The sequence below is a fragment of the Heterocephalus glaber genome, unplaced genomic scaffold (genome assembly GCF_053883595.1).
Source record: "Heterocephalus glaber isolate CG9 unplaced genomic scaffold, H.glaber_assembly_v1.0 deba00001593, whole genome shotgun sequence".
NCBI lineage: Eukaryota > Metazoa > Chordata > Mammalia > Rodentia > Bathyergidae > Heterocephalus > Heterocephalus glaber.
This window is the reverse complement of record NW_028258368.1, coordinates 9,317,467-9,605,824: the sequence shown is the minus strand read 5'-3', so window position 1 is coordinate 9,605,824 and position 288,358 is coordinate 9,317,467. Positions and strand designations below refer to the sequence as shown.

The 288,358-nt window shown below is 40.5% G+C and overlaps 2 protein-coding genes and 1 long non-coding RNA gene across 42 annotated transcripts; 2 read left to right on the top strand and 1 right to left on the bottom strand.

Moving 5' to 3' along the window:
- Positions 1-34,160: 34,160 nt before the first annotated feature.
- LOC110344352 (uncharacterized) lies at positions 34,161-42,210 on the bottom strand. Its single transcript, XR_002386867.2, has 3 exons — positions 41,862-42,210; positions 34,866-35,194; positions 34,161-34,371 (listed from the first exon to the last, which is right to left on the bottom strand). It is a non-coding gene; the product is annotated as an uncharacterized LOC110344352 (long non-coding RNA).
- Positions 42,211-74,490: 32,280 nt separating this feature from the next.
- Positions 74,491-222,046, top strand: Afdn (afadin, adherens junction formation factor). Of its 40 annotated transcripts, none has more exons than XM_087193479.1 (35): positions 74,491-74,733; positions 121,042-121,237; positions 126,795-126,907; positions 128,796-128,959; positions 131,599-131,759; positions 136,592-136,749; positions 146,470-146,581; positions 147,750-147,917; positions 150,738-150,782; positions 154,216-154,310; positions 155,853-156,115; positions 159,532-159,601; positions 164,189-164,295; positions 168,455-168,516; positions 168,624-168,829; positions 170,640-170,660; positions 171,402-171,547; positions 171,857-171,951; positions 172,372-172,637; positions 174,045-174,188; positions 175,971-176,169; positions 179,714-179,817; positions 181,922-182,008; positions 195,998-196,063; positions 196,239-196,312; positions 196,785-196,903; positions 198,514-198,708; positions 199,313-199,404; positions 199,757-199,942; positions 201,956-202,978; positions 205,327-205,362; positions 212,589-212,723; positions 215,637-216,156; positions 219,042-219,126; positions 220,016-222,046. In XM_087193479.1, exons 1-35 carry the CDS (start codon positions 74,629-74,631, stop codon positions 220,167-220,169), a joined length of 5,772 nt encoding a protein of 1,923 aa, XP_087049605.1. In that variant the 5' UTR covers positions 74,491-74,628; the 3' UTR covers positions 220,170-222,046. The 40 variants fall into 40 exon arrangements, with proteins under 40 accessions (XP_087049605.1, XP_087049614.1, XP_087049628.1 ...); XM_021237981.2 differs by having other exon boundaries at positions 74,495-74,733; positions 126,792-126,907; positions 201,956-202,954; positions 212,595-212,723; XM_087193492.1 differs by having other exon boundaries at positions 74,495-74,733; positions 126,792-126,907; positions 201,956-202,954; positions 215,637-215,925.
- Positions 222,047-266,990: 44,944 nt separating this feature from the next.
- Positions 266,991-286,372, top strand: Kif25 (kinesin family member 25). Its single transcript, XM_087193476.1, is given in 8 exon segments — positions 266,991-267,193; positions 269,742-269,873; positions 281,108-281,278; positions 282,807-282,965; positions 284,883-285,046; positions 285,481-285,536; positions 285,538-285,637; positions 286,116-286,372. Coding segments are annotated over 8 exon segments (1,110 nt in total). The 5' UTR covers positions 266,991-267,038; the 3' UTR covers positions 286,289-286,372.
- Positions 286,373-288,358: the final 1,986 nt, after the last annotated feature.

Genomic DNA, 288,358 nt, shown 5'->3' with positions numbered 1-288,358 from the left:
GAAACAGAAACATTCAAAAATGTTTCTCAGAACTGAGGTCATAAAGTTCACTCACTTGTAAATAACTGTCTGCTCTACGGGTAGCTCTGCAGCCCCAGCCCTGGCCCTGGAGAGGCGCACTGAGCTCACACAGAGCCAACAGTCAGGAGCTTTCCAGCTAGGGCAGGATCATGCCACATCCTGCATCCCTCAGCCACCCTGCTCTGAGGTCCTGTCTGATGAGTCAGTCCTCCCTCTAAGCCCCACACTTCACTTGTAATTAAAGAGGAATCTTTGAAGATTGGAAAGCCAGGCCTCTTGGTGAGATTACCTTCATGGGCTTTTTCTTTTTTGTTTCTGCGTCTGAAGCTGAGGATGCCCAAGTGCAAGAGCCCTGTGGTATGAGTAATAAGGGCTCTCCTTGAGATGTTCACTGTGATTTAACAGTTGTAAAAGTGATAGATATTCTCAGCACATTAGGATTAGAAAAACAAAATCACTCAATTTTATAAAGACTATCTGCAGTAACTCTACTCCTACCATCATACTTAATGGTGAGACAATCCCCTTAGATGGGGGGCAAGGCACTCCTACGCTTCAGCATCATCCTGGAAGTCCTAGCTCAGGGAATTAAAAAAAAAAAACCAGGGCCGGGGATTTAGCTCAGTGGTTTCACCACCTGCTGCACAAGTGCAAGGACTGGAGTTCAATCCCCGGTACCAAAAAAAAAAAAACCCAAGAAATTAAAACATATACAGATCAGGAAAGGAAAGACAAAAGTGTCATTGTTCACAAATGACACAATTATCTACATAGAATAACAGAGAGAACTGACAAAAAACCTCTTAGAACTAAAAAGCAATAATAGCAAGATTGCAGAATACAAGATTAATATACAGAATCAATCTCTTTCCTATATACCAATAATTAACAAATGGGGTTTGAAATTAGAAACATATTACCATTTATACTAATTTTCTGAAAACGAAATGCCTTTGAGAGAAATATAACAAATTTGGAAAAACAATCTCTACAAGGAAAACTATGAGACTCATGAACAAAATCAAAGAATTATATATTCAATGTTCAATATTATCAAGATGTCAATTTTGTTCAATTTGATCTACAAGTTCAGTGTATTCCCAGTCAAAAATTCAAGAAAGTGGGCCAGAGATTTAGCTCAGTGGCACCATGCCTGCCTCGCAAGTGCAAGGTCCTGAGTTCAATCCTCAGTTCCTCAAAAAAAAAAAAAAAAAATTCAAGAAAGTTATTCTGTAGATATTGGATTCCAAAATTTATAGAGAGGCAGGAGAACTAAGACAATCTTGAAGGAAAAGAACAAAGTTGGAGGACTGACACTACCCAATTTCCAGATTTTCTATAAAATTACTGCAATCAAGACTGTGGTACTGGGAAAAGAGCAGGCAAATAGATCAATGGAACAGAAAGAAGAATCCAGAAATAAATCCACATAAATACAGTCAACTGAACTTTGACAGAACAACTGGAAAACAGTGTAACCAGGATAGTCTTTTCAATAAATGGTGCTGAACAACAGAACATCTACATTTTAAAAAAATGAATCTGGAAAAAAAAATCAATTTAGAGACAGATTAATCCCTTTCACAAAAATTGACTCAAAATGGATCATAGACCTAAATATAAAATGCAAAACTGTAAAACTCTTAGGAGAAAACCAAGATAGCCTTGGGTTTGGCAATGAACACTTAGATATAACAGCAAATATATTATCCATCAAAGAAAGAATCAATAAGCAGGATTTTGTTAAAATTAAAATTTTTTTCTCCATGACAGACACTGTCAAGAGAAAGAAAAAACAAGCCATATACTAGGAGAATATATTTGTAGAAGATGTATGTGATACAGGACTATTTTCCACACTTTACAAAGAACTCTTAACATTCATCAGAAGAAAATAACCCAAGGTAGAAAGTGGAGAAAACAATGTAACAGATCCATCACCATAAAAGATACCCAGATGACAAATAATCATATGAAAAGATGCTTCACATCATCTGTCATCAGAAAAATGTGACTTAAAACAACACAGATGTAGCACGATAGCCCTGTTCGGCTGATCAAAATCTACAACACTGACAACAGCAGATGCTGGGGTAAAGATGTGGAGCACCAGGAACTCTCATTCATTGCTGTGGAATGCCAAATGGTTTAGCCACACTAGAAGGAGTCTGGTGGCTTCTTACAAAACTAAGCATACTCTTACCAGGATACATTAATTGGTATTTATCAAAAGAGGTTGAAAACGTATCCAAGCAAAAACTTTCATATGATGTTTATATTTCAGTTTTATTCATAATTACCAAAAACTGTATGTAACTAAGATGTCCTTCAACAGGTGAATAAAGCTATGTTATATTCAAACAATAGAATATTATTTATCACTAAAAGGAAAAGAATTATCAGGCCACAAAGGGACATGGAGAAATCTTAAATGCATATTATTAGTAAAAAGCCAATTGAATGGTTATATACTATATGATCCCAACTATATGGCAGTCTGGAGAAGGCAAAGCTATGGAGACACTAAGATATGGTTCCCAGGGGTTATCTGAAATGTACCCCCAGAAGCCCATGCATTAAAGGTTCGCTATTCAGCTTGGCACTATTTAGAGGAGGGTCTAGTGGAAAGCAGTTATGCTATTGGAGGTGTGCCCTTAGAGGGGTGTGATAGTTAACTCTTCTGTCAACTTGGGTAAAAAGTGACCAACTGATTGGTTTAGCATAGTTCTGGGTGTGACTGAATGACTGAAAATGGAAGACCCACCCTGGGTTTTAGTGGTACCAACCAATAGGCTTGTAACCTGAATGAAATAAAAAAAGGAAAGAAGAAGGAAGGTTCACTTCTGTTTCTTCAGAGGCGCTCTAGTCTTTGCCTTCACCTTAGATGTTGGTCTTCTGGCTTCCAGCACAGCCTCTTTAGCTTTCCAGCACAGACCCTTTTTCTTCCTGATACAGATTCACACAGGACTCTACAGTGAGCTCCAGGATTTTGACCTTTGAATGGAACCTTTGAATCTCCAGCATGCAGATAGCCCTTTTACATTCTCCCACACCTGACTCTGCGGGTGCCCATTGTAAGCCTACCTTGTAAATGCATTATTATAGTAAATTATATTATACCTGTTTCTCTACTGAGCACTGACTGATACAAAGCGATAGGAGGACCATGGATGCTTCTTGTCACTCTTTTTTTCTTCTCAGCCACCATGAGGCAAATAGACTTCTTCTGTCACGTGCTCCCACCATTTATTGTATACTGCCAATCTACTATGGACTGAAACCTCCAAAACTGTGAGCCAAAATAAACCTTTCCTCTTTTGTCTCAAGTATTTTATTATAGTAATGGAAAACTAACTGACATAGGAGAGATGAACAAGTAGAAGACGTGGGACTTTTAGAGTAGTGAAAATCCTCTGTATGATTCTGAAATGATGGATACATGTCATATTTGTATCTAAGCCCACAGAAGATGCAACACCAAGAGTGATGGATTTGGGATGATGGTATGTCAACACAGGTTCAGTAACTGTAACAAATGTAGCACTCTGGTCGAGGTGTTTGTAGAAGAGAAGGCTGTGTGTAACGGGATGGGGTACATGGAAACCTCTGTATCTTCTTCTTAATTTTGCTGTGAATCTAAAAACACCCTAAAAGAATAAAGTCTTTTTAAAAGGTAGCTATTATTTTTGAGGGCCTATTTTATGCCATCCACCAGACCAGAACAGTATGTACATTATGTCAGATGATAATATTGGACAGCACATGCCTTTCCCAGATTAGAAAGTGGAGGTTTGAGAACATCAATTCATGTATCTACGTGTATATGCATGACAGTCCACTTGGTCATCATCCTGTTGAGAACTCCCTTTCCTTGCTGAGCTGTCTTTTATGTGGTCTGTGGCTCCACTTCCCCCTGTCAATGTGGCAGGCAAGACCAAAGGAAGCCCCCTGAGTGGAGAGTTTTATCTTCTCTTTGGTGTTGGAGTCCAGTAAGGTGTGCCTGGGGTGACTATCTCTCCTTGACACATTAAGGCTGCCAGGGAGTAAAGCCAAAGTGGAGGCAAGCAGAGGGGTGAGAGACAGACATGTGTCCTGATCCCATAGCACAGCGTCCCTGGAGCTGGAGCTAGCAACCCCTCCTGTGATACTCCCATCACAGGAGTCCCTGAGAGGTCTTTCCTTCTCAAGCTAGTTGGAGTTGATTTCTGTGTTTTATACCTAAAACCAACCTCATACATCCTAAAAACAGCTCCACATAGAGCTGGCAAGAAGCAGAACTAGGATCTAAAACTCTGGCTCAAAAGTGCGCACTACTCTATGAAGGTCCAGCCCTGTCATGCCAGGTTACCACTCCTCCCTGGGAACACTGGGATACTCTACCTTCTCCTCACCCTTAGGCTCCATTAGCCAACAAACCACATTTAATCGATAGTTATTTTGTGTTTTCAGTTTTTCATCAAAATATCTAAAATAATAATTCAGTATGTCCTCTAACAGGCACAGGATAAGCTACATTGGATTCACTGCAACCAAAGTGAACCCCTATTTTGCCTGACTGCAGTTGTTCTGGGTATTAGCGTGGGCCACTGTGTGGGTTGATAGGGTCTCTCTTCTCACTGCTTGGTGGCCCTCCTATTCCACACTCTCCACTGTCTCTCTGGCCACTCCCCCCAGCCCCCTTCAAGGGAATTCCCCTCTGCCCGTGTCTTACTCCCAGTGCTCCTCAGGAGTTGCCCCTGAGCTGACTTCTGTCAGTGCCTCATGCCCTCTCATTGTGTTACCTCATCTGATCTCTTTGTAGAATTATCTTCCAGTGCTGATGAATTCCACACAGATACCACTATCCCAGATTCTTCACTGAGCTTCTAATTCATACACAAATCTTTCTACCCAACCTCTCCCCTTACCCATCCTACATCATTCCAAATGCAACATGGTCAAAATGGATAATTCATCCTTTTCTATGATTTCACCTTCCTTTCTGTTCCCACCTGTATTAGGTTGGCTGCATTAAGTATCCTGTTGTGGGAATCAGAAGACACCACTAACTTCCCTTCCTCCTCACTCTCCACCCCAACCAATGATCAAGTTTTGTCAGTTATGCTTCCTAACATGATTCAAATTCACTGGCCTTTATTCCCTGCCTGCTTACCTAGAAAACCATCTCATCATCCCTCCCCAGTTCCACCTGTCACCCCTTGCCTGTCACAGCATCATTGCTCACCTATCTCACCATCTTCTGTCACCTGCCTTACCTGTGTCAGCTGTTGTAACATCCTTTCTCTAAATGGTCAACTGTGTTGGGGAACTCCAGTTTGGAAACCACCTACAGAGGATTGATGGCTCACAGGACATTTCCCAGGGCAGGAACTGCCATTTACTAGCTGAGCTGGAAAGGTAGGTGTGAGCTTAAGAGACTTCCTACAGCCTTTGACCCAAATCCAGCCCCAGTGTTTGATCCTTTTCCCGTAAAGTAGGACATTTTTTCAAAGAGACTGTGACATTTTTTCAAAGAGACTGTGACTGAGTATTGATTCATGACTATCCTGAGGTTTCTGAACAGCCATTCCTGAGCTCCCTCAGGGGATTCCCAGCCCATCTTTCAGTGTTTGGACAGTGTGAGTTTTCTGGCCAAACACTTCATTTTAAACAATGGCCTAAATTCATCCCTGAGAGACTGACATTCAACCTACTGAATTCTGTCGTTTTGAACTCCACTGTGTGTTGGACTCAGATTTGACATTGTGCAACTTCCTGGCAGCAACGTGCCATTACCCTGCAGGGAGAGGGCTATTTCAGTCCTGACTCCCAGCCATGCCCACTAGCCACAACAAAACCAGACCTCTCCATGCCTAGTGATGGTGCCCTGAACTTGCAATGCCCCTTGGTGATTTGGGTTTAATTACAGCACTTTCAAAGCCACTTCCCAGCGAGACTACAGAATGGAAGGCTGCCCTCCTCTCCACCTCCTTTAAGGCACAGCTGCTGATTTGGATCCCACATGAATGAAAACTGAGTCAGTGCCAAGGGTGTAGCCAATGTGCTGGGACCCTGCTGCAGCTGGCTGGAGCCCCAGCACTCTGCGTGTAGCTGTGAGAAGACAGCCAGCATCTTTCACCCTTCCTGGGTCAGAGCTACAGAGTGCCCTTCAGATGCCTTTCAGGGCCACTCATTGTTCAGTGGGGCATGGCTGATGCCAATATAATTCAGCAGCTGCTTCAGGTACCATCCCAAGGTGCCATGGAGGCAAGTGCCAACCATCACCCACACACTGCCCACCCACACCCACTTCTCCTAGGCTAGCACAGGGCTAAGGAGGGCCTTGTACCCAGAGCAAGGTCCCTTAGAATTCACAAGGCCCCTCTAGGCTACTCGGTCTGACACATATCCTCACCAAGCTGGAAAATATGGTGTCCCCATGTCATAGACAAGAACAGGGAGCCCAGAGGGAATTCATGTGGCACAGTCACAGATCCTGTCCCAGTCCCAACCAGCCATGCTGTCTGGTTCTAAAGGGACCTTCACCACTGACCTCTAACTCCTTTGATCTTTTGTCCCCTCTGTTTGTCTAGACTGTCGCTCATGCACTCTCTATGTCACAGGACCCTGGGCCCCACACCCTCCCACAAAGCAAACTCCATTTTGGAGAAGTGGCCACCTTGCTGCTATCAGTTTCCTGGTGCATCTTCCTCTCTTGCTCCTCTCTGACATCACATATTTACATTCCTCATCTCTGTTTGGTCACTAATACTGTTTGGAAGTGCATGCTCCTTGTCTGAAAGAGTCCATGCATGAGGAAGTTGTACTGGAGCTGTGGATGGGATGAAAGGAAGCCACACTAGGGGCTGGAGACCTAGAAGAAATGGAACCTGGAATTGGGCTTTCTCTTACCACTGAAGACAAGACGAGCACAGCCATGTACTGGTGATGAACTATTGGTATTTCACAGACATGGGGAATCGGTGCAGAAGTAGGCAAACATTTTCTTCTTGTCTTTCCTTCACCCTCTGTGAACAGGTCTGTGGCCTGAGGAGCTGAGTAAAGCTAACCTCTCAAATCAAAGAGCGGCTGTTTCTAGAAGACCTTGTTGATGACAAAAAGGTCCAAAGACTCTCCCCAAGATATTCCTCCTAAAGAGAAAGGCCTTTAAAAATTTATGCAATGCATTCAAAAAAGAAGGAGACGTAGAAGAAGACACAATCTTGTGCATACTGTCTGCATTGAAAACAAAAGTGACAAAAATGGACGCATGGCCCTACCAGGTATGCCTCCTCATATACTGCAAAAGGAGAGAGCTGAACTCGGTATCACTAAGGCCCCGTGATGTCCAGACACAGCCACAGGTGCTGACCCACAGGTCACTGCTCTGCCCTTTGACAGAGTTTAAATTACACAAATACTGATGTACAAAGCTTGTGAGATGAAACTATGAGTGTCAGAGAAGCCAAATAATATGCTGGAGGTGAGCCCGCTGGACCACATGGGCCCTCAGGTGGAACCTGCCCCTCTAGAGCCTGCTTCCTCCTCTTGAGGCATCCATTGATTCCCAGAATCTGACTTGTGAATCTGAGATGAAGAAGCACAAATGGAAGTGGGGCTGATGCTCAGAGGGGACCAGGAGAGACAAAAAGAGCTGGAAATATGAGTTAGACCTCAAAGCACAGGTCACCGTGGGCCTCCCTGATAGGTTCCCAGGGAGGGACAGGCTTCTCCCCTGAAAGGCAGGTCCCAGTGTCTAGAAAAGGGCTCAACAGTGCCTGGGGACCCTCCTTAGCTCCACAGTCACCCAGCGTGTGTGCCCTGCTCTCCAGCAGCCTGGAACACTGAATGGGCCAGGCCGATTCACAGCAGCCTTGCCAGGCCTTCCACTGCAGGAAGACGGAGAACCTGAAGAGGTAAGTAACCAGGCCTGGGTTACACAACCAGAAAAGGGCCAGGAGAGACTCACATCCAGACCTGTGGTTCTTAACTCCAGGTAAGCAGAGAGCCCAGGATCATTTGGAGAAGGAAGCCCAACCCCATTTTCTGTGGAACAGGAGCCCAGGGGTGATCAGCATATTTTCAACCCTCTTTGAAGAGGAAGTCTGCAGCCCCGCCCTTCCCACTTCTGAATTCTCTGGCCTACCCAGTGGAGAAGTTGTTCCTTGTTCCTGGCTTCCTCTTCCAAGACGACCCCAATTTCCGGGGCCTGGGGGCTTTCCCTGCTCTCCTCACTCCCCCACCTGCTGTGCTAGGATCTGATCTCACAGCACACCCTGCTCACTGAACCAGAGGTGGCATGTGGCCTTTGTGTGACGTCGCTGCTTCCTGCCTTCTGTTCAGAGAAGCCGAGGAGTGAAGCAGAGAGCACAGGGCAGCTGTGGGACAGAACCGTCTTCCCAGACTCCGTGGGAATTTACACCCTTGGCCTTGTTCTGGCAGCACCACTGGCAGCTCTGCCTGGCACCCCAGGACAGAGAGAGACTTTGTGCCTCTTCCCCATTCCAATCCTGAGTCTTGGGGCCCAGGCAGCTGCATCATCTCTTTTGGCCCCAGACCCAGCCCAGCAGCTCCCCTCTGATTTATCCTGCCAGGACCAATCCCCAAGGATTCAGACAGTCTCCCATGCTCCTGGGGCTCTGAGCCTTTCTTCACAACTCCTGCACCTCTTCGTTGCTTGGTGGCGTCAATCCCTTCTTCACATGTATTCTCATGGCTGTCTTTACACACTACACACAATGCTCCTATGCTGGGCTCTAGCCCATGGTGGAATGCACCATGTCCTGTGGCCCGGCAGGTTTATGTGTTTTTCATCCCTGTAGTACCCAGCTTTGAACCCCTACGTGTTATGAAAGATCCTCTTCTAAATGTTTCTGTGAAACATGCAAAGCAGGTCTTACCCTAATCAACAGTTGGGGAAACTCTGGTTGAAAAAAAAACTTGTCTAAGGTCAGAGGAAGCAAGTCCAAGAGCTTGTGAAAAGCAGGGTCTGGGCTCTGTCCACACTGGGTGTGGCTCTTGGTTCTCAGGGAAGAAAGGCCCTGACAGAGTTTAGCTCAAGGAAGACAAAGGGAGCAACTCTAGTGCAATTTCTCTTTTCTTCCTTTTTATTTATGCATAATTAATGCAAAATAAAACATGCAGATCTCATGGGTTTAGCTCAAAGCATCTTCACACTAGTAGGTACTCAGGTAACTCCACACAAAATGAGATACACAGTAGACTTTCCATCATCCTAGGATGCTCCCTGTGCTGCTTCCCATCCTGCCTGTTCTTGACTCCACATCCATGAAACACACAGCACAGCCTTTCACACTGGTTCCTTTTGGGATCATGGTGACTTGTAATTTGTCCATGTGGTCCCCACATCTGCCTTCTGCTCTTTATTACTAACCAGTATTCTCTTGTGTGAGTCCAGCACTGTTTGTAACCCATGGCCCTGACACTGGGCATGTGAGTTGTTTTCAGTTTGATTATTCAGTACATTCTGGAACAAATCCTTGAATGGATGTGTATTTTTATTTCCCTTGAGTAAATAAATACCTTGGAGTGGAATCACTACATCGTAGGAAAGATGCACATTGGGTTTCGGGGAAGGATTTTTTTTCATGCTGGGGATGGAACCCAAGGGCTTATGCATGCTACGCATGTGCTCTACCACTAAGCTGAACCCCCAGTCCTGAAAGTCATACATTTAACTCAAGTAGGAAGCTGCGAAGAGCTCTCCAGAGTGGCTAGTGAGTGCTGCACTCCCACCACAGTAGCTATGTGAAATGACATTTCACCTTGGTTTTGGTTTGTATTTGTGTGGTGACTCATGGTGCCAAGCACCTTTTCACACTTGCTGTCTACACACAGTAACAAGTCTTGTATTTGCCTTGCCCTCAGCTATTCATGTTCAGTTGCTGACTTGTGAGAGCACTTTATTTTTATCTATTTATTTATTTTTTTTGCTTAAGTTCTTTTATTGGTGCGTTTTAGGTATACAATATGTTTACATTTATCATTGGGTGCTTGTACCTGTACATGATGTATCTTGGTTCTTATTTTTTCCCCATCACCTGTGCACCCTTCAGCCCTCCACCCTTCCCTATTTACATAGACTTCATTTCCATTTTTTTTCCTTTTCTCACAATTTTTCCTTTCCATTCTTTCCTTTGTAAGAGCACTTTAGATTGGACATGAGTCCTTTTCACATGTCTCAATCTGTGTCTTACTGTTTTTTCTTTTCTTTCTCTTCCTTCCTTTCCTTCTTTTAAAACAAGGTCTTGCTGTATAGCACAGGCTGGCCTTGAACTCACAGCTATTCTCCTACCTCAGCCTCCCAAGTGTTGGGATTACAGGCATGCACTAATCCCAACACTGTTCAATAATCCCAATAATCCCTGTTCATTTTTTTAATCCTATCTTTTGATGAACAGAAAACTTCAATTTTCACAAAATTCAAATTATCTTCCCCCTGCCCCCCTTTTTCAGATGGGATCTCACTGTGTTGCTCAAGCTGATTTTGAACTCCTGGGTTCAAATGATCTTCCTGCCTCAGCCTTCCAAGTAGCTGGACTACAGGCATACACCTCCATGCCCAGCTAAGTCTTTTATAATTAGTGTGTTTCTATCTTGTCTCATAAATTTTTGCTTACCCCCAGGGTCATGCATATTTTTCTTCTATTTCTTTCTAGAATATTATATTTAGGTCCATGATTCATTCAAATGTACTTATGTGTAGGAAAAAAGAGATCAGACTCCTTTATATTTCCATACAGACATCTAGCTGTACCAAAAACATTTACGTAAAAAGATTTAACTTTCTCCATTTGATGGACTTGGCACCTTACTTGAAAATCAATTGACCCTGTAAGTATTGATCTATTTCTGGACAGTTTATTTTGTTCCAGTGATATATATATATGTTCACTTTTTGCCAATACCCAACTGTCTTCACAGTAAATTGTGAATTCAGGTAATATAAATTCTATGTGTTCTCTTAAAAAATGTTTAGACTATTCCAGGTCCTTTGAAAAACATCCTCAAACACAGGGCTGAATGGAGGCAGTGAGAACAGCCTTGTTCCCAAAGAAGATAATCAGGGCCAGGGATTTAGCTCAGTGGTCCTGCCGCCTGCCTCGAAAGTGTAAGGTCCCAAGTTTGATTCCCCAGAACCAAAAGCCCCCAAACAAACAAAAATCTTTCCTACTCAAAGAAGAAAATCATTGTTACCTCACAATTAAGTAGAATGCTAACTGTAGATCTTAGAAAGAATCTTTTTACCACCTTGAGGAAATTCTATTCTATGTTTACCAAATATTTTTATCATGAACTACATGAAATACTTTCCTGTATCTATAAAATATCACATGGCATCTCTGGTTTATTCTGTTAATGTATTCTCTTATTCCCAGTAAAAATAATATGTAGCTCTGGCTCTCAAGGAGTCAAAATGAGTTTTGGGAAGCTTTGTATGTTGCATCTGGGCTTCTTGTCAGAAGTGTACTCTCTAAAGAGGGAGGGTGACATGCTCCAAAAAATAATATCACCATTTTGACTGCTAGCTGCACTTTCATCCAACACAAGTGCAAATACAAGGGGAAAGCAGAGGTGAGAAAAAGGTTGTCTTCCTTTCACCATAAGATCTGAGGAGGTCAGGAATATGGGGTCTTGATCTGGCATGTTTTCAGGATGCCTCCACTATCGGGGCAGAGGTGGGGATGCACTTCATTTGGTGGGATGTCCCCTGCCCCAAGCACAGGGCTGGGCACCACCTTTGTTCACTGAATAAACAAACAAACAAATAAATAAAAGTTTCATTGAATAGTAAATAAATGAGTAAATTAGTGAATGGATCGGTGAATGAGTTAATCAATGAGTAGGTGATGTATGTATGTACCACTGGGTGACAGTAGGAGGACTTCTCTTACTGTGAAGTGCAGGACAATGTAACATCCGAGACTTCCGGTTGCCTTCTTTGGCTTTGCAATGCCCACATTTTTATTATTTTTCATTAATTCTATCCATCTATTTCTATTTGAAATAGCAAAAGTTAAATGTGTTCATCTTCCTCCACAGTTAAAAAAGTGGACAGTTCCCTATTTCACATCAAGACAGTGAAATGGAGGTGGCTCCACTTGCTCCTAACCCCTAGGGACCCACTAACAAAATATTTGCTTCCCAGCTCCATGACCTTGGCCCTACTAGACTGGAAGAAATGTTTCCACCAAGGAGACACAACAATGATCCATTGTGCTGGAAGCTAAGATGCCACCCCGCCACTTAGGGCTCCTCGTGCCTCTCAGTCAACAGGCAAAGAAGGGAGTTACTGTGCTGGCCATGCTGACCAATCCAGACTACCAAAGTGAAAGTGCCCACCACTCCACAGCAGTAAGGAATCGTGTGCTGGGAATACAAGAGATCCCTTAGAGTGTGTCTAAATACTACCATGTCCTGAGCTTCAAGGTCAACAAAACACTACAACTCGATTCTGATGGGACATCTAATGACCTACATCCTTCAGAAATGAGCCAGATAAAGAACCATGGCCCAACCCTTGGTGAAGGTTAAGAGAACACAGAGGGTGGAAAAGGGTACAGGTACTTCTCCACATATGTAATGGTAGGGGGGATCAGATCCTCACAAACTCTGTAAATTGAAAATACTGTAAGTCAAAAGTGCATTGAGGAGCTCAATGCTGAGTAGACCACTGGCCTAGCATGCAAAATCCCTGGGTTCAATGCCCAGCAACACAAAACAAACAAACAAACATTTAATTCACCTAACCTGACAGTCATTGTCTTAGTCACTTTATTTGTCGCTGGAACAAAATACCTGAAGTCCACAATTTAAAGGAAGAGAAACTTATTTTGGCTCACATTTTAGGAGTTTTGGTCCTTGTGTGGTTGGCCAGCTCTAGGCAGAATTGACATGACCTGGGTGGAGGAAAGCTGCTCATCTCATAGCAGACAGACAGAAGACAGAGAAGGGAGGAGCTGGGGAAGGAGACAAACCCTTCCATGTCACACCCACAGTGGCTGGTCTCCTACCAGACCCCGCCTCCTAACAGCAAGCCAGCTATACCTTTCCCATAATCCAATCACCTTCCAAACACAAGAGGCTTTGGGGGTGTCCCAATTGAGCCACTCACACATGGAATATTGGCCCTTTCCCCTCAGGACTGTGTTGCCAACCTAGAGCCCTGGCCCAACAATGTGAAAAGGAAGCCTGCTTCACATCACGAGCCTGGGAAAAGACCCCTTATGTGTCAACTTGCCTATCTGGGTGCTGCTGTGAAGGTTGCTAAGGTGACTAAAGTCCACAATTAGACCTCATATTTACAGTAGGGACTATTGTGCTAGATGGTCTGGGTGGGTCTGGCTCAATCAATTGAAGGCCCTCTGAGCAGAGCTGAGGCTTCCCGCTGAGAATGTACCCCTGTAGGCAGGAGCTTCAGCCTGGGCCTTTTGCCACCTACTGCCTCCCCCTGCCATGGCAGCCTATCCTGTAGACTTGCTCAGCCCTGCAACCACACATGCCACATCTTGCACCAAATCACCTAATATATATTCCATTGGGTCTGTTTCTCTTGCTAAATCATGACTGACACAGACTTTATTCCCAAAAATGAGAGGAAAACAAGGTGACTAAATACTAAGAACCATAACAAAGAAAATAGGAGAGTCACTATGCTCCATTTCAAGGCCTGAGAGAAGCATCAGGGACCCTGAGCAGACATGACACTGAAGCTCTGACAGCAGAATGAATTCACAATAATGTCTCGTGTTCCTGCTATTGATGGTGCGGCTGTCAACAGCAAGGAGCCAGGCGGTCCTGAATTTGAACTGGGGCTCTGAGGACAGAGGGAGTGTTTCGAGCAGCTGACACTTAGTAAGTAATGGCTGCCGTGGTCATTGTCACTACTGTCGTATCAGTATTCTTGTCCCTGTGGACAGGGGCTTGTTGGATCAGGATCTCTGGCCTGCCAAAGGCCCAAGGACGGTAGCAGAAAATCTTATCAGTCGTCTTAGTCACCCACAATGAAACCCTCATCTTTGGGAGAAAGAGAGTTGGCTAAGCACAGCCATCCACAGTGAGACCCTAACCTTCCTGCCAGCCAGCTTCCCACAGCGAATTGTCCTAGAGCTCCTATTTAGAAAGAAATGTTCAAAGCCACAAATATCCTGGGCCTTGAAGTCCATGAAATTTCTGGGTTTGAATGCAGAATTTAGTGAGTATATGCTTGTGTGTCTTTTTCTGGAGCAGATTATATAGTTTTTACTCTAGTCCTCAAATGGAAATATCAGGTGGAAGTATCACAGCCCAGGGGTGGGGCATGTTAAGAGCCGTTGTTTTTATTTATACTAAGAGGGAGCATGAGTCACTCAGTTCCCCACCCACAAACCTTAAACCCTGAAGACTCTGTCATGGTTTCCCTGCAGAATGGCAACATTTCTGGGCAGGCTTAGAACGTCATGGCCACTGGGGAATGTCAAGTGCTACACATCCCAAGTGTCAGGTCAGATGGAGGCAGTCATTGGGCAGTCAGCTTTGTCTAAGACCAGCACAGTGCTAAATGGAGCCACCTCTGGTGGGCAAGGCCAGATTTAGGAATGCCCACTTATCTCAGTGAATCCTAAGAGGCCTGTCTCACAGATAAAAAAGCTTCAACCCAGAAAAGCTAAGCAACTTGCCTGAGGTCCCATCGCAGGCCCTGTGTCTGGGATCTGAAACCAGAGTCTTAGAGTCCAGAGATTATGGGCTTTGGATCTGAGAAATAAAGTCTAAGCTTCTCCTGCTAGAAATAGGAAAGGCTGAGAACCAGAAATGATGACCAAGGAAAGTCACAAGGTCTGAGATTAGGGCCCAAACTGGTTTTCTCTCCCCCAACCTTGGGCCTCCTAAGGCTTTGGAGAGAGAAGTTCCTGCAGGTCACATCAAGACACAGGCATGCTCAAGCGAATTCCAAGCATTTCTAAGAGGTTTCCTCTGACCTTTCTTATCGGAAGCTGCCCTGGGTCAGGCTCTCTCTCAGTATCAGTGATAGAGTTGCCAGGCCTCTCCTTATCCCATGTTGGAAGAATGCCAGGGCATCTGGTGACTCACTTCAGATAAGAGAGGCTAGGTGGACGATACTCATTTCCCTGTGAGGGTGGCCCTGGAGGGAGGTAAGCAAATGTTCCAGCGGTACCTCAAGTTGTACCCCAGCATCCATCCCCAACAGAAGCCCTCTTTCTGGGCACAGCTGTCACATGGCGTTGAAGAAAGAGCTGGGAACTGATCACCAAGAAAATGTAGTTCCAGCCCCAGCTTCACCTCCAAGTGTTGGTGGTCCCATTCACAACTTTAGAGTCTTCATTTGTCAAATGGCGGCTGGGCTCAGGACGCTAACCAGGAAATCTATCCCAAGTACCTGTTGGTTTGCCCATGCTTGATGAAATTTCATTTAAAAATACAAATTTCTATTTTGTTATTTTTTGTTTTAAAGAAGACTTAGAGGCAATATCTTGGCAGCATGCTTCCTTCCTGCTCTGTCTTCAGAGCATGGGCCCCAGCAGCCACCTAGCTCCACACTGGCACCTTGGGTGCTCTGCAGGTGGCCCCAGCCTGCACCTTTCCCCAGTGATCTGTCACCCCTTAGCACACCCCAAATCCAAGCAAGGAATCATGAGTTGGACCCAGCTAATGACAATGTCCCTTCAGATTTGTGGCCCAGGAGCAACTCTGCCTATAGGAGCAAGACTGCTGAATTTCCCACAGAATTCAAGCACAGGAATTTCTAGATGTGGCAACTGTCTGCTGCTAAATCATGGACATGGGAATCCTCAAATGACACAAATCAAGAAGGCCATCTTTTATGAGCTCCCCACTCTGCCACATAAGTTTTGCTGCCTAGAACTCGATGGAGGCAAGAATGTCAGGGCAGTACCAAGAAGCGAAGTCTGCAACCCAAGGCCTGCTTCCTGTGCCCCATCTACCTGGCACCGACCATCTATCTGCTGCTGAGGCTCCTGTTCTGGACAGGACCATTCTCACCGTGGTGCAGAGTGCACCAGGCCCCTTCCTCACAACTGAATGGGTCTTGTGGGGCTGGGAAGATGACAGAGCTGCTCAACCTCACATCTTATCGGGTGGCTGCAGGTAACTTAGGATATTTCGATGCTCAGATTTACAAACCCTGTGTCCTGAGGCTTTTTCAGTGAAGAATTTCAATTTTCAAATGAACTTTAGAAAGTTCCATGTAGGAAGAGAAGAAACAGCTCCACCCACATGGGTTTCTGCCACAGCTGCCTATGCTCTTCCTCCTCAGCGCATTCCAGAGAGCACATGACTGTCTTCACACACCAGGGATTTTAATCCCTTTTGAGGTTGCTTTGCAACTTCAGATCCTCAAGGGCTGCCTTTCAGGCTTAGTGTTTGCCACAAATGGCCTGCCCTTCCTGAGGCATGCAGAGTCCTGGGGAGGCCATGGCTGTCTGTCTCGGTAGGGCTGGAGTGACATGGACCAGTGCCCATTTGGGCTGCCCTGGGGCTGGGCAGCCTTGCCTCTCCACAAGGACCCTGGGACCAGTTAGTGCAGAGTGTGGAGTAGTGAGAAAAGAGCATCTCCGGTTTGGGCATTTGTCCTGAGGCGAATTAACATTCTCTGGTTGGCTGCATTATTGATGGGCATGCTATAAATTTTTAAGCAAAATAAATAATGCATTTAGAACAGTGTTAGTTTGTGCTTACCACTTTGGATGGTTTAAATGCACCAAAACCATGTGCAAATACTTATTTTAAATTAACACCATGTTTCAGTACAGAAACAACAAATGCTTACATTCAAATATTTCTTATTCTATTATATGTTATTGTATTGACTAATGCCCTTGTTGAGGAAGAAAGAAAAGAAGGCAGGAAGGGAGAAATGAGGAAAGGAAGGAGGAAGGAGATGTAATCACATTTACTTAATTCCTGCACTCAGGTGTGCTGGTTTTGTGCATGCATGTGTGTGTCTGTACACAGACAGGCATGAACTGGGAAGGAATGGGGTTGTAAGAGAATGAGCACATGACCACATGACCAACCCCACACCTGTGTCCTGGGGGTGCTAGTCCAGACCCCAGAGACCTAGGCCTTTCCTTGCTCACTCTTCCTCCTCCAATGAACCGAACTGCACTCACTTGATCTTCCAGCATGATTTGCAGGTCTTGCTGATGAAATTTGATTTCATTCAATTCCCTGAATAATGTCATGTAGGAAGCAGCAGGCCCAGACCTGGATACACAGGATACAAACCAGAGGAAAGTCTGTGTTCCTGGTACGGGGATCCCATCAGTGCCTGGCCCCAGAGAGGGCAAAACTTACACCTAGGAATCTCCTCCCAACCATGAAGACCCTGAGGTCCCCTGCCCCGTGATTATCCTCGGCCTGGCACAGAGACTGAGGTCCCCATAGGGAAGGTGTATGTGGGGACTTGCTACTCGATCAAGGTGCCCCTGACTTACAGTTAAGGATTTCCCACTCAAAGATGTCACATGGAGCCCTCTGAGGCAGGGAAATACACCTACAACCCAGGCTGTGGACTGTGAAGTGCTGCTTGCCATGATCTCCAGAGAGCTGCCGCTCATTCCCTCAGCCTGTCCACTGCCTGACAGCCAGCCTCTTGAATGAACAGGTGCAGAGTCAAGGCACCTGCAGATTGAGCGTGGGAGAGCTAAGGTCTTCTGCCAGATCGGTGCCTGAGGTAGTCCTCTGCTCCCAACACCTCTACTCACCTGGAAGAGGCCCCTCCCCTTGGAGGCAAGTCCCTCTCAGGGCAGTGGAAAGGAGCATGCCCTTAGTCTCAGTTATTTGATTACTTAAAAACACTGGCAGTGAGGCATGGCTGCTTACAAAATGCTCACCTGCTCGCTGCCTAGTAAATCCTGTGTAAGTTGGCTTTGCAGGGCAGGATGGGACACACCCTGTGGACAAGAAAACCAAGGCCACGCACTGAGGGAGAGTGACATGGGGCTCCTGACAGGTTTCAAGGCATCTGTATTAAAACTTCTGAAACTTTAACTACAATTGTACATTTTTGTGTTTGTATGTTTCTAGGGAGAGGATCTATAGCTTTTGAGATTTTCAAAGAATTTTTCCACCTTGGAAGGTTAAAAACTGCCATGATGGAAAATTTTCTCATGTTTTATGCAGCAGGGAACATTTTGAAAATGGAAAAGACTTTCTTTCTTTCTTCTTTTGGTATAGGGGTTCTCAACTTGGGACCTTGCACTTGCAAGGCAGGTGGTGGAACCACTGAGCTAAATCCCAGGCCCTTAAAGATGTACATATTTAATTCTGAAAGCATTTCAGGGATGTTTCTTATAAAGAACAAAGGTGAGGGCTCCAGAGACCCTGTGCATGAGAGGGGTTTATCTTAAAAATTGGTCTCATGTTCTAAGAACTTTAAAGAAAACTTTTAATTGTTTTGAAAAAGAAGTGATAACATAAACAGTCATATAATTGAGTTTTATATTCCCCTTGGGATTCCAGTTCTTGAAAGTTTCCTTTTTTATGCTTAGAATCTTCATCTCATCTTAGCATATCTTCTCGGGTTTTCAGAATCCCATATATTCCTCTTAAAAACTTGTATATTCCACTAAATTTCAATGACATTTGATAACAAATTCAGTCTCATTAGAAATGCACAATATTCCACAACTGACAAGCCCCCATGACAGTAGGACAATTCCTTCACCTCCTTGGATGAGTTTTCTTAAGTATGAAGCAGGAATGCTGCGGATCACCTCAAAGGAGAGGGTGCTCTGCAGCCATGACAGGCCCTGATGGTGCACGCAGATAATCAGAATGTTGACTTCTTCTCCTTCGTGGTATCTCATTTCCCATTTTTTCACCAGCAATTGAAGGGCCATAACTGCCTAATTTCATTATGTCTTCATGAGCAGCCTCATGCTAAAAGCCAGTTCTGGGTTCTACTCTGTCTCTGTTCCAAGGTAACAGTGGCAGGAGAGACACCTGGATGGATAGCACAGCCAGCCTGGTGCTCCAAGGACCCATCTCCCATGGAAGGACCAGAGCCATTGTTCAGGGCTCAGGGAACCAGCTTGGGTGCTTGCAACTTGCCTTTCTGGAAGTGCTTTCACAGTAGTTCACGCTCCTCCTGCCTTAGTGATTCTGAGTTCCAGGGAAGGTGTTTAACCTGTTTGTCCGCTTGCTGCCTGTGAGTCCAGAGAAGCTAGAGTTGTGGTTGTTATTTTAGGCGTAAATTACATAAGAGACTCAGATTGATTATTTGGCAGATCAGATGAACCCATCTGGCTTCACTCAGGGATCTTAGCCCTCATAATAATATGTCTTCAAAAGGATTTGTGAATCAGCCCAAAAATCAGGATGCAGAGAGTTGATCCTAAAGTACAACATAGATCAGGGCCATAAAAAAAACAGAACTCTGGCTGTTTAATCCCAGCCCCCAGTAGAGGACCTGGGTCAACAAAGAGTGGTGACAGCTTTATTCTTTGGTCCTTCCTTTTCTCTCGTCCTCCTTCTTCCTCCTCAAGCTTGAGAGAGTCAGCACCCAGCAGCCAGTCCAGTTCCAGGAAATGGGCAGCTACCACCAAGGGATCTCTGAAGCTTGCCTCGAGGGATTTCTCCCTGGACCACTGCCCTGGTCCTAGAGAGTCTGGAGGGCCTTAGAGGGGACACCTATGTAGACTGGCCTAAGAGGAGCCATCCTGAGTCTCTTGAGGCCAGACATCACCCAGATCTGGCCAGAAGGCATTGCCTCCTGGGGACCAACCTGGCACTCGGGGCTGGGCTGTGAGGATACGGGGCTGCACATGTGCAGCAGCAAGTTGTAAGCACAGAGCAGGTGGAGAGAAGCTGAAAGTCACCTTTCACGTGTTCAGACGTAAAGCCCACAGGGACTAGAACTAGGATGAATTTCTAGAGAAGTTTCTGGCATTTTCACTTCCAGCCTGGCCTCTGTCACAGCAGCACCCAGAGCAGGCTGGAAATGCAGACACACTTGGTGACACAGACTCTTCCCCCAAAAATACGTACCATCAATATACTGTCCTAATTTCTGAGCTCTGCACAAAGACTCCAGTATTGTGACTCATGCTCTTTGAAGTCCCAGTGATGCTGAGGCAGGGGCTGGGATGGCATCTGACTGCCCTAACTGGTGGCCATTGGTGTTCTGGGCACCCAGCCCAGAGCAGCATCCATGGCTACTCTGCTTTCTCCTTTGGTTAATTCTTCACATGCATTTGGATCTGGCTTATGAGGGCAGGAGCTAGGTTATACTCCTCTTGGTGCTGGTGCCAAGTTAAGAGGGTAGGGTAGCAAGACAAAAGAAATACATTCAGTTGACAGGTAAACTTTGTATGGAAAATACTGACCAAGAAGGAGCCTCACTCAGGACACAGCGAACCCTCAGCTCCACCGCAGATCCACGGGATGACAATGGATAAATGGGGGAGAGGGGTCCCTGCCCTGAGCTGGAAACAACTGCCTTCTGTTGGGTGATTGAGAGTAAGAGGTACACTGCCAATGCTGCCTTCAATACTACCTGGAAGGGACTCTGATTTTATAGGGCCATTTCCTTTATTTATTTTCATTAGCTGAACATTACATTTTCTTTTTTGAATTTGTGAAATTTTCCATCTGCTCGGCGTTGAGTAGACATACTGAGTAGACTGGAAAAGTGCAACATAGTAGGCCATTACCCCGTGTTGGACACCACAATTGCCATTCCCTGGGAGTAGGATGGGATAACCTGTGGGCCTGGAGGAGGCTGGGGGACTATGGCCTTCTAGGTCAACTAGAGGGACATTTGTTCCCATACATCCTCCAGTGCCCCAATTCCTACTAGAGAAAATTCCAGTCATTAACCACTCCCAATATCATGCAAGGTAGATATGAGTCTTCTTGGGGCTCCCTCAAATTATTCATTCATTCAACAAATATCGGTTGACTCACTCATTAAAAAGGCTGTGAGCACATTTACTTCTTGAGGAGGGCCTGCTCCTCAAGAAGAGTATCATTTAGCCGAGACAGGCAGGTTAATTACTAACTATTATGTGAGGGTGCATGAAACAGACACTGTAGTAAATATCCAGACGCTGCAGTCTGCAGGGGCCAGGCCTGTGTCTGAGTGGGAGCTTCAGGATGGTCTCCCCTGAGCCAGGAGGCCAGGCAGGCTCATCAGGGAAAAGAAGGAAGTGTGACCTCGATCATTGCTCTTTCTCCATCTCCAGCTTTCTGTTCAGCTACAGAACACTTGACATTGTTCACATACTAGAAAAATGCTGAAAGATGTTAACAGGAAGAAGTCACACCTTTGCAGGCCTTATCTGTCCAATTCCCTGCTCATCCTTAAAATTGATCATTTGTCCTCAGTCTATGCTTACTTTTCTATGTTCCATCATATAAATGCAAGCCGATGATATGCATTATTATCTACCCCTTTATCTGTAGCTCTGTATTTTACTTTCCCCAAATTTCACATTCTGAAGACCTTTCCCATTCTTCTCTGATAGCAGCATGTTATTCAAGCAGACCTGGTGGTCATCACGTCTGGTCATTCTCAACATTCTGCTGATGTGCCTGTCTGTTGGATTAACAGGACTGGGGCTATGGGTTGGGATAAATCCATCAGGAATCTTAGTTGGCCATCCAGATGCCCACTTCAGTGTCCTGCCACAGGTGCGCATCTGCTGGCAGCTGGCAAGGCACTTGTTTCCACATCATCTCCACCAGGTTCACTCCCAGCCTTCCCACCTCATGCCTGTCCCAGAGGTAAGGACTGGAGTCTGTGTTCTGGTTCAGTTGCCTTCCCCTTACTAGAATGAGAATAGTCATTCAAATGCACATTCTCATTCTCAGGAGCCACATCATTTAGTCTTTCTTTCAATATCCACCTAAATATCCAACATCAAGTTTAGAAAGTCCAGAGTGAGGCCAGGCTCAAGACACCCATTCTTTAACTGGGGCATTTCCTTTTTGATAAAAGTTGAGCTCTGGGGCCGGGGATTTAGCTCAGTGGTTTGTCTGCCTGCTGTGCAAGCGCAAGGATCTGAGTTCGATCCCCAGTACCAAAAAAAAAAGTTGAGCTCTGAGGATGAGAGGACTCCCTGTGAGCCCCCAGAGCCTATAATAATCTGATATTCAGCATCCATGACACAGAGAAGGCTTTTGCTGAAGCAGAATATCTGGAGTCAGGCTGTCTAGAAAAGGATCTTTCAGAAGCTCCAGGCTCTGTATCCTGAGGGCAATGACAGTATGAGAATAGCCGATCTGGATGTGTCTAGCCATACATTGGGCCATGGAATTCTGCTCCTCTGCTAATGGGGCTTCTGGGGACATCAAAGCCCAGGTCATGAGTGGTCTTCCAAAACCCCTGAGGAAGGGGCCAGAAGGCTCATTTTCTCACCCACAATCCTTAGTTCCAGAGGTTGGAACTAAGGATAAATGGCAACTGCTGAGAGATGGAAATAATAGATACTTCTGATAAAATGGAGAGGATGTCAAGGGTCCCTGCAGTAGGGTTTAGCCCAGATGCAGAGGGCTAAAGGGCTCTACCACTATCGCAGAGATGTCTGTCACTATTCATGAACCATCTTGGATGACCAAGGGAAGAGAATATCAAGAATCAAGGCACAGCCCCCATCTCAAGGCAAGCGACTGGCCCCATGTGTCTACAGCCATAGCCAACACTTGGACACAGAGCCCTGTTTGTGCAAGGCTAAGCTCTTATCCCCTTGTAGTAATCAGGAGCAAAGAGCAGGTGGCAGGGCCATCAGTACTTAATGGGGAGGCGGCCTGTGGGGTCTCTTGCCATCTCTGCAGCCCCTCTCTATAACACTCTGGATGCTTCTCTGGGGCTCCCTTTCAGCATAAAATGTAGGCACAGAGTCCTTCCTGACAAAATAACTTTGAATTGGGGTGCAGGGGTTCCTAAACACCCACCTTATACAAGCAGGCAGCTTTCAAAGAGGCAGCAGGTGAGAGGCTGTGTCCTCTTTCCCTTCGCCTAATGACACTGGCAACCCAGCAGGCTCAGTTTGGGACACTCATCTTGACAAGGCCCTATTTCATCTGCCTCAATGTCCCCACAGGATGAAGGCTGTCACTGGAGGCCCATGGGTACTTCCTCATCTGTAAAACTAGGGCAGTGTGTGAAGAATTTTGTGGAGTAAATACAATGTCAAATGAAGAGCCTGCAAATGACTGTCCTGGGTCTATTTTGAGGTCAGAGGCAACATCATGAGCTGATGAGTTGGATGTGTGGTAAGAGTCAGGTATGACCTGCACTCCTAGGGCATAGAGAGGAGATGAGAAAGAAAGCTGTGGAGCCGGTTTGGCTAGAAATTGTTTTGCTTGGGACACAGAGATTTAGAGGTGTCCATCAGGAGCAAGCTTGGGGAACCCAGGAGGCAGCTTGTGGGTCTGAAGTCCTGGAGAGGATACAAGGGAGAGCTCAGACTGGGGGTCAGCACCCAGAGAGGAGGCTCAGAGCCATGAGTCTGAAGATTAAGTGTAGAGAATGGGGCCTGAGACTGTGCTCTGGGCTGGGTGATATTCAGAGGCCAAGGAAGGAACAAGAAAAGCAGGTGAGGAAAGAGTAACTTACTGAGGCATGAGGACAGAGAGTGGAGGCCCAGAGTCATGCAGGCCTTATAGCCCTGGAGCACTGAGATGATGCCTTGTGAGCCAAAGTCACCCTGGTGGGAGGGCACCAGAGCCTTTCTTAAAGATTCATTTGCCCTTCACCAAGAGTGCAGCATTCACTCCATAAGGCTTCCTGTCAGCCCCGATAGTCCAAGGTCAAAGGTGAGGAAGTATTTTAAAACAGTAAAAACTTTTGGCTCCATCCTTGGCTTTCCAGTTGGCTGCCCTCTGTCCAGAGCCCATGGGATTTGCACTCTGAACTCTCCGGCCTTAATGAGTGCTGAGAGTTTCTGCCTCCTGGTTGAGGACAGTAGTGACACCACCGATGCACAGCAGAAATTGTTCCCGGCACTCTCCGGGCAGCCACCTCTTCAATCCTCATCACAGCCTCGTTCAGTCATAGGGGTGGTTGAGAAGACTGAGGAACATAAGGGCTCCCAGGGCCACATGGTGAGTATGTGGGAGTCCTTGGGTTTAAATCCAAGAGTAGCAGCGTAGCTCCATAGGGCTTGCTCTCATCACCATGTTATCCTGCCTCTCTCAGCCCAGAAACACTAGGTTATTGCTACCTGCTCCACATCTCTCTCACTCCCTTCATCCATCCAACTGTTGTCCATCCATCCATCCCTTCCTCTCTCTCTCCCCCCAGCCCTTTTTCCTTCCCTTCATATATCTTCATATCTATCTTTTACTACAGGCAGCAGACCAAGCAAAGTAGAAGCAAGGAGAGGAATCTGTTGGCTGCTGAGTGTGTTATTGTGTGACTGGAGCTATGTACACACTAGAACAAATGCCATCAGGAGGCCGAAGTCTGGCAACCACCCTCCAGCCACCTCTTGTAGCTGGCTTCACCATGGACTCTGCTGTTGCCTCTTTCTAGCACCCCATCCCAACACCTATTCTTCCTTCAGTCTCCACGCTCAACCAGCCTGACTCTCCTTCAGGAGAGCCTTTCTTCTCATCGTTTTCCCTCTTCCAAACTCTACCTCAGTTCTGGACATTCCATTATATTTTTTCCAAAGCAGAGACTTTGCTTATGGAAGAAAGTAATTGGATTTACTGGATTTTCTGTGATAAATCACCTTAACTAAAGTGACATTCAGGGTTCACTGCACTGATTAGTAAAATTATAAGCAAGCTTATCCTCTTGTCCACAAGCTGGAAGCGTACTTTACAACAGATGAAGCTCACTCCTGGGATAGGCTCTGTTGTAAATAGAATGACCGACTGTGGGCTCTTTCACAATCGTGTTGTCACCAGCATAAAGTCAAGTGTCAGCACACAAGTCTGCTGGAGTCAGTGTGAATCCCAGGGTGTAAAGGGGTCTTTGTGCTCATTTGGTGCAAAAGAAGGAAGTAGCTTTGATCAATAAACCATATGCACAGTGTTGGGGTTTTGCAGTGTAGGCAATCAACACAAGCTTAAAACTGAGTTATATAAAGCTATATTCATCCTTCATTTCCTTTATTGTAATTTGTCTACCCTAGGCTCTGTAAAGCTCTGTATCCACAAGAACACAGTTGAAAGCCAAATAATACAATAACTGAAATAAAAAGCAATCTTGATTTTCCTTCAGATTTTAAAACAAAGACAATATTGATTGCATCTATTGCAGGCCTGATGATCTTCATTCTCCTCATAGGTAAATGCTTGGTGAGTGATATGCTTCTCTGGACATCTAACAGTTAATATTTATTAATCATTGTGACTGTAATTAATGCCACATCTTAACATCCATAATGTGCTATCTCCAGCTCGTGGAAGATTGGCTTTCCTACCGCCTGTCATGGGCATCGCCATGTGGCAAGGTCTGGGGCAGAGAATGTGTGTGGCAGCTGTACTAAGCATTGACTTGCAGAGATGAGACACTTTAGCATCCTCCAGTTCCTTCCTCTGGCCACTGGCTTTGCAGTCCTGGTCCTAGAATGAAGGCTTCCAGTGGACACACAGAATGTGCAGGAATTGAAAGAGGGGTTTTATTTGCAGCACCAGGCGCCAGCCTTACTGAGAATACACACTGTCAGGCCCTGTTTAAACTCTCTAATTGAAGGAATTCCTTTTGTGCCCAGACAACCCACTGGGGTTGAGTCTACTTTTCTCATATGACAAATGCAGAAACTGAGACAGAAACTAGGGAGTGACATGAAATAGAACTAAAGTTCATGGCACTTTCATCATTTAACTTTCTGTCACTGTGACAAAAGACCTGATATTAATAACTTATAAGAAAGGTTTATTTTTGGCTCAAAATTTTGGAGGTTTTAGTCCATGTCTGTTGATTCTATTTCTTTTGGGCCTATGGCAACAGAATACATCATGGTGGGAGTACATGGCAAAGGAAACTTCCCCTCATGGTAGTGGGACACAAAAAGAGAGAGGAAGGGAAGAATAGCCCAATATCCCCTCCAAGGACACACTCCAGTGACCTCATTTCCTCTCACTAAGCCCCACCCTTAAAGGTTCCACTACTGCACAATGCCACAAGCTGGGGACCAAGCCTTCAACATATGGGCCTCTGGAGGATGATCAAGATCCAAGATATAGTAGGATTTTAATTTATTCATTTTTAAAAGTCAGATTCTACTTTTTTATGGCCTTCAGTGCCTTGTTTTATATTCACAATTTTAGAAGGCAGTAGCAAAGTTATTTCTTGTACTCCTCAATAGTGACAGGATGTCAGGATTGAAAAAAGGCAGCAGACCACACCCTGACAGGTACTTAGGGAGCAGGCAAATTACACTCAGACCAGAATCATCAAAATGGCAGAGAACCCTGTGGGGTTACTGTGTCCTGGGCTTCCAGATGCACGGAGTTAACCCAATCAGTTTTGGCCATTTTGCTAAGTGCAGAGAGAGCAGCACCTTCCTCCCATCCCAAAGCCGTCATCTCAGAGCAAGGAAGAGGTCCAAGCTGTGCACTAGAAACCCAGGCTTAATTCAAAGAAACAGTCACACAGCTTTAAAAGTGTTAAAAACCTGTCAATGCTGAAGTCACCCTGGGCTTTGTAATCACTCAGTGGGATTTGTATTCCAGCTTTCTTTACCTGAGCTGGGCTGGTTGGCCAAGGCAAAGATACTCAACTTTCCCTGTTTTTAAAAAGAGACCTGAGGACACCTGTACCGGGTAGATGAGACCTTGCACATGTCCAGGCCCTTGGACAGGAAGGCACAGTCCACACTGTGAATGTCTGCAGGACAGACCTGGGAATGACAAGCTTCCTCAACAAGGTCACATTGAATGACTTCCACTTCCTGTTAACTAGTTGAACATAACATGCCCACCAAAATTCTTGCCTGTTTCCTCTTTGGCTTCCTACAGAGAGTGGAGAGGAGTGAATCAGCGGAAAAACTGATTTTCAACTTGATGTGCTTTGAATTCTGGCAGAAGTCCTGGTGAGTGTTTTGCTCAATCTCAGTGGATTTTGACTCCTATATTAGTTACCTCAAGTACAGTCATCATCAAAGGAATTCACTGGCCCAGGATACTTGAATTAATCATACACTCAGTCTCTCTCGGAGAGGATCACATATTCTGGACACTTCCCCCAACCCCCAGGCTTTAAAGCACTACTCAGCATTCAGGACTCAAAACTAGATTTAAAAATACACCTTGGCCTCAATGAAGAAGAATAATTTGTGCATGAAAACTGAGCCAAATTGAATCCAAATTTTCTATCAGCCTTTTCATTAGCTCTTCAACAAGGAATCTGCGCTCTTCAGGGATAAACATAAATCCAAGAGTTAAAGCTGGCCTTGAGTTGGGTAGGGAAGTTCTTTTTTTCTGCTTTTCCTTCCCTCTGACCTGGGCAGACTGAAGCAGGTTCCTTGGGGAGTGAATGTACAGAGCTGAGCCTCAAGTGAGGAAGAGGTCTTGCCTGTGTCCACTGTGCTTTCTCCTCTTCCCAGGCAGAGAGGTGATCAGCAACAGGGCTTGTGGCTCTGCATTCTGTGGACATCACCACCTGAACTCAGCTGCGCCACCAGCCAGAAAGGGCAAGATGTTTGCTTCCCCATGTGACCCTTGGTGGTAATATGCATTCCACCTTCATTTACTGAAAGATGGGTCCATCCTTTCCTGCCCTGCTGCGTGAAGCCGGCTCACCCAGGGGCCTGCATGGGCCATCTGGGCTGGAGTTTACTAACTTGAGGCCATATTTCAGATTCAGCTTAATTATTTTCGTGGCTTGGATACAATTTTCTGATAGAGGTCTAACTTAACAGTTCCCAGTATGATTTGCAGTTCTCATGCATAGGTAGACCCAGGGAATGCACAACTTGCTTTCCCAGCTCAACTGATAGATTCAGCAGGTACTTGCCACACCCTAATGGGGCAGGGACAACATATTGCAGCCCATCAGGCTGCAGTTCTCTGCCTGTGCAGGTGGCCTCACCTCTCAGGATTCATCTCCTCTTGTTCCTTTCCTTTGTCCAATCTTGTACTGCCTGCTTGGCCTACCTGAATTTCCACCCTGCCCTAGTCTTCCTCCTCTTTGGGGACAGAAGGTCTGTGGTTGCCCTCCAGGGCGCCTCACTAAAACTGGATGGATCCAAAACAGCTGCCAGAGTGACCTCAAGACAACCTCTGCCTTCATTATAATTCCATCTGCATGCTAAATGACACACTTCAGCACCATGACAGTTCAAATCGCCTTGATGCTGACACAGTAACATAAAAGACACAGAACCAGACTTCTCAGAAAATCTTTACCATTCCCAGAGAAGACATAAATATTCCTTCCCTTCACTAGCCTGTCCCTCCCCCAACCCTCATTTCTTTTATCCTCTATCTATAACCTCCCAAGCCTCAACAGGTTGAGAAGTTCATTTGTGAGTTTTATGTCCAACTTCTCTTATTCTTGACTTAAAGTAAAAATCTCCCTTCCTATTTAATCAGTGCTTGGTCTTGTTACTGTCTCCACAATTCTGAGAAGGGGAAAGCACCCATGTTGGAGTCAGTAATTGACAGCACTCCAAAAAGTACCAGATGGAACAGTACTTTTCCTATAGTATGGTGGTGATTCTTCAGTGTAAAGTGGCCTGTGGTGCCCAGAAGACATTTTATTTCTTATTATTATGATTTGCTGACCAGATGGCCAACGTTTTCACATGTGCATTCTTGATAATCTTGTACCCACTAGCTCTTAAGGTTGCACTATGGGGACATACCCTCACTTGTAGGATGGGACATACTTGGGACAGATCCGAGGCTCCATGGAAAGGTGCTCCCTCCAGCAAGCCTTAGAGAGAAGGGTCCACGGGCACTACTGGACTTGATGTCTACATTCCCTAGAAAGAGCTGACATCTTTGGCTTGTCACCCCAGAGAGATGACATCCCCCATCAACTTACCATACTTATGACCCAGACACTAATCCCTGGTCCAGTCCCCAGTCCAATCAGGGTAGAGGGGTTGGCAGAGTTGGAACCACTGGTTCAGAAACGGTGAGGTAGAGCTCTTCCTTGGCCCGTTGCAGCCACTTGAAACTCCAGATTTTCCTCCAGCACAGTCACTGACAGCTGTGTCTGAAACCACACAGGGCTGACAGACAAGTACTTGGGGAGAACTAACCACTGCATTATGTGCAGTACAGGAGCAAAATGGATGTTAGCTTTGCTATGGAATTTCTAACCAGAGACCCACCTTGGGAATCCCTCCTTCAGCAGGATATTCATTCCTCTGTTTTATTAAAATGATCTTAAAATGCACATACTATTTTTTCCAGTTTCCTTTCTTTTCCTCCTCAGGTTAAATTATGACTCTATAATTAGTATATGATTATATTTAAAACAGTCCTAAGGAAAATTTTGCTATCACTTTCTGTGAAATAGTCTTATTTTTCGAAAGAACATATCTCCCAATACTCCATCTTCTGCTAAGATAATCTGTGTAATATGCCAAGGTTTTATTTAGTTCTGTACAGGGACCAAGTTTTAGCTGAGTAAACAGAATGAAAGACTAAATACCAACTAGAAAAAAAACAAAACTAGGCTCATTTTTAACAAGCATACAGGTTGTAATAAATATATCTGGCATGACATTCCAGCACAACATTATTCCTAAATCTACTTGAGATCTATTTTCTCCATTTCAATGGGACATTTTACCCTCAAACAGTCTCAATTTCTTTGTACCTGATAACATACCAGAGATCACCACATACCTAAGGGGCTTTGTATTACACTTTGGCAATACTAACATAGAATGCTCGAGTGACAAAGAAGAAGAAAGGAGGGAAGAGAGAGGGAAGATGAGGTTTAATCATGGACACAGTCACAAAGGTGGCCTGAGATATATGAAGATACAAGTAACGAGAAGCACACTAGCAAGTCTTATAGCTAAAGTGTACCAGGCGGGATTTCACAGCAATTCTGTTACAAGGAAGAAACCAAAAGAGAGGGACAGGGCCCTACAACAGGTGTCATGAGCCCATGGTCCCATCAGCTCAATTCCCCTCCTTCCTAGCTCTCATTCTACCCTCCAGGAGAAAACAAACAAGGAGCCCAGTGAGGCCTTCTGGGAAGACTGCCCAGAGCAGGACTTTCCCATGGGAACTGCGATCCTAGAGGCGAAATTTCCTAAACGAGTGCTGGCCTTACTGTGAATGACCCACCCGAAGTGCTTGACTTTGGAATCTTCCCCAAGACAAAGGAACTGTCACACTCAGGTAGGACTGTGCTGCTAGAGAGCAGGACACCCCAGCCTATCCCCGGATGCTGACACCAGGATAGAACTGAGCTTCTAGGGTCCATGCGCCTACCACCAAGGCTGAGGGATGTTCACTGGTTATGGAATGTCAAGACCTGATGAATGACCTGCCTTTACCTCTATGTACCTCTCAAGGCTTTCCCATACTGGCCTGCAATTTTGTTATGTTCACCTATAGCTCAGAGAATCCACCTCAGAGAATCTGTTTCATTATTCTCCGCTTCAACACTCAGCCTCCGATGGAGGAATCACGCCCATGCCCTAGGCTGTGACATTTCCCAGGCACTATGGGCTGTGCACATTGCCCAGCCAGGGCTCCTCCAGTCCTGTTCCTGTCACCAGCATGAACCCCTGTGGGGTTCTTCTCTCAGCCTTATTTCTGTTCTCAGAGGCATTTTGATGACCATTCTTTCTCCAGCAACACTATACAGAAGCCTTCAAGGAGAACCTGATGCATTTCTTACTGCCTCCTCTCTGCTCTGTGATGCTCGGCACTCTCTTGCTAAGCCTCTTTGCATCCAGCCCAGCCATAAAAGAATATAGTACTGAGAATGGGGAATACAGGGCATTGAACCTATGGCCTTTTCACTGAACTATATCTCTAGCCTTCTCGAAAAAGAATTTTTAAAATTTTGAGACAGGGTTTCACTAAGTTAATAAAGTTACTCATGTTGGGCTCAAACTTTCAGTCCTTCTGCCTCAGTCACCCAGAGTGCAGGGATCACAGACACATGCCACTATCCTCAGCTTGGGTACCTTATTTTTAAAGGAGGTTTATTTAGTTCTCAATCTGGAGACTCAAGGGCATGGCACCAGCATGTGCTTGGTTCTGGTGAGGGCCTCATGGAGAGAGCATCACCATGGCAGGAAGGCATGTGAAGGAAACCACGTGGAAAGACAGGAAGTGAGAGGTCAGGGGCCAGGGGCCAAGCTGTCTCTTTTATAACAACCCATTTTCACTAGAACTTCTCATTCTTTTAAGACCTAACTTATTCGAGGGACCAGTACCAATCCATTCATGGGGGTGGAGCCCCCAAGACCTAATTATCTCCACTAGATAATTAAGGTGGGGACCCTTAAAGATCCCCCCACCTCAACAGAGCCACACTAAGACAAAGCTTCCAACACAGGAACACTTGGCAGACATGCCCAAACCATAGCATTAATCCACACTTTGGCCAGACAGCTTCTCTAGCACTTCTTATACACATCACCCTCACTGGCTGCCCACAGCACCAAACCCAAGCCGGAGCTGGTGTCCAGGCCTTCCTCCCATTCATTCTTCCCTGCCTATCTAGCTTTGTAACACACCCACAACTTAGGAGAAGCAGCTCTCCCACCCTGAGAACATTTTTATGCACTCTCTTCTCTATGCTTTGCTCAGGAAATTCCAGTGTTGCTTTGGTCTCCAGTTCCTAAAATCCTGCCCATCACTGAGCTCACACACACCCCGCCCCCCTCACTTCAAGGCCACAATCATCTCAGGCCAAAGTAGCTTCTTCCTCTTCATCATTCTGGTGACATTTGTGAGCTCTCTTGCAAATGTAGTGCACCTCACAGGCATGAAGTTCACAAAGATGTGGTAGTCCTAACAAAAGATGACAATCTGCCCTCTAAATCCTTGCAAATGGGTAGCCTGTTCCCCCCAACTTAGGCACACAGTTCCCTGGGCAGGAGTCAAGATATTAACAACTACACAATAAAACAAATAATGTATACTTAAAAATTATAAAATATATTCTCTTTTGCTTTCTAAGGTACATAATTGTTATGAAACACATTTACAGATAATTATTTACAAATATATATGGTTTACAGCACAAATCACTTGTCAAATCATTCTAATAATTTTCAAATCATAGACAAACATCTAAAAATTTTTGGCATGACTTTTTTCTTACTTATCTGTTTCTATAAGATGCTCTTTAGTGAGCAATGATTTGACATTGACAATCCCCTCAAATTTCTTCTAACACTTTCCCTGTCAATTACATAGTTATTCAGTGACTTCAGTCTAGATAGAGAATTGCTCATGACATCATTGATACAGAAACCGGTGTGAGCTTTTGATGTACTGGCATCAATTACATGTACGTGTTTCAGCCCTAATCACATGTCTGAGATTTTTATATACTCTATATTTCCATTACAATACTGTATCATGGAAAACAGTTATTGAATTGTCGTATTTAATTAGTTAGCTAGATTTGCTTTATCCACAGACCTCCACAAATGTCATTTGACCTAGTTTCAGAATTTGAAGTATTCAACAATCCTAACATTTCACTTTCCTTGCTTCTTTCATCAATGTGAAATGAATTTTCAGGTAATTTCAGACAAGTTAATCCTTTTTTCCCCCTAGTATGGCTACTTTATGTTCTTGTTTCAAAATTTAAATCCTATTTCTTTATTCAAATACTATTTTATACTATTCCTTTGTAGTTTTATTTGTTTTATATGTGCATTCAGGAAGTATTTTTTGATTAACAACCCACCAGGTATAAGATGCCCTTCTAGTTACATCATTCGTTAGAATCCAGAACAATAAAAATTCTTGTCCTTCATGGTCTTACAATGTAGAGGAAAGAAAATAATAAACATAACCAAAAAGGAAAACATACATGATTTAAGCATGATAAGTTCTATTGAAAAAGAACTAGACCAGGGAATAGGGTGGAGTAGCCAGGCCAGGTCTCACTTACAAGAATGAATACATGTGAAAAATGATCTTTGGCCTCTCTTTAACAACAGAAGCATGTCTCTCTTCTCAGACTCAGGGAAGTTTCCACCACCATGTTAGAGGGCAGTGTTTACTGAAGCCAATCCTCCAGTGTTCAGCCACTCCCATTTCACCAGTTTCATTAGAAGGAATATACAAATCTCCATGCAGTTGACAAAATGTTCCAACAGCTCTGGCTGTGCATGGATCCATTAGGATCCAAAAATTCTTCCAGTTTTCTTTATTTTCATTCTAGCTCTTCAAACATAGTAGTAAATTCTCTCTGCTGGTTACTTGATGTGTAATCCAAACATAAGGCTTGCTGGGGAAAGGTACAAGGTCATTGATTTACAAATATTATTGAGGCATCCCGATAGAACTGAATGTGGTCATTTTGGACCATCTAAATTAAAACATCTGGAAGTTTTTATAAAGATTTAGGAAAAAATGACATGCTGTCCCTTTAGACCTACACTGACCCTCTTTGTAATATGTATCTAATGTGTTTCATGCAGAGAGAGTTCTCATTAAAATCATTTTTCTCAACCACCAAAAGTAGTGATATGAAGTTACACACGTCCAACATCAACAAAACCATTAAACCTATCTAAGCCTATCTTCAAACTTCTGAGTTTTATACTTCTGTTATTCCAACAGTCTTATGTGACAGAGATGAAGTTTGACAATTATGGTTGAACTTAACTGTTTTGGTTTGTAGTTTTTCAAAAATTGTTTTCACATTTCAGCAGGTGCCTGTCTTCAATGAGCAGGGTCTAACATCGGGCCATGATGACTTACCTGTGTCCCTGTGAGGCTGCCTCTGAAGTCCTGGTGAATATTTCTTGCCTGAAATGTCTGATTACATTCAGCTGCAGAGTAGGTGGTGGTAAAGAATATGATGATATTTTCTAAATATCTTTATCAACACCTAAAACATTTCTCATAAATTAAGTGGTGATGATAATGAATTATGATTCTCTCACCTTTTTCTCAATTACCATGAATTTTCTTTATGTAAACCATGAGCCTTTAGCAGAACATGATTTTTTGTGCTAAAATATGTTGATAACTTAGCATTTTAAACTTTTAACATTACTAAATTTAGCCCTATTTGCACCTAACATTTATGGCAATAGCAATAATAAGTTGCTCATATTTTGTTGAAATATTCAAACTGTTTTTCTTTCAACCACACAGCCTCTTTTTTACTCACTCTTTCATAACATCAAATCTGTCCTTGGCCAGTTTGGCCTTTGCACAGTGCCAGGAGATGTTCTGCCTGTAGATCTCATATTATTTCCTCTTGCTCCCCTGAAGATTCAGAAGACACATGCTTATGAAATATAAAGGGAGCACTAATACATTTACCCAGAGTGGGGTTTGTTTATAATAGTCTTTTTAAAATTCTGCAGCTACTCCTTACGTAAGAAATACAAGCTCTATGGCAATAAAACTAGAAGGCTCTCTGAAGACAGAAAAATAGATGCCCTGTTATCTATAGCAGCTGCAATGGTCTATGTAACAATTAGCATGACTTTGTGAGTTTACCTCAGTATCTACATGATTATAAGAATATTTCTCATTATCACTATTTAGCAGGCACTAAGGAAATAGTTCAGTGTTTCACCCATTGCTCTTGCTGTAGGACGTGTGAATACATGGTCATATGTGGGCATGCTGGCCTCACCCATGAATGCTGGATTAAATTTAGTGGAGTTAAATTCTCATCCAAGGATCTCCTTTTTTATGTGCAAATCATTTTTGAGCATCTTTATTGTGCTATCATTAATGTACCATAAACTTACCCTTTTAAATTCAGTGGTAGTCGGCCTATTCACAAGGCTGTGCGACTGTCACCACCACCTCACATTCTCAGTACTCCAAAAGGAATCAAATCCCACACTCAGCTGCAGTCCCTCTCATCCTCCAGTGCCAGCCAGCCACTCATCAAATTCCTGTCTTCACAGCTTTGCCTGTTCTTGACCTTCATGCAAGTAGAATCATATAATACTGACTCTTGTGTCTGGTTTCCTTCACTAAGCATGTTTTCAAGCTTCACTTCCATTGTAGCATTTGTTTGCACTTCATTCTTTTTCTTAAATAGTCTTTATTTTTTAGAGTAGTTTTAGGTTCCCTGCAAAATTGAGCAGAAGGTGTAGTGATTTCCCACAAAGTCTCTGACCCATGTGCAGCCTGTGCATTATCCATATCCCCCACTAGAGTGATGCTTTTGTGTTAGCTGATGAACCCATGCCACCACAACCCAGAGCCCAGCATCCACATAAGGGTCTATGCTTGTTGCTGGGGCTCTGTGGATTTGAACAAACTCATGATGTCATGAGTCCACGACTCTAGGATCACAAAGCAGTGTCACTGGAAGCCCTCAGGGCCTGCCTACTGCAGATGACTTTGTCCCCAGAAAGAAGGGCAAGGAGCTGGCTGTCATCCTTTATTGTGCCATCATTATCATCACCACCAGATTTCAGTCTGGACCTTGTCCATGTTGGTGTCCTTGGCGTTGGAGTGTGACCCACCGTGCTTTGGTGGACCATCTCTGATGTGTGCTCACTGGACCAAGACTCATTGAATGTATTATTCTATACAAGGATACCCTGTAACTTCCTGGGCTGGGTTGTTCTAGTACCCATGGCATATTAGGTTAACATTTTTGGGAATGGAGCAAAACTCTCAAGTCCTTCTCTCTAGGTAATTTTGAAAGATGATGAGGATTGAATGAGAAAGAACCTGCAGAACCCACTCATCTTGTGCACTGAGGATGTCTGCTGTGGTCCAGGCTCCAAGTGCCTGTGGCCAGTGCCCTGGTTTTGCATAGTTTCCTCTCCAGGAACCAGGTCCCAGGGAGCACATGGGCATCCTCTGGCCCCATGTCCAGCCAGAGGGTTCTGCTCCTAGTTCATCCTCTTTTGAGCTCCTACCAGCCTGCTTCAGGCCCAGTTGGAAATTTGGCTGTTTCACTCCTTTGATTTGTTCTTTAAAGACCAGATTTCAGTTCATTCTCTAACTGGGGGGTCTGCTAAAATAGTATTAGTTTCTTTTTCCAATAGATTCTCTATTTCTCTCCTTTCTCCTGCTGTTCCAGATAATTTCGCAGCACCTAAACAGAAGGCAGCTCACAGGAGAATAAAAGGTAGCGTTCTTCCCAGTCCATTTTACCCTCTACTTATTCACCTTAGGTAGGACTGATGCGCACGGCAGTTATTAGAGTTGGGGTTTCTCACCAGCCCTCTCCACTGTCTAAATATCCAGGCACTTGGTATCCAAACCACACATATTTCTCTTTCTGATTACTGACTTCCAAGCATGAGCCACAGACAGAGAGTGACAAGCTCTGCTCATCAGCAGAGGAAAGGCTCTTTAGAGAGTAGGATTTGTGTGCTAGGAGCAATCCCTCACGCAAGTGGGAGAGTTGCTATTGATGGAGAGAATCCCAAAAGGCAGGTGGGAGCAGGGAGCTGTGCCAGGCTCCAGGTTAGACCTGCACTCACCCCCAGGAGCCATCTAGAGCCCTGCCCCATCCCCAGCAGCCAGGAGCTGGACAACTGCATTAGGAAAGACTCTAGGCTCCTGTCCCAGCAAAAGCACAGGCCTGGGCTACGCAGATGAGTTCTGAGGCCCCAAGCCCAGGGAGTGGGGCGCAGGCAGTAAAGGATATATGGGCCAGAGTAGACACAGCTGCCCTAGAAGGGAAGAGCACAAAGGGCCATTTGGCTGTGGTGCTGGGAACACAGGGAAAGGGAGGCCGAGCCTCAGGAAAAGAACTTGGGCAAAATTTATCTTAATGTCCAGAATTTACAAGTCTCTACCCTAAAATAAAAGGAAGTTAACTATGCCACCAGCTACAAAATTAGCTTTCTCCTGCATCCCGACCCCCTTCCTTGTTTTAGTGTCACAGAAATCTGCTTTCAGTCAGAAATGTTAGCAGAATAATCCCTGAAAGATAAATATCTGCCTTAGTCATTTAAACGTGATAGGCAGTCCCCGCCCCAGCTTTATCTGCAGCCTCCGACTCACCTCATTTATGCCAACCTAAATCCCTCTTTCTCACAGTGAAGCTCTTTCCCTGTCATTTTACTTCACACCCTGGTCAACAAACAGGGATTCACAAGCCAAAAAGCACAGGGAGCTTGTCTCAATGAGCTTTCATGGTAAGGATGTAGCACAAGTGAAATAGAGAAGAAGCATGTGAAGGATGACCTTTCTCAACTGGTGTGGATTGTGGGGAGAGGCGTGCCCACATCAGTCTGGCCATGCAGGACTAATGTGACTGCCCCCATTCTATTAAAAACAACATCACATTAATTCCCTGGTCTTGCAGCCAGCTGCTGCTGCAGGGAGGCAGTGCTTATCACATGCTTGGGATTTTAGCCTTCTCCAAATGCTCTGTCTTCCCTGTCCCTTGGGGCACAATTCAGACATTAATTAATGGTTCTCACACTGTCCTGCAATGTCATTATCCTTTGATGATGAGAAAGACAAGTTTCTTAAAACATCAACACCAACCAGGGTGAGACTGATTTACTTTTGCCCCCAGAGCTGCACCCAGCCTCCCTATCTGGTGTCATCCGGGTGGAATCTTTAACCTTCCACCTTTGGAAAATCCACCACACCAGTCTCTTCCCCTTCCACCACCATGACTGCAATGAACCTAAAGCCCCAGAGCCTTGCCATGCCCTGGGATCCCAGCCTGACTCTCTGCCCACTATCCTGTGGGTGTCACATCCAACTCCCTCTCTGGAGCCCTTGTCTACCACATCAGTTTCTCCTGATTGCTCAGGTCTCTCCAAGTCTTTCCCAGCCTCTCTCTCTCTTGGCCTGGGCTCCGACTCCTCCCTCATCCCTAAGGTACCACCTTCCCTCCTGAGTTAGGGCTCTCCCTGACAATGAGCTCAGCAGTGCTCTCATCTCACCCATCTTCACGGTGCTATTGTCCCATTTTATACATCAAGAAAAGACCTCAGAACAGTCAGCTAGTTGGCTCAGGGTCCTACAAATACACAAGGTGCACTTATCTCTGCTTAGGAGCCTACAACTAACTGTACAACTGCATTTAAAGACCTGCTCATCTCCCCTTTCTTCCAATTCCTTGGCCAGTTATTAAATGCCAGTGATGTGCAGGAGTACACAAGATAATGAGGCATGGTTTGGGGTAGGCAGAAAAGCCCCAAGAAACAAAAAGTAATTATAAGTACAAAGTAAAAAATGAAGGGCAAAGATGGTTGCTAAGAAAGAAAATGTGTGTGTGAGGCTCCAATGGCACAAAGGTGGCTCTGCAAGGAAGGCAGTATGGGAACTAGGAGGTGGGCAGCTCCCAGGGACAGTGAAAAGGCTGCCTCTGAGTGGGAGCGCACATCCTGGCCCCTCCACTCCTGTCCCTCACCTCTGAGGATCCACTTCTGCTCTGGCTTTCATTAGCTGCTACTAATTGCTTCCTAAGAGTCTTGTCTCCTCAATATTTAAGGCATTCTTTTACAAGTACAAACAACCGTGAAGGCTAATGTGGGTACCAGCATGGTACTCACACCGCTGTGGAACTCAGAACAGTATAGGGGCCTGTGGCCCAGCTCAGGCCTCCTTCCAAGCTCTGGGCAAGTTATAGAAATAAATGTCTGACAGCATGCATGATTTAACCCGATGCTGTCTTAGTCCCTCTGTGACACTGTAACAAATGCCTGCGACCGACTGACTGACAGAGAACGGAAATGTATTTCTCACATTTCTAGAGGCTGGAAGTCAAGAGCAAGGTGCTAGCACCAGAGTCTGGAGAAGTCTGCTCTCCACTTCCAAGGTGACACCTTAATGCTGGGTCTGCAGAGGGGACCGGTGCTGTGCCCTCACTTGGGGGAGGAGAGGGAAGGAACAGACCCCATCCCCAATGCCCTACCCTCCTCACTGAGTCACTTCCTATATCCCCCCCCCAACACTATCACATTGACGACCAAGTTTCAACATGAATTTTGGGGGACACATTCAGCCCACAGCAGGCGCAATTCAAAATGTAAAACTCATTACAGTTTTGGTCACAAAAAGTCAGCCTGCCTGTACTGACTTCAGCCCTCAGCTGTGTGGCTTCCCAGAGGGCCCAACACTGTCCTCTGCTTCTGCTGATCTCGCTATTCTCACTGATGTGCTGGGGGTAAATCCCAATACCCACCTCTCACTTCTGACCAGATAATGCTTCTGCTTCTTAGAACCCCGTAACCCCAACTTCTTTCCTCCTTTCCTCCACTGCCTATCTTTATGTTCCACATCTCAGCTTATGACATCATCTCTCTCATCCCCAGAGGACCGGTGGGGGGATTTCTTATGCACTTCCATGACAGCCTATCCCACCCTGACATTTTTCCTCTGGAACTGTTAACTCCTAAGGCAAGAAATGTGTATCCGGGCCCTTATGATGCACGAAGTCCTGCTGCCACCCAGAGCAGCTCCTCTCAACTTTTTCATCTCAGGACCCATCTCTACTCGAAATTATCAAGGACCTCAGAGATATTTTGTTCACACAGGTCACTTCTGTCAATATTTATTGTATTCCCAATTAAAACAGAATTTTAGCCAGGCATGGGGGCACATGCATGTAATCCCAACATTTGGGAGACTGAGGCAGGAGCATCACTGTGAGTTTGTGGCCAACCTGGGCTACATGGTGAGTTCAAGGGCAACTTGCACTACAAAGTGAGACCCTGTCTCAAAAAAACAAACCAGCAAAGAACAACACACACACACACACACACACACACACACACACAGAAAAACCTGAGAATTTTCCAAAAGTCACTCAAAAGTAATAATAATAAATCCATTACATGTTGATGATAAGTAACATGATTTTATGAAAACTGAGCACATTTTTAACTACATAAAAAAGGTATAAATGTATATATAAAAGAATACTTCTGTAAGTATCTTTTGTGCCTGGCTTGGAGAAAAATCTGTTCAGGTGAACTTCTGTGTTAATTTATTGTCATATCTTGCTTCATTTGATCCGAAGAAGGAAATATTTCAATAGCCTCTTCAGATAATTATGGATTTTTAAATTTGATAATGCAGTGAAACTAGACAAGTCATAATTTCTTAAAGGCTAATTGCAACTCAGACTCTAAAATTACATCCATGAGTTTTTCACACTCACAGTAAAATTCATAGGCCTGACTTGCACTTTGTAGGAGTCATTTTGAAAGTTTGATTTCACTGAGTTATGCCAATCTCCCACATGTTTATGCATTTCAAACAATATTAAAAATATTTCATATATTTCACACAATATTAAAAAGGCATATTACCATACCATCAGTGGTTAATGTTACCACTCAAAAAGTCTTCTGAGCTCATCAAAAAGTCTTTAAATATTGAGAAATTATCAAGCTCACAGTGATGAATTCACATTTGCAAAATTCTAATTTCCACACAAAACCTCCAGTGTTGTCATTGCCCAGAAATTTACTTTCCTTGAAGAGATAGGTTCACTTCACTCATTTGCTGGAAAATGTCTACCAAGTACCACATCCTGGGTAACATAGTTTATCTATCACTTGCTCTGCCCAGTAAGACCCATGGTGTGTGGACAAAGCAGCAAGCTCCTCTTGCAAATGAACAGCCCACTGCGATTCAGCACTGTGCAGAGGTCTTAATCCACACTTTCTGTGTCATCACGTGGAAGAACAAAAGGACACAGACTTTGCAGTGGAAGTGTGATGAGTTGATTTTCACTGCTTCTCATTCTGAGGTGGAACTGGCCATCTTTTCACTGCCCCTGCTAAGCAGTGAGCATCTGGCAGATGTACTACTTTTGGTTTGCACATCACAGCAAATGTCAACATTTGGAAAATGCAGATAACACGTTTTGTTAATTGTTAACATAGCTTTGATATGAATGCAGTTGTATGGTCAACTTTGTATTTTCATGTAGTCCTACTGTGAAATCACTTGTACCTTGCAGACCCTGGAAAGGACCTTAGGGATCCCTAGGGAACCATGGACCACACTTTGAGAAATACTGGGCTGCAGCATTTCCTGCCGATTCCTGCCACTTCTTAGTGGAGCTTCCCACACCCTTTACCATCTACCCTCTCTGTTTCTGGCTTATCTCTCATGATAATCTAACATTCTACTTATCACATCACATTAAAAAATAGTAAATCAAGGTCAGCTAGACCTCTGTTGTAATACCAGCTCTGTCCCTGGCTGTGTAATCTGGTGTAGTAAAACTTTATCAACCTCAGATTTTTCACCGGTAAAATAGGGGCAAGTATACTTAATCAAATAGTTGTGAAAATTAAATGAGTAAATGTACATAAAGTATCTATAGTTGATAAATTATAAATTAAATATAAATTCCTTTCCTTTGTCCCAATTCTGGGTAAAAGGAACATTGTGATCCTCTATCGCTCTATCACACAATTTCGTTGTCCCTTGGAGTAAATTCCCAGCATGCTAAAATCACTCTTGAACCTCCTGCCCTCTTTTCCTGAAGAAAAAAGAAAGTCAGTCGTTTGAGAAGCTCATTTTTGGACATTGTGTGTAAATCCAAAAGGACATGTCAGAATATCCTGTTTCAAATCAAATTTAAAAATAGCCAGTATGTTGAATGACAATTTCATCTATTTATACTCTTTACACACTGGGTAATTATTTTTTTTGCCCTTTCAAAAGAAATGATTTATTTAAATCTCTACATTTCCTAGGAAAGTATAATGAAGAGAGCAGCTCACATATTAACATCTTTTTTAATGTTAATGCTGAGTCAGAAAGGAGAGCTTTCCATGTGTGAAAATTAAACTTACCTTTTAAAAATAGCTGGTGGGCTGGGCTGGGGATTTAGCTCAGTGGTTTCACCACCTGCTGCGCAAGTGCAAGGACCCAAGTTCGATCCCCAGTACCAAAAAAAAAAAAAGCTGGTGGGGAATGAGAGTTGAATCCAATAAGAAGTCTGGGGGTTTATGCAGCAGCTTCTTTAAATCACCAGACATCGTGAGAAGGGAGACTATGTCCAAATCCATCCCAAGCTGGAGTGCTACCACATGACCATCCTGGCACTATTTGTGCACTACATCATGACCTTATCAACATGAAAGGGCTCTTCTCTCTGCATCCTCCTTTCTTTCTTCCATCCCACAGCGGGGCTTTGTGACATCAGAGTGCTTTGTGCAGTCACTCTGGGCTCGTTCCCTGCCAGCATCCAATTTGTGGCCCAGCATATCAGCCTGGACTTTGATCTCCGAAGCTGTGCCTTCCACCAGCCACTCTCCCCAGAGCTTTTGAAGCTATTCTAATCAACATTTTTAATGTTTCATTGTTGAATGCTTGAGAATATTAATTGTAGGTGGATGTGGTGGTGCGTGCCTGAAATCCTACCTACTCCAGAAGCTGAGGCAGGAAGATCACAATTTCAAGGACAGTCTGGGTGACTTAGTGAAACCCTGTCTTAAAAATGAAATAAAAAGGACTGGATGTATAGCTCAGTTGTAGAGTACTCTTGGTTTCAACCCCCAGTACCACACACACAAAGCATTTTTTTAAAAACTGGAATTGAATTTTTGAACAGGTGATACAGACACTACCAGTTAATGTCTCTCCCAGCTCCCCAGAAGGCGTGGTTAATAGTTTCCAGTGTCTGGTAGAGATGCCACCCAGGGTGCCCAGCAAAGCTCATCTGAAAACTAAAGAACAAACCATTAAAAGAAACTATGAAAAGAAAGAAGGGTGGCAGGGAGGGAGGGAGGTGGGGGAGACCCAGAATGTGTCCTCTCATCCTTAATAACAAGGAGTAATTTTGTCTGAACTTCTCAGATACTCCCTAACCTCCAAGGCCTCCCTTGCTGTGTTCAATGTCTCCTTCAAGGATAATCAGAGCCATCTTGGAACAGGGTCACAACAGTGACAGAGGAAGACTGACACACCTAAGCAAGTGTAGTCCCCTAACCAGGGCCAATACATAACACAGAGATTTGTTACAATTACTTCTTAAAGAGTTTTGGTCAATAGCTAAAATATTACTCTTTGAAATAATTATGTTATTTTCAATACAATCCTCAAAATTTACAGCCATCTCCAATTTTTCCCATTCTTCCAAGTAATCAGTTCTGCCAATGAGTCTTCCAGCTCCCCTGTGGAGGAAGCCAGCCCCAGGCAGGTCTTGGCCAACTTGCTTCAGCCTGCTGCTCAGTCACAGGACTGAGGCTCAGAGCGCCAGGGAGTAAGGCACTTGTAGCCCTACAAGCAGCATCCAATACACTTCGTATCTTTATCTGTCTTTTTATCTTTCCTTTTTGATTAACTTATACATTTGAATATAGCTAATGTTTTGTACTGGGGGAGTGTGCAGCCAGCCCATACGTGCTTAGTGGCTGGAGGTTATTTTACTCTCCTGCAAAGCCTCCACACAGAGTCAGTTGTAGGGCCCAGCCATGGAGGACTCACGCCTTTCGGTCTGACCCCGTGAACCTATGGGCTGAGCTCCTTGAGCTTCAGCAGGGATCACTGCTCCGAGTGCTTCCACAGAAAAGGCCCTGTTCAGTGTGCTTTCAGGCTGACACGGGTACAGCATTTCTTACTCTGTGAAAATTCAGTGGCAACTACAGGAGAGGTTGGCCTAATTTATGAGAATGTTGGGAAAAAATAAGAGAAGGGAGAACATTGCTTTAAAATCTTCAGGCCTGGTTTGGGGCCCAGCTCAAAATGCATACAGCACAGTGCCTGGCACAGAGGGGATACTTAACAGATATTTATACTCGAGTGAATGGATTTTGAGCACATTACTTGGACTTTTTCACACTCAATTTTCCACACTTACAACATAAGAGGATTCAACCAAACAATTGTCATGATGGTAAAAATGTTTCAAGATACCTACTTTTCCCCCAATTATCTAATTTTATATGCAATTAAAGGAAATCATAATCAAACTTCATTAATTTAGAGTAATGATAGTAATATTCATCTAATTTAATAAAAATCTGAATTATACAAGTTTAAAAGAAATGCAATTTTGGGTTTTTTTGTTTCTTTGCTTTTTATTGTTTTGTCTGTTTTTTGAGGCAAAGTCTAGATACATAGACCAGACTAGCTTTGAACACACTATATAAATCAGACTGGCCTCCATCCTCCTCCCTCAGCCTCCCAAGTGCTAAGATTAAACATTACCAGCTATTTTCTTTCTCTTTTAAAAAATTTAGTAAATAATACAAAGCTGTAAGTGAATGAAAGAAAATGTGTTAAATAAAAGAATTTATATTCTCATGCTCCAGATTAATAATCCAAATTTTAAAATATTCTGGAAAAAAAAAAAGTAATTCCGATCCTGAATGCCTAAGACTTTCCATGTAGCTCTTCTACTCTTTGCTTTGCTATTTGTTTTATTTTTGTTTCACTCCTGTCTCTGTAGGTATTACATTTCTAAATATAGGGAGAGATACTATAGGACTTGTAAGAAAGCTCTTGAAATCCTTCAAGAATAGTTCAGAATTTTTTACTCAACAGGTGCTATGTGTTGAATTGTGCCCCTCCACCCACCCCATCACAAAATCATACTCTGAAGCCCTCATCCCAGTATGGCTGAATTTGACAACAGGGCCCACAGGAAGGTGACTGAGGTTACATGATGTCCTAAGAGTGGGGGACCCTGACTCACAAGATCAGGTCCTTCGAAGAAAAGACATGGGGCAGAGCCCCCCACACTTGCACAGTGAGACAACGGCTATGGCCCACCAGGAGGAGGACTTTGGGGTGACACCTGTGCACTGGTGCCTTGCTTTTAGACTTCTGGCCTCCAGAACTGTGACAATAAATGTGTGCTGTCTAAGTTGCCCATGTGTGGTACTTTGTACAGGAGCCTAGTGCATATTCATTCCCAACACTGCATAGAAAGGAGCAAATCATGAGGTCATGTACCCCTGTCTCTGCTCCAATTTGGGAAGGATATAAGTACCACCCACCCCACCTACTCCCCACCTTTACCCATCTACCCTCACCCCCATTACTCCCCCTTTCCTCATCTACCTACCCCATTCTTCCCATCTTATCCACCTACTCCCTCCCTATCTCACTCAAGATGCAGGGTTCTGCTTTGCCTGAGGCCAGTGCATCTGCCCACCTCCCAGAGAGAACAGAGGACCTTCCTCTAAATTCATTTCTCAGCTCTCCTGCCTCCCTCCTAGCCCATCATCATTGCAGTTAGTGACTCATTACACCTGAGGGGATGAAGGTTTTCTTGACCCTCCCCTATGCGTCCCCAAATGTGGACATAGTGCCCTCCTTCATACAGGCAGGGCTCTGGAATGGTGGGCCCCAGATAACATACAGGACACCTAGGCCAGGTCTGATTTCAGATGAACCACAGCAATTTCTTAAATCATCCTAATTAGACTCTCCTTTGCACTAGTCCACTATACACCAGATCATACTGAAAGGTGATTTGTGGCTCATTACCAGAGTGCTTTCTATCTCATTTGCTTTATCTGACACCCTTCTTAAGGTGTCATCTGCAGTGAGCGGGGGAACAAGGAGAGAACAGTCATTGTTTTGTTTTGCTTTGTTTTTGTGGTACTGGGAATGGAACCCAGTCCCTTGCATGTGCTAGGCAAGCCCCTACCACTGAGCTGCACCCCAGACTAAGACTCCTATAGGAAGGACCCAGGGTTGCCCCCAGCCCAGCCATCAGCCATTCAAATGGCTTGCATGGTGTGATGAGAGGAGGAGGGTCAGAGCTCCGTTGCTTCCTTTATTCCCACTTGTGCACATGTTTTATAGGCTGTCCTCGAGTGCCCGTCATGACCTGTCCCCACCTCCTGGACAGAGGATGGACAAAGACACAGCCCTGTCCTTAGGGCCCCAGATAGCCATTGTCCTCTAGACACCGCAGCCCCATCAGAGGTATCCAGGGCAGAAGCATCCCAGTATTAACCAGACAGGAACTGTGGATGAAGTTCTTTAATTCCTTCTTGAAATCTTTGTCTTGATAGAGTCTCGCTTTATTCCACTGAAATTACAATGAAAATGTGACACTCTCTCTCCTTCATCTGCCACAAGCTATTTCTTGGCAAGGAAAAACTTGTTATAGCAGTTATGTAAACTGGGCTGACTGTTCAGTGTGGGATTTAGGGTTGGTCTATACACTGACTCTTCTGTAATCACATGGGCTTTCCTGTCGATATACCACATCTCCTCCTCCTCCTCCTCCTCCTCCTCCTCCTCCTCTTCCTCCTCCTCTTCTTCCTCCTCTTCCTCCTCCTCCTTCTTCTTCTTCCTCTTCTTCTTCTTATCAGCTGGAGTATTATAAAGTACAGTGCTCAAAGAAAAATAATGAATCATGTTTTTTAAAAATGTCCCTTGCTTATCACTGGGGTTCTAATGTGGCCCCCATTCATGTGTTTAAAACATAACTTCCAAATTCACATGGCTTTGCTGGCTTTTGGAAGTGAGGTCTTGGGAGATAACTGGTGTTAATGTGTCCATGAGTGTGGCCCCACATTGGCATTAGTGGCTTCCTAAGGCCGGAACTGACACACCCACATTCTCTGGACTTCACAGATAGTGGCACCTTGACGTGGAACTTCTAGTCTGCAGCCTTGCAAGTACATTTTTTTAAATTACGTGGTCTGTGGTATTGTTTTACAGTGACGCAAAACAGACTGAGACGCAGTTTAAAATGTCAGCAGAATTCTTAGCATTATCTTATTTTAAATGTGGTACACACCTCATGTTGTTGCATGGTTTGGGGTTGATCTCCTTCTCTGAGATGGTTTGTGGTCCAACCTTGCTAGGCACTCCCTTTTATTTCTCTTCCTGAAAATGTGTCAGGCATGTTGCCCTTTTCATGTAATTTTGTTTCATCAGCCTCAGTCCAAGTTTGGAGGAGATCTGGTCATGGGTGATGACAGTCCACACTTTGACACCAACAGACCAGTGACCTTAAGTCCCAGCCTGACCATGATTCTAGTACATGCCAGGAAGCTAGCTAGTCAGGGGCCAGGGATTTAGTTCAGTGGTTCTGCCGCCTGCTTCGCAAGCTCGAGGTCCTGAGTTAGAGCCCCAGTACCAAAAAAAAAAAAAAATTAAACTAATCAGGGAATAGCTGCTGTAGTGTTTATGTTTTATTCCCTCCACGGAAGTTATTTTTGTTAGGCAGGAACACATCCAAAGTCCTCCTCACATTCAGTATCTTAGAAGGTCAGAACAGCAGCATTGCTATTTCCATGTCAAGTTTTGAAAGATTACATCAGACCCTGGGGCTTCATCATTATGATCTCACCAGGTTTCTTCCCATGCACATGCAGAGCTCCATTCTGTAAACTTTTTTCTCACTTTTTTTCTTTTCTTTTCTTTTCTTTTCTTTTTTTCCTGCTACTGGGGATTGAACTCAAGATCTTGTACTTGCAAGGTAGATGTGGCACCACTGAGCTAAATCCTCAACACTTTTCTAGAAACTTTTAACTGTCTCCAGCCTCCCCCTTCCCAGATCAACCATTCTCTTAAGTACTTTAAAAATGTCTTTTTTCTGACAACTCACAAATTTATGCATTCATCCAAATACTTTCTTGATTATTGCTGGGTAGGCCTTCTCTGTCATTCTGTGTTACCATATCCTTTTCATTCTCTCCATTGCACTTACTAATATTGTATAAATCACAAAATGTGATTTTGTATTTATTTTTATTTTAATCCCCCTCTCTTTCACTAATATAGATGTTCTGTGCAGACTTTCTTCCCCTGATGTGTGGCTACCATCAGGTGCATAGTTTCAACTTATAACCACTGCTCAGTCATCAGCTGTTAATGATGGACAATAGTTAGACACCCACCCTAGCCCTCTGTGGTTCAGCACTGGGGCACATTTTATGCTGTGCAACTGGAAAAGTGCCCTACTGAGCCTTCTGTCACCACAAGTGACACTTCCACAGGTGTCAGTGTGTCTCCCTTCCCAGGAAAGCACCCTGTAGGTGCAGAGGCTCACACAGTAATCTAGAGAACATGCAGGTATGTGGGACTGGAGAGGCAGCCCATGGGAAGGGGTGTCTAGTAACAGCCATGCCAAGAAGGCCGAGACAGCCCAGTTTCACATCTTCAGGCAGGCCTCTCATGCACCCCTAGTACTCCAACAACACTTAGCAAGTGGTGTTTATTCATGGGCTCATTCAAGCATTTATTGCCCTGTACAGATTCATAAGAATCATAGAGATAAACAGATAATTGCTCATTATCAGACACCAGCTCAAGAACTTCCAGAGTTAATGTTAGATAAATGATTGAGATAGATAATAGATTGATAGGCAAGAGATAGATGATAGCTAATAGAACTATAGATGATAGATTAGACAGATAATAGATATAGTAGATGAGATTGATAGATGACAGATAAATGATAGGTAATAGATGATAGCTAACAGATAAATAAACATCAACAGTTAACAGCTAATATACATGTATATATACAGATAATAGAGATAGATAATGGATGGATAGATGAGATAGATGATAGACGAGGGTGGGGCATGTGGCTTTGAAAAAAATATGTTATCCTCCACGGAGAAGCTTTTATGGTGGGGGTGGGATTGGATCTGTTTATGCACAAGAATTTTTGCAGGAAAGAGAGGAAAGAAGTGGGAGGAGGGAAGGAGAGAAATTTGTCCAACTTCCTAAGTAGCAGCGATGTGGACAGTTGAGCTGAAAATGTCTGTGCCTCCCCAGGTCACAAGAGAACTAACAGGCTCAGAGAACAGAGAGAAGTGTCACATCAGAGACTCTTCTCCACAGACAGTTAACACCAACAGCCACAGCAAATCAGGTGCCTGTCTTGTGGACTCCTCACTGGCTAAGGAACCATGGCACAAGCCCAGAAACTGCCAGAATGTGGGGAGCTGTCACCATACAACTCTCAACCAGTGGGACTGGGGTCTCTGCTGGCCAACATCCTTGCATAAGCATGAATTCGAGAAGCATCCCTCGTGGTAGCCACAGGCTCTCACTGACAGGCTGGTTGGTTTTCTCTGCTTCTACTCCCCTGGAGTCAGGTCTCAAACCAACTATGGGGCACTGGCCACCCCAGCCAGCAGGCTGGCATGTCAGGCCACCAGATTTGATGATTGTTCAGAGCTGTGTGGATGTCAGCTAATATACATGTAAGTAATACACATCCCATAAGTTCAGATGATTGACACTAAATCCTTTCCTGAGAGTATCAAAAGGAGACATCAAAGACAAGGAAAGGCTTTGGAGCAGTGCTAAGAAATCTCCTGGCTGTGGTGGATGGTCACAGATTCTTCTTGCAGGAGCCAAGCCCCAGGCAAAAGGCCACATCTCTGCACACCCAACACAGACAAATGTTCTTCCAAGTCTAGGAGAGGACACACCTGCAGTCTTCCCAGGGCACAGGCAGCATCCAAAGGAGCCCAGCCCAGTGACTGGCAGTCTGCACTATGCTTCTACAAGTGCTGGCCTGGCCAGCTGGCATGTGCCCAGCTCCTCATACTGAGGGGCCTGATACAGTGGAACACACAGAACCACACACACTTGTCCAGTATTCCTGGTTCACCAGACCTTGCAGAATTCCTGCCATGCAAGACCGAACCATTCTTGGCCTGAGCTACTGCCTGTCTCTTCTCAGAACCCAGCTGAGACCTGTCCTCTGGCCATCTCTGGCCCCTCAGCTGCACACAATGAGAGGATGCTGTGCATTTCCAGGCATTGATGATCAGGGCAGGGAGGTCCATGCCACACATTCTTGCAAGAATTGAGCAATCTCAAGCTGAGCAGGCCTGCACCCAGACAACAGGAGAAGGGGGCCCAGGCACCTCCTGTCACTACTCAAGACTCCATGTGGGTCACGTCTGCACCTCCTGAAGTCAGGTCTCACTGCTTAGTTTTCTGTGTGGGCGTCAATGGAGAACACCAGCAACGGCTTTCAGGGAATTCCTCATAGGTCAACTGAGCAGTTTTTCTTTTTATCAGCATGCATGGTTCTGAAGTGCAGTAATTATAAATGAGGTGGGAGATCACCCACAAGAGTGATGGGGAAGAAAGGTAGGCACTCTGTCCTCCCTAGCCCCCCCCAACACTGAGCATGCTGGGGTGCTGCAGGGGCAGATGAGGCCAACTGAGCTCGCCCAGCAGAAAGCTCAGCCTATTTCCTCTGGCAGGTTTTATTATTAGCTTCAACTCAAGAAAATGCACTTGTAAGGGATTAAAAAAAATTATGTTTCTCTCATTAGTTAAGAAAACCAAATGTTGCTATAGTTGTTATCACCCTAATAAGAGGGGAGGAGGAAGAGAAAACAAAAGGAAATGACTGGGCCAACTTGCACTAAGCACCTGCTTCTTTCAAGTTTCTTTTCTTTTCTTTTTTTTTTTTGGTACCAGGGATCGAACTCGGGTCCTTGGGCTTACGCAGCAGGCGGCGAAACCACTGAGCTAAATCCCCGGCCCCTCTTTCAAGTTTCTTGCACATGTTGTTTCACCAAATCCTCTTCATTGGAAGGGTCATCCCCATTTTACAAAGTAATTGCAAAGGTTGTCCCAGGGAGCACAGCTACTAGTCACTGCGGTAGTTCAGCCCTGTGCTGAATCCAGGCCTTAGGTTTTGTGCTGGTTCTATCTGGGTCTTCCCATTCTTATGTAGTCCAAGGTCACTGGTGGCTTCTCCTAGGTCCATTTCCTAGTGACACTTTGAGGAAGGGCAGTGCTTCTGATATGTAGTTCCTTAAATAAATATCTCTCCGGCTGCCCTTTCCCAAGTCCTAGAATGCTGTCACCAGGGAAATGAGCACATCACAGATGCTTGTGAGCCATGGTGTTATGATCAGCAAGGTATGGGTCTTTAGGCTTCTGACAGGAGCCAGAGTGACAGCTCTGGGTGACCAGACAAGTTACAGCATAGGTCAGCCCATGTGGGTATACATGTATGATGTGGCATCTCTAGCATGAATACAGAAAGACAATGCTACACTAAGCATATATGTATAAATGAAGTTAGCATACACTTCCTTGTTATTAAGGAAAAAAATAAAGTGTAATAGTAGAGCCTGTGCTATGCTACACATACCAAAAAAGAGTGTGACTCTTGCTCTGCAATTAAAAGTAGAGACTTTAAATTAAGCCATTCTGGAAACTTCCAGAAATAATGAAGAACATCAGCCCTGACAGAAATGTCAGAAGTTGCCTTTATTTTCCAAGTGACTATAATACAGTGGTGATATAAGCCATGAGAGGCTTTTATAGGATGAGGGCCTGAGGCAAGAGAGATTTGGTGAGGAAACCAATAAGGCCAGTCTGAACTGATATGTGTTCAAAGAGTAAACTATTCAACTGACCTCAAGGGCTTCTTTGAAGAAGGAAAATGTGAAGTCACTCATTAATTTTTCTTTTTTACTAAATACATGTTAGAATTTTAATATTTTGGACATATTGAATTAAATATGGTATATGATTACAACTTTTTTTTTTTTTTGCTTTTTAAGGTGACTAAAGAAAAACTGAAATCACATACTGTATATGAATTGTATTTCTGATGGACAATGCTGGTTGGTCTTTACTACATCAAAATAGCTAGTGGATTCACTCAAATTGTTTATTTAATATCATGTAAAGAAAAAATCCCTACTTTTCAGAAGGTAGTAAATGTTTTTAATGTAATTATATCAATTGTCATAGCTTATTTGACCATAGAATAGGAGGCCAGGAGTTGGCTTTAATGGCTTCCAATCTCTCCTAAGATATATTGTCCTGTGATATTAAACTTAATGAAAGAATTCTAGAATGGTCCTCAATTACAAGGCAAAGGATTAAGTACTGTAAACAAAAAACCATCTAGCTTCTGTAAGATGCACCAATAAGAAGCAACTACTATTGCTCCTACATACATCCCAGCCATACTTGGGGATCAAGTTTCAGATTCCAAGCTCCAACCATATTAGCTGAGATCTCAGCTGGCTTGTAACAAAGTGAAAACAATGGTCCTTCACCAGTGAGAGCAAAGGGTATAATACCCAATGAAAAAAATGCAGAGACATTCTGTAAGATGCAGAATGGCAAGTGCTGAGCTGATAAAAGTTACAGAAGAATGTGGGATTAACTACTAATAAAATAATCATTGAATTGATAAAGAGAGCAATTTTCTCAGATTAAATGAAAGGTCCAAAGATTACAACTTTAAAAAATTCCATATTTACCTCAAAGTGAAACAGAAACAGAACCCAAAATTAAAATTTATGTTTTGGAAATTCACTTTCTATGATACAGGCCTGTTCACTTATGTCAAGCCCTGAGTGTGTCTACTGGGATACAGCTATTCAATCTTCACCCTTCGCTTGTACAAATCAGCCAGTGTATAAATTTGTTTATGAAGAGAATGATTTGAATTAATAGCAAGGCTATTTTTTCATCTGTGGAATACGCTACATCAAATTCTGCTCCTTTTCCTGGTGACTCAGTCCTGGTTTTAATCTGCAAACCTCCCTGATGTCCCCATCATTCTGGATGCTGCTGTATATGCATAGTGCCAGGATGACAAGCCCTTTGGGTACCAGCCACTGTGGCCAGTGGTCACACTTCCCAATGCCTGGGCTCACTCTCCTCACAGCCCAGGGATGCAGGCGGAGCATATGGTGGAGCTTATGGGGCTCACAGTGTTCCATGGAGCCTCCATGCCCTGACTGCCCATCCCACGGCTGTGCTATTGCCAAGATGTGACCTCCTGATCAACATAAATAGGTCTCTCCCTCTGTTTCCCTGAGAGTGCCTCATTGTGGTACACGTATGATGGAGGAAAGGAGGAGAGCACTAATGGGCATGGAAGCAGGATGTCACAGCTAAGATATACCGGCTTTCCTGTTTTCCAGCCATGTTCCATCAAATCAACCAATACAGGTTTCTGAGTATTAAGTAGGTGCAACAGCATGCTTGGTGTCATGCTATGAACCATGAGGCAGGAGGATGAAGGTATGAGCACTATCCTTGAAAAGCTCGGTTCTAGACCAGGAAAGACCTGCCAGGAAGAACAGTGACTAAAATCAGAGGAAAGGAAGACCACTGCAGATGGGTAGACAGAGGACACTCGGAGGAAAAGGGGCACTCCTGCCTTACCATCCTCATCTTCCTGAAGATGGCTGGCCCCAGGGTCAGGGCAGGCCTCAACACAATGTCCCTGCCAATGCATAGAGGAAAATTAAAAGGCAGAAGATCCATCCTTTCATTTGGTCCATTTGTCCTTAAAACAACTAAATTATTGTGTAACAAGCTGAACCATGTTTAAAATTTTGCATGTCCTATCCTGACCCCTTATCTCTCCTCTGGCCAGGCCCCTTTTCCATGGCCTTTACTAGAATACTTTCAGAGCCTCTGCTCTTTCCACTTCCTCCATCTCACTTGCCATCACTACAGAACTTCTCCAAAGTCAACTCACAATTCTTGTTATTGTTTTTACTTCCCCACTTTCCATTTGCACTTTAAAAGGTTTAAAAGGTTTAAAAGGTTGAGCTCTTACTCACTGCCAGCCAATAAATAAAAAAATAAAACCTATCAAAACTGACTTCAGGAGAGAAATTGGCCTTGCTGAGGTTACTGACAGCTTCCCAGTGGATGACAACCTCCTCAGAACACCATTCTGTGGCCTGTGACCTTTTCTCTACAGGACACAAGGAGCTGCCCTACCTTGCAATCTCCTCTCGATTCTAGGAAGATGTTTCTTCTATGCTTCTTCCTTCCTCTCTTCTGTGGGATTCTCTTCTTTTGCCTGCCTTTTACATGTTGGGATTTCCCCGCAAATTCATCTGCAATCTTCTTTTAATACCATCCTAACAGAAGGTACAATGCACATGCAGCCCTTGTCTTCTAGGACACCATTGCTTCAAATGCCTATTTTGCTATCTTCAGTCATCTTTCAGCAAACTGATCCTCCTGTCACCAGCCCGGAGCTAGGACCTCATGTAGAGTGCAGTGAGGGACAGGACTGGAAAGGCAAAAGGAAAAGGAGACAAAGAAGGCATTGGAAATGTTCCAAATAACCCATCCAGGAGGGCCATGGGGAAGGAGGAAGATAGACAGGGATGCAAGGTCTTTGGAAGCTCCGCAGGGATGTTGATGTACTCGTGATGTCCAAGAGACATTGAGAAAGAACCGGGCCATTTCCAGAGTCTCTCTATCCTGGGTTTGGCCCTGGGAATAAGATGGGGAAAGAGCTCAGTAACACACACCCACATTTCTGGCTGTAGTTTCTACTTCTCCCTGCCTGACAGGTGTTCTCCCAGACACCCTGCAAGCAAGTTAAACCTGCTGCACCCCAAAGATCATCCCTGGTTTCCTCAGCTTCTACAGTGCTCATCCTCCTTTTCTTACCTTTTTTATGGCACTATCCATCACTGAGGGGCACAGCCAGGATACCATTCTGACTCTGTCTCTAATTTGTCTCTTTTCCTTCTCTAAGTGGTAACCACCAAGACTGTCAGGGTCCTAGAGGGCAAGGTGTCCACCATAAATCGTTTAACTTTGAGTGTTTAGGGGGGTGTCACACAGAAGTGGGCAGGTCCAAAGGGTCTCAAAAAGAGGGTGAAGTGTCCTCTGACTCCATTCTTTTGAAAACTCCAGAGCAGACAAACCTATAGGAGCAGACAGTAGGTTGGTAGCTCCCTACAACTGGAGGGATTAGAGGGTGGAGAGTGACTGCTAATGGGCAGGAATTCCCCTTCCAGTGACGACAATGTTCTAAAATTGATCATAGTGATGGTTAATGGCTGCCTAGCTCTGTGATCCTGCCAGAAACCATCAAATGGCACAGTTCAAGTGTGTAAATTCATAAGGTTTGTGAATTGAATCTTAATAAATCTGTTATGTAATATTTTTAAAAGAAAGTGTCCTGGAACCAGCAATAATGGGAAGCTGAGAGTCATTACCACTTGTAGGCCTGGAGATTTGAGGGGAGGGACCATTGGTCCTGGAACCCAGAGAATGGCTCCCACTGCCACCTGACAAGGGGAGTCTGCTACTGTCAGACCTCACAAAGGCAGAGAGCAGCTGAAGAGAGGCCCTGCACTTGCTGGCTCTGCTCTCTGTTCCTGGCCTGCACTCCCTACCACTGAGTCTCCTCAGAAGAGAGGCCAGCCTGCTGGCTACCGAGCTGGCAGAGCAGGCTAGAGAAGGGGACTGGCCTACAGCCTGATGATGGAGTCATTCAGAACCTCCCAACTGTCTTGCCCTTTTCAGCTGTGGCCACTTTTGTGAGGCCCTTTGTCAGCTCTTGCTCTGAGAACAATAAAAGCCCAGATCCAGCCTCTTAGCAGGACAGTGTCTCTTTCCTCAGAGGCCACTGGGGACTGAAGCAGGCAGCACAGGGGTCCAAGTGGCCAGCTACCCATGCCTGACTGGGCTTTTCCAATAGAATATGGGGCTCAGTATAGCCCAATTTTTAAATGCAAGCAACTACTACTACTAATAATAATAAACTAAAAAGCTTGAGCAATCCACACAGCACAGGCCAAAGGAACATTTCTGTAACCTATGGCCAACATCTCGGCCTTTAGCCCAGGTTAAGAGACACAAGGCTAAGAGTTGGGGCTGTGAAAATGGGAACCTGGGTTAGCGGACTCACAAAATATGTCATAGCCATGTCCTCTGGGGTGGACTTGATGGAGTCAAGGAGGTCCAGGAGCAGGGGAAGGAGTACCTGGAAAACAACTCTGATAGTGTTTAATAGCTGGTTATAGCAAGAGTCTTCAGAGCTTTATTACAAACATTTGATTTCCTTTCTCCCTCAAATTTGGAACCTGTCACCTCTTGTTGAACTTTGTTCTCAACTCCTGGTTTGTCTCCATAGAGTCTTCACTACAATCTCAGTGTGGATCCATCCCTGTGCTGTTCTAGGAGCCATTTGTCCACCTGAGGAGAATGAGAAGAAAGAGGGTAGAGGACTGTGAGACCCAAGGGGTGTGGAGGCTTCTTTAGGAATAGCCTGGGTCTGTGTGGGGATCTCAGCCTGGGCCTTGGCAGTGCTGGATCCTATGGGGTCTGTCCTCTTGGTGTTAGCCCTGATTCTTGTGGAGGTCAGAGCTGCAGGGGCCTCTGTGCCCTTCAGATACTTGCTGTTGGTCTCAGAGGGCTTGTCTGACTTCTTGGTTAGTGCCAAAGAGAGAAGTAATGAGGAAAGAGTTTCTTAAAACATACATCTGGCCTGCCCAGGTCACATCTCAGAGCACAGCCTAAGCTCAGGTGTGTGGGGAGGGCAGATCTGTGGGGAAGAAGGAGGCAGGATTGCCACCTTCCACAGGCCACAAGCACCAAAGAGTAGACACCCTCAGTATGAGGAAACAACCAGGTCACACTGTGAATGTGGCTATAGTAAGAGTGTCTGTCCTTTGGAATTTGCTACAGCAGGGAACCAAAATCATCAGAAACCAGTGACCCAAGGGATCTTAGATGAGCTGGATGCTTACTTAGCTGCTCCTGCCTGTGTCAGGCCCAGGCAGTATGGTCTGCCATAGCTTCCCACAAAAGGTACAGAATTATTTACTTCTTGTGTTCCTGTTGTCCATTCCCCAACAGTAACACTCGAACATCATAAATGGAAGAATGTACAAGGACAGGCAATGTTGACTGGGATATTTGTCACAGACCAAAAAGGAAAGGTAGATCTTTTCTCCAACATAGAAGACTATACATGAGAATGTCTCTTCTAGTAGTGGCACTCAAGATAAAAAAAACCCAGAAAGAACTTCATAAAGCCATTTTCAATGAAACTAAATGTCCAGCGGAACTTGGTGCTTTGGATGCTTTCCTTAAACAGAAGTTCTAATAAATGGTTTGACAAAGAAGTGCTGTTTCAACCTCCCAGTGAAACTTTTATAGGAAGCTCTAGTAAGAGTTTTTAAATAGTAAATTCCTGTATGGTGGTCACATTGTTGTGTATGATCAATATTCCATATGGGGAGATGATACTCATGGGCAGATAGCCAGCAGGCCAGGAAGCAACTGTACAGGCTAGGAGGACTCTGCTCTTTCCTCAAATAGGAACTTAAACAGAAGAAAACACAGTAGTATTACAGTAAGCAATACTTTAAGTAAGTAGAACTTAAGATTGATAAATTAAGCATGAACACCAATTTATGGAGCAATGGCCATTCTTCAGTGGTGTCTATTTGCTTTTAAATATTTGCTGTACTATATTAGGCACAAGTTTGACTGATGACATTTTCAATGTTCACTGACACTGGACAGTCAGGTACTTACCCAAAAGTGAAAATTTTAGTCTATCATGGGGAAGTATCTGAAGAGCTGACTTGAACTGAGAGAAAAATGTGGAAAATGTGTTTACTTTTTATCTGGCTGTTTGTTTGCTGTATAGATATAATCACAATGTGGCATTTGATTTTAATTACAAGTGCCAATTGAAACGTGGGGGGAAAAGTTGATGATGTGTTGACAAATACTGACCTTTTTTCACCTCTCCATGTCAGAAGGAAGGAAGCCTGTTTTGGGGATGATTACCATTTGCCAAGGTGGCCTCTGGGATTCAAGACTTGGGGTTTAAGACCCTGGAGCTCCCAAGTAAGCCCCATCTGCAGGCTCATGTGTAGGTAGCTGACCAAAACCTCCTGGGTCAGAGACAAGGACTTCCATGTTCACCAGGCAATATGGGTTTCATGTTTGCCCCAGTGCCCCTCTTACCAAGTCTCATGGGAGTGACACAGAATATCCCAGGGGGCTGCTGCACATATGGTGGGTTTGTGTGACAGGTGGGCCCAAGCTTAGGAATTCTCAGGCTTTTATAATGGGCTGCAAGCCAACTTGACCCTCTCCCCCAAAACTTGGCCCTCTCCGCAGAGAAAAACAACTTGTCTCTCTCTCTCTCAAGGCTGTTTACTTCACCACAAGCCCTGGAAAACAGTCTGTGACAAAAGCTTGCAGGATGTGCAGAAAGTAAGAGACTCACTGATAAGTCTCTCCTAACAGGGGACAATATTATCCTACTTCGTACACATTAGTAAATTAAACAGTTGAGAAGGCAATCTGCCTGTTCCAGATCAGAAACTATTAAAATGAAAAATTCAAACTAGGTAGCTCTGACTCCAGAACTCATTTCTCTGTGCTGTGAAGCAGATTAGCATTGGACTTGATTAATCAGTTGGTAAAAAGGCATCATTTCATAACCCCTGAATTTATTCCACTAGGACTTTCATAAGCAGAATAAGAGACAGAGAAAAACCAGTCTGCAGGGAAGAGGGTGTTCCTCCCAGTGTGTTTGGCCCTGACCTAGGGGTGCAAAGTAGGGCAGGAGCCCCCAACTGTCCAGAGCATGCCACCTGGTATGAAAAGTGTATAGCACTTGAATTTGGGTACATTGTGAGTTTTTTTTTCTTGTACACCCAATATTATATTGATAAATTTTTATAATTTAGTAATTTAGTTAAAACATAAATTAGATTTCTGGACAAATTATAAGTCACTGTCTTTTGTGCATTTCTGTAGGGATTTCTTACCAAAAAACGCTTTTCTTTAAAATAGTAATGTAAACTTGGACTATAGTTTATTTCTAAATATAAAAAGTTTTTATATATTTGAAATGTATGGCTTTATTCTCATTGTTGATTATCTTTTACTTCTAAAATGTTTATATCACATGTGACCTTTTTTTTTTAAGGGGAGAAACAAAATGTCTAAAATTAAATGACAAAAAAGAATCTGAAAGAAAAAAGTAACCACATTTTTGTCTACATCTAACCAGTTCAGGAAGTAGAAACCACAACAGGAAACCACTCTGACCAAGCGTGTGACATTCACTGTATCTAACCGCCTAGGCTGCATGTTGTTCTCTGCCTTTGCTGAGATGTAGTTTATATTGATAAACAGTGCTCAGTTGGGATGTCTATATGCTGTACTTAGCCTGAAAGTGTACTCATAAAGACATCAAGACAATGGAGATAATGCTTCCTAATCTTTTGCAAACCCCACCACCACACCAGATACATGTTTGCAAATATTTTCTCCCAGGCTAAAGCAGAATTGAGATAGCTTACAAAAATTCAGACATAAATATTTCCAAATTAAAGCTTCTTGGATTAGCTGGGAAGTTTTACATTATTAATTCAGATAGAAAAGCAAGATAACTATACTTGTCTGTACCTTCTTAGCACATATTTGCAATACATAATGATTACTTTACATTCATTGTAGGGAGTTGGTACATGTATGCACCTAATACATCTTAGTTCTTTTTCCATTCCCTTCCCCTCTCCTTCCCCCTCTCTCTATCTCTTGTTCCCCTCCCCATCTGCAAAAGACCTATCTCCCTATTTCCTATCATCTATCTTTATTTTGCTCTTAATTTATTTATACTTTGGGTTTCTCATACAAGAAAAGCCATGTGCTATTTAAGGTCGTGTGACTGATTTATTTCAATAACATTATGATTCATAGGAAAATGTATATTCTATTGTTTACTTAAATTTTTCAGTTTAAAAACTACATCCTACAAAAGTAGTTTATCTTATTTTCTAAATTACATTTAGTAATTTAGAAACACTTTTCCATTGGGTTAATATGTACTTTAGAAATATTCACTGTACAATTAATATTTTACAAATTGATTTTTTTCTTAACAAAAATAGTTAAATGAAAATATTTACATTTATAAAATTCATTATGAACATTAGCACCCTGTTAATTATAATGAGTAGGAATGGTTGAATACTGCTCTATACTGGGAAATGGAATAGTTATATTTTAATCGTAGTGCATACTGTTTGTGTTAATTATTTTTTGAGATAGGGTCTTGCTATGTAATTCAGGTTGGCCTTGAATTCATAACAGTTCTCTTGCTTTGGCTTCCCACATTCTGGGATTACAGGTGCACACCACCACCTTCATATTTTCATTTTAAAACAAACTTTTTCTAAAACATAGATGAACCTTAGAGACATTATAGTAAGTGAAAGAAGCCAATAATGAAAGATTATCTATTTTATGATTCCTTTCTAATTAAACTTCCAGAATAGGCATAAAAGTAGAAACAGAAACTTGACTAGTAGTTGCCCAGGCCACAGGATAGAAAATGAACAGTGACTGGTGTCCTTCTGGGGTAAAGAAAATTTCCTAAAATTAGCCTGTGGTGATGGTTGCACCATTACGTGAATATATTTAAAACCATAATTGTACATCTTTAAAGGTGAATTTATAGTACAGGAATTACATCTTCATAAAGCTTTTGTTTTAAAAAAGCAGTCGAGCTTCCTGAAATTTTATCAATATGGCCCATCTTCCACAATAATTTGAGTCTCTCTGTATTCTCAGTCAGGTATTACACTTCCCATTAGTTTATCCACCCATTAGAATACTTTTGCTCATAAATAAAACCAAGTCTTTGCTCTTCAAAAAGATTAATGTAACAAATAAAACTCAAGACATGAATAGCCCATAATAGAAATGAAAAGAGACATCTCTTCAGATTCTCCCCATATGAGAATGATTTCAAGATAATATTATGAATAGCTTCATATGCATATATTCAGATTTTAAATGAGCTGCATATAATATTAGGAAAAATGAAACTTACAAGTATAGACACAAGAAGAGATAGAAGATTTGAATAGTTCTTATCTTAGTTAGTTTTCTTGTTGCTGAGACAAAATATTTGACACCCAAAGTTAAAGGAGAAAAGGCTTATTTCAGCTTTCAGTTTGTAAAGGTTTCAGTCCATAGCTGGCTCCCAGACAGGGCAGCATAGCAGAGGGATATCACAGAGGAGAAATAGTTCATGGTGTGGCAGACAGAAGGCAGTAAGCATCAAGCAACAGCAGCCTGCCTGTCTTTCCCTTTTATCTCATCCAGGGTATCAACCTTTTGGGTGGTACCACACAGAACTAGTACCACACACCCTTAATCCCAGTATCACATGCCCTAGATCCAGCTAGCTCTGAAAAGCCCCACCTATGAATGCATCAGGCTTTGGGGGGACATCTAGATATAAGCCATAACAGTTCTCTAACTAACTATTAAAGGGAGTATATTTGTATTTAAAGCTCTTCCTCTTTAACCTAACTGACCTCCCCATACAAAACTCCAGTCCTAAGTAAATTCTATAAATGTTAAAGGTGGTTATAGTCAAAGTGAGAGATGGGAAAAGGCAAACACTTCCAAACAATTTTTATGGGACAAGCCTAACACTGACATCAAAACCTAAAAAAAGATATTGTAAGAAATAAAAACAATAATTGGTTAATCTTCCTGTCCATTGGGATATAAGCTTTTTATAAACATTGGGAAATCAATAATCATAATGTATAAAAAAGGATAAAATTTTGGGCCCATTACTGGAAGTAGCATATTAACATTATAAAAAAGGGGGAAGTGACATAGTCATTCAATTGATAACATGAAATAATTCAAGAGAATTTAAATCCACTTATGATTTAAAAAAGAAAAAATTCTTAGCAAACTAGGAATAGAGTTGTACTACATTTTTATGGTAAAGATATTTTAAAAAACATTCACTAATGAAATGTTAAAGTTTTTCTATTTGAGATTAGGAAGTAAACAAGATTTTTTTTTATATCTCACTACATTTAATTCAACATTAAACTGGCAATCCTACGCAGTTCAATAAATGTAAATAAAGGTATAAAGTTTCACAGAGATAAGAAAGCTGCCATATTTGTTTGAAGACAATATGATGTATGACCATTATTAGAATTAATGTGTGAATCTACTTTAGCAAAGTTATTAGACAGAAGGTAAATATTTTAAAAATCAATTATATATCTATATACTATCAGTGGTGGGAAAATGAAATATTAAAACAGAAATCATTTATAAGAACAGAAAATATCAAATATTTAAGACTAAATGTATTATACTTGATTTTAGCCAAAAAGTCCAGAAGCAATTAAGACTAAATATAACAAAAAGATGCACAAGGACTACACAGAGAAAACTACACATTGTTGAGACAAATTGAAGATGTGAGATATACCATGTTTGTGGATGAAAAATGTTTTTATAAATATACCAAGTCTCCCCCAAATTGATCTAGAAATGCCATGCTATCTCCCCCAAATTCCCGCAGGATTTCTTGTGGTAATTGACAAGCTGATTCTAAAATCTGTAGGATGCATGAGGGGCTAAGAAGAACCAAGACAGCCATTAATCAAAGAATAAGAAAAGCAAGAAGAAGGTAGAGGACATAGTCCACAGACCTAAAAGCTTAGAGCAAATCTTCAGGGTTAAGGCAATGTTTCTGTGGAATAATAGACAAATAGGGCAAAGACACAGAGTAGATAGCTCCGATGGACACACATATAAAACATTTGATGTATGGGAAAGGAAGTTGCTATGCAGAGAAGTAGGGATTTTTTTTTCATCAAGAGATGTTGCTCAGAAAAATTAGATATCAACATGGAAAATATGAATTTATCCTTAAAACTATACATCACAGTTAATTCTAGACATATTGCCTATCTAAATGTGAAGGATAAAACAATAAAACTTTGAAAAGATCACATAAAAGAAAACCTTTATGGTTTTAGGGTAGAAAAAAACCCTTAACTAGAACATAAACCAGCGCTAATCATAAGGAAGATTGGTGAATCAACTTATATCAAAATTTAAAAAACTATTCTAAAATGTAACAACAAAAGATATTACCAAGAACGATGAAAAAGCAATCCACAGAGAAGTAGTGTCGTGGCCTGAATATGGAATGTCCCCAAAACTCATATGCTCAGAGGTGGGGGCGCCTTTTGGAGGGTGGTTGAGTGAAGAGGTGTTGTACTCATCGGTGGATTCATCCACTTGTGAGTTTAGCAGCTAAGTGCACTACTGAGAGGTGGGGCCTGGTAGGAAGAGGCAGGTCACTGGGGTATGACCTGGAAGTGTCTGTCTCCCTCCCTGGCTTCTCCCTTCACTCTCTGCTTCCTGACCACCATGACAGGACCAGCTTTCCTGCACCAGACTTGTCCACCATGGTCTTCCTACCTTGGAGACAGCCAACCAGTACTGTAGATGTGAGCCAAAATAAAGCTCTTCCTTTAAATTGCAGGTGTTGGATGTTGAGTCTTAGCAATAAGAACATAACTACAGGTAGAGTGCCTATAGAACAAGAAAAAAAATTTAATATACCTTTACAGTAGCTCCTACAAATAATTATAGACAACCCAATAGAAAAATAAGCAAGAGACTTAAAGACTTTGCCAAAGAGAATATCCAAATGATGAATAAATATACAAGAAAGTGATCATTTTAATTAGAAATGAGAGCCACTACACCTCCATGAGAATGTCTATAAAGGCTGAGAATACCAACTGAAGCCTTGCAATGCTGCTGATGGAAATGTGAATTGATTCAAGCACTTTAAAACTTGTATTTGCTAAATGTGTACATAAGCATACCTATGCTGCAACTATTCCACCCCACCCTTCTAGGTATAAACCCTAACACGTGTACTCATGTTGTGCATGAGGACATACAAAACCATCCATACTACGATGCTTCTTAATAGTAAAAAATGGAAACAACCCTGTGTTAGTTACTTTTCTTGTTGCTAAGACAAAATACCCAACACCCACAAATTCAAGGAGGAAAAGTTTATTTAGCTCACAGTTTGTAGAGCTTTCAGACCATAATTGGCTGGCTCCAAGGCAGAGTGGCACATTGCAGAGGGGCATCGCAGAGGAGAAACAATTTGTTGCACGCAGGAAACAGCAAAAGCAATAGGGGACCTTATCAGTATCTTTCTGCCCCTTTTATCTTATCCAGACTACTTAGGGCGGGTAGCACTCACACCCTTAATCCTAGGGTCCTGAGCCTAGCATTGCACCATGAATCAATGCCAGCATCACAGGTTCTAGATCCAGCCACTTTGGAAAAAGCCCCACCTATGACCAAATGAAGCTTTGAGGTGTCATCTAAACACTAGCTGTGATAAAACCCAATGCTCACCAGCAGTGCAGATGCCAGTGGAGTCACCAATGGGACAATGCACAGCAATCATAGGAAAGAAGTGCTGTGCCCGGCCCCACAACTTGAGCAAAAGAAGCCAAATATGCAAAATATATACATTGTATCATTGTTTTCATAAACTTTAAACCAAATTAAAAAATTTGTCTTCTAAAAGCAAGACAAATTAATCCATGGTGTTGGAGGTCAAGATAGTGCTCAACTTTACCAAGGAATAAAGGCGAGGTACTGGGGAGAGGCATAAGCAGTGCTTCTGGGTTGGGAGTAATATTCTGTTGCTTTGAAAATCTAAGTGTGTTCACAGAAGTGTTAATTGAGCTACACAATTAAGACGTGCTTTTTTCTATATGTGCTCAATAACTTAGCTATTATTGGGAGAAAAGTTAGGTCTGTAGAAAGTGAGTATTGCAGGACTTCAGAGGAGAGAATATTGCCAACTGCAATGGCCAGCCTGGGTCTTTAGGAAGGAAGGACTACAGGCAACAGAAGGCAGAAAGCAAGAGTCATGTAAGGGAAACTCTAAAGAGAAGGGAAGGGAGATCGCAGGATAACAGCCAGGTGCAAGGTGCAGAGAACTGTCAGTCTCAACTAGAGTAAAGTGGTTGCTAGACAGGTTCCCAATACCATTGCTCTGCCCTTCTCCCCAGAAGGCAGGATGTGCATGTGGCTTGGCTCAGGAGCTCGCTTGCAAGGCACTAAGTGTGGTGACATTCCTGCTGTCTCTGAGTCTTACTTTCTGCTTGGACCATTCCAGGACATTCATTAACCTTTGTGCTTTCCCCAAAACATATAGAAGTGAATTCATAAGTATTGTCTATTTCCATCTAAGAAAATGCTATTACAAAATAAAAAATAATAATTTGGCTTCTTTCCTAGAGCTATTTCCTTAGGCAACTGAACTAGTGACTAATTCTTCTACCTCAGTGGACTGTATAGGAAATTATCAAATGACTTCAGGGGAATCTCATGTAGCTAATAGCTGTAGGATCTTTCTGAGTGAGTTATAATTATAAATACCTGCAAATATTGGAGACCTCGTTTGTCAGCAGAATCTTGAGAATGCCACTGGACCCAATTATATCCTCCAAAGACATCTGTGAAATTTGATGTTTTTTTTGGTTTCAAGCAAGCAGATATATAATGAAATTGTTTCAAGAGCTGGACACTTTCCTTTTCTTTTACTTTTGTAAGTTAGTTTTGGTTTATTAACTCATATATTGAGGCTTTAAAAATAATATTTTATCATGTATCATCTCTCATTTTCATTTATTCAACCACTAAATAATGTAGGAAATATTCTTAATTAACAAGCCATGCAAAAACGAGAGGCAGATTGGGCTTGTAGATTGTCAGCTCTGGCTTAGAACGTTAACATTTGCTTACATTTTAGTCCATGGTACAACTGAGCTCCGAATTAGGAGCTAATAGGGGAAAAGTAGATTTGTGGTGTAGAAAATTATTTTAAAAGATGGAATTCATCCTGTTTTCTTGTTCTTTACAATTGCCTCACAACAAATAGCAAATTATTACATTAAAATTTAATATTTTGGTATTAGTCTTTGAACAAGCAAGTCTTCATGAGTTTGCTGTATATTTAAACAAAAAGTTTAGAGAGAGAATATTTTCTCTTATAATTGAGTGTATGTTGGATATATTGTTATATATTCCCTTGGCTATAGCTCTTTCTAAAATTCTATTTTTATTCTATTGATAGTGTAATATATTTAGACATTGAAATTCAAACTATAATCTTGAGTTCTTTATTGAATAATTGTATAGGAAATCAAGAGTTATAGCTTATTCTTTGAAAAAATAAATCTTGAGTTGAAAGGGATCATTTCTGGAGTCTCAGTCTAAGGACATGTCACCTAAAATTCTCTCATAACTACCTGCTGGGATCAATCGATGTTTTAAAAGACGCTAATGATATCTTAATTTTCTCATAGGAATTACAACCATAAATTATTGAAACTGCACACTATCTAGTACTTTTAATAATATACTTCTTACCACACTGTAGCTTTTAGGCTAGCTTGGTTTAAAAAAAAAAAGTAATATATACATATATATATATATATTCACTTTAAAGAATTTAGTATCTGAACAAATTGGTTTGTTTTTCTAGTCAAAAAATGTGAGTTAATTTACAATGAATGTGTATTTATTAATTTTTCCCTTGATACTAAAGTAAATCTCTATTAAACAAAAAGCCTAGAAACCAAAAAACAAAACCAAAACAGAAACTCAGGTAAAAAATAATGAAGATGTATTTAAATCTCTTTAAAAGTTTTTCATTCTATGATTTTCAGCTTTTCTTCTAATTGGTTGTCTTTAATTGATTTTTTTGGTGACTATTCAATTAGAAATTTATTTTAAAAAGACATGAGTATTAATCTGTAAAAAATTAATCAAAATACATTGTTGTTTTGCCATATTAGCTACCTTTGAAATAAATATGCATCTGTATCTTTAAGAGATTATACTATAGCAAAACCATTAAGCAGAGCTATTTATAGTTTTATAATTGACCTACAAATCAAAGAGAAGCAATGAAATTTTATTCTCTGATATTGCTTTGTTTCATGGCATTTTATAATCCCAAGAAAAGAAAAACATAACAGTTTTGAAAACTTCAATAATAGTGAGCACCGTGTACATGCTTTTTCAGAATTGAAGCTTATTTTTCTTTTTCAGTGTTACAAAGGATTGCCTCAATTTTTTACAAAGTAAAACTGAGTTTCAGGGCTGGGGATTTATTTAGCTCAGTGGTTCCACCGCCTGCCTCGCAAGCGCAAGGTCCTATGTTCGATCCTGGGTACCAAAAACAGAGCAAAACAAAACAAAACAAAACTGAGTTTCAGAAAGATATTCGGCCATGAAATGGCCAAGAGCAGTTAGAATAGCTCAGGTCTATGTGATTCTACGTGCTGGTTCCATCATGCTGAGGCACATTTCCCATGCCAGGAACAGATGAAATGCTGGGGCAAGCTGAAGAGGGGATCCCTCCCAGCTGCAATACTGGGAGCTCTTTAAGAGCAGCGAGAATTTAAGCTGCGCCTTAAGGTGATGGCATTTGAGTCCAGACAGTTGTTACCAGTGGCCTACTACAATGAATACAAATCCCACACAGGGACCAAGTGACCCTCCAGGGCAGCTGTTCTGCAGGCTCTGAGTGAGCTCTTACTACTGGACAACACAGTATGTCCACACCTACATGTCCTCTGCACGCCACTGCAGCAAGGAAGACAGGACCAGATCACATCAGAAGTGCACACTCTGGTCATGCTTACTTAACAGGGTGAAAGGTGAAATTCCATGGGCTAAGCAGAGGAAAGTCACAGCCAGTTAAACAATGCTGATGTCCAGCAGAGTTGATCAGAATTTATCTGATGGACATGAGAAAAGGACACTCCTAGTAGACAGAAAAGTATGGGTGAAGCTGAGTAGGTAGGGAAGTGAAGGTACCCTTCCAAGATAACCCTGGTGAGTGGAACAATCTTTGAAAAATTAACATGCAGAATAGTAAACTAAAAATTAACTGGGATGAGTTGGCTTTGGTGCTAAGATTCTATTAAAGGAATATAGATTGGATATAATCAGAATAATGTTTGGAGAAGATTGGAATAGCTTACAATGGGCAGAGAATGTAGCACACAAACAAGAGGATCTTGTAATAGAGTTGCTACGATTAAACCCAAACCCATAAGTCAGACACAGAGAAGAGTCAGAAGGCCTGTGATGAGCACAGAAGTGGCAGTCTGGAGAAAGAGTGAAAGAGAGGCTTGACAGCAGGCCCAGGAGCCTTGGAGACGAAGACAACTAGAAAAAGAAAGGTGGGGTGACTGGGGAAAATGGACCGGTAGGCACTAGTTTCCTCCTTATTATATACAGCTAAAAAATTTACAACATATAATGTACCAAATTTATTATAGACCACATACTGCAATGAAAACAATCATAATAATACACAGTCCCTTCCCTTCAAAACAAAAACAAAACAACTGCAGCAAGATATTTATTATGGCATACTATGGTTAAGCCCTCCAAAGATGTTTTTAAGTCTTGCTGCAATATTCTGAAAGTTCTAATGTAGTGCCTTTTAATAATTAAAAATAAAAATATGCATAAAAGTTAAAATTTAATGACTTTTTATCCACACGTACTGTTTACCTCACACTAAAGTCTATAGAGAAACCTCTTCATGATTTCCCTGGGTGCCAATGTTCAGATTCAGAAGGAAACATGACCTGTCAATGGATGCTGGGTGAGCACTTTTATAGGCCTTTGCTTACTTTTCATTTGGTCCTTATAGTAGCAGCTTGGTTAAGGATGGCAGTTAAGGTACAATGCTATAATTGTGTATTTTTCATATGAGGAAGTTGAGTATTAGAGAGCTAATAAGGCCTTGTTCATTGTCCTACAAATAGTGTCAGACATGGAGCTCATCTCAGAAATTCCTGGCTCTGAAGCCTATGCTCCTCTCTCTGATTACAGGTATGGAGCTGGAAATAGCCTTACCTTGTCCTTCAAGGCTTTTCAATTTCAAAAAAATTTCCTTGGTCTTTCCATCCTGCTTTCCAAGTGTATTTCTCTGTATTTTTCTGCTTTCCTTTGGGGTTTTTATGTATCAATCACTAAATTTTGTAATTTCAGGGATTTCCAATTGGTACTTAAAAAAAAATATGTTCTTGCTTTGTTTCTGCTTGTTCCTTTCTCTCATAAATTTTTCTTCCTTTATGTGAATGTTATCATATCATGTATTTCTTTAAGGTTTCTAGATGTATTTAATTTAAAGCTCTTTTTAGAATGTTCTATATTTTCATTTTGTCTAAAGTGAAGTCATCTACATTGCTGATTCTGATGGTCTTTTAGCATTTGACATATTTGTGTGCCTTGGAATTTTTGACTTGTCAGCTCCTGGGGAGATTTCTAAGGATGTCATTGCTCACCTCTCTGGCTCACTAGGTGAGGAGCAGGGAGTCTTCTTGTGGTAGTGACTAGAGGCAGCAGATACGCTTAATGGCTGGCCTTGCACAGTCCTGGCCATAAGCCTATGTTCATTGTCTTTACTCCCAGCTACACAGCTTCATGTAAGTCATACCTGCAGGCTGTAGTCAACACTAGCTTTCTCTTCTCCCTGTGAGCACTTTTAGCCCCACACAACCCAGGCCCAGCTCCTTGGGATTTGCCTCCAGGTCCCATGGCCCACCAGGCTTTTTCTGTCAGTCCCTTCCTATGAAACACTTGCCCTGGTGGACCCTGGTCCTCATCCACTTTTGGATGCACTCTACAGCTTTCTCTATTTTTCATCCACCATTGGGGCATTTATAGCAGATACCTGTGTGGGAGGGTGCTTCAGAGCATACATTCACAAAACCATCTCAACCGAGGCCCTAGGCCAAAGTTTTGGCTTTTCATAGGATTATTGCAAATATCAACAGCATTTTTTTTTTTTTTTTGTACTGGGGATTGAATTCGGGACCTTGCACTTGCTAGGCAGGCAGTGGAACCACTGAGCTAAATCTCTGGCCCATCAACAGCACTTTAAAAAATGTTTACATTGCATTACATTTTCAGAAATAAGAAAAACCCTGTGATTTGGTGTTTTTTATTTACAGACATGTTGGTGGGTAAAGAAGAGATTTTATTTATAAGTTCTTAGATATTCCACTTTCAGGTTTTCATGAACAAGTAATTTCTCAACATTTCTTTTTTGTGTCTCTTATTTATACTGCTAGCTAATCATTTTATAATTACACCTTCTTTTCATTTGTTTTTTTTTTAACCAATGGAAGTTTTTATTTTATATTAGCTTACCAGAAAAAGTATATATGTATATTCTATATACTACCATACATTAAATATATACATATACAGTATATGTATGTTTCTAGCAGGAAAGGGCATGAAACAAAATAATAGTTGATATCTTTGTGTCACTTGTTCCTAGATGAATTAAGTTCCTAATCTTTCCCCCCAGTACTTTCTATTTTATAAAGTCTGTGAAAACTGGGGTAGGAATTGGGTTTTTAAAATCATATTTAGTTCATCTTAGCATCTGAGTTTCACCATGCCTCCTACATTCCCTTTTGCCTTTATTCTATCAATGACAAGTGGGTGGTACAGTCATATTAACTTTGCATAATAGATCAGACCTTTATTTTAGGAATGAGGCAACCATATTTGTTTCTTTTCCTGCCCCATTGTTTGGGACTACACTTCTTATTATTAGGAGCAAAGGTGAAGGGCGGGATGGAAACCCTCCAGTCTTCCAAGGTGGAATACCCAACCTCATCATACTTGCTCAGTGAGTACAGCCTGGGTCTTGGAGACTGAGTGGAGAGCTGTTGTTCTAGGGACCTTACAGCACCACTTCCGAGGAATCAGTGAGCCCTCATTAGTACTGTATCTGTCACATGCAGAGAGACTTGTGTTTGGTGCTGAAATGGGAGACAGAATCAAGAACCAAGACAGGTCCCCAAAACAAAGGGAACTAAACTAGTGAGGAAAAAATGCCATGTACAGAATTTCAAGTCAAAATCAAACTCAAGGTAGGAGCTAAAAATAAAGCTGTCAATTATGAGATTAGGGAAATTTTGGGAAGTACAAATGCCAAGGAAACTCCACAGGAGGGGGAATACTTCTGCACTAGGCAGGGATACCTGGGGGGCTGGGGAGAATAGCATCTGGGAAGAAGGAAGGGTGGTGGGAGGTAGGTGGAAAGAAGACAAAAGACATTGTCAAAGTTTCACTTATATCCTGATATGACTGATTTTCAAAATACATATGACCCGCAGTTTTCCTTAGCCTGTTGAATAATACTGAATAATATACAGCAATTCTCAAATATATTAAGTAATCACTGTTTACATGGTATAATTCACCTTTTAATACCTTCCACAAGAGGTTTATTTTCTTTGCATTCAGTGAAAATAACTTATGTATTTAAGACTGAACTTTATTTCCTCAGCATCATCTCAGGTTATAAAATGCTAGTGAGGACATTTAACCACAGATGTCTTTCTGGGTTAGTAAGATTAGTTTTTGCCTAACAAATAAGATTAAATTCCTGTTTTTCAAGCTCTTTATGTCACTACTTCTCTCTGCAAAAACTCACTTCCTGAAATTCTTTTAGCTAACTCAAAATCTAAATATTAGGAATGTGGGGATATGATACAATTGAAAGATACATTTGTCCATTTATCAAGTAGTATATACTCACGCAAACTTAATCCCTGGGATTGTCTCTTTTTGATGTTGTTTAAAATATTAAATTAACAACACTGATCTTTCTAGCATTGGGTTAGGCAGAGATGTGTTGGGTTATTTAATTTTCCAAATTAACTAACTGTATTAACTTTCACATATTTAGGCTACTGTGGAGGATAATCTAACTTACAAAGTCTGCTGTTTATAATTTTATTATGTCCCTTTATTTTTTTGCTTAAAAACCAGCCTCTGAATTAGTATGTCCACTAAAAGGACATAAGATGATTTATGTAATTGTAAGACTGAAATATTTCAAAATTTGATTTACTGACATGGAATTTATTGGTGGATAGAAAATAAAGTGACCTATTGATCATTAAATATAATTGATATATTTGTGTCATTTGTTATTCTTAGATGTTTCAACATTTTTCCTATCACTTCCTATTTTCTAGAATCTCCGCAAATTGAGGCAAGAAAAGGTTTATTGTATTTGGTCTTAGAAACTTGTTTTCATATTATATTTCAAAAACACTTTTTTTTTAAAGTTCAAAGGCTGAGGCAGGAGGACTGCCTTCAGTTCAAGGCCAGCCTGGGTCACACAGTGAGTACACAGTGAGTTCAAGACCAGCCTGAACTACATATCAAGACCTTGTCTTAAAAAAACCAAAAAATAAAATATTATTATGTATTCTCACAATTTATTCTGATTACATTAGTGCTGACAGTTCTTTCTTAATAGCATAAGTAAAAATAATCTAATATTTTAAAAATGGAAAACCAAGATTTAAGTATAAGTAATGCATTTTTAAACACTGACTTACTGATTATAAAGTTATTTTTCGACTTCATCTAGTGCACCTGTTTAGCTTCAACCAAATCTTTTATCTTGAATCTTAGTTTACTTCTCAGATGGGTTAATAATAAATCCTACATGATTTATTTTTAGGTAGCATTTCTTGGATATCATTTAAATGATATCGATTCTTTTTTTAAAAAAATGGTATTGATTCTTAAATGTATTGGAACTCAACAGTACAGTGTACTGATAATGGAAGATGGATATTATGACTTTATATTCTTATATGTGATATGAAAATTAATGTATGGCTAATAATATTATCTTTGGGTCTTGAACAATGAAAATTAGTGGAAGAATATGTCAGCTTGAAATTTTTCATGGCACAAATTTATACTGGTTTTGTCAGTCTTTAAAGCTTAAGAATCACAGATATTCTGTGGGTTTTAAGTTGCTTTTAAAGCTTTGTTAATAAATGATGCTGGTTGGATATTGATATACCATTCATATATAATACAAATGGGGATTTTTTTAATCAATCAGAAAAACAATAATAATGCTGATTTAAACATTTTGTGTCCTGCATCGTATGGTCGGCATTTCATATATACCAAACATATATATGTATGTATGTGTGTATATATACATATCTATCTTTCATAAAAATAACATTGCAGAGTTCATATCCACACATTTTCTAGCAATACTGAATTTCTCTAGGGATACTACATTTTGGAGATCAACAATCCATGTGCTAGCTTTGCAAGGTAGTTTTTTACTCGAGGCAAGTTATTCTTGGTCATTGGGAATAAAGCTCTCACTGTTTGAATTCAGCCCATACGTGGTTGATGGCCCCGAAGGGCATGTGTGCAATTTAAGAGTCCTGAGCTGTATTGAAACTAGGATGCTCACAATAAAAACTAGCATCTATAACGAAGCATGGGACCTTACCGGCATAAAGGAACAGGGTGCTAAAACATGAAGATACCATTTATACACAGCTGCTTTTCTGCAAGTCACCACACTTTGATTTTGAGAAAGAAGACTAGAGATCTATTGAAGAATTCATTCCTCATGGCACTGGTTCAACCTCTGGCTCCTCTGCTGAAAAGCGTCCTTATGTAGCTATACTGTCCTAGTAGAGCAGAAAGGAAAACTGAAGACAACCTTAGCCCCATGAGAGAACTCTCTTCTTTCCCACAAAATAAATCCACTTGGTGAAGAGGAAAATAATCTCCATATCAGAAAAGAAAAAGTACCGCCATAAATGTACAGGCTTTATCAAATTTATCTTAGTATTCTCATTACTTAGCTTTATTATTTAAAAGATAAATGGTTTTGTTACATCACAGATGATGCCAGAAACCAACTCTGCATGAATGAATGAAAGGAATAACCTACTGGGATGTGTTCTGCACCCAAAATATTCTTTTGGCAGGAGGGGGAAATTAAAGAGGAAAGACACCTCATGAAACAAATATTCTTAAAATTTACAAAATCAATTTTAGGTTTCTAGGTTCACTAGGACACTTCCAGGATTAACAAGCACACTAATGTGACATTTCTAGGTCCTTAAAAGAGGCACCTCGGGCCGGGGATTTAGCTCAGTGTTTTGGCCGCCTGCTGTGCAGTCGCAAGGACCCTGTACCAAAAAAAAAAAAAAAAAAAGTAAAGAAAAAAAAAAGAGGCACCTCAAATCCCTCTCCCCTGGCACCCCCATTATTTATTTAACTTTGTAGTCTATTATCCATGTCTGGGAACATTTGTAGCTACAATGGGTGAAGGAATTGTTTTCTAAGTACACAGATCCAACCTCACAGTGCATGAGAATCGTGAGACAACAGTGTGGGATTCAAATAATACCGGGCAACAGGAGACAGGGTTGCCTCTGAAAACACGGGGAGGACGTTACAAATATCACTGAGACACACACACGTAAGCTTAATAATTTGTTTTTCTCTTAAATAGCTTGAGAAGGTCTGCTTGATTTGACCTCAGCAGAAAGCAAGTCCCTTGGGAACCGATGCCCAGATACACTGGGTCTCCGTTGGCCGGCGCTGCCCAGGGCAGTGACCTTAGCGGGGCATGCGCTCCAGGCGCAGCGTGGACTTTGCCATTCACCTTCTCTCCACTCCGAACAACCCACACCCACCCATCAGAACCTGGTGTCGCCTTCGGGACCCAGCATCTGTCTGGGTCCAGGATTGCTGGTCAGGACCCAGTGCCTCTCGGAACCCAGCGCCCCAACAGAACACCTCTGAACCCGAGACAGTACTTCAGGGTGGGTCAGGACCTTGGGCGGCACATCAGGACCTGTCAGGACTCGTCTGCCCCGCACCGCAGCAGCACCTAGCGGAGCGGCGAGGAGGTGCGGCGGCGGCGGGCGCGCGCACGGCGGAGGTGCGGCGGCGGGGCGCACGCACGGCGGGCGCGCGGCGGCGGGGCGCGCACGGCAGCGGGCGGGGCAGCGGCGCTCCTCGGCGCACCGGCCGTGGCTGAGGCGCGGGCTGAGCGGCGCGGGCCGGACGCGGCTAAGCCCGGGCGGACGACGCGCGGCGGCGGCGGCGAGGCGGCCTGAGGGCTCTGGCCCGCCGCAGAAGAGCTCAGTCGTGACCATGTCGGCGGGCGGCCGCGACGAGGAGCGGCGGAAGCTGGCCGACATCATCCACCATTGGAACGCCAACCGGCTGGACCTGTTCGAGATCAGCCAGCCGACCGAGGTGAGTGCCGCCGCCCCCGAGAGGTGGAGGAGGGGAGGGGGCTCTAGGGAGGGGGAGGGGAACCGATAGAGAAGGGAGGGGCGCGAGGGGGTGGGGAGACCCAGGCTACAGCTGCCGAAACCCCAGGCCTCCCCTCGGGGACGCGCTCGCCTGCCTCCCGGGCTCGGGTCCCTCCCCACCCCGGGCCACCCGTGCCCACCTTGGGTCGGGGCCCAGAGCACGCCCCGCCCTTGTCGCTTGTGTACCGCGCCCCTTTACCTCCGCGTCCCATCCCCCCGCCTCCCTAGCGAGTCCTCCCCTTCTGCGGACCCGCCGGCCGGGGAGGGGTCCCGGGGGACATCAGGCTGCGCCGGGGGCCTGCGTCACCTGTGCCTCCGGTCACCTCCCTGTGTCTCCGGGACTCCACCTAGCCGCCCCCTTGTGACCCCGGGAAGCCATCTAGCCGCTCACCTGTGCCCTCAGGATCCCAACTGGCCGCCCACCTGTGCCCTCGGCCACCCACCTGTGCCCCCGGGACCCTGCCGGCGCGTCCACCTGTGCCACTGGAACCCCAACTGGCTGTCCACTTATGTCGCTAGGACCCCACCTGACTGGCCTACTTGTTCCTCAAGGACCCCACCTACCACCCGGGACTCCACATACCCCCACCCCGTCCTCGCTACCCCATCCGTGGCCCCCAAGCCCTCCTTTCGCCTTCCCGCCACCGAGCCGGGTCAGCGAGCAGGAAGGCGGCTGCGGGCCTTTCGCCGAGGTGTCCCGAGGGCCCGGCGGCCCGTGTGTTCAGTCCCGTCCTCAGCCTCTCTGATGGCGTCTTCGAGGGTCGGAACGTGGTCGCGGTCACTCGCCCGCTTCAGTGGTCCAGCGCGCGAGATTGCCCACGCCCCGCGCTCTGTCTGCTTGGAAAGTTGTCCCGACTCCGCGGGCCGGCTTGGGCCTGGGCCAGCGCGGCCGGGTAGGGCGCTGTGGCCAGCGGGCAGAGCCGCGGGGACAGGAGGGATTGTAACAAAGCGGCTGAAAGACTTCTGCAGTACTTTGCCAAACAGCCCTGAGCCCAGCCCTCTAGATGGGGGAGAGGGTGGGAACGCAGGAGGGGCGCGGCGGGGAGACCCTTCCCCGACCCAACACTGAACCCAGGATTGAAGCCTGTTCAGGAGATTATTTTCGTAGCATTTGTTTTTGATTTGTTGTAATAGGCCATTCAAAGTTAACAATATTTGCTAAAATACCAGCTCTTAGGCAACAAAACATATTTGGCAGATTACAACATTCTTAAGAAATTTAAATCCTTTCCTTATCATTAACTTGCAGTTTATATTGTTGAGTAAATTCAACTTTTACTTTCTTGACATTGATTTTACCTTGTGTGGGAAAGCTTGCATTCCTTGTGTCTTGATCTTTCCTTTGACCATGTTTTACTTGGTTGGAACCATTGGTGTGAATCCTTAGTTGAATGGTAATATAAATTAAGTTCAGGTTGCTAATTTGAATACTGATGTTTACTCCTGTTTCACTACTTAGGTTCTGTAATGATTTTATGAGTTTGGTTCTAGTAAGCAAATTACTGTGTAGTAAGCCTTCATGACTTACTAGCACATCTTTTGAAAGATGACATGCAATAATTTAGTTTCAGGATTACATTGTCTGTTAGAATAGTGTGTTCATTTTTCATTTCATTGCAGGATAAGACAATTTGTATGTAAAATAACTTGGTACATAATCATTTTGAGTTTTTTTATTTGAATGAATCTATTTTTCAAAAAATTTTCAAGTCTGGTTGAGAAAACCAATCTTTTTTAGTTTAGTAATAGAGAGTTCACCTTATTCTTTGGTGTTTTAAATTGGGTTGCCCATTTTTTAAAATTCCATATCAGAAACATTAGTGTTAATTGATTTAATTCTGTTTTAAGCATTCAGTTGAAACATGTTTTCTATTAGAGATCTGAGTAGTCAAGTAAAATTGGACTGCCATTTAGAAAGCTCTTTTTCAGTTATTCTGCAGGTAAAAAGTTTCTATGTACACAAAGAAAAAAACAAGTTCTTAAAAAAAGATTATATATTTCATCCTAGTTTTTCCTCTCCATTTATATTTGAACATTTCTGTTTTGAGAAATGATTCTTCAGAATTGTATTTGGAAGCCTTTCATAATCATTTTAAAAAAAAATATTTGTTATTTTTTCTTAGCTTTATCATTGTGTAGTGGCTAGCTCACACTTTGTATTTTGCTTTTCTAGAGAAGCTGTATATACTATTAAATTTATTCTGGTCTTAGAAGTTAAGATTTACATTTAGCACATTGTGTATTTTATTAAGATGTAAGTAAACTTAGTAATTTTCTAGACCAGTATTTCAAGGTTAGTGATTTCAATCTGCTTTGTCTAAGCTTGTATATGAATTTTTTTTTTTTTTTTTTTTTTGGTACCAGGGATCGAACTCGGGTTCTTGCTCTTGTGCAGCAGGCAGTGAAACCACTGAGCTAAATCCCCGGCCCTGAAATTTTTTTTTATTGTCTAATGACTTTATTCCACTTGGCCTTTATAAATAGTTTTCTATAAAAACATAAGCAATATATTATTTATTAGATACACAATAAGTGCTAAACAAATTCACTGCAGAAATTGTAGAAATCACATTTAAGTCTTATATTTATTTACTTGGGAATCTTTCCATGTGTAAGAATGTAGTGAGGTTTTTCTTTTTTCGGTACAGCGGTTAACTTCATTAATCATCAGTCATTGGTGATTTCAGTTAGCTTTGGTAATCATTGATAATTTTGTGGCTTCTACATTCAGGAAGATAATAAACTTGGTTCTTTGGATAGCATTTACTTTTTAAGAAAATTAGAATGCATTTTAAAATCATCCTGATTAACTTTGCCTTTCCCTTCTTATTCACATTTTTGTTGTTTTGTTGTTTTGAGACAGTCTCTTACTATATAGTTCAGGCTAGTCTTGAACTCACTGTGTAGCCCAGCCTGGCCTTGAATGCATGGCCATCCTCAGCCTTGCAAGTACTGGGATTACGGGCATGCACCATGTCTGGGTTCATATTCATGTGAAGTAAGAATTGATAATCTGAACTTAATATTGACATTTTATCACTGGGAGACTGATGTTAAGTTGGATATCTCTATTAATATGGAAACTATACTCTTAAAAAGTATCTTAGCTTTTAAGCTTTAAGCCTCTCCTTTTATTTTTAGTAAATCAAAAAAAATTTTTTTTTCTGGTACTGGCAGTTGAACTCAGGACCTTGCATTTACAAGGCAGGCGCGGGGCCACTGAGCTAAATCTCCAGCCTCTGCCTTTTCTTATTTTTAATTTGAAGGCTGTATTTTTTTCAGGGATTCCTAATTGCTCATGGTGGAGTACTTTCTGCTAATCTTTCCTACCTAGAACCACCACAGGAGAAGACTTTGTGGTCACCCACAGATCTCCAGGTTGGCTTTTAACTTACTACTACTTCTCAAGATAGCCATTGGTTTGTCTTCCTCATTACTCAAAGGCAAAAATTTAGTTTTTTTCTTGAAAGATTATTGTCACAAATATTTTGTGAAAAGAATATTGCATTGTCAGTTCTTTGGTGTACATCTTTATCTGACAAAACCTAGGATACATGCCTTTTAAAAATTTAGTGAATATTTTTAGGCTAATAAGATTTTATGTTTTCATTTTGAGTAAAGGTTGTATCTATATCCAAAACCATACTAGGTATTACTGTTTGGTTTCATGAGATTTTTTTAAAAGTTATTTGCTTATTATATACTTGAGTTATTTCTTTTTGCCCTGTTGCAAATAATACAATTTGTGTTAATAACCACAAATGTGTTATAATAGGTGATGTTTCATTTTAATACCTCAATTAATCTTTTTTTTTTCCCTTGAAGACACAGTATTTATTTTGTTAAAATCAAGCAGGATGTTCTGTTGATCAGTAAGTGGCAAGTATCAAACATGAAATATATACACATTTGAAACAATATCCTGCAGGATACAGGCTGTACACTTCCCAGGTGAGAGAAGGCCCTCTCTGCAGACTTCCACAGGTTTGCTATGACAGGGGCAAGAATCAGCCACCACCTCCGAATGCCCAGGGCCAACTGGTAGCACCCTATCTGTTTTAATAGCAATAATACATCTGTGTACTGAGTTATGTACATGGAGACCCCTGGAGTCTTCCATTCCCTGTGAAGCAGACGTTACAGAGGCAAAGCAAAAACCAGATGGGAAGGGTGTCGTGATGGGTACTTGGCTAAAAGGACACCAGAGCACTGTGTGCTGCTAAGTATAAGACAGAGTTCAAAAAGACATGTGAAGGCTGGGAGCACACAGACTTGATTACTCACGTTTTACACGTGTATTAGTAAAACGATCCCAATACTGGATTTGAGGGGAAGGAATCACAGGTCAAAAAAAATGTCTAAATTATAACAAAACAATCAAGTTACTCATGCTGTCCGCGGCCAGCTAGTGGCCCATGTTCTCAACAAGGGGCTACCGGGGGACAGGAGGAGGGAGCTGCTGCTGCAGAGTCACGTGTTTCCAGCGAGGAATAGCTCAGCCAAGATGGCATGAGCACCTCTGAAAGCACTTGTCCTTTCGGCACTGGGCAGCTGCCGAGGGCGAGAATGAGAGCGGGCACAGGTGTCAGCACCTGCGGGACTGAGGGTGCCCGATGGGACTCAGCTGTAGGAAAAGCATTCGCGCCCATGAGGTGCCTCTGTCAGGCTCAGTATGTGTGTGCGTATGCGTGTGCATGCATATGAACACATTTTAGGAAGGCCGTGGTTATTGCTAACCAAGGGAGAAACTCACCACACCCGCTATAACACTCCTCAAGGGAGTGAGGGAAATGTACCTCAATTAATCTTGAGAAGAATGTGATTCATCTTATCCATTGATGTATATAAACAATGGCTTCTGATTGGTCAGCAAAAGTAGACTAGGAAGTCTTCAGATGAAAAGGGCAATGATTACCTAACTTACTATAGCTAAATCTATATATTACAGACTTTTGTTGTTGTTTTTGACAGTTTCATATATAGGGCTCAGGCTGACCTTGAATTTAGCTATGTAATCCCCAGTTGACGTGGAACTCACCACAATCCCCTGCTTGTCTCCCTAAGTGGCGCAGTTACCGGATTGTGCCACCATGCCCAGCCAGATAGGTTTTAACTATACTTTATCATGTAACTCACCTATACTTAAGACTGTTTTGAAAAAAAAAAGTATTTTTAGGCATCTGTACTGCTGAGAATCTCTCTCTGGGGACTAATGCATAAAGAGATCAGTGGTTGCCATTGATGTGTTTTTAGCATCATAGGTTTGTTCTTGCTTGCTTGCTTTCTCGCTTTCTTTCGTTCGTTCTTTGCATAGGTTGAACTTTAGTTGTGGTTATGACTTTTTATGAACTTTTATTTTCCTGTAGTAACTGCTAAGTTTTATGTATGTGGGTATGTTTATGGGTCTTGTCTTGCATTTAAATGTTTTTAGTTGAAATTATACCTAGACCAGTTTCAATTTGGCATTCTTCTGCCAATTAAAAAAATGATTTTATGCAATTTGTTGACCTAATGGAATGTAAATATTGTAACTATGTAGATGTTCATAGAATTTTGTGATTATATTTTGATTGTCCTTAACAGTGGTAGAATATCAGTAAAGGTCATCTTTCATATTGAAAAGATGCAAAATCTGAATGTGGTATCAAATTGTTAGGAAGCTTTAAGAAAAGGTTTATGGTGTCATTAAGGATTTAATGGATCAGTTGTAGTCTGTAAAGCATTAGTAGTCATTGGTTATTCTCTTGGTATAAGTTAATTTGTATAGAAACAGTTTTGCCAGATTTGAACTGTTGTAATTTTTAAAAATGCTAGAAAATAGCATTTATTTCGATATAAATTTGTTTTTATTATAAATAAGGTGGCTATATAAGTAACCCTTAAAAACTGTACTGACTTGGGCTGGGGATTTAGCTCAGTGGTTTCGCCGCCTGCTGCGCAAGCACAAGGACCCGAGTTCGATCCCCGGTACCAAAAAAAAACTATACTGACTTATAAAATTAAACTGATTCATTAAATGAAAATTTTTTCCACTGGGCGTGGTGGCACACACCTGTAATCCCAGCACTTGGGAGACTGAGACAGGAGTATCACTGCAAATTTGAGACCTTATTTCAAAAAAAAGAATACCCCCCCCCCAAAAAAAAAGAGAGAAAAGAAAATTATTTCCACATTAGGTAGAGTCTTGATTTTTTTGTTCAGAAGTTTGGTATTTCTGTTAGTTTCTTGGCTATATATAGTCAGCTTGAAGATCCTTACAACAGGGATATTTGTTTGACCTGCATTTACCCTTGTAAGTTAGGTACTCAGCAGTGTGGCACATCCCACAGGTCCTTGCATCAGTTCTGGAGAGATCAGTGTCAGCTAACCCTGACTTGTTGGCTGGGCCTAAGAAACCATGCGTGGGCTTGCAGCCTGTGGCTCCACATATATGAATTGATGGTAGGTGTGTGTTTGTTGTCTTAAGTTGGGCTATTTCTTTTCATGAGCAGAAGATTTTTCTTAATATATCAAGTATGAATTAAGCACCTTGATCTGAAAATGGAAAGTCTAAAATTCAAAACATTTTGAATGGCAGCATTTCACAAGTGGAATTCCACATTTGAATTTCAGATTGCCATCAAAACATAGGCAGAGTAAAAATATTGTATAAAACTATCTGCAGGCTATGTGGCTGAGGTGTGTATGAAACATGAATTTCATGTTTAGGCATTGGTCTTATTCCCAAGCTCTCTCATTATTTGTAAGATGTTACAAAACTTAAAAAAATGTGAAATCCAAAATATTTTTGGTCCCAAGCATTTTGGAGTTTATACCTGGTTAAAAAAAGTCTGAGAGGTGCTAAAGGGGATGGATATGTGTTTGCTATTTCAAGTTGTCTGGCTTAGGTTTTATTCTAGCAGTAACATAAACATAAAAATTATTTTGGCTTGTGTGATTGATCAAAACTACATTATAGTTTCACCACCTGCTGTGCGCAAGCGCAAAGACCTGAGTTCAATCCCTGGTACCAAAAAACCCCCCCAAAACTACATTATAATATAATTTAGAGCATGAATGTGCTTTATAAAATGAAAATGAGTACAGAGATTTGGTTCATGTAAAATAAGGCAGGAAAGCATTTTCCCAAAATAGGTTGATTCCAAAAGTTGAGGAATATGAAGTTTCATACATGCAGGTTTACAAGTATGTGTCAATAATAAAATTATTTAGAAGAGCTGAAATTGAATTTACAGTGGCCTGAAACAGCCACGATTTCTTTTCTATTGCTTGCAAGAAATGTAATAATAGAGAAAATTGTACAGTTTACGGAAGTAGGAATTTTTGTTGCACTTGCTTATATTGTTCTGTTTTTAAGTTGAATACACACAACACACAACTACTTACAGATATTACTACATTATAGTTAGGGGACCACTGGTATGCTATGACTGCAAGTAGGCACTATTAATAATTATACCAGGACAACAGGCATAAACTAGGATTGCCCCATTAACTCTAGGAAGGACTTGCTGGAACTGCTTTTTCAGTTCCTGTACTTTTGAACTTCCTGAAGTTTTACTAGTGCCCAGTTGAACTAGCTTATTTTCGCTGTGTTTTTGAAGAGTGAAATCAAACTAAGGATGTAGACCTGCTGAATCCAGCTCTGCCACCATCTGTAGTAATCACAGTGAGAAGGGTTGTTTCCAAGTTAGGAAGCTATGCTTTGCCTTCTGAGACTTCACTGAAAGTTTCTCTGCTTTGCACAATAGATGAGAGTTTGAGCCTCAAAATTATGACCCATGAAATGCCTACTCATTCTTATTCGTTGGGATGTTTACTGATTGAGTGGTCCAGGTGGCTCAGAATCACAGGTTCTCTGTTGTGTGGTTTTATAAATGCTCTTTTGAAGGAAGTGAGACACGCAGACCTGTTCTTCCCCTGCGAATGTGCTTCCTTGTTACTCTTTTTGCTCATCCTGGCATAAGCATGGCATAAACATATAACCATGGTGACCTGTTTATTGTTACATTTTTTGATTTTTACAGGAGAATCAACAAAAAGTATGCCTTGAACCATGATTCTGTACTACTCTTACAAGCTTTGTACTGAGACTTGAGATTGGCAGTTTCTGCTCCTTTGGATTTAAATCTAGTTTCATATATTTACTAGAGAAAATGAATAGGAGTAACAATATGATCAGTATTGGGCACCATCACATATTTAAAAACCGTTGTTTAGATTTCATAACCACTTAAAAACATGCTTAGTATATAAAAGCATAGATTGTGAGGCCATTTTTCAGCTGTGTTATTTTTAGGTGGCTAATGACAATAGTATCAGAAAAAATTTCCAGTGTTTCAGAGTCCTAGAACAGTGCTTTTACGATACACATGTAAAGAACATGTTTTTTGTACTATATAATGAGTTCGTTCTTTATGCCATATTACACTTTTTAAGTTATTTTGTTAGCAGTAACTTGGAGTTATTTTTAAGAGTCATTGGAAACATAAAGAGAATCAGTCATACTAAGGGTTCTAGTTTGAACGTAAATACTTTTATTTTTAAATTAATTCTGCTACTGATTTTTTTTCTTTTTTCTTTTTTTTTTTTTTTTTTTTACTGGGGATCGAACCCAGGACCTTGTGCTTGCAAGGCAGGCGTAGTGCTGCTGAGCTAAATCCTGGCCCATCTGCTACTAATTCTTTAGAAGATTCTTTTTAAGACCTCTCATTCTGCTACACTAAAATCCATTTGTCTTTGTTCTTTGACATTTTACCTGTGCATGGTCTTGTTCCATCATGCATTGATCATTTGGAAAATACTGATTCACTGAGTTACACCAGATCTACCAAATGTTGATACTTTTTCTTAAACAATACCAGAATACTAACATTTACTACTATCACCACAGATCTCATCAGGAATATCTTGAGGATAGAGAAGCCCTCAAGCTCAGCAGTGGTGGATACAAATTTTCAGGAAACTTATTTTAATTTTGAAGTCCAAATTTTAAAACTGGCAGTACTGTCATAGCACTTAAAAGGACAAACTTACTTTATTCATTTTTAAGAAAATGTCTGGTGGATGTCTAAGCCTGAATAACCATAGTTTGTCAGTCATTGTTTCCAAAAAAAAAAATGGTGTTCTATGAAAAACGTAACTTAGAAAGTTGTGTCCTTAAACATCCACAGCAGAATGTGACTTGCCATTTTGGCATGTAGAGTGGTGAACAAATCCACCAGAGTCAGAGTTCAATAAAATCAGTCACTTTTTCTGTTTCAGTGAAGACATTCTTAAGTGAAGGTAGCTTTTATTTTTCTTAAAAGTTTGAGTAGTGCATACCAGCGCAAGATACATTTTACCATTTTGTACCTAGTACATTTTGATGCCTTGATTTGTACTGAAGTGTTCAGTTTTATTCATCATTACTTTTGACCATCTGTGCAAATGCCAACATGATGAGGAAGGCTAGCATTAAATATTATTTTGAAAATAATTTTCCTGGCAAATAACCTGAAAGAGTCTCAGGGAACCTCAGGGACTTGAGAACTACAATTTGTGAACTACTGCCCTAGAATATTTAGTGATGGGCTTTTAAATTGTGGCTGGATTTAAAAAATATATATAAGTATTATAAGGTAGATGTTAAATCTTTATTCCTGGTGTTTTCAAGTAGTGCTATAGTGTAAACAAACAATTTATGTGAGCTTTGAAATGTGAGTGTAGGGTTTACTATGGAAGAGATGATTTCAATATATGCATTATATAGTTTTCGTATTCTTAAGTACTTCATTTTAATTTTTAGTTGTTAGTGATAAAATGCAAACATTTACATTTTTTGTTGTCCAAAAATACTGGTAGCTAAAATGATGATCAAGTTGTATTACTCTCACTCATTTAGGACATGACCTAAGCCACTTGTACTTGTGAGTTGTCTAGTTCTGCTCATAGCTCTTTTTCAGAGAACAAGGATGGTTAATGTGTTCTAGGTAAGACGGAAAGTTAATTTTGTTTAATGTGCACGGTGTCACCTAGTACTTGCCTGTCCCTTTGGTCTCCCTCTCAAGAACAGATTCAGAGTTATTCCAGACATTGTCTATATAAAAATGTCTTTTTTTCTTGTTGTTTTTAGTTCCATTTTCCTTTACTTATATCTTGAGAGACAGACATACATACATACAGTATTTACATTCTAAACGCATTTGGACTTTTAATACTTCAAAATAATATGTGCATTTATGTTTAAGATTACTTGCATTTAAGATTAACTTCTTTTTAGTGGCAACCTGTAACAAGAATACTGTGTTGTTAATTCGTAGCTGGGTGTAAATTCATTTTTAAAATATTGGTGACCATTTTATTATCATAGATAGCATTATTAAACTATTTTGATGATACACTTTTTAACCCTTTAGTGAAACATGCTTATTAGTAAGCATATTGTTGCAATTTATCAGAGTAATAAAATACAATTGAGTCTTAATTGCTGAGTATGTGAATTTGTAGTAGATTCCTTTGTAGATCATTTAAGCTTCTGCTTATTTAAGAGGAGGAGCCTGCCAGGAGTACCATGGACAGTGATTTCACTGCATTTGATGTTTAGGACCTTGACTGTTTTAAAATGTGGTTTTAATTTAGCTTTGGCAAAAGTGACTGTTAAGTTTATGGTAAAGTCAAATATGGTTTTTATGCCAAACTTGCTGATTTCAGTTTTTTAAAAAAAATATTTTATTATTATCTTCATGAAGTTTTTAGTTTTGGGAATATCAAGGATAGTGAAATTAAGATTAATAAATTAGGAAGAACATTAAAAATTTTATGTTGCTTTGTACCTGATTTTAAACTATATTCTGTAAATGTGGTTGGATATGGAGTTACTGTGATTCCTTCACTGTAGTAAGATTATATGTTTTTAAAAATTGTTTTTATCTATTATTAAAGTGCCTATTTTTAAACAATTATAGAATACTGACAGTAGTAAAGATAATAGATTACCCAGTGTTCTGCCGTCTGAAGAAATTCTTTATCGTCTTCCAGGCTTTTCTTGCATAATTTTCTTATTTGAAAAAGAAGTATATATGTTTATATATGTTGTATTCCATTCATTGTTTGCATTTTTAGCCAGTATTGAATCATATTTCTTAACTAGTCACATGCCTGTCAGAAATTCAGTTTTTAAAACCTACCTAGGTTACTCTGGTAATAATTAACAGTACTTCACATTTAGTGACTGCATGGTGCATAGGTAACATTAGTATAAATGCTTTGCATGTATTATCTTTCCATTCTTCTTGCGATCTTGTGCGCTGGGTGCATTTTACTATTCTCATTTTTGGATGAAGAGTCTTGGGCCCGGGGAGATTAGATAACTTGCTTGTTGAAGGTATGCAACTAGTAAGCCATGCAGCAATGATTTGAACTCACAGTATGACTAGAACCTGCTGTTAACTACCATATGTATGAAATCCAAAAATTTAAGGTTGCTGCAATGAAAGCAGTGTTTGCAAGTTTTATAGAAATATAATTTATAAATAGAATAATTTAGAACTTAAGTTTTCAGGAAGCACTACAGACATTACCCAATAAAACATCTGTTTAGGGCCAGGGATTTAGCTCAGTGGTTCTGCCGATTGCCTCACAAGCGCAAGGTCCTGAGTTTGATCCCAGTACCAAAAACCCCCATCTGTTTGGTTGATAATACTTACATGCATATATATGCATGCATCGCATACTTGTATGCACAAATGTATTGATTTTTAAAAAACCCTATTGTAATCTTATCTTTGAGATAGACAGTTCTGTGTTTTGTAGCCCAAGTGGTGCATGCCAAATTTTATTTTCTAACTAGAGGCATGGTGTGGGGTGTGGTGCCACCTTGTGTTCTGGGGAGCAGCCAGAAATTTAAATATGAATGAAGAGTGCGAGAAAATTTTGGTTGGCAAAGAAAGGAGGAGTCAGACCTTTTCCTGACAGTATATGCTTTGATTTTTTTTTTAGGGGCTTTTTTTTTTTCTCTTTTTTCTTTTTTGATATTGGGAATCAAACTCAGGGCCTCTTGCTTGCTAGGTAGGTATTGCACCACTAAATTATATTCCTGACTCACGTTGGCTGAGTCAGTTGGCTGTATGTGCTTGAAACCTAGGATAGTGTTGAACCCTAATCTATATGTGTATACATATCTATGGTAAAATTTAATTCATAAGTTAGGCGCAGAGGTCTATAAGTTAAAATAAGCAATTGTGCCATATGTTGTACTAAAGGTTGGGTTTTGAGGATATTGTTCATTAAAGTAAGGTGCAGGAGACCAACCTGCTAGGAACCCCTAACTGGAGGGTTCGAACAGGGATTAAAAACAAAAGATACAAAGATAATTTGGAAGGTGGGGGCCCTTGCCTCTAGTGGACAAAAAGCCCCGAATGTGTGGCTCACCTTGCTTTCATTGAATTTAAAAAGGGATCAAGCAATCCTGTGAAGTTGGGTTCAAGGAAGGTTCATCTGTTTCTCATAATTTAGAGTATTCTCAGACATGTATTTTGTCTCAATTAGATCTCAGCTGTTTGTTGACCCTTTCTCCGGGATTTGCAGCTGCCAGTTTAGCTTGCCTGTAGGCTGCCACAGGAGGCATAGCCTGCCTTCCCTTCCCCCATCCTCCCCTTAGGAAGGTCAGTTAGGCCTCAGTTTTCCCACCTCAGCCCTCCAAGTGGTTTTCCACAGTAAGGGTTACTTGAACATAAGCACTGCAATTACCATTACAGTTTATAATTGAGAGGGCTGCTAATCTACATAGCAGGTGGGTAGCATATACAGTGTGGATACCAAGGAGAAAGGGGATGGTTCCCATCCTGGGCTGACCTCAGCATAGCTATAGCATGCATCTTAAAATTTACAAATTCTTAGGAAAAATTATGAGAAAAGGAAAAAATGGAAACAAAGTCTTTGTAAATAGGGAAGGGTGGAGAGGGTGAAGGGAGCACAGGGAATGGGGAAAAAATAAGAACCAAGGTACATCATGTACAGGTACAAGCACCCAATGATAAATGTAAATGTATTGTATACCTAAAATGTATATTTTGGTAAAAAAGGGGATTTATTCAGAGATAGTTCTGAGGAGATGGAGGGTCACATTTTCTTCAGTTCATCTCAGTTACAGGAGGATGAGGGTCTTTCATAGTAATGAACAGAGGGGAGAGGGAGCACAGAGAGATAATATAGATCTCCATGTTTGGTTTATCAGTTCCAGCCATCTTCATTGACCCATTTCTTCTTGAAACTAGGCTTTTGAACCCTGGGGCTAAAATCTGCATTTTCTGTCCCTTCTTCTGGGCAGAGGAGAGGAAGAGGTGTTGATTATGTACTCAGCAGGAGGAAGTTTGGAGAAAATGCTTATCTCTACCAGAAAAAAAAAAAAATCTCACTTTAGAAGTTCTATTTTGCAGTGCTGCTTACAGTATGGGAAATTGTTTCTGTTGCTTATTTGATTTTTTTGTTTGTTTTGTAATGGCTCAGCCCTGATGAAAGTATGAGTGTGTAAATAGTCTGTGGTATTTATTCATTCAGACTAGTGCTAGTGCGAGCCTGTTACAAGTCAGACTGGATCTACTGAGATGAAGACCTGAAATGACCTGGATCTCAAGGAAGGAAGTGAGAAATGGACCCTCCACACACTTAAGAAAAGGAGTGTTAGCTGGCAGGACACTATCCTGGCGTCCCTGCTCAGACTCAGACCCTTCCCTCTTTCTAGTTCCATGTTCACTTACTTATTGGTCACCAGTTAAGTGTGGATCACTGTACTAAGTGCCGAGCATGTGACACTTAATTGGCACATGGTCTTTTTCTTTAATAGCTTGCATTTTAGTGATTAAAAATGGCAATAATATGGGAAGTGCTCTATTTGGTTGGAAGGATGAGGAACTGAAGTCTAGATGAGAAAGGATAGTCTCTCTGTATGTGGGTATTCCTGCACAAATATGTGTTCATTTTGTACCTGCTATGTGCACACTGTGTCAGATGAGCACAGGTGAGCAAGAAAAACACCTGAGCAGATTCCAGTGTGGTAGAAGACAGGTACAGCCAACACCGTGCTGCAGAGAGGGAACACCTGGTAGAAGAGAGGCAGCATACTTTTCCTAGATCTGGCAAGTCAGCTAAATTCAGCTGAGTGGAATTTAGGAAATGATAGTTATTCTGAATCCTAAAGAATTTGTAGAAAATAGCTTGGCAAAGGGGAAGGGTAGAGAACTACATGAATAAAAATATTCCTTTTGGTTGAATTTCATGCACATGCTTGTGAATATGTGGCACCTTTTGTGACCTATAGATTTTATTGCTCATACCTACTCTCCTCCCTGTGAGAGAGAATTATAGCGTTTGCCCTATGGACATTAGAGTTAACCACATGACTTCCTTTGGCCAATGACAGATCCTGTTTCTGTGAAGAAAGTTTGAGTTCCGTTCCATGGTTCCATTGCTTTTTGTCTTCTTACAAAAAGAAGACTCTCTCAAGGAGAGAGAGTTCTCAAGGAAGTCAGTAAAAAATAAAGACATCAGAATTGTGACTGGAGGGTCATATGAAGATCAGGACTCAAGATAAAGATTCAGTGGCTAGGCCTGCATGGCTCTCTAAAGGATAAACAGTAACTTGGAATTATACTGTAATTAGTATCACCTGGTCTAGGACGTCCACCTAGGTATCAGATGCCCAGGTGGGTGACCAGAACATCTGGACTTAACTCTTCCCAAAAATGTCTTTGTCCTTTCCATGTGCCCTTGCTACGTGAACTACTTTCTCATTGGATCAATATTAGCTGAGCAAGTATACTTGTAATCTGATAGGTTGATTATAGATTGACCCATGTTTTACTCACATTGTGACTTTGCTGTATAAATTGCCTCTGACAAAGGGCCTCTGTGGCAACCCACTTTTGGGGCCACTGATGTCTTTTAGGAGCTATCTCTCAATAAAGCTTTCCTCTTTTTTTTTTTTTGTACCGGGGATCGAACTCTGGACCTTGTGCTTTCGAAGCAGGCAGCGGAACCACTGAGCTAAATCCCTAGCCCCTAGCTTTCCTATTCTTAACTCCCTTTGTTCTTTGGAATTAACTCTTTGATTTCCGGGGACACGAACTTGGCCCATCTGACATCTAGCAGGTTGGAAGTTACATTTCTCATATATCTAACCCAAGCTGTGGGCCCCAGCAACCACAGAGTGGTATGTTGTCATGAAAAACAAATACAACTTTGTTGTTGTAAGCTGCTGTGGTCTTGAGTCATTTGTTTTTACAGTATAGCTTAGTAACAGGAAATACTGTATGTGTCTGTGTACATGACAGTTACAGTCTGGGGCCAGGGAGCCAGGTGCCACCTATGACTCTAGAGATGAAAACTAGGGCCAGTTCTTATAGGCTGTGTAAGCTAAGGTCAGATCCTTCCACATGAAAAGAATAGCCCAGCAAGACCTCCTGGGAGCAGTTTGCAGAGTGGAAGCAGGAGACCTGACTTGAGCCATGATGCAGCTATCTCTGAGAGGAGGGCCTCAACTAAGGCAGCATCCACATGGAAGGAGAAAATGAAAGGTAAGGAGTTAAATTCTTATTTGGAGAGTGATGAGATTGCTTGAGAAAGGAAAGCAGTCCAGGGAAATCCCAGTTTTTTGCTTGACTACCTAGATGGATGGTGGTAACACTAACCAGTATTAAAAAATAGTGGTAGATTAGATTTTGACGGGCAAATTACAAGTTCTTTTAGCAGTTTATCAAATTTGAGGTGCTTGTGGGTACACAGGAACTTTGTACACAGGCAGTTACAAGAAATGGGAGCAGGATTTAGTGGGAGGGGTAGGGAGGAGGGAGCCAAGGTATAGGTAAAACTGCTGGGAAAGAGTGGTATGGAGGAAAACAGGAGCCCCAGGACAAAAAAATCTGAGAACACTAAATCTCAGGTGGTCTGGAAAAGAGCTCATCAGATTTCCTGAAAGGGAGTGGCCACAAAAACTATGGGGCCAGGGATTTAGCTCAGTGGCACTGCACCTGCCTTGTAAGCTCAAGGTCCTGAGTTTCATCCTGGGTACCAAAAAAAAAAAAGAAACCTCTGATGCTGTCCAGGCCAGAGGGTCTCCTGCTGAACTTTCTGCTCTGTGCTCTAGCTTTAAATTGTTTTGAGTTTGGTTTAAGTTCTCTTTTCTAATCTTGCTTTAAAGTTTCTTCAATGTCCCCTTTGTAGCATCCTGAAGATCTTTGCTCCTTGACCATCTGTAGTATGTACCACACATCCATTGTAATGTTTCAAACTGAGTTGCCAGTTTTCTTTTTCTGTACTGCAGAAAACATATTTATGATCTTACATATTTTATTACTTAAAGAACATTCTGACTAATGCCTTTCTTTTTTTAGTTCCTTTTTCTCTGGAACTTTTCTGACATCTTTCATTTCTCCTCTACTTACTTTCCCATCCCCTCTTTCCTTTCTATCTCTGTTCCTTTATCTTTGAACTTTTCTGTTTTGTTAAGAGGCATTCAAGTTTGTTTTGTTTTTAGTTTAAAAAAATACCTTTACTAAATCTTATATCTCCCACAATATTTTGTCTCATCATTCATTTAACAAACATTTCTACTCTGGCTGTTTAAAAGAAGTATCGCTTTTTCATATGCTCTGGACTCATTTGACCCCTATCTTTCTTGTTTCTAATCCTACCTCCTAAAGCGGCTTTTTCTGAGATCCTTGATGTCCTAATTGTCAAAGCCAGTTGCCCATTGTGGATGCACAGGGGACTTTATCACTGCCCTCTTTTTCTTTGTGGTTGTGCAAGTCTTTTAATAAAGATTCTTTTCTCCTTCAAGAACTCTTTTTCTCCTCTCTGGTGGTGTGTTATAATCTTGGATTCGTAACTTTTGCTCATTCTATCAATAAAAAAGGCCTGTTAACTGTGGAGCCATTATCCTGAGATTAAGGAGGCAAATTGATATTGACTGTGGCTGGCATAGTGTACTTAACATTTGTTGACTTCTAATATATACCTACTTAGGTATTTAAAACTTTGCTGACTTTCTTGGATCCTAGGATGCTCTGGGGAGGAGTTGATGGTGAACCTGACTCCTGTTCCTGTTTTCTGCTATGCCATCTTTCTGCTTCTCCACCTTCACCAGGATGTCCCGTCTGGGTTTCAGATACTTGTATTCATGACACTATGTTCATGCTTTACTGCTTTCACCACAGAATCTGGACTAAATGTTTTCTGGGATCATGTAATTTAGGTGCTGGTTTGCCAGTGCCAAAATCCAATTTTGATTTTCAGTTTTAGGATGGCAGTCAATAGAGACTGTTCCTCAGGGTGCTGCTTTGATTATGTTCAGCTGCATCCGGTGAAGTTTCCTCACATGAACTAATGTCCTCTGCCACTGAAGTTTCCTCACATGAACTAATGTCCTCTGCCACTATCTACAAATAATGATCAGAAGAACAAAATTAATCAAAATCGAGTTTGATTTTGGTCGTCAGTCTTGGAGAGGAATTTAAGGTGGGTGGTGCATAGGAGAGGAAAAATCATGGGCACCCTGTAGGTGCACATGGACATGGACAGCTGGCTTAGGATTGAAATTTATTTTAAGAGCTCACGCACTCTAGCTCAGATTAGCCTGTATGAAAATACATGGCCTCTTCATCATACACTTGATCAGTCTCTTTGCTTTCAGTACATTCTGTACTCAAAGGTAACATTGATTTTCCTAGCACTACCCCAGCCCCAGGACTCCAAGCTGCTAAATAAAATTGTCCTTTTAACAGTTCCTGACTTTTCCCTATATTTTAGGAAGAGTTGCCATGGGGAAAATTTACATAAACTCAAGGTCGTAACAGTTTTACTTGCTGCATTAGGTACAGAGTAAAAGAGAGCCATTTTATTCCCAAGATTGAAAAATGGGTATTAGCATCCAAATACATAGTCATGCACTTGTGAGGATTGCACTGAACTCTCTTAAGGACAGGGACCAGGCTGTATGTTCCTCAGGTGTACTTTTCTGAGACATCCAGAGAGAGGACAATGTACACAATAGATAACTGAAGAGCCTGTCCATTAAGAAAGTAATGAATGTTGACAATAAACTATGTAAGGCAAATTTGAATCCCCTTATTTTGTGTGTGTGTGAGACAAAGTCTTGCTATGTAGTTCAGCCTGGCCTTGAATTCCCTATGTAGCCCAGGCTGGCCTTGAACTCACGACAATCCTTCTGCCTCAGCCTCCCTAGTGCTGGGATTACAGACAGGCATGTGCCACCATGCCCAGCAGAATCCTTTATTTGAAGCTTTAGAAGTTTGGCTTTTGGGGCTTGTGTAGATTTCTTTAGGAATTGGTAACTCATCTTACAGTAAAAATGTATTAAATGCATAGGTTCATTCCAGATAATGACTTAGTAGTGCATCATAGAAAATAAAAGATTTGTCCTGGGAGTAAGCTATTGCCTTGCACCTGGTTCTAGTAACATTTACTATTTAACCAGCGTTAAGGAGAAAACTTGTGACAGTGACTATTGAAGAATAATGTAAACTTTTCAGGCAGTAGTAATTGACCTATTTTTCTGCAAAGGAAGCTTCAGGCATTTTTTAAATAATAAGTGATGTGGAGAGCCTATATTTACTAAAACTTATGTGGGTTAAAATTGGATCATGATTTTTGAGTGGGATCTATGGAGTAAACTTGAAAGTCTTTCTTTTTTCTCCCTCCCAATTCTAGCTATTCAAAAGTACCCACTGTTAAGAATTTCTAGAATCTGTCTTTCCCGGTTTTATTCTGTACACTCACAAATGAACACTTCTGTACTTTAATTTTATTTTCAAATGAGATCATAGGATATATACTTTTCTGCAGCATGCTTTACCTGACTCAATATGTATGATAAAGGGCCGGGGATTTAGCTCAGTGGTTCCACCACCTGCCTCGCAAGCCCAAGGTCCCGAGTTCAATCCCTGTTATCAAAAAAAAAAAAGTATGATAAAACTATATATTTCTACCTCGTTTTTTAATACCTATGTAATGTTTCATATACCAAACCATTTCCTTAAATATTCACAGATATTTTGAACATCTCCAGGATACAGTTTTCAGTAATGCTGCTGTGAATATCTTTGCATACACACTTTCTTGTAGTTGTGTATTTCTATATAATAGATTCCTAGAAGTGGAATTTGAGTCAAAGGGCTATACTTGTTAAAATTTTGTAGTTATGTAAAGACTTTATGCTTCCATAGCTGAGAGTATGACCCTTTTATCCAACAACAGGAATTATGATTTAAGCTTTTCAGTCTGGGAGATAAAAAGTAATATATTACTGATTCTAAAAATTCACAGTTCCTTGCTTATTGTTAATGTTGAGCATCATTTCATGCATGTTCCTTGCTACCTGTGTTGTCTTTCTATATGAAGTGCTTGTTTTTCTGTGTTTTCTTGTTTTTCTGATATTTGTTTCATTCTTATCAATTTGTGAAACTGCTTTTTTATAAAACACTGATATCTGTGTTTACAGATACTTTTTTCTAGTCATTTTGATCCTCTAATTTTTTGGTATGCTTACCACTCATGATTTTTGTATTTATTGATTCATTTGTTACCTTTTTTAGGGTACTTTGAGATAGAGCTGAAAAGACTTTGGAAATGCTTACTTTTAAAAATCCTAAATAGCTGGTGTTACAGCTGATAGCTTATCCAGTGGTGACGAACCTATGTCTTGTGTGCCACAGCAAGCTGTTTGTAATCATGGAAAGCTCTAAAAGGTTCATCATCACAGGCTCATATCTTTTCATTTCCTTTAGATTTAGTCAGTATCATGTTTATCAGGACTTGGCTAGTCATGTTTTTCTTAAGTCAGGCTCAGATTTATTAAACTCATCACTGGACTGTAGGTCTCGGAAGAGTCTTGGATATAGATAGGTATGTTTCTGGCTGGTTTGAATATTTTGCTCTTAAGTTCCTGATTTTTAATCTGACTACAAAAATGATAAATTAATTTTATTTCAATAAGTTCCTGGTTTTCAGTATGACTACCAAAATACTAAGTTAATTTTACTTTAATTAATTTCTGCATTAATAAGTTTCTTGAACTATAGGAGTATCTATATGTACGTGTATATGTGTTTATGTATTTTTAAACAAATGAACTTAAAATCTTCCCTAAAACCATAGCATGAACTTTTAAAAGCTGACAAATAAGCCATAAGCTTTGTAGAAATTAACCTTATTGATAATTGTAAATACAATCATATGCTACCTACTGGCAGTGTTAGGTTCTAAGAAGTGCCTTGTTATGGTAGCTTCATCATTGTGTGAATGTCATACAGTATATATATTTACAGAGACCCGATGGGACAGCCAACTACATATATACTTAGACCTCTCCACCTATAAAAGAAGAAAATAGTGAAATATGTCTCTGCTTTTCTATCAGTTTAAATTGTTTAATTTTAAAGATGGAAGTTACTTGTTAGAATTTTTTTATTTGCACTTATCACCAGAGGTGGTCACCTTTTGACTTCCCCAGAACCACTCTGGGCAGGGTCACCAGTGCTTCATGCTGCCTGGCACCTGTCAGTTCTCAGCCCTCTGTTACCAGATACTTGATCAGGTCATCATCCTCCATGGTTTTTTTGTCCTGTGGTAAATGTAGAAATACCTTGGGGCTTTATCCCTATACCTCCTTTCCTCTCCCTAGACGAAATCTTTTATTCTTACGGTTCTGAGTGCAAATACATTCCAAATTTATATTTCTGAGCTTGATCTTTACCCCAGACTTCAGCCCCATAAGCCAGTCACTCTCTGGACGTCTCTATCTGGGTGCATTCCAGGCCTTGCACAGTGAACCTGATCTCACCAACTCACTCTTTCTCCAGACCAGTTTGTCTTAGTAAAGGAAGACTTGATACATCACTTGCTCATGCGGACAGCCTGGTGTTTATTCTTGATTGCCTTCTTTTTTTCATATCTTGTATTTAATCTGTTGGTAGATTCTGCCAGCTCTACCCTCACATTATTTTTTAAATAATTTGATCACTTGTAAATGTGTACTTTGTTGATCCTGGGGTATCCAGTGGTTCTAGGCTCTTTTCCTATTCAAAGAGTTGGAGACACCCGGTGAATGCAAAAGTTTCATTTATTAAAAATAAAAGAAAAAAAGGAGAAGTGAAAAAGAAAAGAAGTGAAAAGAAGAGAGGAAATATGCCTTATATTGCAGAACGGGTCACTGGAAGGGTAAGGTGACAGTGGCCCTGAGGCCCAATCCAACAGCCACTGTCTTTTATCTTTCTTTTTTTTGTAACATCAGATTCAGGCCATCAGAATTGGTTTTGGGCAGTGATTTAACAGCTCTCTGTGATTGGGAGTCACACCCTGTTGTCCAGCTTGCTATGCCCTAATCTCCTGCCTCATTACTACTGATCCTAGTCCAAAGTGTTTTCACCTCTCACTTGGGCTTGTCAAGTAAACTGTTAGCTTGTATTGTATATATTATATATCCTGTTGTATTCAGTTGTATAGTATAGTGTCTATTTCCATTGTCTACCCTTGGCTCTCATACCTGTTTCTCATCTCAGAGATAATACTTCTAAACTTAAAGTTAAATCACATAGTGTAAAAAAAAAAAAAGTTAAATCACATAGTATTTTTGTTCAAGTTATCCAGTGGTTTCAGAGCAGCTTGGCCTGAGCAGCCCAGTCAGGTCCCTTGCCCAGTAAATAATGTGATTTTTTTCCTTTTTCATTCTGCTGTAGCTACAGTGGCTTGTTTCCTTGCTGTTATTAGGCATGCTAGCTGGGCTTCTACTTGAGGGTCTCTTGCTTGTCCCTTGGCTTGGAATGCTCTTTTCCTGTAATTAGGCTTTGCTCAAGTGCTCCTTCCTTAGACAAGTCTTTGTTGATTACTTTATGGGAAATTGCACCTTCTTCCTTCCCTCTAAAACTCCAAAGGCTTTTGTGTATCATGTCTGTCCTTACTGTCTCTTCCTGCATGAGAGCAGGGACTATTTTGTTCATTTTTCTTTTCCCAGTGTATAAATATAAGGAGAGAATATGATGATAATAGTGATGGTTTAACTGGAAATAAAGTGTTCTGCCCCCTAGGCTATATATCTATTTTAAATATTCTTTAGCTACTAAATTAGTTTTCTTTTTGAACATTATAGATTGTCATTACCATATTAGTAGATGTTTAAAATATTTAATGTGATTCCAGAGCATTATTGTGAAATGAGCTTTTTATCCTTGAACTGATTTGTGCCCTAGCTTCCGAGTTCTGACCAGTAGTATTGGTTTTTGTTTCTTCTTCCTTTACCAGCAACTGTTTTTTTCCCTTTCCATTTCTTGATAATTTGTACTGGAGCAACATAGAGAACCTTTGTCCTAAAAACTGTGGTAACTCCTAGTATACTTGTGATTCTCCTTGATGACTTCTTATATTGGGGGCTCCACCCTCTGGTCCAGTGTCCCAAATGCCTCCTTCCTTGAGTTTAATAGTGATCATCATTGTCACATTCCTGTGATATATTGCATGCCTACCAATGACTTCAGCATTACAACTGGTCTGTTAACTTCATTTGATTCCCAAATCAACCAGGAATGTATTATTATTATGTATGTTTCTTTCAGTTGAATAAAGTCCAGAAATTTTAAGGACTTAATAGTGACAGAATCAAAGGGCCTCTTTCTTTCCCTTTCCTTCTCCCTTTCTCCCTCTTTCATGAATCTGCAAAGTTAGAATTTCGTGTTAGTGGATACAGAGCATTTAATTATTTTATAGTATTCTGTTGTCCAAGCCATAGTTTATTTATCTCCATGCCTATCTAGGGATGATTAAGCAGTTTTTTACTTTTCAAATATTACATATATGGATTTAATGAGCATCTTTGTCTGTACTCATGAAAATATTTTAGGATGGATTCCTAGGAGAATTTCTAGATTTCAGCTGTCTGAGTATTGCCAAATTGATCTTCAAGATGGTTATACAAGTTTGCATTTCCAACTTCAGGTTTATAGCACACTTAATGTTTTCAGATTTTTAACAGGTGAAGTATTTGAAATAATAATTATGATTTAAATATATAGTGTCTTCATTTCAGTGAATGAACATTTTTAAAATGTTTATAGTTATTCTGGTTTTCTCTTTGAATCATCCATTTTTCCAGTGATCTGTTTGTCTCTGTTTATATGGAGTCTTTATGTATTTTGAATAATCCGCTTTTGTATGTTTGGTATCTTGCAAATATGCTTTTTTTTTTTTGATACCGGGGATTGAATTCAGGACCTCACGCTTGTGAGGTAGGCAGTGGCACCACTGAGCTAAATCCCCGGCCAGCAAAATATGCCTTTATTTATGGTTTTTACTCTTGCTCTTTAAAACTTTAAAAACATAGTTGGGTTTATCTTTTAATGTTCGTTCTTTTGCCCCTCTTGTTTGATGAATATATTCTGTTTAATTCTAAGAGTTTTACAGTTTAACATTTACATAATTAATACAGCTGGAATCCCCTTGATATACAGTAGGGGAACTTCTCCTCTCCCCAGTTTGGCTAATTGCTCAGTGTCATTTATTGAGGAGTCATCCCATACACTTATTTTTCCAGCCTTTACTTCCTTTACATGGATTTCTCTTTGGTTTTTATGAATTTGGCTGTGTGTTTAACAGAATGTTTATTTTGTATTATCTACCATATAGTAGAATGATTATTGAATTTTTTTTTTTTTTTTGGTACCGGGGATCGAACTCGGGACCTTGCGCTTGCGAGGCAGGCGCTGGAACCACTGAGCTAAACCCCTGGCCCAATTATTGAATTTTTTATCAGATTGTCAGAACAGGGGTTGTTATAGCTTTATTTTTACACCGCAAGAGACAGTGTAGCAGGGTATTATAGTGTGGCTTCCTGTTTCAGAATTGCCTGAATATGAGTTCTGATCCACTAGTAATAGTTATGTGATCCTGGTCAAGCTACTTGATATTTCTAAGGGCCAGTTTCTTCTGAAAAATAGGAACAGTAATGGATTGTGAAAATTGAAGTAGGTAACACATAAGCCTTTAACACAACACTTTGCGCAAGGTGGGTACTTATCTGATGTTAGATATTCATTATGTACATTGTATTGTGGTCATTATTATTTGTTTTCTTTTCTTTCCTCATTTTGTTTTACTTTGTTCTAACAGAGCATCTTTCTTACTTAGCTCTGTGCATAACATAGTGTGTGATACTATTTGTGGGAAGGGGAAGTTTCCAGCATGTTGAGGTTTGGTGTTGTATGTTTTGGGTGGACTGCATTTGTTTCTTAAAGTGAGCAAAAAACCCAATTCCTTGTGTTTTCTTACTTTGTATGCAGTTATATCTAGAAATTGTAATATCTGTTTTAAAAATATCCTTAAAGGCGATTTCGTGACTAATACAACTTTACATATAAAAACAGAATTCCTGGTTTTGATGTTTTTGGGTCATGGAACCTTATACTCACCAAATTTCTGTATCCCTGTCTTTGGGTGCAACCTGTTTTATATGTCATTAATTATCTGAAGACCTTATTCCAGAGTTTACTTTTTTTTGGTCTTTATTTATGTGTGTTAGCCTTGGGTATCTGTTTAACTCTGGAAGATTCTTGAGCATGGGAGCTGAAACACTGTTCTAGTGATTTAAGTGTTTCCATAGCATTGAATGAGAATCCACATCAGTGATTGGTTCTTTTCACAATAATTCTCTTTCTGCATGTAATGTCAAGAAAACCGCTCAGTTGAACAGTCAGGTATTTTCCTTTCTCCTTGCCCTTGGGAAGAGGGTCCCTGTTCTTTTGTAAATTACTGCTATTAAAAATCCTCTTCAACAACTTGACCTTTTCACAGTCCGCATGCTGATTTATGCAGGTTACCTTTTTTTGTCACGCCTGATACCAAGTGACATTCCAATCTGCTGTAGTCATTTGGTAGTGTAAACAGTAAAACAGGAAGGGCAGGTAGGAGATACTGGTTGGCACCAGAACTTAGTTCACAGTGCAGGATTGCTAGTGATACCTAAGGACAGAATGGCAATGTGAACCAAATAGACACATTTTGTTTTGGTTTGTAGAATTCCAACTAGAAAGCAGTACTCATGCTATATGCACAACTCAAGAATTACTTTGTTTACCATTGTTATTTCCACCTCTGTCCCAGCTCTTGTTACGTGCTTATCTTGGATCAGATGTGAAACACTTTAAGATAGAGAACTGAAGAAGCTGCCTGAATTTAAGAATGTGTTTATTTGCTCTTGCAGTAATTTAAAATAAGATTTGAAAATATTTTTCATTTATGTAATTGGCTTGAAGATTTTTTTAATTGAAGTGCCTGAGTGCTATGAATTCATTTTGTAGTGTATTAAAAAGGTGTAGATGGAAGCATTTTGATTGTAGGAAACATCTTTGATTAAAGTTGCCGTAGTTTGAGTATTTCTATTTCTTTGATGTGAAAGTTACTGTAAAATAAGTAAATGACAGCCTATCAATATTTGTGTGTATAATTTGTATGTTGTATTAGCCTTGTCATCCAAATTTACAAACTTTATAATATTTCACATGCATAAAGAAGAATCTTATTGCAGGTTATAAAAATAAGTTTCCTCATTTTCCATGCTTAAGATTTTGTTTTGGATGTTATAATGTGAAGGCTGACTTCAGAAACATGGTTGCCACGTTTTCTTTGAACATAATTTTACATATGTTGATTTGGGTAGGATCATTTAAATTATTGGAAGTGATTTGAACTTTGAGAGCTCATACTTCAACAAGATTATGTTTTAGTCACTGTTCTGTTGCTGGGACAAAATACCTGACATATACACGTTAAAGGAGAAAAGGTTTATTTTGGCCCATGGTTTTACAAGTTTCAATCTGTGATTGGCTGGCTCTAAGGCAGAAACATGGTGACAGGTGTGGCAGAGGAAAGCTGCTTACCTTTCGGTAGCTGGGCAGCAGAAGGAAAGCGCCAGAGAGAGGAAGGAGTGGGGACCAGATATGCCCTCCAGTGATCTGCTACCTTCCTCTGTCCCTCCTTTCTAATAGCCCAGTCACCTGTGAACTCACTGATGAGGTCAGCACGCTCATGATGCAGTTCCCTCTTTGTGTGCCAACTCAGAACATTGCTGCTTTGGGGATCAACCCCTCAATATGTGAATTTTAGGGAACACTTCATATTTAAACCATAATTGATTCAAATGTACATAGTATCCTTTTATTTTTTCTACAAAGCTTAATATTTTTTATTTTTTACCTACATGGAAATCTTTAGTAAATACTCCATTATTTTTTGCTCCATTATTTTATATGCATGTGTGTATGTATATGTACATACACATACCTTTCACATACCTTTCAAACTAATTCTTGTGTGTGAGCACTTGAGAATTTGCAGACAGGAGATGACATTATCAAGTGCTTTATTTGTAGTTGATGGCTTTACATACTGTAAATCATTTGGTAACCACAAAACCACATGCAGTAATAGCTCCTCCACTTTATATATGCGGAAACTTGAGAGAACTCCAGTGTCTTGCCATAGACTCATGTGTATTGAGTAAAACTACTGGGATTTTGGCTATTTCCAAGACTCTGCTTCACTTTCTCACTTTTTCCACCACCTGTCTGTTGCTTGTTCATTGTAAGCAAGAGACATTTGCTTTTGATGTTTAGTAATTATCTACTTATGGAATCAAATTCCTGGACCTTGTTCTAGAGCATCGGCATTTTTAGGAAAATAGACTTATCTTAGTTTGTATTTAATGATATTTAGCTTGCAATTCTAATTTACTTTCATATGAAAAATTTTTAATATGAAAATCTTAGATGAAATTCATCCCCTAGACTTTATAATTTTTTACAGTTGTTATTCATCATTTTGGTATTTTTTTAGCTGAACTATTTTAAAGCAAATTCTAAAAGCTATCATATTATTTCTCCCCTACTTAAGTGTGCATCTCAAGAAATTTAACCATAAGGCAGTAATTTCATCAACAAAATGAGATGTAATTCCTTATATTACTGAAAACTTGGTCCATACTCAGATTTCCCTGCATCTCATGAATTTTACTTTCGCATTTAATTTATTTGACTTTGTAGAAATATTGAGTTAGTTTTTCTGTAGTATATCGGTGTTCTGCATCTGCCTTTTTCTTTTTCAGAGTGGTGGTAGTTTAACTGGACTCATGCCCAGCTGCTTGGCATACTTCATAAGCAGTACTTTGCATTTCACATCATATCTCCTTTGGTCAACTTGTAACAGCCTCCCTGTAAAGTTCCGTATTAGCCTTCCCCTAAAGATATTATCAGTGGGGTCTTGGTTCACTTAGTTGGAATTATTTAAACAAATAGAAACAAATTTTCCATATCCAACCTGTACAAAAGAAGAGTGTGCTCCTTTACTGTAGTTGCTTATTTTCATAGTAAGGTATTGGTGCCCTAGTGTCATTACCCACGAAGATTTTGATTTTTTGAATTTTGGCCTTTTTATTTTTCTTTAGTGGCATTATGAATTTGTGGATAATTTTTATATATTCCATATCTAAGTCATGTGTACTCTTTATTTTTGTTGGTCTTCTGTTTGTCCCAGATTTGGCCAGCTGCACTTTTTGGTTGGCTGGAGGGTTCTTTTGATGTGAACCAGTTTAGTCTTGGAGTGTTTCCTTGATTTCTAGTATAACAATGTTTTAGAGTCATCTTATTTTTCCTGGAGATGCATTCAAGTGCACTGTTGTGTTTGTTTCCTTCCCTCGTATAAAAGATGCTTAGGATGCTTGCTGTTGTGCTCCTTGTCTTTTCACTTGACTGTGAATCTTACGTAGCATGCCATGCCACAATCCACAGCACTTCTCATTGCTTTAATAATGGTGTTTCATCACATTATGTGAATGTAGCATCCAAACTTTTCCTTTTGTAATCTATCCCACAGTGAATGACCTTTTTATTAGTATTTCATATTTTTTGCTAGTGTATTTTTGGGGTGGACTCATAAAAATAGGGCCACTGTGTCAAAATATGCATATATAGGAAATTTTGCCAAAAAATTTCCAAATTCTTCTTGGGTATGCTTTTTTCCCTTTTGCCAGCCTCACAAATAAGAATATGCTGTCATATCTGTGGATTTTTGTCTACTGGGTTGTTAATGAATAGCTTCTTATTCTTATTTTCACGTGTTTTTTTTTTTTTTGGTACCGGGGATCCAACTCAGGTCCTTGTGCTTGCCAGGCAGGTGGCGGAACCACTGAGCTAAATCCCCAGCCCCTCAGGTGGTTTTGTTATGAGTCAAGTGGTTCATCCTTTTGTGTATTTAAGGGAACATTCACTGTTTTGGGAACTGTTTGAGGTTGTTTTGTTTTGCCCATCTTTCTGTTGAGTTATTGGTCTTTTTCTTCAAATTTTAGGAGATTTTATGAAAATATGGTATTTGTTTTTGTGATAGAAGTTAGATGTATTTTTCCTAGTGTGCTACTCATCTTTGCACTTATTGTATGGGGGTTTTTGTTCTTGTTAGTTTTTTATGTTTTGTTTTGCGACATGAATTTTATATAGTCAGATTTATTAACATACCTTTGGTTGCTTTAAGATTTTGAATCATAGTTATGAGCTTTCTCCTTATTTCTAAATTTCAGTAGAATTTTTCCATGTTTTACTGCACAGTTTGTTTTTTTGTGTCTTAATCCTTTGGAATTTATCTCGGTACAATATGATATATGGATCCAGTTTTATCTTGATTATGCATCTAGTTTTGTCAGCATTACTTAGGAAGAAGTCTGTCTTTGACACTAATTTGAGACAACTCTTAAAGGTCTGTTTCTGAAATTTTTCTTCCGTTTAAACTTAGTGGTTTTGTGAAATAGAGATTTTGTAATTTTTAAAAAAGCATCTAGTAGGCTGGCCTTCCACATTTGTAGCTATGTTTTTTCCTGGATTGCTCTGAGTTTCTTGTTTATTTTCCCCATAGAAAATAAAAACTTTCTGGGGTTGAGGGGAGGGACACTTTCTTGTCTTGGTACTCATAACTTTAGTATATAAGTTACATTTAAACAAAAGATTTTGTGTACATCACAAGCAGAATCGTTTTCTGAAAACAGGTTGCTTAGTGACATTGTGTACTTTTTCTTCATATGTGTTTTCATGTCCTTGATAACTGATTTTAAGTTGAAATTGAGTAGTTTACATAGTTGTTCAAGGTAGTTACCCAAGCTTACTTAAGTATTTGAAGTGACATGGACATCATAAATTAAGTTTTTGTATTTCAGTGAAAGTAAAGTTATGACTGTCTTCATGTTCTTGGTCTGTAGATCAATGATTTAGTTAATTGGACAAGCTCCTTTTTCAAATGAACCAAGCTATCACCTACTTTCAGGAATAATAATGAAGGTTGGAAAAATTCCTTTCTTAAAATAATTTGTCAAAACATAAGATCTTATAGAACTAGGTAATATGTTTGGTCACATTACTTAATATAAAGCAGTGTGAGTTATAGGACCCAATCTTGCATTCAAGTTAAATCTCTGTAAATTGAACTCATTCTTGAAGATCCACTTTATTTTTTTAAATAAATTTTATCCCATTCCCCCCTCAACCCCCTCCCCTCCCTATGTACAAAAGCTTTGTTTCCATTTTTTTCTTCTACTTTCACTTTTTTCTTGTCCCTTCCTTCCTTTCTCCCTCCTTCCTACCTTGTTCCCCTTCCCATTTGAACACTTTCTTCCCATTTCCCAACATCCATTATATATCTCTCTTTATTTCCACATACAGTTTCTCACACCAGAGAAACAATGCAGTATTTAAACATGTGTGTCTGATTTTTTTTCACTTAAGAGTATGGTTTCAAGGTCCATTCATTTAGCTATCAATGTCTGAAGTTCATCCTTCTTTATGGCAGAGTAGTACTCCATTGTATAAAAAAACCCACATCTTCTTTATATAGCCATTCATGGGTTGAGGGGGATTTGGGCTGTTTCCAAGATTTAGCTATTACAAACTGTGCTGCCATGAACCTGGGTGTGGATATATTGCTGTGGTATAATACCCTCAATTCTTCTGGGAAGATACCAAGAAGAGGTATAGCTAGGTCAAATGGAACCTATAGTTTTAGTTTTTTGAGAAATCTCCACACTGATTTCGACAATTGTTGCACCAGTCTACACTCCCACCAGCAGTGGAGAAGGGTTCCTTTTTCTCCACCGGGCCTCCAGCATTTGTTACTGGTTGATTTCTTTTTTTTTTTTTTTTTCTTCATTAAGTTTATTGATAGATTTTAGATATAAAATACAGTTACATTCATCATTGGGATCTTGTACCTTTACATGATGTATCTTGGTTCTTATTTTTTTCCCATTCCCCTGCCCTCCCTCCCTTCACCCCCTTCACCATTCTCTATTTGCAAAGACTTTGTTTCCATTTTTTTCCTTTTCTCATATTTTTTCTTTTCCCTTCTTTCCTTTCCCCTGCTCCTCCCACTTCCCCTACTCTTTTAGACCTTTTCTTCCTATTACACAATATCAGTTACACATTTTTTAAATTATAATATCAAAATTTGGAGGACATTACCACAGATTTTACAGAATTTAAAAGGATATAGAAAGCATACTACAAAAATCCTTTGTGGAATAAACTTGACAACTTCTAAGAAGTACCTTGGAAGACAAATTAATGAAACTGACTCTGGAGGAAATATAAAATTTGAATGGCACCTATTAAAGAAAGTATATTCCTAGCTTGAAAACCAACCTGTATGACAAAAACAGGCTCATACACATTTTAACTGATGAATTATATCAAACATTTAAAGCAGAAAAAAGAAGGAACATTTCTCCCCTCATTTTAGGAAATCAACGTTGTGCTAATACTAAAACTGGATAAAGATAATAGAATAAAAAAGTATGAACATAGATAGAAATTTGTTTAACAAAACAAACTATTAGAAGTCAGATCTAGCAGTATGTAGAAAGTGGTTTTATTATAGGGATGGCAGTGTTGGTTCAGCATTGGAAGATCCACCCCCAAAAGTCATCATTTTAACAGAGGAAAGGAAAAAGCCATATGATCCTGTCACTAGTTGCAGAAAAAGTATTGGACTAAATTCTACAGCTGTTTATGGTAAAAGCTATCAGGAGACTAGAAGTAGAACAGAACCTTCTCAATGGATAAGACATGTATTCCATACTTAAGCAAAAATGCCTTATATGAATGGAAAAGATACAATGCTTTCTCCCTAAGGTGGAGAACAAGGGCAGATATGCCTACTCTTCACCTATCCATTAAACTTTGAAACATAGGCCCAAACCAAAATAGTCTGGGAATAAAAAGAAACAATTAGTATAGTATTGGCAAGGTATAAGTAAAATCTTTATATATAGATGAAATGATCCTCTACAGAGAAAATACTAAGAAATCTCTAGGAGCCCCTAGAACTTGTATCTGAATTTAGCAGGATTAGAAAACACAAAGTATATATAAAAATTCAGGTCTGTGAATACTTACTATAAATGAAGAATTGGATATTGAAATTTAAAAGTTATGTAGGAGTACAAAGGACCTAGAAAAAAAAAAAGAAACAGTGTTGGAAGACATTTATTACCTAATTTTTTGGGGGGGGGATTGAACTCAGGACCTTGCACTTGCAAGGCAGGTGGCAGAGCCACTGAGCTAAATCCCCAGCCCTTGTTACCTAATTTTAAGACTTCCTCTAAAACTACAGTAATCAAGGCATTGTTGGTGTAAGGAAAGACATGTAGATCATTGAAATAAAACAAAATCTGGAAATAGAACCACACATATATGGTCCACTGAGTTTTGAAAGATTATTTAACATTAACATTTTATAGAACATAAACTCAACTCAAAAGCAGAGGAAAAGATCGTGTTTTCAGCAAATGGTACCAGAACACCTGGTATCTGTATGTCAAAAATTAACCTCAACCTTTTATTTCCATACATAAAGATAACTTGAAAGGATCTATGAACCTAAATATGAAAGACTAAAACTATAAAACTTTAAGAAGTTATAAGGGAAAATGTTCATGAATTTAGGGTAGGCAAGAATTTCCTAGGATATAAAAAACATGATGTATAAAAGAAAAAAATTGATAAATGAGATCCATCAAAATTTAGAACTTTAAATGACATCGTTAAGAAAATCAAAAGTAGTCCTTAAACAGACCATATTTATAATGCATATAACCTATGACCAGAATATATAAAGAACTCTTACAGCTCATTAATAGACAACCCAATTAAAAAGTAGACACAAGAAGATGATAAATAGCCAGTACAACACAAGGAAAGGTGTGCAACACAAGAATCAGAAAAATACTAAGCAGTACAATAACAAGATAGTATTATACACTCATTAGAGAGATGAAGTTAAAAGTTTTAAAAGAACAGATGTCAGGTGTGAACCAGTTAGAACTTTCTAATACTGCTAATGTGAATGTAAAATGATAAAACCATTTTGGAAAACAATATAGAAATTACTTGTATTACTGTTAACCAACAGTTCTGTTCTTAAGTTTTTACTTGAGAGGAATGAAAACAAATGTTCACAGTAGATTTTTACATACAAGTTGACTATCCCTTATCTGAAATTCTTGGGACCAGAAGTGTTTCAGATTTTGGTTTGAAATCCACTTTTCAAAGAAGATAGTTACTCCTGCTTTTTTTGGGGGGGGGGTCCTGTCACATGGAGTATTGTTTTCCACCCTTTAAGTTTCAGTCTGTGAGTTTCTTTCTGAATTAAATGTGTTTCTTGTATGCAGCATATTGTTGGATCTTCCTTCTTGATCCATTCTGCCAGTCTATTTCTTTTGAATGGTGAATTGAGACCATTAACATATGGTTGTAACTGATATGTGTTGACTTATCATTGTCATGACTTTTTCTGTTTGTTGGATTCTCCCCCTTTGCATTTAATTTCTTGTTGCGCCCTATGGATTCATTCTACTGGGCTTCCTGGGGTTGTGATCCTTGTTGTCTTTTCCTAGGATATTGTCTAAAATTTTTTGGAGTGCTGGTTTGGTATTCACGAAGTTCCTAAGGTGCTCTTTGTCATGAAAGTATCTTATTTCACCATCAGTTGTGAAAGATAGTTTTGTAGGGTACATCAGTCTGTGTTGGAGGCTATTTTCCTTTAGGGCTTGAGATACATCACTCCACACTCCTCTTGACTTGAGGGTTTGTGTTGAGGAGTCTGCTGTGATTCTGATGGGCTTTCCTTTGTATGTGATTTGTTTCTTTTCTCTAACTGAATTTTGTTCTTCTGTTGGTTTCTGTAATCCTGTTTTATGCCTATGTGTAGATTTTTTTTCATCAAGGCTAGTTGCAGTCCTGTATACCTCACTTATCTGTATGTCAAGTTCTTTTCCCCTGCTTGGGAAATTTTCTGCCATCACTTCTGTGAAAAGTTGTTTTTTTGTTTTTTTTTTTGTATTAAATTCTTTTATTGGTACATTGTAGGTATACACCACAATTACATTTCTCATTGGGAATTGTACCTTTATACAATGCATCTTGGTTCTTATTTTTTCCCCATTCCTAGCCCTCCCTTCACGTCCTCCACCCTTCCCTATTTACAAAGACTTTATTTCCATTTTTTCCATTTCTCAGCATTTTTTCCTTTCCCTTCTTGCCTTTCCCCTGTGCCTGCCACTACCCCTACCCCTTTGGACCTTTTATTCCTATTTTACATTATCGATTATTCATTCTAATCATTGGTACATTTTAGGTATACAATATAATGACATTCATCATTGGAAATTTGCACCTTTACATAGTCTCTCTTGGTTCTTATTTTTCACCCTTGCCCAGCCCTCCCTTCAATCCCACCAGTCCTCCCTATTTACAAAGATTTTGTTCCTATTTTTCCATTTTCTCATATTAATCCCATTCCCTTCCATCCTTTCCCCTAGCCCTCCCACTTCCTTCCCCTTTGCCCCTTTCCTTCCTATTTCACATTACCTGTTATACATTTCGTCCTTATTTACACTTTCAGTTTCTCACACCAGAGAAACTATTCGGTATTGACACATGTGTGTCCTATTTATTATGTGAAAAGTTTTTTTTACGTCATCTGCACCCTCTCCTGTTTCTTCATTGACTCCGATTAGTCTTATGTTATTCTTGTTTGCATCATCTAGCAGCTGCTGGATTGATTTCTCGTGTTCCTTTACAATTTTAAAGAACTTTTTCTTTTCCTGGTCACTAATTGTAATCTTATCTTCTATATCTGAAATTCTGTCCTCACATTGGCACATTCTTCTGCGTAAGCTTTCATTGGAGTTTTTATTCTCCTGGAAATCTGTTTGCATCTGTTTTATGGATTCCACTTGTTTCCTATGTTGGAAGTCCATCATGTTCTTCAGCTCCTCTATTTTTTTAATCTGTGTCCATTCTAGAGTTATTAATCATGTCTTGCACTCTGGGGACAATCTCTGCTGTTATTTTAGAAATTATTTCTGATTTCATTTTTTCCTGATCCTCTTTTTGTTGCCAGTTCAGGGAGCCCTAGTGGTTGAGTATCAGATTGTTCTATCTTGTTTCCCTTTGGAGTTGCTATAGGTGATCTGGAAGTCTGGTTTTGAGGCTTGTTTATGTGTCTTCTCATTTCGATGGTGGTGGTGGGGCCTGCTGCTGGTGCCCATGCTGCTCACCTCCTCTGCCCTGGGAGTGGTGCTATGGTGGCCTGGGAACCTCCTCCTGGGTGCTCGGATCCGCTCACCTCCTCTGCGCTGGGAGCGGTGCTTTCGTGGCTGGGGAGCCTCCTCCTGGTCATTCAGATGGGCTCACCTCCTCCTCCTGGTTGATTTCTTGATAGCAACCATTCTTTCTGGAGTGAGATGGAATCTTAGCATTTTTTCTATTTGGATCTCTTAAATGACCAGTGATATTGAACATTTTTTCATATATTTATTTGCCATTTCTAATTTTTTATCTGAGAAGTATCTTTATTTCAGATGCCCATTTTTGTAATGGGTCTTTGAATTTGAGAAGGCCTGATTTTTTTTGAGTTCTTTATATATTCTAGATAGTAGTCCTTTATGTGAATAGCTCGTAAAAATTTTTTCCCACTCTGTGGGTTGTCTCTTCACTCTTGGTGGTTTCTCTTGCTGTTCAAAAGCCTTTTAATGAGATGAGGTATCAGTCAGTTGTTGATTCTTTGTAGTATTTCCCATGTGGTCTTGGTTTTGTTCATGCAGTCTTTGCCTTCTCCTGTGTCCTCAATCATTCTACCTATTCTCTCTTCCAGCAGATTTAGTGTTTCTTTTTTAATATTTAGATCTTTGATCCATTTCGATTTTAGGTTAGTGTGTGGTGAAAAAATACGGGTCTAGTTTCAATCTTCGGCATTTAGAAAGCCAATTTTTCCAGCACCATTTATTAAAGAGGCTATCTTTCTTCCAGTGAAAGTGTTTGGCTCCTTTATCAAAGATAAGGTGGTTGAGTGTATTTGAAATTGTTTCTGCATCTTCTAGTCTGTTCCATCGATCCTCAGGTCTCTTCTTTTGCCAGTACCATGCTGTTTTTCTCACAGTACCTTTGTAGTATAATTTCACGTCAGAGCTTGAGATTCCCCCTGCCTTGCCTTTGTTGCCCAGAACTGCCTTTGCTATTCTAGGTCTCTTCTGGTTCCAAATGAATTTTAGGATTGTTTTTTCTAATTCTATGAGATATTCTGTTGGAATTTTGATTGGGATTGCATTGAATCTGTATAACAATTTTGGAAGTATGGCCATTTTCATTACATTGGTTCTTCCTATCCAAGAACAAGGGATATCTTTCTATTTTCTGATATCCTCTTCAATCTCCTTTTTCAGAGTCCTATAGTTTTCAATGTAGAGGTCTGTTACTTCCTTCGTTAGATTGATTCCTAGCTATTACATTTTTTTTGGATTTCATTGTGAAAAGGATTGTTTCTCTAATTTCTCTCTCCATGAGTCTGTTATTTGTGTTGACTTTTGAGTGTTGACTTTGGATTCAGCTATGCCACTGGATTTGGTTATCAAATTTAAAAGTCTTTTGGTGGAGTTTTGGGGGTCTTCTATGTAGAGTATCATGTCATCGGCAAATAATGATAGTTTAACTTCTTCCTTTCCTATCCTTATTCCTTTTATTCCTTTCTCTTGTCTAATTGCTCTGGCTAATGTTTCCAGAGGAAGAAGTTAGCAGCAAGGCTGGAGAAGAAACTTTAGGAAACAGTTGAAGACAGGTGGGAAAGAGGGAAAAAAATAAAAATAGAATAGAACAACAACAAAAAACTAGAAACTGTGTTCAAACAATCAAAAAAAAAAAAAAAAAAAAACCCGAACAAGAACTAGAAAGGAAAAACTAAGGAAAAAGAGAAAAAACCCAAAAACATCCAATTCAAGGTGTGTCTGTGCTGTCACTGTTGGGCAATGTGGGCAAACAGAGTCCAGAGCCAAATTGATTAATCCCAGCAAGCTAGCTGCAGCTTCATGATGAGGTAGTGGACAATCCCAGTGAGCCTGCCTCTGTGGTTCCTCTGAACTTCAGGCCAGTTTCTGGCTATCAACCTGGAACTGGATTCTTTGAGCCTACAACAGTCTGTGTGTCTCCTCCTGGCTTGAACTCTACTCCCTGACCCCCTGCTGACTTGAACTCAGCACCTGCACAGAGGCACCAGAAACCACTAAATGGAGTCTGCCCGCAGCTGTTCTGAGTTCTGAGCTTGGTAGGCCCCTCTCCAAGATGGCTACCAGCCAGTCACCCTCTTCTGGGTGATGTTTCAATCTGGATAACTCACCCACTGCTGCACTCTGGTTTGTCCACTGGTGCATTTATTTGTGGAGGCCTCTGGGGTCCTTAGTAGTGATTGTGCATCTGCAGTTTTGGCCCATGTTCCCTTGTGGAGACGGGCTCTGGGATAGGGTGCTGCTTGGTACCTCCCTCCTCTTCGTTAAAGTCTCTCTCTCTCTTCACTCTCCCTATAGACTTCAGTTCTCACCCCAGATCCTTCGTGGGTCCTGGGGACCCACTTCCCTCTTCCTTCTCTCGCTGCTATATTTCAGTGTAAGGACACCAAATCTCGGAGAAGCTCTTTCTCTGCTGCTCACCACTCTGCCATCTTCCTGGAAGTAATAGATCCACTTCATTTTCTTAGGTAATTTGAAATGAAGGATTTTAACGTAACTAGCATTGATTGACTTTGTGAGAGCAAGAACAGCCCAGTTCATACTTTGTTGTAGACATTAGGAGGACAGATTATAAGTTTTATAGTTTTGATTAGTTCTTCGCAAAGCTCTAACAGCATCTGGATTTCAGATTCAGTCTCCAACTACACCAAATAGTCACCTTAAAATTTAGACAAGGGCCAGTAACATTTTACTTAAATCCCCATCTGAGTTCTTCTAGGATTTGTAGTGAGTAGTGTAAAACTTTCAGGGTCAACTTCTGCTTTAACATTTTTTCAGTCTTAGAAGCTTGTTCCATTGCATTTATTTGGCGTGCTTTGTTTTTCTGAGAAATAGTCATAGTGTACTTGTGGTCAGAAGCTTTTTTTGAACTAGAAAAGTTAAGTGTAATTCTTTTATTGTCCATTTACACCTACTCACGTAATACTTCATTGATAATGACCTATGTCTTGATCTACCTCTAGTTTAGTGTAGGATTTGTCTATAGATTACCTAGTTTATCTATTACCTTTGTAGACAGGACTCTAGATTATTGCACGTCCATCTTTGAACAAAGAAAGGAATACTTATTAAATATGTCCTGTCTGTTGTACTGTGTAAAATACTTTTATGCATCCTGTCTCATTCATTTCCCACAGTGTTCAGTCTGAATACTAAAATAGTGCCAAAACAGAAAAACATTAGCTCATTTGTGAAAAAAGATTCTTACGTCTAATATGTTAGATACTAGATCAGTTGGTCAAATATATTTATTAAGTTTATGTTAGAGGGAAATATTAGCAGAGAACTATATTTGAACTTCTATTTTTATTTTATATAATTTATATGCTTTTATTTTCATATATGATGACACTTTTTATATATATTTGGGAGAGGTTGAGACAGGGTCTTACGATGTAGTTCAAGCTGGCCTTGAACTCAATATGTAGCTCAGGCTGGCCTTGAACTCTTGGTGATCCTCTTGGTTTGGCCTCCCAAGTGCTGGGATTACAAGCATGTGCCACCAGCCTTGGTGACACTTTTATGTATTGAGAGACAGAGACCTTCCCACCGGGTTTGTAGGTAAAGGAGAGCATTATCCACAATGTAACAGCTTTATCAAGGAATTCAACAGTGTCTTTAATGATATTCTGTAAAATAGTTAAATGAATTAGAAACCAATTTGATCAGTTGTATTTAAAAGCCGTCACTTTAATAGATGAGCAACTGGAGGTATGTTATTTGGTAGATTAACATGAAAAAGACCCAAGAATTTTAATTTACTGGAACTTGGATGGTGCATCAATGTCATTAAGTGGTCACAAAAAGCTAATGTAATCTTAAATTGCATTAACTATAGTTCCAGTATGTAGAATTAGTATACAGCTGCTGATCAGGCTGCCTCTGGAGTTCTGGGAACTGTTTCAGGCTATAAGGATAGAACACAGTGTGTGACAAGTCAATAAAATAGTGTATTAGGAATCATGTCACAGGGAGGATAACAGTTACAGGGCTCGAGTGACATTCTGAAGAGGTACTGGGCTTGTTGGAAATCCGTCGATTTTCACGCAGACATTTTTGTGTACTTGGGCCATATGTAAACATCTGGAGATAGTTTTAGCTGTTGTCACTGGGTGTGGGGTACTGCTGGCATCTAATGCAGAGAAGCCAAGCATACTCTAAACATCGCATAGAGCACAGCACAGTCCCACTACAAGAATTGCCCACTCCCAAATATCAACAGTGCTGAGGTTGTAAAATTCTTTGACAACTTAACACTGGTTTAACTGTGACCCATAGTAAGGAAAGAATTACATTTTCTCTTTTAGCTCTGGGGATGCATAGGAATCACTGCAATGAAAGTTTCATGGGGACAGTAGTATTTGCCTTGTTTTTGTACCCAGAGTGCATTGTTCCTAGTGGATACTGTCTAGCATGGTCCATTTCATTAACTAGTAACTGGGAAAAAAATGATCACTTATAAGACTTGGTTTAAATGTAGTTCTAAATGATACTGGTGAGTGAAATTAAGCTCAGTTTGTAAAACTGTGACTTGAATTTTGTGTTTATTTAGCCTCTTATTTTAAGCATTCAGAGGTATTACTTATAAAGTGTGATGAAATGCATATAATTTTAAAGTATATTTAATGTACTAGCATTTAAAAATGCCATATCATACAATTATGAGTACTTCCTCTACATAAAACTGTTAACATTATATGCAAATGTTATTACTGTTTTTTTTCACACTGAGCTTTATCTCCAGGGCCTCCCCTCCCCTTTTGTTTCAGAGGCACAGTCTTGCTAAGTTGCCCAGTCTGGGCATGAACTCATGATCCTCTTGCCTCAGCCTCACAGAGGCCTAGAATTATAGGCATAGGCTAACATGCCCAGCCATTATTCTAACGTATTTTAACAGAAGCAGTGGAGTGGCTAGTGTACATCCAGTACATTATTTTGTATCCTAGCAATGTGTATGTGTAAGGGTGTGGTAAAGGCATAGCTGATTTTTTTTTTTTTTTTAACATTTGTACATTCAAGTAGTCCCATTGTCTGTAATTTCACTTTTTGAGATGTCAGTTATCTGTGGTCCACCATAATCCAAAAATATTAAGTGAAAATTCCAGAAATAAAGTTTGTGATTTTCAAATTTTCGTACATTATATAGTTTTAATTGTTCTGTTGTGTTAGTTATATTGTTAATCTCTTATTGTGCCTAATTCTTGAATTAAATACTATCATAGGTATATGTGTATGGCAAAAAGCAGAATATAAAGGATTTAGTACTACCTGCAATTTCAGGCATCCACTGGGGGTCTTGAAAAATATATCCTCCACAGATAAGGAGTACTGTATTTTTTTTTCTTTTTTGGTACCAGGGATCGAACTCGGGTTCTTGCACTTGCACAGCAGGTGAGCTAAATGTCCGGGCTGGAGTACTGTATTTTTGCAGACACCAACAGTAGAAATAAATTTGAGTGGGTACAACAGAATGGTCAGTTTTGTCCACTAACTGCTGTGTCCTCAGTAAGGAATTGGAATTATGGTAATCTGTTTAAAGTTAGCATTCTTATGTTATAGGCTAGGGCAATGGTGACAAACCTATGGCAAAAATATTATTTGTTTTAGGACAAAAGATGATAATGTTTGATTTATTTTTCCTAAACTAAAACCTCGGTGTTTTAGGTTTAATTGCAGTGTTGGCACTTCGGAATAAATAAGTGGGTTTTAGATTGGAGTTTGGGCACTCATTTCTAAAAGGTTCGCCATCACTGAGCTAGTGCATGGATTTCAAATACATGCTGAGCATGGGTAAAAAAATTGAATTGGGCACTGTTGATCCAAGTTTTAGAATTAATGGTTCTGCTTATCTTCATCAAAAGGAGGTTTCTACTGATTTGGAAAAGAAGGCCAATTGATTACCAGTTTCATTAATTAAAGAGGTATTGATAAATATATTTCAAAGATGATCTCCATCTTTGTTTCTTGCATTTGCTCTTTAGTGATTTCGTAGTGTAGACTTTGTTTTAAGCATTGTATTCTTTCTGGTAAATTGTGTTTTATAGTTGTGATTAAATTTACTTTAAACAATTTTTCCATTTCTAGTGATAATACCTCTCAGGGAAGTTTATACTTTTAAAGGTAAATCTATACCAGAAAAACTGGCTTGCCTGTCAGGAGGAATAACCAGTAAGAGAGGAAATAAGTAATTGTATTCTTTTCCTTCCCTTTGAATTAAATGATTGAGACTAGTACCCTGACTGTACTGATGGAATGATAGACTCCACTTGATCTTAGCCAAAAGGCCAAGAAACGATGGAATGATAGACTATGGGCAATTATTTTACCTGTTTCCAACAGAAATTTCTTTTGAAAATATGCAACTAACAAGTAAGTACCTTGTTTAGATATTGGAGAACTTGCAGCCATGTTTTTTACTTTAATATTATTTGACCTTGTGTAATTTGTATAACCGACATTAATGTAGGAGCGAACCCTACCCCCCTTGAAGGAGACCTTTGTCTTTTAAAAATTATAACTGAGTTTGTTGCAGCATTATTAGGATATTAGCTTAGTTACTTTATTGTTGCTGGGACAAAATATCTGACATCCACAAGTTAAAGGAGAAAAGGTTTATGTTCGTTCACAGTTTGTAGATTTCAGTCCAGTTGGCTGGCTCTGAGGCAGGACAGCATGGAAGAGGGGCATGACAAGTGCAAGTATAAGTCTATTGGTTGGTGCCACCTACACTCAGAGTGTAGCCTTCGGTAAATCTACCACCCAAACCCAGGATAACTGCTAAACCCAATCAGTAGACTAATCCAGTACACTCATGATCCAGTATCACACATCCATGATCCAGACACACCCATGATCCAGTCACTCTCAAAAGCCTTACCAGCACGCATGAAGCTTTGGGGGGACATCCAGCTAAAAGCCTTAACATTCCACCAAGGACCCAAAAAGTCACCTGCACATCCCTTTATGCATTTAGTCTACTTGTGTGACTTGCCAGAGTCCTAACAGTTTGATCATTGTGGAAAAGTCCAAGTTTAAAGTCTCCCGTGAGATTTAAGGTAAACTCTTGACTGTGAGCCACTATAAAAGTGAAAAGAAAGATAAACATGTCCAACGTACAGTGGCACAATATAAACGTTCCCATTCCAAAAAGTACAAATAGGAGAAAAGAAAGAAATGGTACCAAAACAAGACTAGCAGGACAAACATTAAGTCTTGTAGTTCCATGTCCAGCATCTGCTGCAATCTGTGGCAAGATGCAAACTAAAGGGCTGGAGTGGCTCTGCTCCTACAGCCCTGCCAGTAGTTATAGCCCTCATGGTTTCTCTCTTGAGCCGACTTTGCTTACTCCTTACAGCTTTGCTCAGTTGATCCATATTCCTGTCTTCTCCAACCTTCTGGAGTCTCTATTGCACCTTCAGCTTTACACTCGCAGACTCACACACTGCCCTCGCAAGAGCACACTGCTTGACCTCCCAAGCCTTCTGAAATCAGGGTAGAATCCTTCTTGACCCCACAACTCTTGCATTCTGCATGCACCTAGAACCAGCACTACCTGGATGACACCAAAGTTTGCTGCCAGCTGGAGCAGTAGCAGGATTTCCTTCTCTCTTAGCTGTAGTGCCTGGATTGCTGAGTGCTGTGAACCCAATTTCGAGGAACCTTCCTTAGGCCACTGCCATTCTGGAACATGGTGTCCTGCGGCTGTCTTCTCAAAGCAAAGTCTTTACTTTGGCAATTTTGAAGCTACCAAGGATCTAGTCCTGCTGGTTCTTATGATACCCTCTAGCCATCTTTTCTATTGTCCATTTCCGAAGTACTTGGCTTTTTAATGTTAATCTTTTCTTTAGCAATCAAGTTTTCTTCTGCTTCATCTTTGCAGGCAGCAACTTTACCTGACCTTCCTTTAAGGCCAAATTCAAAACTTTTTAAAGTCATTCTGCTGGGCCACTTACTTTTTATTTTCAACGTAGATCTGGCTAAAAGCCCCCAAAAGTAGCCATGCTACTGCCTTGACATTAGACTGCTTTAAAATTTCTTCCACCAAGTAATTAGTCTATTGCACTTAATCTCAGTCTCCTGCATAGCTGGACAAGCAAAATGCAGGCAAGTTTTCTGCGAAAGCATAGCACACATGACCTGGAGTCTGCCTGCCAATGCAGTCCCTGTTGTTAACTCTAACCTTCTAAGTCTGTTACTGCCTCCATTTCTGTCAGCACTCTGGTCTTCTGAGCTCTGACCAGAATCTCCCACCAATTTCTGCTTACAGCATTTTTTTTTCTCAAGGCACAGGTGGCTTTATACCAACTCACTCTTCAAGAACTAACCCATGCCTTGGAGATGGTCTCTCTCTGTCTGCTCACAGCGTTTTATGGCTGCTTCTCTAGTTGGCATCTCTAGACCTTTCCAAACTCTTCTCACAAGCCAGTTTCAAAGGCTTCTGAATCGCATTGTCAGGGTAGTGTCACAGCAATGACCTCCAGCCCCCAGTACCAAAATATTATCCCTGCTCTTGGCTATTTATTACAAATTTAAAATTTTGTTTTCCAGGATTTCTATCAATTGAGTATGAATAACCACAGCTGGAAGAATTGGTTCTTCCGTATTTCCCTGAAAATAAGACATAACTGGAGCCCTAGGATGATTTTTTCAAGATTCTCATAATATAAGACTTACCCCCAAAGTAAGCCCCAGATAAGCCCCATCAGCCAGATGGACTTATTTGGTACCTCCCTTGCAACACATGATGGACATATTGAGTTATAAAATAATAATATATAATTAAATATAAATAATATTATTGGCGTTAATACTTAAAATAAATGATAATATTATTTGTAAATAACCAAGTAGGTGCTTTAGGATGAGAAGTAAACACCCGTGTAAACAGATGAACTTGAGACTTATTGCTGAGTGACCAGTTGGAGTTCAGACAAAACACGTGAATGATGTTAAACACTTGATAATAAATGAATATGGTTGTGTCTACTGTGAATCTTCATAATTCAGCATGTCATGTGTTGTAATAGACATACTTAATGCATTCATGTGAAGTAAACGTTTTGTGAATTTTGGTGCCTGCAATTTTTTGTCACTTTTGTGTGGGCCATCATTCTTAACTGTCATTTTTGTTGCCATTCCTTTCTTGTAAGTCTTTGATTAACACTTAATTTAATGAAAACTTTGTGAAGCCAGCCTGCAAGAGGTCAAGACTTGGGTGAAGAATTCATGGGATAAGATCACTGACAGCTATATTGCCAGTATACTGTGAGCCAGCTATCTGGACAAGAAGTGCTCGTTTAAGGAGAGCTTTTTAGCTGGACATGAGAGATTGGGGTCAGTGGTTCTATAGGAAATGGAGTTGCAAGAAATTCAGGCTGGAATTTGGGGTTTGAAGAGTTATGACACTGTTGCAGAAGAAGATGAAATGATTGTATTTGAATAAATGTACATTTTTGTGGACAAATAAATGTAGATTGTTGTATATGAAAACATAAAACATCCCCTGAAAATAAGCCCTTCTTTGACTTTTGGAGGGAAAAACTAATATAAGACCTGGTCTTATTTTCAGGGAAATATAGTTGTTGGGGTTTTGACTCAAATTGGTTGTCATGGTTTTCTGCAAAGCATTATCTTGAGTATAGGGAAGGACATGTAACTTTACCTCAGTAAAGCTGTATTCTGTTGGGAGAAACTGTAAAGGAAGGAAACTTATGATTGCTGAGCACTTAACTAACTGTGTGCCAGGTAGCATGCTAGTTGCTATAATCTTTAATCCTCAATACAAGCTTGTTTTTATTTTATAATTGAGTATATCTGAGTCCACCTAGTCATTAAATAACTCAGTCAAGGTCACAGCTGTGGTGTTAACCTGGATCCTGTTTCTTTTGCTCTGAAAACCTCCAGGTGGACAGGCATGTGGGCCAGCAGTGGTTGAGGGTGGAGGCTGAGAGTGGCCTCTGGTTCTGCTGGAGCTGGAGTCCCTGTATTTGAATGCCAGTACTCTGTCTCAGTAGGTGATTGGCTCAGGGTGCTAACCTGTGGGCCTCAGATTTCTTTCTCTTGTTTCTCCATTCTTTCTTTTTGAACTCCTATTTATTGTATCTGTTGTGAGGTCAAAGAAAAATCATTAGCGTCACACACTTTTTTGGATGGCACAGTGCTTGTGGAAGCAGAGGCAGCAGAGCCCAGGCAAGTTGTGTGGCTGCAACCTGTGTAATTAACCTTTATGGACCCTCTCTTTTTTCCTCATTTAGGTGATCATAATGATAGTACCCAACTCTTAGTTAGGGGAATTAAATGCAAAATTCTTAGTACCTGACATGTACAGTAATAAGCCTTAATGGGTGCTAATTATAATAATTATTTGTTAGTTTGCTTACTAAGGTACATATCCAATTTTCAGGGTTTAGAAACTTGATTTTATCAGTCTTCCTAGTTTGCTAAGATTCTGCTAAGATTTGCCAAGACATAGCCAAATTTATGATTGGATGAATAAACAGAATGTTAATTTGTTAAGGGAATGTTCTGGTTGTAGGTATATTTAGTTATTTCTTGTGATGTCAAACTAAATGCTTATTTATTTACACTTATGTAGCACAAATGAAATCAAAGTAGTTTTATAAGATACTTTATTTATGCTTGATAGGACCCGGAGAATGTTTCACAGAAACACTAGCACTTTCTGTACGCATGAATACTGCTGTGGGTAAAGACACCTGTATCCTTACTCCCCTTGAGTTTGCCTGGCTTGCCCCCCTTCTCTCTCCCGCTTCTCAGCATATCATGCAAGGTGAATAGTTAAACCACATTAGTAAGAGATTTATATTTGCAATTTCTCATTTTACTTTAAAGGGTAGTAATCTATATGCAAGGAATCCTTGTGAGGACAATTGAGTAGATTATCTCTACCTGATGCTGTGTGCTGTGATCCATGCATTTTTTTCTTTGGATGGTAGAGGGCATTCCCTTCCACCTTTATTAGCCACAGGTGATGTGTCTGCTTTTCTTTTGGCTCCTTGATATCTGACAGTTTGGGATGATTTGCTGACAATTCTCAGAAAAACTTGTGCTTTCATGTTTCCTAGGATTGGGGGCTGACATTTCCCCCTTGCTTTTCAGAGTCTTTTTTTCATGTAGGCTTCAGAAACTCAGAGCTGGGTTGACCTTATGGCAGTGTAGATGCATGCTCTAGAGCCCAGTGGTTGTGAATTTTAATTCTAGGTCTGCCACATACCTCCTTGGACAGGTACTCAGACTTCATGATTTAAATGACAGGGTCTTAATGTAGGGCTTAGTAATAGTAACTGCTTAACTCTGTGGTCATAAAGATAGATCTCATAACCCACATCATGGTATCTACAGCCCTTTTTGCAGTCAGTAAATGTTAGCTGTTAGCATCGGCTACTCTACACCCATTCTTTTATACATGAGACACATCAGGGAAAGAGAAATTGTAAACAACTTGTACAGAGTCAGATAACTAAACTGCAAGATTGAAAACCTGTCTTAGTTTCTATCTGAGATGTTTATGTAAAGAAATGTTTTTTAAAATGATGGATAATGTTTTCCATTTATTATGGCTCTCAGAAACGATTCTCTTGTTTTGTTTTCTTTTAGGATCTGGAGTTCCATGGAGTGATGAGATTTTATTTTCAAGATAAAGCTGCTGGAAACTTTGCGACAAAATGTATTCGGGTCTCTAGTACAGCAACCACTCAGGATGTGATTGAAACTCTGGCAGAGAAATTCCGCCCTGATATGCGCATGCTGTCTTCTCCCAAGTATTCACTCTATGAAGTGCATGTCAGTGGAGGTTAGTGTATACAGACATGGTTTGCTGGAGTGTGTCCTGAATTGGGAGCAGATAGCCTGTCTAGGGGCATTTTAGGCACATTACTGGTTTACTTCTCATCTCAGTCTGGCCTTTTGCACAAGCTGGGGAGTGGTTGGCAGGTTGTCAAAACTTTGAGAATAGTGTGTAAATTCCTTGCACATGTATTTATTGGAGGCTAGAATGATTATGTAAGTTTAATATTCTCTTCAAGATAAACATAACATTTCATAATTAAAATTATTTGTGGGGCACACCTGTATTCTCAGCATTTGGGGATGCAGGGGCAGGAGGATTGCGACAAGTTCAAGGCCAGCCTGGGCTACATAATGAGTTCAACTCCAACCTGGACTACATAATAAGACTCCCCCCCCCCCATTATCTAACTTACCGGAGTGTCACATATATCAATAATCCTGCTTTTGGAGAAATATTTTACGTATATATTATTGTAATAGTAACCCATTTAAATGTTGTATACGGTATATGACATCTTGCTGTCGTGTTTTTGCTTTCTGAAACAGCATATTTTTATTCTTTGGTAATAATTTAGGGCCTCTTATGGAAAATCCTCCTTATATACTTAGTAATTTCTCCTTATTTTAACATTGGGAATTTCTGAAAGCATCCTGTATAGCTAAATAAAATGATAACTCAAGTTGGACTGAACAGAAATGTAGAATTTATATAACATTTTTATAGGTGCTTTGGAAATGTTGAATAATCTGTGTGAAAAATAAAAATTACAATAGTGAAGCAAATAAATGATTCTGTAAGGTACAGCAGACCCAGTCTGAGTACTTCTTAAATTTCATCCACGATGTCTTTGGACTACAAATATACAGCTGTCTTTGTACATTTGAAATTTAGCCTGAAATGTTTATAACGTGGGATTTTCAGATGTAATGAACATGTTTTTCCCAGTGGGACAGAAGGAAGGTTTGTTTATTACATTTTTAAGGATACAAGAGCATTCCCAGCATAAATAATACCCAAACTAAATTTGACAACAGAGAGCATTCTCAATTTGGAATAATTGTCTGCCCTCAGGTTTTTCCTATGGCTTCTGGTCCTTTTTCTCTCTGTCACTGTTTGATTAGTTGAATACTACCAAGTGAAGTCATTGGAATATTATTATTTAAGATTGGTATTTGAGATCTAAAAAATGAATGATTGTGATTTTTTTAAAGGAATTTTTCCTTTAAACTTTCTGTACTAGATTTGTTTTTAATGAAAAAGTAAAATAGGGTGGGGATTTAGCTCAGTGGTTTCACCGCCTGCTATGCAAGCGCAAGGACCCTTCGATCCCCGGTACCAAAAAAAAAAAAAAAAAAAAAAAAGTAAAATAGATTATGTATAAGGGTTTAAAACAAAACAGAGCTGTTTAGAAAAAAAGGCAATGGTGTCCCTCCTTTTCAGGTACCCTTGCTCACCTTTGTGTATAGAGCAATGATGTCCTCACCCATGCTCAAACATAGGAATCTGAGCACGTAGGTTCTCAGCCTCCTCCAGAACTGCTTCCCTGACCTCTTAGTCTCTCAGTGATTTTTAAATGGTACCACCAAGCCAAAGGAAATCTATAGCAGTCCAATTTAATATGTAGTTAAATTTAGATAATTAGTGAATACTGTATTTAATGACCAACAGTTTAGTGTAGATGTTTGACAAAAAATGCTATGCATAAAGTGAAAGCAAACTAAAACTTCATTTCATTTTTGATCAGGACTGCTACTGATGCAGGTGTGTCTCCTGGCCCTACTGTGCTCCTCAGACTCCAGGTGCTCACTTCTCATCCGTGTTGGTTTTCAGACAGTGCTTTTTCATGTCCATTAATGTGGACAGAAGGGATCCTGTACTATCTACTAAGGACCAGGAACCTCTTAGAGTCAGAGATTCCTACTGTGTCTGGAAGAAGCACCACCTTTGAATGTTTATTTCAGTGTGCTTCAGTGGCCTGTAGTCAAAGGATGACCCACCGTCACTAGGTGACCCATCATGACTGCCTGTCAACCTTCATGAGTGAAAGTAGGGGCCAGACTTGTATTTTAGCCACCAGGGAAACAAAATTATACTACTTTTAAAAAATATATAAAACTAGCTGGGCATGGTGGCACATCCCTATAATCCCAGCACTCAGGAGGATGAGGCAGGCAGATTGCCATAGTTTGAGGCCAGCCTGGAATATATAGTGAGTTTAAAGCCAGCCTGGACCTAAACAGTGAGAACCTGTCTCTAAAAACTTTTCAAAAAATTCTATTTATTTATACACACACACACATATTCATACACACACACACACACACACACACACACACACACGCACGCATACATGTTTATAACAGTCTCTTCACATTCAGTGATCCATCACTGTGCTTTAAGAATAGTCACCTTGGGGACCAGGGATTTAGCTCAGTGGTTCTACCACCTGCCTGGAAAGCACAAGGTCCCAAGTTCGATCCTTATTACCAAAAAAAAAAAAAAAAAAAAAAAAGAGTCACTTTGTTTTGTTTTACTTTTACGATTAGTCTTAATGGTCTCTAAAAACTATTACATCATTAAGGATTTTGATCTAGTATAAATTTTGTAACAAGAATGATTAGTAGTTTTAGTTTATAGCAGGAATTCAGATTTGTTGATTCCATCCCTGGTTTGTTATGCTGACTTCCATTTTTTATGTTTTCATTTGACAACATAATAATTTATAGATTTTGTTATTCTTGTATTCTGATACTAGCGTTACTGTTTATATATAATATTTAATAAGTGCTACTAGAAGTCTAACTTTGATCCTTTTACCACAATGAATACCACTGCATCCTGTTTTTACTGTCAGTTTTTCAAAAAATCTGATACAATGGTACTTCAGTTCACGAACTTATTTCCACAATTCTGGTTGCAAATTGGACGAAAACCAAATCAATTTTAATGGTTAAGTTCAATGTTGACCTTATGGGGAAATTTGATTCGGTTCCCAACCAATTCAGTTTGCAACCATTATGGTTTAAAGAAATTAAGTTCATGAACCGAGGTGTCAGCATGTAATGACCTCATCAGCTTTGCCAACACTATCACCATTAGTCATTATGTTGTCATACTTTGTTGAGGGAAAACTACTGCTCATTTAAAATTTAAATTTTGTATATAGAATTAGAAGTGCTCGATCAAATGCATTACTTCTGGTCCCTTGTTTGAGATTGTATTTAAAACACTTCTGTACCCAAGGGACATGCTTTTCCTCCTCCTTATCTTTCTGACCCTTTCTGGAATGATGCCTAGTCATCCTTCCCTTCAAGTCCTGGCCTAGCCCTGTACTGTAGGTGGTCTGTTCATTCAATAACCTAACTACAAAGTGACCTTTCTTTGTACTGCCTCAGTCTTTTATATTGTAGTATATTATTATATACAGCAGATTCATTGATCTGAGCTACTTACTAACTATAAAAGGCCTCTTAAAAGTAACCCTACTGAGAACTAGAAACACATTTTATAGTAAATACTGACATTAAAAAATTTGAAAGAGACTTTAGTTTGGAAAATGAAATCTGTCACATATTTAACTGTTTTAGTTTCAAGTACAGATATTCCTTGTTTAACAACCTACCTGTTTAACTACTCTTTGAACTTATGACCTGGCACTCAGACTTACGACCCATCTTTTTGGGTTTTTTTTTTTTTACAGTTCTGTACATCTTGTTTATAGAGTCCCAGTGTATTTTTTTGTACAGTACACCTTGTTTATTCAGTACTGTAATTTTTGCTGATTTTATAGTTTTCTGTTCTGTTATACATTACAGTACTGCATGTAAGAGTTATGCAAATAAAAGCAGTCATTGTTAGAGTTTCCTTTACCCATTTCTTTGTTTTGAATATTATAATGTACATAACTATATACAATTCCTCATTCAGCGACCAGTTCACTTAACAAGCTAGTTGCAGGAATGGAACACGTTCATTAAACAAGGGAGTGTCTGTACAGTACAGGCTATTTTACAAAACAGAGACTCAATTCTAGCTCTCTTGAATTCTGTGCTGCTGCGTATCATGGTCAGGAAGAGCTGCTTTGGCTCAGGACCAGAACTGGTACTCCTTCCAATCCTTGGAATATAAGATCAGCCCCTACAAAGAGCCAGTGCTGTCAGTTGTGTCTTTAGTTGTAACTAACTGCCTCATCCTCATGCGTCGCTGGCCAAATTTATACTTGGTGTAATTTTTAATATCACTTTCATCAGAGACTTCACTCTTTCTGCAGGATTTAAAGTTTTACTTAGCAGTCACTTTGCATTGCATGTGCACAACCCCTGCCTCCTGGGACATGTGGTGACCATGCTGTGCAGTAAATGGGGTTGGTTGGGTGCTAGAAAATGATTGTGGGAGAGGGAATAAATTTCAGCACTGGCTAGTTCCTTACATCACCAAATAGTTTTACTATGTGTTGAATTTTACTTTTTCAGTCAAGCCCAAAAATGCTGGGTCTTGTGCTATTGATGTTCAAGTTATGAAGCACCAAGTTAGGAGGAACCTTTGTGCAGGGAAATAAGCATTCCTGAAAAGTCTCTTCTGCCAAATGTATCCTAAATGGCTTTAAGAGAGTGAAAGATTTGGGCAAATCTCTCAAAACCTGTTTAAATTTGTAACATGACTAGAACAAAAGTAAGAACACAATAAATGGATTTCTCCAAAGGACCTGGGGAATGTAGTCTCAGAGATAAGTGGGCTTCAGCTCCCTGAGTTTTCTGTGCCCTGAAACAGGTGTCTCAGCTAGTAGGAGCATTTCCATCCTTCAGTGCCTTCTCCACAGAGCTTCCAGTCAATTGGAGGCCTCTGGTATGTGGGTAGGGCTTCTCAGGTCTCTCTTAGTTGAGTGCCTTGTCCTGATCAATGTGCCTAGGAGACTTGTTAGGGTCTGAAAACAAAAGCCACGGTGTCTCAAACATAGCACTTAAATGAAGAAAAAACAATGGCAGGTTTATGGAAAAGGGAATTTGAGGGTTGCAGTTGGCAAGTTTTCGAGACAAAAATCAGATGCACAGATAGAAAAAAATAATGAATAGTAATCACTTCTAAGATTGAAGACAGTCTGTTGTCTTTTCTTGGTAGGGTATAACTAATGTGATTAAAAAAAAGCAGACAGGTACCGGTGGAATTTCTGTGTTATATTAACATTATTTCCTAGTTTTCTAGTTGTATATGAGATAGTTGATTTACAGAGATAGGATTAGATAGCAAAACTGTTATGTACTCTTTCCTAGTTCACGTATATTCCTGTTATTTTCCAGCAAGATCTAAATAAGCAAAATGCCCCTGGTCGGTGTCTGGCATGGACACATGTTCCAGCATGAAGAAGACTGAGGGAACACGAAGTGGCCAGTTAACCAAGACGGGTTATTCTAAACAGTGCATTCCATTTTGTCAGTACATACCTGAGGGAGTAAAGTACTTTACATCTATAAAATTAAGTGCATATTACAAGGCTGACTACTGTACTAATGTCATGAAATAACCACACTATTCTCTTTTTCCATTTCATGTTTTAAAGAAGAAAGAAGATTGGACATTGATGAGAAACCTCTAGTTGTACAGTTGAATTGGAACAAAGATGATCGGGAGGGCAGATTTGTCCTTAAGAATGAGAATGATGCCGTTCCTGCCAAGGTAGGAGCCCTGTCTTATACTGTAGTCTAGGCCAAGTCCAGTAGAAATAAGTAGGAGGTTGATGTTTTGTTGCAGGCGTTACTTCACCTAGTAATCCCAAATGTTGCGTTTTCTCATATATGTACATACATATATGCATTTGTTCATTCATTCATTCATTATTTATTGGTGTTGTAAGATGGAGCCTCACTATGTAATTTAGGCTGGCCTTGAACTTTTGGCCATCCTCCTGCCTCAGCCTCCCAAGTGCTGGGATTATAGGCATGCACCACCATGCCTGGCTTCTTTCTTTTAAAAAGAAGAGTTACATAAGCTTTTGTGACCAAAAAAGTTAGTGATCAAGTCATTGTCTTTGGTTCTTTCCCATAGCTCTAAAATCAAACTGTTCTAATAAGAATCAAAAAGGAAAAGAAAACTTTCGTGGCCTATTTATGTGTAACTTTCAGATATGATTTCATAAGACATATTTAAGACTTTTTTTTTTGGTACTGGGGATCGAACTCGGGACCTTGCACTTTCAAGGCAAGTGCTGGAACTACTGAGCTAAATCCCCGGCCCAAGACCTTTTTATATGATGTACACAATGTTAGGAGTCAGTAAACATTCTTGAATTTCTCTGGATGATGTAATAGAAGGATTCTAAAATTTTCTCAGGTGGTAGAATAATTGGAATTCTATACTATTGTTCTTTTTTGTGTGTGATATATTAATATAATTTGAAAATAACTATAATTCTGTGTTAAATCATGTGCCATTTTACACGAGAATTTAGTATTAAATGGTAGCAAATCCAAAGGTTAAGAATATTTTGAAAAAATGTTCTATTTAATTTTCCTTCCAACTGCTTGAGAAAAGACTGTCATTCACTTACAGCAGCAGAAAAATTTTCTTTTCTGTGATGTTAGTGTTGTCTGCTGAATACTAGATGTCTCTACAAATGTATTCTTGAACATTCTTGTTACTGTGGTCTAGTGACTTGTATTTGCAGCAAATGCTTATAAAGTACAAATGGGTTTCTGTCCTTTGGCTGCCCATATTTTATTTTATTTTCCTCCATGATTTTAGCAGTGGCATTCTGTTCTGTGTGCTTTGCTGTGTACCCCAGATTGTCACTGCATGTCCACGGTCTTAGGACCAATATAGTGCTCTTAAGTAACTGTGAATGGAAATGAGAATATTAGCATTCTCTTCTCCCTTATCTTATAAAGTAGAAAACAGTTTTCTTTTCCAATAAAACAAATACTCTTTTTCTTATTTTTCTTAATTCTTTACCCATTAAGTTTCTATATAAAAATAATGTGGCTTAATGTCATCTGCTAGCAGGCCATGTTTTTAGGTTGAAGTATAAATTAAGGATAAGCAAGCAAATGGAACAAGATCTGGGGAAGAAGACATTTTTGGAGAAACAGTATGTAGTACTTTGGCTCACAAAAGCCAAATTTAGGCTACTCTTAACAGTTCTTTTGAAGTTAAACAAAATTATCTAGTAAGTAGATGATAATGTAGACTTCTTGTTCTCATATTTTCATTAGGTTTCTTTTAAGTTACTTTATGGTAACTTATTTGGAATTTTATTTATTAAAATTCAGATCTCATGATTCCTACTGGAGTTTTCTTACTGGTTTTGAGTTGTTTGCTAGCTTGTTAGTGAGGTGATATTTATATATGGTGAAATGGATCTTCAGTGTACAGTTCAGTTGGTTTTGACAAAAACACCCATGTCATTATCACCCCAATCATGGTAAAGAACATTCCCACCAACCTAGACTGCTCCTTTTCTATTGCTAAGATTTTCTCTGTGGCTTAGGAGGCAGAGGTAGCCAAGCTGTAGGGAACTTCATGAAATTCTTGTTAGTGGCCAGTGTAGTAATTATGTTACTTTTATCAGAAGACTCAAAGTAATGGACCTGAAAAGCAGGAAAAAGAAGGTGTTATCCAGAACTTCAAGAGAACTCTATCAAAGAAAGAAAAGAAGGAGAAAAAGAAGAGAGAAAAAGAGGCCTTGAGACAGGCATCTGAGAAAGAGGACAGACCTTCCCAAGGGGATGAGAGGTAAGTTAGTTTTGGAAATATTCCTATTACTTTGTGCTCCAAGCCAGATGTTTTTAATGCAGACAAACTTGTTAATTTACCCAGGTAAGTTACGGAAGGGTGAGTATCAATAATCAAGTCTATTGAATAAGCATTACTTAGTAGCTTAGTGGCTGTCTCCTGAGGGTAGAAAGACTGCTCCATGGTCCTGCTCATCCTAGGCAAACCCAGGTCACCACTGCGGTTTTTCCTGAGCAGGCCTTTGTGCCAGTAGCCTCGTCATCTGGTCTTTTCCTCTCATTTCTGTGGTTTTGATCCCGGAGACAGCAGTGGTTTCTTACATGCTTCAAATGCTTGGTCAGAAGTTGGCATCTTTTCAAGGTTCAAATGTACCATCTCTAGATCCCCCCATTTCTTATCCTGTCCCACTATTATCATAGATGTAATGTACTTCAGTGGTCCCAAAGTATTTGAGCTTTTGACATCAGAGCTCAGGGCAGAAGGAAAATCATACATTAGATAACCTGGACGTTTCCCTTTAGGTGGACTTTTCAGTTCCCAGTTCACCCTTCGAAGTTTTCATTAATTTAGTTCATTTGGCTATCATATTGTTTGGCTATCATATCATATCTTACTTTTAGGTAGCTTGCTGTTGCCCTGGTTTTGACTGTATCACATTCTAAATATTACTTTTTTGTTGCTAAAATAATATATATTTGATTTAGAAAGTCAAAATATGTACATTAGCAAGAAAGAGTAAAGAATTCACCCATTGTCACATGAACTCAAAGAGAACCTTAGTTTGTTTTTTCTAATGTATACACTTCCCATACTTACAAGTTTTAAGGAAATATATCAGTCTTTTCCACTTAACCTTCCACTGAGACATGTGTACACACTGTATACATAGATACATATATTTTTTTCTCACAAAAACAGTTTTAAATGATCATGTGATATTCTGTCACACGGTTCTATAATTTATGTACCTGGTCCCTTTTTGGTGCATTTGTTGGTTTACATTGTTTTGGTATTATAAATTAGGATCCAGTAACTAGAACTTTGGGAATTTATCTGATTACTTCCTTGAGAGACACTGTAGAACAGCTAGGTGATGGGTCTGGATACTCTCAACCCATTGCCAGACCAGCCCTTCCTCACATTTGGCCTGTGAGACCTCTCCTTTCCATATACTCTGAAAGCTCTTGAATATTACAGGACACTATATTATCTCTATATAGTGGTATTTAATATTCTCAACAAATTGAATTAATTTTTTTAAGAAAGTAATATTCTGTGTTTTCATTAACTGTTTTTATTCTTCTGGTGCGGTGCCCTCTTCAAGGCTTTCCCTCATTGCTGAAGTTTTCTTAGTATCAAGCATTTCAGCCCTTTGTCTGTGAATGATGTTAATTTAGAGAAGAACTTGAGCCCATTTGAGATTGTGTCAGCATGAGTTTAGATGTTAATCTACTAGGCAGTGGTGTCTGTATGATCACTGGCGCATAGTACTACACAAGCTTTATTTAACAGTGATGCAAAAAAACTTGCATAGATACATTGCTATACATGTAAAATGTCAAAGAAAAGGAAAGTAAACACTAATGCTTTATGGTTTGTTCTGTTTATTTAGTTTATGAGGCAATATATTCTTTGATTTAGAAAGTGAGCTACTTAAAATGAATTAAATTGTTAAACTTGATTAAAATTTTAATGATTTTTAGATTATTTTGATTAAATTATATTTATTAAAATCTTATTTACCTTAATGTTTATTAAACTTTTTCTGTCTTAACCTTAATATTTCATTTTCTGCTCATCATTCTATACTGTCGATTCCTTCCACAGAAACTATTGTAACAATTTCTTTTTGAAAATTTAACTTTAAGAAAATGAATGTTAGTAAATCTTTTATGCATTAAAAAATCATGTTTAATTTGCATTCAAGATTTACTATAATTTTAAGCGAAGTTCTTACTAAAGTGCATTCAACTCTTTTTTTTTTTTACTTCAGAATTCTCTTCTTTTTTTTTATTCATTAAGTTTCTTGGTATATTTTAGGTATACAGTATGATGACATTCATCACTAGGAACTTGCACCTTTACATGACATATCTTGGTTCTTTTTTTTCCCCCCATTCTTCTGCCCTCCCCTCAACCCCTCCACCCCTCCCTATTTACAAAGTCTTTGTTTCCATTTTTTCTTTTTCTCATATGTTTTCCTTTCCCTTCTTTTCTTTCCCCATCTCTCCCACTTCCCTTGCCCTTTGGACCTTTTCTTCCTATTTCACTCTATTCTTATTTCTTGTGGTTGAAATGTTATGATGTAATATTACTCATTTGGTCTGTTTTAGGAAAATACTGGTGAACATGACTGAAATATGTAATTTATACATTTTTGTTTTACCTTTTTTACACAATTCAGTTGTGTAAACTCACAATAAAGTTTTAATTGTAGATTTTTGGCTAGTTTAGTGTGTTAGAGTATACTGAGAGAAATTAGTCTCATAGTAATTAGTGCACTGTAAATAATATACAGCAGACCTGTTAGGATATCATTTTAGTCAAATAACACCTGCCATTTTGATATTTGTATGATTTTGTATTTCTAGTAGGAAAATAGATAGTACACAATTGGTGGGGTTTTTTCCTCTTAAAAGTGAGAATTCCCGACTGGCTGCTGAGGTTTATAAAGACATGCCTGAAACCAGCTTTACTCGAACAATTTCTAATCCTGAGGTGGTTATGAAACGACGGAGGCAACAAAAATTGGAAAAGAGAATGCAAGAGTTCCGGAGCTCAGATGGGCGGCCTGATTCAGGTAAATGGAATATGTTTCTCTGCATGCCTGTATAAAGAGTATTTATTATACTTTTTATATATGCATGAGGCTTCCCTAACTAAAGTGGTGGATGAGGTAGCATTGTATCCTATAGATGTCTTTTATGTAGAAGAGTTCTGTTCACAGATAGGCTTAGTTGCATATTTTTTCCCAGCATAGATGTTTGGTATTGTTTTGTGTTTGAGACAGGGTCTTACTCTGTATTTAGGCTGACCTCGAACTCATGGCAGTCCTCCTGTATTACCCTCCCAAGTTCTGGGATTATAGGCACCAACATGTCCCACAGCATAGCTTTTAAAAAAAATCTAGAAATTTTCAAATATATACAAAATAAAAAGGAAAGATGTAATAAACTTTCCTATGCCTATCACAAAGTTTTGATAATTAATAACCCATGTTTCTTTTCTACTCCAATATAGATTGCTGTCATTGCCAAAACATTATTTTTAAGTAAATTACAAGTTTGTCATTGTTTCATCTGTAAATATTTGGATTATTTTCCTGAAATATGAAGATTCTTAAAACAAAAAATGTAACCCCGGTGCCATCATCACATATAAAATAATTGACAGTAATTCTTTACTGCAATCAAATAAATACATTGCTTAGGTTTTTCTAATTGCACCTGGTGATTCCTTTATTTGAATTAAAATTCAACTGGGATTTCCACATTAAAATTGATTAATATGTCTTTTATATTTTTCTACAATTCCCTTTCCTCTTTTATTTTACTTCTTTTTTTTTTGGCCTTGAAAACTTAGGTAATTTGTCTCAGATTTTGCTGAATTAACTCCTTTGGTGCTATTTAACATTTTTTCATTCTATTTTCTCATTTTCCTTGATTAGATGAAAATACAGGTATAGATACAGAAGTGGGATAAGAATACTTCAATTACTATCCTCCAAAGTTGATCAATGAGTTTTAAGACTTTTTAATGCACTTTGGATTTCAAACTCTAATGTTTTTGATCCGGTCCATTTTCTGTTCTGATTCCTGAATTAGTCCTCAGTGGCATTTTTGTGTGGCAGGCAGTCTGCTCACATGTACACATATTGCTCAGGCTTTGAGACAGCTGTTGCTCTAAGGAGTCTACGTTTCTTTAAACTATTTTGATTTTAGAAAATATGGGTGTTTTTTATAGTAACATTCTTAACAAAATTATTTATTTTTCTCTATAATACATAATAAAAGTGTCAAAATAAATAATATATAAACAGTATGATACTGAAACATTGTAAGATTTTTGTGAAATGTTGAGGTATATCTTGTGTAGACATGCTGTTGAAGTGGTGTGTTTTAACATAATTGATTTCTGTTTCTATGGCTTGTTCCCATATTGATTTACACTTAGGGGATTTTTTTTGTTTTTGTTTTTTACTTTAGAGGTTTGCTTCTTTAAAATTTAAATTTGGTTAATAGTTTCACAGTCAAATCTACAAAATAAGATACAGTTAGAGAGGTCCAGCCTTTTCCACCCATAAATGGCCGTGTATTGCATACTTTTATCCTAACTTGTTTTTTTTGTCTTTGCCAGTATAATCTGGAGCTTGCTCCTTATTTTTAGGGAAATGGAGATTATAAAGAGAACAGTTTACTGTTGGAGTTATGAACTTGTTTTGGTTTTGTACTGTATATTTTAACTATTTGACATATTTTTACTTTGACTTGTAATTGTATTCAGCAAAGAAAATACTTACTAAAAAATTGTTGAGTTAGAAAGTAATTTTACTTGTTAAAAAATAGTAGCCATTTGAGTTCAGTAACCATTTGAGTTTTTGAAAAAATCATTGTATTGATCTAAAAAATTTAGGTTTTTTTGCCGTCAACTCTGTATTTTTCATATAATGTTGCATTTGGGTGCTTCACAGTTGGACATTTTAATGTTATGTTTTGTATACCTGATAGCTTATTTGGTAGTTGTAGGAATTTGGATGTGAAAATTGACAAAATTTCTCTAAAGTCTTATTTATACTAGTTTTAGTGGGAAAGATTGCTTAATTCTAAATCTTTTCTCTGGAATCCAAGACTGAGCCAGAGTGTTTTACTATCTGTCCAGATTGTGTTTATAGCTGTCATCTGATGCTGTATGTGGTGGCAGTTTATATCTGAAGGGGAGGCTGTGTACATGCTAGCATTTATCTGAGTGACAGTATTGTCATGTGTTTGCTTAGTAGTCTTCATTTGTTCTCCATTCAGCAGGTAGGCTCCATAGACTCTTCTAAAATGCCCAGTCACTGGATCCTGCCCCTTCACAGATGGAGGATTCAGGGCTCTGTAGTTCATTTCAGCACAGAGTTCCACACAGCCCTTGAGCTAGGGTGGAGGTTGGCCCTGTGATTCTCTTTTTTTTGGTACCGGGGATCGAACTCGGTACCTTGAACTTGCGAGGCAGGTGGCAGAGTCACTGAGCTAAATCTCTGGCCCTCCTGTGATTCTCTTGCTGCCTCAGCATTGTGCACTGGTTTCGGCTCTTCATGCCCTGAAATCAGGTATTTCACAGGGATTATGTTGGTGATTTAAGAAAAACTAGGAGAGTGAGGGACTTTTTGATTCCATAAATACTTTAATAGGGTACTTTTAAGACCTTAAGGATTATTTTTTCGATGTGTTTTTTTTTTGTGAAGGATTTGAAATGATTTATAAATATATGTACTGAAAAAAATTGAGAGGTAGAAAAAAATACAAAGAGGAAGAAAAGTAGCAACAGTTTTAAAAAGGGCAAGAGGAACGCTCAGAAATGTCTGTGGTGCTGACCACATATCAGACCTGAAGACAGTTGGGTGCTGCAATTTGACATTGTTCCTGAAATGTGTTTCTGAAGATAAATCCATGGCCCCTTGAAGAACGAAGTATGAGCTCAGGGGTGTGTGAGTCACGATAAAGTTAGCTAGCTTACAGTATCCTGTTTTTATATCGCTATTTTTATTATTATATATAATTAATAGTGTATAACAGACCTGTTAGGGTATAGATATAGCCAAATAACATCTGCCTCTTTGATATTCATATGATTTTATATTTCTTATAGGAAAAAGATTTAAAATATTGGGTTTTTTTTCCTTACAATAAGAATCCTAGATCGTTGCTGAGGTTGAACCCAGGGCCTCACATATGTTAGGCAAGTGCTCATACAATCCAGCCCTTTAAAACATTTTTCATTTTGAGACAGTCTTGCTAAGCTGCGCAGGGTGGCCCCAAACTTGGGATTCTTCTACATCAGTGTCCCAAATAGTTAAGATTATAAAATGTATTTTAGTGCAGATAAGAATGCAACATTTATGTGCATTTAAAAAAAAAGCATTTTGCGTGTGACTTAGCATCTCCAGATACCCATATTTATTTTCCATTGTCATTGGGAGTACTTTGATGGAAAATTTGATATGCTTTATTAATAAGCTGCTGAAGAGTTTTAAGCTGCAAATCCAGAAGGCTTTCAATTTATCCTCAGCTTCGGATCTAGATAGATTATCATGGAAGCAGAGTACTGTGGTCAGAAGTGGTATGCCCATGAAAGCATTGCACTACCCATATGGCCCAGAGGGGCCAGGCAGGAGTAAAGAATGTTGAAGGGATAGAGTGTCATGACTGTAAGAGATTGGGTTTTACTCAGGATGAAACTGGTAGGTGTTTATGGACTGTGGAATGAAAGGGGTGGAAGATGGGTTTTATTTCATTGTGTGAGGGGAGGTGCTGGCAGGGTTCAAGGTGTATATAGGCTGGTGACTCAGTGCCCCATCTGGATCCCTGCTCAGCAGTGGTCGTGTAGGATTGGATATTGGGAGTGATCTGTTTAGTTGGGAGGCAGCATCACTGAGTGAGGATGACATTTTGTTGGGTAAAAAGTATACAAGTAATGTGAAACTTAGGGACAAACAATAATTAAGAGGAGCCAACAAAACAAAAAAGGACCCCAAAGAATTAGGAAGAGAAATAGCAGAATATCAAAGCACAGAGTTTGTCTATTAAAGGGGTAGTTGAGGAAAGAAAGAACATTTGTCTATATATAGAGTCCCAGGAAATGCCTGAGCACCTAATGTTATTAGGAAGGTAGGTGTTTATGGTTAATATTAAAGAAAACAAAAATATTATGTTCAAGTTTTTGTCTGTTTAAGATTTCAGGACTGATTAATGGAGGGCTAATGTAGAAAGCAGATTGTGACACTAAAAGTGAAAATATGTGTTGGTTTCCATTAAGAAGAAACATAGAGAGAACCGAGGATCCCCAGTCAGGGTCCCCAACTTCTCAGTTGGCTTATTTTTTTCCCCCTCAAATGTGTTCACAGCTAGAAATGACTTTCTTAGTGAAAGCAGCCCCACTCTGGTGACACATCCTCAAGAAAATTCTTTGGACCTGATCACCTGAATGTCATGAATCCTTAGATCACTTTCTTAGAGTGGATTTGTTCAGTGGGACTAATATTTAACTTCATTTGGCTTTCTGTTTGTATGAGATGGAGGTTCAAGGAAATGAGAGAAGTGGAGGAAATAGGTGTGTGTAGAGACGGGATGCAGTGGAGGACAGCTACACTGCAAAGACCATCTCAGCCCTTCCTTTTTCTTTCTTATAGTGAGAATCAGCTCATTACTTTGGAAACACATCTGTGTGAAGAAAAGACAGGCATAGTGTCCATCACAGAAGACTGCTCAGTGGAGCAGAGTGTCACTAGGTCATCAGGTTCTTGCTGATGCAGTCTTTCTGGGCACTCATTGCAGCTGGCACTCCATTGCCCTTTCTTAAGCTTTGTAAGTGGTAGCTATCTCTGTTACTGATGTGAACTTGTGCTCAAATATGTTAAACATTTTTTTTTAGGTGGAACATTGAGAATTTATGCAGATAGTTTAAAACCAAATATTCCATACAAGACAATCCTGCTGTCTACTACGGACTCAGCAGACTTTGCTGTGGCCGAAGCTTTAGAGAAGTATGGTCTGGAAAAAGAAAATCCTAAGGACTACTGCATTGCTCGGGTACGTAACTGTTGAATTGGTGGTTCTTACCCTTATCATTCATGCTAGGACATTGCATTTGAAGGGAAAGGTATCTCTTGATTTTCTCCCCACTGTACATTTAGATTCTGATGAACTGAAACCATATGTTAGCAGTCTCTCATCTATTATAAAAGTAACATAAGATCCAGTTGTAAAATTAAAAAATATAAAAGAGCAAGTTGAAGAAAAATAGCACAGAATTTACTACCAAAGGATAACCATACCATTAACATTTTGATATACATCCTTTGAATTTTTGCTTTGCACACAGTTAATTTTATTTGCATTGCTTTAATAATCAACTTTGACTCAGATATTCAAGAAATACAGTGAAGTGTTAGGCCTCAGAATTTATTTGGTACCATTAAGTAAAGTCCAGCAAGTTTTTTATTCTAAGTAACAAATTATCTGGAAAATTCTTAACCTGTAAGTCACAGTGACATACTAATTAATTTCTTTACTACAGTATCTCTCCAAAACTGCAACTGCCAGTACATTTTATTTTATTTTATTTTTATTTATTTATTTATTTATTTTTGGTACTGGGGATTGAACTCGGGTTCTTGCACTTGCGCAGCAGGCGGCAAAACCACTGATCTAAATCCCCGGCCCTGCCAGTAGATTTTAAAACAAAGGTATCCCCCTTGCTTTCATCTTAGCATGTAATTATGGAGTGATATAATAGTGTGGCTACTTGTTTTAAATTTTTCCCCACAAAACTATTGAAGAACAAATAAAATACAGTAAGTCACACATATTAAAGGTCTCCAGTTCATAAGTTTTGACCTGTCAACACCATGAGCATTCCTCAGACATTTCCTCTTGCCTCTTTGTAACCCATCCCTCTGTCCTCCATTCCCTTGTGTTATGTCTGTCATTATGGATTAACTGCATTTTATACAATTTTTGTACGACTAGCATCATACTTTAAGTATTCTTTTTGGCTTGGTTTCTCTAACTTTGCATGATGACTTTGAGACATTCCCAAGTTATATGTGCCATCCAGAGTTGTGTCTTTTTGCTACTGAATGGTGTGGATATATCATAGTTTGTGAAATGTGTACCTTTGGTAGACATTTGGGTTGTTCCACTTTTCAATTTTTGACTTTAAATAAGTGTGCTATAAATAAGTTGCTACAAATAAGTGTGAGTCTTCCTATGGGCACATTTTCTCCTGAGTGATTATCCCGGACTGTAATGGCTTACTCATGGTAGGGATGGATATGTGTATCACTTTAAGAAAATATAAAACTGGTTTCTAAAGTGGATACATAACATACTCTACTAAAAGTCCTTTCCTGTGTGAAAGTTTCAGTTGTTTTTTTCCTCACCCTTACTTAGAATAATTAGTTATTTTAAATGTTAGCTATTTCAACAGGTGTGATATCTGGTAGGTATCCCATTGTGATTTATGGTTTATACTCTGAAATCAAGTCCAATGTGTGACATATATGTTGTGAATTTTCCCCCAGTCTTTGACTTACCTTAAATAATGTTTTTCAAAGAGTGTAAGTTTTTAATTTTGTTGAAATCTAGCACTGGAATTTTTTCACTTATGTTCCATTGTTTTTATATTCTGTAGAAGAATTTGGCCCTTCTGAGATTGCAGACATTGTTCTCTGTTTATCTTCTGCGTTTACAATTTCATAGTTTTAGTTTTTACTTTTGAGTTGTGTGTTCAAGTTAATGTTTGTTTAGTGTGAGATAAAAGTCAAAGTTCATTTTTTCTATACAGACACACAGTTGATTCAGCATCATTTGTTGAAGGGACTTTCTTCCATAGATTTCTTTGGCACTTCTGTCAAAAATCAAATGACCACATATGTGAACTCTGATTTCTTCCATTCACCTATAAGACTATCATTTTGCCTGTAATAACTTGTCTTCATTAGTATAGGTTTGTGTTGTTTTGAGACAGGGTCTTGCTTTGTAGTACAGACTGGCCTTGAACTCACTGTGTAGCCCAGGCTGGCCTTGAAGTTGCACTGATCCTCCTGCCTCAGCCTCCTGAGTGCTAGGATTACAGGTGTGCACCACCACACCCTACTAGTATAGATTTATAGGAAGTTTTAAAATCATTAAAGGAAGTGTCAATTTCCCTCTTTGTTTTATTTTTTTAAATTGCTTTATTTTAGGTTGTGATTTGTATAAATTATTTTTTTTATTAGTGGCATGTTTTTGGTATAAAATGATCAGTTCTTCTTGGAAGTTGATACATGTACCACCGTATCCTAATTCTTTCATCCCTTTCACCTCCCTTTTCTCCTACCTCCTTCCATTTCTTGATCCCCTTCCCTTTTGAGATTTATCTTCCTATTACCTATCTTTTATTTTGCTCTTTATTGATATTTTGGGTTTCTTGTATAAGAGAAACTATGTGATATTTCAGCTTGTGCACCTGATTTATTTCAGTTAACCTTATGATCTCAAGATGCATCCATTTTCCTACAAATGAGCCAGGTTTGTCCTCCTTATGGCAGAGTAGTACTCCACTGTGTCCAAATACCACCTTTTTTTTCTTTTTTTTTTTTGCAGTACTGGGGATTTAACTCAGGACCTTGTGCTTGTGAGGCAGGCCTGGTGCCACTGAGCTAAATCCCCGGCCCTTGTACCACATTTTCTTTATCCATTCATCTGTTGATGGTCATATACGCTGCTTCTAATATTTAGCTATTATGAATTGTGGTGCTATAAACATAGCTATGCATGTATCACTGTAATATGTCCTTAACTCTTTGGGGAAGATATCCAGAAGGAGAATAGCAGGGTTGAATAGAATTTCTAGTTTTAGTTTTTTGAGGAATCTCTATGTTACTTTCCATAGTGATTGTACTAGTTTACATTCCCACCACCAATGCAGAAGAGTTCCTTTTTCCGCCCTTTTTCTGTGCAGTCATGCCAGCATTTGGTATGATTTGATTTCTTAATGATAGCTATTCTTTCTGGGATAAGATGAAATCTCAGTGTTGTTTTAATTTTCATTTCTTTAAAGGACAGAGGTGTTGAACATTTTTTCATGTATGTATTGGCCATTTGTACTTCTTTTTTAAAAGTGTCTATTCATTTCACTTGCCCTTTTTTTTTTTTTTTTTGGTACCAGGGATTGAACTTGGGTCCTTGCACTTTCAAGACAGGTGGCATAACCACTGAGCTAAATCCCTGGTACTCACTTGCCCATTTTTTGATTGGATGTTTTATTGGGGGCATCTAATTTTTTTTTGAGTTCTCTATATATTTTAGATATTAGTTTTTCTCTGAGGAATAGCTGGCAGTTTGGGGGTTTTTTTCCCCATTCTGTAGGTTATCTTTTTACTCTGTTGGTTGTTTCTTTTGCTGTGCAGAAGTTTTTAAATTTGTTTTGATATTGTTTCTTGTGCTACAGGGTTCTTTTCAGAAAGTCCTTGCCTATACCTACAACTTCCAAGACTTGTACCTATTTTATCTTCGAGTAGATTGTTTCTGTTACTACATTTAGATATTTGATCAGTTTTGATTTTAGTTTAGTACATGATTGGATATATGAGTCTAGCAGTGAATCCATCCAGACCTGGGCTTTTCTTAGTTGGTGGATTTTTTTATTACCGCTTCAATTTCATTGCCTGTTACTGTATTTTCAAGGTTTTTAAATCTTCTTGGTTCAGTTTTGGTAATTCATATGTATATAGGAATCAAATCATTTCTTCTGAATTCTCAAGGTTATTGATGTACAGGTTGTGAAGTAATTGTTAATAATCTTTTATTTCAGCATTGTCTGCTGTGATGTTACCTTTTTATTTCTAATTGCATTGATTCAGATCTTGTCTCCTTTTTTTTGGATAAGATTGGCTAAGAGTTTGTCTATTTTGTGTATTCTTTTGAAAAACAAGCTCTTAAATTTGTTGGGTTTTTTGGTTTTTTTTTTTCAGTCTCAACTTCATTGATTTCTGCCTTGATATTTATAATTTTTTTACTTGTACTGCATTTGGGTTTGGATTGTCCTTGTTTTTCTAGGTGTATCGTTAGGTTATTTGGATTCACTTTTGTTTTATAATGTGGGCATTCATAGCTAGGACTGCTTTCATTGTATTCCATAAATTCTGGTATGTTTTACAGGCATATTGTTTAGTTCTAGGAACTGCTTTTTATCTTCCTTTATTTCTGTTACCCATTGATTATTCAAGACTGAATTTAATTTTCATATGTTTGCATATTTTGTTTTCTTTTGTCATTGATTTTTAGTTTCATTATGCTATGATCTGATAATATTCATTGTATAATTTTGATTTTTTTTGTACTTAAGCATGCTTTATTGGCTAGTATATGGTCTATTTAGGAGAATGTTCCATGTGCTGCTGAGAAGAATGTGTATTCCATTGTTGTTGGGTGGAACACTCTGTAATTACCGGTGTATTGTGTCCTCCATTTGTTTTAGAGATTTTTTTCCAGTTCTGGTATATCTTTAATTTTTTTTGTTTTTGTTTAGTTGATCTGTCTGTGACAGTGGGGTATTGAAGTCCCTCTTTAAAATTGTGTTTATATCTGATCCTGTAGGTCCAATAGTACTTAACTTTATGAAGTTTGGTATGCTATTGTTCAAAGCATATATGTTAATAATTGTTTTCCTGTTGAATTGTTCCCTTAACCAATATTCAGTGACCTTCTTTGCCTCTTGTGATTAGTTTTGGCTTGAAATCCACTTTGAAAATGTGGTAGCTACATGTACTCTTTTCAGGTTACTGTTTCATGAAATATTGTTTTCCATCCTTTGATTTTTAGTCTCTATGAATTTCCTTTTGGGTTAAATGTGTTTCTTGTGTAGGCATACTGTTGGAGTTTATTTCTTGATCCATTCTGCCTGTGTCTTTTGATTGGGGAATTGAGACCATTCACATTGAGAGTTATATCTGAGGGGTGTTAACTTATTCCTGTCATTCCATTATTTTCATGTTGCTGATTCCCTTTCTTCTTATTTAACTGGTAAGTCTACCAGGTGCATTAACTCTATAAGACCTTTTGGCATTGTTAGCTTTCTTGTCTCCTTCTAGGATATCCTTGAGAATTTTTTGAAATGCCTGGTTTGGTGGGCATGAATTTTTTAAGTGCTCTTTATCATGGAAATACCTTATTTCATCATGAATTTTGAAAGATAGTTTTGGGGGGATATATTAGTCTGGGTTGGAATTTGTTTTCTTTTAAGGCTTGAAACACTTCACTCCATGCTCTTCTGGCCTTTAAGGTTTGTGTTGATAAGTCCGCTGTAATTCTAATGAGTTTACCTTCATAAATGATTCATTGCTTTTCTCTAACAGTTTTTAAGATTTTATTCTTATGTTGTACTTTGGGGATTTTATCTATCATATGTCATGGAGAGCTTCTTTTCTGATTCTGGTTGTTTGGGGTTCTACATGCCTCATTTATCTATATCTTAAATTATTTATTCATATAGTATTTAGAAAGTTATCTGCTATTATTTCTGTAAACAGGTATTTTTATACCCTTTGTGCTATCTTCTGATTTTTCACCAATTCCAGTTAATCTTAGATTAGGCTTCTTTGAGTCATCTAGGAACTGTTGGATCAGTTTTTTATGTTTTCTTATTTTCAAGTTATCTCTGATTAATTGATCAGCAACAGTAGCCCTGTCTTCTAGTTCTGACACTCTGTCCTCACATTGGTCACTTCTACTGCTCACACTTTTCATAGAACTTTTAATTTCCTAAATTTCTGTTTGGTACCTTTTTATGGGTTCTAATTCTCTTCTGTGCTGATCATTCATGTTTTGTTTCATTTTGGTTAGCTCAGCTAGCTTTTTATTAGTGTCTTCTGTAGACTTACTGATCATTTTATTAGGCCCATTATCTCTTTGGTTATACTGTATCTTGTTTGAGCTCACCAAACAATTTACTGATCTGTTTTGTTATCTCATGTGTTACCCTTTTGAATAATTCAGCTGTGTGGCTTTTGATTTTCCTCTTCTCCAGTGCCTCATGGATCAGCTTCAGCTCATGTTTCTGCATTTTTTGTTTGATTTTCTTGTGCTTGTGGCTTGATTATAGTGGAAAGGTTTATTGCTATAGTAAGAGACCTCTTTAGCTAATGTCTTTTTCAGCCATGCTTTCTGGGCATAGCTAACTATTGGCTTTTACTTCTGTCCCAAAATCTAGCCACCTTCATTTATTTGGAGACTGCAGTGTATTTGGCCCAGCACCAGTTCTCCAGGAATGAGCCACTGTACAGTTTAATGGCACAAAGGCAATCTAGATTCTGTGGCATGCAGAGAAAACCAGTTAAGTAACAACAACTATGTCACATTGGCTACAGTGATAAAATCACCAACAATAGTAGTGTCAGATATAAACTGGATATTGACATACCCTTCAAAATCAGTAATATACCACCCTTATTCATTGAAAAGAGATCTATATGGCCGGGGATTTAGCTCAGTGGTTCCACTGCCTGCCTTATAAGCGCAAGGTCCTGAGTTTGATCCCCAGTACCAAAAAAAAAAAAAAAAGAAAGAAAGAAAAGAGATCTGTAATTGCAGTATGAACATGAAGACAAACTAAATATTGACCTACAGTCAATATCTTCTAAATGAAACAACTTTACCTTCACTGAAAGAAGTGTTCAGCAGTAATAGCATAAAGTTAAGTAGCAATCCAAAAATTCATAAAGCTTAGTAGTTATTCTAGTAACAATTGAGGAGGTGGGGAACTGGAGAATGAAAAAAGTAAAATTTGAAAAATTAATGGAAGAAAAGGAGGAGAGAAAAGTATGATAGGGCATCCTATAGATTTATGTAAATTTTAGTGTCAGCTTCTCAGTTACTACCCAAAATTTGCTGGGACTTGATTGATTTTGCCTTGTGTCTGTGGCTGAACATAGACGCTTGCCATCTCTACTGTCCACTCTGCCACCCTGCGAGTAGGGGGAGCTCTTTATGATGTCGTTGTTTGAGCTGTCTCCACAGTGTTTCAGAGGGTTCCGTGTAGAGGTCTTTGTATCTCTTTTGTTAATTACAGATGGTATAGAATAAAAGAGCTTGCTTTCATTTTATGGCTTTTTACCTGAAAAACTAAGAAGTTATATTCATTTAGAAAAACTAGTAGATCCATAATTTTATGAAGATAGCCCAATTTTCAGCTGAAAAAGACAGAGAAACAGATGTTTTCCTCACATTAAAATTATAATAAAGAATACAAAATTGTTTAAATGTACATGAACAGAGTTCAGGGGAAGTGAGACAGTGGAGCAGAGTACTCAGTGAGAGTACGACCAGAGATGACTGCAGCGCAGGCTCAGGGTGATACCTGATCCCAGCACCGGAAGACCAGGGAGTGGGAGGTTATAGTAATCACAGATGAATGTTTAAAGTTGGATTGGAAAGAAAAAACTGGATTGCAAGTTTTCCTTTTGGATCATAGTGTTATCAGCCAGCTAGAGGAATACTGACCAGGATGTGGGTGAATATTAACTGGCAGGTATGAGACATAGCAGAATGCATTTTTTTTTTCTGTGAAGAAAAAGTACTTGAGGTAGAGGATATTCTGGTACATGTTCCTCTTGGTAGATAAGTGGGAAGCAGAGAAGAGTTCTGTTTTAATGCTGGGCTTTATGAAATACTTGTTCAGAAGTATGCACCTATGGGAGACATAATTTACCTATAGAAAAATTAAGTTCATAGATGTGGTGGATTTTATAATTGTTCTTTATACTTAAAATTGGTTAGTAACTGTTATAAAATGTTTTCTAAGTGAAAATCTCAATAAAATGGTAGTGTAGACAGTGTCTGGGTTACTGAGCAGAGGCCTCATGCTCTTCTAGCTGTGTTCCATGTTGAGTTGTGAACATGGAGAGGGATCTTTAAGAATGCCTGTTGCTCATGTGTTTGTCAGAGGAATGTTTTTCTTTCGGTGTATAATCTGTCTGCTAACAATCAGTTCCCTAAAATTGCGTATCTTTTGGTATGTGATAATGAATTTGTGATAAGTAATTTGAGGCTGTTTTTTATTAATGAAAATCAGAAAGTAAAAGAAGACCCTTGATCAGGAATTTGAAGTTATAAAAGCCTAACTCTTGGGCTTTTACTGACAGCCTCTTTTGAGGCCTCTGTTGATTTCTTCTGAGAAACTTCTCTAGTTTAGATTTTATACACTGTTATTTTTTGACCAATTCTCTTTTTCAAGCTTAGGCAGTACAGATCAAGATTTGTTTGATATTTTTACCCTGAATTAGAAATTCTGTATTTTCTTACCCTGCCACCTCATAAACTGAGGCTGCTTCATATTCTTCACTCATTTTTTTATATATTCAATTAATTATTCAGTAAATACTTTGTCATCCCATTTATTAGATACTGTGCTAGAATACAAAAATAAGAGTTGCCTTTAAAAGAGCGTATAAAAAGGAAGACAAAAGGTTAAGAAATAGAATACAAACAAGGACTTCTAAACTAAAAGAGAGGTCAAGAAGGCTGACAGAGAAGTAGTACTTGAGCTGCAGAATGCATGGACACTGTTCTGGCATGAGAGGTAACCAGAGGGATCTTGGAAGCACAAAGTATGTGGCGTCCATGGACTCCGGTCTGTGGACTCTTGAGTACTTCCCCTGTGCCATGTCTCTGAAGATATATGACAAAGATTGAGGTGAAAGAGATGAACTGAGGTCAGAGCCTGGGGTAGTATGTGTTCTAAGCCAGAAGGCTGAATTTAATACAAAGCACTAATGAAGAAAGATTTGTTAGCACAAAGTGTGCTTAATAACTTTATCTTTTTAGAGTAGTTAAAAGCATTGTCATGAGGAATTGCAGGGTTCTACAGAAGCATCCAATCCATTTGACCTGTGTGCATGATGATAGGTTTTGCTTGCAAGGTCTAAACACTTTTATGTTGACTACAGGCTGGGAACAATGACTTGATTTTTTCCTCATGTTTTCTTTTTTTGTTTGTTTGTTTTTTGGTACCAGGGAATCAAACCTGGGTCCTTGCGCTTGTGCAGCAGGCGGTGAAACCACTGAGCTAAATCCCCGGCCCCTCCTCATGCTTTCTGTAGTCATGCTGTGGTTTGTTGCCACTGGATTAGAATGAAGAGGAGAGGATAGTGCAGGCTGTGCAGAATGGACATGTGTTGTTGACCACTGCCTCTCTAATGCAATCTTTTCTTTCTTAAGTGATTAAGCAAAAAGTTTGGTTACAGTAAAAACAATGAAAAGTAGCATAGTATAATTAATTAAAAGTACAGTGAACACAAATTGTTAAAACAGTTGCTTAAAAACAGTTTTTGAATGAATGGTCATAAAATGCATATAAAATGTCTGCTTAAAATTTAATCATAAAGATAGATCATCTACAAGGAAATCTGTGCTATTTGTTGTGTGGTAAGTATTCTAAGAACTGGTATTTATGAAAGTACTTTAAAGAAGTTGCAATTAGTAATAAAGATGTATCCTAAAGAAATTACTTAGAGGTTAACCGTTATAGTCTTTACATGTAAAATTTGTCATAAGTAAATAAAAATAATCAGACTAGTTCTTGTTAAGGATCCGATGAACAAAACCTGCCAAACAGCTAGCTTTTATTAATTTTTTTTGATTACTAATGGGAATTTGCTTTATCAGTTTAATTCTACAGTGGGTTATTTATTCATTCAAAAACCAAAAATTTTCTTAATATTTGCTAAGTTACTTTTTAGGTATACTCACTATTGACTATTTTTCTTTTAGGTTATGCTTCCTCCTGGAGCCCAGCATTCTGATGAAAGAGGTGCTAAAGAAATTATTCTAGATGATGATGAGTGTCCTTTACAAATCTTTAGGGATTGGCCAAGTGATAAAGGTAAAGAGTAAATTTACTTGTTAAAGGATTACATATGTAATGTGTCTTAATTTCTATATGATATACCAGTTGTTTTATCAGATGATGTAGGAGATGTGAACATTAATGTTTTCTGATAGCTCTTTGATGTACTGTTTCCCATTCCTACACAGACTTACTAGGGTGGCTCCTCAGTGGTCTCTGTAGGGCCACACTCAGCTCCCTGAGTCTTGGGCACAGATTTTGCCCAGATGGTTAACACTGGGGGTAGAAACCACATCTTAGAAAGAAGCCACACTAACAGTGGAAGGTTGTTACCTATCAACAGTGATGCTGGCCAGAACTGTTGTGAAATTTGGACAGATTTGTTATGGTAGGGAAAGGAACACCCTAAAGATTGTAATGATTGGGACCAGAAGTGTTTCCGATTTTGGATTTAGATTTTGGAATATTTGCGTATACGTAATGAGATATCTTGGAGGTGAGATCTAAGTCTAAAAATGAAATTCATTTATGTTTCATGCACACCTTATGCACGTAGTCTGTAGTTAACTTTTACTATGCCAATATTATGTCTACTACATATCATATGAGGTCAGTTTTCCATTTGTAACATGTTGCCAGTCAAAAGTTTTGTAATTTGTAGCATATCACGTTGCATATTTGTGGATTAGGGATGCTGAACTTGTAATGAAGTCATACTTGGCACTATTCAGTTTTCTCTATTTCAGAGCAGTAGAGTTTAAAACTGTTCAATGAAATAGTGTTTTAATTTTCACTTTAGTATTGCTTTGAATTCTGAGTTAATTCAGTTGAATTAAATAAAAATAAAGTCAAATAAGATGTATTTGTATATATATTTTTGTGGTAATGTGTTGTGAATATGTTCATTGATCATAAAATTATGAATATAAGATTCATTTGTTCTTAAACTTACGTTGTTTACAAGCATATGATATAGCTCACTGTTAATTAAAAAAACTCTTTGCAGATAGTTTGCTGGAGTTTTTAGAGCACTCCAAGGGACTACTTCCTTCATTGAGTCAAAGTACAAATTGGGTGACCTTTTCTCACTTTTCAGCAGATGTTAAGAAGTTTCATCCTGGCAATGTGTGAGCAATTGACTGCCGCTCAACTGGCCATACATACCAGCCCATCTGGTTAATGATTCCCAATGTTACTATTCTAGGGATTTTAGTCTTTCAGTTGAAGAGGAGGCCACCAGACTACATCCCAAAGAAAACAAAGAAACACATTGAAGGAAAGACACTGAAGGGGAAGGAGAGAGCTGATGGATCTGGCTATGGCTCTGCTCTCCCCCCTGAGAAGCTGCCCTATTTAGTAGAATTAAGCCCAGGTAAGAAAGCTGGTTATATTAAAGTACATTTTTAGCTTTTAATGTTTCTACTTTTTAATTCATCTTAGAAGTATCCTGTTGGCTGAATTAACATTTTTAGACTTTTTTTTTTTTTAAGTAACTTTCATTTACTTAAAAAAAAAAAAACCTATGGTCATATAATACATGTATTCATGTATAAGAATAAAATTCTCATGGACAAAGTTGCAGAGAAACATTTAAGATAATGTATAGAGTGTTTTAAGAGAGGTTTAGGTGATGATTCATTTCTTTTTAAGAAAACATTTCCAAAATAACTAGCACCAGGCACAGTGGGCGCATGCCTGTAATCCCAGCACTCAAGAGGCTGAAGCAGGGGGATCACCGAGAGTTTGAGGCTAGCCTGGGCTACATAGTGAGTTCAAGGCCAGCCTGAACTGCATAGTGAGACTCTGTCGCAAAAAAAGCAAAACAAAATCTTGAGCAATATAGTTAACCTGCTAAAAACAATGAACTGAAATTCACTTCTTCTAAGACAGATTTAATAGAAGTATATGTGTGTAGGGGAGGGTCGTATTATTGTTTCTAATATATGAACAGTCTCCAAAAGGAATGTCTTTAAGTTTGACAGTACATCTAAAAAAATCCATCTTAATAAGTGAAAGCCTATTTGATTTTTTTATATAATAAGACTAAATTTATTTTCATATTAGGCGTCTGCATATATCATTTGTAGAACTCTTCTAAGCTGCTGTTGTCTTAAGCTGACCGTCAGGTAGAGAAATACATTGACATTCTTAAAGAAGTGCTTTTATACGCGAATAAATATACATATATATACATACATATACTGTATTGTGTACATTTGCATTGTGTTATCTATTACATATTTCTTTATCATTTACCAAAATCTCATTTCTTAAATTATATGTGTGACCTGTTATGATGATAATGTGCCATCTTCCCCACCTCAAACTACATTTAAAATAAATCCCAGTTTGTAATTACAGAAAAACTAGCATAAAAATAAATCAGTTATGTAGATAATATGTTGTTCCTTGAGCAGGAGCTATGTTTTTCTCTTCTTAGATTCCTCAGTGTTTATTTTATTTCCAAGACTGATTTAGTTTCTTATAGCTGATTATTATAGTTAAGGATTAGAAACAGTGTTTCCAACAGTCTTATGAAGTAGCTGGGTTACACTGATGTAGAATGGCATAGCTATGTTTTGATGCTATTCTGATTAACGGTGGCAGTGTAGCCCTGGGTAGTAGCTGTTTGTGAATGATAGTAGCCATGCTTTGCCCCTCAGTTCTGTGACTGGGAGTTTATGTGAAGTTTTACTTTCTCACTGTAGTTTGGAAGCATGTGTCAGTATTGTGCTGTGTGTATATAGTGTGAAAAAGGGTTTTTGCTTGTTTGTCTGAGGAAAGGAACTGCAACAATGATACAGCCATTGTTTTTGAGCTTAAAAAAATTCAGGAACTTTTTTGGACATTAGACCTGTCCTTTAAATTTTTGCATTAAATGCTGGAAACTAATGATTGGTTTCTTCAAATCCAGATTTTTAAGATTGAAGGGTATAACTCAAACAAATTGATAAATAGTAACATTTGATCTTCAAATGAATAATGGAAAGTTTGATTTTGTTGGCTAGCAGAGAGAGACTGAACATTCATTTGACAAATGCTTAGTACTTTGTGTCAAACATTGTTCTGAGCCTTAGAGATGGAACACTGACAAAGCAGATTGTCTCTGATCTCACACTACTGAGAATTTCCATTTTGGCTGTTTAGTCCGTAATTGTATTCTCTGAGATAATCAATATGTAGAATTTTTGGTAGGTGTGGGAAGATGCTAGATCCGATCCTAGATAATTAAATTTTAACTGCTTTTCACCATATATGGGCAACACCACAAACCATATGCTTACTAGAACATTTCATGGCATTTTGCTCTCTTCAGTCAACACTTACTGAGCTCCTACTGCAGGTCAAAGCAGTAGATGGCAAAGGCAAGTAATTGTCCCTGACATCAGGTAATCTACACACCAAGAAGTAATCCCAGCACTGTCTGTAGTCCACACTCAGGAGTTCTCTGGGTAGCATGTGGGACTTTTCCTGCTGTCCACAGATGCCTATGGGCGATACAGAGCTCTTCTGCTCTCCTAAGGGCAGAGGCTGGTGACAGGCCTGAGCGCTAGCTGAGGACTCTCTTGCACCAAAGCCATGTCCTTTCATTAAGATATGATGTCTGTGTTTTTATTATTAACTACTCAAAATCAGCATGCTGAATAAATTGATCTATTTTCCATTTATGAGAAAATATTTCTGCATTTGATAAATTGTGAATGGATTTGTGAGATATTTTCATTGGACACATTGTCAACGAAGTAATAAGTGATGAGGTCCTGCCCAAGTGGGATAGGAGATTTCTGAGGAGTGGGTATGTGCTTACACTGTCTTTTGGAGGAATGGGAGCAGAATGCTACTTTGTTCTTTGCGTTTGATCTGAATGTGTTCTTTAAGCAGAAGTCAGCCAGGTGGGGTGATAACCTTCTATATGGTTAACTCCCTCTTGCTGTCCTATTGCTTGGCAACTCACCTATTGTCCTACTGTTTTCCCTAACAGTCTGCACTGGTTTCTAAAACACTGACTGTAGTCTTGTCCGCACAGCTCTGAAAGCTGACGGGTAAAATGTACCTTTTCTTCCTTTGAGACCTGTCTCACTGAAGCTTACCCTCTGCGTCTCTTCTCCTCCTTCCCTCTCCCACGTGTTCTTCATGGTCTCTGTCCTGCTGATGCTGCCTTCACCTGGGTCCTGGCATGTCTTAACCCCAGGGAGAAGGAGTCACTTTGCCTACTACAGTTATCACACTTACGAAGGTAATGCTATGCTTAATACTACTTTTGTAATTGGGGCACTAGCAGACCTCCTGGGCAAAATGATGTTGATTGACCAGATGATGTATTTATGAAACCTCAATTTACTGTTTTTTATACATACCTGTGAAGTGTCCCATGTCCAGTATTCATTTCAATTGCTGTAAGCTTATTTTGCTGCTCTTATTTTCTCAGGTTCATCCCGAGAAGCAGCTGTAGACAGAAAAGAGTTGGTGACAAAATTGTTGTAGACTGAGAACAAAGTGCCTTAAGAGTGCTTACCCTTTGTTCAAGCCCTCCGTTTCCCTTTTGCATTGAGAATACAGGCAGAACATCTCTCATCTGAAACCTTTGAGCACTGACATGACACCACAAGTAGAAAATTCCACGCCTCGCCCTATATAATAGAGTGTCAGAACACAGATGTAGTTAATGCATCATATGAAATTTCCTGCAGGCTGTGTATATAAGGTGTATGAGGTGTGATAAAAATATACAGGTGAATGTGTACATTTTAAAAATTTGTTACAGTAAAAGACACATTGCCATTAATCCTCCTCAAAGTACTGTCCCTCAGTTCAAACATGCTTATCCTATTGTTCTTGCCACTTTCTGAAGCAGTTCTGGAAGTCCTCTTTTGTAAGTGTCTTTATGAGGTGTGATTAAAAATACAGTGAATGCTGCTGCCAAGTGCCATCCAGTGGGAAAGCAAGCACATAATAGTGTGTCTTTAACTATCTGTTTACCTGATCTGGCACTATGCAACCTCTGGCTCATCCCTGAAGTCAAAATGACCATGAAAGGTAAACATTTTGAATTGATTCAGGACATCAAGGTGGCCACAACAGTGCAGCTAAAGCCACCCACTAAAGAGAATTTCCAGAACTGCTTCAGAAAGTGGCAAGAATGATAGGATATGTTTAAAGAGGATTATTATTTTGAGGGGGAATAATGACAATGTATATTACTGTAAGAAGTTAAATTTTTCCATCACTCCTTGTATATGAGGCATAAATGAAGTTTGTATTTAGATTTGGGTTCCGTCTCCAAGATACCTCATGTATATGCAAATATCCACACATCTGAAAAAAATTGGAAGTCTTAACTCGTTCTGGTCCCAAACATTTCAGGCAGGGGATGCTGTTAAAGGTACCTTTTTGGCAGAAGTGCTGTGTCAGGGGTGGGGTTACTGCAAGCTGTCTCTTGTGAAGTTGCTCCAGATGTGTTGTAGTTCTCTGCTGGAAGAAGAATGCTTAGATATTTGGGCAGAAACCCTGTTGAGGAAGGGGGAACACTGGGAATGTGTATTGAGGGAGTTTTACTGCTTGTGTCTGTGAATGATCAAGTGCTGTTAGTTGGGGTCAAGGGCTGAATGTCACAAGAAGGGGCAGGAGGCACCAAGCACTACTGCCTCCCACTCTTCCTGCCCTTGCTTAGACCAAATGCTTTTTTCCCACTGATGCTAGGACTACCACCCAGGTCTCTGCATTCTACACAGACTTTATCTCTGCTTTTTTATGGAAGTGCAGTGGTGAGGAAGAGGAGACTAGGAAAGCAGCTTGTGATCCTTCCTTCTCTCATATTTCTCAGTCTAACAGCCCTTTGTAATTCCCAGGAGACCTTTCAGTAACATTCAGATTTCAGGGGACTATTAATGTGAAATTTTCTTTCACCACCCCCCCCCCCCGACATAGCTTTCTTTTGTGTTCTTATATTTTTAACTTTGCATTGAAATAATTGATCTTGTTTCAGACATGGTTACTTATTTGCTCCTTTTCTTTCTTCATAATTTGTGTAGTTTCCGTGTAACTCAGGTGTTACTTGGTTTTCTTCATTTTTAGTGTAGTCACTGTAAACATATTAAGTCTTTTATTGTCTATGAACTGTAGACCACACGTTGAAAGCTGTGATCAGGGGAAGCCTAGCCACACAAAGCTCAGAGGTGAGGGGCAAAAATCTATAGAATCCTCGAAAAATGTAGTTCATGGTGCTGAGACACAGTGGATATGTGGCACTCTGAAGGATAGAAGAGGGGAGGTTGAAGAGAACTGCCATGGTGCTTAAAACAAAATAGTGGGCATTCCAGGAGGAGAAGGGAACTGCCCATGTTCATGAAAAGCCCCAGATGATTTTGATATCTCATTTGGATCAGGACTTTGTAACAGCACTGAAAATAAATATTCCAATGGAAGCAACATAGACGGTGAATCAGTTTTGGGGTGGATGTTAGGCATTGGTGTCTCTGAAATACTTCAGTGTCATCTTGCCTTTCCCTAGATGTCACAGATTCCTGAAATAATTCAGAAATAGAAATTTTTGTCCTTAGAATGTTACTTTGTATTACTCTGAAAACTAACATCAGTTGTAAGAAATGGTGAATTTATCATGTGTTTTGTCTTTTAGAGTTCAGACACACTAGGACTGAGAGAACTTGGCAGTCAGACTGTAGATGCCCATGCCTTCCAAAATGTTTATCCTCTGAGACTCTCGTAGCTTACATGCCTGATGCCAGTGACTCCTGATTTTAATGAGTGACTCTGAAAGTTACGCGGGCAGTCATGAAGTAGGTCAGGGAGACTTTCATTTGCCTTTTAAGGAAGCTGTATACTTGCCGTGGTACAGTTGAAGTCTGAAATTGTATCGGAATTCTTGGATTCTGCCAAGCATGTTTTCTTATAGATTAACTGTAAAATCAGAGCGGCTGAGTAGAGAGGGAGCATGTTCAGTGTTAGTAGAGACAGAGGCCCAGCGGTGATGCTGTTTCTTCATTTCCTCCCACCCCTTCTCCATAGAAAGTCATTCTACAAACTAAAACTCCCAGCAGTTCAGAAAGGTTTAAAGTGACAGAAACCCAAACAAAGACAGTATTCCTTCCTTTCATCCCAGTTCTACTCAAGTGAGCTAAGCACTTTGCCAGCAATTTTTCCTCAGCCATGGACTTTAGAGTCATTGGAAGAATTGTTCAGAGAAGATCTGCCTAGTCCTCATCCTGCGGATGGTATTCCAGGAGGGCTGGGTGCTGTGAGAACTCCACAATAGGAACTTCCACCTTTGATTTCACTGTGCCCCACCAGCTATTTTGTGCTGAGGGTGCACATGCCTTTCATGGTATTATATTACTAATATGATTGCACCTCAGAATCATCAGAGAAGATCCAGGGCAGCATGTAGAGAAAATTTCCTTTTATGTAATAAGAAAATGTTGGAATTAGTAATAGTCTTAGCACTTTATATTAAACAGAAGCTGGTGTGCATATTTCTTTGAAGATTGTGTATCCAGTTTGTTGAACTATATGATGTAAGTTGGAGTGTTCTCTAAAAGAAATCCTGAAAACTGTAGCATCATTTTTATTAAAGTTTTATTTCAAGTAACATGACAAGAACATCGAGCTGCAAGTGGACTGCAAATGGAGCTCTCTTCCTTCTCTTCTCACAGATGGCTCTGACTCGAGAGACAAGCCAAAGCTTTACCGCCTTCAGTTGAGTGTGACTGAAGTTGGGACAGAAAAGTTTGATGACAACTCTATCCAGGTATGTTATCAGGCTTTAGTGTGAACCTCTTGCTGTAGTTGTACATGTTCAGTAGGGAGCACAAAGTAGAGAACCTGTCACAAGGAACAAACGAATAAATCAAAATAACAGACCTTACATTTAACTATAGATAGTTCATCTATTCTGAGTCACTCTGCTTTAGTGTGGAAAGAACAGTGTATGTGTTTATGTCTGAACTCACCCTCCAGAAAGTTGGCTTGGTTATGACACTCCTATAGGCTCTTTACTTTTTCAATCCAAGAAGATGATAGCAATTTACAGATCTGCCTTAAGATGGGGAAGTTCTATTGCTGAGTCACCCATAGCAATAAGCCTTCAATAAGACCTAGGTAAATATAATTCTCAAGTGCTTCAAATAGCTTGACACTTGTCTTTGAAGATGTGAAATCAGGATTTGTCACTTTGAACTCAGGTAAATCATCTTTGCTCTTTACTTCTTATTTCTCAGTTGTAAAATGATAGGGTTTTTAGTTCTGTGATTCTTTCATTGTTAACATGGCAGTAAAACAGATTAAGTAGAGATGTTTTAATCATAAAAATTTGTATAGATTGGTCTACTAATTATGTTTAAGATGACCATCAACGTACGCTTTTTGCATTTTTTCTGTGACGCTGGGAGTGAACTCAGGGCCTCATTCATGGTAGACAACTGCTTTACCACTACACTACACACGTACCTTGATCATATGCCATTTTTTTTGTTTTGTTTTTGAGACCGAATCTCACTGCGTAATTCAAGCAGGCCTTGAATTCACTATGTAGCCCAGGCTGGCCTTGAACTCACGGCAGTTCTCCTGCCTCAGCCTCCTGAGTGCCGGGATTACAAGTGTGTGCAGGCATGATCATATGATTTTTAATGCAAAGTTGGAATATGCCTTAAATCAAGTTACTACTAGATGCTAGAAATGTCTTACATATTTTGACAGTATTTTGATAGTGCTTACTTACTTTGCAAAGTGTGATAAAAATACACTGAATGTTTAAATTTTTAAGAAAATATTTTATAGCAAAGACATACTGCTACTATCACATTTCTGCCTCCTTGAACCAATGGTGATATGTGCATGACTGTCCCATCAGGCAACTTGTACCATTTGTGGTACAGTCTAATAACTTTTATTGGTCTTTTTACTAACAAAATTAATTTTAAAAAGCAGCCAGATGGGACAGTCATTTATGTACTATCAGTGGTTCAAGCCACCTGGCAGCAAGACACATGAATTACAATCCCATTGTGAGCATGTTAATCCCCTCCAAACACTTCCCCTTGCTTCAAACACACTTACCTCATCATTCTTAGCAGTGTATCTTTTCCTGTAATAAGTTTTCTTTAGTTTAAATATTCATTGTATTTTTGATCACCCTTTATATCATATTGAGTGGGATGTCCACTTAAAGCATCAAGAGTCCAGGGCTTATTAAATTGTATTATTATAAAAGAGGAACTCAAAATTTTTAATTTCTGTTTTTAAATATCATGACTTCAAAATGGGAATGTCTTTAATTTCCTTCTATTTTTAGTTGTTTGGCCCAGGAATTCAGCCCCATCACTGTGATCTCACTAACATGGATGGAGTGGTCACTGTGACCCCAAGAAGTATGGATGCAGAGACCTATGTCGATGGCCAGCGCATCTCGGAAACCACCATGCTGCAGAGTGGCATGAAAGTGCAGTTCGGGGCATCACATGTGTTCAAGTTTGTGGACCCCAGCCAGGACCACAGTCTTGCAAAGAGATCTGTGGAAGGAGGCCTGATGGTCAAGGGCCCAAGACACAAACCTGGGTGAATATGATGTAGATCAGCCTTTTTAGAGTGTGTTGACCAAGAGTAATTTGAATTAGGTGTAGATGTCTGGATTTTTAAATTTTGTTTCATTTCTTTAAAAATCAAAGTGGTTTTATGATTTTGGCATTTATCCTTGTTAATTTGGATAAGTTTTAGAGGGAAAAAGAAGGATCTTAATTTCACCTTGAAATTGGAAGTTTAGTTACCAAGTTTTTTAAATGTTTTATTGAAGGGGTTTTTCTCCCCCTGTAACTCATGGCAGTACACCCTAAGATCTCTTGAGGAATTTAGAATATTTTAGCTCCACCTAGTGCTTTTGTGAGGTAATGTGTGAACAGTGTGGCCACTTAACTGGGAAACTTGTGGGAAGGAATGACTTGCCTTTTAGTAATGATAATTTTAAAAACAAACAATGGTTATTAGCTACTTTATTATCTGTCTTGCAGGTTGATAGGGTAATGATCTTGGAAAGAGCTGCAGAACTCTTTCTTTATGGTATTTCAAATTACCGAAAAATTCCACTGAAGTACAAGCTTTCTATTCAAAGAGCACAGACATAAACCAGCATGTTGGTTGGCTTTTCCACATTGCTTTTCCTGTTATTTTTTTCCAAGACTTACCTTTGTTTCCCACCAGAGCTTACACTTTGGGCCTGGTGTTAGTTACTATTTAGAACTAATGTCTTTTTCTGAGATAAACACTTGGTGGATCATAGCGTATATTCCTTTAGACAAAGGGATGTTTGCAAAGTTTATGGGCTAAGCCTGTCACCTTGAGCTACAGGAGATGATCCTGTCTCATAACTTCCCAAAGAAAACCAGCAAGCGTCTTTACTGTCTATTTAGGAAAACCCTTTCCTTTCTCTTTGTTTCATCTTTAAACTGAATGTTTCTACATTCATTATTCCATTTGTGTGTGGGACAACCAGTTTTAAAGTATTCCTTTCTTAAGGTTGTGTTTTTCATTTCATGTAATTGCTGTCCCTGTCTTTAGCTTTACGTAGGCCCTTTTTTTCAGCATAGAATCAGGTTCAGATGTTTTCCTTTTGAATTGTCAGCCTTTCTGACACCTGGGTAGGGTGAACCATGCTCACATCACAGCTTCCCCTCCTGCTTACTCCTCAACTGCTCAGGTCTGACCAAAGAGCCTCCTTTGTGGAGTGTTTTCCTCTGGTGTATTGTTTGTTGTTTTTCAGCAGTGCCTGCAGTTATGGCCTCCTGTTTACACTTGCACTTTATTGCTGCACTTAAATCTATTTTGATGTTTGTTACCTAGACGTGTTACTGCCTACATCTGCTACTGGGATTAAATGGAATTGTTGGCACAATCTCTGTCCCTCCCTGGATCAGCCCCTTCAGCTTTGCTTCGTGAAGTTTTTCTGTATGTGAGTCAGGCAGTTTCCCACTGTATTTTTGCCACATGGTTCCTGTTTGGAGGTCTACTGTTTTTCTCCTTACCATATTGTGAGCCAAAATATAAGACTATGGCTTAGATTTCAGTCAGGAGAATGTTGTGAAATTTATTATATATTTTTCTGGCAAAGCCGAAGGACACTGTGTATTGGTTGAATATATCATCCATAAATTGGAAAAAAAGCTTTTTTTAAAACCATTTTGTCTGATGTCAGATTATCAAAAAATTTCTGCATAAATACCACGTACTCTAAAATGCAGATTTTAGAATCTGCCTTCAGATCCTTGCTGATGGTTACCAGCGGATAGCAATGTTTAATGCTAATTTTCTGTTTGGGAATTTTAGGGACCTCAGATGATACCCTGACTCACATTTGTTCATCTCATCTATGTCCATTACCATGCCCTGAACACTGAAAAGAGGGAGCTGCTTCTTATAGTCAAAGGTCCTAATTCAGTAACACTAAAGTAATGTATAGAGTGACTTTAGACTTGTTCACACATCCAGAGTACAAAACAATTGAGCTCATATTAAAGCATATAAAAGGCAGCATTGGGTAAACAAAACTTAGAGCTTTACATGGTGTTATAAATTTGTTATTCTAGGATGTTAATTATAAAAAGAATAGAGAAGGCTTTGGTTATACTCATGAATTATCTCAAATGTGGCAAAGAAGATGAGCTGTCACATTTTTTTATGTCCACTATCAGAGCAAACAGCTGAACTGAATCTCGTTTAAATTAATAGGAGCTGGCAGAGCAGCTCCTATTTTTCTGAACATCTTGATAACAGATGATGAGTATTTAATATTTAAAAATGATATATTTCATAAAATTGTGTGCAGAAAATTGATTATTTAGTCTTTAATAAAAGCTTTTCAGTATTAAAGCATAGTATTATTTTCCATTGTAATATAGTTTTATTTTCTTAGTGATGAGGTAGGATGTATCTGCTTTTCTAATTTGACAGACTGAATTCAATACCATTCCTTGTTTCATTATATAGATTGAGCTTCAGTAAGTTTCAAGTACCAGGGTACTTTGAAAATTAGACCATGTATTTTTGAAATATTAGAACAAAAGATATGTCATTCTTTTTTATTATTGTGCATAGTGGCCCAAGAAATTTAACCGTTGATTCATCCTGTTTGGTTTCCAGGTGGCTTTAGGGTTCTTTTTTTTCCTTTGTTTGAGATGAGTGCATTGCATTTATGCCAAAAATGTAGCTTATCTAAGCTTTTTTACTCTTCAAAATGAGATTTTTGTTTGTATTCTAAGCTTTTTTTCCCCTAATGATACAGTTTTATTTCATTAGGAAGTTTTTGAGATATTTTAAAAAATTGTTCAAACTAAGATATCTCTGGATTGACTACTAACATTATGAAAAGCTTCCGTTTCCTTGTTGTAGCCTAAGTAGTGATATCTATGTGTTTTTAAAAAAACACCATCGGATGGCTCTGAAGCAGAAGGGTGATTCCTCACCTCTGTGGTCCCCTTTACCTTTACCATGTCCACAAATGGTTTTGAAGAAATATGTTCCTTAAAGTGTTCGGTATATACCAGTAAGAAAAGTTCTTAAATTTACCATTGTTTTTGGTTTTTTTATGCTGTAAATTTCTGTGGTGAAAATAAAGCAATTGTTTTAGAGTTTTACTTTTTTTTTTTTAATATGATACTGGGAGTTGAACTCAAAGCTGCCTAGGCAAGCAAGCACTGTACCACTCAGCTACATGACTAGCTCTTTTTATTTTGAGAGAGGGTCTTGCTAAATTTTCCAGGCTGCCCTCAAACTTGGCATCCTCCTGCCTCAGTCTCCCTAGTAGCTAGGGTTACAGGCATGTGCCACTATGCCCAGCTGTAGAGCAGTTTCTGGATGATCTTTGAACACTGGTGTATTTAACTAAACTGTTTCCTGTGTTTTATGTAAAAGAGACTTTGTCCTGTTGGTTGGAAGTTAATTCTGTTTTTTTGTTTGTTTGTGTGTTTGTTTAATCTTGACAGAACTGTTCAAGAGACAACCTTTGACTTGGGAGGAGATGTTCACAGTGGAGCAGCGTTGCCAACAAGCAGGGTAGGCAATTATGTATTTTTGACCCGATTTTCCTCTGTGTTTAACATTGTAGAACATTGTGGACAGATACACTGGTAAAATACGACTCTCCTGTATAATACAGTGGCCCACCATGGGTCATACCGCTCCATTGTGTATCTCTTGGAGGCATGTGAAGGAGAGGTATGAGGCTGTTTGTTCCTTTTTCCCACAGCCAGGACATTGTGCTTTCTCCTCCACATGGAGCACATGTTACCTAGGCTTCACTGTTGTGGGGTTAGCCCTTGTCTTAGTTACTCTTCTCAGTGTTGAGATAAAATACCTGACAACCAAAGTTAAAGGAGAAAAGGATTATTTCAGCTCACAGTTTGTAGAAGTTCCAGTCCATAGTCAGCTGGCTCTAAGGCAGGTTGGCATGGCAGAAGAGTATCACAGAAGAGAAACCATTCATGGCATGGCAGGCAGAAGGCAGCAAGCAGCATCAGGGAAACATCAGAAGCATCCTTCCCTTTCTCCTTTTATATTCTATCCAGGCTGTAAATTTATTAATTGGTGCCACCCAGACCCAGGGTGGGGCATCCTTAATCCCAGCATTGCACACCTTTGACCCAGCTATCTCTGAAAAGCCCCACCTATGACCACATGAGGCTTTGGGAATACATCTAGATAAGCCACAACAGCCCTCCTGGGCCAGATCGCACCTGAAAGCAAGTGTTCTCTTGTCTAGCCTCAGCGTCAGGGCTAGCTTGTTCGCTGGGTGGCCTCAGGCACTGTCCCTCTACAGTTATCCTTAGTTCTAGGGTAATCAGTTCATTTCTTTCCTCACTTGGTTTTGTATGCTGCTGGCTAACAAACCACTCCAGAACTTAGTGGGCCAAAACAACAGCCCACTTATTTGTGTACAAGATTGTGATCTGTTTTGTGTTTCCTAGGACAGTTGGTTTGCTCGTCTTCCTGCTGGTCACTTGTGTGGCTGCATTCAGCTAGCAGATCACTCGGTGTCCAGACCATACTGGGACTACCCCGCTGCCTCTGTTATCTCAGGTTCCCTCAATGGCCCTTCCACCCCAGAGTCAGCCAGAAGTCTTAGTTGTATGATACTTCACAAAAAACTTGAGCCTCTAAGCTTCCTAAGGCTTGGGCTGGTGTAGCATCGGTTCCTCTGCCTTGCCTTTGTTGAAGCAATCTCGGGCTCATCGAGATTCAAGGGGAAGAGGATTGCTTGAGATGTAGTTCATTGGAGTCCACGAGGCAGCAGAATCTTGAGTATTCTCATCAGCATCAAAACATGCAACAGGATCTCCTAAAAATCTATAGTACTGAAACCTGTCAGCTATTGACAGGTTGTCACTTGTCTACTCTCATTTACAAGACAGTAATTGAAAAAGTTATCTGTAGTGACTCTCTCCACTTTCTAACTTCACATCCTTTAGTCTACACCCATTGACTTTTGCCCCTACATAGGTAATGTGGCTGTCCTCCTGATTGCCAGATGTTTCTGTTTTCTGCGTCCTACTTGTCACAATAGTGTTTATGCCATCACAATGTGGCACACTTTGTTCTGGCTTCCAGGGAACTGCTGTCCTGATTCTTCCCCTACCATGTGATTGTTTGTCCTTGGTCTCATTGTTGATACCTCTTCCTCGTACACTTGGCTTCTGCGAGTTGGAAGGCCCCTTTTCTTCTGTGTGTGGTGACTTTGCCCTGTTGCCTAATTTCATACCACCTGATGTCCATTATCCTCTAGTTGCAGCTTTGGCTCTGACCTTTCCAAACTTAAACTGCTAGAGGCTTGCTTAGCATATCCACTTTGATGTCTGATACATATTTCATATTCAGCAGGACTAGGACAAGACTAAATTTTCTTTCTGAAACTAACTTCTTCCCTGATCTTTCTCTACTTTAGAAGGATACATCCTCCATACCCTTGTTCCACAGGAACCTGTCTTGATTCCTTTTCTTTATTCAGCCTCAGTTTCTATTTCTCTGCCTCTGAAGGGTACATGCATGCTGGCTTCAGTGCAGCTCTTGTGTCATGAGTGCCACACAGCGTCCTGGACAGCAGCCCCTCTTCTGCTCTTTGTCTTCTCACATTCACCCTTCCTTCCATGTGGTACTGGGTTTTTTCCCAGGCCCATGTGTGTGCTAGGCATGTAGTCGTCCACTGAGCTACATCCTCAGCCTCCCAGGTAGCTGGGATTATAGGTGTGCGCCTTGATGCTTTGCTCTGTTTTCTCACATTTTAAAATCGTGCATTTGAATCTTTTGGTGCCCTACTCATGAAGCCCCTGGTAGGCTTTCCGCCACAGACCAGTTTTTCCACCAGTTTTCCTCCTAGCTTCACAGGTCCTCCCACCTGATGTCTCACACCAGCTCTTTTGGGACTCAGGCCTCAGGGCCTTCTGTCCCTGACTGTGCCCGCCTCTCCCATCTGAAGCCCCTTTTGTACTGTGTGCTTGCCCTTGCCTTTTGTTTCCACACAGCAGAGCCTTGTCCAAGCCAGCCCTTCTCAAGAGGTCATCCTCAAGTGTCCAGTAACACTACTGTATTTAAGTTCTTGGAGTACCCTTCATTATTGTTTGATGTCTGTCCTAATTATTGACTGACTCGAATGTGAGCCCTGGACTCAGGGATCTTGCTTCACAGATCATTGCTTTGCCCCCGGTACTTAGAAAAGTCCCCTGGCTCTTAGTCTCAGCAGACTAATGCATTGAATACTCTTGAGACCAAGTAGAGCTGGTTCTGAAAATATATATATAACCAACATACACTTGCTAAATAGAAGTAAAAATATAAACTGAAAAATCATCCACAATAAGCAATAGTTAACCTCTTCCTTGAGCTGTGTCTTGTGTTTGTTCACTGACACATGCTCACACAGCTGGGTGGATCTCTCTCCATGCATAATTTTCTGTCCTGCTCCTGTTCTTAACCGTTGGATGGGTGTCTGTCTCTGTCTCTGTCTGTCTGTCTCTCTCTCTCTCTCTCTCTCCCCCCCCTCCCCCTCCCCTTTCCCCCCTCCCTTCTCCACAGAGCTGCCTAGATCTCTCATTCTCTGCACACACAATTCTGTCCTGCTTCTGTTACTGATTCATGTCCACATAGTTGGATAGGTGTTTCTCTGTCTCTGCAGACTTATTTCTGTCAGGCTCTAGTTCACTTATACTCATCCACACACCTGGATTGATCTCTCTGTTCATACACAACTTTCTGTCATGCTACTATTCACTGACATATTCCACACAGCTGTTGATATCTCCCCGCACACATTTGGACTCATGTTCATTGTCCCACAGTGTGTCCGTATAGCTGGATAGATCGATCTCTTCTTTAGGCATTATTTTATGAGCATTTTTTCATGTTTTAAAAGTCACTTAAAAGCAAGGTATCTTATAATATGCAAGCATATAAACATGCCTAATTTATTTCTTCATTGCACTATTACTGGCTAGTTGCAAAATTTTTTAGTAATATAAATAGTAATCCCACCTATTAACCAAGCAGTTTTATATGTATGAATGTATTTTATCTAATTATTATATATGAGTGTGTGTGAATATATATGTATATATGTAGGAATTGATGTCACAGTATTCTTTATACTGATAACATTTTAAACAGTGCAATAAAGCATTGGCTTGATGAACTTTCATTAATAATCAGTAAAATATTACATATCCATTATAATTCTATAAGTAATGTAAAATGCTTATAACATACACAAAAGAGCATTCTTTGAAAATTAGTTGTATAACCTCATTTATGGAAAGTATGAGAAACTGAAAAATACGTAAAGCTCAATGTTAATTTTTGGGTAGGCAGTATAGATAGTCTTTATTTAGTTTCTTATGGGCAGTTTCATATAAGAAATTTTGCTACAGAGTTTAATTACATAGAACATTTATTAAAATGTTTTGATGGTGTTCTTAATATAGGTAATATCATTTTTATCTAATTACTTGGAATGTGTACAGTTTAGAAGTACTAAATATACTCTGTTGGGTCACTATGTATGTGTTTCTTGTTTTTGTTGATAATGACCAGGAAATAAACCAAGTTCTGTACTGAATTCATTAGATACTAAGCTATCAAGAGTAGATTGGCCAAGACTGATAAGCAAAGCAAAAGACCCCAGTTCTTCATTGTGCATACTCTCTCAGCTCTGACTTTATTTCTTTCTTTTTTTGGTACTGGCGATCAGGACCTTGTGCTTGCAAGGCAAGCGGCAGAACCACTGAGCTAAATCCCCGGCCCCTCTCAGCTCTGACTTTAAAAGATTTTACTTTAAAAGAACTTTGGGGAGTAAAATCACAGTTTTGTTATTCTACTTTTTGAAAAATCATTGTACTTGTACTACTTTTACTTTTGTTTGCCTGTGTTTTATAGCCAATTCCTAGTTCTTTGAAAATGAAAGTAACTGTAATTCATGTTACTTTTAATGTCACGTGGTTTTTGCCATGCATGGACACAGCATCCTCAGCAGGGCTGCGGTACTGTCTGGTCTTGCCCTCAGTGTTCCTGTGTGGCAGACCCCCATCAGATGTCTGTCTGCAGCACCCAGTATAAAGCTTGTTTGGCACTGTAATTCATTATGTTTCTCCCACACAGAGTACCACTAGACTGGACAGTGACAGGGTGTCATCTGCCTCCAGCACGGCTGAGCGAGGAATGGTGAAGCCAATGATCCGTGTGGATCAGCAGCAGGACTATCGAAGGTAGGGAATGTTTCAGCTTTAAATGTGAAGGTGGTCCAGATATTCCTAAAGAGGGTTTGTGGCAAAGATTACTGAATTTGTAGAGGTTCAGCTGACATTTTCAGAATGTTCATAATAATATTTTAAGAGTATTTCCTTTCCGTGTTCCTGAGTTTAAAAAAAAAAATCCTTCATCAGTAATTGTGCCCCTCACTCATATGTCCCAGGTTGGTAGGAGACATACTGAGTTACACTAGTGCTCTTCCAAACTGACTGCTCTGCAACAACACCTGGAGAAAGGGGTTTTAATGGAAACTTAATATTTGATAATTTTTGTATTAAGATACTAGTTATTTCACCAGTTTTTAGAACAAATTCTTGTATATTTAAAAATATAGCCAAAATGATTTTGCACTACTTTTTCAGCAGTTTGGAGGGCTGTGTTCTCACATCATGCATGCTGTGATGTGGTGTGTCTCCCTGTTGAGACTAGTGAAGGGTGAACCTCTTTTTTCTTTTGGTGATGTTCTTCCCTAGTTTTTTAGGGCAGAATACTTCCCTTTTATTTCCTTACCATTTTTAATATGTCACCTTAATCAGAATTATGTGTGTTCTTGTGACCTCTGAAATTGTTTTAAATGTTGAGAAGTAGTGTAGTGCTTTAAGCATGGTAGTTCAGCAACAGGTGATGAGTTCTAGGTGCTGACAGGAGCACCTCTGTTCTGGAGCCCTACATGGAAATGCTGTGTGACAGCCAGGCCTATGGTTGCAGGTCTGTAATCTCAACACTCTTGGAGGCTGAGGCAAGAGGATCACAAGTTCGAGCCCAGCCTAGGCAACTTAACAGCTTAATGAGACCCTGTCTCAAAAACTGGGCTGGGGGATGTAGCTCTGGATTCAATCCTTAGTATTTCAAAAGAAAGAAGGGGGGCTGGGTAAGGGAGACTTTTTAAAAAAGTGTGATTAGTGTGGAACTTTGTCAGCGTGGAACTGAGAACAGTGCCCTGTAAATCCTCTTTCAGATTTTTGAGAAGCCTTTCAGAAGCTCAGTAGCTGAGCAGGTTGGTGGATGCGGGTGACGTGCTTAACGTTACCTGCTAGTTCAGCCACTGGCCGTGAAGAGCCAGTTGTAATTTCTCCTCATCCAGCAGAGGGCAGTGGATGCTGCAAAATTTTATCTGTCATTTATTAAATACATAGATTCATCAGAGAATGCCAGGTTTTAATTTTTATTGTGGATTTTTGGCTGTTATGTGAGATTTTGTTGGCTATGTGAATTTTATTAGATGTCATAAAAAGTAGCTTACTTTCTGTGTTTGTACTTGTTTTTGGTGGTATAGCATACAATTTCCAGAATGGAAAATTACTGTTATAATGAGTACCTCTGTTTATAAAGTGATTGAGAAATATTATCATAGTTCTCAGCTTAGATGTTTGAAGGAGTGCATGAATCCAGATGGGAAAGAGAAAAGGTTACTTAAGGCATGTAAAATTAATAAATATATGTAGTTTATAGTATGTTAGTAGTGTCATAATAGCGACAGTTTATAGTGTGTTAATGCAGTGTCATAATATCCATAAGCCAGAAGATTATGTTTTCTACACAAAACATTTTAATTATATGTTTTGCAAGGAAAGGTTAGTTTGTTTTACAGAGACTTAGTGAAGGTTTTACTTGAACTATAAATATGTTACTTTGTTATTTTCAAAACAGGATGAAGTATATGAACCTTTCTTCCCATTCTCACTGTTTTTCATATGTAGAATGTTGGAATACACCATACTTAATTTAATTGGTGTAGTCATAAAATTTGAGCTGCTTTAATATAAAATACTAATTTTAGTCATGAAAAATTCCTTTTGAATGATTGAAGTGACTTTTAATTGTCATTTTTTTCTTTTACCAATCACAATTTAAATTCCTTAGTTTTTCCAGACTTTTTAAAACTATTAAACAAATAATTGGTTAAAGTTATCCAGGTTCATTTTATAGAACAAATTGAAACTAACTTCCTAACTGTGATTTAGGTATCTATAAATGTAATAATAAGAGACATATTAAAATAATTAAGTACTTAAATGATATTGTTTCTAAGAGCATCTTTATTTTTGTAAATGAGTTAAATACAAATATTAAATCATAAATTGAAAAATAAATTTTGAAGACCATAATTTGACAAAAAGAATATTTTTGCTTTTGTTTTTGATGATTATAGTAGTTTGTGTGAACTCAATTATATTCTTTCTCTTTACTCATCTTTTGGTGCTTGGAGAATATGAGGGTGGAGAGAAGAAAACTGTTTGGTGTTGGAAAAGAATTATTTTAGTTAGCCAGTCTGTAAACTATTAAAAATCTATCCTGAATCATTCTTTTATCACTTACGGAGAAAAAAATCTCATTATTTCTAATAACTTATTCAGTGAGTGAACCAATGATTGAGGTATTTATTTATGAAAGATCATTTCCAGCTGTTTTAGGTTTCTCGACTGAATCATCACTGTGAAGAGTGACGATTGACTATTTAAGTCACTAGCGAGTAATTGTGCTTCGGGTATCCTGACAGCTGTCTTTCAACTGACTTTCTGTCTCACCAGATACAAAAGATATTTGAACACCTACTAACCTGAGTTTGATTTAAGTCAGTATTTAACTTAGTGGATATTTTCATTTCAGTGTAAGTTGTCATAATCTCTACCATTCAGTTTTCACTGAAGTTTGCAGAAGGGCAAAACATGTTTCTTGTCTTTTGTTGTTGATTTTCTTATTCTTCAGAGACAGAGTTTTTGAGAATTCTTTCTGATCATTTCTGTTATAAAGTTTAACTAAAATGATAATGATGTTAAATGTTAAGGAAGCTAATTGTTTGCTTAGCTTTGCATAAATATTATGCATAAATTATATGTAGTAGGAAACTCACATAGAATGATACTTTAATGGCTCTCATCTTGTCTAAATGAAAAGGTATTTAAACTGAGCAGTATACATTGAGAAAAATATAAATCCATTAAGATAAGATGATGTAAACTGGATTTTTAATTATTTATCTTACATGGTTTTAAAAGTTGGTGTTTAGCAGTGGCTTTTCAGTGATTTGGTTTTTTGAGACAGGGTCTCCCTTTGTTGTTCACGCTGGCCTTGAAGTCACTATGTAGCCCAGGCTGGTGCCTCAGCCTCCCTAGTGCTGGGATTACAGATATGAGCCACCTCACCCGACATTTTCAGTGATTTTTTTGATCATGGTTCCAACACAGAATTGTTTTCACCTGGCTGGACACACACACGTGTGTGTGTGTGTGTGTGTGTGTATATATATATATATATATATATATATCCCTTTATAACTGAAAGAGAAACTTCACAAAAGAGTGCTCATCCTTACACCTTGCCATTGTATGAGGGTCCACTTTTTGAAGAACTTTCTTGCTGAAACAGAAGTGTCTAACTTTTGAATTCATTTGATACTGAATACCTGGATGTATATAAACATTAGCACAATGCTAGTTCTTAGAAATGACTCAAATTATTGTTCCTCTTGATTTGTATTTTTTGCTGCTTCCTTATTTCTGTAGCATTAGGCTAAATGATGAAAAATACCTGAAATTTATATTACCTGATGAAAAAATGAGTAGAATCACTTTTTAAGGCATGCATCCCTGAGGTTGGAAAAGAATGATACTAAATGACTGAAGGAAACCTTAGGGGTCGTCTTGTCTACCTTTGTGTTAGTAGACAAAGACAGATGCTATCCAGCTCCTTGGAAAATACTTTCTTTCCAGCGTAAGGAGTCAGTTTCCAACGCACCATGGCTAATTTTTCTTGATGTCTCAGTGGTATGTCTTCATTGTTACCTGAGCCATGGCTCTAGCAGCTGTGGGACAGCTTGATCCCTGTTCTAGACATGAGATGCTCATTAGTATCCAGAATCATGTGTCAGTTCTGCTCTCATGTTAGAAGCCTATACTTAAAGGATCTAACCTTCAGCGGGGAGTTATGAAAAGAGCACTCCCAGTTTATTCATCTAGATGTTTCACTAGGTAACGTATGAGGCAAGGGATTTGGTACTTACTATTTATATTTGGAAACTCTGTATGGAGACATTAAAAAGTTGTTGCAGAACTCTACACAGGTTGTCAGTGATATTGTTAGCTGCTTTCAGCAATGTCAACTTTCTTTCTTTAGAACTCAGGATGCTGCTGGGCCTGAGCTGATACTGCCTGCAAGCATTGAATTCAGGGAAAGTTGTGAGTAATTTCAGGATCTGTTGTTACTGAATTATTTCTTGTTCTATTTTTCTCCATATGACTTTTATGTGTTTTTTGTTTTCTTCTTTCCTAAAATTTTTATACAGCTGAAGATTCATTTTTATCTGCCATTATCAATTACACAAATAGCTCTACAGTTCATTTTAAGTTATCCCCTACGTATGTGTTATACATGGCATGTCGGTATGTATTGTCCAGCCAGCACAGACCTGACCTCAGTCCTACGGAGCGCACACACAAGGTCATTGCTGTCGTCAACAAGATGGTGAGCATGATGGAAGGAGTCATTCAGGTAAGCTCCAGTCTAGAAAGCCAGCAGTCCTATATTTATGGTAGTTTAGAGTGGTGAAGGAGGTTCTGCAGCACATCTGATCTGGTTACATGTTTGACTCTGTTTTGAGATTATTTTTCCTAAAATAAAAGTTCTGTATATATAAAAATTTTAAAAATGTATAGCTGTTGAAAGTTAACTTTTTCTTTGTTATAAACTTTAGAATAAGTGAAGATAAACTGTGTATTTGGTAACAATGATCATGAGAAAAACTTAAAATTGCGGTAGTAGTTTTGAGAAAGCATTGAGTCTATTGTGTATTTCCTTAGCATTTCTTTAATAATTTATTGAAATTAAATTCATAAAATTAACTGCATTTTTTGATGTGAACAGCATTTAGTGCATTCACACTGTTGTGCAACCACTACCTCCAAAACATTTTCATTGCTCTGAAGTAAAACTCATCTTCCCTTCCCTTGGTTTCTGATAACCACCTTCTTAGAATTTTTTCATGGTTATAGAAAGCACTTGCTTCTTTCTAGTGAGCCCACTATGATGTCAATAGTAATTGTTTTTCTTCTGAGAGTATTGATCTGACTATAGGAATGATGGACATCATGATGAATTTCTCACTTAGGATGAAATCTTTGCTAAGCCTATTTTGAAATTTCAGGAAATTGTGTAGGTAGAGTGATTTCATTCCTTTAAGTACTCTGTAGATCTATAGTTGCTAAAATTGGGATGGCAGTTTTTCATATAAAGGTTAGCCTTTAAAGTCCTTAAAACTAAATTTACAAATGTTTTAAAAGTTTTCCTAATACATTTGTCAGTGATCTTACTCAGCTATAAAAGCCTAGTAATGTTATAATATGATCAAATGGCTTGGTTGTGTTTCTCCTTCTATGATCATTTGAGGGAAACTAGAATGATCTTTTAATTCCCTCAGAGTTGTTTAAAAAGCCAAGACTTTCAAAACATATTTTTTTTAAACATTCAAACAAGTCACATTATAAGAGTTTGGTGGGGTTACGATTGCTTTAGTCAAACTAGGAAAAGGAAAGTCATTTTATTTGAATACCTTTTTGTTACCCCGGTATCATTATTTTATGAACAAGCATGAATTTCCTTTCAGTTTTCACTCCAGAGCCATTGTGTGTCTCCCATCACATTTGCACTTGTCAGCCCATCTTCACACTGCCTTGAGACTTTCCTTGATGGTGTCTGCTAGACAGGGCAGTCACCACCACTAGGACAAGTCTTTTAAATTTGAAATTTAGGATTTATATGCAACTGGACAAATCTCAAAAAACTGTGGCAGCAAGTAATTTAAATTTTACTTTCAAAAAACTAATTTATTCTTTTTAGTATAGGTGTGCGTTCCTTATACATTTATAAATTTTCAGCTTTTATTTTGAGGTTTTTACTGGTCTTTCCTGTCTCATTCTAATTAATTCAGGGGAATGGACTCTTATGTACCTTTAAGTAGTAAGCACTCAGTATCATTAAAAAGACATTTAGAAGTCCTTCCTTTGCATATATTTTAAAGAGATCAGTATGTTCATGTGTGTTTTATTATAACATCTTTATAGATAAATTTATAAAATTCACTTGTGCTAATGTTAAGAGTGTAAAACTAAACCTTTATGTCATGTACTTCCAAAGCTGCTTCAGAACCGACAAATGAAAATGTAATTTGGGAATAGCATAACTAAATGTTGTACGTTCATGTCGTACCTTCATATTAGTGTTTTGATTTTTTTAGACTATCATGATTGTTTACAAGTTTCTTTCTCTTGTTCTGCTTGATTTCCCCTCGTCTGTTTTTCTCCAGGAAGTAGACCAGGTTGATCAGGTAGGACATACTGCTGGGAGCTGATCCTAGCTGTGTTGGCTTAGCTGAGTTTCTCATGCTGCTTCCATGTCAAATACAATACTACAACAACTGGACTGAACAGTTCATAACACTCATTCAGCAACTGAAACATGCAGTACTAAAATCCTTCTTGACTGTGCCACTTTTATCAGCATTTCATAATTTCTGCTTAATGCACTTCAGCGTGGATATGAAATGACAAAAGATCTGTTTCTTCTCTTTATTATTTATCCTTGGTTCCTATTCTTTGGATCTCATCTGAGGTTGCCTGGCCTGCACATGTGGTCGGGAGAGGACACAATAGATCAGTATTTGATACTGAGTTGCATGGTGTCCTAGCCAGTGACTACAAGTATCAGGGTGGCTGTGGGTAACCATGGATACATGTGTGTATACTGCACAGATTACCAGATAATGCATAGTCTACAATTCGGTATTGTATTATTTGAAATCTCCATTTTCCCCACTCATTCCATTAATTGAAGCTAATTACACCCAGTTGTCTGTGTATAAAACCTTCAAAGCAGCTGCAGTAGTTGTTGCTTTCTACTGCACTGTGTACACCCAAATTCCTTTGCAAGTATCTGGTATCTGTGGTAAATACCTGGGTGAAAATGGGAACGTATTGGTTTATCTTCGGCAGCTTTTCAGGAGCATTCCTGTTTGTTTTATTATTTTAGTTTATCCTGTGTTGCTTATGGAAATGTGTTCTGTTCACAGAAACAAAAGAATATTGCAGGGGCGCTGGCCTTCTGGATGGCAAATGCATCTGAACTTCTCAACTTCATCAAGCAGGACCGAGACCTCAGTCGGATCACATTAGATGCCCAAGATGTCTTAGCTCACTTGGTTCAGATGGCATTTAAGTAAGAATCACATGTTTAAATGATGACACTGTTCTGTAGAGTTAATCATACATTTTCTTATATAGTTTTCAAAATTAATAAAGTTTTTACTTATCTTAACTGAAGATATATCAAGAAACAAGTAAAACGTGTTGACTTAAGAATATTGAATTCAATGAGCTGTGTTTTAAGGATCCTGAGATTATAACCCTTATATCTTTAAAAATGGAAAATACTACTAAAGAATACAGATTGTTTGACATAGGATAACATGTCTACAGTAGCAGTGTATTGTGCCGAGATTATTAAAATTGTTCACATGTTTTTCAGATACTTGGTTCATTGCCTTCAATCAGAGCTTAATAATTACATGCCAGCCTTTCTGGATGACCCTGAAGAGAACAGTCTACAGAGACCAAAAATAGGTTAGGATATTCTTTGTCCCCTCCCTCCCTCCCCTTCATATTTAACTTCATCTTAATGTTTATTATATGTAAAGGTGTGTGATTTTTAAATAAATGAGAGGTCTTATTTGATTTGGCAGTCTTAAAAATAGTAACTTTTAATTGCAGTGTGTTTTGTTTATAAATAGTTCTCATTTTTGGTATGTCATGCATATCATAACTTTTAAAAAAGTCTTTTGGGTGAACTTACACTTGAAGTGTGGCTTGTTAATGACTGTTTATAGTTTAAGACCATGTCACCGATTCCTATCTGAAAGACACTGGTATTTTGAAGTGATTGCATAGCAGTTATTACCATAACTTCCATTTTCTAAATTTGGTGTAACACAGAAGGTTCTTGGATGATATGTGGCCCCTGTCTTTTCGTCTGTGTCCTGACAGATGATGTGCTGCACACACTCACGGGAGCCATGTCTTTGCTGCGGCGCTGCAGAGTCAATGCTGCTCTGACCATCCAGCTTTTCTCACAGCTGTTCCACTTTATCAATATGTGGCTGTTCAACAGATTGGTGACTGACCCAGATTCGGGGCTGTGTTCCCACTATTGGGGAGCAATTATCCGCCAGCAGTTGGGACATATTGAAGCTTGGGCAGAGAAGCAGGGGCTAGAGCTGGCAGCTGATTGTCACTTGAGCAGAATTGTACAGGTTTGTGTACGTGATTCTCACCCTACCAGTAATGTACTTTATGGTGAATGTATCAGATTTTATGGCGGGCAAGAATTTAGATGCAGCAAAGCCTCAGGACCCTCTTTTAGGAGTTTTTCGTATGTACAAATAGGGAAATAGTGATGTGTGTTAGTATCTGGGCCACCATAACAGCACTGCAAACTCAGTGGCTTCATAGAAATTTATTTCTCCCAGTTCAGGAGGCCAGGAGTTGAAATCATGGTGTTAGAAGAGCTGGTTTCTTCTGTGGGCCATGAGGGAGAATCTGTTCTAAGTCTCTCCCCGCAGCTTCTGGGGACTTACAGACAATCTTTGGTGGATGCCTCATCCTGGTCTCTGCCTCCTTCTCCCCATGGCAATCTCCTTGTGTGCATGTCTGTCCCAGTGTCCACTTCATATAAGCAGACTCAAAATTCTTGACCTAGTAAGCTCACCTCAACTTGAGTACCTTTATAAAGACCATGTCTAAATGAGGTGCTTTCTGAAGTCCTGGGAGTTAACCCTCTGACGTAGGAATTTTGAAGGACACAGTTCAGCCTTAATAGGCAGGTAACCAGTAGCATATAAATATCCTTAAAGGATCCTTTTTTATTGAGATCAGTAAGGCATATTTCAGAAAGCTCCATACTGTAAGATAAATACCAGTTTAAAAATGAACAATTAACTGTTAAGAATATAAGCCAGATCATATCCTAATGTCTTAGCCACTTCTGAGAGAATTTTTAAGATACCTAATACTAGGAACTGGTCTTTTGAATTTCAGGAAATGAGTTATCTATAACTTAAACCCTAGGACAATTTTTTTGTTATTTTAATTTATTATTTAACTTTGTTCTTGATTTCTTTATTTCCTTTGAAGAGATTTGGTACATAGAAAGGCTAGATTGGTAGTTATGAAAAGTCATTATATGGGCCAGGGATGTAGCTCAGTGGCACCCGTGCCTGCCTGGCAAGGGCAAGGTCCTAAGTTCAATCCCAGGTACCTGAAAAAAAAATCATTATAAAGAAATTATCATCTCCTTGTAATTGGTTATCTGAATTGTTATGTAAATGTGTAAACTTTCAAGGGGAATTTTAAAAATGTGTTATGAATAGTAATAGTTGAATCTAATTATGTAGTGAAATCTAAAGGGCATCTAAAAGCCTTTTAAAATCAGTATTTAGTTTAATTTAAAACTGTGTCTTTATAAATATCCCATGTGTCGAAATTACCAAGTTTTTAACTTTAAACATATTACATAAAGGACTTTTTTTGGTGTTGGGGATTTGAACCCAGGGTCTTGGGCATGCTAAGCATGTACTCCCACTGAGCTGCAACCTTAGACCCAAAGGATATTTGTGCTATATTGTACTTTTAAATATTTTATATCACTTATTCTTTAAAAGGCAACCACTTTGCTTACCATGGATAAGTATGCACCTGAAGACATTCCAAATATAAACAGCACCTGCTTTAAATTAAACTCACTGCAACTTCAAGCCTTATTGCAAAATTATCACTGTGCACCCGATGAGCCTTTTATCCCAACAGTAAGTGGATGTTACTCTATTACCAAACAGTGTGGGCATGTTTGGACAGGGACATTTTGATTTATTGTATTTTTTTTAATTTTTAAAAAATTTATATATTAATTTGGTACATTTTAGGTATGCAATACATTTACATTTATCATTGGGTGTTTGTACCTGAACATGATGTATCTTAGTTCTTATTTTTTTCCCCATTACCTATGCGCCCTTCACCCCCACCACCCTTCCCTATTTACATAGACTTTGTTTCCATTTTTGTTTTTTCTTTCTCATAATTTTTCCTTTCCCATAATTTTTCCTTTCCTTTCCATTTTGATTTATTAAAAAAAGGAAAACTTATTTAATAATTTACTTTAGTAAGTTATTTAAAATTCTGAGATCATTCTGCTGTTGATATCTGAGGAGTACAGTGTGTAGAACAGAAACCACACAAGTGATTTAATTAGAAAATGATTTAACCTAAGTAACTGCTTTTTGGGAAATGATTGGAAGAACTAGAGGAAAGGAAGTTGGGAGGTTGTCCCCGAACAATGGAGTTCAGGTGTCTGCCACTGTAAGTACCATAGGGCCAAAGCTGCTGCCATAGCCACAAAGATTCTCTTACAGCACTGTCAAGTCTGCACTTTAGCATCAACAGCAGCAGCACATGAGCCTCCACTGTATGGCCACAAACTTTGTACAGAGGTGTCTGTTAGTAAAATCCATCTTAATCCAGAAGAGAGCCTAGAGTTTGGGCGTGTCTCCTGCACACAGGAAGGAATGGAGGGTGAGAAACCCATTCGATAATATCTACCACCATTGGCCATTTATACTGAGGGCCATGCTGCAGATATCTGCCATAAGAGCCTAAGGTCTCAGTAAGCTGACAGGCACAAGATTTCCCATGCTGGAAATCACTGTCAACAAATAGTACAACAAACAGTTCAGTGGGTCCATAAATCATATCAGTCATACAAAGGAATAGTAAACTGCAGTGAGAAAGAATGAACTACAGTTACACAGCTTGATGAATATTATGACATAATTAACACAAGAGAACCCATATTCAGAGTATCTATGATATGTGTATATCTGTATGCACTTCAAGAAGAAATAGAACAGTCTGTAGTGTTAGAAACTTAGGTAGCTGTTCTCTTTTTGAAAGTAAGGATGGTAGTGGGGAATGGGGCATGCTTCTGGTGGCCAGTGTTCCATTCATGGAGTGGAGCTGGACATAATTGTTGAGCTGGTATCCTCATTTCATTGAGCTGTACCATTAGGATTTTGAACTTTTCTGTATGTTTACCATGTATCAGTAACATTTTTTCAAACAGAAATCACCCATAAACCCATAATCAGAAATACCTTCTGTCTATTGATGTTTCCAAAGTAGAAATACTGTATAGATATTTTGTCCAATTTTTATATTTAACAATGTGTAAGCTTTTCCTTTGTCATTAAACAATCAACAGAAATACAGTTTTAATAACTGAATCATATATTCAAGAATTGTACAAAGAAATGACTGTTTAGGAAAAGAGAAAAACATTTCCTTGTGATTAAACAGTTTTTATGTAAAGCTATAAGTAATTGAGCATTAATAATTACTATCTTGATTCATATTTAAAACATGCTTACCTTGCATGTGTGCTCCGAGTATATTGATCAGTTTGCCTCCATAGCCCTACATCTGTGCAAGTCTTAAGTGTGCTGTAGTGATTTAGAATATTTAATATTTATAATATTAATATTTAATCTTCCAGTCAAGCATGTCTTTGTGACTTAATGCTTGTGTTCCAACAGGATCTTATAGAAAATGTGGTGGCTGTTGCTGAAAACACAGCTGATGAGCTAGCCCGCAGTGATGGGAGGGATGTACAGCTGGAGGAAGATCCTGACCTGCAGCTGCCTTTTCTTTTGCCAGAAGATGGCTATTCCTGTGATGTTGTCAGAAACATTCCAAATGGTTTACAAGAGTTTTTAGACCCTCTGTGCCAGAGAGGTAAATGCTTTTGATGACACCTGAATCTAAGTTGTAGCCCAGGTTGAAGTCAGCCTTTCATTTGCTGTCTTAACAGCCCACTCGGTGGGAGAGCACCTGTGTCATTTGAATAGTCTCTTCACATGACTTGAGAAGCATTTCCCATGACGTAGGTTCAGACAAGTCAAGACACAGACTTTGGGTGTGTTAGGGCAAAGCCTGTGGGTATCCTGGTGGCATCTGCTGCCTGAACTTTTGACTGCTTCTCTCTCCTGGCATTCCATGAGCCTAGTAAGTGGATTTACCCCCTTGGACCAAGCTGGGACCTTTGTGTGGGGTATGTGTGTATATGCCAGCCCAGCAGAGCAGTGGAAAATGGCACAAACAGTTCCCCACCAGCCCTACCAGATATGCTGCATGAGGGATTACTCTTGCCTCAGTTTCTTATCTGTAAAGTGGGCCAAGAGATTGCTGAGGACTGGAAATGTTCCCCTTGGGATAAGAGTTCTGAGTACCAGTGTATTGCTGCTGCTGCCACTGCTACTACCGCCACCACCACCACCACTGCTGGGCCACCCTGCCTGGCTGGCATGCCCTGTGAACCCTACACTTCACTTTTCCATATTGAAGAGCTAACTCAGCACAACCAAGGTAGCATGCATCTCAGACATTTCCCTAACCATGACTTTTGCTTCATAGTCTTTCTGGTTCATATGGATTGAAAACACCACCATTATTCCTGAAGTATAAGCTCTTGAATTAGACCACATTTTAATTCTGCTCTGGTACTTTTTTATAATGTGGGGAATATCTCAGGTGAGTAGAATAGACTCAAAATGTGGGAGTCTATTTAAACAAAGAATAACAAGAGTTATTCAAGTTAAGGTGTTCTGTCCATAGGCAGTTTAATGAGTATGATTATTACCTTAAGTAAATATTTTACCACAATAAATACATTTTTGTATCTTTAACTGTCTCAAAGTTTTTGATAGTTTTAAAAAACTCATCTTAGAGTGGTGACTTCTCTTGAAACATGTTGTTTGCTCAGCTCTCTGGGCCATCCTCAGAGGAACAAGGATGGGGGCAGCAGAGGTGAAGCCTGTTAGGATATGAACGATGAAGAGAGGGGAGCAGGTAACAGGCAAGGGAGAGCCCATGTGTCCCCAGGTGGAAAGGAAGACCAACTGGGCTGCAGTGTGGTCCTGGTGGAGTGCGCTGGCCCAACCTCTGAACATTGGTTCTGTAGTGGCAGGTACTCAGCTGCCACAGGCTGCCTAGAGGTACCTTTCTGTGTCCCCCACATACCAGCACTGCAGAGACCACATCCAGCTCTTCTACTTCCCAGATGCACCCCACTTGAGTCAGCCATGCCACTGTCTCTGACAGTCCCCTCTCCCCACTCCCCTGCTCTTCTGCTTTGTGCCTCTGCTGCCATCAGCTCATTTAAAACTAGGGTTATTTATGGCTCTGTGCCCTGCCAAGAACTCTTCCCCTTGTAGGGTCAGAATAAACTATTGAGCATGCTGTCACCCCTCCCCCAACTCAGGATATGGATGCTGTTTGTCAGTGCAGAACTGCTGTTCTGTCTGCTGTACCCACATCAGCTCTTGCCGCTGTTGAGCCCCCCCTCATTAGTGGTTTTCTTAAATTCTAACCAGACCCCCACTCATCTAGAAAACCTTAGCCTCATCCTGATACTTGGTATGCTTTTCCTGAGAGTAGCTGTCAGTGTTGCTTACCTCTGTCACTATTCTGTTGCTCTGCACTTAAAAGGGGCCACGCTTCCTGATACTTTCCCTGCATGAGTGAGCATGGAGCTAGTGCTCAGGTTGCTGGTGCACAGGTGGGGTGAGTGCTCCCAGAGTACACACTTGGTTGGCCTTCCTCACTCTCCCCACATCCATGCGGGCCTTTAATGCCTTGTCTGTAAGCAAGCAGGGAGACTGATTTTTGCAAATGTTATAATTTATAATGTGCAGCAAGTACCAATTTGTCATGTGTACCGCGAAGCAGATACTTGCAAATGTGGAAATAATAAGGCTTTAATTAAGTTTTCTTTGGAACTTCCCCTCAGGTTGTCTTGAGTGAATAACTTTAGTACGTAGGTGATATTTTGTCATGATATTGGCATCACTACATGACTTCATATGTGTTAGATAATTAATTATAATACATACAGCCTAGTGCCCAGATGCCTTTAAAAGTCTACAAAGAGTTGGGTGTTATATGACTTCAGTGTTCTTAATTCTTCATGCCCTGTTCTTTGTAAGCTGATTAAAGAACTACTGTGTACTCTGAGTTCCTTTTGTTTTTTCATACAATGCAATTCTGTGAGAGAAGACTGTGTAACTAGCCTGGACCTGTACCTGGGCTGAGTTGCATTCCTTAAGCTCTCATAGTGCAAAGACTCCATTGGCACCATGGTCCAGAACTTAGAAGGAAACCAGACATTTGAAAAATAAAGATCATAATTTTTAATTGATATTTCAAAATCTTGATAAATTCATGGTACCCTAAAACATAGGCAGGGAAAACAAATTAGAGTTATATGTTAATGAAACTGGATTGAAACTGATTTTTGTTTCAAAAAAAAAAAAAAAGTAAAATTACTTTATATCCATTTTTTTAACTAAATGTACTTTTGATATCTCCTTTTCCCTCTACCACAGATAAACTTGCCAAAAGTGTCCAAAAATAGCAGTTCACATTACCCCTAGTGATGGAACACTTGATTTGACAAGGTCTCGATAGTGTAGGTGAGGCGGAGCTGCCTGCTATCATACACAGCACAAGCATTTTCTCTATCAGTGCAGGCTCCTTCTGGAAGAGGACCACAGCAGCTTTGGAGGAAGCTTTAGAATCACTAAAGGCCTGTGTGGTGTAACTTTGTTAGAGAATTACTGAGAAATACAAAATAAGATTTGATTAAATGAAGGGTGATGAGTTTTGAATTAAAATGTCATTTGTCCCTAATGAAAATAACAAAAATATTCTTTAAAACATTAAATGATTATAAAATTTGTGAGAAACTTAAGAGTATGAACTCAAAAGAAATTTGGAGTAGTGAGAAGGGGCATGCCTGACCATAGACTTTTTACAAGTTAAATATTGTCTTGAATATAAGTCATTTAACACAGTGTCAGATGAGGTAGGCAGACACCCATGTCTGTGTCGTTCTCTGGTTTCCTTTGTCATTCCTTTTCTTTGCTAAATAGATACTCAGAATGTCATTGACGATCTTCCTAGTTCAGTGGGGCAAAGAGTTTGGCAAAGAAGTAATTACAAGATAATTCAATAATTTCTTATGGAAGTAAAAAAAAAGTTCTTTTGGGACACAGGAGGAAGAGACTAGATTTTTCTTTTTACTTTTGTACTGAAATCCTAGGATCAAAATGAATATATTATTTTAAATGGTAATTCAGTTTTTAGAGTGAATAAAGTATAAAGAAAAATATTATCATTAGCTAGTAAGCACTTAATAATTGGTCTTGCTTTCCTTGGTGAAGATCATGGGTCTTGAGTGGTGTGCTTTTTCCACTTCATAATTTGCTTGTTTTCTTCTCAGGATTTTGCAGATTAATTGCTCACACACGTTCACCAGGTACTTGGACAATATATTTTGAAGGTGCAGATTACGAAAGTCACCTTATGCGTGAGAACACAGAACTGGCAAGTATTTTGAGGATGTTAGACGAGCTGTTTCATAAAATCTATTCCTAATGACTTGAGGGTCTGATACAAACTTGTTCCTTACTTACAATGAACATTTTTGTGATAGGAAAATATTTTTTAAGATCATTTTTAGTACCAATTTGATTCAAACATCTTAAACTGTGATTTGTATAGGTACATATTTATTTCCCTTCTGGACAGTGCCTATAGTTTTGTCTACAAACATATGATACTTTAAAAAAAGCAGAATATTTACACTTATAATCATGCTGACATTAATGTTAATGCAAATTTAAAAACATGATAATGTGGTAGCCTTAACAGATGTTATAAGAAAATATTTTTCAGACCAGGGATTTAGCTCAGTGGTTTCACTGCCTGCCGCGGAAGCGCAAGGACCCGAGTTCGATCTCTGGTACCAAAAAAAAAGAAAAGAAAATATTTTTCTTTGGCAAAAATATTTTATTCTTGCGTAGTCCTGCCTTGAATTAAATGTATATCAAGTCATCCTCTGATATTTTGTATCTTTTGAAATAGTATTAAAGAGCTTCATACATCTTATGGAAAATTCTGCTTTGCTTGCACTTTTTTATATAGTAATTCAAAGTAATTCACTTTGGCTTCCTAACATAGTTTAGGCTTGAATATATACAAGAGCCATCTCCAAAAAATTGAATTGTTATTCTGTTACAACAAAAATGTGATTACACTTAACTACTAATGAAGGATCATACCACTAATACTTTTTACTGAGCTTACTAAGTATTGTTTGTCAAATCCGAAGTAACAGCAGCAACTTCTAATTACCAGATTTTGAAAGACAGCAAGTACCTTCTTAGAGGAATCAATCACTCATTCTTCCTTTCTCTAATTTATTCGCTGATTTCAGACTGATATTTTAAAAAAATTTTGAGGACCCGAGTTCGATCCCTGGTACCAAAAAAAACCAATTTTGATACTACCTAATTTTATTTTCTTCAAAATATGCTCTCACAGGCTTTGGTTATCTTCTTTGTAAATGAAAAGGTCATGTGTATAATTTCCACTTCTTACACCTTCATGTTTATGTATTTTGTTAAGTTCCCTCTAGGGTGTGTGCATTGTTGGCTTTGTTCTATAATTTTCTGTAACTGTTGGAGTGAGGTTTGACATGAATAGATCATGTAACTTCCATATACTATTTCTTTCTCTTTCTTGTACATTTGCAGATCTGACCTGCCTCTGAGGGCTATAACTTAGTCCACAGATTGGTTGCCCAGCCATGGAGGTTTTCCTTGGCAGAATATTTTCAGCACAGCTGTGTGAATCTTGTATCTGCTATGTTTTTGTCATTCAAAATAAAATGACTTCATTTTTCCCAGAGATACAGATGTTAGGTCATTTGTGTTACAGCTTGCTTTACTTTTTATTTTTCCCCTTTTTGCTAGCTTACCTAGAAACCATGTGAAATAAATTCAATACTTTCCCGCTAGTTTAAACCACCAGTGCTACACACATGACTGTCCAATTGGGCACCTTATACCACTGGTGCTACAAATGGATCTATTCCCTGTAATCAGTCTTTTTAGAGATAAAATTAATAAAAAACTTCCCAGTGGGTCGAGATAGGCATGTACCACCAGTGGTTCAATCCACCCAGCAGTGAGACAGACAAGTTATGCCTCTGCATGAATGTGTTAAAGTAATTACTTTGAAAGATAATAAGGCAAAAATTGACTTTTGTTTTAATGATCAGGTTTTCTAGCCTGTTAAAAGTTTGACATAGGGGCCAGGGATTTAGCTCAGTGTTTCTGCCACTTGCTTTGCAAGCGCAAGGTCCAGAGTTCGATCCCCGGTACCCCCCAAAAAAGTTTAACATTGTTTTATAACTTAAGTTTTTAATGTTTAAAAAAGCAGCTTTTATGACTGGATTTATCTTCCAGACTGTAATCAAGAGTATCAGTACTGAGCTTTCCAGCTAATTATGTGAAGAGTACCTGAGTTAGGGGGTCTTTTTTTTGCTCTTCCCTTTCGCTTCCTATAGTACACTTGACTAACTTTCTAACCATGTGGAAGCACTTCCGTTTCAGCTGAAAAGTAAGCCTCTGTTTTCATCCTTTAGGACCAGCCTCTGAGGAAAGAACCTGAAATCATCACTGTGACCCTAAAAAAGCAGAATGGAATGGGCCTCAGCATCGTTGCAGCAAAGGTAGGGTAGTGTGTGCCATGTGACCACTAGGCCTTCTGTTCCCTAGGCACTGAGTTGGCTACCATCAGGGCTGCTGCAGTGAGGGAGCGGGAAGCACTGCTTCTGGGGCAGAGAATGTGCCACATGATGAAGCCCACTATGCTTTCAGATTAATAGAAGGATGAACTCTGAGAAGGTGGCAGGGGGAGCAGTACCTGGGAACCAAACAGTTTAAAGGCACAGTCATCACTTGATTAGCACTGCAGGGAAAAAAAGTATTGCAATAAGAGAATGGACACTGATCGGTTGCCTCCTTACAACGGGTCTCAGGCTTTCTTAGCCTTCAGTGATCTGAGAGTCCTGGAAACCTCATGACACAGCAAGGGTTCTGGTTCCTAACCTCAAGTGTCCCTTTCCGGAAGGTCATTTGGAACTTAGGAGGTGGCTATGGATTATTTTTAGGGGTGTTGAGTGCTCCCAGAACTTGGGATTGTAGTCCCTTCACCTACTAGTCTGTTGCAGGATATTTCAAGTCACCAGTTCTTTTCTCTGAGTTATAGGGAGTTAACATTGTAACTCCAGGAGTTATACACTCATAAGCCTCTTACTGTGTGTGTACACTTGCTTTTACTGAACTTCATTTTGGAATTACAACCAGGTATTTTCAGTAGAATAAACAAGATTCCTTAGCTAATAATTTATTAATTAATACTAGCTAATAATTTTGCTTGAAATAACATGTTAGCACTAAAATTGTTGCCTTATGACCCTATCTCTAGGGAATGTGTGAAGCTTTCAGATACTGTGTAGCAGTATGGTAACAGTGCTATCTGAATTGCATGCTGTTAGTATATTCTGAAAAATCTTTTAAAATTAATATTTATTAATATTACTGACTAGTGAAAATTTTTAGGTTGAAATTTATTTTCTCTATACCGGAATTTTAACATCTGAATATTAATTAGAAATGAAGAGATTGTCGTTTAATTTATAACCCTTCAAATCCAGTTACCCAGGAACCTGAGACGTTTCAAAGATTTTGCTGAAACATCTCAATGGACACGCCCCAATCCCCCATATTTACACCTGTGAGGTATGGGATAGGCCATGAGGTACCAGTACTGTACCAAACACATGCAAAGGAATGAGACACTTCCTGAATGTCCTGGCTCTCAACTGGAAGCAGTAAGCCAATGGGAGTAGTAGACACACCCTGTACTGTTCCTTCTTCTAGGAATCTTTACTCCTTGAGCTGCTTTTCAGAACAAGGCTCATATATCCTACTTTCTGAGAAATTCCCTGGCAGCTTGACTATTAATGCCCCCTGCATCAAGACCAGGTCCCTCTGTGATTTCTTTCAAACACTTTGCACAGCTGGAATTAAATCCTTCAGGGTTTTGCTCTTTCTTGCCATTAGCTGGCTCTGGAGCATTTTCTCTCTAGTGTCCTCACTCCAGAACATAGTCTCTGGCATTCGGTAGGCAAAAAGTATTTCCCCAAAAAGGTGAATAAGTAGAAACAAGTTTTCTTTTTATTTTAAAGAATAAATATTTGATTTACTGTCATACATCTTTAATCCTGGAAGTTAATTTATTTACTATAATAAATTTCCAGCTGTATTAGAATAATAGTCACTGAGTTAGATATTAGGAAAATTTTATCCATACTCTTAGTCATACGAGGATCCACTATGAATACCATGAATCTTCATATTTGAGAACTCAGAGAAGTAGGATAAGTGACTAGTGACCACTAACACAGTGTGGGGATCATGAGAGAAGTGGGGTCTCAGCCAGTCCTTGGCATGTCTGTAACTGGGAGAATGTGTCATGTGGGTGCAAGTAGTGATGGAAGCAGCAAATCCTAGACAGGTGTGGTATATGTGCACTTTGATAGCCTTGGGTTGGTGGCCAAGGGAATGGGGGGAGAGGGCCATATACAGACACTGAAAGAAACTTGGTGTGAATAGGTGAGGTGCCTGTACCCTGTTGTCAGCACCACAGAGAAAAGGTTTGGACAGAGGAGGAGGTGGCACCCTGATATCTCAGGAATTTTTCTGGGTTTGATGTGCAGGGTGCTGTGTGGGCTGGGCTGCAGGCAGTGTTCCTTTAGGAGCATCGAAGTCACATAGGATCACCTTTGACAGGAGGAAGGTGGATCTTGAGCCTCTGAGCTTACCTCAGCATCCAGAGTTCTGTGCTCACTGTAGATGCAGTCGTGCTCATGAGCCACATTTCCAGACTTGTCTACAACCCAGAACATTTGGAGATAATGAAAGAGGAAGTAACAACCATAGAATTACTTTTCCTCTTTGCTTACCGGCTGAATTGGGGTCCATTTTCAGGGAAATAAAAAAATAGAATCAAAAATTACTCTCACACACTCAGAGACTATACTGAGAAGATTTCTGGGCTGGACATGAGCTTAGTGGTAGAATGTTCATCTACCCTTTGTGAGGCCTGGGTTTTATTCCTAACTCTGTGAAGGAGAACACAACAAAAAAGACTTAATCTCTGAGCTGTCTGTTATGTACATACACTTATTTCAGGTACTGTCATCTTCTTGGAGATGAGAGGGTTGTGAGGTGAGCTACCTGTATCAGTCTCTGTCTCTTCCAGTTTAAAAGGTCTCAATCCAAAACTACTGCTTTTTCTGTTGTCCCAGGCCTGATTTATGTGCTGTTCAATGTTTCAGAGTTTCTGCTCTCTGGGCTGGTGTCCCAGCACAGAGGAGCCAGCATTTCCTTTGCAGGGAAGGAGGAGTAGGGCTTGGGCTCCACCTGGCACTCCTCTGGTTTGTTTGTCTGGAGGTTTGCCTCTGTTCTTGTTGGACTGCCAGGTGTTAGGTGGGCAGTTAGAACAGTGAGCCAAGCTGAAAGTCACAGTTGAGTCTTTGTTCAGTTGTGCAGGCAAGAGGCCAAAGAAAAGGGAACCGTCCCTGAGTTGTTTCTCCAAGATGGTCAGCTGGGAGTCAGATGGTGGGGAGTCAGGAGGCCTGTCACAGTGAGGAGACCTGAAGAAGGCTGTGCCTATCTGTGGGCCAGCACTGGGCTAAGGGGTGGATCTGTGTCCCGAGGGCTGGTGGGGTCACACAAGACCCAGGTGTGCTGTGCTGCTTGAATTGTTGCACATAGCCTCTGCCCTGCCTCACCCATGCTGCCAGCACAGCTGCCCTGGCATCCAGTTCATCATTCTGCACCTTGTCTTCCAATCCCAGCCTCTACTGATCACTCCTCTCCTGTGGGGGGAAGCCCCTAAGCTACTATATCCTTTGGTGTTTGCCCACATGCAAGGAAGCCTTCAAGGAAAACCCAACCTTCCTTCTACGTCTGCAGCAGACCACAGTTTTAATGAATCTTTGCCATTGCAAAAATCTTTCTCTTCTGTGATAAGAGGAAACCGTAGCAGTCGGTGTAGCTCAGTTGCTGATTCTAGGAAACTAACATGACTGAGGCATCTGCAAGGTTTGACTAAGGAACTGAGCACTTTTCAGATTAAGTACTTTGTACAGTAACTAATTGTTCAGGTAATCTTTATTCCAGAGTATTGAATGCCTGTTTGTGAAAAATGGAGTATAATTCTTCACATTGTAACTTTTAAATTTCTAGGTTTTTTTCTGGTTTCCTTTACTAAGAAAGATATTTTAAAAGATTTTGTTTAAAAGACTTGGAAATAACAGTGCTTTTACTTGTGATACAGATTTATAGAATTGGGGCTTTGTGGAACTTAGTGACCACACAAATTAGAAGGATACACATCCCTGAAGAGTGTTTCTGCCAACCAAATGTGGCACATCTTCCCTAAACCTGCTGAGCCCTGGCCCTGAGTTCACACCTGCTCCCTGCTACTTGCCCCTTTGAGGAGGTGAGGATGGCTGCCACTCTGAACAGGGCACTCCGTAAGCAGAGAACCCTAGGGTTCAGCACTGCCTTTTTCTCACCAGCCTCCCTCCCTCTGTTCAGGGAACAGCTGGGGCCTCCCCAACATGGGGGTGATAATTCACTTTGTTCTTCTTTCTGATCTTTTCAGATATTTTCCACTGTGAATAGTGTACATCAATTTAAAACTAGAAGAAAAGTAATAGTAAAAAGTTCCTAAAAAGGAGAGTCCAGAGTTAGTGTCTCAAGATGGCTACACTTTGTAAATAAATTTAATGAAAATATATATGGGTTTTACTCTCATGAATGTTATTTTTTTTAACCTTGTACAAGTATTCTTCTCCTGCCATACCCATCTGAAATTATAGGCAGCGGCTTTTACATACCTTTTGACCACTTGAGGGACAAGGAGAAGATGAAAGCTGAGGACAGCATCATAGATTGCTATTTACACGAGAATACCTGCTTGAGGGGGTGTCTGGAGTCTGATGTAGAGAGGTTTGGGAGGTAAGCTGAAAAAAATGGCTTTTAAGCAGAAATGTGAAAGGTCAGCAAGGATTGCCAGGGTGAAGGGCAGGTGGAAAGTTTTGGAAGTAGAGCCATATAACTCAGGATGTGGGGGAGAATATGAGTCCAGGCTGAGCGAGATCTTGCAGTTGTAGGCCAGTTTTTCTCAGCAGAGGGCCATGTTGCAGGCCCTGGGGTTCTGCTAAATGGTTATGCTGTCATGTTGTGCAGGGAGCCTGGGACCGTTCCTGAAGAAGACCTGAGTACAGCTGTATGCCAGTGAAACTTTACAGGAACAGGTGTGGGCTGCTGACCACCGCTCAGGTAGTCTTGTGAAATTGAGTCTCAACAGAGCTGTGGGTTTTATTGCAGATGAAACAGGAGTCTCTAAAGATGTTGAAATGAAGGCATAATTTTCCCGGAGTGCCTTGTAAATTAATGATTTGGGTGAAAGAAATAGCAAGGTGAATTCAAGTTCTGTCTTAAATAGCTGGGTTTGTGGAGGTGTCATTTGCTGAAGCAGGGAATGTGCAGAGGGCCACCGACTGGACGGGGGAAAGTGAAAGCTTGATTTTGACACTTGATATTTGGGGAGGCAAAATTTTAGAGCCAGCATATGGGTACCCTAAAGGAAATAACTAAAAGAAAATGGTCTGTTAACTGGAAATTTGCCATTTTCAGAAATGAAAACTTGTCTTGAAATGAGACTGATGAATAGCAGTTCACTGTGTACTCAGTTACTTAATGTAACCCATTTTTCTCCAGCTTAGTTGTGATATCTGTGGCACTTGAAAGGAAGGCCCAGCAAGAGTCATCTTGGGTGTGTACATTGCTACGGTGATATGATGTAGTTGACAGATGTGTGGGTTTGTGTAGATTAGAGCCTTCAGTTGATTATCCATACTTCAGGGTATATATTTCATGTGCAGGGCAGGGCAGGATGCATAAGAGCTGGAGGCCCATCTCCTTGCTTTATAACAGTGGTCCTAGTGGTAGTTAGCCTCCCAGCTGGAGTACCAAGCCCTGCAAGACACTTCTGCCTGTTCTTGCGTAGTGCTCAACAGCAGCGTCTACCTTCTGTGCTCCTGTGGGTCTTCTCACTGTTCAGCCCTGTATTTTTTATTGCAGAAGAGTTTTTTGGCCTTACATGCCTTTCTGTGTCAATGCTTCTACTGTTTGCTCTAACTAGATTTGTGTTCAACCCAGGCCTTTTTCCTTTTTACTTGGTGAATGGCTCAGTTGCCATAACCCCAAACCATGTTTAATGTTGTTTTCTCTGCCTTGTCTTCCACATGGTGGTTAAATTTTATGAAATCCAAATGATTTGGAAGCAGTTGAGCATACATTTTGAGCTGCTTTTGGGTAGTTTGGCGTGCTACCTCTTACTCATCTGTGGGATAGACAACATGATGCTTCCTGTTTAATTTGGATTTTATAAAAACAAAAAATTCCCATTGTATTTTTCTAGTTCTTTTTAAAGTTTAATAAAGTACAGAGTGAGTGGGAATCAGAGCAGGCTGGTTGCATAAGAGCCTGAGTATTGCATAGGTCCTAGCCTGTATTGGTAAATGGCAGTACAGTGTCACCGCATCCAGCTGTTGTGGTGATCCTGGTTTGAAATGCCAGCTGTGTTGTTTGCTGTTGAAGACTCAGAAGTAGACAGTTATTTTTCTCAGCTCAAGACTCTGGTGCTGTGATACTAAAGATGAAAATGTGGTTCTCTGTTGTTGGAAGGGCAGAATCAGTGGTGAGTTTCTTTAAGGTGATATCGTTGATGTGCTTATGAAAATCATGATCTTTAAAGAATGCTTCTCCTTCCACCATAGCATGCTTAAACCTGTTAATCATTAACTTGTTCGTGAAGAACCATGTAAAGTAACTTGTCACACACCCAGATGGTTGTTGCTCTCTTTATGCTGCAGATTCTTAAGGTTCGTAAAAATATAAAGCCCTTCTGAGCTTTATATTCAAGAAAAAAGCTATAATGTTTACTTCTGCTGGTTACAATATGATGAAAAATGTTTTAAATAACTTGCTGCATAACTTTGAATATCCATGTTGTAGCTTCTCTGGCTACATTAGGTTTTCTGTAGGCTTTCTCTAAAGCATAATGTTTTTTTAAAGTGAACATAAAATGACAATTTTAAAGGTACTTAGAATATTTTACTATTTTATCTAAGAATGGATGGTTAGTCAGTGACTTAAAGATCTTATAGTTTGTACTTTTAGGCTAAATAGTGATCTTTAAATTTTTAAATCTTAAAACACAGGGTTCGTGTGTCTTAAAAATGAGAGTAAAGACAGTGTTTATTAATATACCTTCTTCTCACTGAAGAGCAAGTTGCTTACAAAAACTGTAATTTAGTCCTTTGAAGGATTTGAGATCTTCCCATTTGTGTTTTTTAATGGCATTAGACTGCATGGGAAAGATCTGGTCAAAGAATTGAAGTCAGGATGTTCTGGGTTCCTTTTTAAATCAGTTGTAAAGTACCCAGTGTGATTGCAAAGTATCTTCCCCGAAAATGCCAGAAAGCTCTCTGTTAAGCTTTATGAAATGACAATAGTGACCCTTGTGGCTTTTGCTTATGAATTTGGAAACTATTTTAAAATACTTCTGTGCCAAAGGCAAAATCATAAATTATGTAAAAAAATAAGTCACTGATTTTATAATTATGACATAAGTGCTAGTTGTTTGAACTGAAATATTGACTTCTGTTACAATATTAAAACAACGTAAGATCATAAATTGTTAAGTCTTCTGAAGAATCATCTTTCTACATTGTGGCATACATGAAAAATGATGATACTGAGTGAAGTGGAGACTGGCTTGTCCAGTCTCTTTTCTTCAGACATGTCTCTGGGGCAGGCACAACCTTGGTGAGCTTTTTCTGAAAGTAGAACTCTCCTGTGGGTCTCACAACTGAGAGTCTAGGAAGAGCTATGCATGCTTCCTTTTGGTATAATCCACGCCCTCCTCCCAAATGTGGCCTACAGTTTACTGGGGCCATGAACCTCCTGTGGTGCATCTGTGAGGCTTAGTTTCAGAATCTCCTATTTAGCTCATTTCTGTCCTTTTATGGAGAGGGAAAAGATGATGTGGTGGATTTTTCATTTCGTTTTGTATGTCATTCAAAGGGTAAACAATGGACTAGGATAGAGTTTACTTCCTGGAAATCAAGCTTACTTTGTTTACAAGGTCATGTCTGTTAGAATAGTGTATTTACTGTCAGAGTTATTGAGGGGTAGAATTTATGTAAACAATAAATTTTAGAACTGATTATTTAAAAAGTTAAGGTGTAATTCCTACCAAAAGAGACATCTTTAGAATATTTTGAAAACATACTTTGGATTTGGTAGTTTGTCTGGAGATAAAGTGATAGCCTGAGAAAAAGCCCTAGGAGCAGAGCAATGCATGCCTGCCCCCTGAGTTTTAGCTGCACCTGGCCCTCAGGGCCTCCAGCCCACACATTGTTTACAGATCCAGTTGGGCCTCTCTACTTGAGAACAATAAGACTGGGTCCCGGGTGCTTGGCAGGCTGTCTTCTTCCTCTTGCTGCCAGTTTTGTTTTGTTTTGTTTTTTCCCTTTTGGATTGTGTTGAATGTTTTTACTGTTACTCATACACACTCCCACACACTGAGAGTTTGCTACGAGAGACTGTCTGGAGCACAGGCTCCTGCAAGCCCGTATGGGAGAGAGACACCTGTGCCTTGACTGGCTTGTGGAGAGGTGTGTGGGGAGAGTGAGGCAAGACCTGGGGAGCAGCCTTTCCCTCATCCGAGCCCTGGGCAACTCAGAGGTGCATGTGTCTCTCAGGTCCAGGGGAGCATAAGGTATAGTGGCGGAGTTATTTCTGTTTTTATCTTTTGTTGTTGTTTTTTCATGCTCTTGTATAATTTTCTACAGGTGAAGGTGAACTGTAGTTTTGTTCTACCTCATCTCACTTTGTCCTGCCTTTTCACGTTCCTCATAAATGCCCTCTCTGCCAAGCCTCTTTTCTTTCCTAAAGAAAAGAAAAGTAGGTACAAGGTACATTTTTGAGATTGCTGACGTCTCCAGCCTTTGCTGGGCACTGCCTGCTCGCACATGTTCAAGTCATGCTGGTGTGTGTGGTGTGCTGCAGCGCACTGAGCTGTGCTAGGGCTTTGCTGTCAGTGTCTCCAAGGGAAATGTACTTTAGGGTAGTAAAAAATTTATTTATGATATTTAAGATTGTTCCAAAATTATATTTAGTGGAGTGTGTAGCTGCTTTCTGAAAGAGCTGATTTGTTAAATGAAGAATAAGTAATTGTGAATGATTATAAAGTAGACCAAAAATGCATAGTATGTTTTCCGTTACCATTTTAGTTCCATTTGGACAAATAATTCTTAAAATTATTTGGGTTTTATGTATTTGTCATTCATGTGTTCTTAGTTTTAATAGCTCTTGTTGCTGATGATTAGAAATCGTGATGTGTAGTGCTAGCGTATATATGCTATTATGGTAAGATCTTTTGGCCTAGTTATCTGCATACATTTATTGGTAGTACCTATGGTTACTAATAAAGTGTGTACTATCAAAATCCTTCTGTTTAGAGCAGCGCTGTTCGGTAGAAATGTGATGTGAGCCACACAGGTAATTTAAAATTTTCTACTTGCTACATTTTCAAAAAGTGAAATAAATTGGTATGTTTTACCTGATATACCCAAAATGCTGCTTTAATATGTAGTAAATATAAAAATTACTTATAAGATGTTTTACATTCTCTTTTTCTGTAATATTAATGTGTCTTTGAAATCTGAGTGATTTACACCTAGACATTTCATCTTGACTAGCCACATTTCACGTGCTTTATAGCCACCTGTGGCCTAGTGGTTGCTATCTGACACCTTTCACCAACAGCCTTGACCTGCTGCTCTGTTCCTGTGGGTGGGTTTGATCAGTACTTACCCTGTTTACACTTAGAACTTTCAGTGATCAGTGTGTACATGCAGCAGCAAAGACCATATACCTTCTAGGCTTTACCTTCCTTTCTTAACTGAGAAAGGAACAGAACTGCCATAAAATGAGTTTCAGTTTTGTGTGTACATGTGTAAAATAGGAGCTAATAGATTGTTAATAAATTTTGAGTTCAGTCTTACCAGGCAAGATTGTATTGTGCATTATTGTTTATAAATGAGACATATTAATGGATGTAATGCTTCTAAAATTAATAAATTTTATATTCTATAAATTTATATTCTATAATTTGTTTTATATTCTAGGCTAACATGTTTTTTCTGTCAAAGAAGTGGGCAGTAGTGAAAGAGCTCCATAATACTAAGGATTTTTATGGGTTTTCCTAGGTACCTGTCCCCCTTCTGGTACCTACCTGCATGGCTGAAGCTAGAGATGAGGCGGAGCACCTTTACTCTGCTGTCTGCCTGGTTAGGCCAGCATTGCCATAGCCAGCTTGATAAAGTGGATACCTTACAGTTGAGCAAAGCTTGTGGTGATTAGAGTTTAAACCTGTGTAGATTTGATGTTTCATCTCCAGGTACTCACCTGTAATTTTTTCTAAAATAATTACAATAACAGTAGAACTGTAATTTCTTCATATAGCCATTGTATTTACAATTTGTACTGCTGTTGTATGTCCATGAGCTGCAGATGAAGTGTGGCTAGGATTCACATCAGCAGAGAAGGAAGGAGAGAAGGGCTGAGGTGGAGCCTTCTACAGGAAGGGCTTGTGTGCAGGGAGTTGCAGTGCTGATGGATGGCAGCCTGCTCACAGAAGTTCAGGCAGGACTTTGAACCATATAGAGAATATTCTAGGTAAGTAAGATAGATTTGGGACACACTTGGAAGACCTAAAACCTAGCCAACTTTCAGATAGCTCTTGAAATATTCTAGATCTGGGCCGGGGATTTAGCTCAGTGGTTCTGCTGCCTGCCTTGCAAGTGCAAGGTCCCAAATTTGATCACCAGTACCAAAAAAAAAAATTCTAGATCTTTACTTGTACCTCACATCTGTCTTCTTGTCTTTCTCTAAGAGTATTTTATTAAACTAACATATTTTACTGACTTAATCAAAGTTGATTTTTATAACCAACCTAGACAATAATGGGTCTTTCGAATTCAAGCCTCCAGTAGTCGTGAATGCTTATTTCCTCAAATGAAAATCTCTTTTTGTAGCAAGCAGATATAAATTCAGTTTACTAGGAGTTAAGAGAAGTGATTAAACCTAGAAATAAGATAAATTCCCAATATGCAAGAAAAAAAATCTCTATTACTTGGTAGGTACTATCTTTCATCATACATTCCTGACAGTAGTGCATTTGAGTGTTCCTTCCTACAGTAGCCCACACAGGAGTATGCGGGGGGACAGGACAGTACTGTACTCCAAATCTTACACCAACCCATTTTGTGATTTTGAAAAGTCTTCTTGTTATAGTTTGTTGAAATACATAATTGAAATTATTTTGGTCTTCATTCATGGTAATCTCCTAAAACATACCACACGTGGGAGAAGGAGGCTTGATTTACTGTTTTAAAATATATATTTGGTATTTTCTTGTGTACATCATTGTTACTGAAAATATTATATTACTAGTATTACTGCTGCTAAACGTTTTACTTGTCAGTGATGATAGTAATAGGCTATCTTATTAAGAGGATACTTTTTATTATTTAAATTACAAGGTCAGCATCGCCTTAACCAAAAGACAGCACCTTTTGAAAACGTGGCCAAGTGCCCATTCACACCAGCAGTGCCACTGTGACCTTCATTCATTAAGTCCTGCTTTCCTGTCAGTAGATCATGTGAGAAGTGGGACAACAAATGGCTCTTGCTTTTAAAACTTAAAAAAAAAATCAGGCTCAGGGTATCAACTAAAAGGGAACAGATTTGCAGGGCTGCAGGAAAATAAATGGAGGAAGGGATTTGCAGCACCCCACTGGCTGGGAGCACAGCTCTGCTCTGGGGTTTCCACTCCATGAGGACAGTGCAGTGCTGTGTCACCACAGCACAGCACAGCACAGCTTAGGAAGAGCATGGGGCGTGGTAGCTCTGTGTGATATTGATAGAGGGCACCAGGTGATCCTAATAAGGAAAATACTGTAACTCCCAACCTGCTAGATACCTGAAACTCTGAGTTCATGTTATCTAAAATTGAAGAATGAATTCTAGGAACAGTGGAGGTTAAGAGTAGGGAAAATTTATTGAGAGAAAGATAACTTCTGTCTAAGAGAGACAGAAGGGGGACTGAAAGTGGGTTGCCTGCCCACTCTGTTTTTCAAATGTGTTTTATTGAGTAACGCCTTGAGGTGAGGGCGGTACAAGGTAAGACAAAACTATAGTCGACTAATAAGATCCAATGGAGGGCCGGGGATTTAGCTCAGTGATTCTGGTGCCTGCCGCACAAGTGCAAGGTCCCGAGTTCAATCCCTGGTACCAAAAAATAAAATAAAATAAAAATAAGATCCAATGGAAAATCATAAGGTGGGACAAAACCATGATCAACGAATAAAATTACAAGTACAGTCATCCAGGTAATATTGATTATATGGGAATCAAATGGGAAAGCAAGTCATGTACCACGCTTACATAGAATGACAAGGACTTTCTGGAAAGGAAATGGGCTAGGGAGTTTCTGGTCCTTTCTTAAGGTGATTGATGTCTATTTAAAATATCAGTCACTGCTATTCAATTCTAGGGGAAGTATGTGAGTATAATACTTTTTCTTATTTTTTATAATGCTGACCTTCAGTGAATGTGTCTCTTGATTGTCTTTCTGTTGACTCCTCCAAGGCCAGCCCTGTCTAACTGCCTACAAAATATCTAATTAACTTAGCTATCTACAGTAGTATGAATGAGATGCTCTTCAGAGCAACTGAGTTGTGGAATTAGAGTTATTCATAGATTGTGGAAAGTTATGAAATGTGTAACAATTCTATTTATCCCCATTTTGACACATTAAGGTTATAGGGGACTATGTCTTAGAAGTAGTTTTCTATTGTGTGTTTTAGGTCTTCATCCAAGAGAACTAGTATTAGCATGGGTGAACTCAGGCAAAAGACATACTTAGTACTCTTTCAAAAGTTACCATTTATTGAATGCCTAGTGCATATTTTATTTATCTGAAAAGTACAGACTTTGCCAATTATCCCAGTTATAGTTTTATGGCAGTCATGTAGTGTTGGTAGTGCTGAGTGATCTTGGTTGTACAGCTCAATGGTAGCAGTAGTGGGCACAGAAGGGACTGTAGGTGTATTTAGGAGAAGTGTACAGTGAACAGACTGGTAGGTCAGAGGATCCAGGCTGTGAGAAAGAGAAAATACTTGATTTTACCTTGTATAGAACTCTATAAGCTTAGTTTCTAGATAATGTAACATAAAACATACTAACACTGAGTTGTTTCATGCGGTCTTCAAAATGAGGCATGTAGGAGATGGTTTTATGTTCACAAAACTGGCGTGCTGCATGGCTGAGATCCCCACCTCATCTCTACCAAACAGAAATAGGGAATTAAGATTTCAGCAATGAAACTGCTGTGAACTGAAATTGCTAACTACTGGGGGGAAATATGAATAATTTCCAAGTGAATTTACATAGTTCCAAGGTAGTATAAAAATTATTTTAATGAAGTCATTTATTGAAATCATTGTCTTTATCCCTTTCTACAGTACCTATTTTTTTCTTGTGTGACCCAGTAAGTACTTCATAACTGTTAAAATGACTATGGACTTACTTTTCTTTGTTGTGACCTAAAAAATATATATACTTCGTTGAGGGATATTGAGAGTAACATCTAAGATTTCATGAGTATGACTGCTTTTTTTGATAGTTACAATAAATTATTCAGTGTTGACTTTTTTTTGTTGTAGTTATGGTGGCTAAGTAGAATATTGATGGTTCTGTAATTATATATGGCACTTAAATCTCACATTCTTTCATGATAGAGCAATTCTGGCTAGATTGGTTTTGTTGCTTTAATATTTACTTAAGAGTTAAATATATGAGTCGCAATAGAATATTTTCTTTCTAATTTTCCCCTACTACCTAAGTCCATCTTATTGTTTACCCCAAGTTCTTTCCTTGTTTTAAATTTTAAACTATAGTAAAAGAACAAGGGTATAAGGGTAAATACTAAAATGTAAAAATACTATAGAAAATTTCAGTTTTTATATATATATCATCCAAGTAGTTTTTAATTCACTTCACTTGTGGCTATTTCAACTATTCTGAAAATAACTACAGGATTTTAAATCTATTTCAGTCTTCTCATGAGTTGAGTTATGAATAAATGGCTGATTATCAGGAGTAGTTTTTTTTGTTTGTTTGTTTGATACCTGGGATCGAACTCAGGACCTTGCACTTGCAAAGCAGGCAGTGGTGCCACTGAGCTAAATCCCTGGCAGGAGTATTTTTTCCCCTAATTTTAGGACCATAAAATAGGGACCTTTCCCCTCTTTTTTAGTTTTACCAAATAGAGTGCTAACTCTATTAATATAGTATTTATCATTTCAGTTTTCATATAAAAATTCAGGACTTTGTCACAGTTATCTCTGTGCATGTGGGTTGGTATTATTTTAGCTTCCGTTTCCTGCATAGTGTCTTTTTTTCATTGTGACCTCTTAGTGTGGTGTTTTTACCTTGTTTTTGTGCAGGGTGCTGGTCAGGATAAACTGGGAATCTATGTCAAGTCTGTCGTGAAGGGAGGTGCTGCAGATGTGGTCAGTATCGCTTTTAAAGAAGTAAACTTTCAGTGTGTGGTGTTTTTAACAAGTAATGTGAGCCCCGCTGATACCCTAGCTATGCAGTACTGCACAGTGCTTATTAGAACAAGTCTGTACTTACCATCTTTTCTTCTTTCCCCAACACATGTGCACACCTCATGGGTGGGCTCAGGATGGACGATTAGCTGCTGGTGATCAGCTTCTCAGTGTGGATGGACGAAGTCTGGTTGGACTCTCTCAGGAAAGGTATGATTGATTGATTGACTTGTTTAAAGCTTAGTATTAACATGTCTAGATGATATTTTGCATTGAGGTTTGAAATTGGGAGATGAAAAATAATGCTACAAAAGCTCCTTGCCCTTATTATTCTTTACCTTTTTAGGTGTAAAACTTTCAGTGTACATAGTATTTCATTTGTTACAATATTATATTTTAATCTAGAATAGTTTCTTTTGAGCTAAAAGAATACATATACTTTTAGCACTTCTTGCAATTTTGGAATATCATCTAACTTAAATAAAACAGGGTGTGTTTGCATGTTCTGGTGGTTAATTTTCAGAGGAAGGAAATGGGCAGAAGATAATCTGTCTGAAAGTCATTTGTTGCCCAGCATAGCAGATGAGGCTGGAGACCATGATTGTAAGTTGTTCTGATCATAGGCTGCTGTAGGAGAGTGAACACTTTCATTTTTCTCACACTTCTGACATTTTCTTACTAGGGCAGCAGAACTCATGACAAGAACGAGTTCTGTGGTCACCCTTGAAGTAGCAAAGCAAGGTGCCATCTATCACGGCCTGGCCACCCTCCTCAACCAGCCATCTCCTATGATGCAGAGAGGTAAGGACCCAAGATGTGCTCACTCCCACCAGGGTGGCCAAGTCTAACTGGTCCCATACAGTGTGCTGCAAGTTGAACAGTCATGACCCCTTGCATAGTCACTAAAAACCCCGAGGAGCAGGTGCTGGTGTTAATGTTGTCTTGGTTTTAAAAGTAAAGAAATTGAGGATGAGAACACTTAAAACAAGATGCCTTAGGATACCAGGCATCTTGGAGCCAAAATTTGGATGGTGCCATCTGACTTTGGACCCGACACTGTGATTCAGCAGGTTTCCCCTCCCTGTCCCCAAGAGCCCTGTGACACCCCACCACCACCACCAGTGTGGCTGGTTGGCTGCTGGTGAGGTTACATAGGTTGGTACAGAATACGTGCTCAGGTTATAAAATCTTTAAGACATTCTCTCTACTGAAGGAATATACATGCATTTGTATGTGAGTAGTTACGGTATGTTAGTCCTGCATGTGCTGAAATAAGGCAGGACTATCTGGCTATATTTAATTCGCTTTAACTCAGTTACTGAAGTAATTTAATTCAGTTATTTAACCCAGTTATTTGTGGGAATTGTTTTTTATTCTATATAAAAAAATCAGGACAAAGTCAATGTAAATTTAGGGTTTTTTTAAGATTTCAGAAACCACAGGAGAAAAATATTATGACTCATATTCTGTTTTTTTGATGACTCACATTCTTCAGTCATCATATACCTTCTAGGTTAGTCTTAGTGATGCACTTTGTTTGTTGTGTACATAGCCGGTGAAGTATCTTGATAAATAGTTGATAGAGGCCTCTTCTCCATACAACAGAATTCTGAGGACTTCACAACTGAGAACCTAAAGTCTATAGTTGATAGTGACAAGCAGCAGCAGCGTTAAAGGCCTCTGTCAGTGTGGACCTTCTGCTTACTAACGCAGAAAAGGGATCTCAACAAAACCATGTATTGTATTAGAGGCTTTGATCCAGCATTTTTTTTTTTACTTTTTAGAAACATAAAAGTTAACACAAGCAAACTAGAATGTGAGTTAGAAAACAAAGAGGAAAGCTGTTAAAAGAGGCTGGTGCTGTATGCAGCTCGGTGGTGGAGCACTCCCCTAGCATATATGAGGATCTGGGTTCCAACTCTAGCACCTCCTCCCCAACGTGCATAATAAATCAGTCAACAAGAAGACTGAAAGTCAGAAGCTGATAATCACATCAAATAACGGCTGTGATGATGACAATCCTGAATGATGAAAATGTTAATGTAAATTAAGAAATGAGAAGTATATTAACCTTTTACTTTTTTTAGAAGTGATCTTAAAAATCATTACTGTATTACTTAAAATAGGTAAACTTCAGTTGATGAGAAAATAAACTTTGAAAGTGTATTTTTCCTGTCAATAACCAGATAAACGTTTGTTTTCTATATTCTCAAGATATTTGATAGCTTTTTAAAGATTCTGTAGCAAAAAAACTTTCCTTATATGAAAACCTATTTCATATAGTAAGAAATGTTTTTATGAAATTAAAATTTTTAGATTCATTTTCTTTTTAAACCTAATCAGGGTGCTTAAATAAATAAAATCTTCAGACCATTGAAAAGAAGAGCTATTGAATAATGCTTTGTTTTCAGTTTCAGATCGTCGTGGCTCAGGTAAACCCCGACCAAAGAGTGAAGGTTTTGAACTATATAATAATTCAGCTCAAAATGGCTCACCAGAGAGTCCTCAGCTGCCTTGGGCAGAGTATAGTGAACCAAAGAAATTGCCTGGTGATGACAGACTGATGAAGAACCGGGCCGACCACCGCTCCAGCCCCAATGTGGCAAGTAAGAGGAAGCCATTTCTCTTTTTCAGTGCATGTGTGGCCACTATGAGAAGTGAAGGGTCACATTATGCTTTGTTAGTTACTAAAAGAAAGTTTCTACCTGTGTATATTGGCTAACTAGAATAGAGTTTTCATGAGGAATATCGTAATTAACATTCTTCTAACAGAAAAAAAAGAAGTTAAAAAACCTTTGATTCAGTTGCTGCTGTAGACAAAAATATATTGTTAATGTCCTTGGCAGAGGTTGGCAAATTACCAACAGAAGTTAAAATGGTTTTACACTTATTTAAAGGGGTCAACAAAAAGAGAAATAATGGAAGGATGTGAAACCAAGACACAAGACTTGCAAAGCTTGAACAGTTTACTTTCTAGATCTTTATCAAAAGCATTGGCCAGTCCCTGGTCTTGGAAAAAGCTATAGCACTGGGTTCTGATGGCATGAGAGACAGTGATGATGTGATGGGAACCAACTTCTTGCACGCCTTGTTTTGTTTCAGTGCTAGACACCTCACTAACGATGCATAACATGTAATTACTGTCTTTAAAGACATTTTATGTTCACTAGTTTATTTAATCCGAAACTTTTTTCCCCTTGTTTACAACAGATCAGCCTCCTAGTCCTGGAGGGAAAAGCACATATACCTCTGGAACAACAGCGAAGATAACATCTGTCTCCACTGGAAATCTCTGCACTGAGGTCTGAGAGATAAGCTGAGGGGCTTTTACTACACTATTAGGTTTAGATTTCCCTTAAAATATCTGAGTTGTCTAACATAATTCTTACTCAGCAAGTTATCATTGATTATTCCTGTATTTGCAGCATTTACCATTTTGATTTTTTAATATACGAGTCAGATAAATTAGTTTTACATTAGTAAATATGGGCAAAATAAAATGTTCTTTATTATTCATAGTATAGAATCAAACACTTAATTTTAACACACTATTTAACATATATGCTGGTTTTTTTAGATTTTAAAACATACCAGAAATTAATCTACTGTATAATTGTAAATAATTTACTTTTCTTTGTTCTTCACATTTTACAGGAGCAGACCCCTCCACCCAGACCTGAAGCCTACCCCATCCCCACTCAGACATACACCAGAGAGTATTTTACCTTCCCAGCTTCCAAATCCCAGGATCGGATGGCTCCTCCCCAGAACCAGTGGCCAAATTATGAGGAGAAGCCACATATGCACACAGATAGTAATCATTCCAGTATTGCAATTCAGGTTAGACATAAGGGATTCCACAAATTTCTCTCAGCCTTCAAAACAATAGAGTAGAAAAACTTGAAATTTGAAAGATTTTAGTTACAATTGATATTTTCTGTGGAAGAGCAAGGTTGTCCTCTGTATTTTTCTTTCCTGGCTTTGTGGTTAAGTCTGAGAGAGGGAAGTAGGACAGAATGCAGGATGCAGCAGACAGAGGTGCTGTGTTTAATGTTTAATTAATGGAATGTTAGTGGTGTAAGGCCTCAGTTACAACTTTAAACGCAAGACTCACTGCTTTCAGGATTGAGAAGTAAGAACCCAGTGATACAGTGTGCAGTTTGCTTCTGTCCCTGCTAGTGAGCCTGGGGAAGTGGGACAGATACATAGGATGCAGTCAGAGCTACTGAAGAGGTAGGTCCTGTCAGGCATCAACTCACAAGGCCTTGGTTTGAGTGGATCCCAACTAGCCTTGATTCCATCACCACCGCCTGTGTGGATGAGCATTTAGGGCAGAGAGAAAAGGCATGGAGACTTGTAGTTGAGCAAGAACCCAGAGTTGGGTGAGGGAGGTAGCAGGACTGACTGAGGCCATGAAGGCAAGTGGAACCAGTGGAATGGCTCTGGAGAAGGAGATATAAGTCTAAATACTTAAGTTGGGAGCATTATCATACATGACTGAAATTAAAAATTAAATGTATGCTTAAAAACAGGTACAGCCTACAGTGATGGCAAATGTTTTGGAGCTTTCAATGATACAAACAGCATGTGTGCCATAAGTTTGCCACTTCTGGTCTACAATAAGTAATGTGTATCCCGGATAGTAAATGGTGTGGGAATTTGGAAGATAGTCGTCCTTCCATTAGAGTGCCAAAAAAGACTTTGGAGTTGAGATAGAATTTGAGCTAAGCCTCAGAGGATGAGAAAAGCAGATAGGCAGAAAGAAGAGAGAGGGTTGCACTCCTGGGGGCACAGGGTGCACTGAGGTGAGAAGAAGAGTATGTTCTGAAGATAGACAGTGGGCCTCTAGTTGGTCCATCTTGCCTTTTTGCTAGGTGAGCCTGATGATCTGCAGCATCCTGACCCTGTGAGCACTGGGTACCTTCTTCACCCCATCATGGCACCATACCTACTTTGGCAGAAAGCCAGGGAAGGTGCCAGGCAGCAGGTACAGAGTTACAGATCTTGTACCTGGACCAGGATTTCATGGTCCTTTGGATTTCATGTCCTTTAATACTTTTTTATGGTTTGTAGATCGTGTATCCAGTAATAAGGAACCTGTGTTTCTGTTTGCAAGTAAAGTTGTCGCTAAATTTTGGGAGTAAATGTTCCATTTTTCTGTTAGGCTATTGTTTTCTAAAGTGATACTTCATCTTTGTGTTGTCTGAAAAAAGTTACTTCACTCTATTTCATGCATACATTAAATCCATCAGATTTCTACCACTGTCTTTTTTACATCTTTTAAGTTAGGAACAGATAACTCTCAGATGAATAGGACTGTCCTTGGATGCATGACTCTGTCAAAGAGCCTATAAAGCCAGGCCTAAGCTTTAGGACTCATTCAGAAATGGATCCATGGATGGAGAAAATGGTTAAGATTAAATAGTTACTCTTAGTAATAAATAGAATTTCATTACAGGGAAGTACCTGTGGTTGCCCTCCATGTACTTAGACTACACACATTCATTCTTGGCAGTCAGCTCCGTGGCTGGTCTCACCTGGAGGTGGTGCAGGTGCTCTCATGCCCACCCTTGGAAACGGGAGGGGGCGGCAGTGAGGTGCCTGAGCGTCCTTGTGGTCTGTTTTTTCCAGTGCTGCAGAGAGAAAGCGTGGCTTTTCCTTCTTTTTTTTACAGATGGATTCACTATAGTCACATTTGCCAGTGAGCCATAGGGTAGTCTGAGCTTCTAGTCTGTACACATCCAACAGTTGTCTTCATCTGTTCACTCTGTGAAGACGAAATATCTGATTTTTTTGTGGGGTTTTTTTTTTTGTGAATGACTGAAGTTTTAACAGGTCTCTTTTTCTACCCAGCGTGTAACCCGTTCCCAAGAAGAGCTCCGGGAAGACAAAGCTTACCAACTTGACCGGCATCAAGTGGAGGCAGTCATGGATCGGAAGTCTGATAGTGATATGTGGATAAATCAGAGTTCCTCAGTAGAATCTAGCACCTCTAGCCAAGAGCACCTGAACCATTCCTCCAAGTCGGTCACCCCTGCTTCTACACTTACCAAAAGTGGACCTGGCCGCTGGAAAACCCCCGCTGTGGTGCCACCCACACCAGTGGCCATCTCCCAGCCTATTCGAACAGACCTGCCTCCACCACCACCTCCACCTCCTGTCCACTATGCCAATGATTTTGATGGGATTCCCATGGATTTGCCTCTCCCACCCCCACCTACCAACCAGGTGGGACCCCAGTCTGCTCAGGTGGCTGCTGCAGAACGGAAGAAGAGAGAGGAACATCAGCGGTGGTATGAGAAGGAGAAGGCCCGTCTAGAGGAGGAGCGGGAGAGGAAGCGCAGGGAGCAGGAGAGGAAGCTGGGGCAGATGCGCACTCAGTCCCTGAACCCAGCTCCCTTCTCTCCCCTGGCCTCACAGCAAGTGAAGCCCGAAAAGCCGTCTACACTCCAGAGGCCCCAGGAAACGGTTATTCGGGAGCTACAGCCCCAGCAGCAGCCTCGCACTATTGAGCGCAGAGATTTGCAGTACATCACAATTAGCAAAGAGGAGCTCTCCTCTGGTGACAGCCTATCTCCAGACCCCTGGAAGCGAGATGCCAGGGAAAAGCTGGAGAAGCAGCAGCAGATGCACATTGTAGACATGCTGAGCAAGGAGATCCATGAGCTGCAAAGCAAGGCCGACCGCACCGCAGAGGAGAACGATCGCCTGCGGAAGCTCATGCTGGAGTGGCAGTTCCAGAAGAGACTCCAGGAGTCCAAGCAAAAGGATGATGATGAGGAGGAAGAGGAGGATGATGATGTGGATACCATGCTAATCATGCAGCGTCTCGAGGCTGAGCGAAGAGCCAGGGTAAAGGGGAAAAATGACTTGGTTGTGCGTATCTGTCCTCCCTATTTTAACTTGTGTGTTTGTTATGGAGACAGCTAAACCTGTGATCTTGAGGAACGATTAAAAGGCCCCTAGGCATATTTACTATAGATACTACTGTTGGCTGATGTCCTATAGAAATGAGCCAGGGTTATGGGGCTAGAATTTTTCGAGATGCTTCCTTTGACTAGAATTAAATACAATTCAAGTGGAGCTTTATTGTTTTAATTAGCAACCTCACAAGTATCCCTCTTATTAACACTTTAGTTGAGAAAACAGGTATTTGTTAATGACCATTAATCTCCATCAGGAATTGGCAAATCTTTTCTTAAAAGGGCCAAGTGGTAAATACCTGAGGTTTAGTTATGTGTAGGCTGTGTAGACTGATGGCCACTCAGATCTGCCATAAGGACACAAAGAACTTGCAGATGCCATACAAAGAGCAACTGTGGCTGGTGCCCACAAGGCTGCACCAAAACACATGACAGGTGGCTCGTGGCCATGATCTTGATTGTGAGCAAATGAAGGCACTCAGGACATCAGATTTAAAGTGCTAATGTCATTACCAGAAATAGTAATTACATTGTTGATGAATCAGGTATTTACATAGTAAAAAATTTCAAATGAATGCTTTATCTCATTCATATTTCTCCATGTTATAAAAATAATGTTTCAAATAAGATATTGAAAGTAAAATTTAATTTAATGCAGTAAATTATTAAAATGCCAAAATTTTTTTTTGGTACCGGGAATCGAATTCAGGACCTTGCACTTGCGAGCGAGGAAGCAACACCACTGAGCTAGATCTCCGGCCCTAAAATGCCAGATTTTAGGTGAACATCAGATTCTTTGTTACCTTATCAAGAGAGTTGTTACCAGAAAGGCGTTTTTATTATTAATTTGGGCATTTGTAGAGAGCCTGTTGACCATGTTGTGTTAATGCACTGTAGTTATCACTTCTTTTCTTAATCTGTACAATGCAGTATTCCAAGAAAAGATAGCCAAGTGTATGTTCTTTTTGTCATTTGAATTTTGCTTCTAATACCATGTTTTAAAGGACTAAAACAATAGCTGTTAGGTCAGATATTTTAATCCTCCTTCCTCATGATGAAATTCAGTGTTAGGTAATTATTAGTGAGGACACAGAGCCCAATAGTGTGATCCCTTTTCATTTTGCTCTGTGAATTTTTCCTGAGAAGTTCTCTCCACACCTACTTCTTTTAAGTATTTGTGCCTGGTTTATGTTCGTGATTTTGCCCAAAATTCAGCTTGATATCCTCCTGATAAAATGATTAATTTCCTTAAGTGAGACCAAAATCTAATGTGTAATTTTAACTATTGCATTATTTTATTAGTAAGCCATTGGTAATAGATTTATTTAATAATGACCATTTACCATAAGAAGTGTTTTGTTTTGGGTTTTTTTTGGTTTTGAGGGGAGAGGTTGGGTTGTTTTTGGCTCTTTTTTTTTAAAGAGGAGCTATTTGATAAAACAGGGAGTGTTATTATAAGGATCCTTTGGACAGGTTTCATTTACTGAACGTCCAGAACTCTGTGGCACTCAGTTATATATATGGCTGTCTGGCTTTGCTGGTGCTGATGCCTTGTGCTCTGCTCTGGCCAGAGTCGCTAATGGATACAGTGATTTGGATTCATCCTACAGCAAAGTATATTCATGACCTTGTATTGTCCACACCCCAAGATAGAAGAGAAGTATGACTTTATGTTTACTATAGATCATACTATATTAACTCTGAATATTACATACTATATTACTCTGAATATCCAACTAGTGTTTATAGCAAATGAGTAAACAATATTAGCAGTTCTTACTGTTACAGCTCTATTCCAGTAATAGGAAGAAATTAGCAACTGTGTTGTACACATTTCTGTAATTATACCTTCAAGATGAAATTTTCATTGAAGGGCTATCAATTTTTCCAAACAATTAAAACACTGAAGATTTCAAAGCCTTTTAGTATGGCCTATGTTATTTGGGAAATTTAAAAAATAATTTAATTAAAAGTATTTTTTATATTTATATTTTTTTTAATATTTATATTAACCTTAACATCTTGGACTAAAGATATTAATTAACCTTATCTAAACTTAGTTTTTTAGTTTCAGTGAATCTTAAGGATGAAATCCAAATATTTAATACCATGTGAACATTTTTCTATTTCTGAATACTAGAAGTTAGTCTGTAGTTCTTTAGGTTTTTCAGAGAGTTGTCCAAAAACAAAGGAAGCATTGTAGCAACAAAGATGGCAGAATACAGGTCTAAACCTAACTTTTTTTTTCACGCTTCATCTTTCTTTCTTTCTTTTTTTTTTTTCTTTCTCTATTACCTGCAGCAGACTGCTATGCCAGCAATCTCTGTTCTAGATTTGGTATGTTCTTGTTTCTTTCCCTTTGGTACTTTTTTCCTGTCTTGATTTTCTTTTCTCTTTTGGTGGTGGCTGTTTTATGTTCTCAGTAGATCAGTTCTCCTAGGATCTCCTAGATCAGGAGACTAGCCCTGTCACTATCTAGAAGCATGCCTTGAATGTTACTAGATTTAGTTACTCTTTGCTTTTCTATGTTAATTTTAAGTGTTACTGTTTGTTTATGGTTTTGACCTTTTCTCAGTTTTAGTCATAATCTAATTCTGTGTATTCTTATGTAGTCATAAGTACATGAGCAAATGAAATAACTTGGCATAAGTAATCTGTTTCATTCTATTTCACTAGAAATAGATCTTAACTATTCAATGGTTATAAACCCGGGTGAAATGGTATTGACATTGTTGCCAGTTTTAAAGCTATAATTAGATGTCATTGTCTATTGGTAAAGTAAGCTTTCCAGTGAACATGTGTTCTGTGTTTCTAATAATATTATCATGTTAGATTTTTGTGTAGTTTATTAGCCATTCCAATTTGTAGTCTACCAGAAAATACTTGAGGTCACATTCTGTTATGAGTTTAATGTGTTTATTGACAATTTGGGGGAAATTTTTGGTTGCTCACTTAGTACTCTTATGTTTAAGTTCCATGTCTGTGTCGCCCACTGGACAATTGTATTCTAATATATTTAAATATTAACATTAAGTCAGTATCTATTCTGGGTCAGCTTCTTAAGAAGCCAGTATCAGACAATCTCAGAATCAAGGTTTACTTTAATGGTCTTTTGCTGGGTAATACTTCTTATTTAAATAGCATGGGGACAGTGTTATCCAAAAAGAACCCTTTCTTATAGACATCTTCACTCCTTGGTGATCAGAAGGCATATTTCCTTAACTCCACATTTCTTTGTTGTGTTTTTCATGAAGGAAAGATAAAGATGTAAGTCAAAAGATGTAAGTGGAAATCACTGATCAGTTATAATCACTTCTAGTGTAAAATACTCATTTAACAAATGCTTGCCAGCATCCGTACTGGCAGGCACTCTGACCCAAGGCACTAAAATATGAACTGACTTTTGTCCCAGAGTATTTTATTCCATGAAGGTATGTATAACAGGGGAACAATAATATTTAAGAATAGCAGTCACCTTGAGATTTTTATTTTAAAGAAAGAGCTCTGAGTTTTTCTTTCTTTCAGAGGATGAGTATTTTGCCCCGGGAGCCTCTTCTTGAAGGGTTAGTGGTAAAGTCTGTGACCCTGTGGGGAACAGTGCTGCCCTGCAACCTGAAGATGCATTCTTTGCACATCACAGGATTTAGGGCAGTGGTGGTGAAGCTACGGCACACGTGCTGCAGTGGACTGTTTGTATCATTGAAAACTAAAAGGTTCACCATCACTGACTTAGGGTGACTCATAGGGTCAGTGAAGCAAGTCACGTTCCCATTGGGAGTAGCCAAGATCCATAAGATTGGGGGGCTGCCTAGGGTGATTTCTGCTCTTCCCTCTGCATGGCCTGCTGCCCCAGTCAGTCCAGGGCCTCCTCTCTCTTTTCCTGCTTATCCCAAACTTGTGACTTCAGAATTAGAGTGGTGCTAAAGAGACCCATTCACATCTGTAGTCTAACCCTTTGCACCCTAAATATTCAGAAGACCCACTGGCCTTTGTACCATCTTCTTGTGGGGTCAGATGCAACTTTTCAAATTCACCCTATGCAGAACCGAGTCCCTTCTCTTCCCCATGCCCTCAGACTGCAGTGCTCTGCCCCCACCTTCCCATGCCAGTGTACACTTCTGTTACTTCATCAAAAAACCTGACAGTCTTCCACAACACCTTTTCTCTCTGTTCAGAAACCACTGCCTTCTCTTTCTTAGAACCTGATACCTCTGTACTCCCCTTAGCCTACTGCTGTCCTTTCCTGCCTGGTCACTGCAGGAGAGTGTGGCTAGATCCCTCAGTTCTGACCCTGGTTTGTTACAGGCATTCTTGACATAGCAGCTATGGTAATCTCAGGAGGAAGCTCCTTATAGTCCTCCTGAGTGAGACTTCTGCTAGGCAGACAATCCAAGTTTTCCCAGGGCCTACAGGTACCATTGGCATACATGGGCCTTGTCTGTGCTATTCTCTAGCCTGCCCATTCCTCTGTGGTATCCCTCAGCATGCCAGGCCAGTTCCTACCCAAGGATCCTTGCCCTTCCCTGGAATTGCCATCATTTCCTCCCTCATGCCACTCAGTCTTGCTCGGATGCCACCATCTGAGTGAGGGGCATCCTTTATGGTATAACTTATGTCCCTCCCCGCTCAGCTCCTGATTGTCCATCTCACACTTTGCTTGTTTGCTGAGCATTTACTTACATCTGCTGTACATGACTTACAATGATGTGTGTTTGTCTCTTCTGGGTAGCATATACCTCCATGGGAGCAGTGACCTTCATCTGTGTTTCTGGAGCAGTTCTGGTATCTTGGCAGTCAGTAATACTGAGGGAGTGAAATGTGGTTCTGGGACTAGATCCCAAAGCTCTTGAAAATGTGTAGACCTCTTGTTTGTTCGAGAATAAAACTGTCATTAGATTCTTCTGCTTTTAATTGCTAAGATGGTACATGAACCCATTCAAATCCAAGTATGCCTTGCTGGGGGAAGCACCCACAGGGCTATGTTACAGCACAACAGTCTGGCCTTTAATTATACTTTCTCTTATATCTCATGAGCAGATCCAGGAGATAGCTGTCGTATGTGTGGACCCATGTGTCCTATGGTCATGATCCTCTGTCTTGTCCTTATAGCCTGTCTCTTAACTTTTTCCCCCCATGCAGGGAATCAAACCCAGGGCCAGACACATGCTGGGCAAGTGTTCTACTAATGAGCTACACATGGAGCCCTTGTCTCTAGCTTTTTTTTTTTTCTTTGGTACCAGGGATCAAACTCAGGACCTTTCACTTGCAAGGCAGGCATGGTGCCACTGAGCTAAATCACCCAGCCTCCGTCTCTAGCTTTTATAGCCCTTTCAGTTAAGCCCTGGGGCACATGGATGTTGACCCAAACTAAATTTTTTCTTGGCTTGAGGTTTCAAGGGCAGCTCTCCTGTCTTTCCACCTAATGACAAGATGTCATTCTAGGTTGACACTCTGGGTCACTTTATTACTCTAGGTTGCCAAATAATTGTTTATATTACTCTCATTTCTCCATAACAAAACTTGTCATATACAGGCCAAACCCAATGCATGAATCACTCTTTACCACAAAGATTGGACCGAGTATAAGTCAGTTTTCCAACCAGCTACCTTCATCATGTACTTTTGCTGCTACACAAAAGAACCTCCTTTTCATAAAGTAGTATTGCTGGAAGCCATCTGTCAAATAGATATTCACGGGGCCTGGCCATCTCAGTGGCTCTCTCAGCTTTGCTTTGTTCCACATTTCAGTGGGTCATCTGCTGACCAGGATAACACAAAAATTCAAAAAGATGTTCTTCCATCTTAGGGTGATGCCAGTAATAAGATGTTTTCAGATTGCAGTCTTCATTCTCCTTATTTGAAAACTCAAACTGGGGCTCCCCTCACACGCCATGCTTTTGCCTAGATTTTGGGTGGGGTGTTAGGCATCAGGCACAACCCTCTGAGTGTTCCAGATAGAGAAAGGAGGGTTTGGATCAAAAGCTGTTTCAAGCAAGGATTGAAAGGAAGCCTAATTGGAGAACTAACCTCCAGAGAACACTGGTAGGAAGTGCACTCTGTGGCCTTTTGGTGCCAAAGCACCTCTGATACGAGATGAATCTGCCCCAGATGGACACATCTCTCCTCAGAGGGCAGTATCACTGAAGGAGTGTAATTGTGGAGTAGAGTACGAAATTATCCCACTGGTGCAGGATGAGAGTTGCCCTAAAGGAGCTTTGGGTGTATCCTGGACTTCCTCAAGCCTTCTACCCTATCTGAGGCTTACTCTGTTTCATCTGCCACTGGGCTATTTCAGCAGCTAAGATCAGCATCTTACAAGTTCTGAGAAAACTCATTTTCCTTAAGTTAAAAAAAAAAAAAAAGAAGAAGAAGGTGGGCTATGCTATGCTAAGGGAAAGAAATACTAGGTGCTGCTTGTTTGTGCTCCCCATGTCACTCAGTACACCTTTGTCTGTGAGAGAAGATGCTTTCTAATGAGGAAATCTAACCCTAAATGTGGGTACCTTTCTGTTGGATAAATAGCTGGTCCCTTGCAGGCTGGGCTCTTAAGCCCAGGTCTTAGGGTACCAAAGGCCTATAGTGATAAATGATGTAGTGCATCTTTCATGGGAAGGAGCATGAGCAAAAACATCTATAGAGGAAAAGGATTTTAAAGAGATTTAATAGACTGAGTTATGTGTTCAATGAAAATGTCAAAAAGTAAAAGATAATCCTGACCCTGACCCCATTTTGTATTTAGCTATCTGAACAGTTACCTACCTTACTGAGATTTCTATCTTTCTGAGATATAAGTTAATGTGTTTTGTGGTATGAAATTATACACAGTTCTCAAGCTGTACCTTTTAAAATCTAGAAATAGCTTTTTTTAGAAAGGAGGACTGCCAGTTAGCAGAACCTTGGTCTAAGCTTACCTGCTGTTTTTGAAATCTAGCTTTAGTCCAGACCATCTTAATTTGTATATCTTTGATCCTTTTAGCGTAAAGCAAAGATCTCTCCTTCTGGCTAAGGTTCAGAGTGTCACTGTTACAGGCAGTTTGTCACTATTGCAGCGTGATTAGATTTGTAATTTCTATTAAGATTCCCTTTACCTGTTCCTGAACATAAGTCAGTCGTACAGCTTAGTACCCTTAGCCTTATAGTACCATTTTGGTTTTTGTTGTTTTGTTTTTTATTTTTTTGGTACCTGGGATCAAACTCGCGTCTTTGCGCTTGTGCAGCAGGCAGCAAAACCACTAAACTAAATCCCTGGCCCTATAGTACCATTTTGATTTAGGAGATTTTCTTTTTTTCTCATTAACACTTGGAATGAAACAGTTATTTTTAAAGAACAAAACTGTTTAAAATAAAAATCTGTAAAATAGCCAGATAGTGGAAGGAAATGTTAATTTGGCTTACTTAAAATAGTAATTAATGGGGCCAGGGATTTAGCTCAGTGGCACCATCCCTGCCTTGAGAGCACAAGTCCTGAGTTCGATCCCTGGTACCAAAAAAAACTAGCAATTAATGAACTGAACACAAGAAATCTCTTTTGTTTACTATACATCATGCAAATTCAGAAGAACAAAGCTTTTTTCTTTAAGAGAAAACACCTATTTATAGGTTTGTAAGAGAGCATTTATACTCAGGAGAATTGTAATTATTCTGATTTCCTAGAGCTATACACCTATTTAAGAAATGAATCAGCTGTATCAGTGTGCACTATTTTCTTGCTCAGAACTTGCTTTTCCTTAGATCTAGAAATTACACATAAATCAGTTTGTACTTCATTTGAAGAGGGAGAGTTCCTGTTGCCTTAGTGTGGTTTTAACATTATTCCTTACTTTGCTTTTCTATAGAATCTTTTACTTTCTTTGTGCTGCTTTATGCTGTGATTGTTGCATAAGCGCTGTTTCTCATCCTTTGTACTAGTGACCTTACAACTTGCTGAGGGGGTGAGCCCCCTCCACACAGGCACTTGGCCCTCTCTGTAGGTACTGTAGGCTCTTTTTCTTTGCATCTTGACCGGTGGTTTTTAGCAGCTATTCCTGCTCCAAAACCCACCCACTAAAAACCAGTTATCCTAATAACACCCCTCCTGGACTTATACCTAGATTACATTAAAGAAAAAGTTAATTTGTCTTTTTGAAAAAGCAGCTTTAATTTTTTATTACATGTTTCATTATTGTTTACTGATGTGAAAAATCCTAATCAGTTTAGAATAGCACAAGTTAATTTATTCTTTCCCACTAGAGAGTGTTTTGTTCCACAACAATCAAGGAAGAGAGTTGTTTCAAAAAAAAAAGCCCACACGATTCAAATCCAGAAGTTGGTTTTACCAAAATTGAAATGCATCTCATAGCAGTTTTATGCAAGGGATTTCTAAAGTGCTGTTAGAGAGTAAACTAACCAGAGAGTGGCTTTGATTTCCATTTTAATTTTAGAGATTCCAAGTCATTTCCTCTGGATGGTGTCATAGTGTAGCTGTGGACATTCTGTAGTCCAGGTAGATACCTGATAAGAAATATTTAAGGATGCAGAGATATCAGAGTTACTGCTGCTTCAGGCTACAACACAGAAATAAAAAGGGAGAGAGTCTTAACTTTCGTCCTGTTTGATAATCCAGGACTCTTTTTTAGAGAAGGTATTTTTAACCTGTAATGCCTAAAGAAATGTGACCAGGAAGATAAAGGAGTTAAAAAACAAGAAGAAGGTTCATCTGTTACATCTGAATATTTGAAGATATCCTAAAGTATTTGGATAGTATGAAGGAAAGGTATATTTTGTGTTGTTTCAAAAAGGCAGAATTTGACCAGACATAGAAAAACAATCAAATGAATTTTGAACCAGCATAACTTTTTAAGTAGTCATCACCTAAAGCAGAGTGTACTCTAAGGATGGAGAGGGTATTGAAGTAGTTGCCATGTGCTTGAAGTAGCAGACAGAATGAGCCAGAATGACTTGCTTCCAAACCTCAGGTTCAGATTCTATGACTTGAGTTTAGGGCTGTCCCAGAGGTGGAAAGGAATTCTTGAAGTCCATGATGAGATCTGGAGGAAATTAATGGCAAAAGATCAAAGGAAGATGAGCCCTAAACCCTCATTCTCCAGGAAAAAATGGGGCGCTCAGAGTGACTCTCAGCAGAAATTGGGTCCTACCCATATCCCACAAGAGGGAGGACCTTCCTGATCTCCATGGTGGCTGAAGCCTTCCATAGTGATAAAGTGAGGGCTATCTGCTGTGCAAGTCTGGATTTATAGGAGCTGGCTAACATTTATTCTAATGAAAGAATCGTGATAATGCGTGAGATTATGTGACACCTTGCTTCTTTGATTAATGGAAGATAAACCTGGGACTGTGGAGATGAGCTTTTAGGTGATTTTGAAGTTATAGAACTATAAAATATGTAATTTTAGCATTTTCTAACAGTGACTTAACCTGGCATTTTCTATTTAACTTTTCTCTGTGTGTATTGTGTGTGTGTGTGTGTGTGTGTGTGTGTCTTTGTCTAGTTGTCTCTGTAGATGCTTTTGATGTCTCATGCTGGTGGGCTTGCTGAGTGAAAGTTAAAGTCCACTTATTGTTAGTTGCAGGATGAGGAACGCAGGCGCCAGCAGCAGTTGGAAGAAATGCGAAAGCGGGAAGCGGAAGATCGAGCAAGACAAGAGGATGAGCGTCGGCGTCAGGAGGACGAGAGAGTGAAGCGAGATGCTGAAGAAAAGGTTATGGTCCTCTAAGGGCAACTAGAATTTTACCAAATTAGCCTGAACATAATTGATTGGCTGGGGCAAAGGGGGCTAGAAATTGTGTGTATCTAAGATGGCACAAGACAGAACAGGGCCGGAACCCCAGCTTTTGTTATTGGACCAAAAACTCTAGCCCCGTCTGGCCCGCCTACCTCTCTTCTGGACTGTCTCCAGACTCCCTTGCCTTCTGAGCTGGCCTCCCTCAAACTCCTGAACTCCTAGGTCTGCATAGCATGAGCCTCCATACAAAAGGTCCATTTGCGTGGGACTCTGATCCTTACTGGACAGGGTCCAGATCATTTTTTGTGAAGGTAACACTTGTTCAGTCATTACTTGGATTGAGTATGAACTGTGGGAGGTAATAGGAACATAGTAAGACAGTCTGTTAACTTTATAATGTTTCAAGTAGGTGATTCACTAAAAATTACTCAATTCTGATCAGTGGTAAAGAGTACAGGTGGCTTATAAAAACAATATACAAGGACTGATAAATATTCTCAGTTATTTATTTCCATGTATATTTCATTTAATTCAAGGATTCTTCAGTTGAATTTTAAAATGCCAGCTGATTTTGACATTCTGAGAGTTAGAAACCCTCTGAGTCCGTGTGTTCTAGCTGAGGCTTCTCCCTGGATAGGAAGCTGTGCTGTGAGCCTGGGCAGGCTCCACCTGTCCCCAGAGGGTGCTTGTGATTCGGCGTGAGAGAAGCTGTTCTTGGTTACTTCCCTTCTATGAAGGTAGAAGCTTTGACTGTCAAAATGTCTGACAGGGAAAAGTTTAGTTGTTATTACTAATTCTTTCATTTATAGTCCAGTGAACTATGTTAATAGAACCCGGTCTCCAAAAAACAAAAACCCAAACCTTAGGAAACTTTGTAGTGATAAATTGATTAGGCTTCAGAACAATCTCAGAGTAAGGTTGGTAGATGTGATATGGCTCCTTACGGGAAAGCAGAATGGATACTTTGCAGACCCACACCAGCACCAGAAGCTGATTTGGGTGTGCTGTGCACCTTAGTCCTCCTGCAAGTGTGTCCTGCTGCTCCTGCTATAGCTGAGCAGTTTTAAGAAGGGCACCCGATGAATTTATGTTTTCAGGGTAGCTTACCGTGAGTCTTTTACTTGTGTAATGAAAGAAAGAAGTGATGATCTTTCCAGGAAATCAGTTTCCAGGATTTCAGCCACTTGGTTTTAAAGTTTATGGTGGTATTGGTGCTGGTGTTTTGCTGTTCCCTGAAAGCCCTCTGGCTGTGGAAGGGATGCCTTCTCCAGGTCAGTGCGTGCCTGGCTGCCCCCATCCTGCCTGGTGCTCATGGCTATAGTTAGGGCCACTCTTGGTCTTGCTCGAGCCTTGGTGGGACAGTTGGGGCATCATCTCAGAGCCATGCATGTGCAAAGAAAGAGTAGGCTGCCTTTTCTGTGTGAGAAACTTGGGTTAATTTTCCAACATGAATTCTTAGAACTCATGATTATGTCGAATACACTTGTGTTTTAATAACTGCTTCTATAATTAAATGATCACTGTAAAAAGAAGCTGAAAATCTATTTTTAATACAAAATGTCCAAAATTCATGGATTTGCATTGCTACAGAAAAATTTGTGTTCATTTTCTGGGTAGAGTAAAGTCTCCTTGGTCATGTAATTGTATCTGCTTTTGGCTTAGTGGAGAGGGCTTTGGTCTCCCTACAGTGTTATCAAGCAACTGTTCCTCATGTAATTGCAAAACTCTTGACTATGCCATTTAAAGCCACAGAAATCATTCTAGTTTGATTGCTTAAATCAAGAGAATATTTTGTGCAAAGAAGATAAAAAAAAAAATGTCTTTCCTTCAGGATTTCCCAACATAGAGCAAGAAGATAAAGCAAGAAATTGGGTCTGGGGTAAAGATCGGGCTGGCGCTTACTCTTCTCATTTTCTCTCTCAGAAGGTGAAGAGGGACCATTGTGCATTCACTGTGTGCATGTGTATGGTTGTAGAGGGCATAGGAAAAGAATGAAGCATATAAGTTTAAAATAGGGCCTGAAAACTGATCTTAGTGCCAGCAAGGTCCTAACATTCGTTCCCTTTGGTTGGATGAATTGAAAATTCACCGTGCCTCATTTCACAGCGTTAAACAGTTTACTCAAGGCAGTTTATTCTGTGTGATCTTTCATCCCCTTTCATATTTGCTTTTTCTTGTGCTCTGAAACTCTTGTCAATCTTTAACAAAACTGTGCTGTTACCTTTTTTAATGTTAAAAGAATTTTAACACTGTCAACTGTAGTTCGTGCAGATGTATGTCAGAAAAAAATGTACAGTATGTGTCAAAATATATTTGAATATAGTATCTTGTTGCTGTTGCTATTAATGCTTGGCTCTCTAATTTTCTGTTCATCAGGGAGTTTATTAAGATTTGAAATATAAATTAATGATTATGGAAAGCACATTGTTAGATTGTCCCTTTGGAAAAATGAGTGATGTTACATACAATATATGGTTTCCTATTAAAACACGGCAGTAACAGGTAAGTTAATATAGTACCAAAACAGAAGAGGAGAGAAAGAAGAGGAAGACAGAAAAGAGTTCAGAGGATTCTTAATGCAAATCTAGTTTCATAATTCAAAGGGGATTTAAGAACTGATTTCTTCCATACTTCTGAGCAGTTTCATATCAAACAACCCCGAATAGTATGAAGTACTTAAAACTCTCAGGAAAAGAATATTTCTGAGTTCACTTACCTCTTCTGTTGCAGTTAATTTGGACAGTTAAATGTGGCATACTGTGGACCTGTTGTTGTGTGATGATGGGAACTGATGATCAGTGCACTTGTCATTCCCTGTAAAGGCCCAGTGGGCCCACCTATCCCCTTCTAACCCCTGACCTTTGCACTTTTGTCTATTCCTGTCTGCAGAGGCGACAGGAAGAAGAGTATTACAGCCGCCTGGAAGCTGAGAGGCGCAGACAACATGACGAGGCTGCACGCAGGTTGCTGGAACCTGAGGAGCCTGGGCTATGCCGACCTCCACTTCCTCGGGACTACGAGCCCCCAAACCCATGCCCTGTGTCCAGCGCCCCTCCTCCCCCACCTCAGCGAAACGCCTCCTACCTCAAAACTCAGGTCCTCTCCCCAGACTCGCTGTTCACGGCCAAGTTTGTTGCATACAGTGAGGAGGAGGAGGAGGAGGACTGCAGCCTAGCAGGTCAGGATAAGTACGCTAGCACAAGAAAGTCTCAAGGGGACCTTCTTCCTGCCACCCTTAAGCCACAGCAGCCCCCCTACCAGCCACGCCCGGCCTCCGATGGCATCTTTCTCTCCAACTCATTCCAGCCACCCACCACCAAAGCCAACAGTACAGCTCACAAAACGGGCCAGCCCCTGCCCCCTCCCAAAAAACCAAGCTTCTACCGTCCTGGCCACTATAAAGGTAGAGGTAAAAGATAGAATTCAAATCAAATCCTATCTTGTCTTGATGATTGGAACTTTGGAATCTGTGCCCTTGCCACTGTTATGGTCCAAAGAGATCCTACCTGCTTTGAAGTTTAGATCTCACTTGATCACTTTCAGCATGGTGATCTTCCTCTACCTCCAATTGTGATGTCTGTGCTAATGCTCTATTGATAAAATGTGCTTTGATTTCTTTGATACTTTAAGAAGTTCCATTTTGTTGATTAGCTGACAATAATCAGCTCTTCTCCATTATTCCTCGAATCACTGGAAGTACTGTTGGTCTTGGCTTTCATTTTCTACCTTTTCAAATAATTCTTACTTTTGGTTAAGTGCCTTTTCATACATTTTAATGTCTCTAAATACACAGTGTTAAAGCTGCATTTTATGTTTCCATTAATGTGAGTAGAACTTTGGGTTCTGCATCAGGTGGGCTTTGCGGTGATTGGTGACCTTTTATGGTGCCATGGTAGGGCAGTTAAGTGTCTGCTGAATTGGCTAACAGCACATCTTGGCTTCAGAGACAGAGACCGTTGTGATTCTGAAGCACCTCCACTCCCTCTCCCTTCTCCCCTCTAACTGGTTTCATTGCTTCCTGTTATCTCACACTGAGTGCCACATATCTCTGCAGCCACATCTTAGAGGGCTGCTGCACTGTCAAGCAAATCCCTCTCCACAGACTCCCCAGTGCTAAGAGCCCTCCTACCTGTTCCCAGAATAGAGATGCTGCCACATAAATTCATCATGCAGGCTTTGGACAGCACTGAATGTAGTGCTCTGAGGATACAGCTAATTTATGTCCAGATCCATATTTCTCCTTAACCTTGCTATAATGAAGTTGGAAATCTGGCACCAAGCATCCCCATATACAGTAGTATTTAAATGAGTATAAGCATCTTCTAAATTCTGTGTGATATTGATTCCATCCAGAAAACATGTAGGCGCTCTGAGGTTCAGAACAGCCTCTTATAGGAAAATGAGATTTCCAAGATTCTGTCCTTTTCTCATCTGAATCACATCTTTAATATACCTTGAAAACTATATACAATGTTTAGGTTGAATCATTCTTGAAGCCAAACTATTACAACTATCTAGAATTTGGTTCATTTTAAAGATATTATGAAATAACAGTTTTGAAATAAGATGCTATCCATCTTGTATCAGATTTCACAAGCTGAATTATATATATGTGTCACAGTCATACCACTAATCAATCCTTCCTTACTTTCACACCTAAAGTACCACTTAGGAGCAGGTTATATCCTATGTCTTCTGCCCAGCCTCTTTGAAGATCTCCTAAAAGTCTATGGCACATGCACAGTGCATTTCACCTTGTTCTCTCATCTCACCCCTCTGCCGCACCTCTGTTCCAGCCCTTTCTGGCAGCTGCTACAGATGGTACTTGGTCTCTTCCACTGGCTGTGAGGAACAGAACTCAGATATCCCTCTGAATGAATACAGTTTTCAGCATAGCAACATAATATCACTAAAGTTATTTGGAAATTATTTGTAATTGGAAGTATTCATATATGGTCAACTGAGAGTATTTGATGTTCTAACAGTAAAAGTTCTGAAAATTTTGAAAAATTGATATTTACAGTGGAAGAAACAAGTATCATTCTCAACAAAGCTCAAAAGATACAACACAGTGTTTTTAAAAAACAGACAAAATGAAGAAAAGGTTTGGAATTCAAATGGGAAAGAACCTACCATGCGAAGAACTCCATAGAGGCTCCACGTGGATTGCCTTAACAGTGTTTCTGCTGTATCTTTTGAGTCTTTGCTGAAGGTGGCGCCCCCTGTGGCAACCTGGATTCCTGTGCTCTGCAAAGGCGGTGTGCTGTGTCTGCACAAGTCCCAGGAGTTCTGCGGGACAGGCTTTTTCATTTGGAAGAAAATCCATTTTCTTGGAAATTCATTTTCATACAACTTGTCTAAAAAAGATAGTTTTTAGTGTGAAAAGATAATGATTTTGTGGCCTATTTAATCCAATATTAAATGCTGTTAGTATTTGCTGATTTGGGGGCATCTAGTACTCCAGCCTATATTACAAGCACAAGGTTTTTCAAGTATGAATTTACTTTTTTTAAAATGTTACAATAATAGCAATACATGAATTCTGACAATGTCTTAAACTTGTAATAATTAATGACAGTACAGTATTATTGAGTACTTGGATACATTGAAACTTTTTATCTGCATCATCTCTTTTGATCTTCGACAACCACCATTTCTGGGGCAAATGTTGCCAGGCTCTTCCTCGCTCCTTGCTGCTAAGAAAGCCTTGTTCTCATTTGTCAACTATTGTATGTCTGCAGCACTAGTGTGGAATCTGGGGGCGGGGTGGGGGGGTGGTTTGGTTTGGTTTTTGCTAACTCACTTGTTTAAAAGGATTTATTTTTATTGTTAATAATTATAGCCATTTATCTTGAAAAAGAAATTTAGTTATCCTGAAAAGAGTAACTTTATTCATGTGCTTATTCCATAATCTTTGAGGCTTCATTTGCTCTTGAGTGATTTTCTAAGAAAATTCTTAGTGTCAGAAAAATTTGCTCACCCCATTTCAGTAAGTCTTCTATGGGTTTGCCTAATTTATCTGACTTTGACTGTCTCATATATGTCCATTACCATTGCCACTTTAATAAAGGGCAAATGCTCAGTGACTCAGCACCTGTGGAATTTAGTAAGTTACTCTGGCCACTAAGAGATGTGAATTTTCAAATTGGTGGATCTTTCATCTCATCTGAAGTGCCTTTCGCTTTCTTGTTCACTCAGTAATTGAAGGTGTCTTGTTTCCTTTGACCCTACATCTTTATCAGTGAGCACAGGTAATCAAGTACTTTAACTTGTACTTTTTCTCTTTTGGAAAAGGACCACACTCTTACTCCGGGTCTGCTGGGACAGTTACTGGCACCCATGATGCTGCTCGGGATCTGAGAGAGAAGCATGCTAGAAGGTACTTAGGGTTGTGCTGGGCCCTGTGATTGATGCCTATTCTCACTCCTGAGGCATTTTTTTTTAATTTTTGTTTTTTTTGTTACCGGGGATCGAACTCAGGTCCTTATGCTTGTGCAACAGGCAGCGAAACCACTGAGCTAAATCCCCGGCCCCCCTGAGGCATTTTTAAATCATGTGAAGCTGGTTGAAATTTCAAAGACTTCATTCTCAGCTCAGATGTTTCCCATTATACAAAGTCATGTGAGCATATAGGCTTTTAAAAGTCTGTTTTGCTAATATAGTTCTGTCTTAGACAGTGATAAAGGTACTAGACTTACTGGCCAGGACATCAGTAGTAGTAGCCACCATATTGCTGTTTATTTCCAACAGAGAAGATTGAAAATTCAAGGGCAGGGCCAAGGGTCCTTGGTCAACCAGTGGCAATATAAGGCCAACCTTGATGGTACACAAAAAATAAAGAGAAATGGTATTGTACCAACTGTTAAAACAGAAGTTGAACTAAGCAGTACCATTCTATAACTAATAGGTATATTTATAGATGCTTCTCACATACTTAAAAGATGCATAAAAATGTCATATTTTTAAAATGTACCTCTTCCTTTAAACTTGTTTAACTGGTAAGAAATACTTAGTTACTGAAATTTGACTTGTTAGTTTTTTGAAAATTGGATATGATTGAGAAAAGTTAACATTTTAGTACGGAGAACATTTTGCCTATTTTTACAGTTCCAGTAAATTTAATTATAGGAAAGATGCTAGCAACATTTAACAAAGAATAATCTTTCTCACTGAAAATTTTAATTACTTGCCCATCATGCAAACCTGCCTACTTTGGGGAAGTTTATTCTATTTTGATGAGTGATTTTTTGCATTTCCCTCTTGCCCAGCCAAGATGGAGACATGCCTGGAAATTCTGGAGCCCCTGAAAACCTGACATTCAAAGAGCGCCAGCGCCTCTTTTCACAAGGTCAAGATGTTTCCGATAAAGTGAAAGCTTCTCGTAAATTAACAGAACTGGAGAATGAACTAAACACAAAGTGAGGACAGTCCAAGGCCACTTCGTGTTTGCCCAGGTTCCCTCAGCAGTGGGTGTGCAGGTGTTAGCCTGAAGAGGAGAAGGGAGGTTATATTTCTAAGTGATTTCTAATTCCTGTTTCTAAAATTATTGCCATTTAGAGATGTTATGGTTCCAAGAATTTTTATTTTACTTTACCAAGAAATTGGCATTTGTATAATAAGAAATCTGATTGTTAATGACCTGACTCTTTTGAGGATATCGTTTTTTTAGTTTCTTTTTGGAATCTTAGGCACAGAGGGGCAGAATGGAGGGCAGTAGAGCTAATAGTGTCCCTCCCCTGTTTCCTCCTGTAATCCTGACAAAGGACTACAGACTGAGTAGTTCTGTTTCTATTCTTTCTCAAAAGCTTCACTTTGGCTACCAGACAAAGTAGTTGAACCACCTGGACCACTGTGCTCACTTGTAGCCACAGCCCTATTTTCAGGAGAGAGAGCGTGGAAGCTGCTCTTGGACCATGAGGGTTTCTGCTCCAGGGTGCTGGCCATGGTGGTCCACAGCCCATCTCTCCCCTGACAGTGAGCCCCCTGATCAGCTCTAAATGTGTGATTACATTAAATACTCAATTTTATAAGTTCTCAAAGAAGAAAATCTAGAGAATTTAATCTTAGGGGATTTTATTTTTTATATATACTGGGTTATTGTTAGTCTAATAAATCATTGGTAAAATTGAAGATGACATTCATGTTAGAAAGTTTACTAATATTTCAGATACTCCAAGGGATCAATAAGGAGATCTCTTTAGCTGAACAGTGTTCATGTGACCAGCATCAGAAATATCAGAGAAGAATGGGAGATTCATAGGTGACATTCAAGCACAACTGTCACTCAGAAATTTTAAATTTACAAAAGCAATTTGCATCAATATTCCCTCAGGAGAGAAAGGAATTCGATTATTATGCCATCTGTAACTTAAATATTGCAAGAATAACTCATGACAGTGTAAGCTATTTTTTTACAATATACTAGTTATTTAATTTTAATTTTAATTTGTGAATTATGAGTTACCACTGTCATTTCTGTGGGTATGTGGCTGATGTTGGGGAGAAAAACCTCAGTTTGCTTATATTGTATGATGTTAAAATGGTAAATTACTTTGTGATTTCAAGCCCATCTCCTGTTTGACAAAGCCTTGATAGCATCCAGATGATCTTTCTGTACCTTTTGTTCTCTTACAAATGTGTATATCAGGAAAATCCGCACACTTTCAAATGAAGAATAGAGACATTCGCTGCCCTAGAAACCACTTTTAATATGAGTTGTATGATAAATCATTGCACATGCAAGTGTAAATATTTTTTATGTCTGTCATGGTTCTTATTTGAAAGTGTGCTTTTACTCTTTCCTCTGTAAGAGTCAAATGGTCCTGAGAGTTGATGAAGGATTTGCACACTTGCCCCAGGAAAAGCAAGTTCCTCCTGGTTTTTCAAGAGCACTGGTGGCCTTAGGGTGGCGAGTTTACACTTTCCCTAGAGAAGAAGACACAGATGATCATTGTGTTCAGATGTGGAAAGGCAGACCACATACATACATGGAGATTCTCTGATTATAAAACCTATGAGGAAGTGAATTTGGCTATCCCTGGACAATGAGGTCAAATGTGAATATGTGTAAAAGTGCTTTTTATAATGTGCATTAATTACTATGGGAAAAACTTCCAAACTGCTGTAGTTTTCCATTTCTACTGTATTTTGGTTGCAACCTATTTTTAATAAACTTTGTATGTATTTAAGTGTATTTGCTATTGTTTTAAAAGTGCTGACAAAGTTTATATTTGTAATATCAGCCTTCCTCTCCCTTGTTTCCATCTGTCCACCCATTCATTAAACAATGCTGAGTATCACTCCATGTTGGGCAGTGTTTTCCATTTGTGGGGACATATTGTTTGCTTGACGACAGCTAACTGAAGGTCAGGAGTGATTTTTACGCTGGTGCCATACAAGAGCTCAGCTATCTAGACCTTTGGGATTTCTTCTTTGCACCTTAGTATCCAGGTGGCCACTGGGAATATTTTTCAGTTACACTGCCTGTCATGGCTACTTTGAAATTCCTAAATGTACATAGTAATAAATAAATGGTATTAATTAGGTATCCTGGTGAAGTGTATTTTCAGCAGTACCCAATCAGGATACCTGGTGTGATGGGATGTGTTTGATTGTAAAAGTACAAATGCAGTGTTGAGGAAACAGGAGCTCCTGTTGACCACGAGCAAGCACCAGGGCCAGGCCTGTAGAGATGGACCAGAAGGGACAGCCCCACCCTCCGGTCAGTGCAACATCTGAGGGGTGCTTCACCTGAGCTCTGCCTGTCTCTAGTTAACTTTTCTTCATAGCATGTGAGCATCCTAGGAGTACCAGGATGGGACAATGTTGTGGGACTTAGAGGACTTTTCTAGGGCAGAGAGGAATGAGGAGTTGGTCAAAGGATACAGTTTCAGATAGGAATAAATTTTGAGGTCTGTTGTACAACAAGGTGACGATAGTCAATAAGTACTGTAAAGTAAATGAAGGAATTTTCATGAAGGAAATAGTATCTGAGAGCTGGAGGAACTTATGGAGTTTTTTCTGGTAAAAGTAGATGTTTATTGGAATTAAGGTATTTACATTTACTATATTTTAGTGTGTAAAAATGTACTTAAGAGTTTGAGGAGGGAAAAATTTAAAGAGAGAATTCATACTGATGCAGCTCCATCTCGCAGCCTATGTTTCTGTGGCTGTTACAGAAATAATGATTCTGACCTAGTGGTTCCCTGCTGTCTGGACCACATAAAATAGCAGCAGAACCCTTGGTGATTTTCTGGTGTCCCATTGGACAGAAATTTCCCCTGTGCTTTGCTGGATGAAAAACTGATGCCAAAGATTTAGTTGTACGTTTAGGGTATCAGTAAACAAAATTGAAGTTGAATGACTTACAGAAGGAAAATAGACCCCAAAAGTGACAGAGTTTTTTTTTATTCCAGTACTTCACATATGACCCCAAAGGATACAGACTACACTTAAGATTGAAATATGGAAGTGAATTTATTACTCATTTAACAAGTTTAAGGTGCCTACTCTGCAGTGGGCACGTGGTTACTCAGTATCCCAAAGCAGTCCTGGAGTTAATTCTGCAGTAGGAACACACAAAAAGGTGCTTCTTGTATAAGTATGTAGTAACTTCATTGTGGAAGGAAGAGATTCAGGGCATTATAGGAGTTAATAGAAGGACATATACTGTGGAGATGGTAAACTAGCTGGAAAAAATGACAGTGGGCCTGAGGGCCAGAGCCTCAGGAATTAGGGCAGTTGCCAGGTGGGAAAACAGCCTGGTGTGCACATGCATTGTGTGTGTGTGAGATTATTTTAAAAGGTGTTCCTAGGTTGCTAAACTGCCTTGAATAGGCTAGAACTCCATGCAGCCTCCTAGAGTGCTGTTGCAGGCCCAGTGGAAGGGCCTTTATAGGCATATAAGAGGACAGTTTGTATACATCGTGCCAGCCTCCCTGCCCCCCTAGTTTTGAAAGGCTTATGGGCTGCCCAGATTTTTCTGAAGGCACTTCTGAGGAAGGATGGGAGCCAGCAGGAGCCTTCTGCAGAAGTCTTAAATAGCATTCCTCACCCCTTCTCTACTCCAGGCCTCTGTTGCTCCATTGCTCCACTGCTCCATCACCCCAACCCCATGTTTCTACCTCATTTCACCCACCACCTTGCCCCACCCCCATATTTAACACCTGGCTCCGCCCCCAGTTGCCTTGACCTGTTATAAGATGAGGCCCCCTAGCAGAGGTGACTTCAACAGTGGTGATGCCAGTGGCCCTGTAGGGCAGGGCTTCTCCAAGCGTCCTCGAGCTCTCCAGCTATAGCATCAAACCCGGGTGAGTCCAGAGCTATGGGGTCGGGACCTACCTAACCCTGGGAACTTGGGCATGTGGGAGAATTTAGGTGGGTTTGGAAGTTACACGGGATTGTCAACAGCACCCCATGCCGCTTGGGGGCAGGACCCAAGGGAGAGGTGGTCAGCTATTTGACTTCCCACCCACTTCCCTTCCCACTTCCCTTGTTCTCCCACCTGGGGCATCCTGCTCAGCTTTGTTGAGTACCTACTATGCTCAACACAGTAGCTAGGAACACATGTTTGAGAAACGACAGTTAAAATCCTAGTCATTGCCCTCTTGGAATATTCAGTTGGATACAAACACTAAAATAAAATAAATGTAAATACGATAATGTGAGGCTGTGGAAAGGTCCTCAGTCTTACAAGTGTCTATAATCCAGCCTGTGAGAAGCCCAGGAGTATTTCCTGGGTCATAACGGCTGAACTTTCTGGTGGTAAAGAGGTTACTGTCAGGCAGTGGGATTAAGGCTTGGGGAGAGGCTTCTTCTGGAGAGATGTTGACAGGTATGGCCTGGGCATCATAGAGGTTGAGAACTCAACAGGGCCAACCAGGACGCTTCAGGACTTTGTTCATGAGGCCGAGGAGATACTTTTGAAAAGGTCTGAGGAGAAGCAAAAGATGTAATCAGATCCGAATTTCAGATGTGCCGTTTTGTTGGAGGTGGTGTTGGGGCGGGGGGCGGGGCAGGACAGACCCATGGAGGGCTGTGTGAGAAGGCCTTTGCCAGAGAGAACATCCAGGGTGGAATGTGAGGAGCTGTGTGGACCTGCTCCCCAGCAAAGCAAGCAAAACTGGTGAAAATCATAGCAAGCAACTACGTAAGGCCTCTGGCAGTTGGCCTAAGGGCATTCATTGAAGGAAGAAACATTCTAGAAAACTCCTAAGCAAAAAGCAGGAAGTCTCTGTCTCCACTCCACCTCAGCTTCACAGAGGTGTGGTCAAGAGCATAGGGCGTCCTCTTCCTGGTTCCCAACTTAGAGCAACTCTGTCATCTGGGAACAGACTCAGCCTTTCACATCCTTCCATCAGAGTCAAAGAGGTGAGTCTGGGGCTCTCTTCCACCCAGTCCCTATTAGTAGGGGGGTAGGGTTCTACCCCAAGAATACTGGAGTCCAGTTGCTCACCCCAGCTCAGTTGTAGGGCACAAGCTTCACAATAACAATGGCAAGCAAAAAGGCCAGAGTCTGGGCCCTGTTTCCTCAAAGCCTTCCCAGGAAGACCGGAGGTCCTTGGGATAAGCTGGTGCTCTCTTGCAGAGCTGGCTGGATTCAGAACAGTCGAGAATATCAGTCTAAAGACACTAAGAGTCATGAACTAGTCTGCTAGGGCTGCTGTAGCAGAGCAGCACAGATGGGGATGCTGCATCAGTGGAGTTTATTTTTCACAACTCTGTAGGCTGGAAGCCTGAGGTAGAGGCAATGGCCAGGTTAGCTTCCAAGTCACCTGTCCTTGGCTTTTTTTTCTAGACGCTTGAGGTGCAATATCAGGTTGTTTAATTGGGCTCGTTCTGTTTTCCTGATATGCATATTCACTGCTATGAATTTCCCTCATAAGACTCCTTTCATTGTGCCCCATAGATTCCGATATGTTGTATTGTCATTTAATTGAAGGAACTGTCTGATTTCTTTAATTTCCTCTGTGGCCCATTGGTTATTCAGAAGTGTGTTGTTCAATTTCCACATGTTTATGAAATTTTTTGAGTTTCTTTTGCTGTGGATATCCAATTTCATCACACTACGGTCTGATAATATACAGGGGATAACTTCAATTCCTTTGCACTTACTTAAACATGTTTTATGTGTGAGTATGTGGTCTATTTTGGAGAATGACCCATGTGCAGCTGAGAAGAATGTGTATTCTGATTTTGTGGGGTGGAAGACCCTGTCAATATCTGTTAAGTTCATTTGTTCAAGAGTTCGATTGAGTTCTAGTATTTCATTACTTATTTTTAGTCTGGTTGATCTATCTATTTGTGACAGTGGGGTGTTGAGGTCCCCCACTACAGTTGTATTAGTGCATATATGACTTTTCATGTCCATTAGTCTTTGTTTTATATAGTTGGGTGCAGTAGTGTTTGGTGCATAGATATTTATGATTGTCATCTCTTCCTCTTAGATTCTTCCCTTTACAAGGATGTAATGTCCTTAATCTCTCTTAATCAGTGTTGGTTTGAAATGTACTTGATCTGCAAAGAGGATAGCTACTCCTGCTTTTTTTCGGGTTCCTGTCGCATAGAGTATTGTTTTCCACCCTTTAACTTTCAGTCTATGAGTTTCCTTTTGAATTAAGTGTGTTTCTTGTATGCAGCGTATTGTTGGATTTTGCTTCTTGACCCATTCTGCCAGTCTGTTTCTTTTGATTGGGGAATTGAGACCATTAACATTGATGGTTATAACTGAAACGTATTGACTTGTCATTGCCATGACTTTTTCTTTTTGTTGGGTTGTCCTTGGCTTATAGATAGCCACCTTTGCACTGTATGCTTACAGGCTCTTCTGACATGTACATGCTCCTCTTCATCGTCTATGTCTAAATATCTTCTTCTTAAAAGGAAACGAGGCAAATTCAGTAGGATCCACTGTCATGGTCTTCTCTGAAATTTATCATCTTATTAAGGGCCTGTCTTCAGATATACTCAACTCCTGAGATACTGGAGTCAGGACTTGAGCATTGTAATTATAGGACAGCACAGGCTGGACCACAAGCCATGCAGGAGAAGAGCTCTTTCAGGGTTACAACACAGCTCAGAGACTGACCTCAAGAACTGCCCCTGCCCAGTTTAAATTAGACCATACATTGGAGAAATTTAGGCCGCACATCACTGTCAAAACAATAGAGCAGTCAATAATGAGGAGAGTGTAATAGGTGAATATGATAGCATATGAACAGAAAGCTAACAGAAGGATCAGAAAACAAAGCAGGCAAAAGCCTGACTAAAGCCACCACAGCCCAAGTCAGCTGTGTGCACATTCAAATCTGCATCCACCAAGGGGCCACAGTGAAGGTTTCACACCACAGGACAGATGTGTTTCACTGAGATAGTCCAGCTAGACCCGATGAGCACATTAGCTGGAAGACAATGCAGAGGACCAACTGCAAAGAGTGGATAGAACAGTCAGAACCTGAAATTCCCTAAATTTTCCAGTACCAAACATCTACGGGATATGCAAACAGGGAAATGAGACATGAGAAGAACACAGACAGCAGAAATTGGCCGTGAGAAGCCAGATACTGGCCAAGCCTTCAAAACACTTATTAATATGCATGCAGTACTAAAGAATGCTGTCCTGATGGAATCAACAGAGATTTCAACATGTCTCATCAAATAGAAAACATCACTAACAACTGCTGTGGTTGGAGTGTGATTGAGTGTGTCCCCAAAGTACATACCTACCTATTGGGAAGCTTGTTCCCCAGAACCTTGCAAAGTGGAGCCTCATGGGATGTCACTGGGGCACTGCCTTTGGAAGAAATTGATGTACAATAGGTCTTTAGAGAGGGTTGCATTAAAAGCAAGACTGACCTCCCCTCTCTTGGGCTTCCTGTCCCTTATGAAATCACTCCCTCAAGGAACTCCTTAAGTGGAATAAATATGGAGACTCATACCCACACACATTACAGTAAAAATATTTGCAGACAAAGACAAAGGGAAAATCTTGACAGCAAGCAGAAAAAAATAGGTTGTCACCAACATGCAGAACCTCCAAAAGGTGTGGTGGCTAACTTTTCATCAGAAACGATGATTGGGGACCGTAGAGACATACTCAGTACTGAATGAAAAAACCTCAACTGAGAATCTTACATCTAGCAAAACTCAAAATTTAACCAAAATGAAAGCATTCTCAGAAATACAAAATTTGTTGCTACCGGTTAGCCCTTCCAAGAAAATAAATAGTAAGAGCACCAGTGAATGTAATTATCCATGTGTAAAAGACAGTATAAACCCCAGTACCGCCAAAAGAAAAAAAGTATATATATATATATATATATATATATGCATTTATAATATATATAATAATATATAATAATATAATATATGTAATATATAGTATATATAAATAATACATATAATATATATTATATATATATATATTTCTTCATCTTTCCTCTCTTAACTGATTTTAAAAGCAATTGTATACCACAATGTGCATATAATTATATTGTTGGACCTATAAGAAACAGAAATGTAATATCTTTGACTAAAAGAAGAGCACAGAGGAAATGATGGGACCAGAGTTTCATGAGGTCGGGAGATGAAACCATGTGGTAACTTGAATCCACAGGACTAATGAAGGAAAATGAAAATAATAAATGTAAAGATAAATAAATTCTATAAATATATACTTCCTGTACTTTCTTTTCTCATTTTCCTTGGTAAATTGTGTAAAGTGATAATTATAACAGTATATTGTTGCCATTGTAATATAGGTTATTATATACAACAATAGTAACACAAAAGGAGGAAGAAAGAATACAGCTATTTAGAAATAATGTTCCTTCAGCTCACTGGAGTTACTCCTATGAATATGAAGTAGTTTCTCTATACAGTCAACCCTAGAACAAACACTAAAAGAATGACTTAAAACGTAGTGAAAGGATCATCAAAAAGGTGAAAATATAATACTAGAAAATACCCATTCAATACATAGTGATGAAAGAGAAATAGAAAAGACACAAGACATACAGAAAACAAAAAAGTAAAGTAGCATACTTTTTGTTAGTCCAGGGCTTAGTTACCTTTCTCACTGAGACAAAATACCTAACACCTAAAGTTAAAGGAAGAAAGGTTTATTGTAGCACACAGTGTGTAGAGATTTCAATTCACAACTGGCTGGCTCCAAGGCAGGGTGGCATGGCAGAGGGCCATTTCAGAGCAGAGACAGTTCATGGCTAGCAGAAAGCAGCAGAGCAGGAAAGTAGCAAAACAGCAACAGCCTGCCTTCTTCCTGTCCTTTTATATACACCCAGGCTACCTATAGGATGTTGCCCTTGGCTTCTTCAAGAAATAACTTAATCTCGTCCAAGGGCAATGGCTTCAGTAACCTAAGAGCCTCCCATTAGGCCCACTATTAAAGGTCCCACAGCTTTTTAACATCCCACACTGAGGACCAAGTCTCAAACACAGTAATCTCTTGGGGGAGGCACTGAAATCATATCCAAACCATGGCACCCACATAATTCTAATTACATCTGGAATATCAAACATAAACCAAACCAGTCAAAAGGCAGAGGTTGTCAGACTATAAAAAGCAAGATCCAGTTATATGCTATCTGCAGGAATCACCTTTTCAATTTAAAGATATAAAATGACTGAAAGCAGAAGGATGGAGAAAGACAAGTTATGCCACCAACAGTCTCAAAAAAACTGACTATTCTGATATTGGACAAAAATAGACTTTACAACCAGAAGTGTTGCTAGAGATAGAGTAATATTTTCTTAGAATAAGAGGTTCAGTCCACCAGAATGACATAAGACTTATAAATACAGTAAGTCCCCAAATTGTGGAATTCGAGTTGTGACTTTCATAGATAACGAATGGACCTCGCATTACAAACATTCTTAGATATGAACAAACCACAGAAGTAGCTCATGTGTCTCCTAGACTCGTCACAGTGGTGCTGCTGTGTGCTTACTGTGCAGTGTGATAGTGTACAGTAGAGCAGTGCTTAGTCAGAGGCCAGGTTGTCTGGAAACCAGCAGAAATGCAGTGGTGATGTGGAGGAGACTGCTAGGAAGCACAAAGCAATATGCATTGTAGATTTGTGTCAAAGGTGTGTAAGACGCACTTTGTTGGACTTACAAATGAATCTGACTTATACCATTCTCCTGGAACAGAACTTGTTTTTAAGTTGGGGACTTTATGGATGTACCGTGCAACAGTGCCCTAAAATTAATGAAGCCAAATTGGCAGAATTGAATAGAGGAATAGACACTCGAAAAATAATGGTGGCAGACTTCTGTATTCCACTTTCAATAACAAATAGACCAAGTAGATAAAAAGTGAACAGTAGAAAATGACTAGAAACCAACTAAATCTGGCAGACATCTATAAACATTCTACCCAACAAAGCAGAACATACATCTGCTCAGGTGCTCACTGAAGACTGTCAGACCAGACCCTAAACAAGCTGGGATGCATTTGAAAGGACAGAAATCATAAGTTATGCGTTCTGACCACAAAAATGAAGTTAGAAGTTAACAACAAAAAGAAATTTGAGAAACAAAAATAGGAATTGAACAAGACACTCTTAAATAACCAGTGAGTCAAAGAAATCACAAAGGAAATGAGATAATTTGAGGTGAGTGAGGAGGATATAGTATAAAAACTTTATGGTATGCAGCTAAAACAGTGCCTGGAGGGAAATTTACAACTTTAAACACATACCTAAAAATATAGGGCTCATATCAACAACCTGACCTTCTACCTTATGACAGAATAAAACAGTAATTTAGACCAAAAAAGGGAGATGATTAGGGCAGAAAAAAATGGAATAAAGGACAGAAAAGCTATAGAGAAAAATCAACCCAAAAATTGGCTCTTTGAAAAGATAACAAAAATGACAAAGTTTTAGAATAGCTGACTAAAAAGAGAAGACTCACATTGCTACAATCAAGACAAAAAAAAAGGGGTTGTTACTACCAGCCTGACAGAAAAAGGATTAAAAGAAAATACTATAAGCATTGCCAATAAATTAAATGAAATGTCAATTGTCTATAAAGACATGCAGTACCAAAACTGATTCAAGAAGAAATACAAAAATGTGAAAAGAACTGTAATAAGAGGTTCAGTTAGTAGTCAAAAGACTCACATGGAAAAGCCCAGGCCCAGAACCCTTCACTGGATTCAATACATTAAAGAATAATTACCACTGGTCTCCTTCAACCTCTTCTGAAGAAAAGGAGAGAACATTCTCCGTTTCATGAAGCTAGTACTGTATTGTCTTGATGCCAAAACCACACAAAGACACCATAAATGGGGAGGGGCCTTCAGAGCAGTGTCTCTAATATAGATGCAAAAATCTTCAACAAAATACCAGTAAACTAATTTTAACAATGTATAAAAAAGGTTTTATACTGTGACCAAATGAGATTTACCCCAGGAATGCAAGATTGGCTTAATACTGAATCAGTTAATGTAACATACCTTATCAATAGAATAAAGGACAAACCACTCCCTGATTATCTTTTTTCTTTTTTTTTTTTCAGTACCAGACATTGCACTTGCGAGGCAGGCGGCAGCACCACTGAGCTAAATCCCCGGCCCCTTCCTAATTATCTCAATAGGTGCAGAAAAAAAATTTGATGAAACTCAATACCATTTCATAATAAAAACACTCAACCTAGTAGGGATAGAAGAGAAATTCCCCAATTAAGGAAGGACATTTGTGAGAAATGCACAGCTAGCATCACACTTATCAGTGAAACTTCTCCCTGAGATCAGGAATAACAAACACCCATTCTCAGTGCTACTATCCAGTATTTTCCTAGAGAAGCTAGGAAAATCAGGGATTTTAGGAAAGCAAATTAATAGGGTAGGGCATCTATGTCAGAAAGTAAGAAGCTAATCTCTATTTGCAGATGACATAAGATTGTAAACAGAAAATCCTAAGAAATCTACCAAAAAAAGAAGTTTTGCACTAAAAAAATGAGTTCAGCAAGATTGAAGGATGCAAGAGCCATATTCAGAAATGAGTTGTATTTCTGTACTGTACCAATGCAAGAAACAAAGATGTATAATACCATCAAAAAATAATCAAAATATATTAGAATACATCTCAACAGAGACATGCCAGACTTACAACTTTAGCTTCCATGGCACTGTAAGAAGTGTAGGGATCTTGGAATTAAATATTGAGAGTATAAATACTCCAGATATTTTTATAGTGGGCAAAACTGAATGAACATAGCAAGATACAGTGTAGATGGCTGCCGGGTATCGGGTTTGTATAATGAATCAGAAAGAATTTGGAATTGAAAGAAAGTTTGTCCTAAAATGATCATGGATTCTTTATGATGACCTGCCTGCCAGTAGCCTTGGAAGAGAAGGGATTCCCAGCAGGAGAGACTGACCCCAAATCTGTCTTCCTACGAAGCTGGTAGTTCCCTGTTTCCTGTGTTCTCCAGTGGTTTAGTTGTTCAGCATTTACAACCTGTTTACAGGTTTACGACCCTGTGTGCTCTCCTGTTCATGTGGCCTGAACACACACTTCCTCTTCTGCTTGGCTTGCAGTCCCCACCACACCAGCTCTGGGTCATTCCTGAGCTCCCCCTCCCAATCCTCTCTATGTTTCTGAGCCTGGTTGCATCAACAACCATCCCTCCCAGCAAGCCTCTCTCAGCAATTTCCCACCAGAGAGTAGGAGGGGCCTGGGTTCTGCATTTCTCACCGGCCCAGAGTGAGTGTTGCTCCTGCTGGTCTGGAGTGCCCTTGGGTAGGGAGGGCCATAGACAGTGGGTGCAGGTGTGGGGAAACCAGGCAGATCTGCCAGCTGGGACAGTCCTTCCTCTCCCATGAAGCCACACAGTGAGTGCTAGAACCCAATTGTGGCATTCCCTGTGTTCTTTGCTGGTGTGTGTTTCCATCCTCACATGTACTCTGTTAATCCCCATTGTTTCAGTACACCAAAGTAAGTGCTGTGGTGATTGTTTGCCTTTTTGGATTCTTGGTTGTAGGTCAAAGAAGAAAGAACAGTTGAACTGGAAACAGAAAATGCTCTTCTTTATCTGAAATTGACAGAGGTAATTTTTTTTTTCTGTACCTATTCACTTCAGCTTTTTAAAAAATCATTAACAGATTGTGGAATTTGTCAAAGGCTTTTTCTGTGTCTATTGAGATGATCATGTGGTTTTCTTTTTGTATTAAATTCTTTTATTGGTACATTGTAGGTATACAACACAATTACATTTCTCATTGGGAATTGTACCTTTACATAATGCATCTTGGTTCTTATTTTTTCCCCATTCCTAGCCCTCCCTTCACGCCCTCCACCCTTCCCTATTTACAAAGACTTTATTTCCATTTTTTCCATTTCTCAGCATTTTTCCTTTCCCTTCTTTCCTTTCCCCTGCCCCTCCCACTACCTCTACCCCTTTGGACCTTTTCTTCCTATTTTACATTATCGATTATTCATTCTAATCATTGGTACATTTTAGGTATACAATATAATGACATTCATCATTGGAAATTTGCACCTTTACATAGTCTCTCTTGGTTCTTATTTTTCAACCTTGCCCAGCCCTCCCTTCAACCCCACCAGTCCTCCCTATTTACAAAGATTTTGTTCCTATTTTTCCATTTTCTCATATTAATCCCATTCCCTTCTATCCTTTCCCCTAGCCCTCCCACTTCCTTCCCCTTTGCCCCTTATCTTCCTATTTCACATTACCTATTATACATTTAGTCCTTATTTACACTTTCAGTTTCTCACACTAGAGAAACTATTTGGTATTTATTCATGTGTGTCCTATTTATTTCACTTAAGAGTATTGCCTCAATGTGCATCCCCTTAGCTATAAATGTCTCTAATTTCTCATTTTTTATGGCTGAGTAGTACTTCATTTTATAAAAAAACCACGTTTTCTTTATCCAGTCTCCAGTTGATGGGCATTTGGGCTGTTTCCAAGTTTTAGCTATTACAAACTGTGCTGCTATGAACATGGGTACACATATATCACTGTGATATGATTCTTTTAATTCTTTGGGGAAGATACCCAGCAGTGGAATAGCAGGGTCAAATGGGACTTCCGGTCCTAGTTCTTTGAGGTATCTCCATACTGATTTCCACAGTGGTTGCACCAGTCTACACTCCCACCAGCAGTGGAGCAGGGTTCCTCTTTCCTCACAGCCCCGCCGGCATTAGTTATTAGTTGATTTCATGATAGTAGCCATTCTTTCTGGAGTGAAGTAGAATCTCAGCATTGTTTTCATTTGCATCTCTCGAATGACCAGTGATGTTGAACATTTTTTCATGTATTTATTTGCTATTTCTACTTCTTTGTGTGAGAAATGTCTGTTCATTTCAGATGCCCATTTTTGGATTGGGTCTTTAAATTTGGGAGGTCTGATCTTTTTAAGTTCTTTACAGATTCGAGATAGTAGACCTTTGTCTGAGGAAGAGCAGGTGAAGATTTTTTCCCACGTTGTGGGTTGTCTCTTCACACTGCTGGTGGTTTCTCTTGCTGTGCAGAAGCCTTTTAATAAGAAGAGATCCCATATGTTGATTGTTTGTGCTAGTTCATGGGCAACTGAGGTTTTGTTCATAAAATCTTTTCCTACACCAATGTCTTCAAGGGTTCTACCTAACCTCTGTTCCAACTGGTTCAGAGTTTCTATTTTAATATTTAGATCTTTATTCCATTTCGATTTTAGTTTAGTGCATGGTGAGAGATACAGGTCTAGTTTTAATCTTTGGCAAGTTGAAGCCCAATTTTTCCAGCAGCATTTATTAAAGAGGCTATCTTTCCTCTAGTGAGGGTGTTTGGCTCCTTTGTTGAAGATGAGGTGGCTGAGTGTGTCTGGCGTTGTTTCTGCATCTTCTAATCTGTTCCGCTGGTCCTGAAGTCTGTTTCTTTGCCAGTAGCATGCTGTTTTTATCACAGTAGCTTTGTAGTAGAGTTGCAGGTTGGGAATTGTGATACCCCCTGCCATGTCTCTATTACCTAGAATTGCTTTTGCTATTCTGAGTCTCTTCTTGTTCCAAATGAATTTTTGGATTGTTTTCTCGAGGTCTATGAAGTATGCTGCTGGGATCTCAATTGGAATTGCATTAAATCTATATAGTAGTTTTGGAAGTATAGCCATTTTCACTATATTAATCCTTCCTACCCAGGAGCAGGGGATGTCTGTCCATTTTCTGATATCATCTTCAATCTCTCTTTTCAGAGTGTCATAGTTTTCAGAGAAGAGGTCTTTGATTTCTTTCATTAGGATGATTCCTAGGTATTTCAGTGTTTTGGATTTGTGAAAGGAATTTTTTGCCCTATTTCTCTCTCAGTGAGTCTGTCATTGGTGTAGAGGAAAGCTATTGATTTTTGTGTGTTGACCTTGTAACCAGCTACTTGACTGAATTTGGTTATTAAGTCTAGAAGACTTTTGGTGGAGTTCTTGGGGTCTTCTATGTAAAGTATCATGTCATCTGCAAATAATGACAATTTGACTTCTTCATTTCCTATCTTTATTCCTTTTATTTCTTTCTCTTGTCTAATTGCTGTGGCTAATGTTTCCAGAACTATATTGAACAAGAGTGGTGATAGTGGACATCCTTGTCTTGTTCCTGATTTGAGTGTGAAGGATTTCAGTTTTTGACCATTTAGTATGATTTTGGCTGTTGGTTTTTCATAGATGGCTTCTATCAGTTTGAGGTAGAGGCCATCTATTCCAATTTTTTGTAGGGTTTTTATCATAAATGCATGTTGGATTTTGTCAAATGCTTTTTCTGCATCTATGGAGATAATCATATGGTTTTTGTCCTTGGCTCTATTGATGTAGTGTATTACATTGATTGACTTTCATATATTGAACCATCCCTGCATCCCTGGGATGAATCCCACTTGATCAGGGTGTATGATCTTCTTGATGATCTTCTGCATTCTGTTTGCCAGTATCTTATTAAGGATTTTTGCATCTATGTTCATTAGTGAGATTGGCCTATAGTTCTCTTTTTCAGTTGGGTCTTTCTCTGCTTTGGGGAATCAAGGTGATGGTTTCTTCCAGGAATGAATTTGGGAGTATTGCTTCCCTTTCAATTTCATTGAAGAGTTTAAACAGTAGTGGTAGCAGTTCCTCTCTAAATGTCTTGTAGAATTCAGCAGTGAAGCCATCAGGGCCCGGGATTTTCTTAGTTGAGAAGTTTTTAATTACATTTTCAATTTCATTGGTTGATATTGGGTTGTTCAGAATTTTTAGGTCATCTTCATTCAACTTTGGTAATTCATATGTATCTAGGAATCTGTCCATTTCTTCTGTGTTGTCCGTCTTATTGGCGTATAGGTTCTGGAAGTAGGTATTGATGATCCTCTGGATTTCTGCTGGGTCTGTTGTCATTTCACCCTTTTCATTCCTAATTGCATGGATTTGGGCCTTTTCTTTCCTTTTTCTGACAAGGTTGGCTAAAGGTTTGTCAATTTTGTTGATTCTTTCAAAGAACCAACTCTTGGCTTCATTGATTTTTTGTATCATTCTCTTAGTCTCCATTGCATTGATTTCTCCTCTGATCTTTATAATTTCCTCCCTTGTATGAGCTTTGGGGTTGTCCTGCTCTTCTTTTGCTAGAAGCTTGAGGTTCAGCATCAGGTTGTTTAATTGGGCTCGTTCTGTTTTCCTAATATGTGTATTCACTGCTATGAATTTCCCTCGTAAGACTGCTTTCATTGTGTCCCATAGATTCTGATATATTGTATGGTCATTGTCATTTAATTGAAGGAACTGTCTGATTTCTTCTTTAATTTCCTCTGTGACCCATTGGTTATTCAGAAGTGTGTTGTTCAATTTCCACATGTTTATGAAATTTTTTGAGTTTCTTTTGTTATGGATCTCCAATTTCATCACACTATGGTCTGATAATATACAGGGGATAACTTCAATTCCTTTGCACTTACTTAAACATGTTCTATGTGTGAGTATGTGGTCTATTTTGGAGAATGACCCATGTGCAGTTGAGAAGAATGTGTATTCTGATTTTGTGTGGTGGAAGACTCTGTAAACATCTGTTCAGTTCATTTGTTCAAGAGTTGGATTGAGTTCTAGTATTTCATTACTTATTTTTAGTCTAGTTGATCTATCTATTTGTGACAGTGGGGTGTTGAGGTCCCCCACTACAATTGTATTAGTGCATATATGACTTTTCATGTCCGTTAGTATTTGTTTTATATAGTTGGTTGCAGTAGTGTTTGGTGCATAGATATTTATGATTGTCATCTCTTCCTCTTAGATTCTTCCCTTTACAAGGATGTAGTGTCCTTCTTCATCTCTCTTAATCAGTGTTGGTTTGAAATGTACTTGATCTGCAAAGAGGATAGCTACTCCTGCTTTTTTTCAGGTTTCTGTCACATGGAGTATTGTTTTCCACCCTTCAACTTTCAGTCTATGAGTTTCCTTTTGAATTCAGTGTGTTTCTTGTATGCAGCATATTGTTGGATTTTGCTTCTTGACCCATTCTGCCAGTCTATTTCTTTTGATTGGGGAATTGAGACCATTAACATTGATGGTTATAACTGAAACGTATTGCCTTGTCATTGCCATGACTTTTTTTTCTGTTGGGTTCTCTCCTTTTACATTTAATTTCTTGCCATGCCAGATGGGTTCATTCTGCTTTGTTTCCAGGGGTTGTGATCCTCCATGTCTGTTCCTAGGATATTGTGTAAAATTCTTTGGAGTGCTGGTTTGGTATTCACGAAGTTCCTAAGGTGCTCTTTGTCATGAAAGTATCTTATTTCTCCATCCATTTTGAAAGATAGTTTTGCAGGGTACATCAATCTGGGTTGGAGGCTGTTTTCTTTTAGGGCTTGGAATATGTCCCTCCAAGCTCTTCTTGCCTTGATGGTTTGTGTTGAGAAGTCTGCTGTGATTCTGATGGGCTTTCCTTTGTATGTGATTTGTTTCTTTTCTCTGACTGCTTCTAGAACTTTGTTCTTCTGTTGTGTTTCTGGAATCTTAACAATTATATGCCTATGTGTAGATTCTTTTTGATCAAGGCTATTTGGAGTTCTATATGCCTCACTTATCTGTATGTCAAACTATTTTCCCCTACTTGGCAAGTTTTCTGCCATTATTTCTGTGAAGAGATTTTTTATATCATCTGCACTCTCTCCTGTTTCTTCATTGAGCCCAATCAGTCTTATGTTATTCTTCTTTGCATCATCTAGCAGCTGCTGGATTGATTTCTCATGTTCCCTTCTAATTTTGAAGCAATTTTTCTTTTCCTGGTCACTAATTGCAATCTTATCTTTTATATCTGAAATTCTGTCCTCACATTGGCTCATTCTGCTGTGTAGACTTTCAATGGAGTTTTTCTTGTCCTGGAAATCTATTTGCATCTGTTTTATAGATTCCATTTGTTTCTTATGTTGGGATTCCATCATATTCCTGAGCTCCTGTCTAGATTTATTAATCATGTCTTGCACTAGGGGCACAATTTCTCCTGTTATCTAAGAAATTATTTCTGATTTCATTTTTTCCAGATCCCCTTTTGTTCCCAGTTGAGAGGGTCCAGGTGGTTGAGTATCAGAGGGTTCCATCTCATTTCCCTTTGGGGTTGCTGTAGGTGATCTGGAAGTCTGGTTTTGAGACTTATTTATGTGTTTTCTCATTTCGACTGGGGCGGGGGCCTGTTAGAGCCTGCACGGATTACCTCCTCTGAGCTGGGAGAGGTGGGACAGGGGCCGTGAACAGCGGTAGGGATGATGACCCAAAAGCCCTTTCCTGTGGGTTGGGAGCAGTGGGAGGGATGGTGACTGGGAAGCCCCTTCCTCTGGACCAGGAGCAGTAGGATGGTGGCTCAGAAGCCCCTACCTCTGGGCCGGGAGCAGTGGGAGGGTTGGTGGCCCGGAAGCCCCTTCCTCTGGGCCAGGAGCAGTGGGACAGAAGGTGGCCCAAAAGACCTTTCCTCTGGGCTGGGAGCAGGGGAAGGGATGGTGACTGGGAAGCCCCTTCCTCTGGACCAGGAGCAGTGGGATGGCAGCTCAGAAGCCCCTACCTCTGGGCTGGGAGCAGTGGGACTCAGTACCTTGGTCTGGTGGTCTGGTGTCCTCTGCGTCTTTGTAGTGTGGAACCAGGTGGCTGCCTGTCTTCAGTGGGGTGATTCGGCATCTTCCACAGGACTCAGGACCTGGGTAGGGTGTGGGCAGACCTGCCTGTCTGCAGCGGGGTGATTCAGCATCTTCTGTGCGACTCGGGACCTCCAATTTGTGAAGCTTTTTAAGCTAGGAATTCTCTGCATTAAAGTCCCATCTGTAGCTCTCCATGGTCTCACTGAACGTTGTCTTGTCAGTCAAAGATCCATTCAGTCTTTAGAGGTCTTTCATCAGCCTTTAAAGTGCAATCCTTGATTCGCTGATATCCCTCACATCCTTTCTCCTCTGTCACCCTGAGCTTAGCCCCTTTTTTTTTTTTTTGGTACTGGGGATCAAACTCGGGTCCTTGTGCTTGCTTGGGCCAGGTGGCAAAACCACTGAGCTAAATCCCTGGCCCCCAGAGGTAATATTTTTAAATTTTTTTACAGATTTGGTTGAATTTTACCCAATGATTTAGTATTGAAGTCAGTTTTTACCCTTTGTAAAAGAAGTAAATCAAGGGTGACTCTCCTTTGATCTTTTCTTTTTTCCAGCTATGAGGTGATAAAAACTCTTCAGCTGACTCTTAGAGTGTCTTCTCTTACTGAAATAAGACCTGTTTCATGTTTCATCTCTGTTCTCCCAAGCCTTTAATGAGAAACAAATTAAGTAGGGACCCCAAAGCTGTTTCTTTTTGTAGCAGTTTTATTGAAGTGTAACCTATGTACCACAAATTCATCCATTTAAAATTGTACAGTTCTATGTTACTAAATTTGTAGTTGCACAGATATCTTGGTCTTTTTGTGTTGCTGTGTACAAATTGTACAGTTCTATGTTACTAAATTTGTAGTCTTACAGATATCTTGGTCTTTTGTGTTGCTGTTACCTGAGACTGATTACTGTGTAAAGAACATGTATCTCTTGTTCTGAAGGCTAGGAGTCCATCATCCAGACGCTGCAGGTCTGGTGTCTGGTGGGGCTCATTCCTCCGCATGGCACCATCCTGATGTCCTTGCATGGTGAGAGAGCAGAAGAGCACAAAAGGTCAAAGCTGGCTCCCTTCAGCCATGTTCGTGATAGGAATGAGTTCGAGGTGACTTCATCATCTACCCACAAGCTCCACTTTTTAATTCACAGCAGGCATGAATTCTGGAGGGGCCATTCAAATCATGGTGGGCACCCTCACCCTGTCCAGCTGCATTTCCCCAAGAATACTTCATGTCCGTTTGCAGTCATCCCCTTCATCGCCCCGTGTCCCCTAGGCCAGTTTTTTGGGAAGCTGACTGATGCCCTTCTGGGATCAACCCTTGGGCTCCTGAGTGACTCCATTCATTTCATATCTGTTCACCATACACATAAACAGTCCCTCTCTGACAGCTGGGACTTGGTTTCCTGGCATTTGTATTGTAAGTTCCTGGTAGTCTTTTTGATCATTACAAAACTGAAAGTCACACACAAAAAATCCCAGAAAGTCAAATCCTGCATCCTCATGACCTGAAGCACCAGGGTCTCAACATTACTCAACAGCCTGGCCCACCTAGCCCCTCAGAACTCAGTGCAAGTGGACTATTTACTTATTCAGTGTACTGGACAGTCACAGCCTCTACAGTGCAGACATCCACAGACTTCAGAGCGTAGAGGTGAGGCCATCAGCTCCCCACCAGCCCCACCTCTTCATGCTGCTTCATTGGGTATTACACAGATGAAGATGAAGCTGTTGGTAGCTGCAGCTGGTTTGTTCTCCCTCTTTTTCTACTCTCAGCAAGAGAGACCTTCCACCAGGAAGAACTCTCCTGTTTTCCATGTCTTACCACCTAACTAACACATTAGATATTTGGAAACTTGGCAAGATTAACTACTCTTCTTCCTCATTTATGAAAACATCTGAAGCAAAACAAAGTTCCTGAACTAACAAGGCTGAGGCTTTCTCTGAGGGGGAAGAAGGAGTAATATGTCACTTACAATCAATGTTGGAGACTTTAGAATAAAACTCTGGGGTGTGTGTGTGTGTGTGTGTGTGTGTGTGTGTGTGTGTGTGTGTATGTCTAGTACTGGGGATTGAACTCAAGACCTTCGCACTGAACTAGAAACCCAGCTCTTTTTAAATGTTTTATTTGAGACAGAGTCTTGCTAAATCATTAAATTACTCAGGCCGGGTTAAAACTCCTGATCCTGCTGCCTCAGCCTCTCAAAGAGCTGAGATTACAGGCAAATACCCATGCCCATTTTAGAATATAATTCTTAAGGCTTACACATCTATTACTCCTTTTCACCCTTAGAAGAGTCTGAGCCCTGATAGTTTAGGGACTTGGTTTTGCTTCAGTTTCTTTAGTCAAATTAGGAGGTATGGTTAATCTCCAATAGCTCCTAAATCTCCAAGTTGCACGGAGCTCATGATGCTGCATTGGCGGTGTCTGAGGATACAGTAGACTGTGCAGGCCAGCTGTGCCTGGCTTCCTTCAGAGCCTCCCTTCCTGTTTTCTGTTGACTGCTGTACCCTTCTGACATTTCACCCCCATTTCACTGGTGTCCTGCCTCTCCAGTGGCTCTTCTGACCTGCCATCTTTGCACCACATTTATTTTGAGATAGATTGCAGACAGCCTTTCCCCTACTGGGCTCCTCCACCTTGCTCTCTTTGAAGGAACTTGTATGCTCACACAGATGAAGTGCTGTCTTTGCACCAGTGGCTCAGAAGTCTCTGTTGGGCATAGACATCCCAGAGTTCTGTGTTTACTGAATGGCTTCACCATAGGCGTCTCAGGCTCTGCAGCACTGACCCTGAGCTCCATGCCTAGGTCATACTCGCTGAGTTTCATGGATCTGCTTGTAAAGACAATGGGAGAGTACAAATGCCCAAACAAGTGCTGCAGGGAGAAAATCCCGTAAGACTCTTACTGTAGTGCTCCTGCTTCTCATTTGCTGCTTGAGTGATGACATTTTTAGCAGTGGTGGCCACTCAGGCTAGATCCCAGGATTGTGCTGGGCTCTGTCACCCCCTGCTTGCACCTGCTGCCCCATCCCAGCCATCTCCTCAGTGCTTTTGGGACCTGTACCCTTTCTCTGCTGCTCTGAGTCTTGGACAGTCACCCCCTCCTGAACAGTTTCTTTCTATTCACCTTCTCATTCTCCATGGAAGTCCAGAGGAAGCTTTCAGACATATGTCTGTCTTCAAAGTCCTGCTGCTGAAGATCCTATAGGGCTTGACCTTGTCCCATGAGGACCCCAGTTCTTCACCCTGTTCCCAGGCCTGAGACCTCTGTGCCATGCCCCTGTGCCCTCCCATCCTCTGTCCTTTCCCTTCTGTGGCTGGGCTTTGGCTTTGCCCCAGGCAGCCCCTCTCCTTGGGTCCTTGCTCCTCTTCCCACCTTGCTAGTGCCTGCAGACCCAGCCCTGTGCACCCCAGGCCCAGCCTCCCCTGCACGGTGCTCATTCTGCCTAGGATTACTTACCTGACTTTCCCCCACTGTAGTTTAAGTTCCACAGTGCCTTCTCTTCTATAGAGTGTCATGGACCTTTAGCAACCACATTCTCCTTAGCAAAAAGGCCCCTGCTGCATTTTCACAGGTTTAAAACTTTAAAAATTTCTTTTCTTTCTATATAGCAGTACCAGGAAAGGGTTGGAAGGAGTCACTGTGAGGCCACGTAGTTTTCTTCTCTGCTCTGCAAACAGCAGCATTGGCCTAGCAGCACTCACCCAGCCCTGGCCCAGCTCTGCCACCTGATTCAGGTAGACACAACCATGCTGCACACCAGATTGTTTTTCACTAATGAGTGCTTGGTTCAACAATGTGCAGCTAGCCAGGCATGTTGGCACACACCTGCGATCCCTGTACTCTGCGAGGCAGGGGCAAGAGGATCACAAGTTTGAGCACAGCCTGGGTAACTTAGCAAGACTCTGTCTAAAAAAGGATTGGGATATAGCCCTGTGTAAAGTCCCTGGGTTCAATCTTTAGTACAAGGGCAAAAATAAAGAATGCAAAGTGTTTATTTTCTGTCTGTCAGAGGAGACCCACTCCTGAAGTGAAGAGAAGCCCAGGCTTATGGAAACGGGCTCCTTAAGGCATCAGACAGGCGGTCAGCTCGCAGTCTGCAGACTGGTGCCCTTCAAGAGAGCATAGCATTCTCCTGTTCTCACATCAGTAGCAGATAGTGTTCCTTGGCAGTTCTGCTTGCCAATATTTACTAAACAGAAGAAAACCTCCAACACACCTATTGGGACCTTGAGCAAAAATAGGAGCAAAAATATATGTTGGCCACGAGATTGATAGTTTGAAATAGCTGCATTAGAACGTTTGATTTTGTAAGTCAGAGTTGCTCTTATTGTAATGTTATATAGTACCAGATGTCAGATTAAATAGATTTAGTGCATCATGTCATCAAAGGTGAGCCCTCCCTTTTGAACCATTAATGGTTTCTAGAAAGAAACATTAGAAAAATTGTTATTCCATATGATGTTTGGCAATTCTCTAAGGTGAAATCATGATAGGATATTTTTATACCTATGATTAACAACATTGTTTTACCTTTTGTTATAAACAATGTGACTAAGGCAAAAAATTGGGAAGAAAAAAAAACACTACAACAATACAAACACCATCTGCAAACAGGATTAATCTCCTCTTTGTTAGATTTAGAGGCTTTAAGCTGTTTTTGTCCATTTAAAGTGGCTTTATATAGAATTCATTTTCCCCTCCTACCTGAGTAAAATTAATCTGAGTTTATCTGTATTCTAGATAATAAAAATACTTTCACTCAATGTAGTTTTGATATTTTATTAAAATATTTTTCAAATATATGGAAAAATCTCCATGTTTTTATACAAAAAAATTATCTAAAAATCAAAGAACATTTAAGCTCAGTTAAGAAGTTGTTATTTCAGAGTTTTTGATAAGTATGAAACCATGCCACCTAAATTCTTCTACCCTATGGTCCATCATGTCTTCATACTGAAAAATCATCCGCAGTAATTTTATGGGAGAAAGACATATTATGCACAAGATACCAGCTACATTGTTCCCACAGTTCCCTAAAACCTCCCATGCTTATTGTCCCTGGGGCTCTGGTATGTACATGGATATGGTAAATGGTTTTCACTGCCACGAGTTCATGACAGTAGAGCTCCCAGAAGGTGGATCTGGAGAGTCGATCAGAGCTTTGTTCCCATTGGATGTGGCAACACAGAGATGACGACTCTGCCAATATTACAAGGACATAAACAACAGGGACAAAAGAATGTCCCACATCCACACAATGAGCTGTGTACTCCTACGGAAATTGCAGGCATACTTGATTTTCTGTTTCCTAAGTACTTTAAAGATAGGAAATCTATAAAATTGCCTGAGCAGCTCCTAAAGCTCCAGTCCCAGAACTACTGAATCGGTGTTTCTGGACATGACCCTGGGCTTGTGTTTGTGACCCCTGGTGGCATTTCCATGTGGCTCTGATGAAGAGCTTCTGTTCAGATGGATTTTGTTCATAAGTAACTCATGGTTGCTGATGGTTGGGCTATGTTCTGTTTCATAGCAGTTTGTATGATTGATCATTGTACAGTTTATACTGTGATAGCTGATAGTAATATAGTCAATTGCATTAAGTATAGATGTTCTCACTCCTTAGAAACTTAAACAAGATGTCAAGGACTTTCGTTCTGCATTTCTGGGCCTGTGGAGCAGATGGTAGGCCCAGTACCAGGAGCATCTTTCTGATATGGCAGCTGCCATGCAAAGAGCGCAGCTTGGCTCTGAAAGTCTGCAAGGTGAGACAGCTTTACCTGGATGCGAGCTAGTGGGGATGCTTGGGAGAAATCTTGCAAATGGCTGCTTAGAGCTTAAGTCATTTCTTTGGACCCCTTGCTGATGCCTGGTACAGTATCAAGAATATATCCTATGCCACTCACAGCAGGGATTCAGTGCCAACTGTTTCCTGGTGGCCTCTGCCCTCCTCCTTTGCACCCCATCTTGCCTCAGGGTCTCCCTTTTCTCCTGAGCACCTGACAAACACGTTCTTGACCTTGCCATTCAGGGCCAAACTGCCACCTTCTGTGCCCAGTTGTCCCCAAACAGGGCCAAGATGTTCTGTCCCCCTGCCTCCTTTCTTTCTTCCTGTCCTAGAATCCCACAAAGATAGACTGCTCTTTGGCTACAATGGCTTTGTCATCTCAAACCACTGTACTTGCACCACAGTAGTCCTTTAATGCTATGACATAGATTCTTCCCCCAGTAGTGCTGGATGTGTGTAGACTACACTCACTGTAGCTATGTCATGTGAATCCACACCTGAGACAGGTCACAAGCCAGGTATGTGGGAAGTCATCATCTTATGTTTTCTCAGATTAGTGTATCAAGTCTTGTAAGACTTCTATTGCTGTCTGTCAGGCCAAAAGATGTTTACATTAGATTACCTTAGATTACACTAGATAACCTTAGTGACCTGGGCTCCCTCGGTGGCCTCCACAGTGCATGCAGTTCAGTGACTTCCCACAGTATCTCGGGGTATAACTGCTGTGTTTGTAGGTGTGTGCATGTGTAAGTGTATACACACATATGTATGTGTGCTGTGTGTAGTGTGTGGAAGGCATGTGGGGGGAGTGTTAATGTGTATGGTGTAGTGTATACATGAAGGTGGTATGCATGTGTTCAGTGTGCATGCATGTGTGATGTGTATTGTATGTGTGGTATCCATGGTGTGTGTGGTATGGGTGGTGCGTGCATTGTGCATGGTGTGCATATGTGTGTGTGATCTCCCACTTTGCATAATCCCACCATTGTACGGCAGTGTCACAGGGAGGAGGGAAGAGAACAGCCACAGCTTTCCCTAAGGATATGCTGGCCTGTGTGACACTTCTGCTGCCCTGGCTACCATTTGAGGGTCACTGGCCACACTGACTCTAGGAAATATGGCCAGGAAAAAGATATCTCCCGGTGTTCATTCATGATGACTGTCCCATTCGGGTGCCATGGAATGTCCTGGCTGATCAGCCTCCCCAGGGGGCCTTCTCTTCAGTTGATCCTTATCAGAGATGAGTCTCAGACATGGCTGATGCTTAAGCACTGTAACTGGCAGGACAGGTGGTAGAACAGCCAGTGCCAGGGACCAAGGAATGCTAGTAATCAGCTGAGTGGCAGACTTGGAGGGCTCCACACAAAGGCTACACTCAAAGTCAGGAAATCTCCTTCTTATACCTGTCCTCTCTCTGGGCCCATTTCTTTTCTGCAGGGAGACAAGCTCTTTAAGGGTGCTCAGTTTGAGGACCATGAGCATCGAATTGTGCTGGCCAATCTCAGCTCCTGGAAACCCTGGCAAGGCTATGTCCCATAGCTGATGGCACACAGTACAGCCCCAGGAGATGCTTGAGTGGCCCTCCTGGCTGTCACTTCTCCCATAGCCACAACACATCTCTTGGAGTAGCCTGCATGGGACTTCAAGCTTTTGGCCAGGCCACCTGCACAGAAACCTGTCTGGGCACCAGGGCATCCAGGCTCAGCTGTGGCTACATGTTGGCTCAGTGCTTAGAGGACAATCTCCAGTCATCCTCACATTCTGGCTAGGTCTTTGCTGGATGGGGAAGGAAGTGGAGGCTGCAGGTCACGATTAACCGTGGACAGAACCAGAAGTCAGACCCAGTTTCTCTGGTTCCTCAGATACCCACAGAGCAGGGAGCAGGGCTGGGTACCTTTCTGCCATAAGGTGATTGTGGAGCCCGAGCTCCTCACTGTGCTCCACCACTATTCATCCCTGTGTACACAGGACACCTGTAGCCTCAAGTGGCCCACAGCCTACCCTGCTGACCACTTGGGGAGTTCAGCATCTCCTGTAACATCTCCCATGCTCGGAGAAGCAGTTCGATCTGCCAGGTTACCTGGATCTCCTTTCTTGTGGCATTGCTGTGTGTAACTTTGGGTGAAATTATCCTTTCAGCATGTCAATCAGAGGTCCTCCATCTCCAAACAAATGGACGTGTGCTACCACCTGGAGAAGCAGGCGAGCAGAGAGCTCCACAACACTGGTGGTGAGCACCCCATCCAGCCAGTGCATCACCGTTCTCTCTGCAGTTCAGCAGATAGCATCAGGACAGACCTGCGGTGGCATGAAGTCACACCTCAGTGACAACTGAACCAAAATTGCAGAGACCCTCATGGGAGTACAAGGGGGTGGGAGGACAGGAGGGAAGCCTGAGGTGGGGTGGCCTCAGCTCAGAGGGCAGCAGAAGCCAGAGCTGAGTGGAGAGACTGTCACCTGGGACTGCATGTCCTCCTTCCCTAGAATCCATCAGCTACCCTGGCTAATAGGTTGGGAAATTGCCATGGAAAAGGAGAGGGTCACCATGGTGTTGGTGTTGAAAGGCGCCTGTGGCTCAGGGCCACACTGAAGCCATGCAAGACATAGATTGGGACCACATTAGCATCTGTGAGATGACCAGTGGGTCAGGCTGACAGGAGTCAGGAGTGAGGAACAGTAGTGGGAGAGTATTGAGGTGTCAAGAGCCAGGAACCCAGAGCTCTTTTTGGCAGGGATGTGCGGAGCCTTCCAAGGTGTGGAGACCTAACCTCCCCTGCAGCTTGTCAGCTCCTTTGCTCCCCGTGGAGTCCAAGCAAGAGTCCAAGGGTCTCTCTCTCTCACTTTCTTGGAAGGTATGGGATCCACAGTCCCAGGAAAGGTAAAGCTAAATCCCAGTTTACCAGCACAAGGGGGCCACAGTTGATGGTTGCTTTGAAGGGCCTTGTTCTGGGAAGTGTGGCTCCTGTGGTTGTACTTTAGCCAGTCTCTCTAGCTCCAGTGGCCAAATGCACAGGAAGCCTGCATTCCCGAGGGGCTCTTTAATCCCTTGAGGAAGTGGCCCTTCTTTTGGTGATAGACATGCCTGAAAATAATTCTCACTTTAAGCACATTTTCTCATATGGTTCAGTACTGAAAATATTAACAGAAGACAATTATTGGGTACTTACTGTGTCCTGGGCACTTTTTAAAAACTTTTGGTCATTTATTTAATCTTCAAAGTAGCAGTACCTTTCTGGATTGAGAATCTAGTGATGAAAGACAGAAGTTAGGTAAAAGTTGCCTATAAGCTGTAGTATTCATTGTACTGGGTGGGGGTGGGCAAAATGAAGCTACCTAGAATGGGGCAAGTCCACTGCAGAACAACTGATTGTGGAAGATCCCAAGAGTGCTGAAATGAGCGCAGGTCTCCTGGTCTCACCTGTCCCTGCATGGCGAGCATGGAGACAGGCTTGCTGGCTCGGCCTCTGTGGGAGCCCAGAGCACACCTTGAGAGGCTTCCAGGTGATTGGTTAAAGTCACTCACGAGTTTTCAAAGAGTAACAGGAGCTGGTTTCCAGCTTGGGGAGGTGCACACCCTGCTTGTTCACTCGGCACACTTGTCAGGGTGAGGGGTTCCTACAGCAGCATCCAGGGATGTCTTCTAGGCTCTGCCCTGGCTCTTTTCAGATCATCATGTTTCTGAGTGACTTGGAGATGCAAACAACACGTTTTGTTATATCTGAGGATGATCATTTTTGAAAGGAATTGATCAGAGTATACTGCAAACTATATCAAGAGACTACAGCACTAACTGAAGCTGACTTGGGTTCAGAAAGCAAGACATGCAGGATAGGTGGTGGTGGTGGGGGTAGCGCTGGAGAATATCAGGGCTCCCAGCAGCGGCAACACTCTGCTGAGCCATGACCAGCTTCAAGTAGAGGTATACATGGTAGCACTGACATCATCACCGTGTTACTATCCAGCCCTCTGGGCAACTTCCAGAGAAGTGTGAGGGATGGGCTATGTCTCTAGTGGCAGTGTCCTTGCCACCAGGCTTCTCTCTCCATGTGCTGGTTCCCAGGTGCAGGGGGAAGGCCCTGTCTGCAGGGGTGGCACCTGCCCTCTGTGAGTGGGATAGCTGCTGGGTCTCACCTACTTTCTCCCATCTAGTCCTGCCCTCCCCCTTATTGAAAGCTGTCTCCTGTCAGGTGCTCAGTGTAGCTTCCCTCCCCTTCCGAGCCTTTTCCATGACTCTGGGTCTGGCTTGATGTACTTTCAGGTATATGCAGACTTACATATGTGCGAAGGGTCCCCCTATTTCCCCAAGTATCTCACCATGACGCGAGAAGCTGGGAGGAGCCCGTGCTTCCCTCAGGGTTGGGTCCAGACCTCTTTGGGAACAAGATGCCTATTTGCCCATGACTTACATTTTGGATAATGGCCCCCAGCTTTGTGTCAGCCTCAGCTGCCAGGCATGCAAGGGCTCTTCTGGACTGTACTTCTGGAAGAGCAGTAGAGCTACAGCAGCCTCAGTCCTGTTCAGATCTGCACGGGACCCATGCAAGAGAGGAGCTTCTCACCCCAGACACAGCACTCAGAGAGGGGTGAAACCAGGCTGGTGGATCTTAGCCATCTAAGGACACTGGTGGGACTTTGCTGTGACAACAAGGGCTGGCAGGAACTAATGAGAATACATCAGCACCTGGAGAGTACTGTTACAGAGCTCGAGGTTCTGACAGAGCCATGTGGAATAGTGGTTGGCATCTTTACTGTGGTCCCACATCATAAGGTGCATGGGTAGGAGATACCAGCATGGTGGTACCCAGGGGCAACTTCCCTGTCATCAGAGCCAGAAGAGCACAGCCTGGCAGGGATTTACCTCTCAGCCCTATGGCTAGATTAAACACTATTTTAAAACATATTCATACAATAATATAAAATTTAGATTTATTAGTTCCCTCCTTCTACCTCGGTGGAGTGGTTCTGCCCTCATACCTGACCGGTTCTTTGCCTTCGACTGGGCAGGATCACATCCTAAAGGAGCCCTTTGTGGTGGTGGTAGTGGTGGGATCAGAATGATGAGGAGCAAGGTGGAATTTCTGAAATTCTACTTAAAATGCTTTAAAAAATTAGTCCAGGATGCCATTAATAGATATTCTTATTGATAATTATTGCCTGATGATAATAATTTGCCAAGGAAACAGATTTGTTACCTTTGAATTTTAAAATACTGACAGTAAACACTGAGTGACAAACCCACACTGCAGGGATTTTTCCTCAAGTCCAAACGGCTACAGTGCACTAGTGATCCCATCTGGGGGAAAGTTGCTGCCTACACATCCTCTGCTGGGGTAGCTTGGGGCTAGGTCTTGCTCCTGTGTTGATGGTTGAAATCTATTTATCCTCACAGGAGCTGAAAGGAAATATCAGAGTTCACTGTCGAATTTGTCCTGTGTTGTCTTTGGATTGTGAGCTGGGTGATTCAGTTTCACAGAATGGGTAACTTGCTGTGGCAGTCTTGTGTTACTATGTGTGACTGGGGAATTTTAAGGAAAAAGGTATAGTTTTGGCTTGAATTTTCATGCCCCCAGTTTTCCCAGCCCTAGGCCCTAGTTAGAGCTCTGGGGATCTGGGTGAAGGCTCCCCTTCAGGACTGTGCTGCCCCTATGGAACACGGCCCCAAAGTGACCAAAGTATCTGCGGGCACACAGCACATCCAAGCGTTCTGCTGCCCAGCTCTTCAAGATTTGTTCCTGTCCTGTCCAAGGAGGTGTTACATCGAAAGAAGCATCCCTCTTCCTTCTTACCTGCCGAGAGACTCCTCAGAGGCACAAGAAGGTGATCAGAATTGACTGAAAGTTTAGTGTTGGTCATAAGTAACACAGAACTCTGAAGTTCGTTCATGCAAATGTTTACTTGAAAAGCAGGCTCCACATAACCCTTGCTTCTTTCCCAGTGAATCCCCTCACCTACCTGCTCCGACTCCAGGGTGCCCCCACCTTCCTCACCTGCCCAGGCTGGTCTCTGCAATGGTCTGCTTTCTGTTCAGAGTTTGGTTTCTGTTGCCCTTTTGGTCTTAGGATCTCCCCTCTTGCTCTGTGCAGGTTTTGCTCTGTTTTAAGGGCCTGGGTGGAGCCCCCGTATTTATACTAGACAACTTAGCATTGACTTCAGACAGTCCTCAGGAAGCCCTTGGTCAGTCCCAGAATGTGAAATAATCTCTTCTTGATGGTGATTGAAATTTGTTTTATTTTCAAAGCATTAGGATTTTCATTTTTGCTAGTGATGGTAGGAAATATACTTTTTTGATTGGTAGCCAGTTTTCATTTATCAAAGAACTGAAAATAGGGAACAACAGTGTAATATAGTAGTTGACTGAAAATAGGGAACAACAGTGTAATATAGTAGTTGATAGTTCTAAAATGGGTTAACTTTTGTCGAACTTGCTTTTCAAATAGTACGTACTGTTTGCTTTTGTTACATTGTTAATCTGTGGCTAATAGATATAAACAGATGCAAGTTCCTTTGCTCAGTTGCCCCAGCCCCAGTCCCCTTGAGACACAGTGTTCCCAGTGCCCTTGGGGCTGTCCTGTCCAGCTCAGAAGAGACTTGGGAGAGGCTACATAACGTGTTTTTTGTTTTGCTTTTGGTACTGGGGCTCGAACTCGGGTCCTTGTGCTTGCACAGCAGGTGGCAAAACCACTGAGCTAAATCCCTGGCCCCATACATAATGTTTTGTTTTTGCTCTTCTGTTGTTCACACTCATTTATTTTGTTTTGAAACATGTTGCCTTTTTTCACATTCCTCACTGCTTCCAGAAACTTATGTTCCTAAAGGCACAGACCTTGTAACTTTTTTGTGTCTCCAGTGTTCTAAAGCTAAACTGTACATGTGGAAGTGTAAATACTATGTAAGTGACTACAATGTAGCTGGTCCGTCCAACTGAACACATATAGGAGGGTGGGAATTTGGGACAAAAAGCAAGGCAATGGAGAAAAAAGTTCAAGAGAACATAAAGGGGAGAGAGTGTGGTGAAAATAAGACTAAAGAGTAAAGAAAGGATGAAGCCAGAGGGGCGAAGAATGGGTCTATAGAAAGACAGACACGTGGATACAGGAAGAGGCCAGGAAACGCATGAGAAGGAGTAAGGAATGAATCCATAGTCTAGAGAGACAGAGAAATGGGACAAAGAATCAGAAAACAAGAAAGCAATGATGGCGTGGGGAAGAAAAAGAGTGTTAGAGTTTGGATATTAGGAATTGAGAAATTACATTGACTGGGAAGAGTGTCTTATACATCATTTATCCCTGCGGCTACATCTCCCAAGAAGTGGCCCACCCTGTGGACGAAGTGAGTAGTCCTATGCATCCCCTTTACAGAAGTTCCCTGCTCAGACGCCTGGTGTTCTCAGAGATTTCCGCCACTGAAAGCAACTCGGAGGCAGAATGAATCTAAAATGATTTCCTCCCTTACTCTGTGCTCTCTTGGCTAACAAGGACAGATTTTGCTTCTTGATTTCTTCGGGAACACCAATGAATAAAGCATTTTGTTTGCTTTCCTCATGAGAAACCAGCACCAGGTCTGAGGGAAGTAACTTCACCTGCATTAATTTTCAAGCCCATAATTGATCAGCCTCTTGTAAATTAAATTCTAAAATTTAGAGCATTAAGAAATATCTTTACAGGGGCTGGGGATTTAGCTCAGTGGTTCTGCTGCCTGCCTTGCAAGCTCAAGGACCTGAGTTCGATCCCAGTACCAAAAAAATAAAAAGAAATATCTTTACAAATATAAAAGGAATCAAGGTAAGTATGAAGTTTATAATTTTGACTTTGAGACAGATATGATTTTGTTTGTCCTTAAAGACGTCACACTTAGCTTTGTCCACCCTAAGGGTTAGAAGTACATAGCTGTGTTGGTCCAGCACCTTGCTGTGGTCTCCAAGGAAAGGGTGCCAAGCAAATGACCCTAGTCTAGGTTAGAAAGTGGATAAGGGGAGCCAGGAACCTTTGTGTGGACAGAGAGAGAAGCACCAAACATGATGGCTGTGACCTCAAGATGCAGTATCCACCATGAGGAACTCTGGCTGATGATGGGGAAAGCAGGAGTTCAGCAAGTAACTCAAGCAGACTGAGATTTGTAATTATATTTAAAACTGTTGAGTTTGTAATTTTTTTTTTAAACTCTGACGCACATTCTATAGGAATCATATTTCAGGGCAAATGAGTAGTTTTTGAGAAAAAAGTTCTTCTTTACAGATGATCCCAGTTGATAAATTCAGAATGAGTGATGAAATTGGAAAGTGCCCTTTGATGCCCATGAAGAGTTGTGGTCCTGGGTCCCTGTCAGCAATGGCCGCTGTGGCCCTTGGGATGAGGCTCTATGGCCCTCTGGGTACATGACACTGCATTCTTGGGGGTGGGGGATGAGGCGGCAGGGCTGCTTATGAAGGATTTCTGTTCTAGTCAGGTCTCCCATTAGTTTTGTTAAAGGAAACAGCCACATCTAGAATGTGTATGCTTTCTAGGACAAAGGATCTGGTTTCTCTAGCAAATCAATAACATTTTTAAAAGAGGGCAAGGGGAAGGCAGGTGCTAAAGAGGGAGACACATAAGCCACGAGGTCAGCCATTGCAGGGCCTCATTTGGAGCTCAACATGAACAAGCCAACTGTAAAAGATGTTTGGGGATGTGGGGAGTGTGTGGTGAGTGCAGTGTGAATGGGAAAAGGACTTTGGTCTCCCCTCACAGTTGCTAGCAGGCCTGAGCATTAAATCGGCATAGGACAGTTTAGCAGGAGAACAGTACACAGATTTACTTAATATTAGATTATAGGATACAGGTACAAAGCTTTTTAAGGAAGTGAAGACCTAGGGTAGTGGTAGAACCTGAAGCTTTCACACAGGATGATCCAAGAGGAGAGTAAGAAAGACAGGACATGAGAGAGCAGTGCCCAGCTCAGCAAGAGCTCCAGCTGTGAACCTGTCCCTGGTGGGATATTTCTTCCTGGAGGTTTCACCACCTGCTATCAGAAAGGGGGTGTCTTCTTGTGCCTGGTGCTTTTCAAGTGCCTTTAAAGACAATCTTCCTGCCCAAGCAGCATATTGGAGTAGCCTGTTCTGCCACTGCTGGGGTTTGAATATGGCTTGAGTGTGTCCCCAGAGGTTCACATGCTGGAGGCTCGGACCCAGGGTAGTATATTGGGAGGTGGTGGGAATTTAAGAGGAGCAGCATCTGCAAAGTAATTAAGTGCCTTTTAGAGGGACCCTGGTCAGTTCCCCTGACAGCGAGAGTGTAAGCTGCTATACAAAGAGCCAGCCTGGCTAGACAATTAGTATTGCTAATTCTGAATTTAACCTGAGGATCTCAGGCCATATAGATTAGATCATTTTGCAGATATTTTATCTTGATTACTATAAGTCTTATTCACTTTTTCACAAGGTCTCTTTCATCTGAATTAATCTATTGTATACCGTAAACTTTAGCAATTCTTTCAGTTTATTGGTTTGCTGGTATTATTATTATTATTATTATTATTTTACAAACAGTCGAAGAAAATCATTAAGCTATATTTTAAAATTCCATTAACAGTGTCTCTGCAAATAAACACTTCAAAAATTTCCTTTTAGAACATTTTTTCTTATTGGATGTATGTTTCCTCAAGCACCAGCATTGTTGAATGAAGCAAAGAGAGACAAATGAAATCCTCCTTAGTAATTTTTGGCCATCACCTCACCACTGCTCAACCTCCATAGCCAAGCCTGATTGCCTACAGCTGCGTAATCACCCACCCTAACCTTCCTGGGAGCCAGTGAGCTTGGCTGGGCCCCCAGAGCTTTCCAGAGCTGGAGGCCTGGCCAAGCGCTCAAGGAAGGATCACTCCTGTTACTAGCTGTGTTTATTTATTACTCTATCCACCCTCTGAGCAACCTCTCCAGGCCTTGCAAAATTCCACAGAGTCTTCAGATTCAGAAATCTGAGTCTTCTCATATCTTACCCAACAAAATAAGCTAGCATTTTTTTTGAGTGGGGCATTTTGGATTATGTGTAAGAAAAATCACCAAGATTCAAGTTGTCAAACAGACCTGCTTGTTAAAGGACTTTGTACCGTGAAATCTGCTGAAAGAGCAAGTAATAGGTTTTGTGACCTTGTGACTCTTGGCTCCCACATGCTGTTTTTATTTCCAAAAGTCTGAAGACTTTCGGTTTGCATTGAATGTAACATGGCATTTAATTTCAATTAGCAATTTCTTCAGTGCTTAATAGTTTTGGACTCATTCTGTATAATAAGATCAGCCTTGGAGAGTGACTGTTGCCTTCATTGGTATGGCTGTCTTTGGGTTATTTACTTGCATTTTTTCATTTAATTTACATCTGTTTGCTTGATAATCAGGTACAGGAGAACAGACTTCTGGCTTTCTATCAAGTTTTTGCTGAACTGTCACTAGCCATTCTCCGTATTACCTACCTTGACAGTTATTGACTTGAATTCCTGAGTGTAGATGGCAGAGCCTGTTCATCAAATTACTTATCTCAATGTCCAAACCTGTTTCAGAGAGGTGCCTAAGGACACTGGTGGATTTTGCACGCTAGAGAAGACTCTCAAATGGCTGGACCTGCAAGTCCTTCTCGGATTACTTGATCTTCTATATCTCTGGTCTTCAGGGCTTGAACTCCCATAGCCAGGACTGCAGGTACCCGACAGCAAGGTGGTTCACTCAGAAGTGCAGAGCACAGCCAGGCCTTCCTTTCTGTGGTGCTTAGCCTGCTGTTGTATGGAGCAAAGGCTGAGCTAGCTGTGACCCTTCCTCGTCCTGAACCCTCCAAATCCCAGACCCACACAGCCTACACCAACAGGGCCTCTGGGCATGGTCCACATGCTTCTCAAACCAAGAACACTGAAAGAGCCAAAGCTAAATTCTTGACTTCCTTTTTGGATCTACTCTTGCTTTTCCAATTCAACAAGTGGCAGCACCATTTGCCCAGGTCACCATGGATGGTCACCAGACTTAATCCTTCACCAAATTCTGTTCATCCTGCTGTGAACATCTTTTCTGACTGTCTGATTTACTGTGTTTCCATCGTGGTCCAGGCCATGCCTTCCCCTACCTCCCCATCCATGGCTGACCTAGCAGCATGGTCAGGTCACTTCTTTAGTGCATCTACATGAAGTTATGGGAGGCATTGTTCACCCTGAATTGGACCTCTTCTGCTTACGTGTGCCTGCCTGTGGCCTCCTGCCTGTCTTGGGGATTCTTCCCAGCCCCTCACCTGGCCTGGCTCACCTGCTCTCAGTTTTCTGTTTTCAACATAATCATCTCTTCCTTGAAAGGCCTTTCTTGGGATCCCAGTCTGTATCAGGCCACTCTTGCTGGCAATCTCATTGCCTCTGTATATTTTTTCAGAGTACTCAGTGGTACTTGATAGATTTATTTGTCAGCTTATTTGCTAATGTGTCCACATCACTGGCCCATAAGCTTTACCAGGACAGTGTTCTATCTCTGTTTACCATGTAGACTTGGGGGAGGCCTGGCAGGATCTGCTGTCAATGCAGCTTATTCCATGGCAGGCACTTTCTGTCCATATGGGCACAGAGGGACACACAGAAACAGAGTGGGCTGCTTTTCATTAAGATGTTTCAGGAAGTGATCCACTTTGCATAATGCCCCTGGAGTTTCTTTTATAATGAAATTCCTTTTTCTTGTTTGATTCCTACTTAATCTAAATCATAGAACATAGACTTAATGAATTGTATAATGGTAAGGCACCAGGGCCACATGGTAACATTGAGTAGTAACACGTGAAAATAATAAGTGCGACTGCTTTTTAAAGAGTTCCACTGACAAGGGAATGTTGTCCTATGAACCCGCACTAGTCCAGTAATGAAGCAAAGTAATTTAGAACTACTGTGTCTGTTGATATAACTCAGGAAAATGTACCATGTACCTTATGTGTATAAAACAGTATGTGACTTGGAATTCACCTTCCGAGTTACCACCCATGCAGCCCCAGACATCTGTGTTCCTCAGTCATCATAAAAAATGCAAGAAAGATCAGTTGGCATTTGGTGTCTGGTGTGATGTATGTCAGGTTTATCCTACAATCTAAGCTGGAAGACATGGAGCAGAAGGTAGATTTGGAAAGAGATGTTGCATTCCTGGCCCTGGGGAGGAGGTCAGGGATGAGAGGTGCAGCCCCCTGTTCAGAGAGAGGGGAAGAGCTCAGAAAAATTTGAGAAATCAGGCATGTTAAAGCAGGAGCAACAGAACCTGCATTCCCAATTAACCAGCGAGACCAGCTTTGAATGTGTGGGAGGAAGAGGGTGTTGCCACCCTCTGCTGAGGGTCATAATGTTTTGGCACTAATAGAAACAGAGCAGTTTTGTCCCCTACCCCTGGGAATAGAGAGCTCAGACAGAAGCCAGGGCTTCCAGGGGCTTTTGCACTCATCAGAATGTAGGAAAATTCCCATAAACCAGAAGCCTTCCAGGGAAGCTGGCCCTTCTTACAGGCTGGGCACTTCTGTTTCCATACCTTGCAGCCTCTTAACTCTACCAAAACATGGTTCTTGCCTCTGTTCCTGGTCCTGATGTCACTTGTATGCTCACAGCATATGGAAGAGACCCTGCCTGCTACTGTCCTCAGGCCCACAGGCACTTTGGGCACTGGCCCAGCATGTGACCATGTCATCAAGTGCACTGCATGGGAATCTAGCAACGAGTAAGGTGTGAGTCTGACCACCTGGGCTGCCCATTCTTACCACAAAGCAAGCCATGTTGGCAGATAGCTGTGTGACCTTGCCCCTGTTACTTGGACTCCTCGTCCAAGGGAAGGAGACCACTGCACCCACCTTTTGCTGTCCACTCAAGGAGTTAGAGAATGCTTGGACTGCACTTAAGCACACATCAGCTCCCCTTTCTCTTGTTCCTTTTGCTCCTCGAGTACACAGACAAGGATTGATCATAATCCTGGTTCAGGATGCACCTTCATCATTTTTTATTGTGTTAAGACATGCACAGCATAAGATTTACCACCTTAATTGTGTTTATCCATATAGTTCTGCAGTTTTACATACACACACAACATTGTGTCTGTCCCCACCATCCATCTCCAGAATGTTTTGCCTTCCTAAGCTGAAACTTCATGATGAAACACTGACTCCCTTTTTTCCTTCTTGGGTCTGGTGCCAACCTTCCATTCTGTCTCTGTGAATCTGACCACACTGGGGACCTCAGAAATGTGGAGTCACTCAGCATGCACCCGTTGTGACTGGCTTATTTCACTAGCATGGTATCCTCAAGAGTCATTGTCAGAAACACCTTGATCTGTGAGTGGACACTGGACTGTCTTCATTTTCCTCATCCTCCATTTAGTTCTTACCCAGTTTCCTTTAAACTTTCCATCATAAAATAAAAACACAATACAAAAAATTACACAAAAAATGAATAATTTAATGCATTAGTATAAGCTCCGTCAAGCTAGGACATTACCAGCTCCTAGGTATCTGCTGCACACAGCCCTACCAGGCACATTCCAGCTTTCTCTGCAAGGTACCCATGCCCAGCCTCCTGAAGGGACCACTTTGTTTTATTTCTTCAGTTTCATTGCCCATTCTGCCTTCTTCCTCACTGGGTTCAGGTTTTGCCCACTTTGTAATTTTGGCCGCTGGCACCTGCGCATCTTACCTCCTCAGTGCTGGGGGTGGTGGTATGGCGGCCCAGAAGGCTCCTCCTCAGCACTTGGGGCAGCTCTGCTCCTCGGCACTCCACTTTGTAATTTTGGGTCTTTTATGTATTTTTAATCCTCAGGTTCCCTCCATCCCTTTCTCTTCCTTAGTTTGTTGTTGAACAACCTGGGTCTGAGGGCTTGGGGTATTTTCCGCAGTCTAGTTTGGCTAGCAGCAAACTTGCCTTCCAGAACAGCTCACCTTGTTCCTGCAAGCTGACAGGTGTGCCCAGGCTGGGGCCATCCCCAGGGAGAAGGTGTTGAGTACTTCTCAGAGAGGTGCATCCAGTCTGCTGTGATGTCCACAGTGGTGATGATCTTCCATGTCACTGGGGTTACAAAACAGTGATATCTGCTCTAGCATGTATTTTCCTTTATTCCTGGAAACCCTTGAAGGAACAGCCCCCTCTCCCATTGTGGATACCCAGGGTGCAGTCACTTCTGGTGGGATGAATACACTATTCTCTCCCAGGTTCTCCAGCATGGGGAGCATGGGGCATTTGGTTAGGTGTGATCATGGACCTGCAGACTGAGTGTCCAGGGCCTTCCTTCCCTGCATCAGTGTCTGCATCAAAGCTCACGATACTCCATCTCTGCCAGGGAGGACCATGCAAGGCTGCACCCTTGTCTGGGCTGCTGAATTCAGCATAGTCCCTGCCAGCTGTTCTAATGATCTGGGCCTCCAGTACCCACTCAGTTCACAGTGAATTGTGAATACACTTGAGTTTTTGATTTTGCCATCTGGTTGCTCTGTGTATTTCTATGTGTAGAAGTAAGGTGATTCAAAACCTATGCCTGCATGTTTATTTTGATACCATAAACCTCTCTAAACCCATTACCTACAGAAAGTAGAACACAGGCATCAACTCACTCTGACCCTCCCACCCCAGCTGCCCTCCAGCTAAAGTTATCGTTCTTTTAAAATTATGTATTGATGGTGTCTTGCACTGAATGTAGAGATATTCTTAATACTTATAATTGACACTTGCATATATATAGGAAATTTATATAAGATTTTCTATCCATAGGTGTTCCATTGGTTAGTTTTTCTGAGACTTATTTCTTGTCCTCCTTGTGATGTGCTAAGATTCATGTGTGTAAGCTGATCCTCAGAAGTGTCATGAAGTGCAGGCTGGTCACACTCTGGGCTGCCTTCCTCCTCTTTCAGGCTGTGTAGGCTCTTGGGCCATGGTCCTCAGGTGGCACCTCATAGGCAGGCACTGCTCCTATGTGCAGAGCATGTGACCTGCTACAGGTGTGTCAGAGTGAGCATTCTGCCCCCCAGGTGGGATCAGGATAGTACTCCTGCTGCCACGTGCCAAGATACTGGCCCTACCTGTGAGCTCAGCTAGGTTCAGATACACAGTGAAGTTACAAGATGGCTCCCACCTACCATCTACTGCTCACCAGGCAGTGACAACTCCTGTCTCATTCTGTGAGCAGATGACCAGGGAAATGCCAGCCCGTGGAAGCCACTTCTGAACCTGAGCCAGGCCAAGGCTGGTAGGGGCAACTGGATGGTGTCTGAACAAAATTCCCCTGCTTCCTTTTGGACTCAAAGGGGCATTGAGCAAAATGTGAGGATGTGGGGATTAAAATTTACTTCTAGCTCCAAAATTAATGATAGTTTTATGCCCTACATTCTAGTAAAGCTATTCTGGGAAATTGAATATCCATGTTTCCCCCAAAATAAGACCTAATTAGAAAATAAACTTCAGCTGTAATTAATAACTGGTCATTACCACGGTGACGGCCAGTGTCACACAGAAGATTATACCTCACTATTCTCTTGCTCGGTGGCTATTGTGCAATGGCAGGCTGACTGGGGCTGGCATTTTTGGTCTCTAGTTATGTCTGATTTTCAGAGAAACATGGGTAGATAAGAAAATGGATGGTAATGGCTGGGAGTGCAACTCAGTGGTAGAGTGTTTACTTAGCATGCTCATGGCCCTGAATTTCACTTCCCAGCACAGCAAAAACAAAAACAAAAAAAAGGCTTGAGGAAAGAGATGATAAAGCACCTAAATGCAAGGAAAACAACTATACTGGATTCAACTCTGACCCAGGCAGTCGTGAGTGTTGTTGCATTGAATCCTGGAGTCCCGCGGGTATTGTGATAAGGTCTATGCTCAGTGGAGGCCTGGCTTCCTCCGGAAATAGCTCCACATCGGGCAGCTCCCTCCCTAAGAGGCTCAGAGCTGTAGGGACAAGAGTTTGAACATTTGGGTAAAGAAAATTGTTTTAAAAGCTGAAGGAAGTGATTCCCATGTTTGAGAATAAGGGATATTCAGTATTGTGAAAGAGGAGATTTTTTGGGGACAATCAAGAAAGAACATTTAAGCTGTTCTTGGAAAAATTAAACATTGCTTGTGGAATTCTTTCAGATGTTTAAAATGTGCTGATTACACTGTGGAATGAAAATCTAAAGGGCTGTGGGGGATATTTTGGATTCTAGCTTGCTTTTATGGCTTTTTATGCTCCTTATATGGTGTCCCTTGAGCTTTGAGGCCAGGCCTCATGAGCCTTGGCTTTTCCACTTGTTTTCCATTATAATTAAAGTGCAGGCATTAGAGGCAGCAGGGTATGTGTCCTGGGCAGTTCACACTGGGGCACTGGGGTACTGCTGGCCTCACACTGCTGTCACAGGCTGCAAGAGGAAATTCGGTCCAAGGCTTGCTTGGGTCTGGTCTGGATGCTGGGAACCTACAAGCCTGTTCTTCTGGTTCTTCAGTGCACTGGTCCTGCTTCAAGGCAGAGCTCTGGGTCTTGCCTCTTATTTGGGAGCTGTGGGTGTGTGAGAGAGCTGTAACCTTGTCATGTGGGGCTGCCACTCCTGAGGCAGGGGCTGGACATACTCAGGAAGGACTCTGTGGAGACATGTGCATGCAGAGTGTCCCCCACTACCTACTACCCACTGTGAATGAGTCTTCATTCTCATAGAGACATGAACACATAGTCATGGAATCTACCCATGAGGTCACCTTGGAAGTTGTAGCTATGTGACAGGACAAAGTGCATTCACTTTGCCTTCCTCCCCTCCAACACTGGTCCCTGTGGATAGGTCGATCCACCATGTTCCTGAGACTCTTCCTTGTGCTGGATAGTCTCCTGGCAGCAAGAGTTCAGTCAGAGCTTGAACTAAGTGCTCTGACCCCTTGCTCAGAAAGCCCTGATATTTTCTGTCACTGCCCCTTGTTTAATGGCATTTGGGAAAGTTTCCACAGCAATGATATGAAGGTCAAGAGAGGGGATAGTCTGGATGTGGCCTCGTGGGACCAGGCAAGAGCAGCAGACAAACAAGCAGCCAAGTCACAGCTTCAGGTATAGTTGGATGTGTTACTGAAGCTAACAGTGAATAATTTTTTCATAACCTGCTTGTGTCAGCTTTTCAACACTTTGACAAAAATAACTGGCAAAAATAATTTAAAGGAGGAAAGATTTATTTCGGCACATAATTTCAGAGGTTTCAGTCCATGGTCAGCTGGCTACATTGTTTTAGGCCTGTAGTGAGGCAGAAACATCATGGTAGAAGGGTAAGGTGAGGAAAACTGCTCACCTTGTAGCAGTCAGGAAGTAGAAAGAAGGAGAGAGCCATAGAGCAAGGGGTGAGGTATCAGTTATAGTTCCCAAGGCCACACCCCCATGACCACTCCCTTCAACTAGGCCCTACCTGCTAAATATCATTTACCTCTAAATAATGCCATGCAACTGTGATCTTTTCAATGGGTTAATCAACTGTGAAGTTAGAGCTTACATGCTCCAATCACCTACCAAATGTCCTACCTCTGAATACATGAGCCATTTAGGGAACATTTTGGATCTGAACCATTATATCACCATGCCCACATGTGTGACTGATGCTCCTGTGGTGTTTCCCTCTGCTGACAGCAAAGCTACGCCATGTGCCAGGGTCAGCCTTTGGAAGCAGAGAGTCTTTTTTTTTTTTTAACTGATGAATTATATCAAACATTTAAAGCAGAAAAAAGAAGGAGCACTTCTCCCCTCATTTTAGGAAAAGAACTTTGTGCTAATCCTAAAACTGGATAAAGATAATAGAAGAAAAAAGTATGAACATAGATAGAAATTTGTTTAACAAAACAAACTATTAGAAGTCAGATCTGGCAGTATGTAGAAAGTGGTTTTATTATAGGGATGGCAGTGTTGGTTCAGCATTGGAAGATCCACCCTTAAAAGTCATCATTTTAACAGAGGAGAGGAAAAAGCCATATGATCCTGTCTCTAGTTGGAGAAAAAGTATTGGACTAAATTCTACAGCTGCTCATGGTAAAAGCTATCAGGGGACTAAAAGTAGAACAGAACCTTCTCAACAGATTAAAGACATGTACTCCATATTTCTAGTGAAAACACCTTACAAGAATGGAGAAGATACAATGCTTTCTCCTTAAGGTGGAGAACAAGGGCAGATATGCTTACTCTTCATCTGTCCATTAAACTTTGAAACCTAGGCCCAAACCAAAATAGTCTGGCAATAAAATGACACAATCAGGATAGGATTGGCAAAGTAGAAGCAAAATCTTTTTATGTAGATGAAATGATCCTCTACAGAGAAAATACTAAAAAATCTCTAGGAGCCCCTAGAACTTGTACTTGAATTTAGCAGGATTAGAAAACACAAGGTATATATAAATATTCAGGTCTATGTATACTTGCTATAAATGAAGAATTGTATATTAAAATTTAAAAGTTATGTAGGAGTACAAAGGATCTAGAAAAGTAAAAAGAAAAGTAAAAAGAAAAGAAAAGTAAAAAAAAAAACAATGTTGGAAGACATTTAGTACGTAATTTTAAGACTTCCTCTAAACGTATAGTAATCAAGGCAGTGTTGGTGTAAGGAAAGACATATAGATCATTGGAATAAAACAGAGAATCTAGAAATAGAACTACACATATATGGTCCACTGAGTTTTGAAAGATTATTTAACAGTAACATTTTATAGAATACAAACTCAATTCAAGAGGAAAAGATAGTGTTTTCAGGAAATGGCACTAGAACACATAGTATCTTTATATAAAAAACTAAACTCAACCCTTTATTTCCATACATAAAAATAAGTTGAAAGGATCTATGAACCTAAATATGAAAGATGAAAACTATAAAACTTTAAGAAGAAATTATAAGGGAAAATGTTTATGAATTTAGAGTAGGCAAGAACTACCTAGGATACAAAAAACATGATGTATAAAAGAAAAAAAATGATAAATGAGATTCCATCAAAATTTAGAACTTTAAATGACATCGTTAAGAAAATGAAAAGTAGTCCTTAAACAGGCCATATTTACAATGCATATAACCTATGACCAGAATATATAAAGAACTCTTACAGCTCATTAACAGACAACCCAATTAAAAAGTAGACACAAGAAGATAAATAGCCAGTACAGCACAAGGAAAGGTGTGCAACTCTAGAATCAGAAAGATACTAATCAGCACAATAACAACATTGAATTATACACTCATTAGGGAGATGAAGTTAAAAGTTTTAAAAGCCTTGTCATGGCTTTTTCTTTTTGTTGGATTCTCCTCTTTTGCGTTTAATTTGTCATGCCCAATGGATTCATTCTGCTGGGCTTCCTGGGGTTGTGATCCTCATTGTCTTTTCCTAGGATATTGTCTAAAATTTTTTGGAGTGCTGGTTTGGTATTCATGAAGTTCCTAAGGTGCTCTTTATTATGAAAGTATCTTATTTGTCCATCAATTTTGAAAGATAGTTTTGCAGGGTACATCAATCTGGGTTGGAGGCTGTTTTCCTTTAGGGCTTGAAATACATCACTCCAAGCTCTTCTTGCCTTGAGGGTTTGCATTGAGAAATCTGCTGTGATTCTGATGGGCTTTCCTTTGTATGTGATTTATTTCTTTTCTTTCACTGCTTGTAGAATTTTATTCTTCTGTTGGGTTTCTGGAATCCTATTATATGCCTATGTGTAGATTTTTTTTGATCAAGGCTAGCTGTAGTCCTATATGCCTCACTTATCTGTATGTCAAGTTCTTTCCCCCTGCTTGGGAAGTTTTCTGCCATCACTTCTGTGAACAGTTTTTTTTTTATGTCATCTGCACTCTCTCCTCTTTCTTCATTGAGTCCAATCAGTCTTATGTTATTCTTCTTTGCATCATCTAGCAGCTGCTGGATTGATTTCTCGTGGTCCCTTACAATTTTAAAGCAATTTTTCTTTTCCTCCTCACTAATTGCAATGTTATCTTCTATATCTGAAATTCTGCCCTCACATTGGTTCATTCTGCTGTGTAGACTTTTGATGGAGTTTTTAATCTCCTGGAAATCTGTTTGCATCTGTTTTATGGATTCCATTTTTTTCCTATGTTGGGATTCCATCATGTTCCTCAGATCCTCTATTTTTTTTTGTCTCTGTCCTCTCTAGATTTATTAACCATGTCTTGCACTATGGGCACAATATTTGCTGTTATCTGAGAAATTATTTCTGATTTCATTTTTTCCAGATCCTCTTTTGTTGCCAGTTCAGGGAGTCCAGGTGGTTGAGTATCAGATTGTTCCATCTTGTTTCCCTTTGGGGTTGATATAGGTGATCTGGAAGTCTGGTTTTGAGGCTTGTTTATGTGTCTTCTCATTTCCACAGCAGGAGGTGGGGGTGCTTCTGGCCCCTGCATGGCTCACCTTCTCTGCCCTAGGAGTGTGGAATGGTGGCAAGGGAGCCTTCTCCCAGGTTCTGAGTCTGGCTTACCTTCTCTGCCCTAGGAGCATGGAATGGCAGTGGGGGAGCCTCCTCCCAGACACTGGGAATGGCAGTGGGGGAGACTCCTCCCAGACGCTGGGACTGGCTCACCTTCTGGAAGCAGAGAGTCTTAACCATGTCCAAATGGGACAGTACTGTGCTCCAGCTACCACCCTAACTGGCTTTTACCAGCAGATAAATACAGATAACCACCTCTGGGACAAACAGCTGTCAGGTCCTACTTGTGGCCACCCAAAACAGGCCAGGTTTCCAGCTCGTATTTATTATTGCAGAAGTCTCTCTCTCTCTCTCTCTCTCTCTCTCTCTCTCTCTCTCTCTCTCTCTCTCTCTCTCTCTCTCATATACTTTCTGTGTGTGTATAAAGTTCCAGTCTGGAGACAGAGGGCATCATACTGGCATATTCCAGTATCACTATGGAAAAATCAGACACTTGTGAGTATTTCACCACTGGAATTACTAGGGGTTTTTTGTTTGTCTTTGGATTTCTCTGTGCTACTGTTCTTTCATGAATTCATGTTTTGTTTTAAAACTGGAACCAACCTAGGTTCATTTTTCCTTTGCTGAAATGAAGCAAAGCTAATCCACATTTCTTGCAAACATGTCCTTGCTTCTTGCACACAGGATGTTACTAAAGAAAATAGCTCTGCAAGACCAAGAGTTGCTGAGGCTTGAACACAGATGTTTTAGCTTCTCCCACTGTAATTAAATAATACTGGTGCCTGAGACAGGACTGTTCTAGCTGTTGGGCTCCTATACCTCATCTGAATGCCAAGTGCCTTCTGCATTGGCCTGCAGACCAGTGGCCCCCTGACCTGTCAGATCTTACTCAGTAAGTGTGACCTTCTCCCCTGTGTCAGGGGTCCGCAGGTAGGGGCAGTAAATGTGCAGTCTCTCAGGCCATCTGGCCATGGTCTCAATTACCCAGTGCTTCCCTTCAGTCCAGCACCCATGTGCCATCTGTCAACAAAGGGCTCTGTGTGCTCCAGTGAGTCTCTGTTGACAAAAGCAGATGGCATCTGGTTCTAACCTGGGGCTGTCCGCTGTCAGCCTCACTCAGTGCTTAATTAATGAACCTTGGCAGAGAATGACTGCTCTGTTTCATCTTTTCTATTAGGAAACCATCCAGGTACAGTGTCATCGTCCTGGCCATCCTTTGATTAATGAGACATATAATTTTGAAAGGTAAGTGCTCTTCAAGATGCAGAATAGATCCAAGATATACATTAAACATGCAGACTTTGCATGGGAATTTATTAACAAAAGGCACCACTTATCCTACTGATTGTGATTATAAATAACCCATATGTTAATCTCTCAGATAAATCCTCATTCTCACATATCCAGGTGGTTAATAGGGCTTTGTCATGACAACAGCAATTAAACATGGGGCTCAGACCTCCCTCACACCTGGTCTTGGTATTGTCCCAAGCAGCAGCTGGGAGGCCTGTGAGGCTGGAGAGCTAGAAGTGGGGTTTGGGAAGCAACACATCTTCCTTCCACCACCAAAGGATGGTGAGGTGACCCAGTGTGAGGTTCTGCCTGCTGTGCCCTACTGCAGTGCCTGAGGACTCTTCCTGTCTGCCTGTGGCCTCTGTGAGTTCATGGGCTATGCTGGAGATGTGCAGCTCCTCCTCGGAGTTTCTAGCTCAGTGCCATTTGGGACCTGAATGAGGAGAAGGTAGGTGCCAGCAGAGAGCAAGTGAAAACCCAAGGAGCTCACATTACCCAGAGCCCATGAGGTTGGGGCCTTGTCTTAGGCAGGGCTGCCTGGCAGGGCTGAAGTATAAGCCTCCTGAGGATCCAGTGGCTCCCCGGTGCCACCCTGCATCCCAATATCTCTTAAACTTGATAGCAAGGTGCCACCACTTCATTTGCCCTTTACTTCTGTTCATGAGAAAGCACGAGCATTGGTTGTGTTGGACACTTCTGTGTGTGTGTGTGTGTGTGTGTGTGTGTGTGTGTGTGTGTGTGTGTGGTGGTGGTGATGCTTCCCCAGGCATCTGTGTGCAGATGCAAATGGCTTCTTCCTCGTCCATTAATGTACCACTTCACTTTGTCTCTCAGAGTCTATGGCCCAGCAGAACCTCAGACAGCAGTGTTCGCAGATGTGTGCCCACTGCTTACATCCCTCTTGGGTGGGTGAGTTAAAATATTTTTAAGGCCAGTTATTACAATTACATTTAAGTAGTGTACACACAAACCTCATTCATGCCACAGAATGAGACTGGACCATCAGAGCCCAGGCCTCATGTGACAGTTGAACAAAGCCATGACCCAGCGTTAGCTCTGTGTCTGTCAGGGGAGAATATCTGTTCCCCCGGAGAAGGAGCAAAGTGCTTTGAGGAGTAGTTGTCATATGGGTGCATGCGCCCTGGCTCCATGCTGCATTTTGCTGCGTGTGGACTACTGACTGCCACAGCTGCTCCTTTTCTTCTCCCTGGGGTTAGTTTTACACTTCAAAGTTTTAAAAAATCTGTTGAAAATGCCAGCATCAGATTGGGAAACTTCCTTTTGGGAATTAACCTTCTATTTTTGGAAAACACAACTACTGATTTTAAAGGCAAGGGGCATAATTTAGAAGTAAATATCTTTAGCAGTAAATACAACTAGGTTTGTATACTTAACACCACAGCCAAGACTTTCTACTTCAGGGTATTTGGAAGAATCTCAGTTTTGTAAAGAAGTCTACATCAAACTTCCTGAACAAGACTTGTGTTTGCCTACCAAAGGCTTTTGCACAGATAATCTCAACAAAATAGAATCTATAATTACCACATTGTTATTTTACAACAGTGTGCTGTGCACCCGGGAGGCCTGTAATCTACAGGCTGAGGTCATGTCCTCCTCACGGCCCACACGTACACAGCCAGTCCTCCTGCCACTGCACTTCCTGCTTCAACTTGGTTTCTGCACGCACCCAAAATGACAAGGGTGTTGCAGAAGGCATTTTTAAAATGAGCAGGTTGCAGAAATGAGAAAGGCATTGTGGCTAGTGTGAACTCTGCCAGGCTTGCCATCCTATAATAACCTGAAGCAGACGACATTATTAAAGTGCTCAGCTCTCTGCGACTCACACTCCCCGTAGGTTTGAAGATCCATAAGAACCACATATAAGCCATCTGTCTCAGCTTGCCGCTCAGTGGTAAGGTGCTTGCCTATCACATACAAGGCCCTTAGATTCGTCCCTGGCACTGCAAAAGAATAATAATAATAATAATAATAATGATAATAATGATAATTATTGGCAGACAAGGATTCCCAGGAGGAAATACTCACTTGGTGGAACCTGGAAGAGATGTGAAATGTGTGGAGATTTTGTTAAGAATGCCTTGAGCCTTTTTGATTTTGGAAGAAAATTATGCAGAATGACAGTGACCCTGATCTTTTCTGCCCGATGTGGTTAAAAGATCTCAGGTAGAATGTAACAGTGAACCTCAGAGATGGGCTTCCGGGTTTCCTGCCTTTATATCACTGTTCTGGGTGAGAATCAGACATCAATCAATCGAATACTTTTGTAAAACCATTCTATCAAAAGAATCACATTTGTTTGACCTGAGGTAAAACAGGAAAGTTTGAGTGAAGATTAATTATATCAGAACCTCTGTGCTGGGCATAGTGATGCACACCTGTAATCCCAGCACTCAGGAGACTGAGGCACGAGGATCATCCTGTGGTCCAAGCCAGCCTGGGCTGCATAGTGAATTCAATACTAGCCTGAACTGCATAGGAAGATCCTATCTCTATTAGTGAATCAGAACCTCTGAGGTGAGGGGTGTGTAGATCGTGGACATTCCCCAAGTGATTCTCACCTGGGCTGGGGCAGAGCATCCTGCATGATGCACCTGACAATTCTGGGCTGGGTTGACCTGTGCCTTTAAGGTCAAGAAAATCTTATGGCTGAGAATATAATTTTATATCACTAACTAATTTTAAATGTTCTTTCAACTGTCTCCAGTCTTCTCATTGATATTTTGGGCTAAACAAAATGACTAGAAGAAAATTTATGAATACATTGGTAAATCTTGTATTCTGTAAAATAAACTGTTGTCAAATAATTGCAGATATAGGACCAGTCAACCTTGTCACATGCAGCTTACAGAGAATATGGAAATCCCACTGTTCCTTGGATAGCAAGTATAAAATATATACGGCTATCATCTAACTATAAGTATAGCCAGCAATGCTACCAATTGGTTGTGTATGTAATGAGGAAAATTTTTTGTTACATCAAAGGAAAATAGGAAAATGTGTATATAAAACATTATATATAATAGGCCCAATTTTATGAAGGTCAGCTTACATCAGGTGACTCTAAGATTGCATTGAACATTAATGAGAAGTGGGAATTTAGGAGGGACTCACTAGGTTAGAACCCTGGTAAACTGTGAGCTGGCAAAGGGTGTGAGCAGCTGTCTCCATTGGAGGATGTCAAATGACGTAAGGTAGGATGAGATGCATGTTGTATGTGTGAAGTGAGTATAATTTTATCTAGTATTATATGTAGCAAAATAGTTATGCATTGATGGAGAGTATAAACAATAGATACAGTGGAATGAAAATCTAATTTACATGGATTGGTCACAGGGGAACCTAGAATGAAGTGCATCAAATAACAGTTTTTCCCATTGTCAACTTAGGACTTTAGCCCCTGTCTGTGTTTTGTGACACTGAGTCATTTGAATTTCAGATGCAACATGTGCATCATGGCCTACGGGCAGATGGGGAGTGGGAAGAGCTACACCATGTTGAGGTCAGGTCTACCATCAGATGCCCACAGTGACTTGGGAATCATCCCCAGAGCGGTTGAGGAGCTCTTTAGGTAACTCAGATGGTGATGACAACCAGGTGCTGAACAGGAATAGGAGGGACAACGTGAGTCATGTAGAAAGCCACAACTGGATGAAGGCAGACAGGTCCTCTTATCAATGGCATTTAACAATACTCCTCAGCATTATTGCCATGAAAGCCACAAGTTCCCACCATGAGTGTATGCTGGAAGTCTATTATTAGGATGAAACTTCTTGGAGGAGACCCTGAGTTAATTTCCAGTGCAGAGGTTTTGTTCCAGAGCAGGAGGGAAGAGTAGAAAGGCCTGTTGTCTTTTCCTGTCATCCCACAGAGCAGTCTTATCTGCCCTTCTTGGCCCATCCAGCAAATTAGTCCCACAGAAGGTCTTCTGTTCCATTAACACATCTCCCCAGAGAGACCCACTGTCATTGTCCCAATTTCACTAACAAATTATTCCTAGAAGAAATAAAAAAAGCAGTTGAGGTTGACAAGAGAGCCTGGAATGATACTGCATCTCCTGGCCCATTGCTTTGGCTCAGTCACTAGCCTCAGGCTTTTGGTGGTCATCTTCCTGTTTGCATACTGCACTAAACAAGCCTGGGCTCTCTCTGAGGTTAGACATTGCATATTCTCCACCAAACCATTGCTATCAGCAGGAGACTCAGCTGCAGCCAGTGGCGTCATGCTTCCATCCCTGAGATTCAGTTTCTCTCTGTGCATTTCCTTGCATAGATAGCCCTTTTGTGTCCTAAAACCAGGACCAGAGGATGACCTAAGAACTCCCACCACAGCCTAATATTTTGGCATCTCTTCAAGCCAGTAGTATTTAAATATTTGTGCATGTAAATAGATGTGTTTATCAATTTACATGTTATAGACCTCATCTTAGGGTCTCAGCATCCCAAGACACTGCAATACATGGGTGTGTCACAGAAGGGCTCATCAGAGTCACACTAGAGCTCACAGGTCACTGTTGCCTAGGGAGTGTGTCCTCACTAGGCTTAGTCTGCTTGGCCAGGAGCTCACTGGCTGAAGATGAGAATATGGCAGAACTATGATGGCAGTGGCATTATCTGGGAAGAGGGACATGGGGATGGGAGTTGGGAGAACTCTGTGGAGGTGGCTCCTGGGACTCAGGCTCCCTTTGGCCCTCATGGTAGTTGGATACTGTTCACCTTTTGTTCCCCCACTTGCCCACCCACACATTTGTCCACTATTGTAAAGAACCTGCTTGGGGCAGCCTCTTAGCATCTGTGCTGATCACTCAACAGTGTCTGAACTCAAAGAAGAAAGCACAGATGGTATAGATCATTACATGGGAATAATCCTAAATAGACCTTTCTCAAGAGAACACATACAAATAACCAACAGCATATAAAAAATACTCAACATCACCAAGGAAATGCAAATCAGTACTACAATGAGATCTTACCTAACTCCATCCAGTAATAAAGGCTGTTTGCTAAAAGATTAAAGATAAATGCTGGCAAGGATGTGGAGAAATGAGAACCCTTGCACACTCTTGGTGAGAGTATACATTAGTACAACCATTATGGAAACAGTGTGGAGATTCTTTAGAAAAATTAAAAATAGAACTATCATATGATACAGCAATCCTACTCGAGGGTATAGAGCCAAAGGAAATGAAATCAATATGGGGAAGACACACATCTGCACTCTCATGTTTATGCAACACTATCCTGAAGAGCCAAGAAATGGAATCAACTTGTGTTGATCAACTGATGAACAGATAAAGCAGTATGGTACATATACACCATCCAATACTATTCAGCTGTAAAAAAGAATGAAATCTGTCATCTGTGACAACGTGGATGGAACCTGAGAACATTATGCTAATGAAGTGAGCCAGGTACAGAAAGACAAGTACCTTATGACCTCACTCATATGTGAAATCTAAAAAGTAGCTATCATTGATGGTAGATTAGTGTTTGTCTGAGGCTGGGAGAGCACACAGGGAAGAAAGGATGGGGAGAGGCTTTTCAGGGGGTACTAAGTTACAGTAAAATGACAGGAATATGTTCTGCTGGGCAACTACTGCACAGAAGGGTGAGTAGAGAGAACCATAACATTCCATACATTTCAAAGGTTACAAGAAAGTAGTGTGAATGCTCTTGCCATAAAAAATAGTCAATGTCTGGGAAGTAAATTCAATTACCTTGATGTCAGCCTTACACAATGTATACATGTATTGAAATATCACATGGCTGCCCATAAATACGTACCATTTTTATGTTTTTTATGTATCAGTTACAAATAAACTCAATAGTTTAAAGTAATTGGCTAAAAATTTTCCTTCCTGCTAAGCAAATGTTTAAGGCTCCAAAATAGGGAGTTTGGGTGACAGAAAGGTAGGACTGGAATGTGGGAACTTGGAGGGGTAAAGGGAGTACAGTGACCCACTCTGTTTGCTTCTCAGCCTCTGGCATCAGGGTTCTGAGGCACAATGCTCTACCTGGACCCAAGGGAGGTGTGACTGCAGCATTTCTCAGAGTTTTTCTTCAGCGTATAGGGACACCTCAGTGTTCAGCGGGATTTACACATGTACAGGACACGGTTACACAGAGCAGATGTTTACACACAGTAGGTCACTCTCTGATTCTGGGGCTCATGACTAGGATCAAAGGCGCCCGGGAGCCATGGAACACAGGGAGCGCTGGGAAAAGCTGCTGGTGGTGTAGAGTTCTGTGGAAGATGAGTTAGGAAAACATCTGGGCTGTTAGAACTATGTAGAAATGGGATTCTCAGATTTACCAAGCAGAGGATCCCATTACTGATAGGTATTTACATTACCCCACTTCCACAGAGGGTACAAGTCATTCTTTAAAGGACTTCAGTCACAGGGCATGCAACGATAACCTGCCATGTCTTAGGTCTTCTGTAAGAGCAGAGATTTGGCGCGTCAAGATTCACCAGGAAGAATTCTGAGTCTTCTTCCAGCTGAGAAGGAGGCCAGGCCCAGCATCCCCCAGCCTCTCTTTCTTCATCTGCAAGAATGAGAAAGAAAGTCCAAACATGCAGGCATTCCTCATCGCTAGAGACAGGCTCTGGGAAGGAACATGTTCAGCCAGATGCGTGGGTGGGTGAGTTGGGTGTGCCCAAGTCAAAAAGTGAGCAGTCTGTCTGGCATGGATATCATGGATATCACATCAAGCATGGATAGCAGAGACCCCTTTATCCTAAAACACATTCCTTTTAGATAGCTGACATTACCAAATGTAGGCATTGGTAATGAAGGCATCCCTGCCATTTTAAATAAAATAAAACCCCACCCTCGGGATTCTTTCCTCTTCCCAACCTCCCCTGGCTGCTTACACTGTATCCTCCTAGACGGATCTCCCTATCATCCTTATCAACTAAACTGTGCAATGTGTTTGCATATAAGAACACTGTCAAAGGCAGAAGAAACACAAATGCATGTGATAAACCTTTCATCCTTAAAACGTCTAGAAAGCAGATGTACCAGTCATTATGATCCATTAGGATGTGTGCAGGAATCAATGAACAAGGCAAAAGTGGCTAAGGAGAGACTGGACAGAGGAGACTCTACTACAGCCTGATGCCCTCTGCTGGAGCCTGGCCTTTATGTCCTTGTGGGAGCCCAAAATGGATTTTATCATCGGATTCATCACACCATGCTGCCTTTGCCCCTCTGCATGCTCATTTCATCTACTAAATGCTTTGCTTCTAAAAGGCTGAGACTGAAGACTAGTTCCCAACATTATGCCTAGAATCCAGCCATCAACTCAGTGAGCATTGTGGAAACTTTTAAATTAAGTCCGGTATTCTGTAGATAAGAAAAGTCTCGGGTCGCGCAGAAGACGCCGAATCACCCCGCTGCAGACAGGCAGGTCTGCCCACGCCCTACCGAGGTCCTGAGTGGCAGGAAACACGCCGAATCAGCCCGCTGCAGACAGGAAGGTCTGTGCATGCCCTACCGAGGTCTCGAGTCACGCTGAAGATGCCGAATCACCCTGTTACAGACAGGCAGCCACCTGATTCCACACAACAAAGAGGCAGAGGACACCAGACCACCAGACCAAGGTACTGAGTCCTGCTGCTCCCAGCCCAGAGGTAGGGGCTTCTGAGCTGCTGTCCCACTGCTCCTGGTCCAGAGGAAGGGGCTTCCCGGTCACCATCCCTCCCGCTGCTCCCAGCCCAGAGGAAAGGGCTTTTGGGCCACCTTCTGTCCCACTGCTCCTGGCACAGAGGAAGGGGCTTCTGGGGCAACATTCCTCCCACCACTCCCGGCCCAGAGGTAGGGGCTTCTGAGCCACCATCCCACTGCTCCTGGTCCAGAGGAGGGGCTTCCCGGCCACCATCCCTCCCGCTGCTCCTAGCCCACAGGAAAGGGCTTTTGGGCCACCATCCCCACCACTGCTCCCAGCCCCTGTCCCACCTCTCCTAGCTCAGAGGAGGTAATCCATTCATGCGCTAACAGCCCCCCGCCCCAGTCGAAATGAGAAAACACGTAAATAAGTCTCAAAACCAGACTTCCAGATCACCTACAGCAACCCCAAAGGGAAATGAGATGGACCACTCTGATACTCAACCACCTGGACCCTCTCAAGTGGCAACAAAAGGGGATCTGGAAAAAATGAAATCAGAAATAATTTCTCAGATAACAGGAGAAATTGTGCCCCTAGTGCAAGACATGATTAACAAAACCTAGAGAGGAGCTCAGGAACATGATGGAATCCCAACATAAGAAACAAATGGAATCCATAAAACAGATGCAAATAGATTTCCAGAACATGAAAAACTCCACTGAAAGTCTACACAGCAGAATGAGCCAATGTGAGGACAGAATTTCAGATATAAAAGATAAGATTGCAATTAGTGACCAGGAAAAGAAAAATTACTTCAAAATTATAAGGGAACATGAGAAATCAATCCAGCAGCTGCTAGACGATGCAAAGAAGAATAACGTAAGACTGATTGGGCTCAATGAAGAAACAGGAAGAGTGGAGATGATATAAAAAATCTCTTCACAGAAATAATGGCAGAAAACTTACCAAGCAGGGGAAAAGAGCTTGACATACAGATAAGTGAGGCATATAGGACTCCAAATGGCCTTGATCAAAAAAAAAATCTACACATAGGTATATAATTGTTAAGATTCCAGAAACACAACAGAAGAACAAAGTTCTCCAAGCAGTCAGAGAAAAGAAACAAAACACATACAAAGGAAAGCCCATCAGAATCACAGCAGACTTCTCAACACAAACCATCAAGGCAAGAAGAGCTTGGAGGGACATATTCCAAGCCCTAAAAGAAAACAGCCTCCAACCCAGATTGATGTACCCTGCAAAACTATCTTTCAAAATGGATGGAGAAATAAGATACTTTCATGACAAAGAGCACCTTAGGAACTTCGTGAATACCAAACCAGCACTCCAAAGAATTTTACACAATATCCTAGGAACAGACATTGAGGATCACAACCCCAAGAAGCAAAGCAGAATGAACCCAACTGGCATGACAAGAAATTATATGTAAAGGGGGAGAACCCAACAAAAAAAAAGTCATGGCAATGACAAGTCAATATGTTTCAGTTATAACCATCAATGTTAATGGTCTCAATTCCCCAATCAAAAGAAATAGACTGGCAGAATAGGTCAAGAAGCAAAATCCAACATTATGCTGCATACAAGAAACACACTTAATTCAAAAAGAAATTCATAGACTGAAAGTTACAGGGTGGAAAACAATACTCCATGTGACAGGAACCTGAAAAGAAGCAGGAGTAGCTGTCCTCTTTGCAGATCAAGTAGATTTCAAATCAACACTGATTAAGAGAGATGAAGAAGGACACTACATCCTTGTAAAGGGAAGAATCCAAGAGGAAGAGATGACAATCATAAATTTCTATGCACCAAACACTACTGCACCCAACTATATAAAACAAATACTAACAGACATGAAAAGTCACATATGCACTAATAGAAATGTAGTGGGGGACCTCAACACCCCACTGTCACAAATAGATAGATCAACTAGACTAAAAATAAGTAATGAAATACTAGAATTCAATCGCACTCTTGAACAAATGAACATAACAGATGTATACAGAGTCTTCCACCCCACAAAATCAGAATACACATTCTTCTCAGCTGCACATGGGTCATTCTCCAAAATAGACCACATACTCACACATAGAACATGTTTAAGTAAGTACAAAGGAATTGACGTTATCCCCTGTATATTATCAGGCCGTAGTGCAATAAAATTGGAGATCCATAGTAAAAGAAACTCAAAAAATTTCATAAGCACGTGGAAATTGAACAACACACTTCTGAATAACCAATGGGTCACAGAGGAAATTAAAGAAGAAATCAGACAGTTCCTTCAATTAAATGACAATGACAAAACAACGTATCGGAATCCATGGGACACAATGAAAGCAGCCTTATGAGGGAAATTCATAGCAGTGAATACACATATTAGGAAAACAGAACGAGCCCAATCAAACAACCTGATGCTGAACCTCAAGCTTCTAGCAAAAGACGAGCAGGACAACCCCAAAGCTCATACAAGGGAGGAAATTATAAAGATCAGAGGAGAAATCAATGCAATGGAGACTAAGAGAATGATACAAAAAATCAATGAAGCCAAGAGTTGGTTCTTTGAAAGAATCAACAAAATTGACAAACCTTTAGCCAACCTTGTCAGAAAAAGGAAAGAAAAGGCCCAAATCCATGCAATTAGGAATGAAAAGGGTGAAACTACAACAGAACCAGCAGAAATCCAGAGGATCATCAATACCTACTTCCAGAACCCATATGCCAATAAGATGGACAACACAGAAGAAATGGACAGATTCCTAGATACATATGAATTACCAAAGTTGAACGAAGAAGACCTAAAAATTCTGAACAACCCAATATCAACCAATGAAATTGAAAATGTAATTAAAAACTTCTCAACTAAGAAAAGCCCAGGCCCTGATGGCTTCACTGCTGAATTCTACAAGACATTTAGAGAGGAACTGCTGCCACTACTGTTTAAACTCTTCAATGTAATTGAAAGGGAAGCAATACTCCCAAATTCATTCCTGGAAGCAACCATCACCTTGATCCCCAAAGCAGGGAAAGACCCAACTGAAAGGGAGAACTATAGGCCAATCTCACTAATGAACATAGATGCAAAAATCCTTAATAAGATAATGACAAACAGAATGCAGAAGATCATCAAGAAGATCATACACCCTGATCAAGTGGGATTCATCCCAGGGATGCAGGGATGGTTCAATATATGAAAGTCAATCAATGTAATACACTACATCAATAGAGCCAAGGACAAAAACCATATGATTCTCTCCATAGATGCAGAAAAAGCATTTGACAAAATCCAACATGCATTTATGATAAAACCCTACAAAAAATTGGAATAGATGGTCTCTACCTCAAACTGATAGAAGCCATCTATGAAAAACCAACAGCCAAAATCATACTAAATGGTCAAAAACTGAAATCCTTCACACTCAAATCAGGAACAAGACAAGGATGTCCACTATCACCACTCTTGTTCAATATAGTTCTGGAAACATTAGCCACAGCAATTAGACAAGAGAAAGAAATAAAAGGAATAAAGATAGGTAATGAAGAAGTCAAATTGTCATTATTTGCAGATGACATGATACTCTATATAGAAGACCCCAAGAACTCCACCAAAAGTCTTCTAGACTTAATAACCAAATTCAGTCAAGTAGCTGGTTACAAGGTCAACACACAAAAATCAATAGCTTTCCTCTACACCAATGACAGACTCACTGAGAGAGAAATAGGGCAAATAATTCCTTTCACAATAGCATCCAAAAAACTGAAATACGTAGGAATCAACCTAACAAAAGAAATCAAAGACCTCTTTTCTGAAAACTATGGCACTGTGAAAAGAGAGATTGAAGATGATATCAGAAAATGGACAGACATCCCCTGCTCCTGGGTAGGAAGGATTAATACAGTGAAAATGGCTATACTTCCAAAACTGCTATATAGATTTAATGCAATTCCAATCGAGATCCCAGCAGCATACTTCATGGACCTTGAGAAAACAATCCAAAAATTCATTTGGAACAAGAAGAGACCCAGAATAGCAAAAGCAATTCTAGGTAACAGAGACATGGCAGGGGGTATCACAATCCCCAACCTGCACCTCTACTACAAAGCTACTGTGATAAAAACAGCATGGTACTGGCAAAGAAACAGACCTGAGGACCAGTGGAACAGACTAGAAGATGCAGAAACAACGCCAGACACACTCAGCCATCTCATCTTCGATAAAGGAGCCAAACACCCTCACTGGAGGAAAGATAGCCTCTTTAATAAATGCTGCTGGAAAAATTGGGCTTCAACTTGCCAAAGATTAAAACTAGACCTGTATCTCTCACCATGCACTAAACTAAAATCAAAATGGATTAAAGATCTAAATATTAAAATAGAAACTCTGAACCAGTTGGAGCAGAGGTTAGGTAGAACCCTTGAAGACATCAGTGTAGGAAAAGATTTTATGAACAAAACCTCAGTTGCCCATGAACTAGCACAAACAATCAACATATGGGATCTCTTATTAAAAGGCTTCTGCACAGCAAGAGAAGCCACCAGCAGTGTGAAGAGACAACCCACAATGTGGGAAATAATCTTCACCTGCTCTTCCTCAGACAAAGGTCTACTATCTCGAATCTGTAAAGAACTTAAAAAGATCAGACCTCCCAAATTTAAAGACCCAATCCAAAAATGGGCATCTGAAATGAACAGACATTTCTCACACAAAGAAGTAGAAATAGCAAATAAATACATGAAAAAATGTTCAACATTCAAGAGATGCAAATGAAAACAAGGCTGAGATTCCACTTCACTCCAGAAAGAATGGCTGCTATCATGAAATCAACCAGTAACAAATGCTGGCTGTGCTGTGGGGAAAGAGGAACCCTGCTCCACTGCTGGTGGGAGTATAGACTGGTGCAAGCACTGTGGAAATCAGTATGGAGATACCTCAAAGCACTAGGACTGGAAGTCCCATTTGACCCCACTATTCCACTGCTGGGTATCTTCCCCAAAGAATTAAAAGAATCATACCACAATGATATATGTGTGCCCATGTTCATAGCAGCACAGTTTGCAATAGCTTGGAAACAGCCCAAATGCCCATCAACTGGAGACTGGATAAAGAAAATGTGGTGTTTTAATAAAATGGAGCACTACTCAGGCATAAAAAATGAGAAATTAGAGACATTTATAGCTAAGTGGATGCACATTGAGGCAATACTCTTAAGTGAAATAAATAGGACACACATGTATAAATACTGAATAGTTTCTCTGGTGTGAGAAACTGAAAGTGTAAATAAGGACTAAATGTATAATAGGTAATGTGAAATAGGAAGAAAAGGGGCAAAGTGGAAGGAAGTGGGAGGGCTAGGGGAAAGGATAGAAGGGAATGGGATTAATATGAGAAAATGGAAAAATAAGAACAAAATCTTTGTAAATAGGGAGGAATGGAGGGTTTGAAGGGAGGGCTGGGCAAGGGTGAAAAATAAGAACCAAGAGAGACTATGTAAAGGTGCAAATTTCCAATGATGAATGTCATTATATTGTATACCTAAAATGTACCAATGATTAGAATGAATAATCGATAATGCAAAATAGGAAGAAAAGGTCCAAAGGGGTAGGGGTAGTGGGAGGGGCAGGGGAAAGGAAAGAAGGGAAAGGAAAAAATGATGAGAAATGGAAAAAATGGAAATAAAGTCTTTGTAAATAGGGAAGGGTGGAGGGCGTGAAGGGAGGGCTAGGAATGGGGAAAAAATAAGAACCAAGATGCATTATGTAAAGGTACAATTCCCAATGAGAAATGTAATTGTGTTGTATACCTACAATGTACCAATAAAAGAATTTAATACAAAAAAAAGAAACGTCTCATTCAAGGTTTTGGACACAACCTCTCACAGGTAGGAACAGGACAGATGCTACACTTCTGTTCTATCCTGCACTCTCCCAACTGGGGAGGACAGGGAAATGTGAAATCTGTAGTTTAGCTGAGTTTTGTTTTCACTTTTCAGACAATCTTCTTAGAAGAGTCTCTGCAAAATGCAATGCCAAGAACAACCCAAATCTTAACCCTTGAGAATTTCACTTGCTTTTTCTTTTAGGTTAGTCTGTTGTTTTTATATTGTTTATTACTTGAAGATACCAAGTGCCTATTTTATTCATAACTTTTTCTAGATCTGGATAAAAACCTCAGCCTAGCAAAGCTTCAATAGGAAACAATCCTGGCCAGACTTTTCCTCTAGTGCAGATAATTTCCAGCCACTGGCGGGTCCTGGCCTGAGCTCAGAATATGAGCAAGAACAGCACGAGTCAAGATGAGTTGATTCCACAGTGCAGGAGAGAGGGAGGCAACAGTTTCTGCGCCATCTCTGGCCTTTGCTCCTCCAACAGCTCCCTAGGGTGGAGTCTTGTCAAAGGGCAGAGCAGGGAGCTGACGGGAGGAAGGAAGCTACCTTCTAGCAGTCCTTTCCCTCTTGTGGGATTATGTTGTTTTTCCCTCTAAGTATGTTGTGTCTTTGTTTTTAAATTTCTCTACAGTCAGCAGTTTCAAAAGATGAAACAGAACAAGATGTGGTTTTTTAAGAGCCTGCAAAGGCTTTAAGGAGGTCACAGGAAGGTCTTGGTTGGGAGACACAAGTAGCATTAGTGTAAAGAAAGGACTTGGTCATCACTAACACAGAGCACACAGCAACAGACCTCATTTCTGTCAGGTGCTGTGGGTCCTAGGGTCCTGGCATTTCACTCTGGGCTGTGTGCTGGCAAGACTTGGGTGTGTGGCTCCTGATCAAGGCTGTGCACTCTGTAGCTTCCTCACTCGGCTGAAGCAGAGGCAGTCTGTCTAAATAGAACTCCAGTCAAGTAACTCTGTTCCCAAGACCAACTTTAAAAAGGATTTTAGGACATGAGCAGAATTAAGATATCTCATGTACATGTACCCATTCCTCATGATGAATGGAATAATTGTGGACTGTAATAAAATTTCTTTTTAAAAACTAAACTTTAGTATGAAAAATAAAAGAATTTTAAATAGTACTCCCTTACTTGTGAGTGACCTCAGTGCTAGTAGATCCACCCTGTACTTGTGGGCTCCAGTTTTGCTGAGTGTCCCCAGGGCTGTGTCACCTGGCTTTGGAAGACTTTTTGAAGGTCTTTCTGAGGGTCCATTGGACTTCTCTGATGGTTTAGTTCCTGTGTGTTTCCTCAGGCTTATTTTAGAAAATCAATCAGGAATCCCAAATGTGGATGTTTCCATAGTGGAAATTTATAACAGTGACATTTTTGATCTGGCCAAACACAATTCTACAGTGGCATCTGGGGTCAAGTGTGAGGTGGTGACAACCCAGGATGGACGGACAGAGGTCCTCCTGCTGACTCGCAGGGGAGTGGGTGAGGGACCGACCATCTGCAGTTCTCCTGCAAGGGCTTAGCGCAGTGGCTTTCTGGGAAGAGCCCACCCTGCTGCTGGATCAGGGCTATCAAGCCACAGAACTGTTGATTGTGAATGTTTAGGGTTTAGTATGTGTTGCATAATTTTCAACTTATTTTAAGTTATATTTTTTAATGGTAACTATGTAGAGGCAATAGGCATGTTAATTATCTGGAATGTGATAATTTCACAATGTATATGTTTATCATAAACTTACACAGTTTTTATGTCAATGATATCTTAATAAACTGTTTAAAAAAGAGCTGGAGCTCAGTGGTAGAGCACTTGCCTAGCATGTGTGAGATCCTGGGTTTCATCTCTAGTATGGAGAAAGAGAGAGAGACAGACAGAGAAAGAGAGAGACAGAGAGAGAGACAGAGAGAGAGAGAGAGAGAGAGAGAGAGAGAGAGCGCTGATTGGCACCTAGAGTTCTTACCTCTCTGGTGTGCCTGGAGTTGAACTGCCTATGCTGAGATTCCAGAACAGCAAGGAAAGGGCCTGCAAGCTACTTTTAATATTTCAAAAGCTCAATGAAAACTTCCCTTGTCGCCAGGACAAAATACCCAACATTTGAAACTTAAAGAAGAAGAGGGTTTTTTTGGCTCCCATTTCAGACATCAGTCCTTGCATAGTCAGGAGTATGGAGAAAGGGTTTGGCGGAGGAATGGTGTTCACCTCATGGCAGCCTGGAAGCAGAAAGTGAAGGCAAGGATGTGGGGAGAGAGGCCCCATTTCCTGACACCGAGCCAGCTGTAGCAGCCCCACAATCCAATCACCATCCAGAAGTCCCACCTCTGAGGACAAGCAGCTTTGCAGGGGAAGGGAGATCTTGATATAAACCATAACAGAAACCATACATTTGGTTGTGATATACCCGCAGAAAGTAACTAGAACTTGGAGCTTTTGACGGTAGACTATGATGAGCATGGCTTCTGCTGATTAAGAGTTCTGACCAGCAGCCCATCTCATCAACGGAAGGGGGAAAATGGCTTAAACTTTCATTTCACAAATTTGATTTTTTCTTTTTTGTATCAGGGATCTAACGCAGGACCTTGTGCGTGCCAGGCAGATGCTGTGCCACTGCACAAGTTTGATTTGATAGATACAATATTTCAAAAACTTGGATCCATGAGGGTGTAACAAAGTGAAGAAAAAGTTTATGCTAGAAGGTAGCAACTTCTGGTTTGGTTCTAAAGCTGTTGCTTATTTCAGAGTGAGCAATTAGAGATGCTAAAGGTCAGTCTCAGAAAGCAAAAAATTAGGCCCCAGAAAGCAAAAAGCTTGATTTCTGATGTTTTGTTTTATGTACAATTGGCTTTGTCTCCTTTCTGGAAATCAGTGTACCTGGTTTCTTTTCGAGGCATCTGTTAGTGGAAGGGTGTTCAGTCAGCCTGTGGATAGGCCACTGGCCCTTGGTGGTCAGACTGGGAGATGTGTGTGCTCTGTCTTTTGGGGTGCCCTTAAACATATGTCTTCTCAGGGCCATCACCAGTGTCCTGGAGTTTGTGGAGCTTGTCCACGGGGGCCTGCAGCTCAGGGCGAGGAACCCTACCCTGGTGCATGCAGATCATTCCAGATCTCACCCAATCATCATGGTGACTCTGACTGCAGCCACCTCCTTGGCCAGCATTGGTGAGTTGCCATTTGCACTGGGTCAGTTCCAGTGCAGAAAAGAAATCCACTCACCAAGAAACACTTTGTGGGGCTGCAGGATCAAAGGTATACTGATGGACCTGAGAATAGGAATTGCAGCCGTACCATCTAATGATCTGGCCTCCAAAGCCAGCAGGCCCTAGAATCCCACGCTGGGAAGAGAAAGTGAGGAAGGAAAGCTCTTTGCTGGATTAAAAGGAAAACAGGGTATACTTATGGCTTGAAACACAGCACACCACTTGTGAATGGAACTCAGTGTAATTTCAGTTTAAAATGGAAGTTATAGACTATACCATAGAGAAAACAATTCCACCTACCCCAGAAAAACAAGGTATGTGTCACACAAGCCTGCAAGGCCTAGCGCAGTGGCCCTCAGACCCTGGCTTCACAAATCATCTACTGGACCAGTGCCTCCCCAGCAGGCACATTTGGCAGGCCACAGCAGCCCAGGGGCTGTGTTTCTGCAAGTTCATGGTTCCAGGCACCATGCCACAGAGCTACCGCTGGGCCTTGACTTCACACTGTGTAACAGAAGCCCTGGGCCAAGTGGTCCACACAGTGAAGGCGATTTCTCCCTCTCACCGAAGGCCAGTGTAGACAGACATTCTCCATCTTGTCACAGTGACACTCGATCCCCTGTGTCCTCTGAGATTCCCCATGCCAGGGAAGGGACAGGTAAAGCAGCACACTCACTCCTGTGGCCACTACAGCCAGCAGGTCGCAGGCCTGAGCCTACTGCAGGGACAGCACAATGCCAGGCACAAACACATAGGAGCACCAGCTGCTTCTACCCAGAGATGCACAGGAAACACACGCAGTGGAAATGAGAGGGATTTTTTTGTTCTTTTTGTTCAAATGTACATTTCCTGTCTTGCACAGTGAGTATATATTATTTAGGTTTAAAAAATCTCTTCAAGAAGTTTCTTTTGGTGTAACAGATGGCAGAACACTTCAAAATGAAGCACTTATTTATAGGGTTTTATGAAAGCTTATCCAAACGGGAATGGTAGGATTTATTTCCAGATAGATGTTCTATCTGGGATTTTAGTTAAGATCATCACCAAAACTTTCTAAGAGGCATTCCATTTTCTTGGGATAGATTAAGCATTATTTCAGTTTTCCATAATGAAGCCTGCTTTCTGCCTCCTCCTTCTTTTTTTTCTCGAAAAGGTACAACTCCAATACATGTATCATGTAGAATTCAATGTCATATCTTTGTTCTTTGGAGTAACAACTTCTTCAGAGCTTCTTTGGCTCTAGAAAAATTTTGAACAATTTAAGTTGGTTTTCTACAAGGAAAATACACATGCCTTTGTGTATATACGAGCCCCTGATAAAATAATTTTCCCTGTGACATAAGTTTCATTTACTACCACCACAATCTTGAGAGGCACTCAACATCTTCAGATACTGCTTAAAAGATAAGAGCCTGAGATCGAAAGGGGGAGGAAACAACCAGTATTTACATGAAAAGACCAAACCTATAAAAATTCTCAAAATAGTGGGCTCTTCAAACTATTCACTGTTATTTTGCATTCTAAAGTGCATATAGGTTGATATATTTTTTAAATGTCACTGGATAGTTTAATTTTTCTGTATAAAAATAGAGCATTTTCTGGCAAAAATTGGGAGATGAACAATTATCTCAAGGTAAGTTTAAATACAACTCAAGAGGGAGAAATAGTTGTGAATTGTGCTATTAAAGGTGTTTAGATTACTAAGTCAAAGATGATTTCCTGATTTTGTTTAAATGTGAGCTCTTTAAAATCAGAGTGAAGACTGAATTTAGTGTCATTAAGTAGAGAAATCATCACACTTTTACTTGAACAGTAAGATGGTAAGGTCAAACCTCAAACTACTTTGCTTTAATTTGAACATTTAGAATTTCCTTTTACTTCAGGCAGCCTGGTCAGACCCTCTCCGGGGAGCGAACAGGGACAGGAAAGAGCTGGAGCTCAGCTCACCAGGCTTCGCCTGGGCCCATGCCCCTGGACCCGGTGGGCTGTATGAAGCAAGTGTGGTCTAGGCTGCAGTTGGTGCACTTGGCCGGCAGTGAATGTGCAGGTGAGCAGGGATGGGAAGGCTTGCCTGGGTGGACACAGCACTAGCAGTAGCCCTCCTCTGGGGATGCTGACAAATCATGACTCTATGCAGGTGCCTTGGAAGGTCTGAGCGTGGCATTTCCCCAACACAAGGGACACTGAATCCCTGTACATCCTCGTGGGTGCCGTGATCGCACCACTGCAGTCCAGAACATGCCCCCACACACACATACACCATGACACTCTTTGGCCAAAGGAGCTCAGAATTTCCAGCAAGAGCTCAGCACTGGTCCTTAGAGGAGACACGTGAACATGGAGGAGCTGGTTTTGGTAGCTTCCAACCTGGTGTCTCCCCTCTGAACGCCTTAAGTGCATGCTTCTCCTGAGAACCAGTACTGCATTTTCTAGCTCATTTGTGAGCGTGTGGTAACTGTACCTGGTTTCTGCCCCTTCCATGTGTGTCGGGGGTGACAGGCTTGGCACTGACGGAGACCTTGTTCATCAACCGTAGTTATCTCAGCCCTGGCAGATGTCCTGGCCACTTTGTCAGAGCGCCGTGGCCACATCCCTTACCGGAACAGCAAGCTCACCTACCTGCTGCAGGATTCTATCAGTTCGTCCTTCTGTTATCTCTGAGGGTCCATGCAGGTGGCTCCTCCTGGTCAGAGTACTGGCTTTGCAGGGCATACTGTGACCTGTCTCAGCATCTCCAGTACTGCTGCTGATAACCAGTGTGCCTACTGCACCCTCTCATGAGCATGGCTTGTCCCCATGTTAGAGCCGAACCTTTGCCACTCCAGCTGGTTGGCCGTCTCCCAGGGGCAGCCCTGGGACACAGCAGGCAGTTGAGGGATGCTTGCCCATTGGATGTCTAAGGTATGGGAAGGGCAACTCAGCTTAGTGATAATGGGTGGCACTTGGCGGCCTGCAGCCCTCAGGGCCTGGATCTACTGGCACTGGGACATGGTCCCTGCTCAGCTGTGGGCAGACTGTCAGAGAGCTTCTCAGCTCAGACAGCTACTCAGGGTTTGATGCTGCTTTTCACCAAATTCTTTTCAACTTGCATCTTGTTACTTTTTTTTTTTTTATAGGAGGTGATGCAAAGTTACTGGTGATTCTCTGTGTGTCTCCTGAGCAGAAGCACATGGCAGAGACACTGCAGAGCCTTGGGTTTGGGACCAGAGCTTGGCAGGTCAAGCGAGGACAAGCCAGGAAGAAGCCTCCCCACTCCCAGATGAGAGAGTTGTGCCTGGGCTCGGCCTAGGAATGAGCTCTCCTCCCTCAAAATGTGCTTCTTGTGCCTGCTGTATGATGTGTGTGTCTGATAAATAAACATGTTTTGCTGAGACTCAGTGAGTCTGGTTTTGTTCCCAGGGACCTGCAGGTCACCAGATCCGAGGGTGGGGAGGAGGCAGCTTGTCTGAGGGGCCCCTTCCCACCTGGGGCATTGGCCTGAGCAAGGAGCTGCTGGGTCTGTGGAGGCAGTGGTGGTGGGGGACACCACTAGGCCAGACTCCATACCTGTCACCTCAGTGGACACAAAGCAGGCCTCAGTACTGGATCTCTCTGAACATGTTCTGGAACCAGACGGACTTGGGCTCTTCCCTTCTGCTGAGTCTTCACTGGGTTAGAGACCTGTCCCTCACCTGTGAGAGGGTCAAGTTGGAGGGTCAGCAGCAACACAGGAAAGGTGCACAAGTGCCGGGGCCCCTGACATTTAGCTGTCCTTCCTCCTTGTCAGGCTGAGGCACAGGTGACAAGTGGCCCTACATTTGGGAGGAGACCTGGGCTCCTTGGGTCTGTGAATAGTTAGGGCCCTGGGAAACTGGATGAGAAAAACATCTCATCCCCCCGAGCCACTCTGAGGACAACCAGCCACAGTGTCTATTACCGACTGGCTGAGGGCCGCACAGCTCCTTCCATCGAGTCATAAAGCCAGAGCTGGGGCAGCAGACCTGCTCTTCCACCGGTGTCCAGTGTGTGATGAAGAGGAGGTGGCACCAGGTCATAATCTTAACACGATAGCTCTGCCCCTTGGTTCTGGAACATTCTGGGCCAGTTTCTACCTCCCTCAGGCTTCAGAGGAGCTACTGGCCTGTAGGACAGCTGCACCTAGCCACCGCCAAAGGAGGGGCAGAGGATTAGTTTAAAGTCAACTCAGTGTCTGTCTCATTCCCCTGTTGAGCTTGCATCAGCCCTCTCAAGTGCCTGTGGATTCCAGGGTAAGTGGGGACAGGGCTCAAGGGGCAGAAGGGTAGTAGGGCACCCAGAGGCATCTTCCATGTGATCATTGAGAAGGACTCTGCTCTGCAGGCTGCCTAGAAGAGGTGGGGAATGAAGAGCCAGTGCTGCAGTTCCCCAGGACCCTCCAGGACCTGTGAGATGGACCCAGGGTCTGGTTGTCCATCATGCAGAGGGTGGGAAGGAGTCAGACCTGCACCGACACATGCAGATTCCTCAGACACTGGGTGTGGAACTGTTGTGACCCACAGACAAGGGGAGGGCCCAGGTGACTCTGGAGGTGTCACTCATACCTCTAGTGAGCAACTTCACTTTGAGATGGCCTCCAAAATCCTAGTGCAATTTTATCTCTCCAAGTTCCATTCCTGACACACAGCACAGCATCCAGGCAATGTGTCCCTCTGCAGGTGTGTCCTCTCTGCCTCTCCAGGAAGGCACTGAACCCACAGTTCTGGCTTGGCAGCAGAGTGGTAGGAGTCCTGAGGATGGTCTCTGGCTAAGCATCAGTGCTGCTGTTCGCCTGGCTGGAGCTGAGTCCTAAGGGAACTCAATCCTATCCTGGCCCCTCTGGGACTTTTCATGGACAGACAGCTGGGAGGAGGCAGTGGTGGGCCCCAGAGCACTCTCTCGCTGGAGCCAGGCTGCTCGGCTGCTCCCTGCTTCTAGAGCCTTGACAGGCCTCTCTGGCACCCCAGAGGCCAAGGCTGGGTCTTAGGAGGAATGCATGTGTCAGGGAATCGGGGTCACAAGCACAGACCAAGAGTAATTCAGTTTTTCATCAGCGATGAGTTTGGCTCTGAAAATGAGGCTCAAGCAGGTTTCTGAGACAAGCCACAGCTAACTGCTTTGGTGCACAAATGGCTTAAATGCCAGGAAAAATTTTCTCATTTCACCCTGTTTTATTTGTGTACCCTACATGTGGCTGAGGGGAGGTATGAGCTGCCTGGGCCCTGACACAGGATCCCTTCAGCCTGGAGTGAGGCGTGGGGTTGAGTGGCTGGTGTCCTGGGACATGAAGACCTGGTCTTCGCCTGGCCTCCCTTCCCCCGGGGCAGAGCTTTCTGTCTTCATTGGAGAGGGTACCAGGCCCTCA

Excerpts from the sequence above, each read along its gene's own strand:
- Afdn (XM_087193477.1), top strand. The coding sequence starts at position 74,629 with ATGTCGGCGGGCGGCCGCGACGAGGAGCGGCGGAAGCTGGCCGACATC. Across the intron at positions 126,908-128,795 it reads ATGATGCCGTTCCTGCCAAG|AAGACTCAAAGTAATGGACC; the intron begins GTAGGAGCCCTG and ends TACTTTTATCAG. Across the intron at positions 202,979-205,326 it reads AGGGGAAAAATGACTTGGTT|CAGACTGCTATGCCAGCAAT; the intron begins GTGCGTATCTGT and ends TATTACCTGCAG.